Here is a 213,780-nt window from a genome sequence, read left to right on the forward strand (position 1 = left end):
CTGTGCCTGATGGAATCACATTTTGTGAATTAGCAATAGTTTGGTAATAATTCACACAAAATTTCCCATAATTACTAGGAATATCTGAAAGCTGAGAGTACGAAACTTTCATTAACTCAATATTATGTAGTCATTTGGGCCGGCAAAAAGTATAAAATATTATTCCCAATAACCACTGTGGACAAAAATGTGAACAGGATAATATAACATTTTGAAAATATTTTAATATTTGCCATTTTTTGCCTGTGCTATTAATATATACATTGATTTAGTAATAAATATACTACTATTACATAGAGTGCAGTATTTTTTAGTATTCATAACTGGTTGAAATTAATGCTGCTATAACCTCAAGAAAGGAATAAATAAATATCATATCCAAATTCCAAACTAATGCTCAAAAGGTTATCATTAACAAAAACTATAAAATAAACATGTTGGGCATATCTCTTTAAGCATGATTCCTGTAAACAAAGCAAAAAAAAATCACTTTTCTCAGTCCTGACATTTCACATGATGGCTTTAAAAGAAAATATAACATACAAATCCTATCACTTTTTTTTTTTTTTTTGCATAGGGAATGAATTAATTGTATTTTTAAATGCAGCAATCTTTTAATGAAATGTTTTCATCACATAGTACTTGTTTTCTGTATGAATTCAGAACTTTTGAGCAATAAAAGTGCTCTGCGTAAGTTTATAAAATATGCTTTCTGGATTTAAAATTTAACAGAAAAATTTCCAAAGAAGTCATAGGTATGATTCTAAAATATTATGTACATAATATATGACCACAGGAGGAAATTCCTCACTGTAGTACAACACAGTGTACAAATATGAAGCACAGTGTTTAGTATAATTTCCCTTTAGGTTTTCCTCACATTGGTGCATAAGAGGCTGACTACATTACACAACATGCCCCATTCTACTTGTTGCATACAAAGTAGAAGAGGGATGTGAGGACAAATTTAAAGTAGAAAATGAAAATAAATGGCAAAAATACAGTGCAAATGCTTTAAACAGTGCACTTTATAAAATAGTTTGCTTTATTCATACTTTTTTATAAAGTGCAATATTACTTAAAACAGAGACACATGTACCTTAATATTCTGCAATAACCATTAAAACAAATTGCCAGGAAAGAGCAGTGCAAAATTAAAAACATACACATAGCTTAGCATGCATCTCAGATGGATCCCGAATAGAGTATGGGACCTTGAGTTCTTATATCTTTTTTTTTTTCCACTTTTTAGAAAAAGATTAACAATAGCAGGTTATCATCATATGTAACCATAAAATAAAATAATAAGTTAAAATCTTCTCTCAAGAAATAAGTATATGCCATACATAAAATTCATTACAGAATCTTTTTTGAAAACAGACCCCTTTCTCTGATAAATCACTGTTTGAAGGGTGCAAATTTCAAAAACCCACATTGTCCACAAGGCAAAGCAAAAGGTATCATCACAGTATGAGTCATTTCTTGTCAGCAGACATCTGGAAAACCTGTGACTTATTCTGCAAGCAGCTCAAATCTAGCCCTAGTTAAATTTACAGGAACCTTTGCTCTTTCAATAATAGTCTTGTTGGCATCATGCTAGCTTGCTAAAAAGTAATATGTGCCCTATTCACAGTAACATTCTCTGTCCAGTGCTTTTGGATGAGGATAACCAAACAGGTTTTCCTGAAAAAAATCATTAGGAGGCAGATTCCAATGAGACCAACGGGAAACATTTTTAAAAGCATAAAAGATCACCTCAGGCATATGCTGAGGGAATAAAGGTGCAATGGATCACTGACACACTCCTACCATGCCTAAGCTACTGAGTCCGAGAACTGGAAGAGGGTCTCCGGGTTATTGCTGTCAGCAGGATTGCTGGGCTGCAGTGTCTTGGTGGGTGTAGTTTTACCGTGAGAATGAGAGGAAGAAGAATGGGAACTCTCACTGGAACTGCTGCGCGTCTCGGTACTGGTGCTAGTCTTTTTCATTTTTCTTCTCTTAGCCAAAGGGGCCTTATCGACATTCTGAAGGCAAAATCCCTCTCTCTTGTATTTGTTAAAGGCCTAGGAGAGAAAAAAGGGAACCCCTGTGAAGGTAAAAGTACTGAAGTTTTCCTAGCAGTTACGACTTACAGCAGAAGACAACTTTCCATTGGCAACTGCAGCCCCAAGTTGTTTTAAGGGAACAAAGCTCTTAAAACCTTTGTATCTAAGCCTATTGGCAGGGTGGAGAAGTTCCTGGGAAAAAATTTCTGAGGGCTCTGTTTAAATCAAACTAGCTAGGTTGTCTGAGAGTCACAATTCTAATAAATCTTTTGAAGAAGTTAGTACTACATCTTAATACGAAACAATTGACTGGAAATTCCTGAAGACCATCAGTAATCAAACTACTCCCATTACTTTTAATGGTTCTGTGTCTAAGATTTAAAATTCTGAACACCAAGTCCCAATGCAAGCAGACTGGATGCATTATGAGTCTTTGCTCTTCATTCCCATTCAATGTCATTTGGGTATATACTGGACACTTACACGCACAGAGAAGCACAGCTCTACAGCCTCGCCCTGGCTTCCTCCTCCTGCAGCCTGTCTTCACTCTCCTTAGCCTAGGCTTGGACAATGCTGCAGTTACAACTTGTAGTTGTCACTTTGCAACCTATGTCACTGAGAAGATTTGAATCATCTGATAGAAATTCTTGCAGTTAATCTCTTTACTGTCTCAACATTTCCTAGTTATTACTTTTTAAATCCATTTCTGCTGCTGAAGCGGCGCTATCCCTATCCCTTCTCCTTTCTCAAAATAACCCCTTTGAAGGTGACTTTCTGTCTCCCTAACTCATCTTATACTATACTTTACATGAATTACCTTAATACACTTGCATCTGCTTGGCACAAATATGCATAATCCACAGTTTCTACCAAATAGTCTCAGTCTTTCAAACATACAATCTATACTTAATACCAATGAACTTACTTCATATCCCTCCCAGTTTTAAGAATGTGTGATGTACTAAATGGTTGTGGAATGAATGGGAAAAAATGCCTTAGTTCAAATATGCCTTAGTTCCTAATGTTTACTATGGTTTTTAAAGAAAATGATTTAGTCTATTTGAGAGGAAAAAGTTCTATTATCTCATCTCATAAGGTCATTCTAAAAATTAAATACGTATTTTGTGGGTTAGCAGTGACTCTGGTCCCCTGTGCACTTTTTGTCATAAAGTGTTTATAACCACGAAGCAATTTATAAAAACATTCCTAAAAGTGAAAGGACACATATTATTTCAAATGCGAAACAAAGAAAACGCATCTGAGGCTACGGAGTAAGAACGTTTGATTATGATTCCTACTCAAACCGTCCAACATGTACAGAGCACAGGGCCTTACGTGGAAGGTTGCTTTCACACAGGTATGCACGGCAGCTCCTGAAGATCCTAGAATATCCGGAGTCATCAGAGGATTGGAGGACAGCTGACTGCCATCTTGAAGCCATTCATTGTACCTCAAGCCAGACATTTTAAGTCTTTTGTTTGGATCAACTGTGAGAAGTCCTGTGGGAACAGATAGTCTTATTTTATGATTTGTCATTTTAAACATGGTTTAAAAATAAACTCTGAAATAAATCTCAGTTATGTTCACATGACATGGTGAACATATATAGCTTTAATCTCCTACAAAAATAATTAGATTCTCCTATTCATTTAAATTCTTTTGTAAATACTGGATTCTAATGATAAAGTCACAATAGTCTATTTCTAGGAAGCTGCAGGCGAAGTGGCTTTTCAATCAGGAGAAAATAAACACCCAAAACAAAGACTCCCAATGGTGACCTGGTAAGCTCCAAATGAGCAAAAAGCACACAGATCTACTTCATCCATGTACCAAACATTTACTGGCCATCTTCTATAAGTCAGGGAGTGCAGTAAGGCACTAGAGATATGGAGATGGAGATGCAGAGAAGAGCTATTATTAGAAGACACATAGGCAAAACCCCAGCTATTATAACATCAGGGACAAGTGCAATAGCAAGATACATAGGCACAGTGTTTTAGCAGGCCCCAGGGAGAGTGTAGCCTGGGGAGTGAGGGTGTCCTGGAAGGCTTCTAGGAGATGAGTCCTGTAGGATAAGGAGAAGTGGCTAGGGAAGAGGATTAAGAAGAGTGTGTAAAGACACGGAGGGATCTGAAAGCTCAGTACATCTGAGGAATTCAAATATTCTGCAACGGCAGAGCTGGGGTGAGAAGGAAGCAAAGGCAGACAGGACCAGGTCATGAGGGGCTTTGAATGTTAAATGCTAGGCTAAGGAGTCTGACCTAAAGCAAACAGAGAGTCTCCAAAGGATTTCCAGCAGAAAAGAGGCATAATCACATTTGGATTCTAGAAAAGTCCCTCTATTGATAGATGATGAACAGCTTAAGTCAGAGGAAGTGAGGCAAGGTGAAAGGATGCTGCAGGATTTGGGGAGAGAAACGGTGACGAGAACAAAGGTAACGACATGTGAATGGGAAGGAAGGGACCGCTACAAGTGCTGCTGAATCTGTAGAACTCTGTGACTGGCTGCGGAGGGCAAGGCAGGTGCAGGTATCCAGGAGGACGCCTAGGTTTCTGTTTTGGTGATCTGGCTTCTTAGCAGTGCCACTGCTGACAGGATGAAAGACAGGAGGAGGAGCGTGTTGGGGGGAAAGGACAGTCAAAAAGTATCAGTTTGTTTTAGATGTATTTGACTGAGATGCCAGTGGAAGCCAAGTGCTAGCTCATGTTAGAAATGTGGAGACCATTACTAAAGAGAATGTTCTGATAAAAAGACAAGGCTGGAGAGAATAGCCTGGGAGCCTGTTAGAATACACATGGATTCCTTGAGTAATTGACATACAAATGTACGTGTAATGGGCATGATTCTACTTCAATCACTACACATCATATAAAATGTAAAATTTCATTAGATTCTTACCTTGGATCAAATCTTTAGCCTCTTGGGATACATTCTTCCAGGCTTCTCCTTCAAAGGAGAAATCTCCCTTTTTAATTTTCTTCATGATTTCCACTGCGCTGGTACACGTCAAACTTCGGTCATGAGATTGGAAGGGAACCTGTCCTGACAACATTGTGTACTATCAGGGAAAAAGTAACAAAACAGAATGACTACCCAGATCCGTTAAAGCCGCGCTAATAATCCTAATAGGAACGTAATTGGCGTAATTTACCAACTGCTACAATTAGCATGATTGAGTTTAAAGATTACGTGACTTCTATCACTGAGGCAGTGAATACATCTCAAAGACTTGTAAACCAGTGGCATGGCTTATTATGATATAAAGATTTAAAATCACATTTATAACTATATTCAAAGCAATAAGAAGAAAAAAGGATAATCCAACTGCTTCAGAAAAGATTGTATTGATGTTAACAGAAAATAGAGAGACAGCAGAACTCCTTAATAACTATGTTTTTCTATTCCATTTCCACCATCCTTTCCCCAGGACATGTAACTATGGTTAAGGACTTGAAAAACTTTATATAGGCCTTCCTATTTGATCTGTAATTACCCGTTTTTATTTTATTTTTCTCACTGTTGTCTTAAATACAGTGAATTATCTACAGCCACCTGTTTTCATTGTAGCCATATGTTTGAAATCTATGTTTAAGATTTTCCCCTTTAAAAAGTTAACAGAATAACAAACAAGCCAAGGCTTATCTTTGTAGCAGAGATTGGATCTTAGGAAAGTGATCCTTTAAAATTCTTGGGGGAGTTTCTCTCTGCTCACTGACTTTCAGTCTTGCAGAGATGGCGGGTTGGTTATCAATGGTGGTGGGTTGGGTGGTGTTAAGTAGCTGTGTCTGGGTGTGGACCAGAGAGGACCAAAAGGTGGCCCCACCGGACAGTGTGAGAAGGGAGAAGTGGTGTCAGCAGGAGCCTGGGCTGAGGGAAGCGTGTTCATCATGGCACTTAGGAGGGGACACAGAAGGGAAGCTGAGTGTCAGCTCCAGCCCTAATTAGGAGACATGGAAGCCACATGATGCTCTGGTGGTCTAGAAACAATATGCCACCTTTTCTGGTCACATGTCTGACAAGTAGGCTCACCCTCACAATGGCAAGATGGTGAAACAGCTCTTACACACTGGCTCTTCAGAAAAGATGGAAACTCCTAGACAGGCTAATAAAAATAACATAAAAAGGACAACCAGGAGATCCAATAAGGTAGGTAATAAACAAAACATGAGTAAGAAGGATGGAGAAGACAGGAATAAGACCCAGATGCAGAAGGAAGAGAAACTTGACACCTCCAAGGTTACAAGAGACTAGAAGGCTTTGGACAAATTTAGATTTTCTGAAATAGAAAATTGTGCCTGAGAAGAATAAAAACTACATGCATGAGAATGCACAGAGTTTGAAAAGAGAAGACATGGAAAAAGAACCTCGGTTTCTAATTTGGAGCAACCTAACGAGGAAGATTAATTGCTCTAAGAAGGGCAATGTCAGAACATCTGTAGAAGGCAGACAAAACTCCCTAAATCCTTGATGTAGCTTGAAGGCAGGCTACGACTAGGTCTGAGTGAGCCAGTCCACAGGCTGGCAGTAACTGTCCAAGATTAACTGGAGTCTCATAACTGATGCCATGCCTCCACCTGCCCCTCACCTGACTTCTTCCCTCCTGTACCCTTCATGCAGACACCAGAGTAACAGTCATGCAACTTAAATCTTACAGCATTCCCCTATCCAAATCCCTTCACTGGCTTCCTTCAGTCTCTGACTCTTGCTTCTCTTTTTCAGCTTTTTCAGCCTCAGCTTCTGCAGTTCCCCATATTCCAATCCTGCGTTCCCACCAACAGTTCTCGGGGCTCTGGGACTTTCCACATGCTGTTTGGTCTCCTTAAAATGCCATTTTCTTTCCTTAGCTGGCAAAGTCCCATGCATCCTAGAGTGGCTAGAGTGTAACCCAGTTACCCAGTTTGGGTAACTGGGAACTCTGCAGTCCTCTACTGCAGAGAGAAGACATGTGGCACAGAAGCAGGGGAAATGAGCATTAGGGTCACACCTGGCTGCAAACAACTGCTTTGTCAATTATTAGCTTTGGGATGGGCAAATTCAAGAACTTCTCTTAAGACCATTTCCTCGTGGGTAAAAGTAACAAGTGATATTATAAGATTATATGAAATTATACATGTAACATACCTAGTATTGTGCCTGGCACATAGTAGGTGCTCAGCAAATTGTTAACAAGTTTGTCTCTTAAGGCTTCCCCTCTATGGAAAGAATCCTTTCTTCATGATCTTATCCTCCACTCCTGTATCCACAGAGCTATCTAACAGCCACTGAACTGGTGTGCACACCTGTAGATGCGCTATCACTTTGTGGGGTAACTCAATACAACTGTCACATTGCTAAACCATGAGCTCCCTAGAAGCAGAACTACGTCTTATGTATCACTGTATCCCTGAACCTTGCATAGTGCCAGAATTTGCTATCCCATGCTTATTTCCTGAATGAGTAAGAACTCTTTGAGAATACTTAAGACAGTGATATGATAGAGACTGTACTGTGGTCTTGATTAAACAGAGGGATGCCACCAAACGATAGCTCTGATGAGTCTGTGGAACTTGCGTCACATGTGTTCCAGATCCCCCAGTCTTTCCTCAGATGCCAGGAATTCCACTCCTTTTCCCTAAGTTTCTAGAATCCTATTTCCCTGACACTTGCCATTGAATAGAATGTAGTTTCCCTACGTCTTGCCTTTCTAGCTGCAAGTTTACCTCCCCAAACATGGAACAAAAGCTCTTCTAATATCTATAGTGAAGGAAAGAAAGGAAAGCAGAGCAAAGTTAGTCCTGTTAATGCGATTAGGTATCATTATAGGGTATTTTCCTCATTCCCCAGAAGTGGAATGATATAATTCTTATTTTGCAGAGCAGAAAACTAGGACTTCAGTGGTCAGGGGCATAATGAAACATCCTCCTCTAAAAGACAACCTACTGTACCTTGTACCACTAAGAAATAGGAATAGAACTTAGTGGGCTTTTTTGCATTTTGGAGGTAGCATACGTTGCACTTGAGAATACTGCTCTAAGAAATTTATCAAGTGACTCGGAAGGCTACCTGTTTCAAGTGGGGCCTAGCATAGGCTTTTGTTATAGGTCCAATCCTGTCAATTAGCAGGATGCTACTTAAGCCATAGGATTCAGTTGCTCTGACTGTACTACAGGTATCTGTGAAAGATGAGACTCTCTCGCCGCCACAACAGCAGTGTCTCAGAGCAGACCTGAAGTATTCTGCTGCAAGGTGGGGCCTTCTGGGGCAGAGAATTATTCTCCAAATAACAGCTCCTAAGATGTTACCAGATCCTGGCAGGCTCTGAGTGCCTCAACATGCAATCCCAAGAGCAGTGCATCATGTGTTAAGATCAGCAGATGCCTTGATTCACCAAGTCAGGTAGGTACAGCAACAAACCAATGCATTATGGAAATGGCACACTCAGAATCTGCCCTGGGCATGAGTCCAGAAGGCATGAGTAAATGAGATGCTTACATGCATGTCACCTGTCTTGGTTGCAATAACACTTCTTCCTTAACTCACACTATGGCCTCACTGAAGGAGGTTCCCTATGATCAACTGGTGAGTCTGGTTGACAGATGGTTCACTTAAGTGCAGCTGGCCTGTAGAACATGACAGACTCAGCAAAGATACCAGCTGGCTCAGGATAATACCTCGGGGGTCGGGGTGCTGTCTCTGAGAGCTGTGCGGAACCAATGGCTGATGGGTCCAGGTCCCCCGTATCTAGATTCTATGGGTGCAGGATCCACTTACAGAACTCATGCTTCCTGGCTCTGCTCAGAGGTCTGTTCCATGAGCTCAAGTGATCAACTGCACTTGGTGACGACACGTGGCCAGCCCAGTAGTACGTGCTCTGCTCTCTTTTCCTCACCCCTGTACCTTGGGATTATGCTCTTTAATAACATAATATGACATAAGTATTAGCTTCAGATTTCACTTTCCGGGGAACACAGAATAGAATATCTTTCTCTCCACTCCTAAGTTTTCATTGTGTTAAAATGCACTTAACAAAATGTACCATGTTAACCATTTTTAAGTGTATAGTTCAACGGTATTAAGTATCTTCATCATCACCATCCATCTCTAGAACTCTTTTCATCTTGTAAAACTAAAACTCTATACCCATTAAATACTAACTCCCCATTCTCCTTTCCCCCACAACCCCGGCAACCACCATTTTACTTTCTGTCTCTATGATTTCGAACACCCTAAGTATCTTTTCTGAACATACGGTATTTGTCTTTTTCTAACTGGCTTCCTTCTTTAGCATAATATCCTTAATAATAATCTTGTTGTATATGTGAGAATTTCCTCCCTTTTCAAGGCTGAATAGTATTCCAGTGTATGTATACAGCACATTTTGCTTGTCTATCATCTATCCATGGAAACTCAGATTGCTTCCACATTTTAACTCTGTATGTGTCCATCAGATCTAGTTGGTTAAGTCCTCTATTTGCTTACTTATCTTCTGTCTGGCTGTTTTATCCATTATTGAGAGTGGGGTATTGAAGTCTCCAATAATTATTACAGGACTGTCTACTTCTCCCTTCAGTTCTGTCAGTTTTTGCATCATGTACTTTACTGGTCTGTCATTAGGTGCACAAGTGTTTGTAATTGTTGTGTCTTCCTGTTGAATTGGATATTTTATTAATATATGAGGACCCTGTGACCCTCTTTGTCTTTTGTAAACTTTTTCTTTTTTTTTGAGACAAGGTCTCACTCTGTTGCCAAGGTCAGAGTGCAGTGGCATAATCATGACTCACTGCAGCTGTGACTTCCCCAAGCTCGAGAGATCCTTCCACCTCAGCCTTCTGAGTATCTGGGACTATACGCACATGCTACTATATCTGGCTAATTTTTAAATATTTTGTAGAAATGAGGTCTCATTATGTTGTCCAGGCTAGTCTCAAACTCCTGGGCTCAAGTGATCCTCCTGCCTCAGCTTCCAAAGTGCTGGGATTACAGCTGTGAGCCACCACGCCCAGCCTCTTATAAACTTTTTTGATTTAAAGTCTATTTGGTGGCTGGGAGTGGTGGCTCATGCCTGTAATCCCAGCACTTTGGGAGGCTGAGGTGGGCAGATTGCTTGAGGCCAGGAGTTTGACACCACTGTGGCCAATATGGCGAAACCCCGTCTCTGCTAAAAATACAAAAATTAGCTGGGTGTCACGGTATGCGCCTATAATCCCAGCTACTTGGGAGGCTGAGGCATGAGAATTGCCTGAACCTAGGAGGCAGAGGTTGCAGTGAGCTATTTTAGTGTGGCCACTCCTGATCTCCTTTTTGTTTGTTTGTTTCTGAGACGGACTTTTGCTCTTGTCACCCAGGCCAGAGTGCAATGGCACAATCTTGACTCACTGCAACCTCTGCCTCCTGAGTTCAAGTGATTCTCCTGCCTCAGCCCCTTGAGTAGCTGGGATTACAGGCACACACCGCCAAGCCTGGATAAGTTTTGTATTTTTAGTAGAGACGGGGATTCACCATGTTGGCTGGGCTGGTCTCGAACTTCTGACCTCACGCGACCCGCCTGTCTTTGCCTCTCAAAGTGTTGGGATTACAGGCATGAGCCACTGCACACAGCCTTGTTCTCTTTTGGTTACTATTTGCACAGAATATCTTTTCCCATATTTTCGCTTTCAATCTATTTGTGTCTTTGGATCTAAAGTGATTCTTTTGCAGACAGCATATGGTTAATCATGTTTTGAAATCCATTCTACCAATCTTTGTCCTTTGATTCAAGTTTAATCCATTTGCATTTAAAGTAATTCCTGATAAAAAGGAACTAACTTCTGTCATTTTGCTATTTGTTTTCTGTATACTCGACGGCTTTTTTGTCCTTCGTATTCTGCATTATCGCCTCCTTTTATGTTTATTTTTTTGTAATAAAACATTTAAATTCCTCTTTTCTTTCTGTATACATTCTATAGCTATTTTCTTTGTGGTTTCCAAGGGATTACATTTAGCATCCTAAAGTTATAACACTCTAACTTGAATTTATATCAGTTTAACTTTAATAATGTATAAAAACCTCTGCTCCTCTAACAGTTCTACCCAACTTCTTTTGGTTGTTTATGTTACAAAACTACATCTTTTTACATCGTGTGCCCCAAAACAAACTGATAATTCTTTTAAACGCATTCGTCTCTTATGTCACGCAGAAAACAAAAAGTGAAGTTATAAAATGTTGTCACAATAATGCTAGCTCTTTACAACTGGCCATGTATTTACCTTTATTAACATCTTTATTTCTTCACAAGGCTTTGAATTAACTGTCTAGTGTCCTTTCTTGTCAGCTTGCAGGACTCCCTTGAGCATTTCTTACAGGGTGGCGTTAGTGGTAATGAAGTAATGCACTCCCTCAGCTTTTTATGGATCTAGAAATATCTTAACTTCTCCTTCACCTTTGAAGGACAGCTTTGTCAGAGATAGGATTCTTGGTTGACAGTTTTTTTTTTTTTCCTTTTAGTGCTTTGAATGTATCACTCCACTGCCTTCTGGTCTCCAAACTTTCTGATGAGAAATCTGCTGATGATCTAACTGAAGATCACTTGCATGTGTGGATCCCTTTTCTCTTGTTGCTATGAAGGTTCTATTTTTTTTTTTTGAGACAGAGTCTCACTCTGTCACCCACTCTGTCATGATCTCAGCTCACTGCAACCTCTGCCTCCCAGGTTCAAGTGCGTCTCCTGCCTCAGCCTCCCGAGTAGCTGGGATTACAGGCATGCACCACCACACCTGGCTAATTTGTAAATCTTTAGTAGAGATGGGGTTTCACCATGTTGGCCAAGGTGGTCTTGAACTCCCGACCTCAAGTGAGCAGCCCACCATGGCCACCCAAAGTGCTGGGATTACAGGCATTTCATTATAATGTGTTTCAGTGTGGGTCTCTTTCAGTTAGTCTTACTTGAAGTTTGTTGAGTTTCTTAGATGTTTATATTGTCTTTAATCAAAATTGGAAAGTTTTCCACCAAAACTAATTTCCAATAGAATACTTCTTCCAATATTCTCTCTGTCCCTTTTTTTCTCTTCTCCTTCTCAACCTCTGACAGTGCATACATTGATCCTCTTGATGGCATCCTACGGTCCCTTAGGCTCTGTTCGCTTTTTTCATTTTTCTGTCTGTTCCTCACACTCAATAATTTTAATTGTCCTAACTTCAATTTCACTGATTCCTTCTTCTGCCTGCCAAATCTGCCTCTGAAACGCTCTACTGAATTTTTCATTTCAGTTACTGTACTTTTCAGCTCCAGAATTCCTTTTCATTTTCTTTTCGGGTTTTCTATCTCTTTACTGTTATTTCCATTTTTGTTCATACATTTTGTCTTGATGTTCTCCACATACTCCTTTAGGTCTTTCGATGTCTTTAACACAGTTGTTTTAAGACTTTGTCTAGGCGAATTTATCGCGAGGTCTTTTTCAGGAACAGTTTCTGTTATTTTTTCCTTTGAGTGGGCCATACTTTCCTGTTTCTTTATATACCTTGTGATTCTTGTGAAAGTGGGACCTTGAACTTAATGATGTGATATCTCTGGGAATCAAAATTCTCATTCTTCCTGAGGGTTTGCTTGCTTTTTTTTTTTTTTAATTTGCTTTTGTTTATTGCTTTTTGTTTTTTGATTGTTATAGGCTGTCTCTGTGCTGAGGATCAGCATGAAGTATAAACTCAAGGTCTTCTCAGGTCTTTGATGAGCCTGCAGCTTTGCCTGGGCATGCTTGGTAGCTTTCTAATTTTCCGTGTATAAGCAGTTGCTTTGGAATGTATGAGTACTGAATATCTGGCTTCCAAAGGGAAAAAGGAGAAAAAATGAAGAAAGGAAAAAGGTGGACTGGTCCTTTAAGTACTCCTGGATATCACTTCATCCAGAGGAGGAGGAGGAGGAGGGGCTTGCAGGAATGGTGGCAGGCACAACAATGACCACTGCTTCTTTGCACCTCTATAATGAGAAGCAGCAATTACAGCAATTCAGATCACAGATCCTCTACATTTGGAGGACAAGGTCCTTTTTGCCCATCCTGGCTCCCACAAGCTGTGTGTAGGTTGTTTTAGCAATATGTGCATGGCTGTCTGCTACAGGGTTGAGGGTCGGGAATGGGTGGCTGCTATAAGTTGAGCATCCCTAACCCATAAATCCGAAATCCAAAATGTTCCCAAAACAAACTTTTTGAGCGCTAACATACTCAATGGAAATGCTCACCGGAGCACTTTGCATTTTGGATTTTCAGATTAGGGACGCTCAACCAGTACATATTCTGTAAATATGCCGCAATTCAAAGAAATCCGAAATCCAAAATACCTCTGGTCCCAAGCATTTCAAATAAGCGATACTCAACCTATACTGTGCTAAGAGCTAAAATTGACCAAAATTAACGCACTTTACTGTCCAAGCCTTTCCCTGGAAGCTGAAAACTTTCAATGGACTTCAGAGTTCCAAAATAGTTACGTCAGAGAGATTCTGCCACTGCAGTTGGTGGTGAGACAGATTCCTGGTGCTTCCTACTGCACTGTTTTCCCAGCATCCTCTCTTTAAAATATCCTTCTATTGTTGATGAACATTGGGTTGTTTCCAGTGTGGGGAATTTTGAATCATGCTGTTATATATCTTCTTATCCATGTCTTTGTTACAGAAATACACATATTTCTGTTGGATATATTCTTGAATTGGAATTGCTGGGTTATTTGGTCTGCATATGTTCAGTAGATACTGCCAAATAGTTTGCTAAAGTCTGCTCCACTTCTTTGTCCTGCCCCACTTCTTAACAGGTATAGTTGTGGCTAAATATAAGAAAGCAGGGCAGGGAACGGTGGCTCACACCCGCAATCCCAGAACTTTGGGAGGCTGAGGTGGGCAGACTGTTTGAGCCCAGGAGTTTGAGACCAGCCTGGGCAACATGGCAAAACCCCACCTCTACAAAAAAATACAAAAATTAGCTGGATATGGTGGTGTGTGCCTGTAATCCCAGCTACTCGGGAGACAGAAGCAAGAGGATCACCTCAGCCTGGGAGGTAGAGGCTGCAGTGAGCCATGAACGTGCAACTGCCCTTCAGCCTGGGCAACAGAGCAGGATCTTGTCTCAAAAAAAAAAAAAAAAAAAAAAGGAAAAAGTAACCAATCTTTATAAATAAAGTTTTCTTGCTTTCTGGCATGTAATAATGCAACAGGTTGTTGGGTGAAAAAACTAACTTTCCAACTTTGGAAGTACTGAAGAGGAAATTGGTGATAATAGAAAAGATCCCTTTTCTGGAAGAGGTAGAATTAAACAAACTTTAGGATCCTCTCAGTTCCAAGCTCTTAAAATTTTAGTTGATTATCTAAAAACATCTGTTAAGGCTGGGCGCGGTGGCTCAAGCCTGTAATCCCAGCACTTTGGGAGGCTGAGACGGGCGGATCACGAGGTCAGGAGATCGAGACCATCTGGCTAACATGGTGAAACCCCATCTCTACTAAAAAATACAAAAAAACTAGCCGGGCGAGGTGGTGGGCGCCTGTAGTCCCAGCTATTCGAGAGGCTGAGGCAGGAGAATGGCGTAAACCCGGCAGATGGAGCTTGTAGTGAGCTGAGATCCGGCCACTGCACTCCAGCCCAGGAGACAGAGTGAGACTCCGTCTCAAAAAAAAAAAAAAAAAAAAAAAAAAAAAAAAAAAAAAAGTAACTGTTTAGGATAACTTTGTGTCTGCAAATTGTTTGCAAATGGTATAGCAAGGTATAGCTCTATATCTACATAAAGATATACATGTATGTCTGTATATACGTATTATATATACTTACATACATACATATACACATACATACAGAGACAGCACGCACACTAGAAATAATTAGAAAGAAAAAGGAAATGCAGCAAAATGTCAGATGTTCATAGTACTATTCTCTCACATTTTCTCTAGCTTTAAAATTTTCAAAATAAAATATTGGGAAAAAATAAAAAAATAATAAAAAAATAAAGTCCTGAGAACAAAACACTTTAAACAAAATTTTATGACACCTCACAGGTATGTTATATATCGTATCCTACTTTCTCTAAATACTGTGTGCTGTGGACTGAACGTTCGTCTTCTCCTCCCACCCGTGGGGATTCATACGTTGAAGCCCCAGCTCTCCATGTGACTGTATTTGGAGCCAGGGCCTTTACGGCGGTAACGAAGGTTAAATGAGGTTATATGGGTAGGCCCCTGATCCAAGAGAATTAGTATCCTTAAAGGGACAGACACTTTCTCTTTGTGAGTGTGCAGACCAAGGAAAGGCTGTGTCCAGACATAGCAAGCAGGTGGCCATCTGTAATCCAAGGAGAGGGCCCTCACCAGACACCAATCCTGCTGGCACCTGGATCTTAAGACTACCCAGCATCAAGAACTGTGAGAAAATAAATTTCTGTTGTTTAAGCTGCCTAGTTTGTGGTATTCTGTTACAGCAACCTAAGCAGATTAATATTACCATGTAAACTCTATTTTTATTAAAGTCCTATACATTTCAGACAGGGATTGTATATCCATCAGGTATAATGGGTTGTAATCAAAACCTCATAATACTACATGATGTATACTCCTGGAGTATTTATTTTATTCAATGAGGACAATATAACTTGTTTTCATTTTAAAATATCCACATACATGTTTATTAGATGTAAAATATAAAATTTCCATTTATTTCTAAAACAAATCAGGAGACTTCAAACAAATTTTGTGCTTCTTATGGGATAAGTCAGCCTTTGTATCTAGATATGCATTCATTTATATGGAAAAGTTAGCAAAACACTCTTTTTTTCTGATAGTTTAATGAAGATATTATTTTTGTTCATTTTTATCTGTTAAGTATTTTATCACGTACCTCTAAAAAGCAAGGACTTTTATTTTTTGGAGACAGGGTCTTGCTCTGTCACCCAGTGTGGAGTGTGGTAGCATGATCACAGCTCACTGCAGTCTCAACCTCTGGGCTCAAGTGATCCTCTCACCTCAGCCTCCCAAGTAGCTGGTACTACTGGCGTGAGCCACCATGCCCAGCTAATTAAAAAAATTTTTTTTCTCTTTTACAGACTGGGTACCACTGTGTTGCCCTGGCTGGTCTTGAGCTCCTAGGCTTAAACAATCTTCCTACCTTGGCCTCCCAAAGTGCTGGGATTACAGACGGTGTCTGACCATAAAACGCAAGCACTTTTAAAACTACAACCACAATACCAGTATCACATCTAAAAAAAATTAGTAGTAATTCCTTTGTATTATTCAACATCTAATCAATATTCAAATTTCCCTAGCTGTGGTGATATACAGTATATAAATTAGATTTATATGAATTACACTTAATTTGAATTTAATAAATAGAATTTAAATTAAGCTAGGCACTGTGGCTCATGCCTGTAATCCCAGCATTTTGAGAGGCTGAGGCGGGACGATCACTTGAAGCTAGGAATTTGAGACCAGACTGGGCAACAAAGCAAGACTTTGTTTCTATTAAAAAAAAAAAATTAGCTGGGGTAAGGTGACATGTGCCTGTGGTCCCTGCTACTCAGGAGGCTGAGGTAGGAGGATCACTTGAGCCTGCAGTGAGCTATGATGGTGCCACTGCACTCCAGCCTGGGCGACAGAGGGAGACTATCGCAAAGAAAAAAAAAAAAAAATAAAAACAAACCAGAATCTAAATTAGAAAGTGCTTGAATCAGGATTTCGGTAAGATGCAAATATTGTTTCTTATGTGCCTTTTCACCTGTAAGTTCTCAGTTTATCTTTTCTTACCATTTATTTGTTAAAGAAACTGGGTTGTTTGTTCAGTAGAACTTCCCACAGACTAGATATTGTAATTATCCTGTGATATCATTTGACAATTAGATTTAGAGAGAAGCACGGCTTCCATCCATGTCATTACACCAAGTTATTTCTATAGTTAAGGAATTCAGAGGCTCCAAAACACCTTGCTTCATGTTTAAGACTGCCTTTTAGGCCGGGTACGGTGGCTCACGCCTGTAATCTCAGCACTTTGGGAGGCCGAGGCGGGCGGATCATGAGGTCAGGAGATTGGGACCATCCTGGCTAACACGGTGAAACCCCATCTCTACTAAAAATACAAAAAATTAGCCGGGCGTAGTGGTGGGCGCCTGTAGTCCCAGCTACTTGGGAGGCTGAGGCAGGAGAATGGCGTGAACCTGGGAGGCGGAACTTGCAGTGAGCCGAGATCGCACCACTGCACTCCAGCCTGGGCGAGAGTGAGACTCAAAAAAAAAAAAAAAAAAAGACTGCCTTTTAAAACCTTAAAGAGCTTGATGGATGTAATTGGCCTTTTGCAAGAGAAAAGAAATTACTATTACTAAAAATGAAAGTCTCTTTTTTATTTAGATTAATCTTTAAGACATGCTACTAATAAAAATGTCTTCAATTTAAGTCCTTCAATGAAACTCAGATCTACAAGTCAGTTTATTTTTGTTTAAAATGTTATTCACAAATATGTAAGTTTGGTTTGAAAATTATAAATGATGACTGAAAACCAATGAGATAAAAACTATATAAAACTTAAAAATAAAAGAACCATTCTGCAGGGACAAGTGACTACTCATTGGGGGAAAACAACTGACACCAAAATAAATCCCAGATTTAAGTATAAACATAAAATAATTCTAGAGAAAAATGTAGGACAATATTTTTATAAACTTGGGTTGGGCATAGGAGTGGAGTGACAATCTGACATCAAAGCCAGATATCATAAAGAAAAAGGCTGACATATCTTACTACACAGACATTTAAGAATCTTCTCTGTTTAAATCCTTCTAAAAACAAAATCAAAATCCCATATTACCATAAACAAATTTTTAAAACAAGTGACATACCAGAAAACACATTTCCTATATTAATGTCAAAGAATGAAAGAATTTAATAGAGCTTTAAAATGCAGTAAGAAAAATCTCCTCATAGGAAAATGGGCAAAGCTCGTAAAGAGCAATTCATAAAAGAGGTCGGGCACAGTGGCTCACGCCTGTAATCCCAGCACTCTGGGAGGCCAAGGTAGGAGCATCACCTGAGGTCAGGAGTTTGAGACCAACATGGTGAAACCTCGTCTCTACTAAAAATACAAAAATTAGCCAGGCGTGGTCGTGCGCACTTGTAATCCCAGCTACGCGGGAGGCTGAGGCAGGAGAATCACTTGAATCCGGGAGGCGGAGGTTGCAGTGAGCCAAGATCATGCTGCTGCACTCCAGCCTGGGAGACAGAGCAAGACTTTGCCTCCAACAACAACAACAACAAAATCACAATGGGATATCATTTCAGATGAAAATTGATAGCCAATGTACTCCCATACAGCTGATGAGAACATAATCTGTTAAACGTTTTAGAAGGAAATCTAGGCACACTTGTTAGAGGAAAGTTGTGTACACCCTTCTTCTGGGAATCTATTCTAAGGAAATGGTGAGAAAAACACAAACACATATATAAAAAAATATTCATTTGTGTAGCTTATAATTAGTGAAAAAATGAAAAAAATGCTAACTGCTTATTAGTAAATAAATGGTTAAATAAGTTTCAGAGACTCAAAATACAGGTATAATATAATCTTATTTGTTAAAAAATTCAAGTATGTATAGAAAACATGTGGAAGGATGTAAAGCCTACATATCTACAGGGGAGGAGGGGCTGAAGGGAGAGAGAGAGCTTGAGGTATATCATCTCTCAATGAGAAGATTATGAGTAATTTTCACCTTGTTCCTTCTTTCTGTGCTGTCTGAAAATTTCCCAAGATCAAGCATTACAAATTATATGCAGAAAAAGTAATGATATTTGGAGAAAAAACCACAAGATTTTTCTAGTTTAATGTTCTGTTTCTAATCACAGCAGCCAAGGACATTTTGTGAAAAGCATGCTCACATTACTTTAAGTTATGCAGTAGAAATACTTCTAATTTTATCTATTTATTTGTTAATTTAGCCTAAATGGTATTCTTTAACTACATTTTAGTCTGAAACTTCACAGAATAGTTTTTTAAAAATGTTTTTCTATTTATGAATCACTTTGCTATTTTCACATTATGTCCAATATGTGTCTTTAAACACATATACTATAGTTCCTTTAACTCTCATTGATATAAAACACTGCTAACTTAAATATTTCAAAATAAACCAACATATAAATTTCTACATTTTCTCTAATATAAGTTTTAAGACAGGGAAATACTATTCGATCAGGCCTCTAATTGGCTGTACAGAAATACAGAAAAGAAACCACTTTGCCAATTATTTCATGAATGTAAGGAAACAGTGAAGAGCGACATAAGGACAGAGGACACCGAAGAAATGAGCAGGTTTAATGACTGTATTGAAAAGGACTCACCAAAATGACGCCCAAGCTCCACAGGTCACAGGACTCATCGTAGCCGTTCTGATTCAAGAGCTCTGGGGCTGCATAATGAAGGGTGAAGCATGGAGTCTTCAGGGGCTGATTATCCGGTGGCTTTAGCCGTGCAAACCCAAAATCAATTATTTTAATTTCCAAATTGTCATTTTCATCGGTGAACAATAAATTCTGCAAGATATCAATGCTTACATAAGTTTCTCACTAGACATGTCTTGGGATTTTCTGGTCCTATTTATGTAATACTTTGTATATTGATAGTTGATTCATGTGCAGAGAGGTCTCATGGGGAGGCTCGAGGGCAGGACATCAGTGCACTACTGCTCTCTGCTTGATGCTTTTTGGTATTATTTCAATTTTACCATGTCATGTGAAACATTTTTCAACTGCACCATGCCTCTTCTGATGTCAGACCCTTTGTCTAAGCTTTTCCCTCTGCTCGTGTTTGTCTTCTGCTTCCTCCACCAACCTACCTCCCCTCATCTACTCCTCATTTAGAGATATCTTCCTAACCATCCTACCAAACTGAAGTGAAAACTTTTAATATTTTTTCCTAACCCTATTTACTTTTCCTTTCTGGGACTTACCACCTCTGTATTGTTAGTTTAATGTCTTCATCCCCATTATGTCATAGTTCCATAAGGACAGGGACTATGTGTCTACCTTATTTTTGACCCTACCCCAGGGCCTGGCACAGACATAGAGTAGGTGCTTTGGTAAATATGTGTTCATTGAACAAAGTCATAAATAAAATAGCTATATAGTATCTAGTATTGCCTACTGAAGAAGACATGGTGGAGATATCCATTACATTTCAGAAATATTTTCTCCAACAGCTAATACTTAAACATATTTTGATACTTAGGGATATTATCCCTCAAATATTCAGAAAACATTATTATTTTGAATCATTCATCCACCAAGGCTTCTTGATCACTAAGACTCTGTAGTACTACTTTTGTATTTATCACATGATTAATAAATACTTACCGATGCACAAATTATTTTAATAAGTACATTAAGCTAGTACTGAAAGTAAGTGAAATCTGATTATATCGTCTTTAGGCATCCTAACAAAATCCACTATACCTTCATAGTCATTAAATTATTCCCAGCTCTGGAACATCATTTGCTTTGTTAATGCTATTCTAGATGAAATAAAACACATTATAGAAGGTATCACTGATGCAAAGAAAAAAAATCTCCTAAGTCTTCCATCTGAAAATGAATAAAGTGGGTGGAAAGAAAAACAAAAAAATTAACTAAAAATTGTCTTAAATTTTCTAGCATACAGTGTTTAATCATGAATTTGTGACACTGAAGTCACAGCTGGGGTTGATGGATGTGTGCTTGGGAGAAGTCTTTCAGCAAGTAACACCTGAGCCCCTTTGCAGTTGCAAGGCACTGTCCACACAGAAAAACTGAATGAACCACAGCTGGCCTCGTCTTCATTGACCCTGCTAAGTCTTTGGAAATAACTATGTTTATTCTATATTAAGACTGGAAAAGGGCTTCCCTGATTTTAGTTGTTTTTTTTTGAGACAGACAGTCTTGCTCTGTCTGCGTGCAGTGGTGCAATCTCGGCTCACTGCAACCTTCACCTCCTGGATTCAGGTGATTCTGGTGCCTCAGACTCCCAGGTACCTGGGATTACAGGCTCCCGCCACCATGCCTGGCTAATAATTTTTTTGTATTTTTAATAGAGATGGGGTTTTGCCATGTTGTCCAGACTAGTCTCAAACTCCTGTCCTCAAGTGATCCGCCTGCCTCAGCCTCCCAAAGTGCTGGGATTACAGGCATGAGCCACCGCACTCAGCCAATTTCAGTTCTTAAAGCGGAAGAAGTGAGAGGACGTGGCAATCACTTTAATTTGGTGACTTGAATCCATTCCTCCTATCCTGAATATGTAAAATTGAGGAACACTGCTCACTTGCCTACCTCTTCTCTCAAAGCTCAAAGTTACAGACAGTTCTACATGGAAGAGGGTGTGCCTAGTCAGCAATGGTGGGAAGTAACCATTCAATCCCCTTTTATCCCCATCTCAAGTTCTGCCTGAAATTTGATGTATGCAACTTTTCTTAATCTCAGAAGAGTATGGGACAAGTTTGAAAAATACAAAGCAGCTTACTAAGAATGTCAGCCAGCCTCTAAATTTATCTGACTCTTACCTAGACTTACGATTCTGCCTATGCAGAAAATGAATCCACATAGCTTCCTACCAAAAGAAAGATAATCAGACCTTAAAGTGCCACATGGGAAAAATACTAAACTTTTAGTTTAGAAATAATATATACTGCCATTTAAAAGTCAAAGTGAAATACATTTTATTATGAAAATGTTAGTTCAAAGGTATATTTTCATTTCTCCAAAATCTAGTTTGATTTAGAACTATAATTGTAGTAGAATGTCCTAAATAATCTGACAGTTCTGCCCCATTTCAAGTGAGTATTTCAAAGAAAAGCCTTATAATAAATAAGAAGAATTAAGCTACATAAGTATCTTTTTATCAGGAAAGGAGGAATGCAAATCTAAATTCTGCAAGAGAGGACAGTTGCCTCATTTGAGACTCATGAGGTGACAGATGGCCAGTTATCAAAGAATAAAACATGTGAAAATGAATTCTATACAGTCATGGAACAGATCTTTTCAATTAAAAAAAACTACATGCTTGTTCCTTGTCTATCAAGAAAACATTTAAGTGGTGTGCTTTCACATTTAAAAATAGACAGCTAATCTCCAATGTACAGAGCACCATATTTTCAGTGGGTGTTATGTAGGAGAGTGAGAACTATGATGAAGGAAGCAGGGGAGACCTATCATAGTTGCAAGTTAATAAAACAGAATTTACTTTTGATTAATTACTAGTAGTGTGAATAATGGTAATAGAAAATACATAGACAGAAGTTTAAATACATGAAAGGAATAAACCAAATATATTTTAATGCACAGAATTCCATTAAAAATTTTCTTTTCCATGTGAAGTAGAGAAGAAAAGAATTCCACTTGAAAACATACTCTTTTTCTAATAATTCAAGATACTTCAGTAAAAGGCAGAAACAGTGCTTTTAGAGAAATATTCATTTGTGGCTTAATCACAAAAGGAACATCAAATAAGTTAATATTTTATATATACTCGAGAATGTATTATAATCACATGATAACTAAAGTTCTATTTTGGAGAGAATATGTATAATATTGTATATGGTAAAGGATGAGTCATCATTATCTTTTTATACAGTATTGATTTTTGTTTTTCAATTTTCATTATTTTGTTGATTTTCTAAAAGGGAATTTTCATAGTTTTGATACTAAAAAGGGATCATTCTAAGAGAATGTTCTTTATTAGCCTTTCATAAGAGGAGATATATAAATAGCTGTTAGTTTTGCATTGCTACATATAGTTCTATAAATATTATAGCACGATCATAGAAAAGCACAAAGATGGCATAACTAATTAAACAAAGACAATCTTTAAGTATTTAGAATATAATTATATACATTTTTATTCATGAGCTAACCAATTTGATTACAAATGTAAAAAATAAGTTTTCAAAATACATCATTTGGGAAAAAACCCTCTAAAATTATATGTAAGAGATATTATTTTCTGTTATAAAAATTTCCATTGCTATTTTTAGTCCACAACTGTTGCATAAAGTATTTTTTCCATAAAAGGCTCTCTCACTTACAAATATAACCTCAAGATGATCCGCTGGCAAAAAATAAACAAAGACAAATTTATTTTAGACTGAAATATAAAAGAAAAAAATATCCAAGAAACATATTTTCAATTATCTGTTTTACAGCTTTGAAAAGTAAAAAAATAAGGAAACCTCCCCAGAAACTTCCCACATGTTTGGGAGATCTTTAATAATGATGCTAGATTGAATTACATAAGAGATCAAGTGATTTTGTACCTCAGGTTTCAAATCTCTGTGCACCACTCCAACATCATGCATGTGGCTTACAGCTGAAACAAGCTTCCTCATGATATAGCTGGCTTCCGTCTCACTGAAGTGCTTCTTTCTCTTAATGCGTTCAAACAGTTCTCCCCCATTCAGAAGTTCCATCACCAGAAATGTGTGAAGCTAGAAAAGAAAAAGAATAATGTGGAGGGCCTTTCTGAAGCACAGAAGTCTATTAACATATAAAACATTTATTGACTATCTACCACCAACACGTTTAAATAATCCCTTGTTAAAATAATCAGTGGCAATCCTCGTATCTTAGAGGAAAGAGCTGAAAGATAATGTAGCTGTTTTATAATTCTATTTTGGTAATGGAAAATTTCAAGTACTGCAGTGAAATCTTTATACTGTATATCCTTTTTCCCTTCTGTGATGAATTCTTTCATTTGCAGTGTTTTGTTTTAAGAGATGAAGTCTCTAAAAAGAAATCTGCCCTTGAATTCCTGAGCTCAAGAGATTCTCTCATCTCAGGCCTCCCAATGAGCTGGGACTATCGGAGTGCAACTGCACCCAGCTAATTCTTTCATTTGAATTCCATTCCAACCCTCCCTATCAAATTCACACATCTTTCTTTTTAAACTGCTGACAATAATGTGACAATAATGTGAAGTCATTTGCTTTAAATAATATAGAATCTGAATACTGACTGAGTAGAATGGGCAACTGCCCACGTGAAGCCTGGCACACCCATTCAATGACAAATTAATCTTTTAAAAAAGGTATTGAGGCCGGGCTCAGTGACTCACACCTGTAATCCCAGCACTTTGGGAGGCTGAGGTGGGAGGATTGCTTGAGGTCAGGAGTTCAATACCAGCTTGGTCAACACAGTGAGACTCCGTCTCTACAAATAAATTACAACGTCAAAGTTTAAAAAGGTATTCTTTGATATTGTCATTTTGAACCTCCTGTTAGGACTCAACAGATTAGTTTCAGGGTTCCTGTTAATATTCATTACAAATACCTATAACTCACTATGGGTTTTTGCTTTAATCCCAATAGTATTATCTTAATACTTACTTTGTGAATTATATGTTTACCATGCTTTTTCTTCCCCATCCCTGGCCCTTTTCTGTCAGAATGCATAATTTCTAAAGGAACTATCAAAAAGCAAAGGGCTGTACAATCCCAGCACTTTTGGAGGCCAGGACTGCTTGAACCCAGGAGCTCAAGACCAGCCTGGGCAACATAGTGAGACCTCATCTCTACAAAAAATAACAACAAAAATTAGCCAGACATGGTGGTGCACACCTATAGTCCCAGCTACTCAGGAGGCTGAGGTGGGAGAATCACTTGAGCTCAGAAGGTCAAGGTTGCAGGGAGCCATCATTGCACCACTGCACTCCAGCCTGGGTGACAGAGTGAGACCCTATCTCAAAAAAGAAAAAAAGGAAAGGACTTAATCAGCTCTCAAATGAACACAAATGGTTTAGAAAAAGATATCATGGCAATATACTGAATTCAGGTGCCATGCATTATAAGGCCAACATCACTTCACAAACAAAATGCTTCTTTCTGTATTAGCAAAACTTAGAATAAACTGATTCATAAAAAAGATAATTGTAAGTACATTATCCTGAACACATTAGACAAATTGTAGAGTGAACGACCCTTCTAAAAAGAAAATTGCTCCCAGCCTACTAGACATCAAACTGAGTTTCTACATCAGATAAAGTCAAGCTTGCAGGTCTGCTACAAATATAGACTGGTGAGCTTTAAAAAAGATGTAAGGCAATACTTGTAGTGGTGTAAGAATAGATTGAGAGTTCAACCTGGATTTGAAGGTCAATTCTGTTATTTATTCATGATCTTGGGATGCTACTTTATCTTATTAATTCTAGTATCTTTATCAATAAAATACAGATAACAATGAGAAAATGTATGTGTGGTAGAGCTTCAATGATGGCCCTCCAAAGATGTTCATGTCCTAATGTACAGAACCTGTGGTTGTTACCTTAGAAGGATGGCAAAAGGGCCTTTTGAGATGTGATTAGTAAATTAAGGATCTTGAGATGCAAGATTATCCTGAATTATTCATCAGAGTTAGCAGTATAAGATGAGACCCTGGAGGCAAGATCTTAGAGTGATGCATGGAAGGCTCACAGTCAAGGAAATGTTGGGGGGTGTCTAGAAGCTACAAAAGGCAAGTAAATGGGTTGTCCCTTAGAGCCTCCAGAGCAGTGGTCCCCAACATTTTTTTCTCTTTTTTTCTTATTTTTCTGAGACAGGGTCTCACTCTATCACCCAGGCTGGAGTGCGTGGTGCAGTCTTGGCTCACTGCAACCTCTGCCTCCCAGGTTCAACGGATTATCCCACCTCAGCCTCCAGAGTAGCTAGGACTACAGGTGCACAACACCACGCCTGATTAATTTTTTGTATTTTTTGGTAGAGATAGGGTCTCACCATATTGGCCAGACTGGTCTCAAACTCCTGACCTCCAGTGATCCACCTGCCTCGCCTTCCCAAAGTGCTGGAATTACAGGCGTGAGCCAGGTCCGCAACTTTTTTGGCACCAGGAAGTGGTTTCATGGAAGGCAATTTTTCCACGGACGAGGCGAGGCAGTAGTGGGGTGGGACAGGCATTAGATTCTCATAAGGAGTGCTACAACTCAGATCCCTCGCCATGCGCAGTTCCCAATAGGGTTTGTGCTCCAGTGAGAATCTAACGCTGTCGCTGATCTGTCAAAAGGTGGAGCTCAGGTGGTAATGCTGGCTCACCTGCCGCTCACCTCCTGCTGTGCACCTGGTTCTGCTCAAGAGGGAACCAGCCCTGGTGACAGCTTGACTTTAAGCTAATGGGCCTGATTTTGGACTTCTGACCTCCAGACTGCAGGATAACAAATTTGCATTGTTTTAAGTTTGTGGTGATTTGTTGCAGCAGCAATAGCAAACTCACAGAGTATGTGAAATGCATATCATGGCACATAAAATGAACTACACTACTGCACAAAGGATGAAGACCCACTATAACCAGTTTCACCCATTAGTTGAAGAAAAGACTGGATACAGGGATGATCTAGGCAACCGTGCCACCATTATGAGAAAACCCAAGATACACTACAACTGCATATTAGATTGATAATGTATTTATACTAGTTTGTATAGGATTGCATCATGTGACAATTTATATTTTAGTAACTCCTGAATATATAAATAGCAAAACATCTACTTAATTTGTGATATAAATAATAAATTAGAAATGTTGTTCGTGGGACCTGACGTTAGTCTGAAGGTCAGAGATCAAATATCTTGTCTGGGATGTAGTTAGGGGCACAGTTGCTAACCCGGAGGAGAGCATCTAAGATCACCCATTGATTCCTTGAATGACGTCAATTTCCTCTATGTCATCTTCAACAGGTGACTGTCTAGTGAGCCTCTTCTTAAGCACATTCGTGGCCAGGGGACTCATTACCTCCTCTTGTGTTGAGTGGCTTGATGAGGCAAGAGGAGGTCGAGGATCAGGGACAGTGGTTCCCCGAGTCCTTGCTTCAGTGGCATTTCTTTTCTGACTATAAGAACCAAAGAGTGAGTAGAGGATGATGCCATTTTGGGATGCTTACTGCCAGATGTGATTCTGTCTTCCCTAAGGCAGTAGTGCAAAATAAGTAAAAGCTTGTTGGGCTCTGAAGTTGGACTGTGTGGATTCAGATCCTGGCCTTACCACACTTACCAACTGTGAGACCTGTTACTTAACTTCTGTGAGTGTCCATTTTCTCACCTCATGGACCTATGGTAAGGACTGAATAAGATAATACATGCAGAGTGCCTGGTACAGGACCTAGACCACACAAGATATGTGATGATAAATGGAGCAGCTATTGTGGCTATGGTGCTACTGCTGCTGCTGCCTGGTCTCACCATGATGTATCATTCCTGGCAGTAGCACTCAAGGATATTTCAATGTGGTAGAGAACTGGCCCCCATTGATCCTAGGTCACAGATATTATGAAAGCACAACAAAGAGAGCCCAGAACTGGAGTACAGGTTCTCCTTATTAGATTGGCCATCGACGTGCTATGTGACCTTGGACAAGTTTTATGACCATTCCAAATCTCAGTTTCTTCATTGGTAAAATTAGGGCAAAGCACATGCAGGATTGGTTCGTTCTCTTGTGCCTCCAAGTTGTCTTAAGTAGGACTGCATCACCCCACCTGGTCTCGGGGGCAGAGAATAGTGTAATGGAGCAATTTCTGTCACGTGTGAGGTTAGCAGACACGAACTGAACACACTGGTGTCCTCCCATAGTTCCTGTTGCAAAGCAGGACTGAGAGCAGAAGAGGGGGCAGCATGATCTGGCCAGGGTTCTGAGCAGAATTTACCACTTGGAGCTAGAAGATAAAAGGAGTATCTTTGCTTTCTGCTTCCTATTTGTCCTTTAGCTTGCATTAATTAGGCTCCAGACTCTCTCAGTTCTCTTCTATAAGTGAAAGGGAAGTTGGAGGCTCACAATTCCTGAGTCCAGAGAAGTATTCCAGGATTAAGTGATGGTGGGTAGCAGCAGCATTGGCAACAAGCACACTGTAGCTAGTGACTGCACCACTGAGCTCCTGTCCCTCCATCTTCCTGTCATAGGTGGTAACTGCTGAGTGAGAAAAGCATGAGAAGTGAAGGGATAACCTGATTTGGGGTTGGGAAACAGTGTGGGGCTGGGGAGGGTTTGGGAGGGTGGTTTCTCTGCCCTTTCTGGTGGTTGGGTGATGTTCCATATCCCTGACTCTGACCCAGTAGCACCAATAAAACTGGTGAAAAGTACAACCTTATAAGTGAATTAGTACACATAGGAAAAAAAAAAAAAGTAGGATACCTGATCATGAAAAACTTCATGCAACTTCACAATATTGGGGTGTCCTTCACAGAGTTTCAGAGCTGTTATTTCCTTCTGAGTATTGGCTTCCATCCTGCAAGATGAGACACTTAGCGCCCACATGTCTCTTCAAGAAAGCTTTTACATCAGTACTGCCCCAAGACTAATTTAGTTTTATTTACAGTGCATTCAGAATATACATGCTACCATATACCGTAATGAAGTTTCCATGAAAGTAATGAATTATACCACACACCAGAAAAAGTAATATTCTGGAGAAAATTATTATTTCTGAGTCAGAAAAGTACAAATCATATGAGGAAATGAATGCTCTACTTGCCTGACAATTTAGTAATAAGAATATGCAATCTTAACAATAATCATCAGTTACCAAAACAACTAGATGGTTCTCAAAGCTATCAGTAGCTTGCTAAATAATTTTAGAGAAAAATATTTCAAATACACAACTAGTAGAAATGGTACCAGCTGCCAAAATCACTAAGTGAGGCTAATTAAATATGTCACTGTCACAAAGACGTTTTCTCTAGATAAACTCAAAAGTAAATAAGACTATGATGTATGTCTAAAATGGATTACTTTATCAGCAAATATCAATTAGAGCTAAAAGTATAATGGACCAACTGATGAGCCAAGTGGTTAAACCTATGGGTAAAAAAGCCTTACAATATAATACTGGTTTCATTTTAAATAAATATCTCTTAATTTACAGAATTCATGAATACATAAGAAACAATAATATATTATAAATGATCATACCTTTTACTGATTATTTTGACTGCAAAAGCTTGGTTACTTTTTTTATGCACGCACTTCCGACAAATGGAAAAACTACCTTCTCCCAGTGGTTTGTCCTTCAAATCTAGGTCATAGTGTTGATAGAATGGAGAGTCCTGTTAAGAAATCAACATCATTTAACTTCAGAAAATGTCAGTAATACACAAGGGATCAATAAAATTGTAGAGTAAAATAAAATTATTAATATTAATAAACGGGAATAGAATACATTTATAATCTAAAATTCATCTTACTTTATAGGTAATTTCTATTTTTATCTACACAATTATTTAAGATACATAATTCTCTATAATTGTAAAAAGAAGCTCATTCAACTTGACGTTAATATCCTAGGGAAAATAGTGCTGTATCACACTGTTAAAATTGCACTTTAGTTGAATTACTAGACTTAAGAACATTAATTAGAGTTGGTATTTAAACACTCACGAAACCTACAAATATGTCATATAAGTTACCACATCTATATACCTTCATCATTGCACTCCTGGCAACATTTGTCACTCCAGGACGTTCAACTCCCATGTGAAACTGAAGAGGGTCTATGACAGCTGCATTACGCTTGAATAGGATGGAAGGAGCAACAAAGGAATAGCCCTAAAAACAAGACAAAGAAAGATAAGGAAAAACAACTTGCAGTTTTCCAGTTTAACACAGATTAGATTGTAATGACTTTTGTTTTCTTAGAAAAACACTCAAATATTTGTTGAGATGAGTCTAATTTTATTCTATTTGCAATCTAAAATGCAAGGTTATTTCAAATCATTTGAAAAATGCCGTTCAGAAGGATATAATGCCATCTTCTGGTAGAACTAAACCAATTCAAAAATAAAGGTAGAAAAAGACTTCTTCACTTTTCCACCCCCAAAATCAGACTCATAGATGAAATTCTCCTGGTTTGCTGATAAAAATTTGTTTATAAACATAACTAACTTCTCAAAAAAAGGATATAGTCAAGGTATTAAACAAAGTGGTCTTTATTTTTTTTTTTGAGACTGAGTCTGGCCCTGTTGCCCAGGCTGGAGTGCAGTGGTGCGATCTTGGCTCAATGCAACTTCTGCCTCCTGCGTTCAAGCCATTCTCCTGCCTCAGCCTCCCAAGTAGCTGGGATTACAGGCAATCTTGGCTCACTGCAACTTCTGCCTCCTGTGTTCAAGCCATTCTCCTGCCTCAGCCTCCCAAGTGGCTGGGATTACAGGCACATGCCACCATGTCTGACAGGGTTTCACCATGTCTCGAACTGGTCTCAAACCCCTGACCTCAAGTGATCAACCCACCTCAGCCTCCAAAAGTGCTGGGATTAAAGGCCTGAGCCACCAGATCCGGCCACAAAGTGGTATTTAAATGCTATTGTTTTTCAAACTGGAAAAATGGCAAGTCTCATTAAAGTTAGTTTCTAATTTAGCAAATATTTGATTCTTATTAATATCTTCAGAATAATTACATTTAAAATTGAGTTTTGGAAAGGAACAAAGTCTAATGGCAGAATGATGCTCTCAGCCAAGTGGTACAAAGATGGATGATTAATCCGTTCAAGTTAGAACATTCACTAATCAACAAACATTTAAAAAAAAGTTCAATAAGTGTCCAGTCACATACTAGACAGTGATAAGCAAAGAAGAAAAGACACAGTCTGGATGGCCAGATTAAGCCATACTAAAGGTATACTTATAGAGGTCAAAGAAGCTAAGCTCTGATGCCATTTAATAGTTAGAATATTTTATCTTGTGTGACAAATGCCCTTTTCTAAATATAATAAAAATCTAAATCTTTTTTAAGAGTTAGCAGTTAAGATTAGTTACTGAAGGTAATGAATAAGGTAATATTGTGGGAGGCCAAGGCAGGAGGATCACTTGAGGCCAGAGTTCAAGACCAGCTTAGGCAACAAAGTAAGACCCTGTTTCTAAAAAAAAAAGTTTTTAATTAGGTGGGTGTGGTGACATGTACCTGTGGTCCCAGCTATTCAGGAGGCTGAGGCAAAAGGATCCCCTGAGCCAAGGAGTTAAAGGCTGCAGTGAGCTATGATCATACCACTGCACTCCAGCCTGGGTGACAGAGTAAGACCTTGTTTCTTAAAAAAAAAATTTTTTTTTGCTGGACGTGGTGGCTCATGCCTGTAATCCCAGCACTTCAGGAGGCCAAGGCTGGATGTGGTAGCTTATGCCTGTAATTCCAGCACTTTGGGAGGCCAAGGCAGGAGGATCACTTGAGGCCAGGAGTTCAAGACCAGCTTAGGCAACATAGCAAGACCCTATCTCTGCAAAAAATAGAAAAATTAGCTGGGTGTGCTGGTTTGCACCTGTGGTCTCAGCTATCCCAGAGGTTAAGGTGAGAGGATTGCTTGAGCCCAGGAGTCTGAGGCTGCAGTGAGCTAGGACAGCACTGCTGCACTCCAGTCATCAGAGTGAGACCCTGTGTATATAAAGAAAAAATTTTTTAATATGAATAGAGGTAAAATAAAAGATTATTGTATTTTCTATAAAAGAGTCTGAACAAAAATAAAATTTCAGGTATAAAATTAAAACTTCCCTTATATCAAAAATAATCACATAAACAATATCTGCTATTGAGCCAACTATAAGCTTCGTTTAACAATCTGCAATATTTCTGCACTTAATAATTTAGAAGATATTAAAGAATCCCATTTTTACGGTGCCAACAAAACTACTTCAATATGGGAAATTTAATCTTTTCTTTCAAAGGACATATGGCCAGTGTACACGTGCACAGGATGGGAAATTACCTGAAACAGCTTCTCAGAGCTCTGGGGCAGGGCTGCAGGAGAATAAGTGGGATCCATTTCTGTGAACTCTTCTGCAAAGTTACTCACATCTAATTCATCTCGAATGACCGGCTTAAATGGTGCAGGCACTTTTTTGGCGGCTAAATCATCCCAATTTATTTTCTAAAACAAAGAAAGTTGGTACAAAGCAGAAATCAACAGTCAAAATGTATTTTCTAAGAATAGCAAAGATAAATTAGGATTTTGACTGGTAGGGAGAGAGGATAAAAATAAGGGAACATATTTTACATCAATAATAAAAAAATATATTTTTTCCAAGCAAGATCACAGCAGTTTATAGCTCCAACCAATGCTGTGCCTCAAAAGATGAGACTATCGCTGTTGAATCTCAGAGTGTCCTCTGGGGGGCACCAAGACACCCTAGTTTACCTTTAAAGATAACAGAAAAATACTTTTGTCCTGAGCCTCTTCAGAAAGGTGCTAAGCCAAAAAGAAAACAAGCAAAAAATCCAAAACAAAATAAAAAACTGAAATAAAGGGTTTCCAAATGCTCTACAGATGTGGATATTAGCTCTAAAGGAACATTCCTATTTTCTAGAGGCAGTGTTACTTAGTTCTCCGCCTGCACTTGCTTTTCCTCCTGGGCATCCAGACAGACTGGAAAATAAGTAATCATGCATGTGCCTATGTCTAGAAGTTCAAATGACACCATCATATGGATGTGATCACTCTTATCTTATTCAACTGTGTTCAAGCATTTTAAACACTACCTCTTATGTCCCCCATAGAATAATGCAAGCCCCTTTTCCCTCTAGGTCACTTACTGAGTTATATTACTGAAATCCAATCCTTTACTCTGTTTCTTTGTGCTCCTTCTATCATTTAAAACAATCTCAGGTAACACTTACTGAATTAAATCCTACAGATCTCCTACTACCATATTTCTTCAAATCTAAGATGCCATTACTGATAGTAAGATACACAATTATTTTATGTATCATTAAGAAGAAAAAAGTATTAATCATAAGAATATAAGGTGATGGCCACTGTAACATGCATACTGATTTCAGTGACAGTAAAATATGAAAATGTGCACTTCTTGGTTGATAAAATTCAGTAAGTTTAATCAACTACCATAAAATGTTTTTATTATGTTGTCTTGTAGATGCAATAGAAACAAAATAATTAAATTACAGATCTCCAAATTTCTCAGCTAAAATAGAATTGAGATCATTTAGTTCATCTCCTTTATTTGATCCAGTGAAACTGAGGCTGAGAAATAAGAAATAACCTTTTCACTCAAACACAGTTGATGGAAGAGTCAGGATTTGAACACATCTCTTGACTTTCTAGTTAGTGTTTTTTTGTCTCTGCAGCTGTAATGTTTTCCATTACAAGCATATAACTTGTGCTTGGCTATTGTACATATATTAAAAGAAACTTCTAGAGGAAAGGTGTAATTTAAAGAAACAGGTTGTTAGCAGGAGAATGTTTAATATGCAGAAAATGGAATGCTATTATGATCCTCTCCACCTCCGCTCCATTTACAGAGAAAAAGCCCATTTAGGCCTTTACAAGTAGAATTCTGGTCTTTCCAAAAGTGTCCTTATCATTTAAAACGTCAAGGCAATCAAGTAATCTAAAATTACTATTCCAAGCTACTGAAAAGAGAAATTTCTCTAATATGAAAGACAAACTGCAATATTCCCAAATACAGGGAGCCATGGAGAAAAAGATCTTAGGAAAATATGGTTGGGGGTACTTTGCTTGACTTGTTTCTTAAATTTTACTGTTAACTTTTGAGATAAACTTCTGAACAAGATATTTGAAAGTTTGTTCAAAGAGTAATCCTTCCAAGCCATGTGAATCTATGAAATGCATATGAGAGGTTTATTTTATTCTAAATATATTTCTCATTATGTTACTGAACTTCTGTAAGATGTGCAGTATTTAAAAAAATAATTATACTGACAGACTAAGAAAAATATGCCTTTTTTTGAGCATAAAAGTGCAGAGATAATTCTCATTTCTAACCAATATTTGTTTTTATATATTTAAAAAACAATAAATAACAACATGAAGCTTAACTGACAAAAGAGATTTTCTTCATTTTGATATATTATTTTCATTTGTTTTGGTGATAATCATGTAAAAGTTTAATTTACAGAATAAAAAATAAAACCTAGATGGTTCCTTTAGACCATAAATATTTAGGTCAGGCTTACTGATAAGATGAAGTTATTTAAAAGTTGTATCTCCAGAGTTTTAGAAATCAAAGCCATAGCATCCCCATTTTGACGACTGAGGCTGGAAATAACTAGCCAACTCAGTTAATTTAAATGTTTTTTCCCAGAAGTTTAATATTTTGGGTTTTTTTTGTACTAAACTGAGCAGATATGTTGGTTCTTGGTAGAATGGTCTCATTAGGCTTTTTCAGAATAAGAGAAGCACTGTCACAGGACAAAGGAAATAAATGAATAACTCTCTTTGTGTCATGAATATGTAAATAGGTAAATCTAAAATTTTTAAAGATTACTTCTGGGAAAAGAGGAAGTGATGAAATCACTATCTAAAAGGTGAAATATAGTGGCGGTAATAGCTCATGAACTGAAACAGAAGTAAAAAGTACAGTAAAAGTCTCCTTAGTCCATATGGCTAGATCTCAAGATCATAAATGGAAACCACCCCCTAGAAACTCTAATGAATGAGTATGTAGAAAATTGAATGCTATTATGATCCTCCCCACTCCCGCTCCATTGAGGGAGAAAAAGACCATTTATGTTTATACAAGTAGAATTTGACCTTACCTAAAGGGTCCCCATCATTAAAAACAAACACAAAAGGCCAGGCACGGTGGCTCACGCCTGTAACCCCAGCACTTTGGAAGGCCGAGGTGGGTGGATCACGAGGTCAGGAGATTGAGACCATCCTGGCTAATACGGTGAAACCCCATCTCTATTGAAAATACAAAAAAAATTAGCCGGGCGTGGTGGCGGGCGCCTGTAGTCCCAGCTACTCCGGAGGCTGAGGCAGGAGAACGGTGTGAACCCGCGAGGTAGAGCTTGCAGGGAGCCGAGATCGCATCACTGCACTCCAGCCTGGGTGACAGAGCGAGACTCGGTCTCAAATAAACAAACAAACAAAAAAAAGGTGTAATGTATGTGAAAATGCCAGTGGAAGATGATCCAAAGGGGATTGTGTTCACTAATTTCACAAGAATGCCAACGACCTTGAAAATGGCAAGGAGTATGAAACCATTTATCTATTCAATAATTTCACCTGAAAGAAGAGATGTTCTTTGATTTCATCTGCATCACGTGGACCACATCCCAATCTCTTCTTGGGATCTTTCATCAAAAGACGCTGAATTAGGTCTTTAGCTAAAGCACTCATTTCTTGGGGATATGGAGGCTCACTTTTTAATATTCTCCTGTAAGCAGACAAAACTTGCTGTTAAAACAACCAGAGGATGACCAGAAAACAAAAACAAAACAAAAACAACAACAACAACATGGTGAAATACACTTTGAAACTGAACCACAAGTGAAAGAGAGATATAAATACTTAACATGAATCAATAATACCTCAATACTGTTGAAAAAATATTTAGAATGAGATACCATGAAGTCAAATTTCTGAAACTCAAATGAGCAGTAACAAAAAATGTTGGCTTATTTTTTCAGTATAAGTCAATCCTGGTTGGAGGCTACCATCCCAAATATTTCACTGGGGGAAAAAAGGAAAAGCTTGAGGCTAGATTAGACCTCCCATATATAGACTAGACTCTATGATTAGAGACTTCACAACATAAAACACTCTTAACAAATTCAGGTAAGTGACTGGGAATGCAGAGGGAAGTCCACCGAGACAAGTGGGGTCAGACCCACTTGGAGATGGTTCAACTCTTGACATCTGGAAATGGGCACCAGAGCTGGGGATTTTCATGGGGTAAAAGTATCTGCTTCATTGTTCGCTGCTATAAGACAGCCAGACAAGCCCTATGAAGCAGGTAGAGCTCAGAGATGGAGTAAAGTCCACAATTTATTATGGAAAGTAAAAACGTAAGATGGTAATAAAGTTTCTTGATGAGAAATTTATTCTAAGGTTACAGAAGAAATCAATCTAATCCAAGTGTACCCTTCTCCCTCTTAACATCCAGATCAGTAATTCAGTAAGAAATACTGAAAGGAATGACTGAAATTAAGAACCTTAACACAATATATATGAAGACAGTTACTCCATTAATTGGGTTTGCAAAAAGATTCCCTATTGTGCATTAAAATATGAATAACCATTATGGAATAAAAACAGATAATTAGTGTATAAGAGACAGCATACATTATATACTGAGTTATAATATAGAATTTGGAGTTATAATTCTATATTACATAATACAGAATTTGGTGAGTTATAATATAGAATTTGGAGTCAGACTAAGTCCAACACTGGCTCTGCCTTGACCTTGTGTGACCTTGAGATAACTAAATGTTGCACCTCAGTTTTCTCACCTGTAAAATGGGCATAACATCAGTGCCTACGTAAAATGGGTATTTATGATGCTTAAATAAGACCTGTAGAGTGCTTAACATAGTACCTAGCACAAAGCAAATGCTCAATCAATGTGAGCTACTGTTAAACTCCCTCATTCCAAGGCAAGCATATAGAAAATAGGCCAGATGCTTCATCAAGTAGCCACTGAGAATCAGTGAAATGATAATGAAACTGTAATTTTTAACAAAAGATTCCAGCAGCATTGTTAATCTCAAAGTTAATTCTACCTCTAGCACTTAATTCTGGGAACCCAAGAAAATATTGGTAAAACAAGAAAAGAAAGGAAAGAAATAAGCAACGCCCTCTCTGCTTTTTGATTCTTTAATACTCTCCCATTGCTCACTGCTTGTCTGGGTTTTCGGCATTAATAGACAATCCTCTTCTCAGATCAGATACAGGCATGTCTGAGAGAGAAACTGGGAATCCTGTTTCTCGGGGAAAAATAAACAGCTTTTCCCATTTTCTCTACCTTTACTATACTTTTTGCAGGAAAAAATCTTTGCATAAAGGATCAGGGTCGAGATAAGCAAATTGTGACATTTACTTTTGTTGAATCAGGGTAGAAATATATGCACTTTGGCTGATACCATCTTAGCAAACTGAGTCTGCACCATCTATTACCTCTTAAACCTTAAGAACATTTCAACGTGTACTGGAAATCTACTCAATACCAGGCGCTGGGGAAAGAACAGTCAGTCCTGTGAAGACAGAAAGGAGAAATATCCACTATGGTGGGTTCATCCTCAAAAGGAGGAGCACACAAAAACAGAAATGGCTCTGCTGAGATGCCAAGTCTGGGAAGAAGAGCACAAGGAGACCACATGCAGGGAGCTAGAATTTTAAATTCAGATGAGGCAGAGACCACATTGGGAGAAATTGAGTAGAAATCTGAAAGAATGTCAGCGGAAAACAGTGCTGATGAGGGAGCTTGGAGAATGACCAGTGATGGCCTAAACCCCTCCTTTTGCTGAGTGAAAATTGTATGGCCAGAGGCAGCCGCAGGAGACCCTAGCAGATGACGAGGAGTATCTTGCCCCACCCTGTGAAAACAGAAGGAACGTGGAAGGAGTATCACTAAGGCTCCCTGTTGTCTTGGTAAACAGAGTGCCACGGGCTTTCCTCAGTGATGTGAGGAGGTTCTAAAGCCTATTCCTGCTAGAAAACAGCAGTGACAGGAAGAGAACCAGACACTGGAAGTGGCGTGGTGAGGAGAAAGGGCCTATAGCAGGTTACATCTTTTCTCCATGATATGGTGATCCCAGATGTAACTATTTCTTATAACATATCCTTGAAATGTACTGGGCTAAGATAACTGTGGCGTGGCAGGTGGGTGAGGTGCTGTGAAAACTCCTCCTGGAAGTGAGCTGCATCTGGACTGAGACGTATGAGCAGGCATGCAGGCCCCTGGAAGTCATGCTCACAGGCTGTTATAAGGGACAGTTCCTGCGCTGAGCTTCCCATGCTGGCGTGGTCCATAAGCTCCCGCTTATTCTCATCACCAGTGGTTGAGTGTGTCTTCTGTGGGCTGGGAAGCCACACATAGGTGGTGGGAAGGTCCCTGATGAAGATGTGTTTGATGCTGTAATGTCGATACACTGTTTCCTGTCCTGCATCCTTATATAAAGCTAAATAAAACTGGTGCCAGATTCCAGTCTATTGTGACACGTGAGTGTGAACGTCAATCCCTTAGACCACTGCTGGCTATGCAGAATGAGCATTGCAGAAGTGGGGTTGAGGGTAGAGGACTCTGTGGGACATTTAGTCATAACAATACTAGAGGATCCTGCAACAAGGGTAGGGAGACATTTCTTGGGTGTTGCTGTCACTTTTCCTCCTCCAATGTGCTTGATTTCTGAATTGGTAATATCCCAAAGTTATCTTTTTCTTGCTTAAAAATGGATCTGGGAAACTCCAGAAATGAATTACAATTAGGTAGAGCCCAAATAAATCTTAGAGTCTTCTGTAAAGTCAGAAAAAGCTCTGAGTTGATAAGCCATATTAAATATTTCATGTGTATGTTATTTAATCCATATAATAATCCTATCAAAAGACTTCTATTTTTATCCTTCTTTTACAGATACGGAAAGACTCCTTTCAAAAAAGCAAGAAATGTGAATATTAACTAAACTTGCAACAAGGCCTTAGAACATGGGTGACTTTAATATTTGTTTACAAAATACATAGCACAAGTAAGAAAATTCTAAAAAAGAAAATAGGGGTGACTGCCTAGCCACATATTACAATGTACCATGAAATGAAATTGTTAAAGTGAGGTGCTAACAAAATAAATAGCCAAATCAAGTGAACATAGATGACACATTGTGAAAAATAACCAAGCTTAGATTATTTTGAAAATTATATTGAATTATTATTATTATTATTATTATTTTGAGATGGACTCTTGCTCCGTCACCAGGCTGGAGTGCAGTGGTGCAATTCTCCTACCTCAGGTTCAAGCAATTATCTTGCCTCAGCCTCCCAAGTAGCTGGGATTCCAGGCACCCACCACCACACCTGGCTAATTTTCGTATTTTCAGTAGAGATGGGGTTTCACCATATTGGCCAGGATGGTTGAACTCCTGACCTCAGGTGATCCGCCTGCCTCGGACTCCCGTGAGCCACCGTGCCTGGTCAAAAACTTGATTAAAAAAAAAAAAAAATGACCAGATCACATGGCAAAAGGCCACAAATGTTGGGGAAACCAGTTGTACAGGAAATAAACAAACAAAAGCAAGACCCTTGCCTTATATTACAACCCAAATGGATTCCACATGGATTGAGGAACTGCATGTAAAAACTAAATGAAATAAAATTAAAATACACACACCAATAATACAAAAATGAATATAAAATTTCTTCCTACTCATGAATTAACTTTCTGGAAACCTCTGTGGCAAAAGGAAATCACAACTGATTAGCTTCACAATGTACAGAATAAAGGATAAAGACACCAAAATTAAAATTAAACCTATGATGGGAGAGGTACACGTTAATAGGCAGACAGGTAATAAGCAAGGATGATAAAATATTCATGGTAGAATCTAGGTAGTGAGTGTGTAGGTGTGCACTGTAACAAATGTTTGAAAACTTTTGTAATAAAATGTTTTAGAAAAAGTAAACCTACGAAGTTTTGTACATGTGTCTTTTTGTATGTTCACTAAAATATAACAAAGACCTGTCTCAAAAAAAAAATCACTGACACTTAAGCACAACAGTCTTAGTAACAATGGGCGATGCTCACTTCTTTTTTTGTTTTTATTTTATTACTATAATAATTATTATTTTTTGAGACAGAGTTTGGCTCTGTCGACCAGGTTGGAGTGCAGTGGCGCAATCTCGGCTCACCGCAAGCTCCACCTCCCGGGTTCACACCATTCTCCTGCCTCAGCCTCTCAAGTAGCTGGGACTACAGGCGCCCGCCACCTCGCCCGGCTAATTGTTTGTATTTTTAGTAGAGACGGGGTTTCACTGTGTTAGCCAGGATGGTCTCGATCTCCTGACCTCATGATCTGCCCAGCTTGGCCTCCCAAAGTGCTGGGATTACAGGTGTGAGCCACTGCGCCTGGCGATACTCACTTCTTAAACCCACTGAGGTCTTTGTTCAAGTGTCAACTTTTCAGAGAAGCTTGCTCTAACCATCCTATCAAGAATAGCAGTTACCCCATACTCCTTATCCCCTGGCTCTGTTTTATTTTTCTTCATGCATACCATATGTTTACTTGTCTATTATTTATCTCTCCCAACTAAAACATAAGCTCTAATGGAGTAAGAATTCTCTTTGTTTTGTTCACTGCTTTATTTCCAGGGCCTAGAACATTGCTTAGCACATAGCAACTCCTCAACAAATATTTAGTGAATAAATAAATGTCAAATTGTTTTCTACTTACTGTATCTTGCCCACTCAGGATCTTTCTTCTTCACAGTTTCAATGAGATGCCTGCAAATAACTCTTTTGCTTTTCTGCAGATGGCATGCATTCTCATGGGTTGTTTACTTATTTCTATTTGTCCTCCATTTAAAAGTTCACAATCTTTTCCATTTCATGACTTAATGTTCTTGACTTTTACTTCCTGGTTCGAATGTGATCCCAGAATTATAAAATTATTTATGTGCCTGCCTGAGTTAGAAACAGCTCTCAGTAAACTTCACTTAATCTACATTTTTGTTCAACACTAGGGAAAAAGTTAAGCATTATGGTGTATCCACTCAATAGCATGTTATGCAGCCATTACAAAATTATGTTTTGTATTGTAATTAGAGAACAAAACATTTATGACATAAATTTCAGCAAAAACTGAAAAATATAACATTATATTTCTAGTATGAGTACAACATTATATAAGTAAAAAAATAAAACAAAATATATCAAAACATTAACAGTATATGTCTCTGGGTGTTATTATTGACTCTTTACCCCATATGCATACCTTAAACTATAATGAACATGACATTAAAGTGGGAACAATAAAATGAATTTTCTTACAAGATCATGAACCCGCTGGCAGGGGTACACAGAGTGGCAAGGAGGCAATGGAGTCCTGAACCTCCCATGTGCCACTATGGGTACTTCCCCACCATCTTTTCTCTTCTATCCAGCACAGTCTGCATCTCCATCATGAATGCTTCCCTGACAGCCCAGCCCCAGGGAACCAAACCTTCTTTGTCCTCCCCCAGCATTCTTCTTACCTAAAAGCACTCAGACATTAGTCAAAACTCCCTGATATTATGTATTTTCATGTATTTATTCCATATCCTCCCAAATGCTATATAAGTGTTCTTAGGACAAGGACTTTGCCCTCTGTTTCTCTTTCTCCTTAGTAAAAAATTATTCAACAAATACTCCACTGATTTCATGAAATCAATTCCTGCAGTCCGTGGGCCAGTACTTCCCAGTCCTTTACCTGAAATAAGCACCTGCCAGACTTGGAAAGAAAACAGCAGAATGGAAACAATGTTACCCGTGAAGACAGCATGGAGCAACTTTCCAGTAACTCTATATTTGATCCCAGTCCAACCTCACAGTAGCTCTGAGTCCCAGGCAAGTTATATTTTAGTGAACACACAAAGACACATGTACATCTTCATCTGTAAAACTGCATATGCTACCACTTATTTTTCAGGGTTCTGAGGATTCCAGAATGTAACGTGGGTGACTTCTCAGCACAAAGGCTGGCACACAGCGGTCCCCAGGTGAACAGTGCTGCTGATGTCACTCTATAGTAGTCTCTCTTCCTTTAGCTATGAGACAGGCTGTCACTTCCCTTTTGGTGTTACTGAGTTCTTCCTTGATCCACTTAACCTGTGTTTCCTAGGCCATACCAGCCAGGTCATTAATAATAAATTGAGATTATTTGGCTGGTATACTTATCTGCCTCTGTGGAATCTGTGACTGCACTCAAAAGTTTCACCCACCCAGTAACTCTTGGAGTTGTCCCCACGGCATGACTTACGTAAGCTATAAATACTCTTCTTCCCTGTCACATAAACCATCTTTTTTTTTTTGTTAGGCGGAGTCTCCCTCTGTTGCCCAGGCTAGAGTGCAGTGGTGCGATCTTGGCTCACTGCAACCTCCAACTCCTGGGTTCAAGCGATTCTCCTGCCTCAGCCTCCTGAGTAGCTGGGATTACAGGCACTCGCCACCAGGCCCAGCTAATTTTTGTATTTTTAGTAGAGACGGGGTTTCACCATGTTGGCCAGGCTGGTCTCAAACTCCTGACCTCAAGTGATCTACCCTCCCTCAGCCTCCCAAAGTGCCGGGATTATAGGTGTGAGCCACTGTGGCTGGCCACATAAAGCATCTTGTTTCCCTCTTCTGCCCAGTATGCTAAACAGGTCTCCTATCACACTGCCTGGGAAACCATCTGAGAGGTGCACACTCCTGCCGTCGCTTCTGAGACTGAAGGAAAAAACTTGTTTCTTACAAAGTTAGGGGAACCAAAGATGAATGCATGATACTGCAAAGATTTTGCTGAAAAGAGCTTTGTTTTCTTTTTAATCTATAGCATCTTCTATCTAAAAGTGATAGATATTACCAAAAATTGCCCTTCTCTGAATGGCTCAGGCTTCCTTAGTGAACCAAGCTGTTCTGCTGGGGGTCCTCACCCTTAGGCTCTTGTACAGTTAGATTGCTGGTGGGGCTACTAGACTGGCTTTTAGACATGCCTGGATGTGTCTTAAATAAGATTTAAAAGTTATTTAGTATGACTTTTATTGCCAGACCTCTTCCTGTCTCTCTTCCTTTGTACACTTTTTTTCTGTAGCCCAGACAATGCTGTTAAACCTTTACTTCTCCACTCATTCCATTATGGCCATTAGGCTACCTTTCCCTAACAGGGGGAAGATGATAGTGATGGAAGACAGTGGTAAACCCAGACTTTGGGGGTTCCTTGGAGCCAAGTGGCTGCATGTTACAATAAAACTAAGACACTGTTTGGAGTTCAGAAGCAGACTTTAATGCAAGGAATTCCAAAGAGAAAGCTAAACTGAAAAGAGCTGGAGGCAGAGAGCAACAGCCAGAGTATAGAGCCGAAATTATCACCCAAAGCGATGAGACGTTCTTTGGGAGGCCACGGAGAACCATAAATACATGAGAAACAGCAGGTCATCCAGAGACCAAAATGTGTGACAGAGTCGTGAACACAGAAGGCTACCTTCTTCCTTTCACGGCCCTTTCCAGTATGTATGAGGCTGACCTTTGACTCTGGGTTGACTGTAGTAGTAGAGAACTGGCTGGGGTGGTGTACAGAGGTGGTGGCAAAGAATCTACACTGCAGCATCATCGGGGAAACAACAGAGGGCCAGGTCTCCGGTGAGAGACTAAGGTCTGGGAAATGATAGGCTGACTGATGATGTTTCACTCTTTCACCCAGGCTGGAGTGCAGTGGTGCAATCTCGGTTCACTGCAACCTCTGCCCCCTGGGTTCCAACGATTCTCCTGCCTCAGCCTCCTGAGTAGCTGGGATTACAGGCGTCCATCACCATGCCTGGCTAATTTTTGTATCTTTAGTAGAGATGGGGTTTTGCCATGTTGGCCAGGCTGGTCTCGAACTCTTGACTTCAGGTGATCCACCCGCCTCGGCCTCCCAAAGTGCTAGCATTACAGGCGTGAGCCACTGCACCTGACCTGTCCCTAGGTTTTATTCAGGACTCCAAATGCTCCACCCTGCTAGGGAGTGCCTCAGAGCAATTAATAATGAAGTATGATTCACCCCAACAGGTTGTACAGTGAAGCAGTGCAAAAAAAAAAAAAAAAAAAAAAAAAAAAAAAAAAAATGGAGAAAGGAAAGAAGATACAGAGCTGAGGAGTATGAGTGCCAAAGGAAGGGCCATTTCACCCTGTCCTCTCCTTGCCATCCCCTCCTGTTGCTGGACTTTAGTCTGAAGCTGCTGCAATTGCCTTCTGTAGATGAATGTGTAGATGAGTAGCTACTGTGACAAACTTAGAAAGTTTTTGGTTAACTAGTCAAAAAACCCTGGGAAACATAGATGCTCATACTGGGTACAGAAATACCTAAAATGAGGATGAAAAGAATAAACCCCCAGCAAATTAAGAATCAAGGAGGCTTTACAAAATATGCCAATAAAGGATTTTATCGTAAAGACCTAAGAAAGTCAAGAAAAATAATACATTTGATTTCTTCTTAAAACAGGGTAAAAAAAAATGATACTTGTAGTTACTCTATACATGACTCCAAAAGCAACATATCTCAAAATTAATTACCTAGACAAAGGGTTCGCAATCTTTTTTGTAAAGGGCTCATGGTAGGCAGACTTTGGCTCCAATGAGCACTGTATATTTGCATTCACAGCCTCTTACCTGTGGATTGGACCTAGTGCCTTCCGTATAACCAATACTTGGTACAGAAAGATGACAGGATGTCAATTGCATGATTAGGTTACAAGGCATCCCATCTTCCTAGTGGACTCTACTGTCTTTCCAGCTCACAGGCTCTGCCAAAGAGAGCTGTCAGGTTAGAAGGGCCCACATGGCAAGGAACTGGGAGTGGCCATTGGCCTAAAAGATGTTCTATACAGAAGGGCAATAAAAGCTAATGGAAGCCAGGCACAGTGGCTCATCCTGTAATCCCAGCACTTTGGGAGGCTGAGGCAGGCATATCACTTGAGGTCAGGAGTTTGAGACCAGCCTGGCGAACATGGTGAAACCCCATCTCTACTAAAAATACAAAAATTAGCTGGGCGTGGTGGCATATGCCTGTAATGGAGCTACTGGGGAGGATGAGGCAGGAAAATCACTTTAACTTGGGAGGTGGAGGTTGCAGTGAGCCGAGATCGTGCCACTACATCCAGCCTTGGTAACACAGTGAGACTCCATCTCAAAATTAAAAAAATAAATAAATAAAATAAATTTAACAAATAAAATAAAAGCTAGTGTAAGACACGTAAGAAAAGCACAGGTACATATATTTAAAAAATAAGAAACAGACTCACAGAAAAGCTAAAAACCAGTCATTCCAATCTATAATACTGATAATTTAATATTTGTCCAAAATAGTATCAGGATATGAGAAATCTAGAAATGACTTCTAATGAATAGCTAAAAGAACTAGAAAGATTTATCCTAGATAAAACTATCCTTAAGGTAATGTCTGGAAAGAAATAATAGAATTATTCCATGTTCTTGAGCAGGCAGGACCAAAATCAACATTCAGAAATGAGAAAATAGTAATTTCAGTTTAAGTGGGGGAAAACTCATAAACTAAAGTTGTCCATTAATGAACATAGCTTCCTTAAAAACACCTTATATAAGCTCCATCCTTTCCATGATGGCAAAACTATCAGGGATTCTCACAGACAAAGGGATTCTTACGTCAGGGGAGAAGTTGGACTCTAAGATTCTTCTCATTGTAAGTTCTTAGCATATTTTGAAATATGATATACTGGAAAAACATTTTTATTCTAGGCTACCTGTAGATAAAAATGGCAAACAGATAACTTAGATAATACATTACTTTGAATCATTTCAAACAAAAAATATGGAAAGTATGCAGAGTTCAGGGAAGACCATAATAATTAATGAATGGAAAAATTCAATGATGACAAAAAGGGGACAGATAATGACACATTTATCTAAATGATACATATAAGATTTCCTTCCTCCTACACGGTGAAACCCCGTCTCTACTAAAAAATACAAAAACTAGCCGGGCGAGGTAGCGGGCGCCTATAGTCCCAGCTACTCGGGAGGCTGAGGCAGGAGAATGGCGTAAACCCAGGAGGCGGAGCTTGCAGTGAGCTGAGATCTGGCCACTGCACTCCAGTCTGGGCGACAGAGCGAGACTCCACCTCAAAAAAAAAAAAAAAAAGATTTATGCCAGGAAAGATACTCAGAATGATTATTTTGAAAGGAAAATGTAGTGTAGGGTAATTTAGTTATCACATTGTTTGTAAATTTCTGTCTCACACACACACACGCACACACACAAACCATGAAATTACAGGTTGACACCATGACAAAGTGGATAATTAATTGATTAAAGGGAAGGAATCCTATTTAAATTCTTGAAAAGTCTATTTGCTTTAGTTGTAAGGTTTTAGACAATCTGATTCAGGCTCTCTTTCTCTTTCTAAAACCAGAATGCCAATTGATTAATATAAAGGGAATAAAAGCAATTTAAACGTGAACATTACTTTGTTCAGAATATTCTTGCCATCATAAGCAATATACTTCTCTCCACACTCAGACCTACAGTGGAAAGGAAAATTATTTTAAAAAGATTGCCTGTATATGTGGAATCAGAGAAGGGAATTAGAGAAGCCACCACTTAATGTTGTCAAGCTAAGGCCACCCTTAGTACCTGTCACCATGACAGGTATGATCTTGCAACTGGACCCAAATTCTCAGGACCGTGGCCACAGTTTCCTATATTCTGAGGTATTTTCAAACTGCCAAAAAATCAATTTAAAATAAACAAAGTCATATTTATAATTTTTCATAAGAGGTGTGATTTTAACTCACTCTGATTTTAAAAAGAAGTACTGCTCACTTAACTTTGGCACTAAATAAACTGAAACAGTGAGAAATCATTTTTCTAGCCTGTCTTGGAATAGGTACACTTTAAATTTTTAACAGTTTTAGTGAAGTACAATTGACGTACAATAAAATTCCCATACACAAAGTATATAACTGTATTTTTTTTAATTTCATGGAAGAAAATGTTCTATGTTTGGTAAGTTTTGACATATGTATGCACCTGTGAAACCATTGCCACAATCAAGATAATAAACATACTCTTCACCTTCCAAAGTTTTCCTATGTTCCACTGTAATCTCTCCTGACCTCCCCCAATCCCAGTCCCCAGGCAACTGCTATTCTGCTTTTTGTCACTGTAGATTAGTTTGCATTTTCCAGAATTGGAATCATATGGTATAAATTCTATATTTTCTCGCTTCTTTCACTCGGTGTAATTATTCTGAGATTCATCCATTTGCAAGTGTATAAACAAATCATTCCTTTTTTTAAGAGATAGGGTCTTGCTATATTGCCCAGGCTGACCTCAAACTCCTGGGCTCAAGCAATCCCTCCACCTCACCCTCCTCTGCAACTGCGACTACAGGTGCACTACCGCACATGTCTTAGATAAATTCCTTTTCATTGCTAAGGAGTCTTCCATTTGTATGAATAAACCACAATTTGTTTAACCACTTACTTGTTGACAGATATCTGGGTTATTTCCAGTTTCTGGTTATTACAAATAAAGTTGTCATGAACATTCATGCACAAGTTTTTATATAGACATATGTTTTCATTTCCCTTGGTAATTACCCAGGAGTGGAATGGACAGATCAGACGGTGAGTAACGTTTAACTTTTTAAGAAATTGCCTATTTTCTAAAGTTTTTATACCATTTTACATTTCCCCTTGCAGTGTATGAAAGTTCCAGTTCCTCCATGTCTTTATTAGCACCTGGTATTATCAGTCTCTTTATTTTTAGCCATACTAGTTGAGTATATAGCAGTATTTCATTGATGTTTTAATTTGCATTTCCCTAAAGACTAAAGGTGTTGATAGTCTTTTCATGTGCTAATTTGCCACCTACACATCTTCTCTGGTGAATTGTCTGTTCAAATTTTTTGCCCATTTTTAAACGCGGTTGTTTGTTTTCTTGAGTTTTAAGAATTCTTTCTACATTCTGGATACCAGTCCTTCAGCAGACATATGATTTAAAATTTTATCCCAGTCTGTGGCTTGTCTTTTCATTCTCTCAAACAGCTTTGAAGAGCAGAAATATTTAATTTTGACGAAGTCCAATTTATTAATGTTTTCTTTTATTGATTGCACTTTTTGTGTCATATCTAAGAAATCTTTACCTAAACCAAGCTCACAATGTTTTTCCTTTATGTTTCCTTCCAGAAGTTTTATAGTTTTAGCTTTTACATTTGGGTCTATAATCCATTTTGAGTTAATTTTTCTATATGGTATGAAGCATTTCTTGAAGTTCACGTTTTTCCATCTGGACAGCCAGTGGTTCCAGCACCATTTGTTCAAAACTATCTTTACAGAAGTGACTTTGCATCTTTGTCAAAAATCATTTGCCACTGATCAATTGTCTGTCTTGACACCAAAACCACAATGTCTTAATTACTGTAACTTAGAACAAAGTTTATTTCAAGACTTCTATTTCTTCAAAGCTAATTTGGCTATTCTAGGTCCTCTGCATTTTCATAATGAATTTTAGACCCAGGTGGTCAATTTCTAAAGAAAAAAAATGCCTCCTGGAAATGTGACTGTATTGAATCTACAGTTCAATTTGGCAAGAAATAACATCTTAACTATATGGAATAGTTTCCTCACTGTGTGCTTACCAATACTCAACTGAATACCTCCGCACATCCCTGGACTTCCCTCTGGGTGCCACTCTTCTCTCCCACGCTCTGGCCTGCAAATGCTAGCTGTCTTGATCTTCTTGGACTCTCAGTTCCACCTCCTCAACTGCGTCTGGGTTTTGTAGCCTGGAAATGCTCTCAAGGCAGTAAGCTGGGGCAATCACAGGGCTCACCTCATTTATTTTTCCGCCTCTCAAAGATCATTGTCCTTCACTTCCAGATGTCCAATGTCTTCAAATCTGTTGTTTCATGTATTTTGCCCATTGTTAAAATTGTTTCAGGCAGGAAAGTAAATCTGGTCCCTGTTATTCCATCTTCTTTGGAAGTGGAATCTCAATTTTTAATTTTTAATGCCAAATCTGTTCTCAAAGTTATAAAATTCAAGTAAAAACAGGACAAAAACATAACTAGTAATTAGTATAATGTTGGTCACTATTTACTTATTTGTTCATTAACCCATTTTATCCCTCAAATATTTACGGAGTTCTATATAGCAAGTACTGAGAATCAAAGCCAGACATGTCCCTTACTCTCACAGAGCTTACAATCTAGTGTGACAGATAGACATTAATCAAATAATTATAAACAAAAATGTAACACTGCAACTGTGATAGCTGCTATGAAGGAAAAATAAGAGAATAATGCTCTGAGACCTACAAGAGGATAATTTTACGGTATTTGTTTCTGTTGAGCCTACATTCATGAGTTCAAAAATACCATTACTGTTTCTTCATGTTAAAGTCACAAAGAAATAAATTACATATACAGTGGAGAAAAAAGTATCCATTAAATAAACTTCTCAATATATGACGTATCTACTAAGTTTAAGACGATATTCTAAGTGCTCTGGGGCACACCAAAATCATGACACTACAGATCATAAGTTAAACTTCAGATTCAGTTGGACACATACAATCAGTATAAAGAAATATAAAGGTAACATATCTATATGCTATATGATAGAAAAGAAAATTTACTACATAAACATCACTTTGTCTATCCTCATTTAAAAAAAGTATTGTTTACATCAGCCTAACTGTAGAAATGTGATCAGTTCCTTTGAGAAAACAAGGCATTTATTTTATTTTGTCAAATCTTACCTAGATATCTCAGCTTGGGAATTTTTTTCTCCATCAACAGTGAAAGGAGATGCTCCAGTTAGTAATTCATACATTAGAACACCTAAACTCCACCAATCAACTGCCTATAAAACAACAATAATTTCATTTTATAGAATTATCAACTAAAATATTTTATAAGAAAGAAAAAAGGAAGGAAGCTATCTATTAGGAAAATGTTTTAAAAAATGATTTTGTACACCTCCTTCTATGTAAGGAGTATTAAATTAGCACATTCAAGAAAGACATCTAGAGAACAAATATCCAAGTATCCTCAGCACAGAAAGCGTGTTATTTCTTAAACTAGTAACCATTTACCTTGATTAATTAAAAAAATTTAAACCTGATATAAATTTTTAAAATTTTAAGTAGGTGATATTTCTTTGGGCTTATGATAGGGAACTAAAGTATTCAGCTCCAGTGAGCCTTATGAAATGTCCAAAAATCAAAGAACAAAAAAATGAAAAAAAAATACCACATCCAAGGAAAGGTATGTTATCTTTTCCTAACTACCTAAATCAATTTTTCTTCTAGAACCTATCACACATAAACCTCAGAGTCTTCACTGATGGGAAGATCTAAAATAATATAAAATAAAATGTGTTCTAATTTGGAAACCAATTTATAAATGCAGTTACCTGAACTGAGAACATAGCAAATTATACATAATTTAAAGAATATTTTATTTTATTTTATTTGAGACAGGGTCTCACTACGTTGCCGAGGCTGGTCTCAAGCTCTTGGGGTCAAGCAATCCGCCTGCCTCAGCCTCCCAAAGTACTGGGATTACAGGCGTGAGCCAGCAAGCCTGGCCTAAAGAATCTTGATGTATTGAAAATTACTTCTTTTGTAATTAGGCAAATCAGAATTTTAATAACTGTTGAACACATGAGTGTACACCAGTGAGAAATATTAACTAGATGTTAAAATTTCAAACTATTTGCTTTGAATTTCCGGGGCCTAAGTTTCAGAGAGGTGACAAAATTTATGGGCTTAGAATATTAAGAAAATACAGAGTGCTGACATACAAAACACATCAGGAAGACTAAAATCATGAGAGCAAAGGTATTTACTGAATATCTTCCCCACGCCAGGCACTATGATGAGCACTTTGCATACATTATCTAATTTAATAACTGTCAGGTTGTTCCAGGTGTGGGAAAAAATATTTATTGACTACCTATATTCTGCACCTAAGGTAGGTAGAAATTCTAGGAGTAATACAAGATTTTCTTATGTGAAAATTGGTTCCATTAGGTCTTTGAAGATAATTTTCAAATTAACAGGTATAAATTCCTACCAAATTCCCCAACAGCTTCAAAGAATATCAAGAAGCAAACTAAACCAGCAATTAAACTCTTCTATTTATACAAGCAGTTTGACTGCCATTTGAGTCAGAACCCTCAGAATGTTTTGCTGTTGGATTCAAAACCATGTTCTTCAAATGACAAGAGATCAACAATCAGATTCTTAGCCCTGGGTCCCAAAACCAATAGCACACAAACTTGAAGAACGTGCTTTTAAATATATGATTAGTCATCAGGAAGGAGACCAGAGATTCTCCACGGCCAGACATCTGAACTGCATATGTGGGACTCTGAAAGGGAATGCAGGAGAAGGAAAGATGGGGAACCAAAAAATAGAACACCTTATTTGGATAAAGCTATTAATAAAACAGAAGTGTTTAAAAAATGAACAAATTTTGTACCCTTTAATACAGAAAAAATCCACGACCTAGATTTTGTAACATAATTACTTAGAAAGTTTCTTCTAGAATCTTCATTTTGCACATACAAAGGGAAGAGAGGAGGCCAAAAAAATTGAGCTTTTTAGAGGGCTTAGGAAAACAAACTTAAACTATCTAGAACTCAGGATTTTTTCTTTCTCCTAGGGTTGTTAAAATGTTTATTTCTGTTGGGAAGATAATCAACAGTCTCCAGTGTCTCTGGAAAGTTAAAGGCAGAAACTGGGAATAAGAAAATATCACTGATTCCCTTTTCATTGACCTCTCAGTGACAGCTTAAAAAGCAAATATTAACTAAAGGTAATACACATGACTATGTTTCCAAATGTTTTTCTAGGAGAAATTAAAAAATGCCAAAAAATACTGTCCAAAACCATTCATCACGACTCAAACAGGAACAACGTGCAGTTTTACATGCAGTGACAATTCTGTATTGCACTGTGGTTCAGCTGCATCCTAAAAGGCCATGGTCTCATGCAAAAATAAGTAAGTAATTTTTTTTTGAGTCACTGTCTCACTCTTGTTGCCCAGGCTGGAGTGCAATGGCGCGATTTCTGCTCACTGCAACCTCTGCCTCCAGGGTTCAAACATTCTCCTGCCTCAGCCTTCCGAGTAGCTGAAATTACAGGCACTCACCACCACGCTGGGCTAATTTTTTGTATTTTTAGCAGATATGGGGTTTCACCATGTTGGCCAGGCTGGACTCGAACTCCTGACCTCAGGTGATCCGCCCACCTTGGTCTCCCAAAGTGCTGGGATTACAGGTCCATAATTTTTTAAAAGAATGGAGTCACAGTTTGTACTCTAAGAAATAGGCTCTCTCAATGGAAATAAAATAAAAATTATTTGACTAGTTTTAAGCTCTCAACTTTAATAAGACTGTTACTCTATAAAATAAAACACAATTCTCACCAATAAAACCTTTAGAAGGGAAATCTAGAATGTCCTAACCTTTCTATTATCTTTTTCCTCCAAAATACTAGATATCATAATGTGTTCAGGAATACAAAGCAAAAGAGAAAAAAAGGAAGGTAGGACAATCAACACCAGAAAGACGGCTCTGTTGAAGAGATGACTTAAGTTGTTAATTAGGATTCTTATAGTACACTTTATAGAAATATATAAAGAAGCATCAAAAATAGAACATACCTTGTCATGTCCTGAATCTCCCCCTCTGACAATATCTGGTGCCATGTATTCAATAGTTCCACAAAAGGAATATGCTCTTTCAGTCTTGAACAAACAAACAAAAAAGGGATTTGATTTCAAGCTAGTATGACAAGTGACAAAAGAAGAAAGTTGATAATACATGTCAGTGGTTGAGATACACTATAGTGGCAAAGTACTGGTAGAATCTACCTGACAGACCCTCTCTTCACTGGAACAGACCACCATCTACTTAATATGAGTCCTGGGTATATGTTATCCCATCAGAAAGACTTCTCATGCATGAAATGGTACCATCATCCATCCATCCATCCATCCATCCATCCATCCATCCATCCTTTCCATGAATCCATTCATTCATTCTTGTTCACTTTTTGTATGTGTGTATATTTCAGTTGTTGATTTAATCTTTTTTTTTAAGAATGCAAATAGTCCTAGTAAGGCAACATGAACTGTCTAACACATTAGTTTGAATGACTTTATTAGGCAAGACTGAGAAAACACTGGGAAACCTGAAGAGGGAGGAAATACCAAATTCTAAGAAGTGGGAATAGTAAACCCAAAGATTAAAAAAGGATAAAAAATTTTTTTCTACCTTACCATCTTGTGTCGGTTTGACAATGTTAATGTTATGTTTAACGATGGTAAACAAAACCATCTTAAAAAAACATTATTTCTTAAAGGCAGATGTTTCTTTATTATAGAATTTTAAAAATTCAAAAGGGCTAATATATCATGCCTGAAAGTTAACCTAAAAAGTTATTTTTTAGATGATCAATTATGCAATTATGTAGCTCATTTATTATCTCAACTTAGAGTAAGCTCACAACCACCCCAAGTTAAGTGCTTATAAGATATTTCTTCTACATTTTCCATGTAATTTCTGGCCTCTCTTATAATTCATTTTAGCTTATCTGGTGCTTTGGGGGAGGAGCTGATAGGGTATACATTAAAAAATAATTATTTATTTGATAGAAATTCCAGAAGATAGAAAAATTAAGGCTTAAGTGTTGAGAAGTTCCAATCAGTGAGAATAGTAGTAAACAAAGACAAACATTTCTTAATTCTCTCAATTATTTTAAACCTTTGTCATCTTACCCATCTTGTATTTCTAAATCTATATTTGCTTCCTCCTGTGTTATTCCCTCTGGGTTCTAACTTTTAGGTCTCTGCCTAAACTTCCTAAGAGTTTATTTTCTATTTGTAAAAATATCACCAATTGTAACTTTTGAATTTTTATTTATTTGCCTACGAAGATGCATAATGCCTTAAAATAATTGTACCAAGAAGACAAACTGATGAGATTTGACAGGGGAAGGATGTACCATAAAACATATTCCAGAGTTTCTGACAGGAGCAGGAAAGACTTCAAGGTAACAATTCTGCTATGCTTATGGTTTATTATTTGTTCAAAATACAATACTTTTTTCAAGTAACAATTTTCTCAAGGAGACAACCTATTTGACATTTATGCCCATACTATAAGCAACATTAGTCATCACAGTTAAAAAAATTGTGAATGAAAATTTACTTGATTATGAACAAAACTAGCAGGAGTGGGATGTGTGCAACATACTAGCAGATTATTAATATGGAATACTCATGTGTTTTAAGTGATTAGCCAATCAAGGAGGCTTCATTGCTCCTTAGAGAAAAGGATTCAATAACACTGGATAAAAAGATGGTTTTCTTCTAAGGAGGAATCCCAATAGCAACTCAAATGCCAGACTCAAGTATTTCTCAGTAAAGACTTTGATGAATTAATTCCTAGCTTTTATTTGCCAGTGTTTTGTCCTAATCATATCTGCCTGTGACAGATAAATTCTGGTGTAAAATTACCAATGAAAACAGTTTTTTTTTCTCATCCCATACTTAGAAAGACTCTTAATGTTGGCAAATCTCCACACAAATATCTAGAAATGTTTTATTTTTAAAAAGGATTACATATTCCATTGGTAACCGCCAAAGACCAGGCTCACAAGAAAGAAAGGGGAATTCCTGGGTGCCAGCCAGGAAGTGGGTACAGAAAACCAGAGAGGTAGGCATATGACCTAGTGCTGTGGCTACACAAAGGGAGGAAAGGTGAGTTGTTACAGGTCTCAGCAATCCAGAAACTTGAGTTTTAATACCCTGTGAGGATAAAAGATGAGGCTGTCAGCTCAAATGAGATGGGCTAGAATTACCACTCTTGCATAAACCTTGAAACCAACAAAAGCTAAACTTCAGTGAAAACAAACTACAGAAAAATAAATTCACCTGCTAGCACTCATTTGTTTCTTTCTAGACCCTCGTTGAACAAAGTTCCTCCTGTGATCTTAAATCCCTAGGTTTATGCTTCTTAGATTTGAGATCTGAATTTACTCTTCCGCATGGTATGGAGAAGTAGGAAAATCTGGCCAAACATGGTGACACCCCGGGACACATGACAGAACCAGAGATATTCTCACAACTTAGCCTGACCAGAATTCCTATAAAGCCCTGATGTCTTGATATTACTAAGGAAGTGAACTAGACTCCACAGATACAACAAATAGAAGGATTACTGGAAACAGTGGAAAAACAATCTGTAAATGACCAGCATGCTGCAAAAGATAAAAGACACAAAAGAAGACAGCCTGGGCAAGATGGTGAAACCCTGTTTCTACAAAATGTTTTTAAAAATTTGCAGGGCGTAGTGGCACATGCCTGTAGTCCCAGCTACCTGGGAGACTGAGGCGAGAGGATCACCTGAGAGCAGATCGAGGCTGCAGTGTGCCATGATCGCACCACTGCACTCCAGTCTGGGCGAAAGAGTGAGACCCTGACTCAAAAAAAAAAAGGAGAAAAAGAAACAGAGCTGTGCAAATAGAGAAATGAGGCAATAAAAAAGGCAGACTAAACGTATTAGATACAGCTAAAGAAAGACAGTACATTAGAGGATACTTTTGCAACATTTTGGATAATTTTCTCAAGACTTAGTAAAATTGCTGGGCATGGTGGTTCACACCTGTAATCCCAGCACTCTGGGAGGCCAAGGTGAGCAGATCACTTGAGGTCAGGAGTTTGAGAATAGCCTGGCCAACACAGCTCAAACCCTGTCTCTACTAAAAATGCATGGTGGCACATGCCTGTAGTCCCAGCTACTCAGGAAGCTGAGGCAGGAGAAATGCTTGAACCTGGGAGGTGGAGGATGCAGTGAGCAGAGATCACACCAATGAACTCCAGCCTGGGCCACAGAGTGAGACTCTGTCTCCAAAAAAAAAAAAAAAAAAAAAAAAAAAAGACTTAGTAAAACTTACTAAAGACTTAGTAAATTTGAGAAAATTACCCAGAATGTTGCAAAAGTCCTAAGCAGATTAAATAAAAATATATTCCTGAGTGGCCACATTCTATTTCTTGACTTGAGTGGTGGTTACAAGGGTGCTGCCTTATAATAATTCGCTGAGCCATACATTTATTTTGTTTTTGAATCTGTTTTATTTTACAATAAAAAGAGAGACATATATATATGTATGTGTATGTATATGTGTGTGTATCTGTATCTATATCTACATATCTCTCAATATATATATATCTCACAGGTCCATTCCTAGATCTATTTATACCCAGCAGCTAAGTTATCAGTGAATATGCAGGGCAAAATAAAGCATTTTAAGACAAAGACAGAATTTATTAATCATTGATCCTTGCTGAAAAGAAATCTAAAGTATGTATTTTAGAAAGAAATAAACTGAACGTGAAAGAAAAAACTCAGATGCAAGAAGCAAGAATAAGCAGAGAAAACAAATGTGTAAGTAAATATAAACAAGCATTGAATTTATAAAAGTAATAAGTACACAGTAATGATTAACTTGTGGAAATTCAGCAGGTAGGACTAAAATACGAAATAATATAAAAATTAGATAAATAATTGAAGTTGAAGCATTCTAATGTTCTTGTAGTGGTCATGATTGTCTGAGAGATAATGGATAATTTCAGACTCTGTTAAGTCAGAGCGCAAGTTTAAAATCAGGGTAATATTACAGAAATGCCTTGTGTATAAAAATAAATAAGTAAATAAAATCAGGGTAATAACTACTAAAAGAATAGAAATAGAATATACATGACTTCTAGACCATTAGGCGGACATGAAATAAAAAGATCTTAGTCATTTAAATAGAAGACAGGAAAAAAGGAAAACAGAAGCAAAGAGAAACACAAAGCAAAAAAAGAGAAATAAAAATATATCAGTAATCATAATATACAGGTATCATAACACACCAGTTAAAAGAAACTCTTGATCAAAAAATAAAATCCAGCTATATGTTATTTACAAAAGGCACACTTAAAACATAATGACAAAGAAAGATCGAAAGTAAAGAGATGGAAAAAGTTGTATCAGACAACACTAACCAACAGAATGCTGGAGTATCTTTATTAATAGGAGAAATGAACTTTAAAGCAAAAGACTTATTAAAATTATGTACATTACAAAATAATAAAAGGAACACTTCACTAGGGAAATAACTCTATTCCCAAGCTTGAATATCCTCAAAAATTTGTGAAAAGCCTTAAAAATAAATAAAATAAAAATGGAGATATCTTCAAGGAGAAATGGACAAATCCACAATCATCTTGGGTATTTTAACATATGTTTCTTATAAACCGACAGATCAAGAAGGAACAATATTAGTAAAGATATTCAAGATTTGAATGATACTCATGAAAATATCCAAAATCCTCTGTCAATTAGAGAATACAAACACAGTCTTTCAGGCATACATCTTTTTTATTTTCTTTCTTTTCTTGTTGTTTTGGAGACAAGGTCTCATTCTGTCATCCAGGCTGGAGTGTAGTGGTGTGATCACAGCTCACTGTAGTTTGGACGTCCCAGGCTCAAGTGATCCCCTTGCCTCAGCCTCCCAAGTAGCTGGGCTCATGATACCATGCCTGGCTAATTTTTGTACTTTTTGTAGACAGACGCAGTTTCACTATGTTGTCCAGGCCGTCCCAGGCTCAAGTGATCCCCTTGCCTCAGCCTCCCAAGTAGCTGGGCTCATGATACCATGCCTGGCTAATTTTTGTACTTTTTGTAGACAGACGCAGTTTCACTATGTTGTCGAGGCTGGTCTCAAGCTCCTGAGCTCAAGTGATCCACCCACCTCAGACTCTTAAAGTGCTTGGATACAGGTATGAGACACCACTCAAAGAAAAGGTGACAATGAATATTAGAATAACTATAAAAATACTATATATAAGAACTTGTGGGATGCAGCTAGAGCTATTTTTAAAAATTCATAGTTTTATTTTTAAAAGATTAAATATTGGTGAGCTAGATGTCCAAATTAAAAGCTTAGAAAAAGAATATGAAAGAAGTTTATAGAAAGTAAAATGCACAAAATAATAAACTTCATCAAAGAAAGCAAAAAAAATGGAAGGCTTGACAAAAGCTCTCTCTTACAAAAGACTAATAAAAGGGACACTTCTAACAAAGCATCAAGAAAAGTAACAAATGAATAATATCAGTAATTTAAAAGAAAACATTACTATAGTTACAGAGGTTTTTAAAAGTAAGGAAATTCTGAAGAAACTGATGTCAAAGAATTTAAAAAGATAATACAATTTTCTACAAAAATGTAACATTCAAGAAGAAATAAAAACTCTAAATATACTTGTAAGTATTTTAAAAATTAAATCACTATTTGAAAAGCTACTTGTACTCACTTAAAATGGGAAAAAAAAAAAAAAAGGAAAAAAACACACTGGCAGATTTGAAAGTGAATCCATACAAACCTTTAGTGGAAATGTATCTTTATCTTACATAAACCATTCCAAATCCATTTCATGGTGCTAGGACAACCTTGATACTAAAATATGACAAATGCAATTTTATACAGGAAAATTATAGGTCAACTTAGAAAATAAAATCCTAAGTAAAATATTAGCAAATAAAATCCAGCAATGTATAAAAAATATACATCATGGAAAGTTAAGTTTGTTCCAGGAATTGAAAGATGGTCTAACACTGAAAACAAAAATCTATTCATATAATTCGCATCCTTATGTGGTTAAAGAGAAAAACCATAAGAATTTCCCTATAACAATAAACTCTTAGATACTAAAAATATAATTTACCTACCAAAAACCTACAGCAAATACCATACTAAATGACTAAAACACATGTTCTTTAATGTAAAAAACACATATACATATAAAACTTGGTAGACAAAGCAATAAAACCAAGCCAAACTCAAACAAAATAATCATCCCCAAACACACAGAAACTAAAAAGTGTGAGAAATGAAAAGAAACAAAGCCATTATTACAAATAGTGGTTCTGACTTTTTTCTTTTCAATGTAGTCATCTATACAAAAATCCAAGTCAATCTAAATTTGTGCACCTAATAAGAATTCAATGTTTTATGTATAAGGTCAACAACATTCCTATGCTCTGGCAAGAAAAACATAAATATTCCAGTTTTTAAAGATAATTTTTACAATTGAAACAAAAAGTATAAATAGAAATAAGTCTAATAATATATGTATAAAATATTACAGATAATAGTACAAAATATTTTTGAAAGACATAAAAAACAACTAAATAAACGGGAAGATTTGAACATTCACTGATGCAAATTCATTGATTGGAGAGGTCAATATCCAAAAATTGTAGTTCCCTCCAAATTAATTTACATATTAGATCCCACAATTCATGTGGAGGAACACAAAAAGCAAAGAATAGACAGTGAAGAGGGAAGAGGAAGGTCAGGGGAAAGGAGAGGGAGGTAGGGTGAGGGTGAAGAGGAAAAAGACCTCACCTTTTCAGAATCAAGACTTAACTATAAAGTAACAGCTTTTTTTTCTTTTTCTTTTTTGAAATAAAGTCTTGCTCTGTTGTCTAGGTTGGAGTGTAGTGGCATGATCGCAGCTCATTGCAACCTCAAATTCCTGGGTTCAAGTGAACCTCCTGCCTCAGCTTCCCGAGTAGCTGGGACTAAAGGCATGCACCAACACACTCAGCTGATTTTTAAAATATTTTGTAGAGATGAAGTCTTGCTATATTGCCCAGGCTGGCCTTGAACTCCTGGCCTCAAGTGATCCTCCTGCCTCAGCCTCCCAAAGTGCTGAGATTACAGGTGTGAGGCACCACCCCGGCCAGCCAGATGTTTTAAGATATTTTGGTTCTGATGCAGGGTGAGGCAAATAGACAAATGAAATTCAGTGAAGAGCCTAAAAACAGACTCATAAGTATGCATGGGAACTTAGTTATATGACAGAAGTTGCATTTAAATAAGCAGAGAAAAGATGAACTGACTAGTCAACAAATACTTAAAAGGTAATTGGGTTATCTGTATTAAAAATATAAAGTAATTCCACCTGATTTTATACTCTAAATGTAAGACCTAAAATTGTAAAACTCCTAGAAGAAAATACATAGGAAAAGCTTCATGACATTGAATCTGGCAATGATTTCTTAGATATGACACCAAAAGCATAGGCAACAAAAGCAAAAATAGACAAATGGGACTATATCAAACTTAAAAACTTCTGAAAATCAAAGGAAACAATCAGAATGAAAGGCAACCTGCAAATGGGAGAAAATATTTGCAAATCATATATCTGATAAGGAGTTAATATATCGAACATACAAAGAACACCAACAAACAACAAAACCCACAAATGACCTGATTTTAAAATGAGCAAAGGACTCTAACAGACATTTCTCCAAAGAAAACATACAAATGGTTAATAGCATATGAAAAGATGCTCAACATCACTAATGATTAGAGATAAACACAAATCAGAATAACAATGAGATTTCAACTTACACTCATTAGGATAGCCACTATAAAAACAAAAACACCAAAATAACAAGTGTTAGCAAAGATATGGAGAATCTGGAACTTTTTAGCACTGCTGGTGAGAATGTACAATGGTGCAGCTGCTATGGAAAATAGTATGAATGTTCCTCAAAAAATTAAAAGTGGAATTACCATATGATCTAGCAATCCCCCTAGTGGGTATATATCCAAAAGAATTGAAGGCAGGCTCTTGAAGAAATATTTGCACAACCACATTCACTGTATTATTCACAATAGCCAAGAGGTGGGAGCAACCCAAATGTCCATCAGCAGGTAAATGAATAAACAAAATGTGGCATATAAATACCATGGAATATTATTCAGCCTTAATAAAGAAGGAAATCTTGTCACATGCTATAGCATGGATGAACCTTGAGAACACTATGCTAAGTGAAATAGTCACAAAAATAAAATAAATACTGTACAACTCCACTGACATGGGATATCGTAAGTAGTCCAACTCATAGAAATAGAAAGTAGAATGGTGGCTGCCAGGGGTTGGAGAAGGGGGAAAAGGTATAGAGTTTCAATTTTGCAAGATGAAAAAGTGCTGGAGATCTGCTATACAACAAAATGAGCATTATTAAAGCTGCTGAACCATACATTTACAAACAGTTAAGATAGTAATTTTTGTGTTTTTTTAACCACAATTAAAATGTTTTTTAATTAAAAAAATAAGCTTTAAAAGAAAAGATTAGTACATTGGATATTAAAATGCTAAATGACAAAAAATATTAAACAAAATTAAAAACAAGTTAAAATTTTAGAAAAGAAATTTACAAAACATATAGTTATAAAGGGTTGGTATCTATAATACTTAAAGAATTCCAACAAATCAATAACATCAGGGGAAAAATGCAACACTGTGATACAGGAAAACATAGAAAAACCAAAATGTACCTCAGTAGGAGAAAAGATAGACTGGATAACTAATATAAAGGATTATTATACAACAGTTAAAATAAATGAAACATCCCATTTATCAACTTGGATAAATTTCAAGAATAGGTCAAATAAAAAACAATTTGCAATAGAATATGTCATATACGTACATGTAAAAAACATACATAATATATATTGTTAATGGATACACACACATGAAGTAAGGGTACTAAAATACAATTAAATTTAATCCACCACATACTCTTTACCTGTACCAGTGCAGCTACACGTTGTTGGAGAAAACCGTACAATCAGGTTGGCCAATTTCATTCATTCATTCATTCACTCATTCATTCATTCATTCACTCACTCATTTGAGACAGGGTTTCATTCTGTCACCCAGGCTGGAGTGCAGTGGCAGGATCTTGGCTCACTGCACCCTCCCCGCCTCCCAGATTCAAGTGATCCTCCCAGCTCAGCCTCCCAAGTAGCTAGGAATACAGGCACGTGCTACCATGCTCGGCTAATTTTTTTATTTTTTTATAGGAACAAGGTCTCACTGTGTTGCCCAGACTAGTCTCAAACTCCTGGGCTCAAGCGGTCCACCTACCTCGGCCTCCCAAAGTGCTGGGATAATAGGCATGAGCCCAGCCAATTTCACTTTAAATTCATGATCAGGAATCTCACGTGGATCTTAATAGTACTCCGCAAACACATTCATTTCCCTAATCTGTTCACTCTCCCACATTGTTAGTTGGTTATTTTACATCATCTCCTTTCTCCTAAAATCTCGATGTGTCCATTCCCTTCCTCACACTCAGTGAGAAGACCTTCTATAAGCTGCCAGTACATACCACTTAACCTCCAACCACGTGTGCCTAGTAATTCAACTTTCCTCAGTTTCTAAGCATGAACTGACCATGCTACTCATTAAGCACTAGTAGCATGATCACGCACAAACTCACTTATGCGTTTGATGTTATCCTTCTCAAGGACAGTGTTCCAGCAATTTCCCACTTTATCTGCTGTATTATTACAGGAGGTAGATATCAGGGTTTGGGTGGTAGATATTAGTATATCTACCCCACTTCCTTTTCAGGACTATTCTAACTAGTGTATGACATCTGTAATTTCTCCCATCTTAGGGGAAAAAACCCTCTTTTGACCTCACTTCATCCTCTGCTATGCTCTTCACAGAATTTCACTATTCCTTTTAACAGAAAACCCCAAGTTGTCTGCATATGTGGATGACAATAAGGCTACTGGTATTCTCTTTCCTAAGGTTAACTCTGAGTCAGTCAATGCTCAATCTTCAGTCCCCATCTTATTTAACCTAACAATAGCATATGACAGTTAATCATTTTCATCCTTGAAACATTTTTTCACTTGTCTTCTGAGACAACCCACATTGTTTTCCAAATTCATAGATCCAGACCAGACTTCTCTCCCAAATTCCAGACTCATATAGCCCACTGCTTAACATCTCTGCTGTGTGTCTAATAAATGTCTCAAACTTAACCTGTCCAACTGAACTTCTCTCCCCACCCCAGATATCTCCCCATCAGCAGCCTACCCCATATTAGTTGATGGCAATTTCATCCTTCCAGCTGTTCCGGCCAAAAACCTTGGGGCTACACTAGATTTCTTCTGAATTCTCATACCCCACATCTAACTCATTAAAAAATTCCATTAGATCTAATGCCAAAATAGTCCTAAAATTTGCTACTCCACAGTTTAGACTAGTTCCATCTCTTGCTGGGATTACTGCAACAGTTTTCTATCTGGACCTCATGTTTCCACACTTGTCCCACTACAGGATTATCACAGTTATCAACCAGAATTATTCTTCCAAAATAGGAGATAGCTACTCTTCTACTCAAAACTACCCAATGGCTCCCCATTTTGTGCAGAGAAGAAGCCATAGTCCTTACAATGATCTTCAATGTCCTGAGTGATCTGTACAATCCTTCTTCCATATGATCACCTCCACGTCCTTTCCTACTACCATAACTCTCACTCATTCTGTATGCCTACAATGGCCTCTAACCCTCACTCATTCCATAATCCCATCTTAAAGGGCCTTAATACTGGCTGATCCCTCTAACTAGAAATCTCCTTCCTGAGATATCTACATGGCTCACTCTCACTTCCTTCATGTCTCTATTGCACTATCACCTTGGTGAGGCCTTTTCTGACCACCTGATTTCAAAGTGTAGCCACCCTATTCCCTATTCCTGTTTCCTACTATACTTGTCTTGCAACTTACCACTATTTAACATACTACAGAAATACTTATTTGTTACTGTCTGCCTCCCTGTGTAAAGGAAGAATTTGCATCCACTTTGCTCATTCATTACAAGATCTCAACACTGAGACAGAACAGTGCCTGGATCACAGGAGATGTTCAATCAATATTCACTGAATCAATGGAAAAAAAATTACAAAATTTCCATAACTGAAAATGTGAATAGTGGGCACATAAACTCAGTTATATCATTTTCTATTTTTATTGTTTTATAGCATAACATTTTAAAGAGAAATTTGGAAAATATAAACATTTATTATTCACACTTATGCATTCTTATTATTCTAGGATATCTTTTGCTAAATTCCCTTATGGGCTTTAAAGTCCCTGACACTCAGCATAGTTTTGAATAATTTTAATTCTTTCTTAGAAAATAGATAAAAATAAACTGTGACTGCTAAATATAGTTATCAAGTAAATTTAAAAATACATATTTAACATTATTTGAACAAATGGAATATATAATATTTGGAAGTTTGTGTGAAAATAATCTCATTTCAAAAGTTGTCCCTGTTGTTCTGTGTTGTTACTCACATTGAATCTACCTTTAAAAAAATCATATTATGAATAAACTTTACTACAGTCAAAAATTTCTGCCATAAGAATAATTATAAAGGGATCTGCGAAGCAGACAGTTGGTAGGCAATCCCTGTTTACCCCCAATCCTTTGGAGGGGAATCAAAGGTCTGCTCAGATATCTGGGGGAAAAAAAATTCACTAATGAATGGCTCAAGCTAATGCGTTAGCATCTGAATATTGTGTAACAGTGTTTTAGGAGAGGAAGAACTGGGGCAACAGGGTAACACTTTGGTTTCTAGGTCTCCTATTTTCCCAACACCTCCAATTCAATGTTTACCTTGAAATAACTAAATTATCTTAGAGTCACTGATTTTGGCAAATGACTGATAGGGCTTATTATCAGAGACCAAATAGATTTTCAGGACACATGCAAATAAAAAAAACCATGACTACATGTCAATACAAATCAATCAGGAAGGGAGACAGAGGTAACTAAAAAGCTGGTTTAGGGTTAGGTTATCTGATTCTCAATGCAAACATGCTCTTTATGGAACCCGACCCTTACCCACACATCTTGAGATACGTACATTAAAAGAGCAGAAACTTGAAAGTGGCATGATTAGCTAGGCATTTATTAGAGAAAGATGTAATTTAAAACTTTCTTGAATGTAAGAAAATAAAGAGAATAATTTTAAATTCTCAATGGTATATTTTAATTTTGCTCACAGTAATCTGAAATGTAAACAGTACTTCTCAAAAATAGAACGGATATAATGCTTTACACTTTAAAATGTACTTTCACAAGCATTAATTCATTGTGTCTGTATGACAATCTTATAAATTAGGTATGATAAATATTATTTTACAGATGATGAAATTAAGATTCAGAGAGGTTAACGACTAAGTAACTTGCCTCATGTCCCAAAGCTAGGAAATAGAGAACCAGAAAAATATCCCCCTAACTAAAATGCCTCTTCCATTGTTCAAAGAATTAATCAATAAATAACATTATCTTAATTGAGCAAGGTTAGATTTTTCTACTTCTGGAAAGAGAAAAATAGTCGTAAATCCAGAGTCTTTTCCCTTTAAGTACAGATACTCTGTACTGTTCAGTCAACACATTATTTTTCTTAACTGAACCTTATGGTTGTATTTATCTACCTGGGGATTCATGTTAATGATCTGTTTTGAAAATTTTCAAATGCTCACTGTTAAATTATAAAAACAGAATGCATATACCATATTTAAGCATAAACATGAATGTGTCCTTTCTGACATTATTTGCTTATAAATATGAACAGACATAATTTTGAAGCTATTATCACTTTACCAACACTTTTTTTTAACTGTCTTTAAAGTCACCAACATTAAAATCAAATATCCAATAACTACCAAATTCTCTGATTTGAAGTTAGAACTCAACAAATGTTTGTAAAACTGTACTACCAAAAAAATTCTATGGAAGATATATATTAGCCTGCACATTAGAAATGTTTCGTTATTTTCAGAATCTCAAGAGCCTGATCGAATTTTCTGGTTGAGAACAGAACAGTAAAAATAGCAAATTTTCATTATCATAAAATATGTTTAAAGTTTCTAAAATAAATTTACTTTAACCTGCATGTAATCTAGGCTGCAAACCATTATCTATAAATAATCATATGGGCTGGGCACGGTGGCTCATGCCTATAATCCCAGCACTTTGGGTAAGCAAGGCAGGCGGATTGTTTGAGATCAGTTCAAGACCAACCTGGGCAACATGGTGAAACCCAGTCTCTACAAAAAATACAAAAATTAGCTCGGCATAGTGGCGTGCGCCTGGAGTCCCAGCTACTTGGGAGTCTGAGGTGGAAGGATGGCTTGACCCCAGGAGGCAGAGGTTGCAGTGAGCCAAGATCTTGCCACCCTGGGTGACAGACCAAGACCCCATCTTAAAAAAAAAAACAAAAAACAAACAAACAAACAAAAGAAACAAAAAACCCATAAATAATTATATGAATACTTGACAAATATCTCTAGAATACAGGCTCAGGAGGTTAAGGAATTTGTTATGTTCACCATTGTATTTCTAGGGTTTAGTGCAATACCTGGCAATGGTAAGTACTCCAGGATTTTTTGAATTACTAATATATATACAGAGATAAGTATAATATCATGAGTAGAAACATCAAACATACATAAAAAGCAAATTCCTGAAGATTAAATATATTTCCCAGACCAAAGGAGGCCAGAATTTATAATATAAAATTGTGATACACTGACAGAGACGCAGATTTTGGTGGAAGATCACTTCCGTTTTGAAAATGTTTAGTTTGAGGAGCCTGTCAAAGAGTCAAATGGAGATACAACATTCACATATTTGGGTCTTGAGCCCAGAAGAGAAGGTTGGCCAAGAGAAGGCTGGGAATGAACAGCATGTAAAAAGAGTACAGCATAAAAAGGGATGAGTACCTAGGACTGAGCTTTTAGGGGAATCCTCAGGTAGAAGAGGGAAGGCCTACAAAAGGCAGTGAGAGACAGAAGGAAAGTCAGGTGGGTGCTGTGTCACAGAGCCAAGTTGAGAGGTGATTTCCAGTTCAATACTACCAGGCAGTCAAGTAAGGTAACTAAAAAGTATTAACATGCACGTCAATGGTAACATTGGCAAGAACAGCCTCAGTAGATGGCGGCGGGGTGGGGGGGGGCAAGGGGGTACAAGCAGAATTCGAATTGATGAGGGAGTAAGGGACATGTGAGTAAATAAAGACAAATACTGACAAAGGAGAACAATGAGACAATACCTAGGCGGGAATATGGTATTCTGAGATATTTTTTCCTTTTTATTTATCAGTCCATTCATCTCCCCATTTTTAAAATTTTAAGACAGAAAGACTATGTATGCTTAAACAGTAACAGAAATGGTCAAAGAGGAAGAGGTTAAAGAGAAGAGAAGGCAGACAGAGTGTATCAGTCCATTCTCACGCTGCTGATAAAGACATATCTGAGACTGGGCAATTCACAAAACAAAGAGGTTTAATGGACTCACAGTTCCACATGGCTGGGGAGGTCTTGCAATCATGGTGGAAGGAAAGGAGGAGCAAGTCACATCTTACATGGATGGCAGCAGGTAAAGAGAGAGAAAACTTGTGCAGGAAAACTTCTGTTTTTAAAATGGTCAGATCTCTTAAGACTTATTCACTATCATGAGAACAGCATGGGAAAAACGTGCCCCCATGATTCAATTACCTTCCACACCAGGTCCGTCCCGCAACATGTAGGAATTCAAGATGAGATTTGGGTGGGGACACAGCCAAACCATATCATTCCTCCCCTGGCTGCTCCCAAATCTCATGTCCTCACATTTCAAAACCAATCATGCCTTCCCATCAGTCCCCCAAAGTCTTAACTCATTTCAGCATTAACTCAAAAGTCCATAGTCTAAAGTCTCATCTGAGACAAGGCAAGTCCCTTCCATCTACAAGCTTCTAAAATCAAAAGCAAGTTATTACTTTTTAGATACAACAGGAGTACAGGCATTGGTTAAATACAGCCATTCCAAACGGGAGAAACTAGCCAAAACAAAGGGGCTACAGGCCCCACGCAAGTCCAAAATCCAGCAGGGAAGTCAAATCTTAAAGCTCCAAAATGATCATCTTTCACTCCATGTCTCACATCCAGGTCACGCTGATGCAAGAGGTAGGCTCCCATGGCCTTGGGCAGCTCCACCCTGTGGCTTTGCAGGGTATAGTCCCCTTCCTGGCTGCTTTCACAGCGTTGAGTGTCTGTGGCTTTTCCAGGCACACGGGGCAAGCTGTCAGAGGATCTACCATTCTGAGTGTTTCACGTGTCCATGTGAAGAAATCACCAAACAGGCTTTGTGTAAGCAACATGGCTATTTATTTCACCTGGGTGCAGGCGGGCTGAGTCCGAAAAAGGAGTCAGCAAAGGGCGGTGGAATTATCATTGGTTCTTACAGGTTTTGGCATAGGCAGTGAAGTTAACATCAGCAATGTTTTGGGGGCAGGGGGTGAAGCTCACCAAGTACATTCTCAAGGGTGGGGAGAATTAAAAAGAAACTTCTTAAGGGTGGGGGACATTATAAAGAACCTTCTTAAGGGTGGGGGAAAGGCTGGGTGTGGTGGCTCAAGCCTGAGGGTGAGCTGAAATCCGGCCACTGCACTCCAGCCTGGGCGACAGAGCTAGACTCCGTCTCAAAAAAAAAAAGGGGGGGGGGGGTGGGGGAAATTACAAAGTACATGGATCTGTTAGGGTGGGGCAGAAACAAATCACAATGGTGGAATGTCATCAGTTAAGCTATTTTCACTTCTGTGGATCTTCAGTTGCTTCAGGCCATCTGGATGTATAAGCGCAGGTTGCTGGGGATACGATGGCTTAGCTTGGGCTCAGAGGCCTGACACTGAGGTTTAAAGGACGGTGGCCCTCTTCTCACAGCTCCACTAGGCAGTGCCCCAGTAGGAACTCTGTGTGGGGGACTGGACTTCACATTTCGCTTTTGCACTGCCCCAGCAAAGGCTCTCCATGAGGGCTCCATTCCTGCAGCAAACTTCTGCCTGGGCATCCAGGTGTTTCCACATATCCTTTGAAATCTAGGTGGAGGTTCCCAAACCTCAATTCTTGACTTCTGTGCACCCATAGGCTCACCACCACGTGGAAGCTGCCAAGGCCTGAGGCTTCCATCCTCTGAAGCACCAGCCTGAGCTGTACCTTGGCTCCTTTTAGTCATGGTTGTAGCAGTTAGGAAGCAGGGCACCAAGTCCCTAGACTGCACACAGCAGAGGGGCCCTGTCCCTGGCCCACAAAACCATTTTTTCTTCCTAGACCTCCAGGCCTATGATGGGAGGGGCTGCCGCAAAGGTCTCTGGTATGCCCTGGAGCCATTTTCCCCCTTGTTATGGTGATTAACATCCAGCTCCTTCTTACTTATGTAAATTTCTGCAGCTGGCTTGAATTTCTCCTCAGAAAACAAGATTTTCTTTTCTATTGCATTGTCAGGCTACACATTTTCCAAACTTTTATGCTCTGTTTTCCCTTTTAAAACTGAATACCTTTAATAGCACCCAAGTCATCTCTTGAATGTTTTGCTGCTTAGATACCCTAAATCACCTCTCTCAAGTTCAAAGTTCCAAAAATCTCTAGGGCAGGGGCAAAATGTCACCAGTCTCTTTGCTAAAACATTACGAGAGTTACCTTTGTTCCACTTCCCAACAAGTTCCTTATCTCCATCTGAGACCACCTCAGGCTGTTTCATTGTCCATATCATTATCAGCATTTTGGTCAAAACCATTCAACAAGGCTCTAGGAAGTTTCAAACTTTCCCACATTTTCCTGTCTTCTTCCGAGCCCTCCAAACTGTACCAACATCTGCCTGTTACCCAGTTCCAAAGTCGCTTCCACATTTTCAGGTATCTTTTCAGCAGCAACCCACCCATGGTACCAATTTACTGTATTAGTCCATTCTCATACTGCTGATAAAGATATATCCAAGACTAGGCAATTTACAAAAGAAAGAGGTTTAATGGACTTACAGTTCCATGTGGATGGGGGAGGTCTCATAATCATGGAGGAAGGCAAGAAGGAGCAAGTCATGTCTTACATGGATGGCAGCAGGCAGAGAGAAAGAACTTGTTGCAGGGAAACTCCATTTTTAAAACCATCAGGTCTCGTGAGACTTATTCACTACCACAAGAATAGCATGGGAAAAACCTGCCCCCATGATTCAATTACCTCCCACCAGGTCCCTCCCACAACATATGGGAATTCAAGATGAGATCTGGGTGGGGACACAGCCAAACCATATCATAAAGATACACATTTAACCTGGAAACCAAGGAGGCAGAGTAGGGATGGGGCAGAAAGAATGTTGTACCAAAAAATATGATATTTTGATATCAGTTGGGGCTGACATGTGAAACCAAAAAGGAATTCGAGCTAATCAAAACAGAAATGGTTTCATGGGAATATTTTTAAGGTACAAAGGGTCTAGATAAAGAAACTTCCTAAACAGGTGCTGGGTGGAATCAGAAGAGCAAAGAACAATCAGATCAAGTTTCAGAGGACTCAGCAAAGGAAAATTTCTACCTGAGCACTGAGAGTTAAACTTGAAGTCGAGCATGATAGTATGTCCTCTAGGGCTAAGAGAAAGAATGAGCAAGCAGTCTAAGGATCAAAGAGATATGCAACCCTTACAGCTTAATAGTAATGTTAAACTATTAACATAACCTAGAGCGAGGCTGTATTCAGTAAATAAGGGCACCTATTAATTACTCTACTTCAACTTGAACTGTACTATTTCATTTTTGCACCCAAACCACTAAGTGCTCAAAGATGATGGCATTTGACTGGATCCCCATCATCCCTTTGAAGGGTGGTTGCTGACACAACTAGCAGAAAACTCTTCTCTTGTGAAGAGTGACCTGGCTGATTCAGTCACACAGCATTTCTGACTAATGCTTATTACTGTATTAAGACCTAGCAACTCTGGTCAACTTTGATTTTTATTTGTTTGTTTACTTTTGGGTCCTAATATTTTGCTGTTCCCCAGGGCCAAAGTCTGTTTCTATCTATTGCCAAATGATCTGCCACGCATACCTATAAACAGAGGATTCATTAGGTGATTCTTTTCATGAGTGTACTACCAGAACCTAGCCTACCATCTAGCACATGGGCCCCTAACCCCCAGGCCATGGACCAGTACTGGTCAGTGGCCTGTTAGGAACCAGGGCGCACAGCAGGAGGTGAGCAGCAGACAAGCATTGCCACCTGAGCTCTGCCTCCTGTCAGATCAGTGGTGGCATTAGATTCTCCTAGGAGTGCCAACCTTATTGTGAAGTGTGCATGCAAGAGATCTAGGCTGCACATTCCTTATGAGAATCTAATGATAAATGTAATGTGCTTGAATCATCCCATAACCATACCCCCATCCTGGTCTTTGGGAAAACTGTCTCCCAGAAACCAGTCCCTGGTGCCAAAAAAGCTGGGGACTGCTGATCTAGCACATAGAAAGCCCTCAACAAACATCAGTGGAATGAGCAAATAAAAGTGATAATCAAATCTCTCTATGCAGGGGGAGTTTTACACATTTACAAACCAAGGACCCCTTGGGCAGTCTGTTGAAGCCTATGGACCCCTTCTCAAAATAATATTTAAAAACATATAGCATTATAGAGGAAATTAATTATAGTGAAATACAGTTACAAATTTTTTTTTTAATTGTGACATCATCACAAACATGCTTCTGTGATACAGGGTGGGCTTGCCAAGCCCTAGGCTTCTCTGCAGAGAGATCTGGCTGGGCCAGTTCAGTGGCAAAACTACTGACGACATCTAGAGAGTTTTTGTTCTTGGTTTCTCAGAGAAAACTCCTCCAAACTCCTGCTTGGAAAGCCACTGTGCTCAGAGTGAAGTGGTAAAAAGCGGCTGAGGGAGTTTGCACAGTTCAATGTGTCCATTTTCACCATACCTGTCATTTTCTGTATGGTATCCTCATCCTTAGCTGTGCCCACTGTCCCTGAATGCACAGACCTTTTCGGTCTTCCCTTAGGGTGAGGAAGGCACAGCTGCTTATGTCAACAGAGGCAGAGATAGAATCAAGGGGTTACCTGTTTCTTACACAGACTTACAATCAATCCTCCTGGGTCCTGCATCACCTGCATTCCTACTTCGAGGGGTACCTGCTGCCTCCAATTCTTGAACCTTTTTAGGGGGTCAGAAGTACAGACAGCCTGCTTTTAGGCTTCCCATGTTACTGTCATCCATCTTCTAAAAGGTAGTTGCTATTTTCTCTTTTGAGTGCATGTCTATCTTATCCCTTTCCTTTTATTCTTGTGGGATGTATTAAGGAGGCAACAGTAAACAGATTTAATCTGCTACAATTTGCCGAAGTCGCCACTAAAATTTTTACAAAGTCATAAAATGTTTTAAAAATCAAATTTAGAAGTAAACGCCTCAAAATTCATCTATTTTATAACTATGATATTTATATCAAAGATGATCAATTTACTGTAATAACTACAGCTTCATGAAGGTAGAGATCATTTCCACTTCACTTATTATTGTATTGTCCAGTACCCAGCATAGTAGAGGTGATCAGTAAATATTTATTGTATAAGTAAACTGAATGAATATAGATGTGATTAAAAAATTAGGACCTTGAATTTTTATAATTTCAGCACTTATCTCACTCACCTAGGATTGCTTAAGCAATACTCCAAAAACCAATCAGAAATAGATATACCTAATTTGGAATCCAAGAATGATGTATTTTATAACAACAAAGTCCTTCACTACAAACATTTTACTATGATTCCATATTCTATACCAACAATTTCCTGGATAGAAATGAAATTGACATTCAAATTTACTTAGTTATCTTGAATAACTAGTAGTGCAGAAACAAATGTAACTTCTATTACAACCATTATATAAACAGTATTTAATTACAACTAATAGATGTACAATTTTAAGTGTCATTAAATGCATTTGAAATATTAAACAAATTCTAATTAATACTGAAAATTAAAGTCCTCCAGATGTAAAATCTGCACATTAGCCACCACATTTTAATTCATGTTGAGCAAAAACCAGCAATATTATTTAAAAATTGGGTCTAGTAGATCTGTCATTCTTGTCAAGCGAATTCAAAGGGCCTTCATAGCATGTCCTACTTTGTTATCACAATGTAAACAGTATGTACTTTGCTTTATGATTCTTTATTGGCCACTATCAAAGTCATAATTCTCCTGAAGGACCAAAAGTGTTATTTAATTTTTCAGTTATATTTTATATGTTTTATGGGGAAAGTTAAATGCATAGTGTCTTTTTTTTTTTTTAAATAAATAGAAATTCTGATATATCCATCATGGTTTACCGTGATTTTAGCAGGACGGCTCCATATTAATTTTAAACTAAAAATCTCTACATTTTTCATGGACAAACCTGCACGAAAGTTCAGAATTCATATGGCAGTTTTCTGCTAAATGTTTATTCTACAGTTTTCATCCTTGTTTACATTCAGTTATTACTAACTTCAAATTAAAATATCATACTCACTTCATCAGCCACAAACTCCTTACTCAGACCAAAATCTGTCAGCACTACATGGCCATTAGAATCAAGTAGAATATTCTCAAGCTTAATGTCACGATATATAATCCCCAACTGCAAAAAGAAAGAAATATAAATTTTAAAATAATTTACAAAAAATGAATTAAGACCATCTTTCTTGTCTACCTTTTTTTTTTTTTTTTAAAGGCATTTCCCTCCTCAGGATCCTGTGATGGCTCTTGGTGACTGGTCAGGGCAAATGGAAATTCTTTTATCTGCTGCTTCCCTGGATGTCTCCAATCTACTTCTTTGTTCTCCTCGTGCACAGGGTCTATCTCGTTAGGTCAGCTTCTTTAGGGTCTCCCTCTTGACTAGTGCTTCTTCATGTCTCTATTCTTCCTATTTCACTCTCACTCTAGATGACCTTCAGGTGCCTTTGCAGCCAATTCTTGTCCATCACTTCCTAATGGCTTCAGAAGAATTTCCTGACTAACCGGATCCCCTGGTCATTTCCTTGTGTTTCATTGTACAACACCTATGTTTACATTGTACTTACCTATACATGACTGATATTTTCTAGGTACTTCCTATTTGTCTTTATATACCTATACTCTAACTCTGTTATTCACTTTTTATGTATTTATCAGGTATTTATGCAGCACATCATGTATAAAATAGGAAAATGTATAAAATAGGAAATTCATAAAGAATTGCTGATTAACAGGCTCTTAAACATATAGGTTGAAGATCATAGGTTAATCTTACTCAAACTTTAGTTTTTTTTTTTTTTTTTTTGAAATAGGGTCTCACTCTGTCACTCAGGCTGGAGTGCAGTGGCGTGGTCTTAGCTCACTGCAACTTCAAACTTCTGGGTTAAAGCTATCCTCCCACCTCAGCCTCCAGAGTAGCTGGGATTACAGGTGTGAGCCACTGCACTAGGCTCAAACTTTAGTTCTAAATAAGCAAAGAAAATCAATTAAGTAACATTTATAGATCCCTCTGTTTTACTTTGCATTTATAAAACTTACTTATTTGTAAGTTCTATAGCAAAACACTTCAGCTATATAACAAATAAATCTATCCAACTCATATAAGACGTGCTTGATCTGCACAAATTCTGTTTCATGTTTTCAGTTATGTCAGGCTGAATTAAATGTTTCTAAACTTAGAAACATTGCTTTCTTCAATGCTAAGAGTATGAGAAAGTTCTTAATAATCTCTTAAAATGGAAATCAAAATTACATACAGAAAAACACTAAGGGGCAGGCACAGTGGCTCATGCCTGTAACCCTAGTACTTTGGAAGGCTGAGGCAGGAGGGTCACTTAAATCCAGGAGTTCAAGACCAGCCTGGGCAACACAGTGAGACCCATCTCTACAAAAAATTTTTAAAATTAGCTGCGTCGGGAGCAGTGACTCCCCGCCTGTAATCTCAACATTTTGGGAGGCCAAGGTGGGCAGATAATCTGAGGTCGAGAGTTCGAGACCAGCCTGACCAACATATAGAAACCCTGACTCTACTAAAAATACAAAATTAGCCAGGCATGGTGGCACATGCCTGTAGTCCCAGCTACTTGGGAGGCTGAGGCAGGAGAATCACCTGAACCCAGGAGGCGGAGGTTGCAGTGAGCCAAGATAGTGCTACTGCATTTCAGCCTGGGCAACAAGAGCAAAACTCCGCCTCAAAAAAAAAAAAAAAAAAAAAAAATTAGCTGGGTGTGGTGGCACACATGTAGTCCTAGAGCTACTTGGGAAGCAGAGGCAGCAGGATCACTTCAGCTCAGGTGTTTGAGGCCATAGCGACCTATGATAGCATTCCAGCCTGAGCAACAAAGCGAGACCCTATGTCTATGTTTAGACCCTACATCTCTATTTTTAAAAAAACGGAACCGAAAAGGGACAAGCACTGGTGGCCCATGCCTGTAATTCCAGCACTTTGGGAAGCCAAGATGGGAGGATCACTTGCGCTCAGGAGTTTGAAACTAGCCTGGGCAGCATGGCAAAACCCTGTCTCTACAAAAAATACAAAAATTAGCCAGGTATGGTGGTGCATGCCTGTTGTCCCAGCTACTCAGGAGGCTGAGGTGGGAGGATCACCTCAGCCCAGCAGGTTGAGGCTGCGGTGAGCTGTGATCATGCCACTGCACTCTAGCCTGGGCAACGGGGTGAGACCCTGTATCAACACAACACAACACAACAAAACACAAAAGTACTAGGCAATTTTCCTCTAAGAGTCTCAGTGTTCTACAAGACAGACAGGAAAGAAAATGTCTAGACATTGACTTGGAGCATTATACGCATCTAACAACCAGGAGATGCTTTTTCCTTAAAAACAACCTCTTTGGAAAATATTTTAGGAACAAATAATTTACTATCTGCGTTAGCTTATCACTCGCAAGTAAACATCCATTTTTGCCTCTTCCTGTGAAACCCAATGTTAGTAGCTTCATCAAGATTAACATTGCTGGCTTTGCGTTATATTTATTTGTATTTGTATATTTTTAGGGTAGTAAGATTAGAAGATTAACCGAGATTTCATTTGCTGTATTACTCTCATTCGTATCAATTACAGTTATATCCAACATTCACTGTTATATTTACTTCTGTGTTTGACAATGAGCAAGTTTCACATAAATTAAAAACTGGATTTTTGGACAAGCACAGTGGCTCACACCTGTAATCCAACAATTTGGGAGGCTGAGGCGGGCAGATTGCTTGAGTCTAGTTCAACATCAACCTAGGCAACATGGCAAAATCTCATCTCTATAAAAATTACAAAAATTAGCTGGGTGTGGTGGCACATGCCTGTGGTCCCAGCTCCTCGGGAGGTTGACATGAGAGGATCATCTGAGCCTGGGAAGGTGGAGGCTTCAGTAAGCCAAGATTGCACCACTACACTGGACTTTCTAGCTTACTCACTGGAGCTATTCATTTTGTTTCTTACTCATATTTATGATGATTTCTACCATCATTTTTATATTATAAACTAATTGTCCTAAATCATAAATTTCAAAGGTCTTTCTTTGCAGCGTATTCCTGGGTCCAAAAGTTTCTTGTATGAAAATGTCTTATCTTATATCCCACAAAAATCATCTTAAAGCTTGTTACTGTATCAAGAATTCTATCAAAAGAAGTCCAAGTGTCTGTTCCGCTACCTCAGTTTGAGTGCCTACTTGACTGTACCTCGTTCCCCTTCCTCTCCATTGTGCTGCCACCCTGCTCCCCAATCCCCTATTGCCAAAGGTTTCTTTCCCTCCTTGTTCTCATACATTTTTCATTTAGTCTCCCTAAGATTCCTACCCTTGAACCATCTCCCTTCACCTGGCAGGTCTTGTTTCTGCTCTGGACTGGATCTGCCCTTTTCCTGATCTCTTTTTTTCTGACATCTTACCATCATTTACTCTCACAGCCTCACCCATCTGTTACCTCCACCTTACTGCCTGTCCCTTTAGAAATGTCATCCTTCATCCTTCCTTTTTCCTTCAATTCTCTCCTTTCTTTTCTATGCTCCATAATCAGCACTTCAATCTCTATCTTAAACTAGTATAGGACCTGAATACAACATGACGAGGAAGAGTGGCTTCATGATGTACCTGAATTGTCCTAATTTAAAAATTACTTGAGAACTTTCTGTCTCTGAGGAAAAACACAAGCCTAGTCTACATAATGACTACTTCTACAATGTTTCTTTATTAAGTAAAACAAAAAACGGAGTCAAAATTTCTTGGCTCAAGATTAATGGTATCTGCAATAACATTTCTTAAAGTTTAAACTGATTGTTACAGTTTGAATAGGGTCACAGACATGAATTCCATTTAAAGTTTTTTAGTAAGAATTCATCCTACCTGGGGACAATGGAGGAGAAAGGGGGTGGAAGCAAGGGACGGTGTCAGGGACAAAACAAAAGGAAAAGAAAGCCAGAGTGCGAGAGTGGGAAATAACCCTTATTCTCCAACCTCATCAGGACACACCCCGAAGGTTTACAGGCAGAGTCTGCAATGCAGTAAATTACAATGAAGGAAATACGTATTATGACTGATGGTTTCATTTTATTGGTTATTTTAATAATTAAAGGTTTTTATTTTAATGATACTTTGTAACAAATAAGCATTAGGATTTTTCAGGAAAAAGGCCAAAAACTGCTTAGGTTCTTTTCAATCTCCATCATAGCAAGTACAATTGGAAGGTAGATTTTTTTCAAACGGAATTATGAAATTGAAAAAATTGGTAATGTTCTGTAAGTGTGCTTTCATAATCTCCACTAAGACAATAACACGTAAAAACATGAGCTCTTCTAGCTCCATTATTATCTTAGTTAACAAACTTCAAAAAAGAAACTTGAAAAATCAAGTGTCTTACCTTGTGGAGATGTTCGAGGGCAAGCACAATCTCTCCAACATAAATCTGCACCTCGTGCTCTGTGAAACGCTCTCTTTGAGAAAGATGAGTAAAAAGTTCTCCACCATTTATATAATCTAAAAATGAAATATATTTTTCTTTCTTAAACTTGTATTCATAAATGAAAAGCAGTGTTACCTTTTAATCACTTTGGATTTATCATGAGGCACTGATTTTAAAATACTGCTATTTATACAATTTAGCATAAAGTTTCATGTAGATTTCTAGATTCAGATAGCAATACAGTTTCACAAAAAAAGATTACCTTAAATATATTCATATGAGTTTGCAGAGTATTGCCATTAAAACTATTGCTAAAATCTGCATATATTTAAATATTTTTTTCAAACACAGCATATCAGAAACCTCTGCCATCACCATATAATGCATACTTAACCTACTCTGGAGTACCAAAACATCAGCCACCGCGATAACCAAAACCAAAACAAAACACAAAGTCCCATCCTTTCATTTGTAATAATTGCCAGTCACCTGTAAACAGATTCCCTATTTTCCAGAATTGTCTGCGTGCACTTCCAAAAATTTATATTAGGTAATAGACACCCTTTTATTTAGCCCAAAAGTGTAAGTATTACAACTTGGTCAAATCAAAGATTCTAAAAGTAGAAGATTCCTATTTCCCTTTCAATTTTCTCTGTTTATCCCAAGGGGGATAATGAAATAGGTGACCAAAAGGCTACATTAAGAGATTAATAAGGGAGCTGGTTAATTTTTTAAAAAACCAAAATAGTTATGTTGACACATGGCTGTAGTAAGACATTTCTTCATAAACTCAGAACTTATTTATCATTCATTATTTTAGGTAACAACTATACAAATTAATATTAGAAACTGCTCAAAATCCTATAGAATAAACTTTTTGCCAAATAAATGTTGCAAAAAAGCTTTAAATTATAGTTTCATCAGAAACCACTGATACATTAACACACAGTATTTGTGTGTGAGAAACTATTAACAACTAGAAAAGTCACAAATGCAATTTAAAGCTTTTCTCCTGAAAAGTCTGAAAAGCGTGTATCTCAGGTATATTCACTTGTTGAGTTTACCACAATTTGATAAAAGAATGAAATTCTTCATGAACTCACAAATTTTTCTTTTACTTTATCCATTTAACTTCAAATTCCAAAAAGCAGGTACAACAGAATTAAAGAACTCTAATAGCTAGTTGTTTTGCAATGCATTTTACAAACCACATGTCAGCAAAAACCATTTCCCTTCTCAGGCTTCTGTATTTTACCAAGGAGTTTTAATTATATCTGAACACAAAACTAATTATTAAAAAAGTACAAAGGAACACAGGATTCCTGCAAATTAATAATGAACTTTTTTCCTACCTTAGTTATTTACTTAAAAACCCAATACTCCTGTTTATGCATAAATGGTTTCCATAGTCAGTCATGATACAGAAAGAAACATGCATATATCAACTGACAAACTCCTACATAGCCTTGAATGTCCAATTCAATCATCTCATCTTCTATGGCCACTCCAGCAGAGTTGATTACTTTCTTCTATGTTACCATTATACTTATTTAAGACTTCCAGCACTGCAATTGTTTATTTGCACACTTACTTTCTCTGCTAAAGTAAGGATTAATATATTCATCACTATTTACTCATCATAGTGCCACAAAATAGATGTTTATGGTATTAACAATTGAACACAAATTCTTAATACTAGAATATATTATAAACAGGGTCTCTGAACAAAACCACTCTGAAACTTAAGAGGCCAGTCTACTCTTTAAAAAATCTAATGTACTCGTGTTTCAAATGCAACATGGCATAGTTAAAAGAAACAGGGCTTTGTAATTGATGGACCTGAACTAGACAATGGCTCCACAGCTGTCCTTCTTTAAGCAAATTAAGTCTCTCTGAGCTTCAGTTCTTTATCTATAAAACAGGAATAACAACTACTTATGAATTATTGTTACTTGGGACAAAGTGCTTTATTTTCCACTTACTAGGAGATTACAAAAAAGTAACCATAAATTTAAGGAGACATACCTCAAATATCAAGTGTCCTACTTCCTACTTTTGGGATCGATTGACTTGACATCATAAAATAAGTTATTCTATTTTGAGGGGGCAGTTATGGGTTGTATACTTTATAAGTTGAACAGCCAACTCTATGAACTTGGGAATGCATGGGGGATGCAGTGGTGAGCATAGCTGCCTTCAATCCACAAACAGGCGATGTCTTTCCATTTATTTAGGTCTTCTTCCATTCTTTCAATAATGTTTTGTAGTTTTCAGAGTATACGTTTCTGTACTTCTTTTGTTAAATTTATTCCCAAATATTTTATTCCTGTTGATCCTAAATGGTTTTAACTTCATTTTCAGATTGTTTATTCCAAATGTATAGAAATATAATTGATTTTTGTATGTTGATCTTATATACTGCAATTTTGCTAAACTTATATATTACTTCGAGTAGTTTCTGAGTAGATTCCTTAGGACTTTCTATTTATAAGATGCCATCTTTAGATAAGAGTTTATCTTCTTCCTTTCCAACCTGAAGGCCTTTTGTGTCCTTTTCTTGCCTATAATGTTGAATAAAGTGGGAAAGTGGATATTCTGTCCATGTTCCTGGTATTATGGGGAAAGCATTTAGTCTTTAACCATTAAGCATTATGTTGGCTCTTGGTTTTTCCAAAGATGCCTTTATCAGGTTAAGAAGTTCACATCTGGCCGGGCGCGGTGGCTCATGCCTGTAATCCCAGCACTTTGGGAGGCCTAGACGGGCAGATCACGAGGTCAGGAGATCAAGACCATCCTGGCTAACATGGTGAAACCCTGTCTCTACTAAAAACACAAAAAATTAGCCGGGCGTGGTGGCAGGCGCCTGTAGTCCCAGCTACTGGGGAGGCTGAGGTAGGAGAATGGCGTAAACTCGGGAAGTGGAGCTTGTAGTGGGCGGAGAGAGCGCCACTGCACTCCAGCCTGGGCAAGAGCGAGAATCCGTCTCAAAAAAAAAAAAAAAAAAGAAGTTCACATCCATTCCTACTTTGTTGAGCATTATCATGAAGGAGCTGAATTTTGGCAAATACTGTTTTTCTACATCTATTGGGAGGGTCATATGCTTTGTGTTCTTTATTCTGCTGATATGGTATATTAAACCGACTGACTTTTGGTTGGTAAACCAATTTTACACTACTGGGATAGATTCCACTTGGCCATGGAATATAATTATTTTTGTTACTGGATTTGGTTTGATAGAATGTTGTTGAGAATTCTGCATTTATATTCATAAGAAATAATGATCTGGGCCTGCCATGGTGGCTCATGTCTGTAATCCCAGCACTTTGGGAGGCCGAAACGGGAGGCTCACTTGAGGTCAGGAGTTTGAGACTAGCCTGGCCAAGATGGTGAAACCCCGTCTCTACTAAAAATACAAAATTAGCCAGGCATGGTGGTGCACACTTGTAATCCCAGCTCAGGAGGCTGGGGCAGGAGAACTGCTTGAACCAGGAGGCGGAGGTTGCAGTTGGCCAACTGCACTGCAGCCTGGGCCACAGAGAGACTCAGTCTCAAAAAAAAAAAAAAAAAAAAGGGAGAGATAATGGTCTGTAGTTGATACCCCACACGTTAAATGTAAACCTGTAGGAAGGCTGGGCCCGGTGGCTCACGCCCATAATCCCAGCACTTTGGGAGGACAAGGCGAGCGGATCACGAGGTCAGGAGATTGAGACCATCCTGGCTAACATGGTGAAACCCCGTCTCTACTAAAAATACAAAACAAAATCAGCCGGGCGTGGTGGCGGGTGCCTGTAGTCCCAGCTAATCGGGAGGCTGAGGCAGAAGAATGGTGTGAACCCCTGAAGCAGAGCTTGCAGTGAGCCAAGCTGCGCCACTGCACTCCAGCCTGGGCAACAAAGTGAGACTCAGTCTCAACAACAACAAAAAACCAGTAGGAGGGGTTCCAAGATGGCCGAATAGGAACAGCTCAAGTCTATAGCTTGCAACGTGAGCGACGCAGAAGACGGGTGATTTCTGCATTTCCAACTGAGGTACCGGGTGCATCTCACTGGTGCATGTTGGACAGTGGGTGCAGGACAGTGGGTGCAGCACACTGAGTGTGAGCCCAAGCAGGGTGAGGCATCACCTCACCTAGGAAGCGCGAGGGGTCAGGGAATTCCCTTTCCTAGCCAAGCAAAACAGTGACAGACGGCACCTGGAAAATCGAGTCACTCCCACCCTAATACTGAGCTTTTCCAATGGTCTTAGCGAATGGCACACCAGGAGATTATATCCCGTGCCTGGCTCAGAGGGTTCCATGCCCACAGAGCGTCACTCTTTGCTAGCACAGGCAGTCTGAGATCCTACTGCAAGGCAGCAGTGAGGCTGGGGGAGGGGCGCCCGCCATTGCCGAGACTTGAGTAGGTAAACAAAGCGGGGAGTGGGGGGCGGGGGGGGGCTCGAACTGGGTGGCCCCCCGCAGCTCAAGGAGGCCTGCCTGCCTCTGTAGACTCCACCTCTGGGGGCAGGGCATAGCCAAAAAAAGGCAGCAGAAACCTCTGGAGACTTAAACGTCCCTGTCTGACAGCTTTGAAGAGAATAGTGGTTCTCCCAGCACAGAGCTTGAGATCTGAGAACCTGAGAATGGACAGACTGCCTCTCCTCAAGTGGGTCCCTGACCCCCAAGTAGCCTAACTGAGATGCAACCCCCAGTAGGGGCAGACTAACACTTCACACGGCTGGATACCCCTGAGACAAAACTTCCAGAGGAACCATCAGGCAGCAAAATTTTCTGTTCAGCAATATTTGCTGTTCTGCAGCCTTCGCTGCTGATACCCAGGCAAACAGGGTCTGGAGTGGACCTCCAGCAAACTCCAACAGACCTGCAGCTGAGGGTCCTGACTGTTAGCAGGAAAACTAACAAACAGAAAGGTCATCCACACCAAAACCCCATCTGTATGTCACCATCATCAAAGACCAAAGGTAGATAAAATCATAAAAATGGGGAAAAAACAGAGCAGAAAAACCGAAAATTCTAAAAATCAGAGCACCTCTCCTTCTCCAAAAGGAATGCAGCTCCTCACCAGCAATGGAACAAAACTGGATGGAGAATGACTTTGACGAGTTGAGAGAAGAAGGCTTCAGACAATCAAACTTCTCCCAGCTAAAGGAGGAAGTTCGAACCCATGGCAAAGAAGTTAAAAACCTTGAAAAAAGATTAGACAAATGGCTAACTAGAATAACCAATGTAGAGAAGTCCTTAAAGGACCTGATGGAGCTGAAAACTGTGGCACGAGAACTACGTGACGAATGCACAAGCTTCAGTAGCCGATTCAATCAACTGGAAGAAAGGGTATCAGTGATGGAAGATCAAATGAATGAAATGAAGCAAGAAGAGAAGTTTATTTATTTATTTATTTATTTTGAGACGGAGTCTCGCTCTGTCGCCCAGGCTGGAGTGCAGTGGCCAGATCTCAGCTCACTGCAAGCTCCGCCTCCCAGGTTCAAGCCATTCTCCTGCCTCAGCCTCCCGAGTAGCTGGGACTACAGGCGCCTGCCACCTCGCCCGGCTAGTTTTTTGTATTTTTTAGTTGAGACAGGGTTTCACCGTATTGGCCAGGATGGTCTCGATCTCCTGACCTCGTGGCCCGTCTCGGCCTCCCAAAGTGCTGGGATTACAGGCTTGAGCCACCGCGCCCGGCCTAAGAAGAGAAGTTTAAAGAAAAAATAAAAAGAAACGAACAAAGCCTCCAAGAAATATGGGACGATGTGAAAAGACCAAATCTACGTCTGATTGGTGTACCCGAAAGTGATGGGGAGAATGGAAACAAGTTGGAAAACACTCTTCAGGATATTATACAGGAGAACTTCCCCAACCTAGCAAGGCAGACCAACATTCGAATTCACGAAATACAGAGAATGCCACAAAGATACTCCTCGAGAAGAGCAACTCCAAGACACATAATTGTCAGATTCACCGAAGTTGAAATGAAGGAAAAAATGTTAAGGGCAGCCAAAGAGAAAGGTCGGGTTACCCACAAAGGGAAGCCCACCAGATAACAGCTGATCTCTCAGCAGAAACTCTACAAGCCAGAAGAGAGTGGGGGCCAATATTCAACATTCTTTTTTTTTTTTTTTTTTTTTTGAGGCGGAGTCTCGCTCTGTCTCCCAGGCTGGAGTGCAGTGGCGCGATCTCAGCTCACTGCAAGCTCCGCCTCCGGGGTTTACGCCATTCTCCTGCCTCAGCCTCCCAAGTAGCTGGGACTACAGGCGGCCGCCACCTCGCCCGGCTAGTTTTTTGTATTTTTTAGTAGAGACGGGGTTTCATGGTGTTAGCCAGGATGGTCTCGATCTCCTGACTTCGTGATCCACCCGTCTCGGCCTCCCAAAGTGCTGGGATTACAGGCTTGAGCCACCGCGCCCAGCCTAATATTCAACATTCTTAAAGAAAAGAATTTTCAACCCAGAATTTCATATCCAGCCAAACTAAGCTTCATAAGTGAAGGATAAATAAAATCCTTTACAGACAAGCAAATGCTGAGAGATTTTGTCACCACCAGTCCTGCCTTACAAGAGCTCCTGAAGGAAGCACGAAACATGGAAAGGAACAACAGTACCAGCCACTGCAAAAACATGCCAAAATGCAAAGACCATCGATGCTAGGAAGAACCTGCATCAACTAACGAACAAAATAACCAGCTAACATCATAATGTCAGGATCAAATTCACAGGTAACAATATTAACCTTAAATGTAAATGGGCTAAATGCTCCAATTAAAATATACAGATGGCAAATTGGATAAAGAGTCAAGACCTTGTATCCAGGAGACCCATCTCACGTCCAGAGACACACATAGGCTCAAAATAAAGGGATGGAGGAAAATCTACCAAGCAAATGGAAAACAAAAAAAGGCAGGGGTTGCAATTCTAGTCTCTGATAAAACAGACTTTAAACCAACAAAGATCAAAAGATACAAAGAAGGCCATTACATAATGGTAAAGGTATTAATTCAACAAGAAGAGCTAACTATCCTAAATATATATGCACCCAATACAGGAGTACCCAGATTCATAAAGCAAGTCCTTAGAGACCTACAAAGAGACGTAGACTCCCACACAATAATAATGGGAAACTTTAACACCCCACTCTCAACATTAGACAGATCAACGAGACAGAAAGTTAACAAGGATATTCAGGAATTGAACTCAGCTCTGCACCAAGTGGACCTAATAGACATCTACAGAACTCTCCACCTCAAATCAACAGCATATACATTCCTCTCAGCACGACACCACACTTACTCCAAAATTGACCACATAGTTGGAAGTAAAGCACTCCTCAGCACATGTAAAAGAACAGAAATGATAACAAACTGTCTCTCAGACCACAGTGCAATCAAACTAGAACTCAGGATTAAGAAACTCACTCAAAACCACTCAACTACTGGGAAACTGAACAACCTGCTCCTGAATGACTACTGGGTAAATAATGAAATGAAGGCAGAAATAAAGATGTTCTTTGAAACCAAGGAGAACAAAGACACAACATACCAGAATCTCCGGGACACATTTAAAGCAGTGTGTAGAGGGAAATTTAAAGCACTAAATGCCCACAAGAGAAAGCAGGAAAGATCTAAAATTGACACCCTAACATCACAATTAAAAGAACTAGAGAAACAAGAGCAAACACATTCAAAAGCTAGCAGAATGCAAGAAATAACTAAGATCAGAGAAGAATTGAAGGAGATAGAGAAACAAAATCCCTCCAAAAACTCAATGAATCCAGGAGCTAGTTTTTTGAAAAGATCAACAAAATTGATAGACTGCTAGCAAGACTAATAAAGGAGAAAAGAGAGAAGAATCAAATAGATGCAATAAAAAATGATACAGGGGATATCACCACTGATCCCACAGAAATACAAACTACCATCAGAGAATACTATAAACACCTCTATGCAAATACACTAGAAAATCTAGAAGAAATGGATAAATTCCTTGACACATACACCGTCCCAAGACTAATCCAGGAAGAAGTTGAATCTCTGAATAGACCAATAACAGCCTCTGAAATTGAGGCAATAATTAATAGCCTACCAACCAAAAGAGTCCAGGACCAGATGGATTCACAGCTGATTTCTACCAGAGGTACAAGGAGGAGTTGGTACCATTCCTTCTGAAACTATTCCAATCAACAGAAAAAGAGGGCATCCTCCCTAACTCATTTTATGAGGCCAGCATCATCCTGATACCAAAGCCTGGCAGAGACACAACAAAGAAAGAGAATTTTAGACCAATATCCCTGTTGAACATCGATGCAAAAATCCTCAATAAAATACTGGCAAACCGAATCCAGCAACACATCAAAAACCTTATCCACCATGATCAAGTGAGCTTCATCCCTGGGATGCAAGGCTGGTTCAACATACGCAAATCAACAAATGTAATCCAGCATATAAACAGAACCAACGACAAAAACCACATGATTATCTCAACAGATGAAGAAAAGGCCTTTGACAAAATTCAACAGCCTTTCATGCTAAAATCTCTCAATAAATTAGGTATTGATGGGATGTATCTCAAAATAATAAGAGCTATTTATGACAAACCCACAGCCAATATCATACTGAATGGGCAAAAACTGGAAGCATTCCCTTTGAAAACTGGCACAAGACAGGGATGCCCTCTCACCACTCCTGTTCAACATAGTGTTGGAAGTTCTGGCCAGGGCAATCAGGCAGGAGAAAGAAATAAAGGGTATTCAATTAGGAAAAGAGGAAGTCAAATTGTCCCTGTTTGCAGATGACATGGTTGTATATCTAGAAAACCCCATTGTCTCAGCCCAAAATCTCCTTAAGCTCATAAGCAACTTTAGCAAAGTCTCAGGATACAAAATCAACGTGCAAAAATCACAAGCATTCTTATACACCAATAATACACAAACAGAGAGCCAAATCATGAGTGAACTCCCATTCACAATTGCTTCAAAGATAATAAAATACCTAGGTATCCAACTTACAAGGAACGTGAATCTCTCTCTTCAAGGAGAACTACCAACCACTGCTCAATGAAATAAAAGAGGATACAAACAAATGGAAGAACATTCCATGCTCATGGATAGGAAGAATCAGTATCGTGAAAATGGCCATAACGTCCAAGGTAATTTATAGATTCAATGCCATCCCCATCAAGCTACGAATGACTTTCTTCATAAAATTGGAAAAAACTACTTTAAAGTTCATATGGAACCAAAAAAGAGCCCAGATTGCCAAGTCAATCATAAGCCAAAAGAACAAAGCTGGAGGCATCAGGCTACCTGACTTCAAACTATACTACAAGGCTACAGTAAACTATACAAGGCTACAGTAACCAAAACAGCACAGTACAGGTACCAAAACAGAGATATAGACCAATGGAACAGAATGGAGCCCTCAGAAATAGTACCACACATCTACAACTATCTGATCTTTGACAAACCTGACCAAAACAAGAAATGGGGAAAGGATTCCCTATTTAACAAATGGTGCTGGGAAAACTGGCTAGCCATATTTAGAAAGCTGAAATTGGATCCCTTCCTTATACAAAAATTAATTCAAGATGGATTAAAAACTTAAATGTTAGACTTAAACCATAAAACCCTAGAAGAAAACCTAGGCAATACCATTCAGGACATAGGCATGGGCAAGGACTTCGTGTCTAAAACACCAAAAGCAATGGCAACAAAAGGAAAAATTGACAAATGGGATCTAGTTAAACTAAAGAGCTTCTGCACAGCAAAAGAAACTACCATCAGAGTGAGCGGGCAACCTACAGAATGGGAGAAAAATTTTGAAATCTACTCATCTGACAAACGGCTAATATCCAGAATCTACAAAAAACTCAAACAAATTTACAAGAAAAAAACAAACAACCCCATCAACAAGTGGGTGAAGGATATGAACAGACACTTCTGAAAAGAAGACATTTATGCAGCCAATAGACACATGAAAAAATGCTCATCATCACTGGCCATCATAGAAATGCAAATCAAAACCACAATGAGGTACCATCTCACACCAGTTAGAATGGAGATCATTAAAAAGTCAGGAAACAACAGGTGCTGAAGAGGATGTGGAGAAATAGGAACACTTTTACGCTGTTGGTGGGACTAGCTCAATCGTTGTGGAAGACAGTGTGGCGATTCCTCAGGGATTTAGAACTAGAAATAGCATTTGACCCAGCCATCTCATTACTGGGTATATACCCAAAGGATTATAAATCATGCTGCTGTAAAGACACATGCACACATATGTTTATTGCGGCACTATTCACAATAGCAAAGACTTGGAACCACCCAAATGTCCAACAATGATAGACTGGATTAAGAAAATGTGGCACATATACACCATGGAATACTATGCAGCCATAAAAAATGATGAGTTCATGTCCTTTGTAGGGACATGGATGAAGCTGGAAACCATCATTCCCAGCAAACTACCACAAGGACAGAAAACCAAACACCGCATGTTCTCACTCATAGGTGGGAACTAAACAATGAGAACACTTGGACACAGGAAGGGGAACATCACACACTGGGGCCTGTTGTGGGGAGAGAAGAGGGGGAGTGGGGAAGGATAGCATTAGGAGATATACCTAACTTAAATGACCAGTTAATGGGTGCAGCACACCAACATGACACATGTATACATATGTAACAAAACTGCATGTTGTGCACATGTACCCTAGAACTTAAAGTATTTAAAAAAAAAAAAAAAAAACTGTAGGAAAACCATGTCTGAAAAAGGACATGAGGGCCCAGCTAAAACTTTAATTTGGGAAGACTGTGTTAACTCACATGCAGTAGTATTAAAAAAATGACTCATATGGTTTGATAACAGACTGGGCACCAAAGGGTTATTTAAAAAACAATTGTTCCTGTGGCAGAAGGGAATGTCTGGAGGCTACTTATTTTATTTCTTACTGGGAGGATGAGGATCATCATCCTATTTTGCACAGAAGGTTCAGCTCGCTCTTTCCCTTAAAATGGGAAGGTAAGGGCATTAACCCTCACCCGAGGCCTTGTATGATATTGCCCATGCTGAGCCCAGAACACTCAGAACTTTGGAAACTGGCTATTGCCATGTCAGGACTGCGAGTATGGGAAGGGGAAACTTTCCTGTCTGTTATCCTCACTACCGCCCCTCGCATCCGTGATTCTGAACACCATGATAAATCCTCTTTGAACCCTTTTCCTCTTTTAGATGCCGATCCCCCTTTATGGGACTTCAGTTGGCATTATGGTAATTCTTCTCAACCCAGGTATGCCCCTCTATCTCTTCAGCATCCCCAGGCACCTCGGATTGCTTCTTTGTGGCGGAGAACATTGGGCATTGCCACCGCCGCTCCTCTTCCTCAGTATCAATGTAGATTCAAAGATTATGCTTTATTTACCTTCATCCTGACTATTCCTATACAGAGTTGTGTTAAGCCTCCTGACATGCTATTAGTGGGAAATATCAAAATTTGGACAATCAAACTGTCCAATGCATTAACTGTCATTTATACACTGTGTTAACTCCCATTTTGACTCCAGGAAAAGTACAATGGTGGTTCAAGCTCAAGAAGGAATCTGGATACTGGTAACTTTACCCAGACCTTGGGAATCTTCCCCCTCAGTACACTTAATTAACAAAGTGTTACAATGAATTCTCAAAAGATCTAAGAGATCTGTTTTCACTTTAATCACTGTGATCATGGGCCTAATTACAGTCACTGCACTTGCCACCACTGCTGGAATGGCATTACATCAATCTATTCAAACGGCTCATTTTGTTAATGATTGGCAAGACAATTCCACTCAAATGTGGAATTCTCAACAAGGCATTGATCAAAAATTAGCTAATCAAATTAATGATTTAAGACCGTCTGTTATTTGGCTTGGGGATTGGCTAATGAGTCTCAAACATCACATGCAAATGCAGTGTGATTGGAATACTTCTGATTTCTGTATCACACCATATTCCTACAATGAGACTGATCATTCATAGGAAATGGTCAAAGGACACCTTCTGGGTAGAGAAAGATAATTTATCCTTGGATATAACTAAATTAAAGAAACAAATTTTTGAAGCCTCTCAAGCTCATTTATCCATTGTGCCTGGAACTGAGGCATTAGATCAGGTGGCACAAAGTCTTTCTGGACTAAACCCCACGACTTGGATTAAGTCTATTGGGAGTTCCTCTGTAGTAAATCTTGGAATTATGTTTCTCTGTTTAATTGGCTTGTTTTTAGTGTGCCGGACCAGTCAAAGAATCCTGTGACAAAACCGAGAAAACGAACAAGACTTCATCACCTGGCACATTTATATAAAAATAAAGGCAGAGATGTTGTGGGAAGTCAGGGACCCCGAACAGAGGGAACAGCTGGAGCCGCAGCAGAGGAACATAAATCGTGAATATTTCACTTTAATATGGACATGTATCAGTTCCCAAATAATACTTTTATAATTTCTAATGCCTGTCTTTGCTTCAGTCTCTGAACATAAATTGTGAAGATTTCATGGACATTTATCAGTTCCCAAATAATAGTCTTATAATTTCTTATGCCTGTCTTACTTTAATCTCTTAATCCTGTTATCTTCGTAAGTTGAGGATGTACGTCACCTCAGGACCACTATGATATTTGTGTTAACTGTAAAAATTGCTTGTAAAACATGTGTGTTTGAACAATATGAAATCAGTGCACCCTGACAAAGAACAGAATAACAGCGATTTTCAGGGAACAAGGGAAGACAACCATAAGTCTGACTGACTGAGGGGTTGGGCAAAATACAGCCATATTTTTCTTCTTACAGAGAGCCTATAAATGGACATGCAAGTAGGGAAGATATCACTAAATTCTTTTCCTAGCAAGGAATATTAATAATTAATACCCTGGGGAAGGAATGCATTCCTGGGGGGAGGTCTACAAGTAGTCGCTCTAGGAGTGTCTGTCTTATGCAGTTGAGATAAGGATTGAAATACGCCCTGGTCTCCTGTAGTACCCTCAGGCTTACTAGGATTGGGAAACTCCACCCTGGTAAATTTGTGTTCTCTGCTCTCAAACCCTGTTTTCTTTTGTTTAAGATGTTTATCAAGACAATACATGCACAGGTGAACATAGACCCTTATCAGTAGTTCTGATTTTGACCTTGTCCTGTTTCCTCAAAAGCATGTGATTTTTGTTCTCCTTTTTGCCCTTTGAAGCATGTGATCTTTGTGACCTATTCCCTGTTCTTGCACTCCCTCCCCTTTTGAAATCCTTAATAAAACTTGCTGACTTTAAGGTTCAGGTGGGCATCACGGTCCTACTGATATGTGATGTCACCCTCGAAAGCCCAGCTGTAAAATTCCTCTCTTTGTACTCTTTTATTTCTCAGTCAGTTGACACTTATGAAAAATATTAAGAATCTATGCTGAAATATTGGGGGCGGGTTCCCCAATATTCTTGTGTTTTTATCTGCAGTTGGTATTGGCATAATACTGGCCTCATAAGTTAGTGTTTCCTTCTCTTCTATGTTTTGGAAGGGTTTGTGAAGAACTGGTAATTCTTCTTTAAATGTTTGGTAACATTTACTAGTGAAGCCATCAGGGTTGGACTTTTCTTTGTGTGTAGTTTTGTTTGTGTTTTGTTTTGTTTTGAGAGGAAGTCTCCCTCTGTCACCCAGACTGGAGTGTAGTGGCATGATCTCGGCTCACTGAAACCTCCGCCTCCCAGGTTCAAGTGATTCTCTTGCCTCAGCCTCCCAAGTAGCTGGGATTACAGGTGTCCGTTGCCACGCCTAGTTAATTTATGTATTTTTAGTAGAGAGGAGGTTTCACCATGTTAGCCAGGCTGGTATTGAACTCCTGACCTCAAGTGATCCAGGCGCCTTTGGCCTCCCCAAGTGCTGGGATTGCAGGTATGAGCTACTGCACCTGGCCTGTGGGTAGTGGTGGTGGTGGTAACAGTAGTAATAGTTCAATTTCTTAACTTGTCTATTCAAAAGTTGTATTTAAGTAGGTTCTAGTAGTTTGTGTCTTTCTTGGAATGTCTTTATTTCATATAAGTTATCCAACGTGAAATAACATAAATAACAAAACTGTATGCTGGTATACAGTTGTTCATGGTATTATCTAATGATCCTTTCTAATTCTGTGTCAGGCCTCTGAGCCCAAGCTAAGCCATCATATCCCCAGTGACCTGCACGTAGACATCCAGATGGCCTGAAGCAACTGAAGATCCACAAAAGAAGTGAAAATAGCCTTAAACTGATGACATTCCACCCTTGTGATCTGTTTCTGTCCCATTCTAACTGATCAATGTACATTAATCTCCCCCACCCTGAAGAAGGTTCTTTGTAATTCTCCCCACCCTTGAGAATGTACTTTGTGAGATCCACCCCCGGTCCGAAAACATTGCTCTTAACTCCACCTCCTATCCCAAAACCTATAAGAGCTAATGATAATCCCACCACCCCTTGCTGACTCTCTTTTCGGACTCAGCCCTCCTGCACCCAGGTGAAATAAACAGCCTTGTTGTTCACACAAAGCCTGTTTGGTGGTCTCTTCACACAGACATGTGAGACAGTAAGGTCAATAGTAATATCCTTTCCTTCATTCTTGATTTTACCAATTTGAGTCTTCTTTTTTACTGGTCAGTCTACCTAAGGTTTGTCAATTTGTTGATCTTCTCAGAAGAATAATCTTTTGGTTTCATTGATTTTCTCTTGTTTTCATATTCCATATTTGACTAATTTCTAATCTTTTTTATGTCCCTCCTTTCCGGTTGCTTTGGGTTTAGTTTGCTCTTCTTTTTATGTATCTTAAGGTGGAAGATTGGGTTACTGATTTCAAATGTTTCTTGCTTTTTTAATTTCAGCAATTACAGTTATAAATTTCTCACTAAGCACTGCTTTAGCTTCATTCTGTAAGTTTTAGTATGTAGTGTCTTCATTTTCTCTTATCGAAAAAAAAAATTTTTTTTTTTTTAAACCTCAAGACAAGGTCTCACTCGGACACCCAGGCTGCAGTGCAGAGGAGTGATCATAGCTTACTGCAGCTTCTAACTTCTGAGCTCAAGAGATTTTCCTGAGTAGCTAGGATTACAGGTGTGTGCCTCCATGCCTGGCTAAAATTATTTTTTTGTGGACACGGGGTCTCACTTTGTTGCCCAGGCTGTCAAGTATTTTTTGATTTCTCTTATTTCGTCTTTGACACGTTGGATATTTAGGAGTACATTGTTTCATATGGTTGTGAATACCCCAAATTTCTTTTTGTTATTGATTTCTCTTCTCATTCCATTGTGGAGAAGCAACATAATTTTTATGATTTTAATGTTTTAAAATTAATTAAGTTCTTAAAAAATGGGCTGGCATATGATCTACCCTAGAGAATGTTCCATCTGTATAAGTATCCTGCAATTGCTATTTCGAGTTCTAAACATGTCTATTATGTCTAGGTGGTTTATTGTGTTGTTCGGGTTTTCTATTTCCTTCTTGAATCTTTTTGCATTATTGAGAATGGGATATTATTGCTGAATTGTCTATTTCTTCCTCCATTTCTTTCAGTTTTTGCTTTATATATTTTGGATCTATGTTGTTAGGTACGTCCATGTTAGGCTCTATGTTGTTAGGCCCTCAATCTCTGTAGGTTCTGCATCCACAGATTCAACCAACCATGATCAAAAATATTCAGAAATATAACAATACAACAAAAGAAAATAATGCAAAGAAAAAAACCGTTTAACAACTATTTATATACCATTTGCATTGTATTAAGTATCAGAAGTAATACAGAGATGACAAAGTATACTAGGGGATGTATATAAGTTATATGCAAATATTATCTCATTTAATATAACAAACTTGAACATCTGAAGTTTTTTTCTATCCGTGGCATGTCCTGGAACCAATTCCCTGCAGATAATGAGGGATGATGACATATATTTACAATTGTTATATCTTCATGGATTGGCCTTTTTTTTTTTTTAACATTATGAAGTGTCCTTTTAAATCTCTACTAGCATTTAAAAATATCTATTTTGTCTGCTATTAGCATAACCACTCAGCTTTCTTGTGATTGCTGTTTCCATAGTTTATCTTTCTAATCATTTTTCCCTTTAATCTATTTATATCTTTGACAGTCTATCTTTTGTAAACAGCATATAGTGAGATCTCCCCCAGTCTGACAATCTCTGCCTTTTGATTAAAATGTTTAATCCATTCACATTTATTGTTATTAACATAATGTCTGCAATTTTACTTTTTGGTTTTCTATATATCCCATATCTTTTTTGTTTCTCTAGTTAGTCTTCCTTTACTCCTTTTTTGTTAACTGAATATCTTCTAGTGTAACATTTTAATTCCTTTAATACTTTCTCACTTTATTTTTATTTTTTATTTCTTAGTTATTTTCTTAGCGGTTGCTCTGCAACTTGCCAAACAATGTTAACTTATATATAAACAGCTTTGGATTTATACTAACTTCTGGTTATACATAGAAATATTAATTCTATGTAGCTCTATTCTCTTCCCCTTTTGTGCTATTATTGTAATACACAGTACAACTACATATGTTGAAAACCTAACAATACATTACTACAACTTTATATAATTTTGTCTTTCAAAGAAGCTGAGAGAAGATAGAAGGGCAAATACATAATTGTAGTTTGTTATATTAGCCTTCCTACTTACCATTTTTCTGTTTTCTTTTTTCCCAGTGAATTCAAGCTACAATCTGATTCCAACCCCCGTTCCATCCCCACCCCTGGTGTTTTGTTTCGGTGTTTTCTGTTTTGTTTTGTTTTTTCTTTTGTTTTTTTGAGACAGAGTCTCACTCTGTCACCCAGGCTGGAGAACAGTGGCACAAACTCGGCTCACTGCAACCTCCGCCTCCTGGGTTCAAGTGATTCTTGTGCCTCAGTCTTCTGAGTAGCTGGGACTACAGGAGCATGCCACCACGCCTGGTTAATTTTTGTATTTTTAGTAGAGACAGGGTTTCGCCATGTTGGCCAGGCTGCTCTCAAACTGCTGGCCTCAAGTGATCTGCCTCCCACAGCCTCCCAAAGTGTTGGGATTACCAGCATGAGCCACTATACCCAGCCTGTTTTTATAGCTGTTTTTTTCTTTATTTAATAACTTGGCTTGACTATTTTAGTAAAGTATTTTATCTGCAGTGTGAAGCCTCCAATGTTGCTCCTCAGAGAGCAGAGCCCTAGGCATTTGAACAATGGTTCTAGCAGGGCTCTCTTTGCACTTTCTTTCCCTGATCTGTTAGGCTGTCTGCCTCTTGCTGGTATTACACCAGCTGTTATGACCCACTAATTGCTGGCTGGTCGCTCTACTGTTTTCAATAATGCTCTGGAGCATAAACTACTCCATGGTCTAGCCCAATAAATTCAGGCCCATTTGCAAGAGTAGCTTTTTAGGACAGTGTTTAAAGTTTGTTCTGACCCCAGGAGGACCCTTCTTAGTTGTCCACATACAACAGAGTTAAGCTTGTTGCTCTAACAGAGCTACCGGCTTACTCTTCAATTGCTTACCACCAAAATTTCCTTTGTTGTTGTTTTTTTTTTCTTTTTCCAAAAGTACCCTTAGTTTTAGGTCAGGTGTGGTGACTCATGCATGAAATCTTAGCACTTGAAAAGGCCGAGGTAGGAGGATAGCTTGAGGCCAGGAGTTTGAGAGAAACCCAGGCAACATAGCCAGACCTCATCTCTAGAAGAAAAATAAAAATAAAAATAGCCAGGCATGTAGTTCCAGTTACTCAGGAGGCTGAGCCAGGAGGATCACTTGAGCCCAGGAGGTTGAGGCTGCAGTGAACCATGACTGTCCTACTGCACTCCAGCCTGGGCAACAGAGCGAAACCCTGTCTCAAGATGATGATGATGATGATAATAATAATAATAATAATAATAATAATAATAATAATGAAGAAAGAACTAGATGGGGCTATGTGAACTCCCTTATATTTGCATAGGAATTTTACAGTCAGCTTGCCAATCTCTACAAAAAAGTCTGCTTGGATTTTTATTTGGACAATTTTGCATCCATAGTTCAACTTAGGAGAACTGACATTTTTTAAATATTGCATTTTCCAACCCATAAATATGGTGTATCTCCAATAATCAGGTTTTCTTTCATTTCTCTTAGCAACACATTATAATCTACAGAAAGAATCCTGCTTCTGGACTACATTTTGATCTCTGATTTTGCATATCCTTAGAGAGGAATATTTTTATCTTTAGAAAGGAAGACTGATGCAGTAGTTAAGCACATCTTTGGTGTCAGAAAGTCCAAAAATCTTAGCTATACCTTGTATCAATTGTGTGATTTTGAGCAAGATGCTTAATCTCTCTGAATCTAAATCTGTGTTTTAAAAGAATATATCTTCCTAAGGTTTGTTCATTTTATTCAACAGATATGTGAGCTCTTATCACGTATCAGCCACTCTTCTAGGCACTGCACACACAGCTTTGAACAAAACAGACAAAAATCTCCAACCTAGTGAAGCTTGCATTCCAGTGAGGCTCCTAGTGAGGCTTATATTCCATTCAGGAAAAAAAAAAAGTAAGTAAATCAGATATTATTAATAAGTTGCAAGGTCACGATTACCATGGAAAAAGTAGCATAGATACAAAGGTCTAGGGAGTGCCAGGGTAGAGATGAGGATTGTGTTTCAATAAGGATGGTTAGTGTAGGCCTCAGTGAGGTGACTTTTGAGCAATGACTTTAAAAGGGCAAGAACATGAGCTAAGCACATATTTGAGGAAAGACTGTTCCAAGCAGAAGTAACATCCAGTACAAAGATCCTGAGGCAGAGCAGGCCTGGTGTATTTAAAGGTTAGAAAGGAGATCAAGTGGCTAGACCAGAGTGAATGAGGGAAGAGCAGCAGGAGAGTCAAGGTCACAGAAGTAAGTGAATTAGGGGGGTTGGGCAGATTACAGGGCTTATGGACCTGTACTGGAGCTGCTGTGCACATCATCTACTGCACAACATATTGTGATCTATGTAACAGTTGCCCTTGCGGCTGTGCAGTACAGAGGTCCTGGCCATCATCTTTTACTGTGAATGAAATGGGAAGACTCTGCAGAGTTCTGAGTAGGACAGTAGTGTGATATGACTTTCATTTTAATAGGAGCAATGACTCTGGCTACTGTATTGAGAATAGAAAGGGTAGAAGTAGGGAGATGACTTGCAATAATAAATAAGGTAATAAGGTAAGAGATGACTGGCTAGGAGGAAGTGACAACAGTAGTAGTGATAAGGACCCAGCATAACTGAGCAACTAAAGAGATGGAGTGAGTGTTACCTGAGATGAGTGAGGATGGGGGAAGAACAGGTTTGGAAGGGGCTATCCAGAGTTCACTGCTGGATATGAAGAATGAAGAGTGCCTGACTAATAATACAAGCTAAATAAATGGTGGTCATCACCACCATCATCATCATCTTAAATTATACATTCTAAGACTGGTAAGAGGCTCAAGAGAGCACTACTGGAACATCAGGAGGGGAAGATCAATTTCTTGTGGCCAGTTGTAGAGCATTACGAGTAGCTTCTGTGAACCATCATGAAAGTGCTTCATGCTAATTCCTTGAAATTATGTAAACTGTTTGGGTATATGTAGGCCTACATGCATTCTTCTGAAAAAGAGAATCCACAGCTTTTATGAGATTTGCCAAGGAGTTGTTAGCCAAAAATTTAAGGAACATCACTTTAAAGACAGCATTACAAATTTGAATGGAAAAGTCCCTATCAAGTTTATTTACAAACAAACAAGCAAGTGTTGACAGCACATGGGAAACCTCTGAGAACAGGTGCCATAGCTCTGCCCTGAGAGCCCACACCACCAACTTGATCACGCCCAGCATGCCCACCAGTGCCACACTCCCTCACGGTGTTTGGATTAGTTCTCCCTGAATTTTACTCCTGCTTGGCATAACTATCCTAGAGATTATTTATATTCACATTTGGACCAGTGGGGTTCAGAGCTTAAGAAAAGTGAGACGGAGCAAGGGATTTTCATTTTCAACAAGAGCTCTGACTACTGAGAATGTGCTAAAACTGCATCTCTGATGTCTTTACGCCTCTTTATTTATCAAGAGCTCTATCAGCTCTGTTAGGGTAGGGCTTGGGCTTGCCCCTGAAAGTAAAAACAACTTAGCCAGGCAGCAAAACAACAAATAAGACAAAATATGTAAAAGACTATCAGGGATATTGTTAAATTTGAGTTGAATTTTAAAATTGTTATTCTCTCAAAAGGAATGTGGCGGATTCTGGGCTAGAGTGAGCAGTGGCATCAAAGTGGTCAGTGATATCGTGACAACCCAGATCCTCACTGATGTCTGAAAGGAGGAGTCTTCTCAGCTTTACAGCCTAAGGAAAACCTCCAGACCTTTTAAACCCCCAGCTCCTTTTTAACTGGGCATAAATTACATTTCCTCATATAAAATGCATATTAAATAGCTCAGGTTGAATAAAGCACTTGAAAACTGTCTACTGCTAGAATTTATGGTCCAATCTACCTGGTGGACTCTTGATCCATGCCAACTTATCTACCCTGAATAACTTTTCTGCCAAAATTATGATCCATTAGATTTCTGAATATTCCTTCTCAAGTCTCTGCCATTTCTTCCACAACAAATTGTAAGCTTCAGCATTCTTGTAATTTTTAAAGCCAATGTTGTTTTTCTTCTCTTTATTATAAGAAAACTATCAGAAAATAGCATGAGATTGCTCAGTTTTTACTGATACTCCTTCAGCTTTTTGCCTCTGTGGACATACAATGAAAATGGGCTAAGTGGTATTGTTCATATGCACTCCTGGTTACCGATGCTTGTATGGAAGTAGCGTAATAACCCCAGATAGTCAGGGGAAGTGGGAAAGGGCTCCCGACAGACAAGAATCCGGATGTAAAACAAGGACTGGGGTGGCCCTCCCTAAAAATTTGTATCTGAACACAGCCCACTGCCTCTGAGATGAGACAAAGAGTAACAATAGCAACTACAGATTTTGGGCACTTCTTTCATGCCTGTTCTAGTTAGGTATGATGAATGTGATCCCAATAAATAATGCTACGAAGTAGGTACAATTAAAATAATCGTATAATCCCCAGAGAAAATAGCTATCTCCAGAGAAAAGTAAAACTGAGAGTGGTTAGGTAAATTTTCCAGAGCTGCACACCTTATGAAGGGGGAGAGGAAGGATGATGAACGCGTCTGACTCTGAAGACAGGGCGCTTAGACGTTGTCTTAGAACTGCTCTTTTTCCCTTTCCAACTTGGCCTTCCCGCTGCTTATGAGGAGCAGCCTCATCAGGCAGTCGGACTTGCTAATTTTTGTCAGAAAAACTGTCTTAAGATCAACTATTCTTTGGAAGACAACTTCCAAATATTTAAATGACTTAGAACCAATAATTCTATATATCTCATAATTTTGCTGTCTTACATGCTTTTTCTGGTTAAATTTTGGAGGGCTCATCTGAATGTCACAGTAATCTAAAGCAGACATTCTATGTCTACTGAGGTTTTTTTTTTTTTTTTTTTTTTTGAGACGGAGTCTAGCTCTGTCGCCCAAGCTGGAGTGCAGTGGCGCGATCTCGGCTCACTGCAAGCTCCGCCTCCTGGGTTTACGCCATTCTCCTGCCTCAGCCTCCCGAGTAGCTGGGACTACAGGTGCCCGCCATCTCGCCCGGCTGGTTTTTTTTTTTGTATTTTTTAGTAGAGACGGGGTTTCACCGTGTAGACCAGGATGATCTCGATCTCCTGACCTCATGATCCACCCGTCTCGGCCTCCCAAAGTGCTGGGATTACATTTTAATGGCTGCAGTAAACAATGAGTTTAAACCTTTTTTTAGACTGCCAAACTAAAATTATCGCTCGTAGATTTTATAGCACAGAACTTAAGGACAGCAATTTACATCTTGTAGTAGTGAACCCTGGGTTGTTTTCTCGAAAAAAGTACTGTACCTTGAATGTAGGAGTATCTACAACCTTGCAAAAAGTTCCTTAATTTTTCCTAAGAGGTTATCATTTTAACCCACCTGCCTGTTAAGGCAGAGGATCTGAATTTGGCAACACAGAAGAGCTACGTTCATGGTTCTTGCCAGAGATTAGAACCTCAAAGTATCTGCAAAATATCATTAAATGTTCAGCTGTTAGAAATAATACATATAAAAGACAATGCATATGATCAATACATCTCTCTTGACACGTTATATTATGGCTTTGGGCCAAGAGCAGCAGAAAGCTATAAACACAGATTATACTGTTTTGGAAAAATTATATTCTCCCCTCATGTTCCACAGGTTTACATTATGAAGCTTGAAGAGTGGCATGAAACTTCTCATTATCTTTAGTCTAGGAAGTACATAGTGGCTCCTAAATGAAGCCCTATTGAAGATTCTTTTTCTAAGGGCTTTTTTATAAAAAAAACTTACCTTGGCACAATTTTTTGTTGTTGTTGTTGTTTGTTTGTTTTTTTGTTTGTTTGTTTTTTGTTTTTGAGACAGGGTCTCATTCTCTTGCCTAGGCTAGAGTGCAGTGGCACTATCACGGCTCACTGCAGCCTTGACTTCCTGGGCTCAAATGATCCTCCTGCCTCAGCCTCCCAAGTAGCTGAGACTATAGGTGCAAAATTTTGTACTTTTAGTAGAGACAGGGTTTCACCATGTTAGCCTGGCTGGTCTCAAACTCCTGACCTCAGGTGATCTGCCTCCTTGGCCTCCCAAAGTACTGAGATTATAGGAGTGAGCCACCACGCCCGGCCTAGATTTTTTTTTTTTTTTTTTTGAGATAGGGTCTTGCTCTGTTGCCCAGGCTGGACTGCAGTGTGAACCCTGGGCTGTTTTCACAAAAAAAAAAAAAAAAAAAAAAAAAAAAACAAACAAACAAACAAAAAAAACACTATACCTTGAATGTAGTACAAAATGTTGGCACAATTCCAAAACTGCAAGAAGAGTACAAAGAATCCCTATATACTCATTATGAAAATTCACTAATTGTTTACATTTTGTTTCATTTGCTTTAGCATTCTGTTTTCATATATGTGCATATTTTTCCTGAACCTACTGAGAATACATTGGAGATATCGTGCTCCTCTACTCCTAAACTTTTCAGCATACATTTCCTAAGAACAAGGACATTTCTGCATATAACCACAGTATAATTGTAAATATCAGAGCCATTAACCACGATAGAAATACCATTTCCTAAACTACACTCCCTATTCAAATTTTGCCATTTACCCCAATAGTGCTCTTTGTGGCTACTTTTTTCAAGTTCAGTTTCTAGTTCAAGTTCATACAAAGAATTAGAAATCGTATCTCTTTAGTCTGGAATCCGTGGTCTTTCTTTCTTGATATCTTTGAAGAGCACAGACCTGATATTTTGTGGACTAACTCTGAATCTGTGTTTTATCCTATGTTTTGTCATGATGCAGGTTATGCATTCTTGGAAGGAATAGCAATAAAATGATGTTACCCTCACTACGACATCTCAGGAAGCAGAGATGTTAGTTTACCCAACATTGGTGTTAACTTTGATCACATCATTAATGTGCAGTCACTAAAGTGAAGTTTGTCACATTTCTCCACTATGAAGTTACTATGTTTCCCTTTGTAATTAAATGGTAAATTGTAGGGAGAGGAATTGAGACTATGTAAAAATCTCCTCCTCCTCATGTCACCCACTCATTTTAGCATCAAGTGATGATTTTCCAACTCCATCATTCCTCTATGTTAGTTGGCATTCTCCCATAAGGAAGAGCTTTCCCTTCGCCCCCAATTTATTGCACTTTCTTCTTTCTAGCATAACAAGATGTTCTAGTTTCATCTTGTACTTTTCAAGGCTTTATTTTAATATCACCACCACTCATGGATCACTATCCGCCAGGGGTGATACGACACACTTTACATAGATCATTCCATTTAAGCCAATCAACTCCAGGTAAATGGGATAGCAAAGTATCAGAGAGATTAGGCGACTTGCCTAGGATCCTGCAGCTAGGATATACTGAAATCCAGAAACCCAGAGTTGAACCAAGTTAGTACTTAAGTAAACTAGAGAAAAATACATGTTCACAGAGGAGTAGATTATTTGGCTTGGCTGGTGCACAGGTATCAGAGCACAGTAGTGGGAGACTGGGAGGGAAAGACAAGCTGAGGCTGGAGTCAGAGAGCCTTACTATGGACTTTAGAATACATCCTCTTCAAGTAAATAGAAGTCACTGCGAGACTTCAAGCAGTGGAGTGACCCAATCAGGGCTACGTCATAAGAAGACTAATTAAATATTACTGAAAAAATGGACTGGAAAGGATTGAAAGGGGTCAAAAAATAGACATTAGCACTATTTCTAATTTTCTGATAATAAAAATAATGCTGCTTCTCCTGATAAAACAAAGAAGGCAACACATGTGGCTAAGCTGTGTATAGCAATGAAGTCACATGGCCCCTCCACATAACGGCGATGTAGCCTTGGGCACCTTTTTTTATTCCCTGAGCCTCAGATACCTTATCTATAAAAGATGATAATCTATTTCTTCAAGGGTTGCTTTCAAAGACTGAATAAAATAATATATAAAAAAAGGCCAAGAGTAGTGTCTGATACCAAATAAGTACTACAAAACCTAAATATTACAATAAAAATATTTGCCACCTTCATCTAAAATGCCTTTATGATTGTGTGCACAGAAGTGTAGGATTTTCTGGCCCACAGACAACTTTAGTTTGTACTGACATTCTCATTCTAATAATAGTGCCACAAGAAACAACCTTGTACATATTTTTTATCTACTTGGGCAGGGATAAATTGGTAGGATGGATTCCTAAAATTGGATTGCTGAGGCTGCACGTGGTGGCTCACACCTATAATCACAGCACTTTGGGAAACTGAGATGGGAGGATCACTTGAGCCCAGGAGTTCGCAACCAGCCTAGGCAACACAGTGAGGCTTCGACTCTGCAAAATATAGAAAAAAATTAGCCAGGAGTGGTGGTGTGCACCTATAATCCCAGCTACTTGGGAGGCTGAGGCAGGAGGATCATTTGAGCCCAGGAAGTCAAGGCTGCAGTGAGCCATGATAGTGCCACTGTACTCCAGCCTGGGCAAGAGAGTGAGACCCTGTCTCAAAAAAAAAAAAACCAAAACAAACAAACAAACAAAAACTTGGATTGTCAAGTCACAACAAACATACATATTAAATTTTGATAACTGCTGCCAATTTTTGGTAAGTACCTCCTCAAAAAGGCTGAAGTCATTTATATTACCCACCAACAGTGAGTAAATCTCTCTTAAAAAGTTCTCGTATTGGCCGGGCGCTGTGGCTCACGCCTGTAATCACAGCACTTTGTGAGGTGGGCAGATCACGAGGTCAGGTCGAGACCAGCCTGGCCAACATGGTGAAACCCCGTCTCTACTAAAAATACAAAAATGAGCTGGGCGTGGTGCCGGGCGCCTGTAATCCCGGGAGGCTGAGGCAGGAGAATCGCTTGAACCGGGAGGCGGAGATTGCAGTGAGCCAAGATTGCACCACAGCACTCCAGCCTGGGCAACAGAGTGAGACTCTGTTTTAAAAAAAAAAAAAAAAAAAAAAAGTTCTCATATCAAATACCTTTAATTTTTGCCAATCTGATATGCATTTCCAAGATACAGAGTATTTTAAGCTGCAGAAGAAAGGAGAAAGGAGGAAAACTTGAGAGCTTGCAGCAACTGGACCTGATCATCTCAGACACTCGGAAGACAGTAATGGGATTGTGGGTTTGAGAAGTAATAAGAGGCTGGGAAAGTTCACACGCAGTTCACGAGAGGGGGTAAAATGCTTGCTAACCTTCTGTGAAGCTCTGCTGAGATTGACAGCATGAGTTTCATGCCAGACCCAGGTGACACATTTTGTTGACACACGAGGAAAGTTTAGCAATCTAGTACTGGGAAGACAAGTTCAGAGAATAATCAAAGTTGACTGCAATGTCAGGCAAGGAAGAAAGTGAAGAGGGTAAGCAATGCCAGTGTGCCAGCCAAGGCAGATACCAGGGTAGTAAGGGTACAGATGGAACCCAAAGGAAGTAGGAGAATAGGAAAGGCTCAAAAGAAAGTAGGGCTCAAAGGGGATTTAAAAAATGTTTGGGAAGTATGAGAAAGGAAAACGATGGAAGATTACGGTTAAAGACTCTGAGGTCTTGGAGGTACAACTGGTTTCACTGATAAGGCCTAATGTGCAGCTACACTTGTAAATGAAGCAAAAGAAGTGAAAGAGGTTTGGCATGGTATTGAACTGGTTATCAATACTGGTACTAAAGTTGTAGAAAGTGATGGGAGGAAACTGGAGGAAAGGGAAACTAAGTCTGATGAATGTCACTGGAAATGCAGGTATTCCTGGGAGTCAATTAGCTACAGAATTGAGGGAAGTGGCTTAGAAAAGCTCTTTCAAAAACAAGACTATTGAGAAATGATTTTTTAAAATGATGTTTAACTATCATCGTGTTGTTGAGTACAGGAAGATGGTCTTCTGTGACAGTGGCTGCTAAAGAAGCAACATCCTCCAAAAACAGAAGGTTTTACTTTAGAGAAAAGGATAAATAAAGCATTTCAGGAGTTTATGCACACAGTTACTCATAGAATACTAACCCTTTCTGTTAGTAGAGGAAGATGAAGAGGAGATGTTTGAGTAGGGGGAAGAACACAAAATTCCTAAAGACATAAAAAATATCTCCAAAGCTTCTAAAATAGTAGGCACATATAAAATTCAGCTTTAGAGAGTACAGTGTACCAACGGAGTCACACCTCTTTATTTACATATTGTACATTTTATTCTAAAAGCTAATTTACATGTATTCTGCCAGAAAGTCAAGTTGGGATCTGGCACCGAAGAGGCAGACTAAAGTCCAAGGACAATTTTCTCTCTGCCAGGCACAGGGTCTAGCACTATCGAATACAAGGCACTAATACTAGTTGCAAGGAATGAATAAACACGTAATACTGCAGTAACTAACTGCTGTAGCCAAATGGGTATTAGGGTAGATTCTTCCCCTCAAGTTTCAGCATTAATAAAGAGTACAGAGAAACAGAAAAGAAGGGAGAAAGCAAAAGGGAACTGGTAATAACAGTAAGAAGATCTTTCTTGATGGGCACGTCTCAAGCTATGAGCTCTTCCAAGAGATAAATTCAGGACAGGTCTTCAGACTTATTCTGTTTACAACTGAAGAACAAAAGAAGACCATCAATAGTCCATCTTTATGACAATAATTAAAAATAAATAGGTAGGGCTAACTCTAATACATGTTCTCAGAAGCTGTCAGGCAAATTTCATTAATGTGACTCTTCCAAAAAACATTTATCATCCCACTGAAATTGATTTACAGTCCATACAATGGAATACCTTATATGATCCTTATGCCAATGATTTGTTTCTTGATTAAAAGAAATTTCTTCGTCATGTAAATTATTATATCTTAATTCTTTCGTATTTCTTAAATGATCTTCTTTATATGTAGGATGACTAATATTCTATAACTACAAAATATTAATATAAATAATTCTAACTTCCACATAAGATTGTCATGAGGATTAAATGAGCTACTGAGGATTATGGGGCAGGCATACAGTAAGCATTTGTTAAATAATTACTAATAGCTCCTATTATTATTTACAGGCATCAATTACAATTTATAGACTTGAAAAATACTGTCAAGCTTCATTATAATTACCTAAATATAAAAATCAAATTTATTGTGCCCTTACATACTCAATGTGGTCATAATTTTAAGACTTATGAATGTTTAACATATATTTCCATAAAGTACTACCAGGGTCTAATTACTCAGTATTAAGCTAAAGAGAGATTTTCTTATGTAACTGATATTTCAGGCAATCCTAAGTTTTAAAATTGCAGCGATATCTGGTTTTTATTCAAGTGCAATTAACTTGCTTTTAAAGATTTTTATGTGCTGGTATTTGGAATGCCAGATGAAGCACTCTGATACTGTGTCTCTAAGAAGCATAAAAATAACACAGAAATCACACAAATAATGTGAAAATTCAAAAACATAAAATTTCTCCCATTTTAAAACACACTACCATCCTCCCTAAATCCCACGTGTCCCATCTTGTGTCTCTTCTTTATTTTACTGCCAAACTTCTTTAAAGCGTGGTCTACATGGCTGACGCTCCTTACCCACTGTTCCCTTCATATTGCTGCTATAGCAAGTTACCACAGACTTAGTGGTATAAACAATATGAATTTATTATTTTATAATTTTGTACATTCGAAGTCTGACATGGACATCACTGGACTAAAATCAAGGTGTCAGCAGGACTGCATTTCTTCTGGGGCTCCAGGGAAAAATCTGTTTCCTGGCCTTTTCTAGCTTCTAGATTCAGGCCACCCACATTCCTTGGCTTCTGGCCCCTTCCCTCATTCTAAAAGGCAGCTATGGCAGCTGAGTCACTTCTCACATCACATCACCTGACCTTCTCTGTAGACACATCTCCCTCTCACCCTCCTCTCTCCTCCCTCCCTCCCTCTTCCTATTGTGTAAGGACCCTCGGGGTTACATTGGCCCCACCCAGATAATTCAGAATAATCTCCCAAGTTTTGGTCAGCTGATTAGTGATCTTAATTTCATCTGTAATCTTAATTCTTCTTTACCATGTAGCTCAACATATTGACAGGTCCTGGGGGATTAGAATGTGGGTATCTCTGGGAGGCCATTATTCTGTCTACTACAGCCTCTATTCATTCCTTAACATACTACAGTACAACTTCCACCTCCATAGTAACATCATAACCTAAAGTTAAAAATAACCTCATTACTAGAGTCAATGAATACTTTTCAGTCCTCATATTACTTAACTTTTTGCCCTTTGAAAACCACAGAAAAGAGTATTTTAAGGGCAGCAAAGTGCACAAGAACTGCCTCTATGGATCAGTCCAAATTGAGCCCCTCAAAAATGTTTATGTTAACCCACTGATTTTTGGGGTAGTTATGCAGAAAAAGACAACTGACATATTAGTAACTTGTAGATCATGCTTGTAACTTAGTGACTCGTTCAGGATCACACAGTTAATAACCAAAACAATCTTTTTATTTTAGCAGAATGACAGCCCCTTTAATTTAGGTCACACATCTATCATGATATTAGGAAAACAATTGATATTTCGTTTCAGTGACACATAATTTATGCAGATATTTAACAGTAACAAGTATATTTCACTTTGTTATTATGAAATAACAATACTTCCTCCTTGGATTCATAAAAGCAAGCCGTGTGTGTGTGTGTGTGTGTGTGTGTGTGTGTGTGTACATATAGTACTCTGTATGTATATGGAAAGGTAGATAGAGAATGAGGAGACAAAAATAGCCTTTAAACCAGTAAATTTGTTTCTTAAAACAGTAAATTAATTCTGAGAATTTGAACTGAAGATCTCTACAGCATTTCCAAGATTCTTAAGCAACTCATGTCATTCTGACAATTAATACCTTATGGGATTAATGTGAGGGTAAAACAGCACCTGCTCTCAATCAAAATTCTGACTTTCTAAGTACATACTGGTGCACAGTTTCAAGCTGCTCGTCTTTGCACATCTAATTTGACTTAATGTTGAACCCATAAATCTCTCCATTGTTCCGCAGTTCATACACTTTTATTAGCAGATAAGAAAGTGAAATTCATGGAGACATTGGGTTACATAAGCTTTAAAGTATTACTAAAAACTACAGCCTAAATAGCCCATTTTCCATTGAAGATGCAAAAGGATAACCACAGAAAGGGCTAGCAAGCTTATTTTAAGGCTATGTCTTGCTCGTGCAATTGCATGGAAGTCAGCTTGTAGGAGGGGAAGTCGCAGAGTTAACAGAAATCCTACATCTCCTGCTTTCAAGGAAAGATTCTGTTCTGCTTTCACTCTCCAAACACCCAAACACCCAAACACCTACTTATTTCCAGTAATACTCTGGCTGACCTCTAGACATCTAAGCTTTCTATTTCAAATTCTCCTACTTAGAATTTCTCTCTCTCATATTTCTTCTTATGGTGGCACCTTCCAAAGAGCTATTATTAATTCCCACATGCCCCTTATGATTCAGACCACTTCTCTCTTTTTTTTTCTCTCTCTCTGCACTGTTACTTGGTCTTCTTTTTATTTTTTTTTCCGACAAATTTTCCTCTTCCTTCAGATATGCTTCACTTCCATGAACTCCCATACCTTCTGTTCTCATTTCTACCTACTCTTTCTCCTCTGGTAGAGGAGAAATCTCTTCTGATAGCTCTCTTTTCTTATCTTCTATCTAAAATACAGTCTTAACATGACATGCCACACAAACCTGAAAGTCATTTCTTTTTAATGTCATGCCAAAGCTATCTCAGTTTATTTTTTGTTTGATTTTAGCTCAACATTCTAATAGCACACTCTATAAATGCATTCCAGCTTATCAAAATCATTACAAAGTTCTGACTAAGAACATCAATCTTGTGAATTAGTCATATTTAGTTCAAAGCAAGGAAGTACTTTCAGTTACTGTCTGTTTTGTCATACTAGTGACTGTAATATATCATGAACCACTCTGTTACCATCTCAGCAAGCATCCTCACGCTTACAATTATTGAGATGAAACCAATACTCAAAAGTGAAACTTTAATTTTTAAATACCTATTAACTCCATTGAAAGGATGACTCATGATCACAGAACTGTCTACAAGGTTGGGATGGCATTCATTACTGGGAATGATCATTGGCATTACCTTTACAAACACTTTTGTGATTTGCTTATTTAATGTCTTGTGAATTCTACTGATTAATTTAACAATTTATTACATAGATTAGCTGGTGTTTTAACAAAATCACCACTAACAGAAACCAGAGAGCATCAAAAGAAAAATTATTTTTTACAGATTATTTGCCACATAGAATTCCCTCCCAGTGTTAGTTGACATAAATACAAGTTTTAAGAGGCAGAGAATAGATAAAAATATTTTTATATCTCTTGTTGTAACCATGCACAGGTACAGAAAAAGTTGTAAAAGGAGACATGATCTCTACATTACAAGATTTGGGAAAAGCAAAAGAAATATAAAGGGAAAAATCCATCAAATCCAGTATCATTAGCTATAAATCAGAGCCTTAAAAGATACTAATGTTGTAGAATTTTTTAAAAATCTAGTCCACCACCATTTTTATAAATAAAATTTTACTGGAACTTGGCCAGGCGTGGTGGCTCATGCCTGTAATCCCCAGCACTTTGGGAGGCTGAGGCAAGCAGATCACCGATGTCAGGAGTTCAAGACCAGCCTGGCCACCATGGTGAAACCCTGTCTATACTAAAAATACAAAAATTAGCCGGGTGTGGTGGCGCACACCTGTAAACCCAGCTACTTGGGAGGCTGAGGCAGGAGAATCACTTGAACCTGGAAGGCAGAGGCTGCAGTGAACCAAGATCACTGCACTGCACTCCAGCCTGGGCGACGGCGACCTCCATCTCAAGAAACCAACAAACAAACAAAATGTATCGGACCCCTGCCATGTCTATTTGTTTACTACTGCCTATGGTCAAAGAGACCTTAAGACTTGCAAAGCCTAAAATATTTACCATCTAGCCCTTCACTGGTCAAAGTCCTAATGCCCGATTTAGAAGATGGCAGATACAATATAAATGAGATCCAGCTACTCAGGAGGCAATTACAAGTAAATACAGCATGTGATTGTAGGAAACAATCACATATACTCAGTTCAAGTAGAAATGCTAGTCTATCCTGTATCTGGCTACTAAAAGCAAAATGTCACAGGTAAGCAAATGGCAAGATAATACTAACATTGTAATAATCTTATCATTTGGAGAAGCCTGTGCAAACATGGCAAATTTTAACCCAATGGAACAAACCCCATCAAGAAGTCTACAGTGAGCCATGAATACTAGTACGTGCATGATGGCAGCCTAGACATGAATCTCCACATCTGCTCCTAAAACACCTTTAAAAACACCAAGAAAAGCTGTAAATCTCCATGACCTACTCCTTCAGCAAAACTGAGAGGAAGAAAACCCATATACACCAAACAACATGCTGCAGGGCAGGCTAAGAAGGAACAGGCCAAGACATGAGCAATGTGGGAAGGTAGGAAAATGTAGTAAGATAGCAGGATATAAAACTAATACATAAAGTAATAGCTTTCAGCTAGAAGGTATGGTGGAAGAGAAGATAGAATTTACGAAAGCAACAGATTGCAGAATATCTAAGATTCAGTAAAGAAATGTGGCTAGGAAGTACATGCTAAAACACACCTGAAGGTCTTCGAAGGATTCCAACATGAGCAGACATACCATGTTCTTGAATAGGAATAACCAATATCATAAAAATGTCAAGTCTCCCTAAATTAATTTTTTAATTTACAGCAATTCCAGTGAAAATACCTTAAGTTTTTTTTTCCCCAAAACCAGACAATACGATTTTAAAGTTCATGCCGAAAAAATAAACCAAAAGGAAGAGTCCTCCAAAAAGCTCTGAAAAATAAAGGCAATGGAAGATCAGGGCAGGTAAGGTTAGAGGGCAACTAACCTTACCAAGAATAAAAATACACTGTAAAACCTTGATAAATTAAAACATTACAGTACTGGCACATGACTTAACACACCAAACAGAAAAAAATCAAATAGACCCAAACATGTATGAGAATTTCATAGAGGAAAAAGGAAGCACCTCAAATCAATGTAAAATGGACTTTTAACTAAACAGTGTTGGGAAAATTAGCTATTTGAAAAAGATTAAGTTGGATCCTTATTTCATGTCATACTCCATCCACATGGATCCAAGTTCTCTATGCAAAAAATAAAACCATGCAAGTACTGGAAGAACACATAAGTGAATTCCTTTATAAACTCAATAGAGGAGCAGAGAAGGTCTTTTGAGTATGACTCAAGATCACAAGCCATAAAAATAATTTTTTTTTTTTTTTTTGAACAGAACAATAAACACCTTTATTACACGGGTGAAGACAAAACGAGGATTTATTTGCTTTTCCGGGCCTTGATTTTCCTAAGATAGAACTCCAACTCTTTGCCCTCTAGCACATAGCCATCTGCTCGGCCACACTGTCCCGGCCTGGAAGCAATGCATGCTGGAAGACAGTAGGTGATCCTTAGCACCATGACAAAGTGGCCCCACCCAAACCTCTCCACCCCCTTAAGAATCTCTGTGGGTTCAGGTATCCTGGGGGCAAGCACGAAGCCAGCTGTCTCCTCAGACACACTTTATCATCACTTACTGTCAGTAGCAGAACTGGACAGTTTTCATCACTGAGCATAAAAATAATTTTTAAAATAAGTTCTACTATACATAAATTTGTGCACGGTAAAAGCATCATAACCAAACTCAAAAAAAAAAAAAAATACGTGGGAAACAGGGGAAAGTATTTACAACACATACCAGAAATAATTACTTTACGAGCGCCTAGAAATTGAGGGGAAAAAAGAGGCAAAGGGTACAAATAGATAATTCTCAGAAAAAATACATATGGCTTTTTAGGCATGTGAAAAGATGTTCGGCCTCATTCAGTGAAGAAAAAAAGAAAATGACCTCTACAATGAGACACTACTACTCACCTATGAGATAGGCAGATACCCAGAAGTTTGAGAATACATTCTGTGGAGAAACAGGCGCTCTCAATGCTGGTGGGAATGTAAAATGGTACAACTTCTATGGAAGTGTATTTGGCAAAATTAGAGATGGCAAAAACGGATGGGTATGGTGGCTCACGCCTGTCATCCCAGTACTTTCGGAGACTGAGGCAGGCAGATCACTTGAGGTCAGGACTTGGAGACCAGCCTAGCTAACATGGTGAAACCCCATCTCTACTAAAAAAAAATACAAAAATTAGCCAGGTGTGGTGGCGTGCACCTGTAGTCCTAGCTACTTGGGAGGCTGAGGCAGAAGAATCGCTTGAACCCGAGAGGTGGAGGTTGCAGTGATCTGAGATCAACATCACTGCACTCCAGCTAGGCAACAGAGCGAGACTCCATCTCAAAAAAAAAAAAGGAGAAATAGTGAAAACACAGACCCAGCAATCTCCCTTCATCAAGCCTACAGGTTTTTTCCCCCACATAAGTAGCAAATGACATATGTGCAAGTTATAACCTGAAGCATCCTCATAAGAAACAATAACCCAAGGATCCCTTCACAGGGAACCAGTTAAGTACACAGTGGAATGGAACGAAGGACTATGCAGGAATAAAAAAAAAAAAAATAACAAGGAAGATCTTTATGAATTATATGGTGTTCATATGTTATATTACACTACAACCACATGTTATATTATGTTAAAACCAGTATCGGGCTGGGCGTGGTGGTTCATGCCTGTAATCCCAGCACTTTGGGAGGCCAAAGCGGGCGGATCACCTGAGGTTAGGAGTTCAAGACTAACACGGTGAAACCCCGTCTCTACTAAAAATATAAAAATTAGCCAGGCGTGGTGGCAGGTGCCTGTAATCCCAGTTACTTGGGAGGCTGAGGCATGAGAATAACTTGAACCCAGGAGGTGGAGGTTGCAATGGGCCAAGATTGTTCCACTGCACTACAGTCAAAGTGACAAGAGTGAGACTCCATCTCAAAACAAAAACAAAAACAAAAAAACACAGCGTCCAAACACCACACAGAGTATTTTCACTTCTAGGAGAAAAAATATAACCTTATGATGAAGGGATCAGGCTGTCACTATGTAATCTAATCTTAGAATCACTAATTGGGAACAGTCGGATAATAGGTTTCTCCTAACGTGATATAACATGAAATATATAACATCATTTATGGTGTATTCCAGCTCAAAACGTTTAAGTTTAACCTACTGAGCCTTTAGATCTAGCTTCCCAATTACTACTAGAATTCAGCAGAGGCAGGAATAAGTTAAAAGATACTACAAGAACACAACCAAGTGGCATTCCTGGATTGGACAAACAGCTGTAAAGCATAATTATGTTACAATTAGTAAAATATGAAAATGGACTTGTATGACAAACGGCCATGAATTCTTTCTAGTTCCCCTCTTTAAGATGTGAAGTCTATTTCCGCATCCCATGAATCCAGGCTGGTCTTATGTTGAGAGAGAGGCTATGTGAGTTCCAGTGTCTAGGCTCAGGAGGCCCTGCAGCCTCCATTTTTGCCTTCTTGGCAGTAGTTGCTCGCTGACCTGATACTACCATGCTATGAAAAAGCTGATCTACTGTACTGAAGGATGAGAAGCCATACGGAGGAGAAAAGAGGTGGCCCAGCCAACAGCTAGCACCAATTACCAGATATGAGAATGAAACCATATTGGACCTCACAGCTCAGCTAACTCCATCTGAACACCTGGTGAGTGTGCCCAGGTTAACCATCAGAGAACTGTTCAGCCAATCCATGGGATCATGAGAAAATAAATCATTGTTTAAGCTATGAAATTTTAGGTGGTTTGTTATACAGCAATAAATAACTTGTACAACTGGCTTTTAAATGAAAATTTATTAGCTGGGAAAGGTAGACATCATTAACTGAAAGACCTGCTTACAAATCATATATAGGACAAACTCATTTTGATAAAACACACACACAGACATATAGACAAAAAGACCTAGAAGAATATATACTGATAATAGAGGAGTATATAATAAGATACATGCTGGGTAGTGAAAATGTTTTTATTGTCTTACTTTTGCTGTCCTGTATCTTCTGTATGCATATATACTGCTTTTGCAGTAATAAAACTTTAAGAAAACATATAGTTTTTTAAAAAGGTTTATAGTATTTACTTAGTCATCAGACAAACTGTCAGCAAGGTCCCTGAAGAGCTAGACATGTAAGTTCTTGCTAATACCTCACAAAAAGCTGGATAAAGTCAATCAATAAACCTTTTGGGGCTGTTACAGGCTGAACTGTATCTTCCCAAAATTCATTATGTTGAAGTCCTAGCCTCCAGTACCTTAGAATGTGACTGTAAATGGAGTTAAAATGAGGCGCCTAGGGTGGAACCCAAAGCAACCTGACTGGTATCCTTACAGGAAGAAGAAATTTGGGCTCAAAAAGAGATACCAGGGCACACATGCATAGGGGAACAACATGTGAAGAGGTGATAAGACAGTGGCGATCTGCAAGCCAAGGGAAGACGCCGTGGGAGAAACTAACACTAGTGGCACACTGATCTTGGACTTCCAGCCTCCAGCACTATGAGAAAATAAATGTCTATTGTTTAAGCCACTCAGCTGTAGCAAACTAATACAGGGACCAAGTGTATGGCACGGTGTTTGGGAAACCGTGCATTAGAGCACTGCAAACAAATAACTGAACCATAAAAACAGTTTATAGTCCTCTTCTAAATTCCTGAAAAGTTTCATCTTTAAAAGTCAACTGCTGTAATAGGCCCAAAGAATGTGTAAAAAAAATTAATGTGAACAGAAGATAGAAGGGCATGGTTTCTAAATGCAACGCCTCACTCACTGTGGAATGAATATGTTGTCTGGTTCACGTTCCACTTTTGAGTTAGCGTAAGAAATGGGTTTTCTTGTTTTGTTTTGGATTTGTTTATTTAGGGCCAATGACAAAGACCAAAAGTAATGGAGAGCCAACAATGAAAAAGCAACATGATTAAGGACTACTGTTTTCTAGTCAAATACAAAATATTTCACTCATATCTATCTACTTCTAAATTTAAAATGTTTTATAAAAATTATAACTTTAAATAATTTTAAAATGCATATTGAGTATAGTTAACAGAACAGAAAAAAAAAAAAAAATAAGAGAGGAGAGAGACAGAAAGGGCAGGGGCAGGATAGCACGTAATGGTGCAGAGTCCAAGAACCTGTTTTCTTAACAGCTTCTGACTCATGTGTCTAACCTTAGACACATGATTTAACTTTTATGAGTTTATTGTCAAGGAAGAAACTTGAAAAGATAATCAATTCTCAAACAGTCCTCATGGACTTCCTAAGGCTTTCCTGGACATTAATCTAGGGTAAAGAATAGAAATAAACTGGTAGGACCTGGTACCCTTAGGCCCAGATAAAAGCAGAGCTACTCCTTTCCATTTGTTTTCCACTTGAATTTCTGTTTGTTCATTTGAGGGAAGGGTCCTGCACTAAAAATGTTTGAAACCGCTGCATTAGAATGCTCTGTCACCTACAACAGTCTTATTGTTCATGTGGGTAGATACTGAAGACATATCTACGAAAAAAATCAATAACATAGCAGATACACACAGGAGGCAGAATGAAGGGTCAAATGATATTGACTCATTGGAACAACAGGCAAATGGTAACATTAATGAGGACTCTAAGAGGAGAGAAGAGAGTGTGTCCTACATGAATAAAGATTTAGAATTGTTAATTGATGGTAAGCATTGCAAAATGAGCATGAAGTGTAACAACATGGCTCAAAAGGTGAATGCAATCTTAGGTATCATTAATAAAAATATAATTTCTAAACTAAAATCATTCAATAAAATGGCCAAATGTATATTTAAAAAAACGGTTTGTATTACCAATAATTAAAGAATACAGGCAGCAATTTAGGGAAACAGAAGACAGACATTGGAATAAGTCAGACTTGAGCTCCAATCTTCAAGCACACACAAGATATGTAACTTCAAGACATACAGCTTCCAGAATGTTGACATCACTAATGAGGGGATCCTGCAGTGTCTTTGTGAGGGTCAGTAATATTATGGAATACACCTAGTGTAACAGCTGGCATACTGCAGGCACTTAAGAAATAGCTAATGCTTGCAAAGCACTATGTGAAATTCCAGCTCATTTAATCCTTACCATAATTCTAGACGAAAGTGATATCACGTACATGCAAATTAACACAAGCACAGGACCAAAATGGTCACAGATGAAATCTTTAACAATGGTAGAATACTAGAAGCACTGCCATTTCTCTAGTGGGAACAGAAAACGGTGCAACTTTTCTCCAAAGCAATCTGGTAATGTGTGCTGAGGACTTTTCCAAAGATCATATATAAAGGTCCAGTTCTATTTGAGAAAGAAATGGATTCAGAAAGTGCCTAGGGTGGAAATGAGAGTGTAAAGGCTGACTGATTAGTAGCTAATCAAGTTTTTCACCAGAAATGCAAAGCATCTGTAGGAACAGAAGTATTTTCTTTCTTTTTTATTTTCCCCCATTACTGGTTTCCACGAACATCCCCTTGTCAGCCTAAACCTGTTCATTCTGAGAACTTCTAAAGCAGAAATTGGCCCACTTCACCAATCAGTTCCTCACATTTGAATGGAAGCATACTGCCCAGGGAGGTAGATACCCCTAGCAATTCAAATATTTCTTAACATTAATAAAGGAAGGGCTGGGATTGGCAGTTCAACACCTGTGATCCCAGCACTTTGGGAGGCCAAGGCAGGCAGACCACTTGAGTTCTGGAGTTCGAGAGCAGGCTGGCCAATATGGTGAAACCCCATCTCTACTTAAAATATAAAAATTAGCTGGGCATGGTGGTGCATGCCTGTAGTCCCAGCTACTCAGGAGGCTGAGGCAGGAGAATTGCCTGAACCTGGGAGGCGGAGGTTGCAATGAGCTGAGATTGCACCACTGTACTCCAGCCCAGGTGACAGAGCTAGACTCTGTCTCAAAAAAAAAAAAAAAAAAAGAAAAAGAAAAGAAAAGAAAGAAAAAAAAAAAGACTAAGAAAAGAGTGTGGAATACAAGTATGTAAATTCTTTCATAATGGGAGGCCTCAAATCCAGAGTAATGCATGATATTCCAGGAGATGCCACCACAAAGAATGAGAATCAAAAATTTCACTTCTTCTAAGTCCATAGTATCTTGCCCTTCGAGAACATTATAACTTAAGACCCAAAGAAAAATGCTTTCATAAAAAGTCTGATAACAACTGACACTTACCTAAAATGAGATGAAGTTTGGTTTCTGTCTGGAAAGCATAATGTAATGTCACCAAAAACGGCGACTGCCTAATGTGCTCCAGGACTTGTCGTTCTGTCCTTGTATGCTCTGTGGTTTTGGCCTTTTGAACTATTGTTGCCTTTTTCAAAACTTTCATGGCATACAGCTTTCCAGTATCATGACCGCTTATTTTACGAACTAGAAATACTTTTCCATAAGCTGAAAATGAAAAGAAAAAAACAAAAAGAATTAAAATGCTACACAGGCAAAATGGTAATTTAGTAGAACTAAATTTATTTAATGCACAAAAAAAATACTCTTTAAAGGAAAAAGCATCCTTGGTACCAGTTCAAACAGTTCTTTGATAGATTTCTTGAATTTTAACCAAATATATTTCTAGGTCTAACCCTCAATGTTTACATATCTAGCCACTGCTGACAAAATTATGCTTTTACTCTTTTACTGTTATTCTCTCCTCAATATTTTTAGCTGTAGGAAACTAGCTGTTATTATGGTCAACTAACCACAATCCAATTCTGGAACAACCAGGACATTTTAGACATCAGATAAAACTTCTAGGTATATATATATATATATATATTTGTTACTGATGTAGATAAATGAAGGCAGTTCTTAATAAGAATTTCATATATATATATACACACACACACATATATATAAATCAAATGCCTCAATTATTCCTCTATACTTACTAAAAAGCCTAAAGCAACATAAGCTGACATTACATGAACAAAAGAGGTCTTCAGACTTAAAACGTAAGAAGATCCTAAACTGCATACAATACAGACAGAAGCCCTTTTGTATCTCTGGGCAATAATCTACAGCTTACTAGGTCAACCTCGCCACACTTTTCAGAAGGACTCTGTTGGGCACAATCCTATGTGTGGTGCCCCTCCTCCAGGTGGAGGAATTGGGGTCGTGTGGGCACTGTGCCTGTGGGCAGAGCACGTTCTCTGCATTTATTTTCTTAGAGAAGTGGGCTAGGGCAGGAAGAAGTGGAAGAGGGAGGAAGAAGGGAAGGTAAAAAAACAAAAACACTTTCGGAATGAAAAGGTGAGTCCCCTACTTCATCCCTGCAAGGTATCAATTCACTACAGTTAATCTGTTTTAAAAGGCAAATGCTTTCTGAGATGTTTAAGTCCAGTCTCTCTTAAATGCTTTAATCAGACTATTATTGAGTTAGTTTGAATTCGGGCCCAGATCAGTGTTCACACTCTACGGTATTTACCACCTAATTCTATTGTAATCCACCCACTAGAAGAAGGGAGCTTTAAGGGAAGGCTCTTGTACTCCGTATGTTATTCAGTTTTGTACTTTGGAAAGTGGATTAGTAACAACACACAATGTGCAAGAGATCAGTGAAAGACTAATAATCCTGAGAAGGAGCGCCAACATTTATTAAGGACTTGCCGATGCCAGGCTCTGCACTAAACATATTGATTCACTTAATCCTCACAACAGCCAGTGAAGCTGGTGCTTTTAGCAATTCTACTTCACGCGTGAGGAAATGTGTTCAGAATAGTTACAGAACTGGCCCAAAGACTGTGCCAAGAAGCAGCAGAACTGATTCAAATGCAAGAAGTGTGACTCCACGGACCACACTCTGAACCATAAATGAACAAAAAAGTGATTCCTCACAAGTGCAAGTAATCAGACATTCTGGATCTTAATATAACCAGTACTGTAAACATACTGAATACATTCCAGGGCACAGAAAAAGTTCACAAAGGTTTGCATATTATCTCATCAGAAATACAATAATTATAGGTTGAGACCTTAGTAAGGCAGAAGTGAACCAAAAAGATGCAATGACAACTTTTGGAACCTAACAAATTAGAGTATAAAAATAAAAAAAAAGTTTATCTATTCAGAAGCAACAAAATGAAGCTAGAAAATACTATGCACTATGCCTTCCAACAGGGCAAGCCACTATATAAACTCAGGAGAAAGTAAAGTCTTCCACAAGCAGCCCTGCAACTTCTGCGTTCCTTACATACACATGGAACCTACCCTAAATTCTTGTTATCCCAGGTTCCTATCTCCAGAGCACTATGGTTTTTAGAAATCAGGAAATCCACCTATGCTGTCAAAACCAGGAATTCTTTCCACAACATCACTGAAACATGGATGTTCAGCTTCTTCCTGCTACATCTGCCCTCAACATAGGTGTTGACCATGTGACACACAGACTTCTGAGTGTTAGAATCTAACATCTGAGTACTTGTCAGGCACTTACAATATATATTAACTCATTCAATTCATATAACACTCCTATAAGGAGGTGAGAACTATTATCTCCATTTTATAAATGAAGAAACTGAAGTAGAGAAGAGTTGGGTCACTTGTCCAAGATCACACTTGCCATTTAGTCTGACTCCTGGGCCCACAGTCTTACCTGTAGTCCAGCTGCTTCACTTAAGTGAATGACTTCACAGGCAAATAAATAGGGAACCAGAGATTAAACAGAAATGACAATGCAAGTTAGCTGTTTTAACAGTGAATGGACTCAGTGCTCCTACCTCCAAGAGGAGGAAGTTTTGCAAAGTGGCCCATTTTATTGATGGGAGGCTCTATCAGAAAATCTTCCTTATATTGCCGGGCATGGTGGTTCATGCCTGTAATTCCAGCACTTTGGGAGGCTGAGGCAGGTGGATCATCTGAGGTCGGGAGTTTCGAGACCAGCCTGACCAACATGGAGAAACCCCATCTCTACAAAGAATACAAAATTAGCCAGGCATGGTGGCCCATGCCTGTAATCCCAGCTACTCAGGAGGCTGAGGCAGGAGAATCACTTGAACCCAGGAGGTGGAGGTTGCAGTGAGCCGAGAGTGCACCATTGCACTGCAGCCTGGGCAACCAGAGTGAAACTCAGTCTGAAAGAAAATCTTCTTTATATTGACTGGAAGCAGGACTTTTTATAATTTTCATTTGTCCTTCCATACCCTCCGGACTTGAAAAAGAATATCATTCTTCTTAAGATAATCTTTTAAATATTTAAAAACACTATCATGCCATCTCCATATTCCTCCTTAAACCAATCTCAAAGTAAGATGACTCTGAGACCACTCACCACTAAGAGGTTCTACTGATATGTTCTGTGGGGTTGTAAATATTTTTCTCTTTGATTTCTTTCTGTTACTTTAAAAACTATTGTATTTCACTCCAAATATGCATGAGGTAGGATGTCAATATATACGATCAAATAATATAAAATTAGCCTGATTGCTATGTTACACTCTATATGGTCAAATAATAAACAATCATTCTTGCCATGTGAGAACATCCAGAAGTTTCCCAATAATACGAATTAAAGACCACGTACTCTGCCAATGCAATTGTGTTCATCTGTCAGACAATGTCAGAGAAAAACTATAATGAAGCTCATAAATATTTTGTTTTTACTTTTATAGTTGCCATGATTAACATTTAAGCTACAATGCTTCATCACATACTAAGTATCAGTGGTTGTTTATTATCAACAACATTCAGGGAGTGCCTTACAACATTCCAAATAGTAAGTATTTCAGATAACGATCTTACTTCTAAGAAGGCTGTGTAACTAAAACGTAGTTGCCTCCAAACAGTTTTGTTTTTAAAGCACCCAGAAGACTGTTTATCACATTGCAGAATGGGGAGAAAACACATTCTGTACTGGAGAGATCTTGAAGAAGCCACCTTACCTGGTTAAGCCAGTTTATAGCTCAGAGCAGAGAAAGAAAGTAAAGCAGTCCTTCTGTTGAATAATGCTATCTATTCCAGAACCACCTTTTTGTTCTCCAGTATTTCAAGAGTGGCCATTGAAACTGGAATTGGTGGCAATATTCTTTTCTTTTAGTTTGCAACTGGATGAATGACTGCCTGCAAGTGCAGCCAACTCCTGCCTTTCATTCATTATGTGTGCCCTGACATTATTAGAGTAATCTTATTTTTAAAGTATCTTTAAGAAACTGCAAAGACTACCATAGTGAAAACTACTTTGGCCAAAAAAAAGATAAACAAAATAGGGACTGGGTTCAGTGGTTCATGCCTGTAATGCCAATACTTTGGGGGTCTGAGGTACAAGGATCATTTGAGGCTAAAAGTTTGAGATAGCAGTGAGCCATGATTGCACCATTGCACTACAGCCTGTGTGACAGAGCATGATCCTGTCTCCAAAGGAAGAAAAAGAAAGATAAAACAATAGTACTTCCTGCTTGGATGGAGCTGCTTCGGTAAAAAAACTACCTTCACGCCTTAATAGGTATAACTCTCTAATTTCTGCATCAACATGCAATGGCATGAAATGCTCAACTAGCAATCCTCACAGAAGTCATGTCTACCGCTGTTAATCTTTTCAACTACATCAGAGCTAAGGTCTTTTCAAGATACTCTGTTAGGAAATATGAACAGGGGGCCGGGCGTGGTGGTTCACGCCTGTAATCCCAGCACTTTGGGAGGCCAAGGTGGGCAGATCACCTGAGGTCAGGAGTTCCAGACCAGTCTGACCAACATGGTGAAACCCTATCTCTACTAAAAATACAAAAGTTGGCTGGGGGTAGTAGCTCACGCCTGTAATCAATCCCAGCACTTTGGGAGGCCGAGGTGGGCAGATCACGAGGTCAAGAGGAGACCATCCTGGCTAACACAGTAAAATCCTGTCTCTACAAAAAATACAAAAAATTAGCCAGGCATTGTGGCAGATGCCTGTGGTCCCAGCTGCTCAGGAGGTTGACGCAGGAGGATGGCATGAACCCGAGAGGCAGAGCTTGCAGTGAGCTGAGATCGTGCCACTGCACTCCAGCCTTGGCAACAGAGACTCCATCTCAAACAAACACAAAAACAAAAACAAAAATTAGCTGGGTGTGGTGGTGGGTGCCTGTAATCCCAGCTACTCGGGAGGCCAAGGCAGAAGAATCGCTTTAACCCAGGAGGCAGAGGTTGCAGTGAGCTGACATCGCACCATTGCACTCCAGCCTGGGAGACAGAGCAAGACATCATCTCAAAAAAAAAAAAAAAAAGAAAGAAAGAAAAAAAGAAATATGAATAAGGTATGAGTACAGTGGCTCATGTCTGTAATCCCAGAACTTTGAAAGGCACAGGCAGGCAAATCACTTGAATCCGGGAGTTCGAGACGAACCTGGGCAACATAAGGAGACCCCGTCTCTACAAAGAATACAAAAAATTATGTGGGTGTGGTGGGGCGTGCCTGTGGTCCCAGCTACTTGGGAGGATGAAGTGGGAGAAATCGCTTGAACCCAAGAGGCAGAAGTTGCAGAGAGCCAAGATCATGCCACTGCACTCTGGCCTGGACAACAGGGCAAACCCTGTCTCGGGGAAAAAAAAGAAGAAAGGAGAGAGAGAAAGAAAGGGAGAAAGAAAAAGAAAGAAGGAAAGAAAAGGAAAGGGAAGGAAGGGGAGGGGAAAAGGGAATGGAGAAAAGAAGAGCAAAAGAGAACATGAAGTTCTAAACACTATTTATTTATTTATTTATTTATTTATTTATTTATTTATGACCAAGTCTTGCTCTGTTGCCCAGGCCGGAGTGCGGTGGCATGATCTTGGCTCACTGCAACCGCTCCCTCCTGGGTTCAAGCGTTTCTCCCATCCCAGCCTCCCAAGTAGCTGGGACTACAGGTGCCCACTATCACCCCCAGCTAATTTTTGTATTTTTTGTAAAGATGAGGTTTCACCATATTGGCCAGGATGGTCTCGAACTTCTGACCTCCGGTGATCCACCCACCTTGGCTTCCCAAAGTGCTGGGATTTCAGGTGTGAGCCACCGCACTCAGCCTGAGATCACGAAGGTCACTGTTTTCCAGAGGACTAGTCCTGCAGCGTTTGACTGAACTCGAGGTAGAGGTTCTACTTTTTGAGCTTGAGGGAAAGTACATTCTAAGAACAAATGACAGGAATGATTACTTACTGATTTAGCCTGGCTGATATTTGAGATCACATGAATGAGGTAAATCTTTCAATTCATGGCCCTACAGACACCATTTTGAATGCTGCGGAAAACGTCTGTGCTCTTTTAGTTAAGCAGCCATTTCAGAAGAGAGAACTGGATCAACTATGTAAATTTTTCCAAAGCTGGAGATAGCTTTCTATAGGTTGGAAGAACACTGCAGATATGTTATAAAGGTCACTTCTGTTCAAATTGAAATGTGGATTTATAATTCTATTCTACCTGACGTGAATAGCAAAATGTCGACAGTCTTTGTTGATAATGATTTCAGGGGCTTAATGACAAGAAATAATATAAACTGAACCAAAGGAAGTGTCACAGAAAAATTTCTGGTTCCTTGGAGTAGGTTTCTTTTCAGCTTGCTTTTCCAAATGTGTGGCTCTTATTCCATTTACCACAATTATTGTGAACCAGGTTTTAAGCACTTGTTGCTATAATAAAGAAAAGTTAAAAATGACTGACAGTTTTAAAACAAGAAGACATTCATGCTGCCATGTCAGAAACCACTGCAGAATTCCACCTTATTTTTAAAGCCAAGCCAAAGTAGTCTTCTTGAGCATAAACTTATCTTTTCACTTATTTGCAAAATTTGAATTCATTAAAAATGTTCCTAAGTAGCCTTTAATCTTTTTTTATTTTTGAAACGGAGTTTTGCTCCTGTTGCCCAGGTTAGAGTGCAATGCCACGATCTCGGCTCACCGCAACCTTGACCTTCTGGGTTCAAGCAATTCTCTTGCCTCAGCCTCCCAAGTAGCTGGGATTACAAGGCATAAGCCACCACGTCCGGTTAATTTTGTATTTTTAGTAGAGATGGGGTTTTCCATGCATGTTAGTCAGGCTGGTTTCAAACTCCCGACCTCAGGTGATCTGCCCACCTCGGCCTCCCAAAGTGCTGGGATTACAGGTGTGAGCCACCGCGCCCGGCCGTGTTTAATTTTTACATTAAAATGGTATGAGGTTAATTTGTTAAAAAAAATTTTTAATTTGTAAAAACAATCAATTTAAAATGTAACATTATTAAATGCATGCAAAATTTTGTGTGTGTACACATTTACATGCATTATTCTGAAGGAAGCAACCACGAACCAGGAATAAGAGCCATTGTTCAGAGGCCCCTGGTTTATGTCCTTCCTTATGGTGCTCAACTTGGACATGCTGTTCTCACTAGGACCTGAATTGCTCAACCAAGGTGAGAGCAATGTTTTCTTTCACTCAAACTTTTGTTAATGCAGCTTAAAATTATACCATGAATAGAATGTTTACTAGGCATGCTGCACTTTGGGTTCATAACAAACTTATTAACTATTGAACTACTACTTAAAAAAATACAGTAGAAACACTCTTAAATGACTTCTACTTAGCCAGCTGCTAACACTAACTTAGTCTTATACTCCCCTTTCCCTCTGAAAACACCCACTGCGCACTGACAATGTATGACTAGTTTACCCGTGTATTTCTGCACCCATGCAGTTCCATGCCAGTCACCGATACTTGTTGCTTTGCCTGTTTCTGCTTGTTGTATGTTATTCTTATTATGCAAATTCATTAAATATTACATAAAACACTGAAATGTGCACATGAAAGAAAAATGAGGATGAATGCTTTGAAAGGACTAGAAATAAGCAAAACACTTTGAAGAAAGGAACTGCTGAAAAATTAGGTGTGAGTGAAACAACTGTAAAAGGCTAGGGGGAAACCGAAAATCTAAAAGTATTTTGTACTCAGACTACTTCAAATATGTCTAGTTCTCACTCTAAAGAATCTGAAACTGTTATTTTTAGATGATGGATTCAACCATGGTTTATGCAAAATAAACCACTGTTTTGAACCTGTACTCAGAGTCCTGTGCTTACATCCAAAGATTCACAAGTGAAGTATTCTTACACATTTTATTTTATTTTTTTATTATACTTTAAGTTCTAGGGTACATGTGCATAACAAGCAGGTTTGTTACATATGTATACTTATGCCATGTTGGTGTGCTGCACCCATCAACTCGTCAGCACCCATCAGGTCATCATTTATATCATGTATAACTCCCCAATGCAATTCCTCCCTCTCCCCCCTCCCCATGATAGGCCCCAGTGTGTGATGTTCCCCTTCCCGAGTCCAAGTTTCCTCATTGTTCAGTTCCCACCTATGAGTGAGAACATGCGGTGTTTGGTTTTCTCTTCTTGTGATAGTTTGCTAAGAATGATGGTTTCCAGCTGCATCCATGTCCCTACAAAGGACGCAAACTCATCCTTTTTTATGGCTGCATAGTATTCCATGGTGTATATGTGCCACATTTTCTTAATCCAGTCTGTCACAGATGGACATTTGGGTTGATTCCAAGTCTTTGCTATTGTGCATAGTGCCGCAATAAACATACGTGTGCATGTGTCTTTGTAGTAGAATAATTTATAATCCTTTGGGTATATACCCAGTAGTGGGATGGCTGGGTCATATGGTACATCTAATTCTAGATCCTTGAGGAACTGCCATACTGTTTTCCATAATGGTTGAACTAGTTTACAATCCCACCAACAGTGTAAAAGTGTTTCTATTTCTCCACATCCTCTCCAACACCTGTTGTTTCCTGATTTTTTAATGATTGCCATTCTAACTGGTGTGAGATGGTATCTCATTGTGGTTTTGATTTGCATTTCTCTGATGGCGAGTGATGATGAGCATTTTTTCATGTGTCTGTTGGCTGTATGAATGTCTTCTTTTGAGAAATGTCTGTTCATATCCTTTGCCCACTTTTTGAAAATGTTCAAAAAGTATATAATGATTTTTAAATGATTCCCACTTGAACCAACTTTTTAAAATTACCTACACATACCAACTGTGTCATAAGAGAGAATTTCTACTAACTGAAGAATCACATTAATCACTGCAAAAATTCATCTTTCCAGATTATCGGAATCTTGTGAAATGGTGACTTGGTCATCAACCATACTAGCTATGCCTCCCGGTGTGCTTATTTCAATCTGGTAAACATGATTACCACAGCATCTTACTAAAAAAGAAATATGATAAAACAGGAATCAAAAGAAGACTAAGAAGCATATTCATAAATAATTCTCTATTTATATCTCAGAAGACAAGCTGTTTTCCTAATGAAATAGTGATGTCTTCACTGCTGGAGTTAATGACCATCTGTGGTGGGTGCTGATGGTGTCTGCCAGATCCCCTTTATAGGCCGGGGCACCTATTGTCCAGCTGCTGTGAGTGTTGGCTGCTGGAGAAAGACCTCCGATGGACAGGGACTGCCACACCTGGAAGGTTATATGCCATCATTCTCTATTCCACCCTCACTCAAGCAGCCTGCAGCCAATGACTAACACAGGTATAAAAGGCCTGCCTCTTAGCTCTTGCTCCAAAACTTCCCATGAGTCCAGGCTGAATCCAGACCACTACTTAGACCACACACTTGTTTAGGCTCCTCCCCTGACCACCCTCCTTCCTTCACTCTTGTTCTCCTGAGAGTGCTCCTGCAGTAAATCACATATGCCCAAATCCATGTCCTGGGCTCTGCTTCTAACTAACATGACCTAATACAGTATCGATAATAAATAAAATTGTATTTACACTAGAGAGACAATGTCAATTGACACTCCATATGGAATCATCTTTTTACTACGGAATAAAACATCACAAACATTTAACCTCTAAGACTTACACAAATATTGTAGGCTTACACTGAAGCATAAGGTATAGTGGGTATACACATACACAAATGCAAAATTATAAATTTTTTGAATGACAATTTTGACAATTTAATGAATACATGCTTTTAAAGGTATTATTTTAATATGGATACTTTCCAAACACTTAAAATAATAAAACGACAAATGATGACTAAGTCATCATACTTTTTCAGTCTTTTACATGACTCAACCAAAGTATTTTTCCCTCTATTACGTCATCAAAAAGTAGCAATGTCTTTAAGTTGCCTAGTGCAATTTACAGCACCCTCTAGTAACAAATTACCCATGAGAAACAAGTATGTCTCATTTAATAAATGAAATGTGTTACTGTAAATCTGTGGTGTGAAAAAAAAAAAGGTTGGAGGAAAAAAAGCTACCTTATCAGGAATATTCATAGCGTCTGGGACCAATGAGTAAAGAAATATCACAAATTACATTTCAAGATGGCACTTAAGGCTGGGGTAAGCAGCCCAAAGACAGCCTCAACTGGAAAACCAGTATTTCCACAGAGCAAACTTACAAGATCTACTGTTGATTAGATGACAGCAACAACAACAACAACAACAACAACAACAACAACAAAGGAAATCCACATAAGGAAAAAGTGAACTTCTTAAGAGGACACGAGGGACCAAGGTAGGCACAAACGGTTATTGCTCATTAGACACTATCATAAGCAAGGCCCTCGGAATTTCTACACTTTGCTGGCACTCATGCCAAGGTTTCATAAACTCAGAAATAACTCTGCATTACATGAAGACCAGCTCCATACTATTCCATTTACAAGGTTCTATGTTGTATGGTTTGTGTGTGTGTGTGTGTGTGTGTGTGTGTGTGTATAACACATACATATTTAATACTCACTACTCTTACCTCCAGCACCCAGAACAGTGTTTGCATCTTGGTAAATACAAAGGAATGAATCCCAAGACCAACGGGAATGAATTGAAAGGTTTTAAATTGAAAAGTGACAGAATCAAATTTGCCCATCAGAAAAATCATTCTGGCTGTAGAGTGGAAATAAATGCACCAGCAAGGCCTGAAACCAGGAAGACCTTTGGTGGTTGTTATTTCTCTATTTACTGCAGGACACATTTTAGGCTTTACAAAAAATACTCATTAAGAAATGACATTCACTTATGTATAAAGCTAATCTGAAAGCTTGGTAATGTACTACATTAACTCTTTTAGAAGCTGAGCTACATTCCCTTTCAGCTTCCCCAATAACAGCTAAAAATGAAAAACAAAATAGCTAAAACTTACATAGCATTTATTATGTGTCAGGCGATCAAAACATTTTATTACTCATGTCATGTGTATCTTAGCAGAGGAGTGTTAACCTACAATACACTAAGATGGTTCAGAATCTACGATGTTTGAATAGTTAAAAGAAAACAAATAAGAGGCTGGGCATGGTGGTTCACACCTGTAATCCCAGCACTTTGGGAGGCCAAGGCGGGTGGACCACCTGAGGTCAGGTGTTTGAGAGAAGCCTGGCCAACATGGTGAAATCCCATCTCTACTAAAAATACAAAAATTAGCCAGGCGTGGTGGTGGGCACCTGTAATCCTAGCTACTCAGGAGGCTGAGGCAGGAGAATTGTTTGAATCTGGGAGGTGGAGGTTGCAGTGAGCTGAGATCATGCCACTGCACTCCAGCCTGGGTGACAGAGAAAGACTCCGTCCCAAAAAAAAAAAGAAAAAAGAAAGAAATATAATCTTTTCATTTGACATGTTATGCTTAAGATAACATACAAATCAACTTCTCATAAATGCTAACAAAATTGCAATTAGCAACATTTCATTTATGAGGTATTTTCTCACTTGTTAAATTTTTATTATTAAAAATATCACTTTAGTTGAAATTACTTCCAGAGATGCTAATAAAGTAAGTGACTATATAAAATAATAAATAAATAATCTCTTCTTATAAGTAAGTCCTAAATAATTTTGTTTTTTCAATTTAGGTTACAGCTTTACAATGGAGTTCCCTGTTCAATAAATAACCACAACCCATGGTTATCTAGTAATTGGCAATTCATATCCATTATCTTATTAATCTTGTAAGAACATTGTGAGATAGGTAATATTATAATAACTTACGCCAAAGGGACTTGAGCTCAGAGTTCATATGATTAACTCAAGAAACTCAAGTAAGCAACCACAGTGTCAAGATGCAAACCTGAGTCTTCCACATTACCCTCGATACTCAAGTACTCTACAACCGTGTGAAAGCACCAAAACCAGAAGAGTGAATCAACTTGGCTGCATCCTTTACTCTTACATGGCAAAATTTTTCTTTTTTCCTTTTTGTCAAGGTAAGACAAGACCACATCAGCTCTTCAAAGTACATGACCATATATGATAAAAAAAAGAAAATCCAGAGAATACTAAAGTCTTTAGCTGAGACCTTCATGCTGCACTTTATTATTAGAATTACTGATAATGCACACCCACAGGTACATTTAAACACCTTCTTCTCCCACACTTGGACAGATAGCTCAAAGAAGGCAAAATGGTCAAAAGGAAGGCAGCAGAAGAGATTAAAAAAGATATAAAAGGCCAGGCACGGTATCTCACGCCTGTAATCCCAGCACTTTGGGAGGCCAAGGCGGGCGGATCACAAGGTCAGGAGATTGAGACCATCCTGGCTAACATGGTGAAACCTCGTCTCTACCAAAAATACAAAAAATTAGCCGGGCGTGGTGGCGGGCGCCTGTAGTCCCAACTACTCGGGAGGCTGAGGCAGGAGAGTGGTGTGAACCTGGGAAGCGGAGCTTGCAGTGAGCAGAGATCGTGTCACTGCACTTCAGCCTGGGCGACAAAGCGAGACTCTGTCTCAAAAAAAAAAGAAATAAAAATATAATCATTATTCCCCAAAATAACCCAAAATTTCATCATCACACAAATTCTAAAAGATGAACCAAAGATATTTCCTGGGCTTTTGCGTATCAATCTGAAGAGTACTGCTAGAGACAACAGCATAAATGACATACTTGATAGACTAATACTTCATACGATGCTGGATTATGGGCAGGTAGGGGCACAGAGCAACAGGGTTGGAAAAATATACAGGGATGATCTTAAGAGCTTACAATCTAGAGGAAAGATTGCAGATGTGAAGAAAATTCAGAGAACAAGTCAGTGCTATGCTCTCTATGGAGGGCTCAGTGCAACAATTCAGAGAATAAAGCAATCTGGGCAGGATTTGGAAAGGTGGAAAAAAAGATGAGTACTACCAATAGGGGAACAAGATAAGGCAGGGCATCAGAAGGTGGAAAAATACACATAATTGTAGGCAAGTGAAGGAAAACAAACTGGACTAGAAAGTAGGCAGACAAATCAACAAGCAAAAAACAAATGACTCCATTAAAAAATGGGCAAAGGAAATGAATAGATCCTTCTCAAAAGAAAACATACACACAGCCAACAAGCATATGAAAAAATGTTCAGCATCAGTAATCATCAGAGAAACGTAAATAAAAACCACAATGAGATACCATCTCACACCAGTCAGAAGGGCTATTGTTCAAAAGTAAAAAAATAACAGATACTGGTGAGGTTGTGGAGAAAAGGGAGCGTTTAGCGTTTATACACTGCTAGTGGGAATGTAAATTCCATCAGCCACTGTGGAAAGCAGTTGAGATTTCTCAAAGAACTTCAAAAAGAACTACCACTCAACCCAGAAATCCCATTACTAGGTATATACACAAAGGAATATAAATCATTCTACCAAAAAGACACATGTACTCATATGTTCATTGCATGTTCACTGCAGCACTATTCAAAATAGCAAAGACATGGAATCAACCTAGATGCCCATCAATGGTGGACTGGATAAAGAAAATATGGTACATATACACCACAGAATACTACGCAGCCATTTAAAAAAATGAAATCATGTCCTTTGCAGCAACATGGATACAGCTGGGGGCCATTTTCCTAAGCAAACTGATGTAAGAAAAGAAAATGATCTCACTTATAAGTGGGAGCTAAATATTGAGCACACATGGAAATAAAAATGGAAACAATAGATACTAGGGCCTACTTGAGGGAGAGGGTAGGAAGAGAGTGATGGCTGAAAAACTACATATAGGGTACTACGCTCACTACCTAAGTGAGAAAATCATTTTTACACCAAACACCAGCGACAGGCAATTTACTCAGGTAACAAACCTGAATATGTACCCCCGAACCTAAAATAAAAGTTGGGGAAAAAAAAATAGAAAGTAGGCAGAGTATTAGGGTAAGCTGGGCGGAAAAAGGTAATAGGGGAAACTGTTTTTTTTTGTTTGTTTTTTGTTTTTTTTTTTTTTTTTTTGAGGGGGAGTCTCGCTCTGTCGCTCGGACTGGAGTGCAGTGGCCGGATCACAGCTCACTGCAAGCTCCGCCTCCCGGGTTTATGCCATTCTCCTGCCTCAGCCTCCCGAGTAGCTGGGACTACAGGCGCCCGCCACCTCGCCCGGCTAGTTTTTGTATTTTTAGTAGAGACGGGGTTTCACCGTGTTAGCCAGGATGGTCTCGATCTCCTGACCTCGTGATCCGCCCGTCTCGGCCTCCCAAAGTGCTGGGATTACAGGCTTGAGCCACCGCGCCCAGCAACAGGGGAAACTGAAAGCAAGATAAGAATTTGGGCTTGAATAGTTAACTGGGAAAAAATGCAGTATAAGTTCTTAAATAGGAAAACTGCATGAAAATGTTGTATTTTAATAAGACTGTATATTATGTATAACAGTATGATACTAAAATGCATAAATGGAAGAGAAAGCATACAGAAAGGCAGACAGGTTAAGACACCCCTTGAAAGAATTCATACATAAGGTAAAATGAGTGATAGCACTTTCTGTTCATAGGCCCAGAAAAGGTAAATCCAAGGATCACTTTAAAGGGAAAATTATAGGACTTTGTGAGAAAATAGAAGTAAAGAGGCTGGGCTGAGCGCAGTGGCTCACACCTGTAATCCCGGCACTTTGGAAGGCCGAGGCAGGTGGGTCACTTGAGGTCAGGAGATTGAGACCAGCCTGGCTAACATGGTGAAATGCTGTCTCTACTAAAAATACAAAAAATAGCTGGGCGTGGTGGCGCACATTTGTAATCCCAGTTACTTGGGCGGCTGAGGCAGGAGAATAGCTTGAACTTGGGAGGCAGAGGTTGCAGCGAGCTGAGATCACACCACTGCACTCAAGTCTGGGTGACAGAGTGAGACTCCATCTCAAAAAAGAGAAAGAGAAAGAGACCAAAATAGAGAAGAATCCAAAAAGAATCCAAAATTATTTAAAAGTTTCTAGCTTGGAAAACTGATCAAGAAGATTAGTGATAGGCCAAAGGAAACCAGACAGCTCAAGAGAAGCAAGTCCATCTGAGTAAACAAGATTTGTATGCTTATTATATGTATCTAAATGTCACAAAGTAAATCTTTCATATTTAAATATTCCACAAAGCCTTCAAGATATTTGATGAATAGCATTTTTTCTAGTTTAAATATATAGAAATTATTTCATCAGAAGAGTTTTCAGTTTCATTTCCAAAGAAAACCTTACATGACACATGAAGACATCTGATGAGGCTTTTCTATTATTCCAAGTAGTGCTGAAAAAAAAATTATCTTAAAAAGGTAATGAAACTGAAAGATTAGTGGTAAAATTTTTGAATAAAAATTGAGATTTTATTATATTCATAATAAAAGCTTCCACCTACTCCATTTAGTCATCAAAACTGTGATTTTTTAAATGCAGATATAGTCACAATGACATTTTTTAGTTATCCCATTTTCTCATAAGAGACTACACTGTCAGCTGGCGAAAAGGAAAAGCAGTCTCCATGGCCGACAACTGATCCATTATAAAACTGCACACGCATGAAATGGAAATGCAAAGGTAAAAAAATTACAGGTAAACTGTTTCCTAGCTTTGTAGAATTGTCTTCAAGGCCTGTGATCAATCTACTCAATGTGGAGGTATAACAGATAATGAGTCAAAGTATAAAATGTGTTGAAAGAAAATATACACAAGGTTTGATTATACAAATTTGATATTAAAATTTTCACATATACAAAAATGGGCTGATAATCTGCCTTTTTTTACTGTCCTAGTGTATTTTTTGAAATCAAGGTTATACTGGACCCATACAATGAGTTGGAGGAAATAATCCCCCTTTTCCTGTTCTCTGAAAGAGTTTGTGGAAGATCAGAATTATCTATGCCTTGAACGTGTGGCAGAACTCATTCTTAAAACTGTACTGAGTGTCTTTCCAGTAGGAGGATTTTTACTTACTGACCAATCTAACAGTTATAGGACTATGCAGGTTTCTCACATCTTTTTCAATCAGTTTGGTAATTTACACATTTCAAGATTACTGTGCATGTTAAATTTTGAGGAACATTACGTCAGAAAACTAACTCCTGTCCACCTCCCAAATTAAATGCTATTTTGTCCAATTTTTTATTTATTTATTTATTTATTTTTTTTTTTTTTTTTTTTTGAGACGGAGTCTCGCTCTGTCGCCCAGGCTGGAGTGCAGTGGCCGGATCTCAGCTCACTGCAAGCTCCACCTTCCGGGTTTACGCCATTCTCCTGCCTCAGCCTCCTGAGTAGCTGGGACTACAGGCGCCTGCCACCTCGCCCGGCTAGTTTTTTGTATTTTTTAGTAGAGACGGGGTTTCACCGTGTTAGCCAGGATGGTCTCGACCTCCTGACCTTGTGATCCGCCCGTCTCGGCCTCCCAAAGTGCTGGGATTACAGGCTTGAGCCACCGCGCCCGGCCTAGTTTTCTTTTTTCAACTCCACAAATGAGACATCATGACCACAGCTTTACACAGTCAGTATGCTTTAGACTGTTTGTTCAGTAATCCTTTTTGCATCTCGGAAAATTCTCCAGGGATTATTTTCCTTCCCCCTAAAACTACTTCTTTTAAAATTGTCATAGGGGACCTATAGGTAGAAAACACATTCGGCTTTTGTACATGTTTGAAAATTTTGGCTGGGTGTGGTGGCTCATGCCTGTAATCTCAGCACTCTGGGAGGGCGAGGTGGGCGGATCATGAGGTCAGGAGTTCCAGACCAGCCTGGCTAATATGGTGAAACCCCGTCTCTACTAAAAATACAAAAATTAGCCAGCCATGGTGGCATGCGCCTGTAGTCCCAGCTACTCAGGAGGCTGAGGCAGAAGAATCACTTGAACGCAGGAGGTGGAGGTTGCAGTGAGCTAAGATTGTGCCACCACTGCACTCCAGGCTGGGTGACAGAGCGAGACTCCGTCTCCAAAAAAAAAAAAAAAAAAAGTGTCTTTTTGCCCACACTTAGGGAAAACAGTTTTGCTGAGTATACAATTGTAGATTAACAGCTATTTTCTCTGGGCATTTTGAAGATATTATTCCACTTTACATGGCTTCCAGGGTTGCTGTTCTAAAGTCCACTGTTTAATTGTTGTTCCTTTATAAATAAGTCTTTTTGATGGCTTTTCAGGTATTTCTCTGTCTTTTGTGTTCATCAGTTTCTCTCTGATGTGTCTACATAAGAATTTCTTTATATTTGTATGCATAGATTTGCTCTCTGCAAATTCACGTTTAATCCTGTAAACTCCCAGCTATTATTTCTTTGAACAGTGCCTCTACTCATTCTATTAGCTCCTTCTGAAAGTCTGATTAGAAAAATGTTGTATCTTCTCTGTCTATTCTCTATTTTTTTTTTTTTTTTTTTTTTTTTTTTGAGACAACCTGTCAACCCAGGCTGGAGTGTAGTGATGTGATCCTAACTCACTGTGGCCTTGACCTCCCAGGCTCAAACAACCCTCTCACCTCAGCCTCCTGAGTGCCTAGGACTACAGTCATACATGCACCACCATGCCCAGCTAAGTTAGTTTGTTTTTCTAGAGACAGGGTTTCACTATGTTGCCCAGACAGATGGGGATCCTCCCACCTCAGCCTCCCAAAGTGCTGGGATTACAGTTGTGAGCCACCACACCCGGCCTATCCTCTATGTCTTAATAGTTCTCTCATATGCTATCTCTTTTTTCTCCATTCTATATTCTGCATATTTTCTTCAAATCTATCTTCCAATCCACACTAATTTTCTCTTTAGCTATATCTCATCTACTAGTAAACCATCCATTTGAGTTTATACTTTGAATTGTTTTTTTCACTCCTAGAAGAACTACTGGTTCTTTTTCCAATCTGGTCATTTTTTAGCATGTATTATTCCGTAATATTACAACCAAATCTCTTTTTAATTAAAAAAATACACATTTATATTTTATATCTAATAATTCCAACAGTCTCTTTAGGTCTAATTCTACTATTTGTTGTTTCCACTTCTTTCACTCATAGTGCTTTGCTTTTTGATGTTTGTGATTTTTGATAGTAAAATCATGTCTATAAAACTTTCTTTGCTATTTCCTTAAGATCTAAGTAAATCCCCCAGAGAAGATTTACATTTGCTTTGCTAGTGCTGTTGGGAACACTACCAATTCGTAAGTAGAATAAACTAAATTCATACTTGTTTGTGTGATATACATATATATATGATGGAGTCTTCCTCTGTGCAGTAACTCACTGCATCCTCCACCTTCCGGATTCAAGCAATTCTCCCTGCCTCGACCTCCATAGTAGCTGGGATTACAGGTGCCTGCCACTACGCCTGGCTAATTTTTGTATTTTTAGTTGAGATGGGGTTTTCCCATGTTGGCCTGGCTGGCCTTGAACTCCTGACCTCAGGGGATCCGCCTGCCCCAGCCTCCCGCAGTGCTGTGATTACAGGCATGAGCCATCGTGCCTGGCTGGGATTTTTTTTTTTTTTTTTTTTAATCACATAAGTGGATAACAAACTGAAGCTGCAAACCTGTATGATGTTTGGTTTAAGGTTGTGACTCAGGGAAGGCTTTTACTACTTATCTGTTTCCCTCACCCAAAGCCAATGCTAAGCTAGAAAAGTTTCCCCTCCATCTCCCTTTGCAGGCTAGATTTTTATTTTCTCATTTACTCTTTTACTGAGCAGTAGCCTTCTGTACCTCTTGAGTGCCTTAGAGGCTGTCTCCTATATATGAAGTATGAAAATGGTAAACCCAAAGAACTAGTTCACAATTCACTGGTGGATTTCTCCAGCGTAACTTCTACCCTCAGGCAGCTTATTTGCTTCTCTAAATTCCTGCTCCCATTTTATTTTTTCAAGCTTAAGAACTCTATGCAGTTGATAGAAAGACTACTCAACTGCATAGATCACCTGGCAAGAGTAAGGAAAATTCCTTATCTAGCACTTTAGGGGTTTAATAATGACTGTGGCCACACGCAGTGGCTCGTGCCTGTAATCCCAGCACTTTGGGAAGCCAACGCAAGAGGATTTCTTGGGCCCAGGAGTTTGAAGCCAGCCTGGGCAACATAACAAGACCCTGTCTCTACTAAATAAATAAATAAGCAAGCAAGCAAGCTGGGTGTGGTGGAACATGTTTGCAGTCCCAGCTACTCAGGAGGTCAAGGTGAAAGGACTGCTTGAGCCCAGAAGTTCAAAGGTATAGTGAGACAGGGTCTTGCTCTATCTCCCAGGCTAGAGAGCAATGGCACAATCATGGCTCACTGTAGCCTCGACCTTCCAGACTCAACAGATCCTCCTGCCTCAGCATCCCTAGTAGCTGGGACTATAAGTGAGTGTTACAACACCTCAGGCTAATTTTTTTTTTTTTTTTTTTTTTTTTTTTTAAATTTTCAGTAGAGATGAAATTTCACTATGTTGCCCAGGCTAGTCTCGAACTCCTGGGGTCAAGTGATACTTCCACCTCAGCCTCTCAAAGTGCTGAGATTACAGGCATGAGCCACTGCACCAGGCCCTAAGATTGCCTTTTTCTTTCTACTTCTGTATTTGGAATATACTGCATACATTAAATTAACAGATCAATGGATAGAATTAATCTCATTGTTCTTGTTAAGTACTGTAAAATTCAATGGTGAAATTAATCATTAATATTATATTTTAATAGTGTCCTTGAGAAGGTTCTGTAGATGCTATGTCTATTTTGCTACAGAGAAGTTATCTATTATTACAGATTAAAGTTGTTTAGCTTTGACCATATCTGTCTCAGTCTGAGATAATGTTTTCCTTAAAAACTGCTATAAATCTATATTTAAAATAAATAAGAATTGGGTTAATTAAAAGTATATAAACAGCAGTTTCATTTGATCAACTGTACTAATATTTTTACTAAGTTTTGCTTTTGATAAAAAACATAAAAACTGACATTTCTAAAACTTCAATATGAAAAAGGCATCTCTAAAACATGGAAAGTCATGTAAACATTGCAAATAAGAATAGCAATTTGTTTTCAAATTTTCAAGGACCTTTACATACAACAAGGTCCCTTACTATATGGAATAAGTATACTCATCCATTCATTCAAAAATATTTGAGAAACTACTATGCATAAGTTACCTACTAAGAAAGTTTCTGTTTACCCAAATCCTATTTTCCTGGCAATTTTATATCATTGGATTATAGATAAGTTAGATGGAATTCTGCCATCTAAATGGCAGATGGCAGGAAACATGCCAAGACACTATGAACTCTTCAGGCAATACAGATTATGATTAAAGTTTAAGCATATAATATTTTTCTGTCACAGACTTCTTCCTGTTTTAAAATTGTTTAACCTAACCTGTAGTAAAAAAGGAAGATCATTCAGATTTCTTCCTGTTTTAAAATGATTTAACCTAACCTGTAGTAAAAAAGGAACATCATTCTCACATCAAGGATTACTTTAAACAGAACTTGAGAGAATTTACAGAACCTTGTATTCAAAATATTTAAAAGTGTGCATGACTTTTTATAAAGTATCTGAAAACGAAAAACAAAAACATATGTTCATACAAAAATTTGTACATGAACGTTCATAGCAGCGTTATATTTATGTATTTGTTTATTTTTTAGACAGAGAGTCTTGCTCTGTTGCCTAGGGTGGAGTACAGTGGCACAATCATGGCTCACTGCAGCCTCAAACTCCTGTTTAAGCAATCCTCCCACCTCAGTCTCCCAAGTAGCTAGGACTACAGACACATACCACACCATGCCCAGCCAATTTTTTAATTTTTGTCAAGATGGGAGCCTCACTATTTTGCCCAGGCTAGTCTCCAAAGCAGCATTACTTATAACAGCCAAAAGATGGAAACAACCCAAATGTCCAAATCCTGATGAACAGAGAGACAAAATGTGGTATATCTGTACAATGAAATAGTAAGTCATAAAAAATATGAAGTACTGGCTGGGCACAGTGGCTCACATCTGTAATTCTAGCACTCTGGGAGGCCGGGGCAGGCGGATTGCCTGAGGTCGGGAGTTCGAGACCAATCTGGCAAACATGGTGAAACCCCATCTCTACTAAAAATACAAAAAAATTAGGCGAGCATGGTGGCGTGTGTCTGTAATCTCAGCTACTCCGGAGGCTGAGGCAGCGGAATTACTTGAACAGGGAGGTGGAGGTTGCAGTGAGATCGGGCCACCACACTGCGGCCTGGACGGCACAGTGAGACTCCGTTTAAAAAAAAAAAAAAAAAAGGTATGAAGTACTGATGTGTACTACAACATGAAAGAACCTAGAAAACATTATGCTAAGTGAAAGAAGTTGGTCACCAGGGACTACACATTTGTATGTTTACCTTTATATGAAATGTCCAAAAGAGGCAAATATATAGATACGAAAATTCAGTTACTGGTTGTTTAGGACTGGGGAGGATGGTGAGCTTGCTTGGGCATCAACAGTTAAAGGGTTCAGGGTTTCTTTCTGAGGTAAGGAAAATGATATAAAATTGACTGTGGTGATAGCTGCACAACTTTGTGAATATACTAAAACCACTGAATTGCACACTTTAAATGATGGAACAATATGGTACATGAGTTATATCGCAATAAAGTTGTTACTAAGAAAAAAAGCCACATACAGATAAAACAGATAAAAACATGCAGATAAAAGATATTATAAAAACAATCTAGGCCGCGCGCGGTGGCTCAAGCCTGTAATCCCAGCACTTTGGGAGGCCGAGACGGGTGGATCACGAGGTCAGGAGATCGAGACCATCCTGGCTAACACGGTGAAACCCCCGTCTCTACTAAAAAAATACAAAAAATTAGCCGGGCGTGGTGGCGGGCGCCTGTAGTCCCAGCTACTCTGGAGGCTGACCCAGGAGAACGGCGTGAACCTGGGAGGTGGAGCTTGCAGTGAGCTGAGATCGCGCCACTGCACTCCAGCCTGGGCGACAGAGCAAGACTCCTCAAAAAAAAAAAAAAAAAAAAACCTATAACATATATCAACCTTAAAAACTTTTGACCAGATGTCACAAGCACTATTTTTAAGGGAAATGAGTCACCACAGAACTGTGACCCTCTTTCCCCTTTGAGTAGATATTGCCTTTGAAACAGGAAACAAAGGTAGAAATAAAGGATATTATTTTGATATTTTGAAAGCACGATTTCTTAGGAATGCAAGTGGGGTAGAGCTTGGGTTTTTAAAAAATATATATGAACAAATTACCTGAAGGTGGAAATGTACAATAACATCTCCAAGTTGACAGTTACACTACATTTCCGACAATAACACGCTTAGTTGATGGGAATAGACTATTCATTGTGCTTACTCACTGGTAGCTGTAAAAATTGGGCCTACATGGCATGCTAAACTACTCAGGGAGGTTATAAAGACCTTATACAGCAGGGCCATAGATGAAGGCTCATTACTAAATGATCTAAAGACAGCTTCCATAAGTGAACTCAAACAGATGTGAGGCAGGCTGGGTGCGGTGGCTGACACCTGTAATCCCAGCACTTTGGGAGGCTGAGGCAGGCAGATCACGAGGTCAGGAGTTTGAGACCAGCCTGGTCAACATGGTGAAACCCCGTCTCTACTAAAAATACAACAAATTAGCCAGGCATGGTGGCGCATGCCTGTAATCCCAGCTACTCAGGAGGCTGAGGCAGAAGAATCGCTTGAACCCAGGAGGCAGAAGTTGCAGCCAGTCAAGATAGAGCCACTGCACTCCAGCCTGGGTGACAGAGCTAGACTTCGTCTCAACAAGCAAAACAAAACAAAACAAAAAACAGATGTGAGGCTAGAGAAGTGGCTGGTATTGATTATGGAAGCCTCAAAAGAAAGGCTTTTTCTCTTGCCATAATGCTTGGCATTTTGGAAGGGATGGGCAGATACCCTTATATGGACAGGTGTAATCCATCCTGTCAGGGGCTAGAACTCTGAGGTCCCTGAGAGTGTGAAGCTAAACTGTAGTGGAGAAGAAAAATAGTCTGTCCTCTGAGGCTCTCCCTGGTCTTCCAGGAAAAGAGATTCTAGGCCTGCTGAGAATGGGGGGCGGGGGGAGGGGGGAAGAGTTAAAGGCCTCCTTTGTACCTTGACCTGATGGGAGAAAAATGACAGAAGCCAGTTCTCATAGCAGCAGTGACTGCAGAGCAACACAGTCCAGGGAGAGAACTGAATAGGAAACATACACATGACAAGAAGCTGCGTAACTGGCAAGGCCTAGCATAAAATTGAAAATGCGGGTGCCTTGTTCATGAATTACTAATAATTTCAGAACAGTGACAGCAGAGCATTACACCAAACGTGGGGCTCTTGTACGTGCAGGGATCTTTACAACTGCATAGGTCACATCCTCCTTAAGTCAGCCCTGATTCCTGAGCAGCAAGAGCAGCAGTGGTAGCAAAAATCCAGAAGGCAAAGGAAAGTTCAAATCACAAAACCAAGATCATGTAAAATCCCACTACTACTAAGATTTTAGTGTATATAACCATGTATATCCCAGAGATTTTTCTTTTCTTTATTTTTTGTAGAGATGAGGTCTCACTATGTTTCTCAGGCTGGTCTTGAACTCCTGGCCTCACAGGATCTTCCCATCTTGGCCTCCCAAAGTGCCTCCCAAAGTGCTGTGGTGGCATATGCCACCACACCCAGGCACCTAGAGATTTTTCTGCATACATATATACATGCAGATATTTTCCATATCCATATATACATGTAGATATTTATATTTATTCATATAATGTTTTGTATATTATACATTCTCTTCTGTAGATTTTTTAAAACTTATTTTGGAGAGCCTTCCAAAGTATTAATAAAAGTAGGTCATGTTAATCCATTATATACATTATAGAACATATAGACCCATGTTCCATTCAACCAAAGCCCTATTGTTGGGTTTCTAAACAGTCTTAGGTTTTTCATTATTACAAATTATGTGCATTGAATATCAATAGAGTTGAATGAAGATTGAATAAGACAATCAATACAAAGCCCTCCACAGAGTACTTGGCATCTAACAAGCACTCTATCAATGATAGTGATTTTTAAAAATATTGTGTCCCAAAAAAAAATAATAATAATAAATAAATAAATAAATAAATAAATAAAAATATTGTGTCCTGGATGGGCGCAGTGGCTCACGCCTATTATCCCAGCACTTTGGGAGGCCGAAGAGGGCGATTACCTGAGCTCAGGAGTTCGAGATCAGTCTGGCCAACATGGTGAAACCCCATCTCTACTAAAAATACAAAATTAGCCAGGCGTGGTAGCAGGCGCCTGTAATCCCAGCTACTCAGGAGGCTGAGGCAGGAGAATCGCTTGAATCAAGGAAGCAGAGGTTGCAGTGAGCCGAGATCATGCCACCGCACTCTGGCCTGGGCAACAAAGCTAGACTCCATCTCAAAATAAATAAATAAATAAAATAAAATAAAATATTGTGTCCTGTGTAGAGCTGAACTAATTTACATTCCCAACAGCATAGTAAAAGGGATTGGTTTCCCTAAATCTTTGCCAATTCTTTTAATTTTTTGCCTTTTGTGCTTCTATGAATAGTCTGTTCATGTTCTTTGACAGTTCTCCTAATGGATTCCTCATGCTTTTTAAATTTTAATTTCTATATTGGGGATATCAATCCTTCATCATAGATATAATAAGTACTTTTTTTTTTCCTTAAAAATTAACTTAAGACTTACCTCCAGTTCCTAGGACCTTCAGGAGCTCAAAATTTTCTATCCCCACCTTCTCTGCATGGCCTGTCAAATTAGCTAAAAGAAAAAAAGAGAGAGAAAAAAAAATTAAGAGGGTCAGCAATAGAAGGAGGCTCCTGGGGGCTTCTCAGGTACCAGCAATGCTCTATTTCTTGACTTGAGTGATTAACCAGGGGTTGCTTTATAATTATTTGTTAAATGGTATAGCATATTTTACATAAATTTCTGTATGTTATACATTACAATACAACTTTTTTTGGAATTTAGGAACTATATATATCATTTGTACCAAAGATTAACATAAATTAAAGTGTTTATTAGACTCTCTACTGACCAATATACTCCAAAAATAAATGAAAATTCTAATATGTAGATAGATACATACTGGGGGAAAAACTGGATGGATTGAGAAGATGTACTAATTTATTCAACAAACATTTACTAAGTATCAATTAAATTAAATGCCATCCCCAGGTTCTAGGGTAGGTTCTAGTTCCACTTCTGCCACTAAATACCTGGACATGATATAGTATGCATTCGTCACTTGAATACTCTATGTCTCCATTACTACATCTCTGAAATGAAAGTGTTAGTCTCAATGAACTCTAGGATCCCTGTCAGCTCTAAAATTTTAGGACTATGTTTAAAAATATAAACTCTTCAAAAATGTATTCTGTCTTGAACAAATAAAATTAGGATATCTTATAAATTAGCATTTTCCATAACATATTCCATTGAATTCTAGTCCTATCTTATAATAGGTGTTCTGTTTGGGGGAGAGGTGGGGATCAGAGTGCTCTGGTAGAATAAATGTGGAAATGGTGGGCTTCAACAAAGTTAAATGATTTCTTTACTGCTGAACCTTACAGATCCTGTATTATGAAAATATGCATGTAGATCATCAAGACTAAGATACATTTGTCGATTTTTTTAACCACAAAATTATTTTTAAGGTAGTATCTATTAATATTATGTGAACTAGTACTCTGCAGAAGTGGTTAAGAAAGGCTTGATCCAAATCCTAGTTATGCCATTTAAAAGCTGTGTGACCTTGACAAATTACTTGTCTATGTCTCAGTTCCCAGTAATGTAAATGGGCATAAAACTACTTATCCTCAAAGCATGCTGGTATCCGCGATTTACTTTGAAACGTATTTTTTAAAATAAGATAAATTTATAAATAAATATAGCTATGAACACGTATGTCAAAAGCAAATACAACAAAATACTACTTGCAGAATTTAGGTAGTGAGTATAAGGGTATTCAACATACAATTCTTTCAAATTCTCTGTATATTAGAAAATGGCCATTATAAAATGACAGAAAACAAAATAATACCTACCACATAGAATTTAATGAGGATTAAATGAGTTAAATTTATATAATGCTTGCTGTGTGCCAATAAGCAGTATTGTAAGGGTTTGTAAATAAATTAATGCTTTGGGACTACAACTTTAAGAAAATAAAACTCAACTAAGAACTTTGGAATTAAAAGCTTCAGGGCATAAATAATTTCAGTGTCTTTCCAAAGTTTAATTAAACTCATCATTTAAAATTTTTAAAAATTGTGGTTGAAAATACATAACATAAAATTTACCATCTTAACCATTTTTAAGTATACAGTATTGTTAACCATATGTACGTTGTTATGCAACAGATCTTTAGAACCTTATCATTCTGCAAAATAAACTATATCCATTGAACAACAACTGCCCTCTTCCCTCTTCTCTCAGACCTGGGAGCCACCATTCTATTTTCCATTTTTAAGAGTTTTACTGCCAATGTATACTTTTATAGTAAGAACAAGTCAATGTACATGGCCCAGCCTAGAGTTCACATTGACATCAATATAGATCTAAAATGAATACCAAAAACATACGTAGTATTTCAAAATAAACACACAATGGCTTATCTTTCTCTAATATGTCAAGCAGATTTTATAAAAAGCCAAACTCAAAAGAGACATACTTTTGAAATAACGATTTGGCTCTCTTCTAATGTTAAATTATATTATTTTATTATGTAAAAAAAGCTTAAGACATTATTATTAAAGAGTCATGTGTTAAAAATAATTACTCCTAGTTCTTACTATTAGGATTCCTTTTTTATTTACTGAGATATGTACAAGCCCAGCTTTCCAAAAGCATTGTTCATATACTAGATTATATCTATATTTGCTTTATATTTATGTATTACTTATCTATATTTGCTGCTACACTAAGAAGATAAGGAATTATTTTTTGATACACAGAATTAACTTTCATAGGAAATTTTTAAAAGGTTATAAATTAATTACCCTTTCTTTTACAATGTATACTACCCAGGAAACCCTAGTCAGTCACAAAGATTGTTCAGATCATTTGTGAAAGGCTGTTTTTGTTCATTATTTACTACCTCTATTATTTTGTTTCTGACATAAATTAACACTTTGCCTGCTACAGGAACTCAAGGCTTCTCCAATCTCCTATCCCCAGGGCTCAAGATGAAGGGCATCAGTGCCTTCTATACTCAGGGTTGAAGGTTTCCAGGTGATGAGAAGCAGCTCAAGGTATGTTCTCTTTGGCTCCTCCTCTCATTACTTTGGCAGCTGAGAGTTTCGTTTACTCTTTTTATTGCTTTTCCACCAATACTATTCCCAGGTGGCTGGTAGGTAAGGCAGAGCTTGGGAGAGGTTCTTCTTTCTCCCATAACTCAAGTCCTAGGTCTTAGAAAAACTCAAGAATGCTGGTCCTGAAAAGAGCTTAGCCCTAGGCTTATGAAGAAAAACCACTCTCTTCCACCTCAAGTTTCTGCTAGAGTTTAGATTTCTTGGAATTTCCTTGCTTAAGAATGGCAAGATTCCAGTAAACAATCTTAAAGGGTATCTGCATAGGGCAAAGGAACAAGTAAGTCCTTAAGCAGGTCCATGTGATCCAGCCCAGCTCACCAAGGTCAACGTTTCAGTTTGGGGTACAGAACCAAAGATCAAGCTTGCTATCATGTACTCCTCTATTTTGTCTTCACTTTCTTAATCTTACCTGGGAACCATGCAGTTGAAACTACAATAGGGTAGGATACAGAAATCTTAATTCTTACAACAGCCCTCAAAGCTATTGTCTAAGACTGTAACATTCCTTTGGTTCTTGTGTTTGCTCAAAGGAAAAATTAAAGATGTTTGAGCACCAAAAATCTACAGTTAACATATTTCTAAGTTTTACTAAGGTACAACTTACATATAATAAAATTCACTTATTTAAATGAACAGTTTGATGAATTTTGGTAATTATACATAGTTATGGAGCCACCACCACAAGTATGATAGAAAACAGTTCCATCACCCTGAAAATTTCTGTTCCATTACCCTGAAAAGTTTCTGGATGTCCTTTTGAAGCCAATTACTTCCCGGGTAACTAATCATCTAATTCCAGTCACTATAGTTTTAGCTTTTCTAGAATTTCATATAAATTAAATCATACAATACATAGTTTCTTGACTTTCAACTTCATTTACTTAGCCTACAGTCTTTGAGTTTCATCCAGGTTTTTGACAGTCTACTATTTTTCCACCAGAATCTTCACAGTGTGTGCTGTACTTAGCCTTTACTTCATTTACTCCCCTCATAAATTAATCTAAAAGAGTAAAATAAAAATTTAAAAGGTGCTATGATATAGGCACATCTCAGAGCTCTTGAACTTAGTAACCATATGATTCTTTATTTTTTTTTGCCCCTCTTCCTGACTCTGAGTCTTTTCCATTACATCTATTAAGCAAAGTAAATAAACACACATATGACAGCAAATCAGTAGTAAGCTCTATCATATTTAGGCATGGGGGAATATTTGTCCATTATAAAGATTTTTGTCACTATGTTAATGACAAAACACGTAAGAGGAAATGGTAAATATTACTATATAGAATCCTAAGCAACAAAAAACACATTCGAGCATGTGAGTCTAGGTGTCTAAATAGTTTTCATTCCTACGCTATTATTTTGTCATTGTGATTAAAGCTTTTGTGCATGAAAGTCTAAAAATAAATTAAATTTCTCTTAATTGTTAACCCAAGAACAAGAGCTCAAACTTCTCTACAATAATATTAACAATATTAGAACAAGACTTACAATATTTACACATTTATTTCACCCTAAAGGTGAAATAAAACATTAACCAATTGCAGAAATTTGCATGTGTGAGTCATTCACATGCTTTAGTAAAGTCCAAAATATGCACCTCAGATGATGTGAAGCTACCTGCATGCCTAGGACCAGGCTGTACCAGAAACAGACCTGCTGGAATTGTACACTGTCTTTCTTCACACTCAAAAGGAGATGGTACTTTAGTCTAGTTGTAGGAAAAAAGGACGTTTGCTCCTTTTCCTATGCCAGGCATGTCTTTGCCCAACCCCCTTTCTAGTTCTCCCCAAAGGTAAGAAATGTGACTAATTCATTTACTCAAGAGTCAAAACTCCAAATGGGCACAATTAATAGGTAGACTCACTATGTTAAAAGATCAGCCTCCACACAAGTTCTCTTTGGTTTTTTACCTCACATTTCTTCCATGGCCTGACAGATTGGCCATTCTCTTGCACTTCTCCCTTCAACATACATAGTAGTTAGTTAAGCAGATTCGGGGGTTCTCCTGGGACCTAGTGCTATGATCTGAATGTTTGTATCCTCCAAAATTCATACGTTAAAATCCTAATCTCCAATGTGATGGTATTTAGAGATGGAGCCTTTGGGAGGTAATCAGGTCATTAGGGTGAAACTCTCATGATAGGATTAGTGCCCTGTAAGAAGAGACAGGAAAGACCATGCTTCCTCTCTCTCTGCTTTCCCCAGGCAAGGACACAAGAAGACTGCCATCTGCAAACCAGGAAGTGGGCCCTCACCATTCACTGGAGCTGCTAGCACCTTAATCTTGGAATTCCCAGCCTCCAGAACTGTGAAAAATAAATGTTTGTTGTTTAAACCAGCTAGTACATGGTATCTTTGTTAAAGAAACCTGAATCTAAGACACCTGGTGTTTCTTCTCCATTCTAACCTTTTTTTTTTTTTTTTTTTTTTTTTTTTTTTTTTTTTTGAGACGGAGTCTCACTGTGTTGCCCAGGCTGGAGTGCAGTGGTGTGCAGTCTTGGCTCACTGCAACCTCCGCCTCCTGGGTTCAAGCAATTCTCTTGCCTCAGCCTCCCGAGTAGCTGGGACTACAGGCGAGTGCCACCACACCCAGCTATTTTTTTTTTTTTTTTTTTTAAGTAGAAACAGGGTTTCACCATGTTGACCAGGTTGGTCTCAAACTCCTGATCTCAGGTGATCCGCCCACCTCAGCCTCCCAAAGTGCTGGCATTATGGGCATGAGCCACCACACCCGGCCCATTCTAACCTTCTAAGTCACATACCTGAACATGCTGGTCTCAAGATTATAATTAGATGGAGTTAGTTGGAAGGAAAGTAGGACACCTCACTTAGGCCTTAAACCTAAACTACCTGCACCAGTGCAGCTTCTACAGAAGAGTTTTTCACATTGGTGTGTTGGACGTTTGCACAACTCTCATTAAACTTGTACTCTGATTCCCACCAGCTATTTGTGCCTTGCAGATGGATCACTCATGACTCCTGAGGGAAAAGAGGGGCCTGGGAGAGCAGGGTTTGGGAATTTGTGGATGTCTGACTATAACAGCATAGAAAACCTCACCTTCAGCCTCTAAATCCTAACTTAGAAAAAGATGAACTCCTTCCCACAGAAAGAATGCCTTATGAAAACTTTTCGCAAATATACAAAACAACAAAGAGTATCAACAAACTAAAAACTTAGAATAGAGCTAATCAACTGGTACACAGCAGTATGACCATATCATAAGTTATTTGTTTCTGGTGTCAATTCTGATGACCACATGAGTTGTTAAATATTAGTAAATTCAGACTAAATCAATAAACATTTTAAATCTTTTCAAGGTCTATTTCAGGCATATCTCTGTTGTGAATCAGCTTAAACCATGCTCCCTTCAAAAGCTCTCAGAATTTTTTTACATTAATGCCTTAAGTTTAATCATCTAGGGAAAAAGAGGTGTAAATAGTTTTAATGCTCTCACAAAGGAATTTTAACCAATTTTTCCATGAATTTTGTGAAATCCCTTCATATGTACCTTTTCACATTCCCATCAACAGTGCAAGAGGGTTCCAATTTATCCACATTCTGTCCAATACTTACTATTTTCTGGGTTTTTTTTTTTTTTTTTTTTTTGGTAGTAGCCATCCTAGTAGATATGAGGTGGTGACTGATGTAATTTTAAAAACAGTAAACTTAAGGATAAAAGGAAAATGGTCGTTTCCTTCAGATTTAAGTAATTTTGTTGTTGTTTTCTTTATAAAATTATCCAGGTTCACTGTTTTTTGAAAAAATAGGCCTAAAGCAGACCTTGAAAATCTCCCATAATCCCAACACTCAAAGGTAACTATTGTTAACCCTTGGCATGGTCTTCCAGGATTTCCACCACAAACCTATGACTGATAAACGGTTTCTGAACTTTCTAAGCAATTCTACTGTAAGTATAATTTGTATAATAACTTTTTAAAGTTGTGAGATGTTTGACTTGGAACTTCCCACTCCTATGGAGGAAAATGATCAGTAAAAATGCATTTTTCACTCTGTTGCCATAGTTTCAGCTAAGCGGCACAAATGTAATTGCACAGAGCATGTGCTGAAATCATTTGATTAGATCCAATGATTCACTTATGTTAAAGGCTTAATTTAAAAGCACTTTTACAATTAAGGTAGAAATAAAGAGAACAATGCTTTTGAAGCCATTTTAAATACGTTTCTCAGTACGTGACTAAGGCACTCATATGCCAGATTTTATTCAATGAATTAATCATTTATTAAACTTGAAATAAGATATGAGAAATGTAAGTTAATAAACAGGCCTGTGGAGTCTGTGGACATGAAGGAGAATATCATCGTGTGAAGCTGGTTAGAAAAGCTCATTGAGAATACAGGTCCCCATTTACTCAATATTCAAGAGTGCCTACTAAAGGCCAATGTTCTGGGCTATGTGTTAGGTCTTTAGCTAAGAAGTACAGGATTTGTACTGGCAAAAAAATGAGAGGATGGCTGGGGAATTCTGGACTGGAAGAACAGCTGGGGCAAACGTATAAGCAGAAATAACTATGTTCCTAGGAAAGAATAATAGAAGGACTGTTCTAACTAGCCACAAATGATTTATGTGGGAAAAACATAACATAAAATAGGCTCAAAATCTGGAAGGCCAGACTAACTAGTTTTAATTGAATCCATAATAATGGCTCTTGACTTGATAAAAGTAATGCTTTAGAAAAATACTCCTGACAGTAGTGTACAATGTGCACAGAAGCAAGGAAAAATGATTGCTAAAAAATGATGAAGTATTGCAGTAAAAAAGATGTGTACTAATGAGGGTCTGGTCTGAGTAAAAACTAGAGGAAAGAGTGAACCCAAGAATCAATGTAATGCTCAGTTTAAGAAACATCCATTGAATACCTGTCTTGGGTGCTGAAACTACAAAAGGCATAGGACAGGGTCCTCCCTTTCAAAGATAAATTAATTCAATTTCTGTTCCATTTTTTTCCCTATTGACCCCTGCTGTGGTCTGAATGTTTCTCTTCAAAATTGTATGTTGAAATCTAATCCCCAGTGTGTTGACATTAAGAAGTGGGGCCACTGGAAAGTGATTAGGTCACTAGGGCAGAGCCCTCATGGATGAGATTACTGCTCTTATAAAAGAGGCTAGAGCGAGCCTGCTGCCCCTTCCACAATGTGGGGACACAGCTAGAAAGCACCATCCATGAAGCAGAGAGCCCTCACCAGACACTGAGCCTCCTGGTGCCTAGAACTGTGAAAAATACATTTCTGTTGTTTATAAATTACCTAATCCAAGGTTGCTGGGCTTTTTCTTTTTAATAGGGACGGGGTCTCACTATGTTGCCCAAGCTGGTCTCAAACTCCTAGCTCATGCAACCCTCCCTCCTTGGCTTCCCAAAGTGTTGGAATTACAGGCATGATACCTGGCCCTGTCTTAAGATATTTTATCATTGTAGCCTGAACAGACTAAGACAGCTCTATATCTAAAGCATAAGAAATGCAAGTCTGGTGAATGGTAGTGTTACCAACAGAATAAGGAAGTCAAAAGGGGAAGTTTTTTGGTTTCAACATCGATTTTGAAGTAATGGCAGAAAAATCCCAAAAGAGCTGTCATGTAGGCAGCTCTAGACAAGGAACTAAAGTTCTCCAGAGACACCATGCACAGTTACTAGGAGAAAGGCAATGGCTAAAGCTTTAAGACGAACACCCTTCAAGAGACCACACGAAAGGAAAGGCAAGTCTTGATGATTATCTAGAGTTACGAAGCAAGAAGAAAAAGAACCAGAGAAGTGGTTCAACTAACCATGTATGAAATTCAAAGCAAGAACATCAAAAAAGAACTATCAATGCAGTCAAATGCAGCAAGAAGGTAGAAGTGCATGAAGACTGAGACACTCTAATTTGGTTAGGTCAACAGTGATTTTTTTTTTAAGAACGATTAATAGGGGAAGAATGAGAAAAAAAGCCAGATTTCAAAAGCATAATGAAGGAAGTGAATTTTCACTACATTTTTTACTGAATTTTTTAAAGTTTACTAAACTTTACTAAATTTTTTAAAGTTTAAAAGGAGGAGGTGTTATTTTTAAAAATAATACAGTCAAAACAGAATGTGGATTATTTGTATGATGGCCTACCTTGACATACCATGACATGACTGTTAAATAGGATAGTGACCACAGAAATGACCCCCTTTGAACTATAAAGTCAAACAGCATTGGCTGGACTCTAACCATTCAGGCCGTAAGCTGGGGAGCTAGAAAATTTTTCCCAGAATAAAAACAAGCTAGCCCCAAGAACCATGGGTTTTACAAGGAGATTTCATAGAGTCATAATATCCTGGATCATCAAATTGTTCAATAACATTGTAACACAATAACATAGCCCACAATAAAAATCCAAGCCTCAGCCTAAAAGTACATGAATAGAAAAGCTTGAGCCTAAAATTTACACAGGAAGGTTGCATTATAAGGGTGTGGATGGAAAAACAAAACAATAACAATTCTGTTCAAGGAATTAGGGTGTAATGAAAAGGAATACAGGGGAAATGGGAAAGAATCATATGAAACTTTTTTCCAACTTAAGGCAGATGACAGAGAAAACCCATGGAAAAAGGGAATGTGGGAAAGGCTAGAAAAAGTAGAGATGGGAGGGGTGGTTCCTAAGGGAGCAGGTTCTTCAGGCAGTGATAAACAATGGGATCCAGGACAGAAGGGATTTAAGAATTCAAAAATAGAGAGAAGGATATGTTAAGGTGTCAAGGGCAGGAAAAAAACAAACCATAGGCTTTCTTACCAACACAAATGGTCTCTTAAGGAAGCACCAGAGAAGCAGTACCCTGGAGCAACAGTAGAACGCCTCAGCAGTCAGCTTGGCTAAAAACACACCTCAGAGGATGAAATGAGATCTATGCAAAGTCACCTTACGAAATACAAATCACTGTATGCAGATTGGAAGAACTTGAACTTTCCTAATCAAAAGAACAAAAATGCATAAAAGAATGGACAACAAAAGATAGACTGGACAAAACGGAAACTAAAAAACAGGCCGGGCGCGGTGGCTCACGCCTGCAATCCGAGCACTTTGGGAAGCCGAGGCGGGCGGATCACGAGGTCAAGAGATCGAGACCATCCTGGCCAACATGGTGAAACCCCGTCTCTACTAAAAATACAAAAAATAGCCTAGCGTGGTGGCATGTGCCTGTAGTTCCAGCTACTCAGGAGGCTGAGGCAGGAGAATCGCTTGAACCTGGGAGGTGGAGGCTGCACTGAGCTGAGATCGTGCCACTGCACTCCAGCCTGAAGACAGAGTGAGACTCTGTCTCAAAAAAACAAAACAAAACAAAACAAAACAAAAACAAAAAACTAAAAAACAAAATTCCAAATTGGGCAGTGTGTTTCTAGCAGTATCCATGAGACAATCTAACCTGTCGATTCAAACATCAGGTTCCCTATCATAGAAATGGCTGCATCATGCTCTCAAGCCTTACCATCTTTAGCTATTAGACCACTTGAGCAATTCCTTTTTCCTAATTCCATTCTCACCATGGAAAGGTATCATTTGAGTCCTTCCGTCCTTTGCTTATAACTATAGTTGTAAGCATGAAATCAAGACATGAAAACACGGATAGCATAATGATCCAGTGTTGAATGAATCCTATTTGCCACTATCAAGGCACTTTTAATTAACAGCAATATGTACATAACACTGCAGTAAGTAAACCATGACCTACTCAATTATTTTCTAATTTTTTTATATCAGAAAAAGGGAGAACAATTATAAAAAAGCAACATTGTGAGATTTAGTTGTGAATACAACAGAAAGGACAGAAATGTATAGTTTGTTGTAGCTGAACTGAAGCCACAATTTATTATAAATGATCTACAGAACACCAATTTCCAAAACTTAAATTTTGTTCAAAATCTTGTCCAATTTTCAGTTATTGGACAGATTTTTTTTCCTTTGAGACATTAGTTCATCAATTAAAACAAAAAAAGAAGGAAACAAAGCCTAACATGTTAATAAGAAAGTTCCTACTTTTGGCAAAGAAAGGAGTTTCAGTCCTAGCCCTTATTCCCTATTCCTCAATAAAAAGTTTCACTTTCTCCTTTCCAACACTTTTGGTGTTAATGAAATCTCAATACTAACTTCTAATTTTCAAGTTCTGGTATGAATAAGATCATGACATTGTATTGCACGTATTTTCGTCTTTTTAAAACTGTTCCGCCAGGCGCAGTGGCTCACGCCTGTAATCCCAGCACTTTGGGAGGCCAAGATGGACACATCACCTGAGGTCCGGAGTTCGAGACCGGCCTGACCAACATGGAGAAACCCTGTCTCTACTAAAAATACAAAATTAGCTGGGTGTGGTGGTGCATGCCTGTAACTGCATCTACTCTGGAGGCTGAGGCAGGAGAATGGCTTGAACCTGGGAGACGGAGGTTGCTGTGAGCCAAGATCACGCCATTGCACTCCAGCCTGGGCAACAAGAGCGAAACTGTCTCAAAAACAAACAAAAAAAACTGTTCCTATATTATGAACTATGACAAAGAAAGTCTCCAGAGGGAAAAAAACAACTATATATGGTAATCCCATCTCCCGAATACTAGCTGTTCTCATTTTTATATGTCCAATTCCAGTCTTTTCCTGTTGTATGTATACTCTAGTTGTTACGCTGGTCTTACCAGCCCCTTATAATCTACACTCAATTCTCAAATCTGCAGTCCCAAGGCCTGTGCAAGTCCAAAGCCTCCCCTGTCTGCCAGGGTTTCCCTCAATTACTGGGAGAGCTGACCTTCTCAGAACTCTTAGAGCTACTTGGTCACCATCGCTTTTGTGTACTGCAATAATTCAGTGAGGACACAGCTCACAAACTTCTACACAAGATAAACAAAAACCAAACATGTTCAAAAAGCATTCCTTAGCATACCCGACTTCAGTGAAGATTTCTGAAGCTAGGCAGAAGAGTGGTACACCAGGCAACAATTAAAACAACCCCCTCAAAAGGAGCTGGAGGAAGGAACCTTCTCAATCTGTCTTTCCATGATCCAACTATGGGGAAGGGGATCTTTATCTCACCTAATTCCCGACCTTACACCACTTTTCTGACTTTTGTTTTTTCTCTCCTCTTCCTTATCAGGAATAAGACCAGCAATTCCATCCCCTTGTTTGCTCTACTTCTTCTGATCTCTCAGACCCTGTGAACATCCATCCTCATAGGACTCCCTACTCTCAAGAGAGCTTGATGTCAAGGCAACGCCCCCAGTGTACCTCCCTTCATATAAGGAATTCTGGCGTCCACTGATGCTATCAGACATTTTGCTTCTCCTTCCCTATTTCATAGGTTTCATGTAGTCACCAGACTCCACATGTAAGCCATAATATATTAATTGAACAAACATCTTGAATGCTTATATCCAACATTGTGCAAAGCACTGACAAGACTGGAATAGACACACTCCCTGACCCCAAGCAGCTCAGGGTCCAGAGGGGACACATAGGCAGGTGACCAAGTCTAAGGAACAAGCACTATTAAAGAGAAATGAGGTAAACAGCACCAGAAGAGCATAAGAGAGCATCTCAGCCCATCTGAAGGTTTGGAGAAGTCAGGCAGCTAAGGAACAGCAGGGTAGAAAAAAAAGCTGTGAGTAGGAAGGAAAAGCATACAGAAAATCACCAAAACAACAGAGAACATGGCATGTCTGAGAATCTGCAATTAGTGCAGACAGGCAGATGCATGGGAAGGAAAAGGAAAAAAGGCACTGCAAGACACCAGGCAGGAGCCAGCTCATGAAAGAGTCTGTGTTTGATATGAAAAAGTAGTATTTTATTTCTTCCCTTCTAAAGAAGGCAAAGGAGAGGTAATAAAAGATTTTAAGCAGAAGATTATCAGTTCTGCATCTTAGAAAGACCAGCAGCAGCAGCGTGGAAAACAAACTAGAAAGGAATTGAGATGGAAAACAGCAAAGCCAATGCACAGGTTGAAACAACAGTCAAGGCCAAAATTCATAAAGGCTATACTAAGCCACTGAAGGTAGGGAAAGGGAGGAAAAACCAAATTCCTTAACATGTATTCACTAATTCTACTCAGCACAAAGAGAAAACACTGGAAAGTATTAAAATTAATCTGTTTTGAATAGTTGCAGTGCAATCATTAAAGTTCACAATGATAATCCTGGTGACCATGATGTCATAAGGTACTAGGGATAAAAAATAAGATCAACTTTCCAAATGTTTTGCATGAACTGTTAGCATCTGTTAAAACTCACAGAACCATATGCCAAAAAGAGTGAACTTTATTGCATGCAAATTATAACTCAAAAGAAAAAAATTAGAGCTTTAAAGTAAAAAACCTGAACATATTTTTAAAACACGAGTATCACAGGGCCGGGCGCGGTGGTTCACACCTGTAATCCCAGCACTTTGGGAGCCAAGGCGGTCGGATCACGAGGTCAAGAGATCGAGACCATCCTAGCCAACACAGTGAAACTCTGGTGTCTACTAAAAATACAAAAATTAGCTGGGCATGGTGGCGTACGCCTGTAGTCCCAGCTACATGGGAGGCTGAGGCAGGAGAATCGCTTGAACCCGGGAGGCAGAGGTTGCGGTGAGCCAAGATCACACCACTGCACTCCAGCCTGGGCGACTGAGAGAAACTCCATCTCAAAAAAAAAAAAAAAAAAAGAAAAAAAGAAAAAAAGATTATTATAAAGAAATTTTCAGACTCAATCAGGATTTTCTTAATGTTTATTTGGTTATAATTTTGCATGCATGTATTTACTCATCAAAGTTAACCCTTACTTATTAGAAAAACTGCTTATTTCTAAATAGCGATATAAAGTTCCTAAGGCTTATTTTTCTAAATGCACACATTTTTTATATACCTTATACTACATCCTCTAAAAAAAATTCCTCATTTTTATAAAAAATTTATCAATGCACTATTGTTAAATATGTCAAATTTTGATGTAATCGCTTTAATAGGTTGATTTAATAGCACATTACTATTTCACATGCAGCTTTATAGTTTGTATTTGATGACCATAAACTTTATAAAATGTTTTAAAAGTATATGAAGTATCTACAGGATTTCCAAATGAAGATGGCCAATGGACAGTAATCTATTGTAGTCAAATTATTTGAAAATTTACTATTATTATAAAACATATAGTTTTACTGAAGAGAATGGTTAATTCAAATACTTCATTTCCTGACCATGTCGTATGTCAGAACTTAATACACGCAAAAATGTGAAGAAAAAGGTTTAGAAAGCAATAGAGTAAATCAAAAGGATTGCATAGAGGTTTTTAAGACTTATTTCCAAAAGCTAGTTCCTTCAGTGTTAGTTTTAGTTTATAAATCATTAACTATTTGACAGGTTGGAGACAATCACGCCTGGAACCCGAATCTAGACACGTAAAGAACAGATACATTCTATCTACACTCAGCACAGCGTTCCTTATCCTCAAGTTAAGGCATACCTTCATTTACAATAGAAGTCTTGCTTGAGTATTTTAGCAAGTAAAAGTTAGATAACTTGTGAAAAATAAAAAATAAAAAAAAATTAAGCCATTACAGCAAGGCAAACATTCCAGCTTCCAAAGTGCTACCAAATTTACTTTGTTTATTGATATTTTGAATTACACTTTTCATACAAGATAGTTTCTTATAGTCCAAAGTACTATTTCCAAGGATAAGATTTCAATTTGATGTAAGAAAATATAGCAGCACTTTGTTCCTCTAAGTCATAACCTCATTTTCCCACTGCAGTTCCACTGTCACTTCTACACTTAATTCTATTGTGAGAAAGTACTTTATCAACACCTTTTCCTTTTTCTGTTTTCTAGACTACATGCTGCTAACAGTGCCAATTTGGTTTCTATTAGCACATAAATGTGGCAGCCTTACATCAAATAACAGTTTGTAATAACTTGTTCTTACAGCAATAAACTTTCATAGGACTACAGCCAACTCATTTTTCAAGAATAATCCTACTTTTTAAAAAAATGTCAACTCAGTGAGCTATATAATCTAAAGCTATGAAAACTGGTGACAAAGAAACTAGATTCACCTTGTCTTGTCCCAGTCTTCAGCTTTCCTTTCTTACCTCATTCTGACTGTTTAGTCAACCACAACTGTCCTCCAACCCCAATTCTGAATTTAGAAGAAAGAAGTCCAGGGGTGCCGCGGAGGGATTTAGAGGCACTAGAGAGTAGAGCAGTGTGCAGCCCTGGTGTCCCCTCCTGCTCATTCCCCTGAAACCAAGTTAAGCGATTAATGCTTCTAATTTTATGACAAGGGTATCGGCACAATTATGTTGTCATATAAAAGTCAGATATTTAGTGCCTATAAACACAATTACGGTGCTCATTGGTAAACTAATTTTTTTTTCTTTCCTTTAGCGATGGGGGTCTTACTACATTGTCCATGCTGGCCTTGAACTCCTGGGCTCAAGAGATCCTCCTGCCTCAGCCTCCCAAGTGGTCAATTAATTTTTTAAATGATTTAAAATCCAAAGTTGCCAAAATAATAGACAACTCTCATATTCATAATCTTTTTGCTTATTCAAAATAACCCTTTGCTCATAATTACCAATTTTTAACATTCTGTCATATTTTTCTATCTTATTAATATACTCATACATACTACGTACTACTTATTTTTTTTTGGTTCTAGGGTACCCAGATGTTTAGTTATGTGTGTGTTGTGTGTTTCTGTGAGGCTTTTTGGATGAGATCAATATTTAAATCACTGGGCTTTAAGCAGACTGCCCTCGATAAAGTGAAGGATGCACAGCAGCATTCCACCATCAGATGAAAGTGGTATACACTCGATTCCTCACTTTGCTTGAAGGAAAAATGACCAGACATCGGATTACATATCAATTTGTGGGCTATCACCAATAGTTTGGTTGGATGGTCAGGGACTTAGAAGGAACATGATTGGAAAATCAATGACAAGAAAGTGTAAGGAAGAGGTATTTGGCTAGAGCTCTCTAAACAGGCAAAAAAAACTGCAGGTATTTGTATTATACTATGCCAATGCCCACCAAAAGATGACCTCAGCAGAGAAGCATATTAATCAAGTAGATAGGATGACCTGTTCTGTGGGTACCAGCCAGTCTCTTTCCCACCTGTCATCCTATCTACTGTCATCACCCAGTGGGCTCATGAACAAGGTGGCCACGGTAGCAGAGATGGTGGTTACGTGTGGGCTCAGCAACATGGACTTCTACTCACCAAGGCTGATCTGGCTACAGCTGGTGCTGAGTGCCAATCTGCCAGCAGCAGAGACCAACACTAGGTCTCGATATATGGCATCATTGCTGAGAACAGTAAGCCAAGCTACCATGCCAGGTTGATAACACTGAACTGCTTTGATCATGGAAGGGGCAGTGTTTTGTTCTTGCTGTAACAGACACTTACTCTGAATACAGATTTGCCTTCCCTGCACACAATATTTCTGCCGAAACTACCATCCATGGTATTACAAAAAGCCTTAATCGCTGTCATGGTATTCCACACAGCATTGCCTGTGATCAAGGAGCTAACTTCACAGCACAGCAAATGAAGTGTGGCAGTAGGCCCACACTCATGGAATTCACTGGTCTTACCATGTTCTCCACCATCCTGAAGCAGGTGGCTTGATGGAATGGCCTCTGGAAGACTCAGGTACAGTACCAGATGGATGCCAATTCCTTGCAGGGCTGGGGCAAGGTTCTCCAAGAAGTTGTACATGCTCTGGATCAGCACCCAATAAATAGTGCCACTTCTCCCACAGCCAGAGTTAATGGATTCAGGAATCAAGGGGTGGAAATGTGAGTGGCACCACTCACTATTAACCCTAGTAGCCCACTAGCAAAATGTATGCTTCCTGTTCCCACAACTTTATACTCTGCTGGCTTAGAAGTCTCAGTTTCAAGAGCAAGGAGACACAACAATGATTCCACTGAAATGGAAGTTAAGACTGCCACATGGCCACTTTGGGCTCCTTATGACTTTGAATCACCAGGCAAAGAAGGGAGTTACAGTGTTGGCTCAGGTGACTGATCCTGGACTGCTACTGCACAATAAAGGTAAGGAAGAGTATGCTTAAAAGACAGGCAACCTCCTTTGGATATCTCTTGGTATTCCCATGCCTTGTGATTAAAGTCAATGGGAAACTACAACAACCCAATTCAGGCAGCACTACTAATGGCCCAGACCCTTCAGGAATAAAGGCTTGGGTCACCTCCCAGGTAAAAAAAACACAAACATCTCAGCTGCTGGCTGAAGGCAAAGGCATACAGAATGAGTAATGGAAGGAGGTAGTTACAAATACCAGCTAGGACACAGAAATGGGGACTATGGTTGTCATGAGTATTTCCTTATGTTGTTTAAAAAATGTTTGTGTCTATGTATTAATATATGTACTAAACAAGTCTTTGTTCTCTACTGTGACGGTTAATAGCAGGTGTCAACTTGATCGGATTGAAGGATGCCTACATAGCAGGTAACGTATTGTTTCTGGGTATGTCTGTGAGGGTGTTGCCAGAGAAGACTGACATTTGAGTCAGTGGACTGAGAGGGGAAGACCTACCCTCAATGTGAGTGGGCACCACAATCCAATTGACTGCCAGCATGGCTAGAACAAAAGCAGGCTGAATTAGGTGGCATAAGCTGACTTGCTGAATCTTCTGGCTTTCATCTTTCTCCTGTGCTGGATTCTTCCTTCTGTTTCTCCTGCCTTTGGACATCAAGGCTCCAGGTTCTTTGGTCTTTGGACTCTTGGACTTAAACTAGTGGGTTGCCAGGGGCTCTCAGGCCTTCGGCCACAGACTGAAGGCTGTGCAGTCAGCTTCCCTGCTTTTGAGGCTTTTGGACTTGGACTGAACTACTACTGGCTTCTTTCTTCCCCAGCTTGCAAGACGGCCTATCGTGGGACTTAACCTTGTGATTGTGTGTGCCAGTTCTCCCTAATGAACTCCCTATCATGTATACATATAGCCTATTAGTTCTGTTCCTCTGGAGAACTGACTTATAATTATATCTACCCTCTCTTTTCCCCTTAACATGTAACATAAGATATATTAACTAGATATCATAGCATATAAATTATGATATCAAGCAGAAGAATAAACATTATCCAAAGGTTTTGCACCCTCTTCTAGGGAAAAGGTCAGTGCATATTTGTACACAGGATAGCTGTATCATGTTAGGCAGATTTATGACTGTGTCGTCACTTTATTTGGAAATTAAGCAAGGCCTAAGGAGATGTGTACGGGTATTAAGTTGAAAGGGGTAGACCTGTGATAGTTAATTTTATGTGTCAATTTGACTGGGCCATGAGGTACCCAGATATTTGGTCAAACAAACGCTATCCTGGGTGTTTCTGTGGGGACATTGTTGGATGAGATGAACATTTAAATCAGTGGACTTTGAGTAAAGCAGATTGCCCTCCATAATGTGAGTGAGCGTGATCCAATCAGTTGAAGGCCTGAATAGAACAAAAAGACTGTCCTCTCTTGAGAAAGAAAGAATTCTTCAGCACAGTCTTCAGGCTTTATATGCAACACTGGCTCTTCCTGCTTCTACAGTAGAAGGTCTCCAGACTCAAACGGGAACACTGACTTTCCCGGGTCTCCACCCTGCCCGGCCACCAAGCAGAGTTTGGACCTGCCAGTCTCCATAATCACAGGAGCCAATTCCTTATAATAAATATTTTTATATTTATACACACACATAGTCCTCGACTTACAATGATTCTATCTACAGTTTTTTTTACTTCATAACACTGCAAAAGTGATACACATACAGTAGAATCTGTACTTCTCTCACAATGCTAGGCAGTAGCGTTAAGCCACAGCTCCCATTCAGCCAGACATTTTCATCTGAGGATATTTTCAACTTATAATGGTGTTATCGGAACATAACCTCATTATAAGTCAAGTAGCATCTGTACATACAGTCATGCATCACTTAACAATGGAGCTCTGGTCTGAGAAATGCATCATTAAGCAACTTCATCATTGTATGAACATCATAGAGTGTGCTTACACACACCTAGGTACAGTCTACTATACACCTAGGCTAGACGATCTAGTCTGTTGCTCCTGGGCTACAACCCTGTACAGCATATGACTATAAGGAATACTGTAGACAACTGGAGCACAATGGCAAGTATTTGTCTAACTAAACACATCTAAACATAGAAAAGGTATAGTAACAACACCATATTATAATTTAATGTGATTACTGTTGTATAGCTGTCCATCACTGACTGAAATGTCATTGTGGCACATGACCGTTTGGGTTTATGTGTGTGTGCATGTACACGTGTATGTGTATGGCCCTCCATGTCCATGGGTTCCAAATCTGTGGATTCAACCAATTGTGGATTTAAAATATTCAAAAAAGTGATTAAACATAATGATACAACAATAAGAAATAATACAGCAAAACAACAATTTACACACAATTTACATTGTATTAGGTATTTAAAGTAACGTAGAGATGATTTAAGGCATGTAGGCGGATGTGTAATTATATGCAAATACTACGCCAATTCATATAAGGGACTTGAGCATCCGCAGATTTTGGTATCTATAGGGGGTCCTGAAACCAATCTCCTATGGATGCTAAGGAATGACTGTGTGTGTGTGTGAGTGTGTGTGTTTATATGTGTATGTGTATGTACATATCCTATTGGTTCTGGTCTCTGGAGAAGCCTAACACATTATTACAGCACTTTTTCCTTGAGTATAACATCCAGTATATAATCACATATTGACTTTATTTTGTCATGTCTCTTAAGTCTCATTTCATCTAGAAATTTCTCGATTTCTGTCTTTTCGGACTGACTTTGAGAAGAATATTGTTTTTTGTTTATTTAAATCTAAGTTTTTGTTTCACTGGCACTTCTTCATCATTTAGGTTATGCATGTTCAATACTTAAGTGACGTGTGCTTTGCAGGGTATCCAAACCAGAAGCATACGACATCAGCCTATCCCTCATTAATGACATTAGATTTATCACCCAGTTAAGGTGACGTCCAGTTTATCCAATGTATAGGTACTAATTCTCCCTTTGCAATAAGCAACCCATAGGGACACATTTTAGGGCCATGAAAAATATCCTGTTCTTCATCAAAAGGTCCTACCTAGATTGAGCATTCACTGACAATTCTTGCCTGAACTAGTCCTTATTATAATGGTTACGATGGAGTAACTTTCTCACTCTTCCACTTCCTCCAAGTTTTATCAGTCAGCATTACACCATAGGGAAGAGCCCTCCCTTATTCCCGCTTAGATATCTACCTATCAGAGGGCTCATGAATCACCATTTTTTCAATGCTTTAATACTCATTCTTGGTCAGGCGCAATGATTCATACCTGAAATCCCAGCACTTTGGGAGGCTGAAGCAGGAGCATTGCTTGAGCCCAGGAGTTCAAGACCGGCCTGGGCAACATAATAAGACCCGTCTCTATTTCAATTTTAAAAAATAAGCCAGGCATGGTGGCTCACGCGATTCTCCTGCCTCAGTCTCCTGAGTAGCTGGGATTACAGACGCATGCCACCACGCCCGGTTAATTTTTTCTATTTTTAGTAGAGACAGGGTTTAATCATATTGATCAGGCTGGTCTCGAACTCCCGACCTCAAGTGATCTGCCCACCTCAGCCTCCCAAAGTGCTGGGATTACAGGCATGAGCCACCGCAACCGGCCTTTCCCTAATCATTTTAATGCACAACTTGTCCCAGATTTGGTCACTGGAAGCACTTTCAAAAGCTGGCTCTGTGTCCTGACATGCCCCCTTTCTTTATTTTTCTTTTTCTTTCTCTCTTTTTGTTTTTGAGAACTTCATTTGTTCTCTTACAAGCAGCCCTGACTCCTTTTAATGGGAAATAATATTAGAAACCAAGATCTGGGCATCAGGTATGCTCCTTACTACTGAGGTACCTTGCCTTCTAGGCTCTTTCATGAACAGAGCTAGGACATATATATTTATGCATATTTAGGTCATTTTATATATATTTAAATCTGCTGCACACATATTCTGTACATGAACTTATATTATATATATATGTGGTATGCACGTTTCAAAATATTGTAAGGAATGCCTAATTCAGTTAACTTGTAACCATTTGCTTATAATTTCCTCATGCAGGAAACTATCTGAATGTGAAATTGACTTTAAACTTGTTTACTGATTTAAGTCATCCCAAATGAACCAATAAACATATAGCCAACTTACCCAGAACAAGAACATGATGTACAAAAGTAATGATCGAATTGAATGGTGAAACCCAAATATTATAAGGGGGATCCAGTGGAATGTGAAATATATCAACAACGTCCATGTCTCTACCTAGTATAAAAGCCTGGCCTGCTACCCATCACTAAACCACTTATCAAACAACCTGTCTGCTCACTTCCCTGTGTCTTTCCAATAAATATCAGAGTGGCAGCAACTAGAGGACGCTTGGTGGCAGTTAAAGCAGAAAAGAAGGGTGAGCATCTAAGAATTCAGGTCCTATATCAGTTTCCTACCACATTTTTAGACTGGAAACAAATGCCTGAATTTGAAAATGTTTACATGGTTTGCAGGGTTTCTGATTCTGTTTTTGTGTGCTACATTTCAAGGAACTAGATGTTTGTTAAGACTTCAATTGAAATTGAAATTGAAACTAAAATCGGGAACAAGTATGCACATGTACTTATGCTCTTTGCATATTTATGTAATTACAAATGTATATTCAATATAATTTAAGATTTGTGTACTACCAGCCGGGCGTGGTTGCTCACACATGTAATCCCAGCACTTTGGGAGGCAGAGGCGGGCGGATCATGAGGTCAGGAGTTCGACACCAGCTTAGCCAGCATGGTGAAACTCCGTCTTTACTAAAAATGTAAAAATTAGCAGGGCATGGTGGTGCACACCTGTAATTCCAGCTACTCGGGAGGCTGGGCAGAAGAATCACTTGAACCCAGGAGGCAGAGGTTGCAGTGAGCTGAGATCACACCACTGCACTCTTAGCCTGGCGACAGAGTAAAACTCTGTCTCAAAAAAAAAAAAAAAAAAAAAAGGTTTGTGTAATACTCTTCTATCTATGGGCCCGTCCTTGTTCCTTAGTCTCAGCTCTACAAATAAATATATTAAGTGCTCACCCTCAGGTCATTTCCTCAGTCTGTTTGGATAAAGTTCATTATCTAGTAGATCCTCAGGGAGACTACCTGTGTAGGGTACTCTCCGAGCTCTTGAGTACTCACGGTTTTTCTTTCTTTCTTTCTTTCTTTTTTTTTTTTTGGAGACAGAGTCTCGCTCTGTTGCCCAGGCTGGAGTGCAGTGATGCGATCTCCTCACTGCAACCTCTGCCTCCTGGGTTCAAACGATTCTCCTGCCTCAGCCTCCCAAGCAGCCAGGACTACAGGTGTGCACTACCACGCCTGGCTAATTTTTGTATTTTTAGTAGAGACAGGTTTCACCACGTTGGCCAGGCTAGTCTTAAACTCCTGACCTCATGATCCACCCGCCTCAGCCTCCCAAAGTGCTGGGATTACAGGCGTGAACCACTGTGCCCAGTCTCAAACTTTTTTTTATAGCCTTAATCTTGAAGGCAGCTAGTTGGATATAACTCTTGCTTTGTACTTTCTTTCCTTAAGTTTCTTTAAAAAAACAAAACAAAACAAAAAACACACAAAGTTGCTCCAGTGCTGCCTTGCTTTGTATTCACTTTTGAGAAGTTGGATGCCAACCTAACCTTCCATTTTTAATTTATTTTATCTTTTTGCCTGAAGCCCTGAGGATCTTTTTAAATGTTAAAATCTAATAATATCACTCAATATTGAAGTCTAATAGTATTAATAGGATATATCTCAGAGCTGTTCATTATGAGAACTGATAATTGTATCATTATCAATTTTCCCCAGTACCTAGTAAGCCATTTCAATGTGTATACTCAAGTCTTCTTTTATTCTCAGAATTACATTGGTTGAATAGTTTTTCTTCTTTAAGGACTCCAGTTGTACATATGTTACATTCTTTGCCTGTTCTCCATTTCAGCCATTCATTCTCTGACATTTTTCTTTCTGTATTTAATTTTTTTAAGTGTTCCCCTGCTTTTCTTCAATGCCCTTATTAAATTTCCATTTAAATTTATTCTTCCTCGGGGAACTTGTAAATATATTCATCATTTCTGATAAGAGTCTGTCTTTTCCTTCTTCTTTTTTTCCAGAATCCATTGTCATTTTTTTTCCAGAATCCTTCCTTTTCTTGTCCATTTCTTCCTTCATTTTTAATACCTGATTCCAAGTGTTATGTTTTTCTTTTCATATCATCTAATGCTTGTCTTAGGACATTTATTCAGTTTGGAGTACTGTATTCCTGTTTTTCTTCTACAAAATGGTTGGATTTGGAGGAATATTTTTATTTGCATTTTCTGTTTTCCTTTTACAGTAGTTTCGTAGTAATTTTTTTCTATTTCTCAGCATTTAGCAAACAGCATTCTAAGTATAAAAGGTCACTAACAGTTCAGTGAGGTTCACTTTGTTTAATGAATGATAAAGAAAAACTAGTAATTTTTCCTGTTTCTGTAAAATGTATAATTTTCTCTTTCTCTTCACTGGTCACGTCTCCAAGGTGCCAACCCCTTTTCTATTTATCTGATTCCCCTCTAGACGCAAGGCTTCTTAGAGGCTGCCCCTTCTGGTTCTGCTCACTTTAACACCCTTTTCGTTAGCCACAGGTGTAAACTAACAAGTCCCAGGCCAGAGTTCTGTATTTTGGCACATTTTGTTGACATTTTCTCTTTCTGAGAATGATTTCTGCATGTGTTTTGTCTAAAGTTTTGGGGCCTCTCTCCTTTTTTCCATAGAGCCGCTTTATTTTATTTTATTTTTTTAATCGTTTTGAGACCAAGTCTCGCTCTGTCACCCAAGCTGGAGTGCAGTGGTGTTATCTCGGCTCACTGCAACCTCTGCCCCCTGGGTTCAAGTGATTCTCCTGCCTCGGCTTCCCGAGTAAGTGGGACTACAGATGCACATCACCACGCCAGGCTAATTATTTTTATTTTTATTTTTTTGAGATGGAGTCTCGTTCCGTCGCCCAGGTTGTAGTGCAGGGGTACAATCTTGGCTCACTGCAACCTCGGCCTCCAGGGTTCAAGCAATTCTCCTGTCTCAGCCTCCTGAGTAGCTGGGACTACAGGCGCCTGCCACCACACTCGGCTAGTTTTTGTATTTTTAGCAGAGACAGGGTTTTACCTTGTTGGTCAGGCTGGTCTCGAACTCCTGATCTCAGGTGATCCACCCGCCTTGGCCTCCCAAAGTGCTGAGATTACAAGTGTGAGCCACTGTGCCCAGCCACTAATTTTTCTATTTATAGTAGAGATGGGGTTTTGCCATGTTGGCCAGGATGGTCTTGAACTCCTGACCTCAGGTGATCTGCCTGCCTCAGCCTCCCAAAGTGCTGGGATTATAGGTGTGAGCCACCATGCCTGGTCTCCTTTTTTTCATAGAGTCTCTTAAGTTTCCCTTTCTCCACTATTCCATACCCAACAAGACTACTGCAGCAAGAGCGCTATGAAATCTGGTACTGTTTTCTTTTCCCTGATTACATGTAATCTGAAGATTATCATACTCCCTACCTCTGAGCAATGCTGAAGGCATGGGTCATGTGTGGTTTTCAGCTTGTTAATATTATTTTGCGGAGGAGGCAGGAAAGATGTACATGAAAATTTGGAATCAGGTGACTGAATTATCCTCCAAACCTACAGTATCTGTCCTTGCTCACTGTTAAAGTATCATTTCTGAAGTTCTTAAAACAAAAAAAAAAAAAAAGCAAAAAAATCGTCAAGGTAAATGGGAAGTTTCCAGGTTGGTCTTAGAGTCTCTCAGAGGTGTTCTAAAGATTAAAACCCTCCCAACTCCATCTCCATCTGCCCTCAGTGGAAAGCTAAATGCTAATATCCTTTTTCTCTTTAAAAATAAAAAAAAAGGAATTTATATAATTTGAACTTTTATTTTAGATTCAGGGGGCACCTGTGTGGGTTCGTTATATGAGTTATACAGTGTAATGCTGAGATTTGTGATACAAATGATTCCGCCACCCAAGTAGTGACCATAGTACCCAACAGGTAGTTTTTCAGCCTTTTCCCTCTTCTTTCTCTCCACTGTCTAGTAGTCCTCAGTATCTACTGTTCCTACCTTAATGTCCCTGTGTACCAATGTTTAGCTACCACTTACAAGTAAGAACTCCATATAGGTTTAGATGTTAATTCTGTTCCAGAATTAAACTCTCTTCTAGGATAATGGCATCCATCTGCATCCATGTTGCTGCAAAGGACATGATTTTGCTATTTTTTATAGCTGCATAATATTCCATGGTGTATATGTACCACATTTTTATTTTGTTCTCTGTTGCCCAGGATTTTTTGTTCTCACTCTGTTGCCCAGGTTGGAGTGCAGTGGCATGACCATGGCTCACTGCAGCCTCCATCTCCCAGGCTCAAGTGATCCTCTCACCTCAGCTTCCCTAGGAGCTGGGACAATGGGTGTACACCACCATACCTAGCTAATTTTTTTTTTTTTCCAGTAGAGACGAGGTCTCATATCTTGGCTTAGGCTAGTCTCCAACTCCTGAGCTCAAGCAATCCTTTCTCTTCAGCCTCCCAAATGCTGGGATTACAGGCATGAGCCACCATGCCCAACATATGTACCACATTTTCTTTATCTAATCCACCACTGATGGGCAACTACACTAATTCCATGTCTTTGCTATTGTGAATAGCACTGTGATGAACATACAAGTGCATGTGTCTATTGTGATATTCATTTAGGCATATACTCAGTAATGGGATTGCTGGATCAAACGGTAGTTCTAAGTTTTTTCAGCTTTCCACAGTGGTTGAACTAATTTACATTCTCATCAACAGCGTATAAGTGTTCCCTTTTTTGTGCAGCCTCACCAGCATCTGTTATTTTTTGACTTTCTAATAAAAGCCATTCTGACTGGTGTGAGATGGTAACTGTGGTTCTGATTTGCATTTCTCTGATGATTAGTGATGTTGAGCATTTTTTCATGTTTGTTGGCCACTTGTATGTCTTCTTTTGAGAAGCATCTGTTCATGTCTTTTGCCCACTTTTTAATGGGGTTATTTGTTGTTTGCTTGTTGAATTGTTTAAGTTCTTTATAGATTCTGGATATTAGGCCTTTGTCAGATACAAAGCTGCAAATATTTTCTACCATTGAGTATGCTGTTTATTCTGCTGGTAGTTTCTTCTGCTGTGCAGAAGTTCTATAGTTTAATTAGATCCTATTTGTCAATTTTTGTTTTTCTTGCAATTGCTTTTTCAGGACTTAGTCAGGAATTCTTTCCAAAGGCTGAGGTATTTCCTAGGTTTTCTTCTAGGATTTTTATAGTTTGAGGTCTTACATTTAAATCTTTAATCCATCTTGAGTTAACTTTCATATATGGTGAAAGGTAGGGGTCCAGTTTCATGCTTCTGCATACAGCTAGCCAGTTATCCCAGCACCATTTCTTGAATAAGAAGACCTTTCCCCACTGCTTTTTTTCCCACTTTGCCAAAGATCAGATGGCTGTAGGTGTGAGGCTGTATTTCTGGGTTCTCTATGCTGTTCTATCGGTCTATGTGTCTGTTTTTGTAAAAATGGTAGATTATTTGCAGTTCCACAGTCTTAAAAAAAAATTCTGAGAGGCTTCATATTAGACTTTCTACATGGGAGGTTTTATCAGTCATAATTATCTACATTATATTACAATAACATATTACTCCAAAATTTCAGTGGCTTAATACAATAGTTCACTTCTCCCTCATTCTGTATGTCCAGTGTGGCTTGTCTAGGGTTCTGTTCTATGTCTTCTTCACTACAGAACCTATGTTTAAAGAGAAGCTGACATCTAGAGTACTGCCAGTTGATGAAATAGTGGAAATAAAGTTTTTAAAGCAGTTACACTGACAGTTAAATACATCAGCCCTGAAGTCTTACATGTAACCTCTGCTCAATTTCATTGGCAAGAACTGATCACCTAACCACAAATGGGCCTATCTTGTGTCACATGGAGAGCCAGAAATCTCCACCATAGAAGCTGTATCTTAAACCTAAAATATTCCTAAACATTTCTGTTAGCTGCAGTAATGTACTTAGCATATAAAAGCATACAAAAACTGCAATGACTCAACATTAAAATCAAACATATCAAGTTCTAATGAAATTCAAATGACATGCAGTAAGACCTGTCAAATAAATGTAATATTTTATTTGGCCAAATGATGAAGACTAAAATGCTTTAATTAGAGTTCCCAGAAAACAAAGTTAGCTATTGCCAAAGCAAGCTATTGCCAACTTTAAATTATGAAAGATGACTGTATCCATAACACTCTACAAAGAAAACTTGCATGATTTTTTTTTTAGACAGTCTTGCACTGGAGTGTAAAGGCACAATCAGGGCTCACTGCCGCCTTGACCTCCCAGGCTCAAGCAATCCTTTCACCTCAGCCTCCAGAGTAGCTGGGATTACAGGCTTGCACCACCAAACCTGGATAATTTTTTATTATCTGTAGAGGCAAGGTCTTCCTACGTTGCCCAGGCTGGTCTCAAATCCTGGGCTCAAGCACTCCTTCTACATCCCTCCCAAAGTGATGGGATTACAGGCATGAGCCACCATGCCCAGCTTTAAATGACTTTTTTTTTTTTTTTTTTTGAGACAGTGTCTTACTCTGTCGCCCAAGCTGGAGTGCAGTGTCGTAATCTCAGCTCACTGCAAGCTCCGCCTCCTGGGTTCACACCATTCTCCTGTCTCAGCCTCCCGAGCAGCTGGGACTACAGGCACCCGCCACCATGCCCATCTAATTTTTTTATATTTTTAGTAAAACAGGGTTTCACCATGTCAGCCAGGATGGTCTCGATCTCCTGACCTCGTGATCTGCCCTCCTTGGCCTCCCAAAGTGCTGGGATTACAGGCGTGAGCCACCGCTCCCAGCCTAAATGATTTTTAATAAAGAGAATCACTAATATACATACACATGGGTTTACTTTATATACATAGAGATATTTATCTTCATATAGGTTTAGATGTCATTAATTACCCGATTACTTAGCACAAATACATGTGAAGTAATATATCTGAAGGGGTAGTAAACACAAAGTAAGATATCGATTTAATTTTTTATTTATAGTAGTTATTATTTTGGGTCACACCTCTGGAAGTAAAAAGGCAAGTTTTAAAGTATCTATAATATCTGGATACTAGCATGTTGGTAAATACAAACATTAAAAAATTCGAGGACATCCATAGAGAAAGACAACTAACCACAGAAAATGACTTATTATTTCTTTTTGTGTGCCCATAAAAGGAAATTTTAAACTCACTAAAAATGACACAAAAGGCCGGGCGCAGTGGCTCAAGCCTGTAATCCCAGCACTTTGGGAGGCCGAGACGGGAGGATCACGAGGTCAGGAGATCGAGACCATCCTGGCTAACACGGTGAAACCCCATCTCTACTAAAAATACAAAAAAAACTAGCCAGGCGAGGTGGCGGGCGCCTGTAGTCCCAGCTACTCAGGAGGCTGAGGCAGGAGAATGGCGTAAACCCAGGAGGTGGAGCTTGCAGTGAGCTGAGATCTGGCCACTGCACTCCAATCCGGGCGACAGAGCGAGACTCCGCCTCAAAAAAAAAAAAAAAAAAAGACACAAAAATTCAATGTTACTTTCCCACTATTCGCTTTATTACTGTCTTCCATTTTCTAAAACTTTTTAAAAGTGTGAGTGAAAAACATACTACCTTTTAAAAACCTTATGCTTCACTAAACTTTTACGTCCTTATTTATGATACTAAAACTGACTGAAAATAATGAAAGAATGAAAAGCAAATAAGCAATAGTTAACCAAAGGACATATCTACAAAGATACCTTAATTAAAAAATTAAAACCCAGAGTACACTCTAAAATTTTCATTGTACAAATATTTAACAAGTTTACATTGCATGTAGGCACTGTGCAGAGCTATCTCAAACAGTAGTGGCTTAGAGTCTCATTGCATAGGATCCATTTGCTGGCTATAATGTATACATTCTCAAGCAAGTTACTTAACCTCTGTGCCTCTCTGTACCCTCATCTGTAAAGTAAGACTACTAATGTTACTGGCCTTACAGGATTTGTGGTGGAGATGACTTAAAATATAATTTAAAAATCTTGGGAAAGTAAATGCCTGACACAAACCAGATGTTGCAAGGATTAAATAAGATAATAAATGTACACCACTTAGAATGGTGCCAAGTACATAGTAATTATACAATATATGTACATTACATTGCTATAATTCATTAAAAGGAAGTCACTTATTGACTTCTGATTTTAAGATGGTAAAAACATTTCCATACCCCCAAACATAAAGGTAAACAAGAAACAGAAACACTTTCAATAACCCACAAAGACATTTATAACCCTAAGCTAAAATGTATGAGGATAGAAAACATTAGAAAGAAAGGAAAATGACTCAGCAGAATGGGAAAAGGTCAAGTCAAAATGCCTGCAGAGGAAACTGTTCATGTGAGCAAGCTAAATCACCCCCAGAGAACCCCAAAAGGCTCCAAATTATAGAAACACTGGTAACCACCAAAGGCAGAGGAGTGGCGAGGGCAAGATAAAGAATGCAAATAGGGGAAATGTCTGAAAGGGATTTAAGGAGTTTTATTCCCCCAAGTCCTCACCCTCCTAACATTAAGGATTAATAATTTCCCGGGAGAGCCGAGAGTGGTGGCTCACGCCTGTAATCCCAGCACTTTGGGAGGCCGAGGCGGGCAGATCACGAGGTGAGGAGATCAAGACCATCCTGGCTAACACGGTGAAACCCCGTCTCTACTAAAAATACAAAAAATTAGCCGGGCGCGGTGGCGGGCACCTGTAGTCCCAGCTTCTCGGGAGGCTGAGGCAGGAGAATGGCGTGAACCCGGGAGGTGGAGCTTGCAGTGAGCCGAGATCATGCCACTGCACTCCAGCCTGGGCGACAGAGCAAGACTCCGTCTCTAAAAAAAACATAAATAATAATAATAATTTCCCAGGAGAAAAACCAGATCTGAGGTCACTGGGTATAGAGAGAAGCAAAGATGAGGTAAGAACTGAAAATGCAGGATAATATATAAGTCTACACATGTGCTGTTGGTTTCAGAAAGCAGAGAGCCAGGCTAACGTTCCCCAAGAAGTCCGGAGGATCTTTTCATGGAAAAATGAACAAACTTGAGTAAAAGTTGTTGATATTGACATATGGGGTTCCCAGTGAAAAACTATACCATGTAAGCATCCAACCAGCAGGACAAGTACTCCTCCTACAGGGTTTCTAACCAGCATTTTGGTGTCTTATTCACATTAACTGCCAAGAATCACCAGACAACTGGGAGAAATCCTTAACATGCAAGACACCAAAATAAACAGGAAAAAAGAAAAGGGAGTTCAGAAGAAACAGAGGCAACCCAGGGTACTAGGAAAATAACTTCATAAAAAGTACACTTATCCAGGAGGTATATAGTTCAACCATAAAACAGAAAAAGAAAGCAATTAAAAAGAAATAAAACAAAAAAGTAAGCTCTTAGAAAATTTTAAAATCTGTATGGGGGGAGCCTATTAAAGGTCTAGATAATAAAGTTAAAGAGACCAAATGTAAAGTAAATGATGCAAGGAGATAAACAACAGGAAATTAAAAAAAAAAAATTGAAAATACAGAATAATCTTGGAAATCCAGTATCTAAGAAAATTTTAGAAAAGGTGAACAGAAGAACCTAGAGGAGGATTAATTCAAAAAATATCCCCAGAACTAAAGGAGTTTTAATGGGCACACTCAGTGTTTAGCAAATAAATTTTAAAATATAAATGTAAATGTAAATTTCCAAAATTCCAAACCAGGGATAAAGAGAGGATTCTAAAACCTTCCAGAGATTTAAAAAAATAGGTCACAGACAAACAACTGGAAATGAGAATGGAAATGAGAAGGATGGCCACGTGATACCATGTGACCAAAAATTCAACATACATTAAACTTCTCATCAGCATCATTAGAAGATAGAAGACAATGGGATAATGCCTTCAAAATCCCAAGTGACCACTCCATCTACAACTTTACACCAAGTAAACGTATCACAAATATGAGAACATAATGAAGACATTTTAATATTTGAAAAAGTTTTTCCAAAAAAAAAAATCTATGCAAGCTTTCTCAGTAACCTACTGGAGGAATTCCCACAGATACAATACTAAAAAAGAGGACAGCCATTGGATCCAGGAAACAGGATTAAGCACATAATTCCCAGGATGATAGTGAAGGAAAATCTCATTATGACAATTATGCAAAGTTGAGAAAGAAACCAATCTAGAATAGAAGAGACGAAACAGAGTTCCAGAAAGGACTGTCTTTAAGGAAAAAAGAGCTCATGGGTTATCCAACCTACAGAAAATTATAAAGAAAAGTATTTTACAAAGTTGTTGAAACATGTGGAAACACTTAGAGACTCAAAGAAAGCTAAGTGAATGAAAAGACTGGGGTAATTTAACTCCAGGAAAAACAACCAAAAAAAAACTTATTTAAGGGAGAAAAAAAACATAAAACACTTGGCCCCACAATGAATATTTATATAGCCATTAAAAACTGAATGTGGATTCAACCAAAATTATAATATAACTTCATTAAGTAGACGGGCAGGGAAATAAAAGACTTCTAAAATTGATGACTCAAGAGTTTTAAAATGCCACTTGAAATTGGTAGAAAATATTAGAAGAAAGTAGAAACTGGGTGTAAAATCCCTCTTGTACTATTTGACTAAGTATTTATATGGACTATTTTAATAAAAATTGTAAAATTAAACAAAGAATATTTATTGAGTACTCTTTGTGGGCGACATTATAGACAGGTACACTTAAACACCATTCTCAACTACCTACTCCTCTTGGAAAGCTCAATATCTGATTTCATAGCCTCCCTTGCAGAAGGATGGCCACGTGACACCATGTGACCAAAAATTCAACATACAGAAAAGACTAGTGAAGAGGATTTCAAAACCTACATACAAAGAAAATGCCTCACAAATAGAAACTGTTTTCCTCTTCTCCCATATTCTTATGTGAATGTGAATACTCAATGAGGGCAAAAGCTAAAACACACTTAAGCCTGCCTGAGCAGAAAGCCTAGATTCTTAGGGGTTTGGGCTTCCTGGCTCCAGACTCCCTGTTACTCGAGGTTTTTAAAAATCCTATTCAGTTAAGCCACTGTAGTTGAGTATTCCCTTACCTGCAGCTAAACGCATAGTTACTATGATACACACTGGGAAACAAAGATGATGAAACAGTTCCTCCCCACAAAGCACACTATCTGCTAGAGTAAACATAATCAATTATAATACCTAACAGTATGCACTACAGCCAAATCATGGTGCTGCATGAATTCCAAAGAGGAAGGGGCAGCACATCTAGTTGGAATTTCAGAGGTGGCTTCATGCTTGACTGCTATGGGTCCTGAAGAACTGAGTGAGTTTTAACAGGAATATACATTCCACATCAAAGAAACAGCATAAGCAAACATGCAAGGAAAAGACAGAACATTTTCAAGAAAAACAAGGGCTTCTGAGTTGACAAACAACTGCTATACAGAATTCATTAAAAAAAAAAAAATCATACCACAGAAAAATAGGAAAAAGACACAAGCACTTCATGAAAGAAATCTAAACAGCCAATCAACATATGAAAAATGTTCAACCTCAGCCGTGCGCAATGCCTCACACCTGTAATCCCAGCACTTTGGGAGGCTGAGGTGGGCAGATCACGAGGTCAGGAGATCGAGACCATCCTGGCTAACATGGTGAAACTCTGTCTCTACTAAAAACACAAAAACAATTAGTCGGGCGAGGTGGTGGCACCTGTAGACACAGCTACTGGGGAGGCTGAGGCAGGACAACGACATGAACCTGGGAGGCAGAGCTTTCAGTAAGCCGCCATCACGGCGCCATTGCACTCCAGCCGGCCAACAGAGGGAGACTCTGTCTCAAAAAAAACAAAGGAAAAGAAAAAGAAAAATGTTCAACCTCATTAAGAGCAAGGAAAATGTAAATCTAAAATCACAATAAGATGACAGTAAGATTCACCCCTACCAGACTGGCAAAGATGTTTTTTCAAGGTGACAATAAAAACCGCTGGGCCGGGCACTGTGGCTCACACCTGGCTCAGGCTGAGGTGGGCGGATCACTTGAGATCAGGAGTTCAATACCAGCCTGGCCAACATGGCGAAACCCTGTTTCTACTAAAAATACAAAAAATTAGCTGGGTGTGGTGGTGCGTGCCTGTAATCCCAGCTACTCAGGAGACTGAGGCAGGAGAATCACTTGAAACTAGGAGGCAGAGTTTGGAATGAGCTGAAATCACGCCACTGCACTCCAGCCTGGGCAACAGAGAAAGACTCTGTCTCAAAAATAAAATAAAATTAAAAACTGTTGGACAGAATAAAGAACAACCAGATTTGTCCGGAGCCATGAGGCCCGGAATTAGCCGACCTCTGTTGCTTGATCTCCGCAAAGCGGAGACAAGAGGGCGCATTCCCGGGTTCTTTATTTATAAACCCTTCCCGCGCGCGCCCAAAGCTTTTCCCGCGCGCACCTAAGTTTCTCCCGCGCGCGCCTAAGTTTCTCCCGCGCGCGCCAAAACTGTTCCCGCGCGCCAACCTTTCCCGCGCGCGCCAACCTTTCCCGCGCGCGCGCAAACATTTTCCCGCCCAGGAAGATATGCAGCCCAGGGCGCAGGTGCGATCCCGCGCCCGGGAAAAGTACAAACCCACGGCGCATGCGCGATTGTAATTTGAGAAGACCCGGCCCCCGTCACCGCCCTGGCCCAACCTCTTCCCCTGCCAGCCTATATAAGGCATGACCCTACACTCAATAAACGAGACTTGATCAGGCTGTTTGTCTTGTCTCCATTTCTTGTGTTTTCTTGTCTCCTCCATTCCCACTCCCCCTTCCAGGGCCCGTTCGACTGTCCTGCAGGTTGGGACACAGATTACTTACACAGTACTGTTAAGAGTATAAATTAATAAAACTATTTTGAGATAAAATCAGAATTATCCACTACAGGTGAAGATGTGTATACCTCCATGATCACTAGAATATTTGATTTCTAGGCATGTATCTAAGAGAAACTCTCATACATTTGTACCAGGAGAGATGAAATAAAAAATGTTTACAGCAATATTGTTTTTAATAGGGAAAAAGAAAAGGAAAACAACTCAAATGTTCATTGACAGTAGATAAATTATAGTCTTCATACACATAAGTTTAAATCCATAATAATGAATAAAATACACCTAACACACAACAACGTAGATAAATCCAAGAACATAAGGCTATGCTAAATGCAGCACAAAGAATTCTTTTTAGGCGAGGCACAGTGGTTCATGCCTATATTCTCAACACTTTGAGAGGCCGAGGCAGGTAAATCACCTGAGCCAAGGAGTTCAAGACCAGCTTAGGCAACATAGCAAAACCCTTACAAAAAAATACAAAAAAATTCACTGGGCACAGTGATATATACCTGTAGTCCCAGCTACTTGGGAGGCTGAGGCAAGAGAATAGCTTGAACCCAGGAGGCAGAGGTTGCAGTGAGACAAGATCACACCATTGCACTCTAGCCTGGGAGACAGGAGTAAAAACCCTGTCTCAAAAAAAAAAAAAAAAAAGAAAGGAAAAATTTGATCCCAAAATATTCATATTATTCATAGCTGTCTGAGGTGATGAGAGGTGAAGCCAGCTGGATTTCCTGGGTCAAGTGGTGACTTGGAGAACTTCTCTGTCTAGCTAGAGGATTGCAAACACACCGATCAGCGCTCTGTATCTAGCTAAAGGATTGTAAATGCACCAATCAGCACTCTGTGTCTAGCTAAAGGATTATAAATGCACCAATCAGCACTCTGTAAAAACGCACCAATCAGCATTTTGTGTCTAGCTAAAGAATTGTAAATGCACCAATCAGCACTGTGTAAAAATGCACCAATCAGCATTCTGCGTCTAGTTAAAGGATTGTAAACGCACCAATCAGCACTCTGTAAAATGGACCAATCAGCATGACATGGGCAGTGACAAACAAGGGAATAAAAGCCAGCCACTCCAGCCATCAGCAGCAACCTGCTCAGGTCCCCTTCCACACTGTGGAAGCTTTGTTCTTTCGCTCTTCACAATAAATCTTGCTGCTGCTCACTCTTTGGGTACGTGCCACCTTTAAGAGGTGTAACACTCACCACAAGGTCCATGGCTTCATTCCTGAAGTCAGCAAGACCAGGAACCCACCAGCAGTTATAAATTCTGGACACTGTGACATTCATCAACTATTCCTCTATTCTGCTTTAAGTCAATCCATTTAGTGGGCACATAGTATGTATCACAAAAAAGGAAAAAAAAAAACAGTTTGCTGGTTTAGAGGTGTTCACAATTTGATGGGGAGAGGGGAAACAAATATATAACTACAATGCAATGTAACAAATGTAATTAGGGAGAGATAAGATAGTTAGAACACCAGGAAACAATATCTGAGCGTGGAAACTGGAAGGCTATATGGAAAGGCTTCGAAGGAAAGATGATAATTTGAGCTAAGCCTTTGAAAGTACACAAAAACTTCTGGATGTGGGCATCGATGAAGTCTGCCTGATTTCAAATCTCCCCATTCACCCTTAAAAAAAAAAAAAAAAAAAAAGACCATAAAACCAACAAATAAAACTGCATATGAACCATGCAGTACTAGGAGACGGAATATTACAACCTTCAAATTATCTGTCATAGAAAAATAGACCAAATTCCGACAGAGCTGCTGCCATAGCAAGTCTACAGGTTTGGAGACAGGAAAGGAGGCTTATGGGACACTAAAAATGAGTAGAGGGGGCACAGACTTAGACAAAGCAACACAAAATCATCCCCCAGAAAGAGTCCAGCCATGAAAGCCAAAATATTACACATAGGTCAGGACGTGGGTGCTTTAAAGCACCAGACAGGAAACAGGTGTGAGGGTTAGCCTTGGAGAAGCACAGTTTGTGAGGGCAAACCAGATAGAGAGAAGGGTAGGTACATTTGGAAACACTGCAGTAAAGGGAAAGAAAGAAACAAGAGGAAAAACAGAAAGGATCCAATAGAAACGAAAGAGAAACAAGATACACCAAACCCATCTCCTCCCCCAACATCATCTATAAAAGCTACTGCACAGGAGGGGGCTATGGAATGTTTTAAGTAGAGAATGAAGAGATATACCCAAAAAAGACAAACAGAGACACAGAAAACTGTTTAAAAAGAAAATCAGAAAATGCTAATCAAAGCATTTCAGCTGATGAAACCCTCACCCTCAAAAAAAAAAAAAAAAAAAAAAAAAAAAAAAAAACCCAAAGCTGAAGAAAATGGTAATACAACACTCCAAACTGAATTAGATTTCTTCAAGCAAGCACTTAGAATATGGAAGAAGAAAAAAAAAATCCTGAAGCAGAAATACAAAAACTAAGAACAGAAATGAGCAAACAAACAAAAAAGAAAGAAATGAGTTGACAGAACTCAAAAAAGAAACAGAAAAAAGTACACAGACATTTTCAAAATAGACTGTGAGGGGTGCGACTCCCCACAGTGAAGCAGAGGAAAAGGAAAATAATTTATTGACAAATGGATCGGCATGTGCATGGCCCAAGTTGTGTACTGGTGAACTATAACCAACCTATATGGACAGTTAAGAAGCTCCAGACCACTGAGGACTTGGAAAGACAAGCTAACTAAGGCCTACTGATTTCAACTTCAGAGGTCAGAAGACAGTATAATGAAGGAAGAAGAGAGTATGTTTTGGTTCAGTTGAACTCAGTTTAGAACTAAACTCTACCATGTACTAAAGCTGTGCTGATCAAGTACTTTTACCACTCTAAGTCCTTTATTTGTACTCCATAACCGTAACAGGACGGATGAATGGGTGGGTGGGTGGATGAACAGGCAGATTAGACAGGAAGGCAGGTAGACAGACAGATCCATGCACACAAATAGCAAATGTACTTGTATGAGCCTGGGTTCTTCCCCAAAGCAGGGCATCAGAAAAGGACATTTACATTCAGATAATTTAGCTGGAAGGTGAAGTAAAGGACCAAGGAACATGAAACTGGAAAGGAGCATATGCCAATAAAAAGCTACCTTTACCGAGGTCACTGCTGTGGGTAACTGGAGCTCAATTTTGCCAGGATTCCCTAAGGAACCATTAGAGTGCTCTCAGAATTGTCGATTGCCTGTGGAAGGACAAGGAAAAGCATTTCCCTACTGGCTCCTGCCCTCTCTAGTTCAGGGTTGCCCAAGGGGAGCATTAACTTCCTAGCACTTCCAGGCTGTACATGCCCATATGCTCTCTCACCTGTACCTTCTGCTGAGTGGACAATGGAGACGCTTTGGAGCAGAAAGGAAAAGATGCACAGTGAGCATGCTCAAGACAAGAGGGGTACCATGAGTCAAAGCTTGTATGACGGAGTTTGAAGATGATGTCAAGTGGTGCTTAAGAGACAGCTAACAGAATATAGCTTCAATCCCCTCCTGCCCTTGGTCACTAAGTCTTCAAGGAGAGGCTACTACCTAATGGGGACAGGAAAGAACTTACCTTGAACTCAAGGGATATAGTGGAATGTTTTTTATTGCTTCCATGCCTGGTGAATAATTCTAAACAGGCACTGGAAGCAACCACAGCCCAACAACAGCAAGGCAAGAAAAGGCTCATATCCCCCAGAGATGAAGGTCTGAATCATACAAGTCAACTAACATCCTAGTTGGCTGTCATCTTTCTTGCCCCATGACCTATACTAGTCACTGCCCCAAATCTCTGTGGATAAAAAGACCCTGAATGTCACTGTGGCCCATTATGGTAACTACATCCACCCTAGCCCTAATGGTATCACCATCTGGCCTCTGCCATTCCCAAATCCTATCATTGCTATGGATATTAGGGAACACAGCTCCATGGAAGCATCTCCTATCAACTCCAGCCTGTGTCCCCTCACCAGTGCATTCTTTATTGCCTTGGTTAATGAAATGTTTTCTTTGGACCTTCTTAAGAAGTATGGTCTGATAGTGTGTTCTCCAGTCTCATATAGTAAATCCATTCTAATATTCTCTCTTCTCTGTGAGGTCTGACCTCAATATACTCTGCCAAAGCAGTTCTTGCATATTTATCTAATTTACTGTAGGTCATACTCATGTCTAAGCTTCAAGAAACCATCCCACCAGTGTATCCTAGGGCCAAGTTATTAGGATGTCAAATCCTGAGTTACGAATAGCGTTCACATGTTAATAAATTCTCCCTATTCATCCTTATTATTCTTCCAGCCCACTCCAGGCAAGACCTGCAAGATCCACCTCCCTAAATGTTCCTTCTGTTCCTACCGGTACATATTAGCCAGGTTCTGGGATTAGTTGCTTGAGTATTTTCTCCCAGAATAAGAACAACATCCCTGATTAGGCTATGCTGAGATTGTGTCTAGCTATTCTTCTGGAGGAAACAGGGGTGAGAGATGGGACAGAGCTTAAGGAGAACATGTATCACCTTGCAAGAAATTCATCTCTATGCGATCTCTGCCTAGTTTCCAAACAAGGAAAAGTTATTCTCTCTAACAAGGTGTTGATCCTGCCTATTCAGAGGACTCAGGAAAATTCAGGAGTTCTCAGGTCATCCTCTTAGACGTCTCCTTCTGAGATTTCAGGGTCCTACTCTTCCCATGTTAGGGTCAGACTTTGGTTCTGAACACCCGTCAAGGGTGTATGAGAGGTAGGACCACTATGAATTATATACAATAAGAGACTTATATAGGAGTTTGGCCTCACACTGGTGTGGGAGTTGGTTAAACACTGGTGTGGGAGTTGGTTAAACTGCTTCCACATCTGGAGTTGGAAAGGAAAGATTAATACAAAATAGAAAAGAGCAAGAATAGACTGGAATCCCAAAGACAATCTGGAACCCATGAGGACAAACAAAAGTCCATGTCTGTCTCTCACCACCTTCAGGCTTCCAACCTCAACGATGCACACAACCTGCAATTCCACTGGCCCAGAATTGCCAGAAGCTGATGGCAGTGATGCAACAAGAGCTGAAGGAGCCACAGACCTGGCTACTGCTCCAAACTAACAATATGACACAGCAGATTAGCAACCATGTGTGGGAGCTACAACAGTGCCTAGTACCAGCACCAACCTTCAGCCAAAAAAGAAATATATCCGGCTGCTGCTGCTTCACTCTGATTTCCAAATCTCACTCAAACTGTCTCATGGCCAGTGCTAACCCGAGCCTAGAAGGGAGTACTGGGAAACACAATTCCAGCTTAGCTCAGTTGACACAGTACAAACCCACCACAGAAGGTATACAGCTCTTTCACCCTTATGATTAAATCTTCAGTCTGATTTTTAGCATAATCTGTCCTATAGTCACAAGCAACGGGGATCTTTCCAAATGTTGCCATATAGGCCCTCTTTTCACAGTGTACCCTGCATTGATAACTGGCTGATCTCTTGTTCTCAAGGTTTCAAAAGCTAAAAGAGGTCTATTAACTCAAAGTCCGTATTAATTTCCACCATCCCCATACCATTCAAGTCCTAGAGCTATCAATTAACCCAACTCTTCTCTTCCATTCAATTCTAGTCCCAATTCCCTGAAGGTAAGAGTCTTAGGAACTGTGCTGCCATACATGCAGGGGGCTATTAGTACCCATTACCAGCAGCAATGGGGTCCTTGTTGCAGTCTCACCAGTGAGTCATCCACTCTAAGATCCCAGTGGATATTGTCAATTTCTAGAACCACGGTAGATACTACATGTCTTAGCCTGGATTCATGAAAGTGATTTGGAAGGTAATCCCAATGAGAAGTGAGGAGGAATTGGGAGTGAAATCGAGAATAAAGAAAAACCAATACAAAAATGCATTACCAACTCAATCTAATCTGGATCTTTTGAGTAACATATGGAATGCCCCTCAGAATTTTCTATCTAGGATCAACACAAATAAGCACTTATTTTCAGTTCTCATACTCCATTAGTTGAAGGTTGCCCCAGTGGGACATTAAGGTCCTTATGTTTCTGAGATGCACAATTATGCTTCCTGAGCCAGTGCCCACCAGAGAACTAAGCCTTGGAGGAGTCAAAAGCCTGGGACGGAAAGTAAAAAATGTGCAGCAATATGTGCTTGAAACCAGATGCCATCACCTTGAAGTGAGTTGAAGCCCAAACAGAACTGTCTGTCACAGCCCACAGCCACAGCTTGACTCTAGAGTAAGACAAATAGGAGAATGAGGTTGTGCACCACAGGTGTCAAATACAATACCCATCACATATGCGTGCTGTGAAAATGAAGTAAGATATGCAAAATCTTGGAAGAGGCCTGACACATAAAGCTAAATAAATGATAGCTATTATCATTAGATTAGACACTGAACTTAGACTATGGTAATGGCAATGATGAGCAAGAAACAAATAAAGGAGGTATTAATATTTCAGAGTTATAATTGACACAACTAGGAGAGTAAGTTGGTGGGTGGGGAGAATGTAAGAGAGAGGAAGAAATCTGGGTGTTTCTAACTAGAGTCCTGGCAGAATAGAGAATGGCATGCCACTAAATAAAACATGGGGCCGGGCACGGTGGCTCACGCCTATAATCCCGACACTTCGGGAGGCTGAGGCAGGCGGATCACTCGAGGTCAGGAGTTTGAGACTAGCCAAGAACCAATATGGAGAAACCCCATCTCTACTAAAAATACAAAAATTAGCCGGGCATGGTGGCGCATGCCTGTAATCCCAGCTACTTGGGAGGCTGAGGCTGGAGAATCACTTGAACCCAGGAGGCAGAGTTGCAGTGAGCCGAGATTGCACCACTGCAGTCCAGCCTGGGCAACAATAGTGAAACTCTGCCTCAAAAATAAAATAAATAAAATAAAATAAAATAAAATAAAATAAAATAAAATAAAATAAAATAAAATAAACATGGAAAGCTGGAGGAAGAAGTATTATTAAATACCTCAGAGTCTAAGATACCTGTGGACTATCCAAATGTTTTATGTTTAGTGTGCTGCTGGAAGTGATAAGAAACTCAAGAAAGGGTCTTGAAAACCTGAAAGAGATGTAGGCTGAAAATAGGGCCTGGATAGTAGTTCAAGCAATGATAACATTTGCTCTCCCAGGAAGAATGTGTACAGTTACGGGAAAACAGGGCTGACAATGGAATACCAGTATCAGTCAATGAAAGGAGATGAGGCAGTCACTGACTGAGAAGAACCAGGTAGAAGAGCACAGTTTGTCACTGGGGAAGAGGAGGAAAGTACCAATATCCAAGCACTGAGTGCTCTACAGAAATCAGGTTAGATTCAAACTGAGACATTTCCACCAGATTAGGAAACAGGGAGACACTAGTAACTTTAGTGAGAGCAGTTTCAGTGGAGTGTTTGAGATGGAAGCCTGATGTTCCAGCACATCCAGTGAATGGGACATAAAGAAGTAGAAACAGCTGGCATCAACTGTTCTTGCAAAAACTAGTGGAAGTGGGGGATAACAGCAATAACTAGAGGGCGACAGAGAATTTTTTTTCTTTTTTCTGTTTACAAAAAGACTCAAATGTGTTTGTGGGAAGGAGAACTTGAGGATTAGGAAAAGGGGAGAACAACATGGAGTAAAGTCTCTGAGGAAGCGGAAGATTTCAAAAACAGGTGCAAAGCACAATCTGACTCAATCATCCTTATTTAATAGGCTTGGATTTGCTTTTAATATGCCAACTAGCAAATATGTATTTAGTCTCTCATTTACTGGGACAACCTTATAAAGTTGTGAAGTAACTTTTTTCATTTCCCTTGTCTTTTTTACTCAACATCACAAAACATAAGCTTCTTAGACTAATTTAGCTTCAGTCAAAAGGTGACAATTGCATGCAGTGAGAATAAAACCTTTTTCTGCTATTTGAGATTATTTTTTTGTCAGGCGGAAATAAATTATTTATAAAGCAATTTACCAGATAAGCTCTAATTTAGGGGGTGCCCAGTATAGTATTGACAGCACATACATTAACTCTGAAATCTAAACTCTTTAATTCCTGTCTACAGGGTCCGATTAGCCCAAGTCTAGGGAATACATATGAGTTTAAAAATAAGCTAAATAGCTAGCACATTCAAGTCCTTTTAACTGCCAGGTGGTAAGCTATTCTGAAGCTGTTTAGATTTGTGGTCGGGCCTCAAACCATGTCTCTGGACAGCATTCTGCTGGAGGCAGAACAAAGTTATATTTAATATCTGTGTACTTTAAAACAATGCTGCCCACTTTTCGCTTATTGCCGGGTCACTTACCTTGAAGACTCACTGTACTTCTGGTGTATAAAACGGCAGTGTTTACACATCCAATTGATTTTGGAATTACATGATTGAGCCAGTATAAAAGCTGAGTCAATAAGAAAACAAATGCTTATAAAGCTGTAACAAACAGGCTTTTTCCCCCCAATATGTGTACCAAATAAATTTAACTTAGAAGAACTAAACTAAATATAAAACACTTCAAAAAGGAGAAAGAGAACATTAAGCTTACTAAGAATTTTGGCATGATCCAGAGAACATGTTCAGGGAACTGACCTCTGTAGAAAGCACAGAAGCATTTCAATGGCTATGCCTGAAAACCTCTTTCAGTAAGTTTTTCTATAACATTCTATAAACTTCAGTCTTATAACATATACATTTTGTGTCAACTTTCTGTGTTTTTCCACATCTAAGAATTTTTTTGGCTGGGCATGGTGGCTCACACCTGTAATCCCAGCACTTTGGGAGGCCGAGGGGGGTGGATCATGAGGTCAGGAGTTCAAGACCCGCCTGGCCAAGATGCTGAAACCTTTTCTCTACTAAAAATACAAAAAAATTAGCTGGGCATGGTGGCACGTGCCTGTAATCCCTGCCATTCCGGAGGCTGAGGCAGAGAATTTCTTAAACCCGGGAGGTGGAGGTTGCAGTGAGCTGAGATCGTGCCACCGCACTCCAGCCTGGACACAGAGTGAGACTCCATCTCAAAAAAAAAAAAAAAAAAAAAAAGAATTTTTTTGAAGACCAGAATCACTATTTTTTTTTTTTTTTTTTTTTTTTTTTGAGACGGAGTCTCGCTCTATCGCCCAGGCTGGAGTGCAGTGGCCGGATCTCAGCTCACTGCAAGCTCCGCCTCCCGGGTTTTACGCCATTCTCCTGCCTCAGCCTCCCGAGTAGCTGGGACTACAGGCGCCCGCCACCTCGCCTGGCTAGTTTTTTATATTTTTTAGTAGAGACGGGGTTTCACGCTGTTAGCCAGGATGGTCTCGATCTCCTGACCTCGTGATCCACCCGTCTCGGCCTCCCAAAGTGCTGGGATTACAGGCTTGAGCCACCGCGCCCGGCCTGGAATCACAATTTTTAAAAAACAATGATGCTAGTTTTCGCTTTTTGGATAAAGAATTGCCTTTTCTTCACAATTTGAGAAGAAAAAGAATCATGCTGGAAACTCAAAACTCCCATATCTTCCTGCCACCAAATCTACAAATGCACCTGTATGCTCTCCCTCTTTCTTCCTATTAAACAATAAAAGCAAGTCTTTTATCGGACCTCGTAACCCCCAAGGTGCACAACATCCCATCCCCCTTCTCAGGGACCATGACACCATCATCTATCCCATCTTGTGTAGTTTTAATAGCTATGAAACTATAGCACTAGGCTAGGTCCAGCCTAGTAATATTTAAGCATGCTCTACCATCACTCATCTTAAAACAAGGAAACAAAAAATAAACCCTTCCTGAACCCCATATTCCTCTCTAAGTCCCTCTCTTTAATATCCTCCAGAACCAAGTCTCTGAAAAGTTATCTTCACTTGCATTCACTCTTCAGTCCATTCCAATCTGGCTTCTCCCACCAAATCTTCACCAAAATTGCTCTTGATAAGGTCATTAGTGGTCAGTCAAATTGATCCCCTGCCACCTCCTAAAGCATCTTTTCTCCTTCACTTCCAAACACCACAACTTTCCTAGGTTTTCTCCTAGTTTTTCTTCTAGGTTTTCTCCTGGTTTTTCTTCCGGCTGTTCCTCCTCTGTATCATTTCTTAGCAACTCTTTCTATCAATTCCTTAAATTTTGGGACTTTTTCAGCACTCAATTCTGAGTCTTCTTCCTCTCCACTCTAAAATCTCTCCTAAGATGATCTAACCTACTACCTTGGCTTTAAATGTCATCTAACGGTCAATGATGCTAGGACTTTTATTTGCAACCCAGACCTCTTTTCCAAGCTCCTGACCCATATCCTACTGATCCCACTAAGCACAGTGCTTTAGATGGGCCTTGTGGTCAAACTGCTTCAGTTTCACAACGGATTCTTCTACTTACTTCTTGAGTAACCCCGAACAAGCTGGTGAGCACACTAAGACTCAGTTTCCCTACATGTAGATTGGAATAATAGTAATAATAATTCTCACTTCATAGGGTTGCTGTTTAGGTTAAATGAGTTGATGAAAGCATCTACTATCTAGCACATTATCTATGATTACTATTACCATAGATACCAATCAGAATATGTCAAAGGCATCTCAAATTTACTTTGATAGGTACAAAACCGGATCCTATCTTTTCTGCCCACCCCGACATGCATTTCCCCTGGTTCACCATCCTCTGTGAATTCCAAGGAGGAATTCTTAGGTGACCCCAATGACCCTAACATTTGTATAAACTCCTCCCCTTGAGTGAGTGAATATCATGAAATCTCACACTTATGATAAAGGGATTTTGCAGATGTAATTATGGTCCTAAACCAACTGACTTTACAGTAAGAAAATTATCCAAGTAGGCTGGGCGCAGTGGCTCATGCCTATAATACCAGCACTTTTGGAGGCCAAGGACGGTGGATCACCTGAGGTCAGGAGTTCGAGGTTGGCCTGGCCAATATGGTGGAACCCTATCTCTACTAAAAATACAAAAATTAGCTGGGCATGGTGGTGGGCACTTGTAATCCTAGCTACTTGGGAGGCTGAGGCAGGAGAATTGCCTGAACCCGGGAGGTGGAGGCTGCAGTGAGTCGAGATCACGCCATTGCCCTCTGGCCTGGGCGACAAGAGTGAAACTGTCAAAAAAAAAAAAAAAAAAAAAGAAAAGAAAAGAAAAGAAAATTACCCAAGTAGGCCTAACCTAATTACATGAGTACCTTTAAATCTGGGCCTAGAGGTCAGAGAGAAGGGGGTTCAGAAGTCGGGGAGACAAAGTATTGAAAGGATTTGACACACTTTTACTGGCTTAAAGATGCAAGAGCCAGGCTGGGTGCAGTGGCTCACGCCTATAATTCCAGCACTTTGGGAGGCTGAGGCAGGTGGATCACGATGTCAGCAGTTTGAGACCAGCCTGGCCAACACAGTGAAACGCTGTCTCTACCAAAACTATAAAAATTAGCCAGATGTGGTGGCAGGTGCCTGTAATCCCAGCTATTCAGGAAGCTGAGGGAGGAGAATCGCTTGAACCTGGGAGGCAGAGGTTGCAGTGAGCCGAGACTGCGCCATTGCACTCCAGCCTGGGCAACAGAGCAAGACTCCGTCACAAAAAAAAAAAAAAAGATAGAAGAGCCAAATGAGAACACGAAGATAACCCCCAGCTAACAGCCAGTAAGGAAACTGGAACCTTGGGGAACAAATACAAGAACTGAATTCTACCAACAAAAATGAGCTTGGAAGTGGATTTTTACGCACAGCCTCTGGACAAGAACTCAGTCTGGCTAACACAGTAATTTAGGCCTCATAAGGATTTATAATCTACTAAACTGAGAGCTAATAAATGGGTGCTATTACAAGCTACTACATTTGTGGTAATTTGTTATGCAGCAATAGAAAATAATTACATCATCTCATTAAGCAGCATCTTCAAACACACATTTGTACCAGCCACAAAACCCCATGTCAATACAATACCAAGTTCTGCTGATCCTTTTTTTCTTTATTTTTTAAAATTTTTAAATTTTTTGTTTTTTGAGACGAGTCTCCCTCAGTTGCCTAGGCTGGAGTACAATCAATGGCGTGATCTTGGCTTACTGCAACCTCTGCAATCCAAGTTCAAGCGATCTCCTGCTCAGTCTCCTGAATAGCTGGGATTACAGGCATCTGCCATCATGCCCGGCTAATTTTTGTATTTTTAGTAGAGATGGGGTTTCACCTTGTTGGCCAGGCTGGTCTTGAATCTCTGGCCTCGGGTGATCTGCCCACCTTGGCCTCCCAAAGTGCTGGGATTACAGGTGTGAGCCACCACACCTGGCCTTTGCAGATTCTTATTTCCTAATTACAACTCAAACACATTCACAATTGTTAACCTCAATTGTTACCTATTCTAAACCTTTATATTCCGTTTGAACTTCCGCAGTAGTTTCCTACCTGGTTTCCCTTCGTATAATCTTTCTACCCACTCTCCTTATAGAAATAGGAGTCATCTTGTGACAAAGCAAAACTAATCTCAGCATTCTTCAACTGGAAATCTTTCAATGGCTTCACATCACATTCAATGTCTAAACTGTAGAAACCCCTGCATGAAATGGCCCTGGCTCCCTTTTCAGCCCCATTTCCTGTGACTCTCCTGCTTGAATGTCACACTCAACCCAGACACCTTCCTTCCAGTAACCTCAGTGTGCCAAGCCATTTCCCACTGTGTTGGAAGACGATCTGCGTTGCTTCCTTTGACAGAAAGGCTTTGTCCCCCTACTCTTCACCCCACAATAGCCAGGGCCTCAGCTTCAACATGACTGCTTCCCAGAAGCTTGTCATCATCCCTTTTGGGTTCTCTCACAGAACTCTGTACTTCTTAATAGAGTTCATCATAATCGCACATAGGGTTATGTAGTGATTATATATTTAAGGTCTCTCTCTTAGGTATTATACAATAAGTGTGGCAGCCAGGTCTAATATGTTCCCTACTAAAACCCAGCATCTAGTGCAGTGCCAGACACACAGTAGGAATTCAATAAACCCTTATGGGTGAATAAAACTGGCTGTTTTGCCCAACTTACACAAAACAAAATTAGGTCAAAGTTAGGAGTTTGATTTGCGTGTGGCCCCATTATGTTTGTTCTATTTTAGCTCTAATTATGATGCTTCATTACACACAAATAACATTAGTATAAACGTAAAAACACACGTAAAATCATGGGAGTGGGCTAGCGCAAATTTACCGCTAAGACTCTGTTCATGCTCTCTTCATGTAGCATCATATTTAAATAGAAAGTGTGACACTATCCTTATCACACATCTTAAATATTTCCTGTAGAAAAAACACATAATCTCACTTCAGATTATGATGATGTGATTAGAGGACAGAGTGCTTCAGTTGACTGAATTTTCCAGGTAATGACGGAGAATTCTACTTACACAGAAAACTGCATGGTACAAAGACAGACCTGTGTATGATTCTCCACCTTTTTACCTCTAGCATTCTTTTAAGCATGTCCATTTTATTGTTTATCATTATGTATTTTTTAAAATTAAAAGTGCTTCTAGTTAATCAGAGACCTTACTACTTCTCTTTTTCGAAGAAATATAAAAATAGCATGAACACCATATGACAAAGATTTTATTTAAGAAGCAAAACAGGCCCGGCATGGTGGCTTACACCTGTAATCACAGCACTTCTTTGGGAGGCCAAGGCAGGTGGATCGCTTGAGCTCAGGTGGTTGAGGCTGCAGTGAGCTGTGATCACATCACTGCACTATAGCCTGGGCAACAGAACAAGACCCTGTCTCCAAAAAAAGAAAAAAAAAAAAAAAAAAGAAGCAAAACACTGGACATAAAGTCAAATATCTTCCCTACTACTTATGTTTATATATAAAGTACTTATTTAATTATGTATTTACCTAATCCTTGCCTTGGTCCAGAAAAGATATAAGGCGAATTACCAGCATTAATTAAAGCATAAGAAAATAAGAAGAAAGAACAAGGGCACAAAACACTGCCAGGATAAGATTCAATATGCATGCCAAACCATACTTGTAAGTGGTGTAGGCCTGAGATTTGACGCTTTCTAACAATCAACTTGATAAGAGGTCTGCTCAGCCACCCACTTCAGGGCATTCCTGTGAAAAACATAACAGCTGGTCAAAAGCAGCACAGCTAGCCTTGGTGCTGAGATCAGAAAGGAATGTCTCCCTGGAGATTCATTAGAGAAGACACCATTCTACTTCTACAAAGAGTGACACTTGCTACCATTTTCTGGCAAAACAGTTGTTTAAATAACTGACTGCTTCACATTCTGTTATCACCCTTAAACACCCATATCTTGGGGCAAAATTATCTCCTGGTTAATCCAATCTTAATAAGTTGTATTAGTTTCCTGTTACTGAAGTAGAAAATTAACATAAACCTGATGGTTTATTAACACCACAAGTTCGTTTTCTTACAGTTCTGGAGATCAAAAGTCTGAAACTGGATCTCATGGAGCTAAAATCAAGGTGACAGCAGAGATGTGTTCCTTTTGGATATGCTAGGGGAAAATGTGTTCCCCTGCTTCTAGAGGCTGTCTGCATTCCTTAGCTCATGGCCTCCCTTCCAGCAATGGCATCACTCCGATCTGTCTCCTCATCACATCTCCTCTTTTTCTCTGCTTCATCTTCACATCACCTTCTCTGACTCTGGCCCTCCTGTTTCCCTCTTATAAGGACTCTTGTGATTTCATTGAGCCCACATGGATTACCCAAAATAATCTCCCCATCTCAGGATACTTAATCACATCTGCAAGGTCTCTTTTGCCAGTGTCAGACAACTCATTTGCAGGTTCCAGGGATTAGGATGGGGATATCTTGGGGGAGTGGTCATTACTCAGCCTACCACACAAGACTTCATCATTTATTTGCTTGAAGCTACCTAAATTGTAAGAATAGTATTAGGAAAATCTATGTAACAGTAAGAGCCACAAGTGGAAAACTTAAAGTTTTTAAAATATAAGAATTAATGATATAATTATTTTAAGTACCAAATTCACTTTCTATATTCCAGGTAATAGGACACACAAAAATGTTATTTACACAGTTTTTGCCAAAAACACACTGACTATATAAAAAGAAGAAAGCACACCTACACAAAAACTTGAGTGTGAAATAAAATAACTGCAATATCCCAAGTATTATACTAAAAATCAGGAACTTTACTTCCTTATTCTTCCTGCAGTCACAGGGGAGGATGTCTACTGAATACTTTTTTAAAAAAGAAAGAAAAAAGTGAGACAGCCAGCTCACTCACAACTTTAGGAGTATATAAAATAGAGAGAACTTGTGTGATTTTTGGAGGAACAGCTGGCTACGCTTGAACCAAGAGGGACACTGCTAGAAACAAACATAATGAAGCCAAGGTTCCATTTCAGACCCTATTCATCTTCCCCGAAAAACAAAATGAATGTAGGAATGATCATACCTTTGAGGTGCACAGAGAGATCTGGAAATCATGATGGGAGCTCAAAGGAGATAACTGTGACAACCCCTCCCTCCCACAGCACTTTAGGATTGACATCTCTCAACAGTGTATTTAATTGTGAAGCTTCAACTAACACATGATGTTATTATGTTAGATTTTCCCTAGAGCAGTTTTCACCAAGAATCAGCTTCTTTTTCACAGGGAAAAATTCAATCCTGTCCATCAAACCACTTGTGTCTCCAGGGAGATAAGGCTTCAGAATATTTCCTTGCTTTGGAGCAGAAGTTAACATTAGACTTAACATCTGAGGCTTTTCCCCGCTACAGACTACAAATACAAACTGTACCTGAATCCCCCTTGACAGAAGGTGTAAGATGTCACCTTCTTTGCCCCATTAGATCATTTTCTTAATCTCTAAAATTCATGGTAGAAAGTTAAGAAGGGATTTTCTTTTAAGGTCTAGGCTCTAGGGAACTAAGTTAGAGTACTAATAATAATTTATTCATATTTTAACCATCCCAATATATCCTATCAACAAAAGATAGAGCACAAGTTCTTCCTACTCTTCTCAAAGTGAGGAAAATGTGAAAAAAGAGCAAGTACTACAAAAAAAAATACAAACACACACATACGTTCAGTCATGTGTTGCTTAACAATGGGAACATGTTCTGAGAAATATCATTAGGCAATTTCATGGTCGCACAAACACCATAGAGTTTACTTACAGAAACCTACATTGTACAGGTTACTACACACCTGCTGTATGGTATAGCCTATTGTTCCAAGGCTATAAACCTGTACAGCATGTTACTGTACTGAATACCATAGGCAACTGGAAAACAATTTTAAGTATTTGTGTATCTAACCAGAGAAAAAGTAGAGTAAAAATATAGTAACGCAATTTCATTGACCACAATCCATATGCAGTCTGCCATTGACCCAACTGTCATTATGCAGCTCATGAATATATATATTTACACATGTATGGTATAAAAAGGAGAGCTGCATTGTATTCATACATAACTACAACTGTCATTGAAATCTTTCAAAGTTTCTTACTGGGCTGCCTATAATCTCAGCACTTTGGGAGGCTGAGGCAGGAGGACTGCTTGAGGCCAGAAGTTCAAGGCCAGCCTGGGCAACATAGCAAGACCCTAGTGCTACAAAAAATAAAAAGAAAATTACCCAGGCATGCTAGTATGTGCCTATAGTCCTAGCTACTTGGGAGGCTGAGGCAGGAGGTTCTCTTGAGCCCAAGAGTTTGAAGCTGCAGTGAACTATTATCACCACTGTATTCCAGCCTGGGCAGTAGAGTAAGACCTTATCTTCCAAACAAAGCAAAACAAAAGCATCTTATTAGCTTCTTTGTTTTTGGTTTGTTTTTGACGCAGTCTGACTCTGTCCTCAGACTGGAGTGCAGTCGCGCAATCTCAGCTCACTGCAACTTCCACCTCCCGGGTTCAAGCAATTCTCTTGCCTAAGCCTCCCAAGTAGCTGGGATTATAGGCATCAGCCACCATGCCTGGTTAATTTTTGTATTTTTAGTAGAGACGGGGTTTCACCATGTTGGCCAGGCTGGTCTCGAACTCCTGACCCCAGGTGATCCACCTGCCTCGGCCTCCCAAAGTACTGGGATTACAGTTGTGAGCCACCACACCCAGCCGGTTTGCTTTTGTAAGCTAGGTTTGTTTAAAAAAAAAAACATAAAAAACAAGTATTTTATTGGAAGTAATAGTTATGTTTCTTAAAAGCTAATTACAAATCAAATCATTATTAATGGAACCACATTCAAAAAGCAGCAAGGAACTGTTGTTTTTCAACGGATCCAACATGAATCCTTTGGTAAAACAGGATGATCTTTTAAAGTAAATCATAGGGTCAGGCGTGGTGGCTGATGTCTGTAATTCCAGCCATTTGGGAGGTCAAGGCAGGTGGATCACGTGAGATCAGGAGATCAAGACCAGCCTGGCCAACATTGTAAAACCCCATCTCTACCAAAAAATACAAAAATAAGCTAAGCATGGTGGTGTGTGGTGGTGCACACCTATAGTTCCAGCTAGTTGGGAGGCTGAGGTGGGAGGATCACTTGAACCCAGGAGGCAGTGGTTGCAATGAGCTGAGATCATACCATTGCACTCCAGCCTGAGTGACAGGGTGGGACCCTGTCTAAATAAAAATAAATAAATGAATTAATTAATAAAGTAAATCACTAGCCGGGTATGGTGGCTTGTACCTGTAATCTCCACACTTCAGGAGGCAGAGATGGGAAGTCTGCTTGAGCCCAGGAGTTCAAGACCAGCCTGGGCAACATAGTGAGATCTTGTCTCAATAAAATGAAATTTTAATATACAACAATAATAAAGTAAATCACCACTCTGGACTTTTTATCATGAAACATCCTTTTATTTTATTTTTTATTTTTTTGAGACAGAGTTTTGCTGTTGTCACCCAGGCTGGCTCACTGCAACCTCCACCTCCCGGGTTCAAGCAATTCTCCTGCCTCGGCCTCCAAGTAGCTGGGATTACAGGTGCCTGCCACTGCGCCCAGCTAATTTTTTGTATTTTCAGTAGAGATGGGTTTTCACCATGTTGGCCAGGCTGGTCTCGAACTCCTGACCTCAGGTGTTTCACCTGCCTCAGCCTCCCAAGGTGCTGGGATTACAGGCGTGAGCCACCGGCCAAAACATCCTTTTATGATTTAAAAAAAAAAAAAAAAAAAAGCCCACCCAAACCAACTAGGAATAGAAGAGAACTTTGTCAAACTGATAACATCTATGAAAAACTCACAGCTGGCCGGGAGCGGTGGCTCAAGCCTGTAATCCCAGCACTTTGGGAGGCCGAGATGGGCGGATCACGAGGTCAGGAGATCGAGACCATCCTGGCTAACACGGTGAAACCCCGTCTCTACTAAAAAATACAAAAAATTAGCCGGGTGAGGTGGCGGGTGCCTGTAGTCCCAGGTACTCGGGAGGCTGAGGCAGGAGAATGGTGTGAACCCGGGAGGCGGAGCTTGCAGTGAGCTGAGATCCGGCCACTGCACTCCAGCCTGGGCGACAGAGCGAGACTCCATCTCAAAAAAAAAAAAAAAAAAAAAAAAAGAAAAACTCACAGCTAACCTCATACTCAGTGGTAGAAGACTAAAGCCTTCCCCCTAGGATCAGAAAAGACAAGGAACTAAGTTTGTTTATACGAGAATTTCCATGGAAATGCCACAGAAGAGCCTTAATGCTGGTAAATACTTTGATTATAACTCAGTCCAACACCTTTACTTTCACCTTTACTTTATGAACCAAAAAACTTGGGCTCAGAAAGGCAAAATGACTTACCCCAGGTCACATAGCGAATCAGGGGCTTAGAACTACAGTCCACTCCCTACCTCTGTTAAATCTTTACTTCAGGCCAGATGCAGTGGCTCACACCTGTAATCCCAGCACTTTGGGAGGCCCAGGCAGGTGGATCATCTGAGGTAAGGAGTTCAAGACTAGCCTGGCCAACATGGCAAAACCCCATCTCTACTAAAAAAAAAAAAAAATTAGCTGGGTGCGGTAGTGGGTGGCTGTAATCCCAGCTATGTGGGAGGCTGAGGCAGGAGAATCACTTGAACCCGGGAGGTAGAGGTTACAGTGAGCCGAGATCAGCACTACACTCCAGCCTGGGCAATAGAGGAGACTCCATCTCTTAAAAAAAAGATTCACTCAAAAGACTGTAAATATGGATACCAGTAACCAAATAGATAAGATCTGTAGTTGGTGGCAAAAATCAATCAAGAATATTTTAGGGAGACTAGACAGAGGTATCACCAAAAAAGAAAACTACAGACAAAGATTTCTTATGAATATAGACACAAATCCTTAATAAAATACAAGCAAACTGAATCCAGCAACAAAGAAAAAGGATTCTATACCATGACAAACAGATTTATCCCAGGAATACAAGGTTGGCTTAACATCCAAAATTAATTAATGTAATACACCATATGAACAGAACAAAAAAACATGGTTATCTCAATAGATGCAGAAAAAAGCATCTGACAAAATCCAACACTCATGATTTAAAAAAAACACCCAAACAAACTAGGAGCAGAAGGGAAGTTCTTCAATCTGATAAAATACATCTATGAAAAACCCATAGCTAAGCCCATACTCAGTGGTAGAAGACTAAAGCTTTCACCCTAGGATCAGGAATAAGACAAGGATGTCTGCTCTTGCCAGTTCTAATGAACCACACTGAAGGTTCTAGCCAAGGCAATTAATCAAGAAATTGAAAGAAAACGCATCTGGACTGGAAAGAAAGAAGTAAAACTATCTCTATCCATGGCTAACACAATCTTATAAATAGAAAATCCTAAGGTGTCCACTAAACTATTAGAACCAATAAACTAATTCAGCAAGGTTGCAGGACACAATATAAAAAGTGTGTCTCTTTGTGAACTCTTGGAATGAACAATCCAAAAATAAAATTAAGAAACCAGTTCTTTTACAATAGCATCAAAAAAACAAAAAATACTTAGAAATAAATTTAACAAAAGAAATGCAAATTTATACTCTGAAAAATGAAAAACACTGTTGAAAGAAATTGAAGACGGCCGGGCGCGGTGGCTCAAGCCTGTAATCCCAGCACTTTGGGAGGCCGAGACGGGCGGATCACGAGGTCAGGAGATCGAGACCATCCTGGCTAACACGGTGAAACCCCGTCTCTACTAAAAAATACAAAAAACTAGCCGGGCGAGGTGGCGGGCGCCTGTAGTCCCAGCTACTCGGGAGGCTGAGGCAGGAGAATGGCTCAAAACCCGGGAGGCGGAGCTTGCAGTGAGCTGAGATCCGGCCACTGCACTCCAGCCCGGGTGACAGAGCGAGACTCCGCCTCAAAAAAAAAAAAAAAGAAAAAGAAATTGAAGACAACCTAAATAAATGGAAAGACATCTCATGTTCATAGATCAGAGGACTTAACATTGCTAAGATGGCAACACTCCCAAAGTTTACCTACAAATTCGATGCAATCCCTATCAGAATGCCACTGAGCTGGCTTCTTCGCAGACACTAACAAGCTGATCCTAGAATTCATATGGAAATACAAGGAATCCAGAATAACCAAAACAATGTATTGAAGAATAAGGCTCACACTTCCCAATTTCAAAACTTACTAAAAAATTGTAGTAGTCAAGGCAGCATGGTACTGGTATAAAGAGAGACATGCAGATTAGTGGAAGAGAACTGAGAGCATAAAATAAATAAACCCATACATCTATAGTCAACTGATTTTCAATAAGGGTGCCAAGACAATAAAATGGAGAAAGCATAGTCTTTTCAGTTAATGGTGCTGGAACAATTGGATATTTACATGCAAAAGAATGAGTCTGAATCATTACCTCACATGATATCCAACTATTACCTTAAAATGGATCAATGATCTAAAACAGCTAAAGCCATAAACTCTTAGAAGAAAACAGAGACATCAATCTTGATAATCTTGAATTAGTCAATGATTTCCTACACACAAGAATAAAATGAAAAAAAACAAAAAAGTTTCATCAACATTAAAGACTTTTAGGGCCAGGAGCAGTGGCTCACGCCTGTAATCCCAACACTTTGGGAGACTGAGGCGGGTGGAACCCTTGAGGACAGGAGTTCAAGATCAGCCTGGTCAACACGGTAAAACCCCATCTCTATTGAAAATACAAAAATTAGCCAGGCATGGTGCCACATGCCTGTAATCCTAGCTACTCGGGTAGCTGAAGCATGAGAACTGCTTGAACCCAGGAGGCAGAGGTTGCAGTGAGGCAAGATCATGCCACCGCATTCCGCCTGGGCAACAGAGCAAGACTCTGTCTCAAAAAAAAAAAAAAATTAAAGACTATTAGCCCAGGCACAGCGGCTCACACCTATAATCCCAATACTTTGGGAGGCCGAGGAGGGAGAATCACTTAAGCTCTGCAGTTTGAGACTAGCCTGGGCAACATAGCAAGACCCCATCTCTATTATTTAAAAAAAAAAATTTTTTTTTTAAATTTAAGACTTTTGTGCTCCTAAGGATACCATCAAAAAAGTGAAAAGACACTCATTTATGGAAGAAAATATCTGCAAACTATATTCCTGATAAGAGACATGTACCTAAAATACATAAAGCACTTTGGGAGGCCGAGACGGGCGGATCACGAGGTCAGGAGATCGAGACCATCCTGACTAACACGCTGAAACCCCGTCTCTACTAAAAAATACAAAAAACTAGCCTGGGCGAGGCAGCGGGCGCCTGTAGTCCCAGCTACTCGGGAGGCTGAGGCAGGAGAATGGCGTAAACCCGGGAGGCAGAGCTTGCAATGAGCTGAGATCCGGCCACTGCACTCCAGCGCAGGCGGTAGAGCGAGACTCCGTCTCAAACAAAAAAAAAAAAAAAAGAACTCTCATATCTCAATAAAAAAAAAAAAAAAAAGACAGACTAGACAATTTTTAAATAGGCAAAGGATCTGAATCAACATTTCTCCAGAGGTATACAAATGGCCAATAAGCACATGAAAAGATGTTTGTCATTAGGCATTCAGGAAATGGAAAATCACTTCACACTCCCTATGTAGGATAAGCAAAAAGACAGACAACGTTGTTTAGGCTGTGAAGGAATCGGAGGCCTCATACATTGCTGATGGGAATATAAAATGGTACAGCCACTCTGGACAACAGTTTGGCAATTTCTTACAAAGTTAAACACAGACTTTGTTTAACTTTGTTTTAACAAGTGATCCAGCAGTTTTACTGCTGTTATATACCCAAGAGAAATAAACATAGGTCCACCCAAAAACTTGTCCACAAATATGCAAAGCAGCACAATAGCCAAAAGATAGAAACAACCCAAGCTTCAAACAACTGGTGAATGGATAAACAAAACTTGGTATATCTACACAATGGAACACAATTTATCAACAACAACAACAACAACAACAAAATGAAGTACGGATGCATGCTACAGATAGATTAATTTTGCCAGGCATGTTGGCTCACGCCTGTAATCTCAATACTTTGGGAGGCCCAGGTGGGATGATCACTTGAGCCCAGGAGTTGGAGACCAGTGTGAGCATAATGAGATCCTGTCTCTACAAAAAAAATAATAAATTAGCCAGGTGTGGTGGTGCATGCCTGTAGTCCCAGAGTTACTCAGGAAGCTGAGGCAGGAGGATCTCTTGAGCCTGGGAGTTCTGAGATTATAGTGAGCCATGATCGCACCACTGCACTCCAGCCTGGATAGGTTCCATCTCTAAAAAACAAAACAACAATGAAAGACATAGCATGGTAGGTTCCACCGTGCTATCTCTCTTGGATCATTTGTTCTTGGGGAAATCAGCTCCCTGTCATGAGAACGCTCAAGCCACGCTATGGAGAGGTCCACATGGCAAGGAACTGAAGCAACCTGCCAACATGTGAGTGAACCATTTTGAAAGGGGAATCACTAGACCCAGACAAATCTTCAGGTGACTGCAGTCCTGGCCAACACCTTGACTTCAACCTCATGAGAGTCTCTGAGTTAGAACCAAGCGTCCTGTGTTAATTCACTTAGGATTAAAAAAAGAACCAACAAGCTAAAAGCCACTCCTAAATTCCTGACCCACACAAATCACGTTGTTTAAGCCACTAAGGTTTGGAGTAATTTGTTACACCACAATAGATAAACTTCCTCGACCTTCTCCTCAATGTTAGGCTCTCTCTCCTAATAACAGGCATCTAAGTAAATGTCTTCCCAGCAACTCTCCTCTTCTTAGAGTTTAGTTTTATCCCTATCCATGTTTACAGAAATTGCTGCCATGTTACAAAAACATGATCCCATCCCTTGGCCTCAGGTGAATGATCCAAAAGTGGATACCTCACCAAAGGCAGGCCAAAAAATCCCTTCCCTGAGATCTTTATAACTGAAGCTGAGAAGAAGGCGGTGTCTTTTCAGCAGCAGAAGCTGTAGGATGTAAAACTTGGAGTCTATCAACACCGTGATCTTTCCCACGTGGGAAAAGTGGCGCAGTGGTGGGGAAGAATGAAGCCATCACACAGTGACAAGCAGAGATTCAAGGTAGACAAAACACAGACAATGCTACGTTTCTGGTTCCAATGGTTCCTGATGCAACCCTGTTCCTTCCAGTGCACAGACCATACATGTCCTATCACCCAAACACCTAAAATGGCACCCAGTATGTAAGAGGAAATAAAATATTTCCTAAACAAGTGGTTAAGATAATCCAATATCCTTCCAACAATATCCTTTTTGTTATTGTTGTTGAGGCATCAGATTTGATTATTTGAAAGCTACAAGTCCTAACCTATTCTTTGCTAACTTAATACTTGTATGTCCCTTTACTATTATATTTACAGCAGTATTATCTTTTTTTTTTTTTTTTTTTTTTTTTTTTTTTTTTTGGAGATGGAGTCTCGCTCTGTTGCCAGGCTGGAGTGCAATGGCACAATGTTGGCTCACTGCAATCTCCTGCCTCAGCCTCCCGAGTAGCTGGGACTACAGGTGCGCGCCAAAATGCCCAGCTAATTTTTAGCCAATTTTTTGTATTTTTAGTAGAGACAGGGTTTCACCACGTTGGCCAGGATAGTCTCCATCTCTTGACCTCGTGATCCACCCACCTCAGCCTCCCAAGGCAGTATTATCTTAATTACTGGTTTATATGGCTTCCTCCCCTACTACTAGAGGGCAGGACATTTTCTTAGTCGATGCTTAAGAAACGTATATTTAAGTGATCTGTTCAATCCTATAATCTGCATTCTTCAGCTTTTACAGTCACTGTCATCCACTTATCAACCACCTAACATCTGCAAGGCATTGGTAATACAATAAACTTACTAGACTTGCTCCTGGATTCTCATGCATTCAATGAATTCATTCAACAAATATTAAGTACCTACTATATGCCAGGGGCTGCAAATAAACAAAGGACATGGTGCCTGCCTGCCCTCAAGGACCTTACAGTCTAATACAGACAAGTAAATGGACTACTATAGTACCGTGTGTTAAATGTTACTGAAGAGATACATACAGGCGACTAAGCAGCCGCAAAGATTATGGCGAATTTACACTACATGAGAAGACTGGACATATACAGAAAAAGATAATAGCCAGGCAATGCGACACAGGCTAAGCACTAAATGAGTGATTTGTTTCCCCAATTACACCGGAATAATTCACACACTTCCAGATAAGATACTATTATGGAATGATTTTTATATATACATTCAACTAACATTTTCTAAGGGCCCACTATATGCCAAGCAACCCACTTAGCACTTTTCCAACAGTGTCTCATTCAATTCTCATATTTTGTAGATTAAAGATGTGAATCTGAAAGGGTGAAGTGACTTGTCCATGTCTACATATTAAGCCGCAGAGATGGGATTTAGAATCATGTCTTCCAACTCCATGTCCTTTCATGGGGACATACTTCGCTTTTTCATTCATCCTACGGAATGCAATAAAGTGTTCTGCAAAAATGAGCAACCACCAACTGCCAGTCTGATACAACTAGATGCTTGCCCACATTCTGAGATGGGACCATATCAGATCAAATTACTTTGGTGCCTATTATAGCATCATGTGCTGAAAGAAGCGCAGTTGGCTGAAGATGAGCAACTCTTTCAAGTTATATTTTAACAGTGTTTTTGACCACTATATCCGGTCAGTTGTCCCAGTGTTCAGTAATAAATCAAAACTGTCATTTCCTTTGACAGTTAACAGCACTAATGAATTCAGTATAATCTCACCATCCATCAGAAAAATTTCTAAAATGCAAACTTGAAGCTGATGATTCACACAGTTAGAAGAGAGGGGGAAATAAAGCAGTACTCACTGTTTTCTACAAAACTAGCATTGTTTGCAAAATCCAGAAACCGAGCAGTTGGTTAACTACTAATAACAAGCAGGTTGCTCCTTGGTCATTTAGCAAAAAGCTGCTTGTTGCACCACAGTCGATAGCTGAGAAGCATATGACTTCAAGTACTTTTGCTGTACAGTAAGATTCCATACACATAAATCAGTGGATCATTATGTAAGACAAGAAAAAATTCAAAATCTTCACACCAGAAAGCACCTGACACTGAGCGTGGCACAAATCCGAATAAATGTATATTGAGTAAACCATATAAAAGCCTTTTGAAAATATCAGTTGTCTATGAAATTGAGAGAAGAGAAAGCAAATTACCTGAATCCATACAGGTTATGTTAGGAACTAAAAAATATGGAATAGCTGGCTCAAGAGATATAACAGATTCACAAGGACCAAAAAAACAATGTTTACAAATGTTGAATTAAGAAGCATGAATTTGAGATTTCTCTTGAATTAAGTCACCACACTGGCACCCAGTGGAATGCTAATAGGCAATCTCAGTAGAAATAACAAGAACTGAAAGAACTGATGGACAAAGCTAACTTTCTAATCTGTTCAAAACAGAAACAAGATGTACTAGTGAACACCTGAATTCTGCCGTTTAGGCTTTGTACTTTCACAATTAAATAATATCCTGACCGGGCGCGGTGGCTTACGCCTGTAATCCCTCCCGCACTTTGGGAGGCCGAGGCGGGAGGATTACCTGAGGCTGGGAGTTCGCGACCAGCCTGACCAACATGGAGAGACCCCCCCCCCCACCCTCGCCTGCCTGTCTCTACTAAAAATACAAAATTAGCCGGGCGTGGTGGCGCATGCCTGTGATCCCAGCTATCCCAGCACTCGGGAGGCTGAGGCAGGAGAATCGCTTGAACCCGGGAGGCGGAGGCTGCGGTGAGCCGATATCATGCCACTGCACTCCAGCCTGAGCAACAAGAGTGAAACTCCGTCTCAAAAAAAAAAAAAGGAATATCCCAATATGCCAAAGCAGCTCTGTCAAAAACCTTCAACGCTCACAAACATAATAACAACGAACGCCTCATTAAAATGTACTATCTGTTCAGAGAAAAAAAGTATTAACATATCTACAATACGAGACTGGGCTCCAAGAATATAAACCCAAATTGTACTGATTGGTCTGAATAAGCATTTTCCAAAATGAACAACCCGAACCTACACAACGAATATATTTAATTAGTTATAAAGCTTAAGACAACGCTAGTGATCTCAAACATTAGAACGTAAGCGCTGAAGCCTGCTCCTTAGTTCCTTTTACCTGGAGCTTTACATTTACAGAGCCATCATCTCCAGAGACCTCTGAAGGAAATTCAAGGCCAAGTATAGTATTTCATAAGTGAGAATAAAGGCACTCAATCCCTGGAGCCCGCGATTCCCGTTCCTGTCTCTAGACTCGACTCGGTAAAAGCCCAAGGCGCAACACCCCGTTTATCTCGTACGGGACCCCAGCACCTTAGCGGATGGCTCCACAGAGCCCACCCGGACCCCATCGATGGGAGCAGAGGGGCGGAGCAGGGAGTCACGCTCCAAAACAAAGCGCCGCTCGCCCCACGCTGAGGCAGGCGCACCTTTCGCCCCGACAGGACGCAGACACACATGTGTCACCTGTGCGGGAAGGGGGAGCAGCGACATCCTCGGAGGTGCGTGCCACGGGCAGCGGTCGGCGGCTGCTCTGGCCCCGATGCCTGGTGCCCGCGGCTCATTCCTGGGCTGGGGAAAACTTTCAGCCGCCTCCCCCAGGGCGCGCCCCCACCTCCCGGGACCCCCGGGGCATGCGCCCCGACCGCGACGCCCCGCCCCAGGCCCGCCCCTCCGTGCCCACGGCTCCGGCCCCGCGCCCCCAGCCCCGCGCGGGCACCCGCGTACCCTCAGGCGCGCCCCCGCGCCGGGCCCGACCGGCAGAGGGCGGGGTCGCTCACCAGTCCGCAGCTCGTGCTTGACCGTGAGGAGCTGCTCTCCCCCGTCGCCGCCGTCCGCGCTGGTCCCCGCGGCGCCGCCGCTGCTGCCACCCTCCTCCTCCATCTTCTCCTTTTTTCCGATCCCGCGGGTCGCTACGAGGGGAACCCAGGAGACAGCAGACGCCCGTCCCCTCGCAGCCGCTGCCGCAGCCCCAGGAGCCGGGGTGCGGCGGCTCCAGAACTCGGACGCAAAGACGAGTCTCTTTCCCGCTCTGGCCGCACGGCTCGCTCCTCGCCTCCTCCCCCTTCGGCGGGCACCGCTAGTACCGCGCAACCAAACCGCCCCCTGCTCCACCGCCGCCTCCTCAGGCCGCTCCGCCCACAGCCAGCAAGGTAAGGGAGCCATTCGAGCCACCTTCGCTGATTGGGCACAGGGCGCGCGCGTCTGCCAACGCCGGCTCCCATTGGGCACTCCACTGTGACGTTTCACGAGCCGCCCCGCCCCGCTCCTGGAATTGTTGTTGCTTGGCGGGGAGGCAGGAGAGGGAGGAGCGCCGCCACTCCGATTGGTGAGACCCAAAGTTCTGCCCCGCCCATTTCCTCTGGTGCGCACGCGCAGTCAAGACCTTCCTTTACCTTACCGCCCCAGAACGGTCACACCCCTTATTCCCCAGCTTCGATCTGTTAGTAAACAGTGTCTAGTAGTCAGGAGGCGCTCGGGGTCTCTGATTGGCTACTGCCGAAAGAGGCGGGGAGGGATGATTGGAATATTTGGTCCGCCAATCACCGTGGACAGAGGAGGGGCCTGGAGGGTAGCGCTTATAACCCACGTGTTTGCAGACAAACCTAAGGGTCCCGGCAGCGATACATAGTTGTGTGACCATCTGCGAGAGGGCGTGCCCTAAAAAGGTCTTACTCGCGCTAGTGAACCCTAAACAAGTTAAAGCAGAGTGTTTGTGCTTAAATAACAGATAGTTCTTAAACGTTACAAAAATTCACAGCCCCAGCTCCCGATGAGGAATTTTGCAAAGAAGAGACATTTCCATTTGGTACAAGACTCTTCCTAGACACCGAAAGGATACAAAGATTAACAAAATAGAATACAATTCCTCCCCTAAGCAGCTTTCAATAGAACGTGAGAAACAGACAGTCTGTGTGTATACACAAAAGAACTATAAAGCAGAATTTGGAATAAAGCAGTCGTACAAAGCGTTAGAGAATCTCGCACGGATGGCAATAATTATTCCCAGACGAGGAACTGGGAAAAGCTTTTAGAGCAAGGAGGCATTTGAGATAACCAACGTAAAGGATGGCTAAGAGAGAAATCCCAGCAACAGACATTTCACGCAGACAGTAACTGTGAGCATTGGCCTACAGCAGAGAAGGCAAGGGTGGTTTAAGTGATTGATAAGGTTAGATGAAAGTTTGATGTAAGAGATACGGCTGACCAGGTGAGGTGTGGTAAGATAATGGAGAACTAGGGATGCTGTGCTGAAGAGTGCAGATTTTTTTTAGTACACAGTGATGAACTGAAAAGAAGAGGAGAGAAATAGCAGGGCAGGAATCCTGCTGCAAGGATAGAACTAAAGGGAACCTGATTTCTAGTAGCAGACACCAGAATGGGAAAAAGCAGAAAGTTAAAGATGTACAGTTGGACGTAATTCACGTAGACGTGATCTTTTAAACTAAGCATGGATTGGATCAGGAGTCAATACACTTTTTTTCTATTAAGGGCCAGATAGTAAATATTTTAGGATTTGCAAGCTGTATGACCTCTTTCACAACTACTCAGCTCTGCCATTGTAGCTCGAAAGCAGTTATAGACAATAAATAAAAGATGTAGCTGTGTTCCAATAGAATATTTTTTATGGACATCGAAATTTAAATTTCACATAGTTTTCGTGTATCATAATATATTTTTCTTTTAATTATTTTTCAATCACTTAAAAACATGAAAACAGGCCAGGCGCAGTGGTTCATACCTGTAAGCCCAGCACTGTGGGATGCTGAGACAGATGGATCACCTGAGGTCAGGAGTTCAAGACCAACCTGGCCAACGTGACAAAACCCCATCTCTACTAAAAATACAAAAAATTAGCCAGGCATGGTGGCAGGCGCCTGTAATCCCAGCTACTCAGGAAGCTGAGGCAGGAGAATTGCTTGAATCCGGCAGGTGGAGGTTGCAGTGAGCCGAGATCACACCATTGCACTTCAGCCTAGGCAACAAAGCGAGACTCCATCTAAAAAAAAAAAACTATATATATATATATATATATATATATAACAATTCTTAGCTCAAGGGCCGTTAAAAAACAGGCAATGAGCCAGATTTGGCCTACAGGCCATAGTTTGCAGACTCCTGGATTCGATTGCTGTGAAAGAGAAAACACAGAAGCCTTGCAAGTTCCTTCAGGTTGCTGTCACAGCTCCCTGGGCTTACCTGCCTGGAACATTTATCATTACACTAAGCCATGACTGCCTACCTACTTGTCTTTCTGCTGCAAAAGTCATGTGCTATTTGGAGCCAGGCAATGACTGTGTGCAACTGTTCATTTGTTCACTCAAAAACTTTTATACCAGTTATATACCAAGTACTGTGATAGGTGCTAGAGACACAGTGGGAGCAAAACAGATTCAGTCCTTACTCCGATAGAACCTACAGTCTAGCAGCAGATATAAATATTATCACATAAAGAAAAATAAACTTTCCATTGTGATCATGCTATAAAGGAAAATTACAGGGTGCTACAATAGAATGTATCAGGGATGCCTAATTTAAGTTGGAGGAGCTGGAAGACCTTTGTTAGTAAGTATTATTTAAGCTGAGTCTTTAAAAATGAGTAGGTTTTAACCAGGATGTGGCAAAAAGTAGCCTGATGTTCACCAATCTCATTTCCTCTTCTGGACACACAGGAAGACTTTTTTTTTTTCCCCTTACTGCCTTTGCAGTTAGGTTATGGTCATATGACTGTGATCTGGCCAATGGGGTATGGGCAGACCCTATTGGTGTGATATATACCATTTTCAGGCCTGACCAGAAAACTCCTTGCATAATCACTCACACTCTCTTCTCTTTCAACTGCTATAACAAAGGCCACATTTTTAATATGGGTATGCCACAGGCTGGGAGAACTCTCAACCCCTGAGTTTCCACTTAATTCTTTAAGGAACCACCTGACCTATATCAGACTGTGATGTGAGCAATAAGTACACCGTTTTAGGCATAAGCTAGTTAGATGGGATGATTTGCTACCAAAGCATAATCTAGCCTTATACTACTTCGTATGTGAAATATGGAGGGATCAAAATTTTAGGAAGGTGTCCTGAGGCAGGCAAAGAGCCTATTCTGTTGAGAGATTGAGAAAGTCAATGGAGCCTTAACGCAGTAAGCAAGGGATGAGGTTAGGGAGGTAAGCAGAGGCCCAGTCATGAAGTATGTGGTTGCTCTTATTAATATTTTTGGACTTTAGACTTTATCCTGTGTGAAGTGGGAAGCAATAGAAGGAATTTAAACACAGGAATGATATAATCGTGGTAGTATTTTCAGAAGGTCACTGAAGTTAGTATTTGGAGACTGCGCTGGAGAAGGCAAAATGGGATACAAGAAGACCAGTTAGGAGACTATCACTGTAATCTGGGCAAAAGATGAGAGTGGGTGCAGTAGAGATGGAGAGAAATGAAACGTTTCTGCATTTATATTTTGAACTTGAAGGATTAGATTTGGTGAGTAAGAAAAATGGAAATATCTGAAATGACACCAGCATTTCTAGTGTGAGCAGCTGGGTGGATGAAATAGGATGGCAGTACCATTTAATAATGAAAGGGGCAAATTAAAGGAAGAGCACATATGAGAGAGAACGTCAAGAGTTTAATTTTGAGACATCCAGGGTCAGAATCAAGTAGCTATGTGGATATATGAGTCTGGAGCTCTGAAGAGAGGTCTAGCATAGGGATGTAAGCTTAGGAATCACTGGCACATAGGTGACATTTGAGGCCAGAGGTACGAATAAGATTACCTAGGGAGAAGTCTGGGTGTGGTGGTTCATGCCTGTAATCTCAGCACTTTGGGAGGCCGAGGTGGGCAGATTGCTTGAGTTCAAGACCAGCCTGGTCAACAAGGTGAAACCCTATCTCTACTAAAAATACAAAAATTAGCCGGGCATGGTGGGGCATGCCTATAATCCAAGCTACTCGGGAGGCTGAGGCAGGAAAATCACTGGAACCCAGGAGGCAGAGGTTGCAGTGAGCCAAGATCACGTCATTGCACTCCAACCTGGGTGACACAGTCAGACTCTCTCTCAAAAAAAAAAAGAAAAGAAAAGTTGGAATAAGAAGGTGGAGTAGAGGTAGAAGAGGAAAACCTGGAGAGTTTTTTATCTTGGAAGGCAAAGTATTTCCAGAAGGAAAGAATGGTCAGCTGTATCAGATACCCTAAGATGTTACATGAGGTCTAGAAAGATCCAATGAATTTGTCAACTTGGGTGCCGCTGATGACAATATCCAGAGCAGTTTTGGCAAGGCAAATGGAAGGTGAGGAAGTAGTAACCATGTGTGGGGACTTATTTTACTTCAAAGGAAAATAGAGAACAAAGGTCCTAACTGGAGGGATCTGGGGAGTTTTTTTGGTTTTTTAATCTTATCTTCAAATAATCTTAAAACTGCAGAAGAGTTGCAAAACTTAGTAACATTAGTAAAGCAGAAGCACACCATGTGATCACTTAGATGTGCACACATGCAGGAAGAGTTTCTTCCAGAGATGTAAGCACTGTGCTGAGTGATAGGAGGGAGGGGAGGACATGGGTTAGGGATCTGAGGAGAGTGGAAACAGGTTGGAACAGCCACTGTGAGAAATAGATGTATCCGGGCAGCTTGTATAAACGCTGACTAGCATAGGGCTCCAGTGGAGTTAGAAAACCTGAATCAGGATAGTTGAAGTGTCTTTCTCTAGCAACTTACATATTCTCTCTGGGTGGGAGATGAGCGGTTGGACAACAACCTGGTTAAAATGAATGGCCCTGGGGCCCAGGCTGGGTGAGAAGGCAATGAAGCCAGGATAAACTGCTAGCGTGGAAGAATAGGATGGAGTCCAAGGAGTTGGCACTAGTATGGATGAGTTCTCAACCTTGGCTGAACATCGGGATCACCTGGGATACTTAAAAATAACAACAAAACAAAACAAAAGACTCCACCACTCCTACCCCTAAAAATGTGACTTAAATTGGTCTGGGGTGTGGCCTGGACTTTGGGATTTTTTTTAAAGCTCCCCACATCATTAACGTAATGTACAACCAGGTTTGTAATGCAGAACTCTTGCACAACTATTAGAGCAGAGAGTGGTAAATAAGAGCAAATTGGAGTTTTGGTAAAAAACAGCAACTTTTCAAAGGTAGTGATGACGCTAGAGAGAATAGAAGGGAAAATTATAAATGAGTAGCTGAAAACACCAAATTAATTGGGTGGGGGGCTTGAGTGATAGTGATATGACCGGACAGCTTGGAGTCAAATGAGGAAAAATTGTTGAACTGGGGTGAGATAATGGACTATGGCCTGGAGGATGCAGCAGCTGGAAGTGAGGAAAACGTCACTGTTCCCTCCTGCTCTGAGAGATGGAGAAGTAGAGAGGGAGGGGTCCATGAAAAGGCTGGGGCAGAGAGGTTGTCCAACAAAAGGTCAGATTTCTGCCATGGCCAGAAGACTAATCAAGAAAAGACCTTGAAAATATGTTTCTTCCTCTCAGAAACTGACTTTATCGGCTAGGCGCAGTGTCTCACGCCTGTAATCCCAGCACTTTGGGAGGCCAAGGCAGGAGGATCACCTGAGGTCAGGAGTTCGAGACCAGCCTAGCCAACGTAGTGAAACCCTGTCTCTACTAAAAATAGAAAAATTAGCCGGGTGTGGTGGCACGTGCCTGTAATCCCAGCTATGAGGGAGGCTGAGGCAGGAGAATCGCTTGAACCTGGGAGGCAGAGGTTGCAGTGAGCTGAGATTGCGCCATTGCACTCCAGCATGGGCGACAGAGCGAAACCCCGTCTCTAAAAAAGAAGGAAAGAAAAGAAACTGACTTTATCCAGGCTGGCTTCGTACCTGCTGCCAGAACAGGGTCTATATTCACCCCCTTTTGTTGTAGGCCTGTGTCTGTGGCACCATTCTGTGTGGTCTCACCTATCCTTAGCTTTACCCCTCTTCACTGAGAAGTGGAGAGGATCACTTGATCCTCTCCCAGGAGTTCTTGAATCCAGCCTGGGCACATAGCATGGCCCCATCTCTAAACAAAAGGAAAAAGAAAAGCCACTATCACTTGCCGTAAATAGGAATCAGGAAGTAAATATTAAAATAAATACAATGCAAACAAAATGCTGGGAGCTGAGTCTGAGGTCTATACTTTCCTTGTTAGAAGGAGTTATTTCATGCTGAGCAGATTGAGGAAGAACAAAAAAAAGAAGGGTGATTGGTACAAATTAGAGAAAAGCTAAAGACTATCGGCACCAAACCCAGGCTTTCTTCTTGGTATAATCACAAATGAAAGGGAACCAAAAAACCAAAACGCTTTTTAATTGGGAGAGATGAGAAGTTTAGGTGGTACATGGACAGTCGTTTAATTATATAAGTAAGCAGAGGGGGAGAGGGCCTCACTTGGTATAAGCCACTAGGACTTGATTAATCTCATCATTTAGGCAATGTGAGCAGGAAGTTCCTCACCTTTGCATTCACAGGAAGTAGGAAACACCCAAGGCCCACCACATCATACTTCCCTGTAGCTGGCTCTATCAAAACACTCCAAAGTATACATAGATAAGAAAGAAAAAGCTTTCAAAAAGTCAAAAGTCAAAAACTACATTACCAGTATCTTTTTTTTTTTTTTTTTTTTTTTGAGACAAGGCCTTACTCTGTTGCACAGACCGGAGTGCAATGGCATGATCTGGCTCACTGCAACCTCTGCCTCCTGGGCTCAAGCAATCCTCCTACCTCGGCCTTCCAAGTAGTTGGGACTACAGGCACGTGCCACCACACCCGGCTAATTTTTATAGAGATGGAGTTTCACCATGTTGCCCAGGCTGGTCTCTAACTCCTGGGCCCAAGCAATCCACCCACCTTGGCCTCCCAAAGTGCTAGGATTACAGGCCTGAGCCACTGTACCTGGCCCATTATCAATATCTTAATACTATTTTTGACCCTGTCAGTACCTTCACCATGAGATATAGAGCCAGTAAGTTGAAGAGACTCACTGCAAGATACACAGACCAACACAGTTAGGGGGTGTAAAGTTCACACTTACTGAAGACACCCACCACTACTGAAGGTGACATGTCACCACTGTTTCGAAGTGAGAAGTTTGGGAATGTACTCGCGCGTGCGCACACACACACACACACACACACCCCATGCATTCACAAACAGAGAGAGACAGTCTTGCGAAGGGAACAGCAGCAAGTAAGCAGTGTCCTCACCTTACCTTTTGATGCACCAGATACTACCTTCCTAGCTTAGCAACCTTCCTAGCATTGCAGATGAGGAGCACTAGGACGAAAGGGAAGATTCAAGTTTAAGACGTGACTCCATCCATCTCCATTTGAAACTGTGCCAACCAGCACACAACTGTGAAAGACTTCGGAGGGATACACATCACATATATCCAGTTAAAAGATATAAAGATATTTGGGGCTGGGCGCAGTGGCTCACGCCTGTAATCCCAACACTTTGGGAGGCCGAGGAGGGTGGATCACCTGAGGTTGTGAGTTCGAGACCAGCCTGACCAACATGGAGAAACCCCATCTCTACTAAAAATACAAAATTAGCCAGGTGTGGTGGTGCATGCCTGTAATCCCAGCTACTCAGGAGGCTGAGGCAGGAGAATCGCTTGAACCCGGAAGGTGGAGGTTTCAGTAAGCTGAGATTGTGCCATTGCACTCCAGCCTGGGCAACAAGAATGAAACTCCATCTCAAAAGAAAAATAAAATAAAACAAAATAAAGATATTTGGACTCCCTTCCTCTCTCCTCTCTTGAAATCTTCTGGAAGGAATATAAAAAGAAAGCAAAGCAAAAACACAGAAAAGTTCCCATTTTTAATGAAACAAGGAAACGCTTAGAACCTCAAACCACAAACCATGAGGTATGCCTGCCAAATACTGCAGAGTCTGTACTAAAATTGATGAAATGCCAAGAGTCGATGTACACTGCCTATATCCATGAGCAGGAAGTATATTTCCTTAGAGGGACGAAATCATTGATCCTTGGATTGGAGGGGTGTTTCTCAAAGGGGAAAGGAGACTTGTGTTACTAGGGAAGAATGAAATAAGTTTAGGTGGTACATGAAGAGTCATTGAGTTATATTAAATAACTTAATGAAAAAGTGATTCTTTTTTTTTTTTTTTTGGTTCCCTTTCATTTGTGATTACATCAAGAAGAAAGCCTTGGTTTGGAGCCAGTAGTCTTTAACTTTTCTCTAATTTGTCCTAAACACTCTTTCTAACAAGGAAAATGCAGACCTCAGACTCAGCTCGCAGCAGACAACTGTATCTAGCTAGAACTTACTGAAGTTTTGTTTTCATTGCATTTATTTATTGTTTATTTTCTATTTTTGAGACAGAGTCTTGCTGTGTCACCCAGGCTAGAGTGCAGTGGCATGGTCTCAGCTCACTGCAACCTTCACCTCCCAGGTTCAAGCAATTCTCCTTCCTCAGTCTCCCAAGTAGCTGGATTACAGGCGCCCGCCACCATGCCCAGCTAATTTTTTTTGTATTTTTAGTACAGACAGGGTTTCACTATGTTGGCCAGGCTGGTCTCGAACTCCTGACCTCAGGTGATCTGCCCACCTCAGCCTCCCAAAGTGCTGGGATTACAGGCATGAGCCACTGTACCCAGCCTCATTGCATTTATTTTAATATTTACTTTCTATTTATGGCAAGTGATACTTTCTTTACTTTTCCTTCTTTTTTTTTTAAGAGATAGAGTCTTGCTACGTGCCCAAGCCAGATTACAGAACACATGGGCTGAAGTGATCCTCCCACCTCAGCCCTCCAAGTTGCTGGAACTACAGGTACATGCCATTGTGCCCAGCTTAGTATTTTTCACTTATGATAATGATATACCTCTTTTTTTTTTTTTTTTTTTTTTTTTTGACAGAGTCTTGCTCTGTCACCCAGGCTGGAGTGCAGTGGTGCGATCTTGGCTCACTGCAACCTCCACCTCCTGGATTCAAGCGATTCTCCTGCCTCAGCCTCCTGAGTAGATGGGATTAGAGGCCACTGCCACCACACCTGGTCAGTTTTGGATATACCTCCTTTTTAAATAAGAAGGCATTTAGTTGAAAAAACTGGGAATTAATTTAAAGAAAAAAATTGATTTTAGTATAGGTGATCTACAGATAAGGCAAAAATTGTGGAAGTGGTACTCAAATGACTGAAATTTGTATTTGAGTTACAAGACCCAGGAAAAACTGGTAGTGTTCCTTTGAAGAATGAGTATGATAGCAGGGAGGGTAGAAATCAGGGAGAAGCTGGGAAGATGGTTATTTATTTCTATTTTTTGTGACCTGGCCTCCAAGCCAAAAGAGTCTCTTGGAGATGAGGGGGTGAAGGGGGTAGAGAAATAATTTCTAGATTAGAATCCAGAGTGCCTAGAGTGACAGGGCTTTGCTGGGGGCCTTGGCAACCTCCTGAGAGCCAAAACCTGAGAATCTCAGACATTCTCTGAGATGGAGAGAAAATACTGTCAACAGATTTGAAACACACTAAAGTGAAGCAGCTAATTGCCTCAAAGTCCTTCTTCTTCCTCTACCCATGCTATTTAACAGATAATTCTCCATTGTATCAGAGATATTACAAAGTTATCTCTTTTTAAAATAAAAAAAATACTCAAAGGTGAGGTTCAGAAGTAAAAATAACGAATTATAGAACAACAAAAGAGGGAAAAAATGAATGGCAGGTCTCAAGAAAAGAAAGGCAGGAAAGCCACTTTGGAATCAACCAAAAGAGAATGAACGAAAGTGAAAACAATGGAACAATATGGAAAAGAACAAAGAAATAAACAATATGGAAAAGAACAAAGAAAACATATTTGATAGTTATGAAAAATAAGCAATAGAGATCCAACAGATGCATAATTGGCATTCCTGAAGACCAAGTCAGAACAAATGGAACAACAGAATAATGGAGGAAATGTAACCAAAATGAAAACTTGAGTCAGCAGGTAGAAAGCACACACTGTGTCAAGATAAAGTGGGTACAGAGTGATCAATAAAAAAAAATCAGATTTTTAAAAATCAAGAGCAACACAACGTTAAAGGACAATGAAGCAAGGTTTATAAAATTTAATGGCATGAAGATATGACTCATGAATTTTATATTTTGCCAAATTGTCCTTTAAGAACTCTAAAGGCTGGCCTGTAATTGCAGTACTTTGGGAGGCTGAGGCAGGCAGATCCCGAGGTCAGGAGATTGAGACCATCCTGGCAAACACGGTGAAATCCCGTCTCTACTAAAAATGCAAAAAAAAATTAGCCAGGCTTGGCCGGGCATGGTGGCTCACGCCTGTAATCCCAGCACTTTGGGAGCCCGAGGCAGGTGGATCACGAGGTCAAGAGATCGAGACCATCCTGGCTAACGTGGTGAAACCCCGTCTCTACTAAAAATACAAAAATTAGCTGGGCATGGTGACAGGCACCTGTAGTCCCAGCTACTCTGGAGAGGCTGAGGCAGGAGAATCACTTGAACCTGGGAGGTCGAGGTTGCAGTGTGTCGAAATTGCACCACTGCACTCCAGCCTGGTAACAGAGCAAGATTCTGTTTCAAAAATAAATAAATAAATAAATTAGCCAGGCGTGGTAGCACACACCTGTAGTCCCAGCTACTTAGGAGGCTGGGGCAGGAGAATGGCGTGAACCCAGGAGGCAGAGCTTGCAGTAAGCTGAGATCGCGCCACTGCACTCCAACCTGGGCAACAGAGCGAGATTCCATCATAAAAAAAAAAAAAAAAAAAAAAAAGAAGTCTGAACGCTATTGACAGTCATTCTTGAGCATGAATGAACTCAGAGTTTCCACATTCTTGAAAAAAAAACTTATTTAAGTTGAAATTATTCAACCAAGAGATTAATCAAAATGGAGGAATCAAGGAAAGAATTGAGGATTAAAAAAAATACTGAAGATGAGTTTTGAATTGTTTTAAATACAGAACCAAGAATAAATAGCTGTGGAATTTATGGTCAAAGAACAAAATGTAGGCCTGGGCATGGTGGCTCACACCTGTAATCCCAGCCCTTTGGGAGGCTGAGGCGGGTGGATCAAGAGGTCAAGATATCGAGACCATCCTGGCTGACACAGTGAAACCCCGTCTCTACTAAAAATGCAAAAAATTAGCCAGGCGTGGTGGCGGGTGCCTGTAGTCCCAGCTACTCAGGAGGCTAAGGCAGGAGAATGGTGTGAACCCGAGAGGTGGAGCTTGCAGTGAGCCAAGATTGTGCCACTTCACTCCAGCCTGGGTGACAGAGCGAGACTCCGTCTCAAAAAAAAAAAAAAAGAACAAAATGTAGGCTGGGTATGGTGGCTCACGCCTGTAATCCCAGCACTTTGGGAGGCTGAGGCGGTTGGATCACGAGGTCAGTCGTTCGAGACCAGCCTGGCCAATATGGTGAAACCCCGTCTCTACTGAAAATACAAAAATTAGCTAGACATGGTGACGGGCACCTGTAGTCCCAGTGACTCGGGAGGCTGAGGCAAAAAAATCACTTGAACCCAGGAGGCGGAGGTTGCAGTCAGCCGAGATGAGGCCACTGCACTCCAGCCTGGTAACAGAGCAAGACTCCGTCTCAAAAAAAAAGAAAGAAGAAAAAAAAAAGTGTAAACATTCCAAACTCTTATACTGTAAACATAATTATATACATAACAAAAACGGGGAAGTGAGGGGAAAGGGCAGTTGGAATATTTCTAAGCATGTATATTTACTCATCTTTAATGTCTGGAAAATAATCCGCTGTAAGAAATGAGCTCCAGCCAGGCATGGGGGCTCATGCCTACAATCCCAGCACTTTGGGAGGCCCAGGCAGGAGGATCACGTGAGACCAGGAGTTCAAGATCAGCCTGGGCAACCTGAGGAAACCCCTTATCTACTAAAAATACAAAAAATTAGCCAGGCATAGTGGCATGCACCTGTAGTCCCAGCTACTGGGGAGGCTGAGGCACGAGAACCTCTTTAATGTAGGAGTTGGGGGTTGTAGTGAGCTGAGATCATACCACTGCACTCCAGCATGAGCGACAGAATTAGATTCTATCTCAAAAAATAATAATAATAAAATAACTCCATGAACTGCAGCTTTTTCAAACAAACACAATTCTAATTTCTTGATGATTTTTGTGTTCATTTTTCTTATCTTTAAGGGGGTTATTTTAGGAATTTTTGTGGTTTACAAACATTTAGCTGAAGTTCAGCAATTCCT

At 39.4% G+C, this 213,780-nt stretch overlaps 1 protein-coding gene and 1 non-coding gene across 5 annotated transcripts; both read right to left on the reverse strand.

Moving 5' to 3' along the window:
• Positions 1-208: 208 nt before the first annotated feature.
• RPS6KA5 (ribosomal protein S6 kinase A5) lies at positions 209-201,737 on the reverse strand. 4 transcript variants are annotated; one of them, XM_030929948.1, is made up of 17 exons: positions 201,371-201,737; positions 140,550-140,621; positions 115,922-116,140; positions 77,049-77,164; positions 72,697-72,804; positions 52,105-52,188; positions 49,194-49,297; positions 34,978-35,128; positions 31,699-31,860; positions 29,427-29,552; positions 28,920-29,053; positions 28,143-28,236; positions 23,291-23,461; positions 19,353-19,544; positions 4,945-5,104; positions 3,381-3,544; positions 209-2,063 (listed from the first exon to the last, which is right to left on the reverse strand). In XM_030929948.1, exons 1-17 carry the CDS (start codon positions 201,471-201,473, stop codon positions 1,815-1,817), a joined length of 2,409 nt encoding a protein of 802 aa, XP_030785808.1. In that variant the 5' UTR covers positions 201,474-201,737; the 3' UTR covers positions 209-1,814. The 4 variants fall into 4 exon arrangements, with proteins under 4 accessions (XP_030785808.1, XP_030785810.1, XP_030785811.1 ...); XM_030929949.1 differs by lacking the exon at positions 201,371-201,737 and adding an exon at positions 201,318-201,336 and having other exon boundaries at positions 1,260-2,063; XM_030929950.1 differs by lacking the exons at positions 49,194-49,297; positions 52,105-52,188; positions 72,697-72,804; ... (2 more) ...; positions 140,550-140,621; positions 201,371-201,737 and adding an exon at positions 48,267-48,419.
• On the reverse strand, positions 110,280-110,346 carry LOC115897998. The gene has a single exon (XR_004057765.1). It is a non-coding gene; the product is annotated as a small nucleolar RNA SNORD38 (small nucleolar RNA).
• Positions 201,738-213,780: the final 12,043 nt, after the last annotated feature.

The sequence above is a fragment of the Rhinopithecus roxellana genome, chromosome 5, assembly GCF_007565055.1.
Source record: "Rhinopithecus roxellana isolate Shanxi Qingling chromosome 5, ASM756505v1, whole genome shotgun sequence".
Taxonomy (NCBI): domain Eukaryota; kingdom Metazoa; phylum Chordata; class Mammalia; order Primates; family Cercopithecidae; genus Rhinopithecus; species Rhinopithecus roxellana.

Bases quoted from the DNA above. Each gene is read 5' to 3' on its own strand.
- RPS6KA5 (XM_030929948.1), bottom strand. From the start codon at position 201,473: ATGGAGGAGGAGGGTGGCAGCAGCGGCGGCGCCGCGGGGACCAGCGCG. The intron at 140,622-201,370 runs GTGAGCGACCCC...TTTTTCTTTTAG, and splicing joins CAAGCACGAGCTGCGGACTG to CTAATTTGACAGGCCATGCA. The intron at 49,298-52,104 runs GTATGTTCTATT...GTTGTTTTATAG, and splicing joins GAGATTCAGGACATGACAAG to GCAGTTGATTGGTGGAGTTT.